At 41.3% G+C, this 288358-nt stretch overlaps 3 protein-coding genes across 3 annotated transcripts in view; 2 read left to right on the top strand and 1 right to left on the bottom strand.

The window, feature by feature from the left end:
* The window catches only part of cttnbp2 (cortactin binding protein 2), a 132918-nt gene extending 21227 nt beyond the window's left edge, over nt 1–111691 (top strand). The window contains exons 3-23 of the mRNA XM_061720931.1: nt 46363–46593; nt 56928–58251; nt 65532–65813; nt 70728–70827; nt 71888–72038; nt 73639–73845; nt 77649–77766; nt 79836–80126; nt 87567–87662; nt 94603–94682; nt 95640–95726; nt 96279–96378; nt 97435–97596; nt 97684–97856; nt 100675–100853; nt 103203–103441; nt 104477–104647; nt 104786–104825; nt 105353–105452; nt 108265–108387; nt 109936–111691. Of these exons, the coding sequence (XP_061576915.1) occupies nt 46363–46593; nt 56928–58251; nt 65532–65813; nt 70728–70827; nt 71888–72038; nt 73639–73845; nt 77649–77766; nt 79836–80126; nt 87567–87662; nt 94603–94682; nt 95640–95726; nt 96279–96378; nt 97435–97596; nt 97684–97856; nt 100675–100853; nt 103203–103441; nt 104477–104647; nt 104786–104825; nt 105353–105452; nt 108265–108387; nt 109936–110277 (4596 nt within the window). The 3' untranslated portion in view covers nt 110278–111691. The remainder of the gene's footprint in view (nt 1–46362; nt 46594–56927; nt 58252–65531; nt 65814–70727; nt 70828–71887; nt 72039–73638; nt 73846–77648; nt 77767–79835; nt 80127–87566; nt 87663–94602; nt 94683–95639; nt 95727–96278; nt 96379–97434; nt 97597–97683; nt 97857–100674; nt 100854–103202; nt 103442–104476; nt 104648–104785; nt 104826–105352; nt 105453–108264; nt 108388–109935) is intronic.
* Nucleotides 111692–114276: 2585 nt separating this feature from the next.
* cftr (CF transmembrane conductance regulator) lies at nt 114277–202537 on the bottom strand. Its single transcript, XM_061720933.1, has 27 exons — nt 202271–202537; nt 200186–200296; nt 189161–189272; nt 178525–178740; nt 176992–177081; nt 173905–174068; nt 173693–173818; nt 170938–171184; nt 170745–170837; nt 165855–166031; nt 163877–164068; nt 152945–153039; nt 151148–151234; nt 147587–148346; nt 146355–146480; nt 146237–146274; nt 143974–144260; nt 143743–143822; nt 140173–140323; nt 135356–135583; nt 133482–133582; nt 126887–127117; nt 122100–122255; nt 121888–121977; nt 121484–121656; nt 118563–118668; nt 114277–115515 (listed from the first exon to the last, which is right to left on the bottom strand). The coding sequence occupies exons 1-27, from the start codon at nt 202321–202323 to the stop codon at nt 115300–115302; spliced, it is 4506 nt and encodes a 1501-aa protein (XP_061576917.1). The 5' UTR covers nt 202324–202537; the 3' UTR covers nt 114277–115299.
* A 4370-nt stretch (nt 202538–206907) lies between these two features.
* Nucleotides 206908–280721, top strand: asz1 (ankyrin repeat, SAM and basic leucine zipper domain containing 1). The gene is made up of 16 exons (XM_061722739.1): nt 206908–206920; nt 210660–210751; nt 216364–216390; nt 219004–219031; nt 223721–223798; nt 224189–224311; nt 236796–236907; nt 255477–255588; nt 256528–256662; nt 256760–256875; nt 260193–260259; nt 260637–260693; nt 260905–261017; nt 278916–279021; nt 279127–279252; nt 280617–280721. Exons 1-16 carry the CDS (start codon nt 206908–206910, stop codon nt 280719–280721), a joined length of 1410 nt encoding a protein of 469 aa, XP_061578723.1.
* Nucleotides 280722–288358: the final 7637 nt, after the last annotated feature.

Here is a 288358-nt window from a genome sequence, read left to right as displayed (position 1 = left end):
CCAGTTGTTTGGTTGACGATGTGCACTGCAAAAACAGTCCCTGTGGAAATAATCCCCAAATTCCATAAATCTCGTCAAAATTGTCATATTTTAGGCAAAAATATTGTTGCCAGTGAGGTCTGAACATTTTTCTTTACTAGAATTACGTTCTTAGAAGTGAGTTTTTGCAGTGTATCTATTCATGGCACTGGATCAGTTCTTTTAAGAGCATTTTTTATCATCTTATTCTGTAGATGACGACGTGTGCAAACGTGTGCAGAGCTTTGATCACTTGTTTCATTTGATCACTTTTTTTTTCTTCTTTTTCGCACTGGATCGAGACTCGAGCCTCAAAATCAAAGGACTCGTAAAAGTGATCTAATCATCCCTTTTCAGGACGATGTCTTGTAATTTCCCAGGGAAAGTTTCTGGAAGGTTTCCAGAACCCCCTCCTGTAAATCCCCGCCCCACCTGACGTCTCACCTGCGAGTTTTTTTTTTTTGTTTTGTTCAGGTTTGAATGAACGAGCTCTCGTGAAATCTCCGTGGCTTCAGTCGCCCGGGTCTTGATGTGGTTCTGGACCAGTGTTTTTGGTTCTGCTGGCCTCACGTGGGCGGCTCCCTGGGAGTCATGTGACCTATCACATGACCCAGGAGGCCCGTGGAGCTGCCGCCGGGACGGGTTCATGTATGTCGAGCAGCACATGCCCCCGAGCCGTCAGGCCCTCTCCAGCGTCATGTTATCTCCCACCGTTTAGCTATTTAAAGCTATTTAAAGCCGGCCCTGTTGCTGGGCTTTTCCAGCCCCCCCCCCACACATGCTCTCCTCAATGTTTCTCCTCTAATATTCTCTTGTTTCTGTCCTCTCAGGTTCATGTTTTGGACATCCTGTCCAGTTCAACCGCTTCTTTGTTTCCATCTCTGCTCTTATCTGTTTGGATCTCCGTCCTTCATCGCGAGTCTGCCCCAGTTTAGCTGTATCCTCCTCTCCCTCTCCTTCTCTCTCTCCTTCTATCTCTCTCTCTTTGGCATGTGCAACAACAAAGAGTACATTAAAAATTACAGCGGCGTCTCCGGCCTGCAAAATGCTGCAGTCTTCAGAAAAGCTTCTCCAACGAGTCCTTTTTAACCTCACGTCCCAAGTTTATCACCAAGTTCAGGGGTTGATCGTCATTTAAAAGGGTTTTTTACCGCATAAAAAAAGTCAATAATCATCAGATTCTGTGTAAATCTGTAATAAAAATAATTCTGGGTTCAGCTGGAAACCACGGAAACACAAACCGGAGACGTGCCCGTGTGGGTTCTTGGTCGAGAGTCAAGTCTCACCCCTTCAGCTTTTTTTTTTGCAACGAGCCAATCGGCATCCTGCTCCGGCTGGCCGGCTGCCTAGCAACCAGACTCCCACCTCCCCATCGCGGGCCCTTCCTTCGCAGGCTCCCAGGCTCGAGTTTCAGCGCCGCCCACTGACATGCCACTTAGGAATGAGGCTGAAAAGGCTCGGAGAGCCGCCGCCGCCACCATCCCCCGGTTCTGTGGAAGTGGTACGACCCGCCAGTTGCTTGGGTCGGGTTTGAGGAGCCGTCAGTCAGCATCCTTCTCACTGTTGAAGCAGGGCAGGGATTTAGGATCATTTAATTATTAAAGCCTCCTTGGATGAGTCGATTTAAACGTTTATTCTATAAAATGTGAGACGGCATAATAATATAAGATTAGAGCATTTCTTTTAAATGTTTAAAATTTTAATATTTTTATTCTATGTTATGTATTCTATGTTTACATCCGCTCCCGCCCATTCCCGCAAAACTCGCCTTTTGCACACACCTCAATTATGTGATTGTGGTTATAGCAATAATATTCAGGGTTTCCGCGGGGTTTTAAAAAGTATTAAAAAGTGATAAATGAAAATTGCCAAATTTAAGGCCATTAAAAGTGTTAAATTCACTGTCAGAGGTATTATTTTTTTTAAATTGGTATTATTTTTTTATGTTTTACATTTTAAGCAGTCTATTTTATTGCCATTCACAAAGTGAAATAAATGTGAAACATCTGATCTGGTCAACATCAATGAGTCTATAAATCTGTTCTGTATAGTGTTCTATAGGTCAAAATCTGTATTAATGTTAAAAGGTCCGTGATTAACAGTTAATGTTGTGACAGTTTAAAAAAAAAAAATCTGAAGGTAGTGAAAAAGATATTAAATTTAACATAAGGATTGCTGTATAAACCCTGATATTGTAATTTAACAAATTAATCTCTTGGCCATTACATTGCTGTGGAGGAAGAGAATGTTGCTGACCGACTGCGGTTCCAATCCCGTGCGTCTCTCTTCCAACATGCGCCCACAGACACTAAACGCAGTTTCTCCAAATATCTGACTGGCCTTGCTTTGTCTTTGTTTTGTAAAGACCTTGTTTGAGGTTCTTTTCCACACCATTGATTTCCATCTGGTCGCTAGATCCCGATCCTGCAGTGTTTTTTTTTTGCCCGCAGCAAAATTCAAACCGCCCGATCCCGCGAGATTTGCGTTGGGTCCCGCGGGACCCAATCCCAATGCAGCCCTCTAGTTGGAAGTTTCTTAACTTGCAAGAAAAGGCTCTGACGCAATGAACGGAAACCGAGGTTCCACGCGGCGATGCGTGATGTCACGCCTTTTTAAAGCAAAAGAATGCGTCCGCCAATGATATGTAATGACGATGCAAATACGAATGTTTTCAAAGTCTCGCGTCGAGAGACGTCAGCATTATTCAAGATGTTGATGTATTAAGAAGCATGAATTATCCTCGATGTTTGAGGGGGGTCGCTGAACACGAGCAGCTGAAACTATAAAACCCACCCAAGGTCTATTAAACACGGTACAAACGCGTGTGGATTGTGAGCGGGAGCACATGGAGACGTCTCGGGGGTTGGGGGTCTGTTCTTCTGTCCCGCTTCGTTAAATTCCTCTTCACTTGCTCCATATAGATACTACTACTAATAATAATAATACATTTTATTTGTATAGCGCCTTTCAAGGCACTCAAATTAGTCAAAATCATAACTAACTCAAACATACTACTGCTGCTATTACCACTACTAGTACAACTACTACTGATACTACTACTACTGCTACTGATACTACTACTGCTACTGCTACTACTGATACTAATTATACTATTACTACAGTAGTAGTAGTACTACTACTACTACTAGTACTACTACTGATACTACTGCTACTGTTTAGATTAGATTAGATTATCCTTTATTTCTCCCTCAATGGGGAAATTCACATTGTCCAGCAGCAGTACACTTAACACACACATGCAGGGGAGGGGTAAAAAAGTAAAAAAATATAATTACGAAATATAGACAGTAATAGACTGTTACTACTACTACTACAGCAACTTGTGCTTTTTATCATTTTACCTTCTTTTCTCATAATTTCTTTTAATTTAATTTGTTTATTACTGTCTAATTATGTCTTGCCGCTTTTAATGTTGATGTAAATCACTTTGAATTACCTTGTGTTGAATTGTGCTATATAAATAAACTTGCCTTGCCTTACTACTACTACTACTGCTACTGCTGATACTGCTACTACTACTGATACTACTACTACTACTGGTACTACTACTGTCATTTAGCAGACGCTTTTATCCAAAGTGACTTACATCTGAGAGAACAACACAAGCAAGAAAATCACATATGAAGGTCCAGCTGGATCAGAGCTGGTCAGACTGATGAGAGTCCAGTTGGACACAGGGGCTGCCAAGCAGGTGCTAGAATTTTTATTTATTCATTTATTTATTTTTCCCAACCAAACAGTCCCTTTTATACAAGAAAGCTACGTCTAAAAAGACGCCATCATGCGATCATCTTTGCACAAGTGCATGCAGCTTACTCAGTGCTGAGTCCTGCAAAGATCTTCTCACTAACTCTGATGAGCAGAGAAGTTTACTAGATGCAGAAGTGCTCCTTAAACAGCTGAGTCTTTACCTAGCTAGGTACAGACCCTGCAGATCGGACAGAGTTCGGTAGGTCGTTCCACCATCGGGGAACAACAGAGGAGAAGTCTGGTTACTGACACTCCAACAATGGCAGTCGGTGTTTCGGTTGGAAAGGTAAACCTGCCCTTGGCCCCTGACGTAACCGGTTCCTAGCAAGGTTTTAAGTCCAGTTTCGTTGACTCGGGGGGTTAAGAAGATAGGAAGATAGAAGATAGGAAACTGGCTCTGGGTCCAAACTTGCACCCTAACCTCTTTACTCGTGGATGTCTCAGCGAAGTGGATCGGTAGTGGTTGTCTTACCAGTACCTTCCAGTTCAAGGCCTTAAAACCGTGTATCCCCTCATGATTGACGGCGATATCATCCCATAACGAATAGATGCCCCAAATTGTTCTGTGATGACGAGATGTGAATGGGCGGTAAGTGGATAATTGACTAATCTTTCTGCACAATTGTCACGGCCGCTTGGGTAGAAACATTTTTTATCGGTATTGTCTTATCTTTTTGACTCGTATTTCTTTTATTGTAGTGTTTTATTTGTGTTATTATTGATGTTGTTTTATTTTTTGTGAAGCACCTTGCGACATTCTGTTGTCTGTGAAAGGTGCTATATAAGTAAACTTTACTTACTTACTTACTAGAAGCTGCTCACATGAGACGGTTTACTACTTTTCTTTGTCTTGAGACATTTGAATCTTGGAAACCTGCCTTTTCCTTCGAAGTTTCTTTTTGGCAACATTATTTCCATTTTCAGGAGCTCTTGCATTTGTTGCTTTAAAATATAGGGGGTAATATGGTATTGAGATGATAATTAAGTCCTAAATACATCCAAAACAGGTTTGTTAGTTTCAGATAGGGCTGGGCGATATGGACCAAAAGTCATATCTCGATATTTTCTAGCTGAATGGCGATACTCGATATATATCTCGATATTTTTTCTGTGCCTTAATTGGGGTTTCCCCCAAAGCATTATAGCATATATAGCATCTCTGTTAGCTTCATTTTTTTCTGAGGCAAACCCTTAAAAAACAGTCAGTTTTAATACAAAGCCTCGTGCCAAATGTCACACAGGTTCCTTTATTAACAGAGGTCTGCACAATATCAAAATGTATAAAACAAATGAAATAAAAATAAACTGCCTGCATATATAGAATAAAAATGCTTCTTGAATAAAATAAAACAAATATCCCTTTCCTGCATAACAAATTAAAATACACTGTGCAATTAGTACAATGTAGACAGTAACAGGCTTTTCCACTGAGGTTGACAGTTGTGCAAATAACAAAACATTTGTGCAAATCTCAAATAAAACATTCAAGTCAATTTGTCACAAAATAAGCTATATAAAAATCATAAAAAAAAAAAAATATATTATTATTTTTTTTTTAAATCGATATAAACGATATTGTCTCGTACCATATCGTGTTTGAAAATATATCGATATATATTAAAATCTCGATATATCGCCCAGCCCTAGTTTCAGACTTTGCTTGATTTGTTCGTTTGGACCCGGGTGGGAACCAAAGCTGTGCAGTCAAGGGCGTGCATGTCCCACCTGGTGAGCTTCACGGGCCGCATACCTCGTATTTCTGAAACGGGACCCTCTCCGCGGGGCTAAATATAGCTCCTGCATATTGTGTGAATCACTCATCGGGGTTGTTGTTGTTGTCGTGTGAACTTTCGTCGCCATAATTGCAAAGATCGTTTTGTTGCCACGGCCGAACCTGGAAATGCAACACTCCCGAGTATTTTTAAGCAGGTTGGAGCCGAGCTGAACAGCCAATCAGAGCCCTTCCCTTCTCTCTCCCTCCGTGGTAATCTGGTTTCATGCCGGGGCTCTGTGTGGTCCCACGGAAATTCTTCACCGTGGACCAAAGCGATCGGTGAAGTGATTAGGAACTAGGTCATAGCAGTTATCCCTCTCGCTCTCATCCACTCTTAATCCTCCCATCCCCCCCTCTTTTCACTTTTTTACACATAGACCTACATTTGACTCTCATGCCCTTTCCTTCATAATGTGCATATTTATGTAGAAAATAAGGATTTATGAGCGGTTCGTTCAAATCCCCAACCCTGGTGGAGGTCCGTCCTTAGCTTGGCCCGGTTCCCAGCACCGACTGTAATAGGAACCAGGGTAGTGTGACATGAACACCCTCTGCAGATAACAGTAAGGCACGTGGACGGTTGGACGGGGATGTGGACAGCCAGGGGTCTCGTGGTTAAATCAAAGATATGATGAAAATGCAGTAAAACTGAAAATACAGATGCTGATGTGCGCCTAAACACGCTCACTCGGCTGTGACGGAGGATGCGTGACTCTGTGTCTCTGGGTCAAACCCAACAGCAGCATTTAAACCGGTTTAAGGCTCTACATGTAGATAATGCGCTTGTTTTGGCCTTAAACTGTTTAACACCTCTACAGCTTTATGGTTACCGCTGAGCTGATTTGGACGGCTGTTAAAAGTAGGAGTGGGCAAAATTATTGATAGGGCAATATATCGCGATACTTTGCTGGGCAATTCATTTATCGATATTCAAAATTTTGATGTCGATTTTAATTTAACTTAGTTTAATTTATTAATTTATTTATTTTTTCATCATTTTTTTTCATTTCAAATAATAAATCATGTTTCAGATGGGTTGGAATATATCCAGTTTATATTTATATATAGATAGATATATACCGTGTGTGTGTGTGTGTGTGTGTGTGTGTGTGCATATTATAATAATAATAATAATAATAATAATAATAATAATAATAATAATACATTTTATTTGGTTTGCGCCTTTCAAGTCACCCAAGGTCACCTTACAAAGAATAAAAGCATAAAATAACAACATCAAACAATATTAAAACCAATATTATAACCACAGAGACAGTGTACAATCAGAGGGAGTATGCCAGTTTGAAAAGGTGCAGTACGTGCTTAAATAATGTTGTTAATTTCATTATTATGTAAATAATATTAAAAACAAATGCAAATATGTTATAACTTTAGCTTCTATAGTTACAATAAGACATTATGGATCATTTGAATTAAATTGTTTTGACTCAGTTTGTCCCATGAATTATCATTAAAATCTAATGTACGTGCAACTTGGATTTTAAGATGGATAATGCATTTTACAGTTTTCAGCAAACTATGTATAACATCACAATATATCGCAAAATTTGGATATCGCTATATCATATCGTATCGTGACTCAAGTATCGTGATGTGTATCGTATCGTGAGATCCTTGGCGATACCCGCCCCTCGTTAAAAGCCACCCTGTGGAGGAATACCACTTCTGACCACATACAGTATACTATACAGACTACTATGTGCACTTTGTTGTGTCCTACGCCCTGTTCTTACACTTTTAAAACTATTATTTATCCAGATAAAACTGCCTATATAGCTACTTAATAATAATGATGATAATTAATAATTACAATGTACAGCAGTAATTTATTTATTTTTTGTTGACACAGCAGCTGAACCTCCCGCTAACTATTGTCCCGTATGAAAGACTCACTGATGTCATGCTTTTCTTATATCTCAGTTCATTAATCATCCGTGATCTGATTACACGGACACCTCTTTTGCTCGATTGTTGGACGACCGCATCGTCGCTGATCTACAGAGATATTTCCAGCAGTTCCTTGATTTGGTTGTCGCTCCGTGCCCTGACTTCTTCCAGATTGGTCTGGATGAGCGCTCTCACGGACCGTGGTGATTATGTGTATTTGTCTCGGTCACCTCAACATCCGCTTACAGCAGTTTAGACATTCTCAACGTGCTTAGAAGGATTACTATTAATTAGGATTGTTTTCATTCCGATAGCAGCATCCGAGCTACTCGCTGTTAATTCCATTAGGGAAGCTCGCGGTAACTCTAAACTAATCGAAAACAGGTAAGAAGCAAGTCCTCCGGTTAAAATCACGATCAGATATCACTCATCTGTGGAATTTAGCATAAGATAATTTACGATCTACGACGATAAATAAATAAGAGAAATAAAGCATCTTTTCCCCTCCAACTGTTTTTTATTTTGACATTCACATCAGAAAATACCCCATACTGTGACACTGGCAACAAAAGGTCGTGGTGTGGGAATAAAACAGCTATAAAACAATTTACCGGCTACATGTTTATGTCCTAATTAGGGATGGGCGGTATGGACTAAAAAATATATCACGATAATTTCTGGCATTTATCCTGATAATGATAAAAATGACGATAAAAAAAATACCAATTCAACTCCACTTTTGTAACTATAAATCTATCACCACATTCAGTCTTTGGAGCCCCCAAAACACTGCTCTAAAAGATACTAAATACTACTAAACTACACCAATTAAATTGAATTGATAAAATCCAATTAAATTAGTTACACCTGTACTGCAAAACTGTAATGACTCAGATCCGCCATGTTTGTTACACAAACACGTATCAACGGGAATTTATCTTTCTTTCTTTCTTTCTTTCTTTCTTTCTTTCTTTCTTTCTTTCTTTCTTTCTTTCTTTCTTTCTTTCTTTCTTTCTTTCTTTCTTTCTTTCTTTCTTTCTTTCTTTCTTTCTTTCTTTCTTTCTTTCTTTCTTTCTTTCTTTCTTTCAGGCTCATATCTATCTTTCTTTCTTTCTTTCAGGCTCATATCTTTCTTTCTTTCTTTCAGGCTCATATCTTTCTTTATTTCTTTATTTCTGGCTCATTTCCTTCCTTCCTTCCTTCCTTCCTTCCTTCCTTCCTTCCTTCCTTCCTTCCTTCCTTCCTTCCTTCGTGTAGATACGTTGTGCGTCAATTTAACACAGAACTATAAATCAGCTTTACACAAAAATCAACAGGAATTTAACGTTTTTACAGCGAGATGACAAATTCTTACCGTGGGGAATTTTTTTGACGGTTTATCGTGAACGGTAAAATATCGCCCATTCCTAGTCCTAATATCGTCTGTTAGACTGTTTTAAACCCTCAAACATACACAACGCCTCTCTAAGTGTATGTGCTGCTCATACGATGATAAACAGAGTGGGTGTTGGGACGACTTACCACAGAGATGAATCACTAAAACAAGATAAACATTGTTCTTTTCTTAACTTGTCAGTGGTATCCTATTTCTATCCTATCCTATTTATTTTTTATTTTTTTTAATCCTTCATCTTCATATATAAAACCATATTTGCGGTTCTGTCAGACCTGCTGACCTGCTTCTCTCCGGCTGCTGCTGATGCCGGCGGCGGCGGGGATGAGCGTGGGACGGCAAACCGTCCACAAGAATGCACTTCCTGTTCGCCTTGCTGGAAATGATCAGAGATGCGATTAATGTAAAGGCACAACGTTGCACGTACTATGAAATTAAAATGTAATTGTAATGATAATGTGGGCTAAATATTTAGTTTTTCGAGTGCAACTCCAGTCCTGGATCTTCTTTTTCACATTTGTTTATGTTAAATGATGCAGATCTGGTCTGCAGGCTGAAGCCACGCCTCTGAAAGAGGCAAAGCCTGCTCAGAAAAGCATGTCTGAAAGGGAGCATATGTTGCTCTAAAACCTGTTTATATGTCCATTACGGACGACTGCATCACCTGTGGGAGATGTGGCGAGCTATGTTTTTAGATTTCTAACTGTGATTTCGACTCTGGTCATCTAATGTGGATTTTGGCCTCGACCCAAACGCACAGGGATTTCTTTGAATTCTTATATTTGGATATTATGTACGGTATATGATGAGATATTCATAACTGCAATTTTGGACAGAGGAACATATTTATGAGGCTGTTTCACAGTTTTCTGGCACTGTTTTTCACGGATTGGTGAACCTCTGATCATCTTTACTAAAAAATGAACATAATTAGTGGCAGTTTGTTACTTCAGGTATTTATTTTAACCATTTTTCCAGACTTTTGTTGCCCAGCTTTTTTTCTAAACCCATCCAATTAAAAAATGAGACAATATTTTCAAGATATGATGAAAAGTCCTACTTTCAACATTTCATGCTTTTTAAAAGAATCTAATATTGTGAATAAATGATAGTTGTTTAAGCACTGGAAGTCATTACACTGTTTAATTTGCATTTTAAACGGTGTAGTATCTTTTGAGGTTGTAAATAAAGAGCTTGAATTGTTGGTATTTTAGAGGTCAATTTTAGCTGCAATGAACATTAAGTCAGCCCTATTTTATGAATTTTAGTTGCTGTTTAACTGGCTGACTGGCCTATATGAGTCCTTTAAAACGTGTCCGGTTCGTTACCAACACCGTGTACTTGGCTGAACGGAGGACATTTTTAATTAATGGGGAAATGGGGCCTCAAATGTGAGATGCCCAAACTAATTTGCACCAAGATATCTCAATGACTTAATAAAAAGTCGGGGAACTGCTCCCGACAGTGGTAGCTTAGCAACTCGGAGAGCTGCTTTTCCCGTCCTCGGTGTCTTTGGCGCTGCACGAGGGCGTTATCTTTAATTTTCACTTCCGTTTCTTTTGGTTCTTTGTGCGCTAATCATTCATCTTTTAATGACATAATTATAATTAAAATTGTTCAGGGAGAGTCTGAAGACTGACGAGGGCAGGATGGGGGTTTCTGGGCCTGCAGCTGCTACGCCTCTTCAGATCTCCATCCAGCCATTAACGGCCACTTATCTGCGTTGGGGTCGCGGGGGCAGCAGCCTAAGTGGAGAGGCCCAGACCTCCCTCCCCCAGCTCCTCTGGGTGGGGGTGGGGGGGTATGAAGGCATTCCCAGACCAAGCAGGGGGTTTATTCACTCAAGTGTGTCCTGAGGCGTTTTTCTGGTGCAACGCCTTCCTTCAGCTCTTCCAGGAGGACAACCAGGGGTCACCAAGAAATGTAATATCACATGGGTCTTCGGCTGGGCCTTGGACAGGCACAAAGGACCTCCCAAGACTTCCTGAAACACCTCCCAAGTTGTTTTAGGATGTCCGAGGTGTCAGAGCTAACTTAATTAACTCCTCTCGCTGTCGACGAGCAGCGACTCTACTCCAAGTCTCTCCCAAACGGCCGACATAATCACCTCCAAAGTGATGATGGGTGTGGATGTTACCACCTGTGTCTTCAGAACTCATGACGTAGTCCCATTCTGGAGATCTTTTAACCTGATCTCCTGATCACAGGGGACGTTTGTCCTGTCAAGTTAAAGACCAGCCGATTCTCCTCGGAATCAGCTGTTTTAGAGTTTATTTATAATAAATATAGATACCTGGAGCAACTAAAGGCACAACCAAGTCCCAGCTACAATTAACCCTTTGTCAAGCCCCGCCCCCGTTACTAGGTCGGACAAAACCGTCTCCTGTCCACTTCCGCTGTAAAAACAGGGTTTTTAATTATTGTACCAAACAAAATCAACTGCAACCAGAGGTGGAAAAAGTACAAAAATATTGTACTTAAGTAAAAGTACAAATTTTCGGCTTGAAAATTACTTAAGTAAAAGTAAAAAGTACCCATTAAGAAAATTACTTAAGTAAAAGTATAAAAGTACCTCAACTTAAATATAATAAAGTACCAAAAGTACATGGTGTAAAATGTACTTAAGTACAAAAGTAAAAAGTAAAAAGTACAAAGTACAAAATTCAAAGTACAAAATAATTTTCAAAAGGATTACAAAGAAATGAAGAATCCAAGAATTTGCTTACAACTCTAAATAATGGTGATATTATTCTGACCCCTTTAGCGTTTGTTTCCATTACCCCATTTTAATTTCTCCCTTTGCTCATCACTGCTGCTGTCCCCCATTGGCCCCGCTGACAGGTTCACCCCCAGCCTGTAGTATGCAGTGACAACATTAAGCAACCCCAGCTGATAAAGGATGAGACTTTTGAACTTTTAAATGCCAAAACCACCTTAGAAGGGGTGGAATCAAAGAATGGTGCGCATGGACACGCGTCGGCTGCCGCTCAAGGCTGATTTATGGTTCCGCGTTACACCAACGTACCCTACGGCGAGGCTCTGCGTCGATTTAACGCGGAACCATAATTCAGGCTTCAGTCCTGATCGGTACTCGACGCGACGGCGGCTCCTCCGGCCTTCCGGCCCGCCTCTGCGGCGCAACTCTCCCGGGAGCTGCGGCTCCTTCTCGGTATATCCACGCACCCCCCTTCCTTCCCGTCCGCCTTATGGTTCCGCGTTAAATCGACGCACACCTTCTACGGCTACGGCGACGGCGTAGGGTGTGCGTCGCCGCGTACCCTACGCCGTAGCTCTGCGCCGGTGTAACGCGGAACCATAAATCAGCCCCCGCTGTGCTGTTCTTAATTTGTAGCGAGTAACGACGTGTCCAATTTTAAATATAGCGGATTAAAAGTACGATTTTTTTTTCCTTGAAAATGTAACGAAGTAAAAGTAAAAGTACAGAAAAATGAGTGTATCAATAAAAGTACAAATTCTCAAAAATCTTACTTAAGTACAATAACGAAGTACTTGTACTTCGTTACTTTACACCACTGACTGCAACTAGATATAAATAAAAAGGAACACTTCGGGTACCGTGGAGTTGGTTTAAAAAACTGAGGTTTTCACGAAAACGAGATCTTTTGACTAGCTTAGCTGATAACACGGTGGAAGGTGTGGCCGTCACCATAGCTTCATCCAAAGCAGACATTTTTCTTAATTTACCGCTGGTTTTGGGATGAAATATATTCCTGTGATCTCTCTTTTAAAAGTGCCCCGAGCACACCCGAGCACACCGCTTAACCATTTTAAGATAATGTTAGGTTCAGGCACGTAACATTTGTAACATCAAACTCTCTGGAGACAAAGAAAGACACAAAACGGTTAGAATTTACTTGCAAGGAGAGCAGTCGAGATTTGTAAGATCTCCAACATACTCTCCTTTGTCTCTGCTGCTTCCTTGCTTTTTATTAACTCTGGGTGTACCCTAGATTACATAGCTAACTGCGCCCCTAAAGGGAGGGGAAAAGGAGTGGTCACAGTCAGCGGATTCAGGTATTGAGTCAGGCATTGATTTGTTCTTGTTCTCATTTGTTTAGCAACAAGAAGTTTCCTCTTCTCTGCAGATATCTGCTCTATGCTGATATCCGGAAACTTCTTGTGCAGTACTTATAATCACTTAAACACAGCATTGTTTTATCAGTGTGTCACAGGCGTAAGCCAGTCATCATATGTTCTGTTAATAGCAAGCATGATAACTTATTATTTATTTACAATAGTTCCAACATTTCCCTCCTGTTTATCATGCATGCTTATACAACACATCATACTTCATATCACAACCTAGTCTCCTCAAAAGATTTTCAACTAGGAGTTCATTTCTGTTGTAGTCACACATTTACACTCAGAGATCTTCAATGTTTATTTCTCTATTATAATGTTGTTTCTCCATGAGTCCCGAGATCAGGGAACAGGTCCGGCAGATGCAGGTAGTCGTTGATGTCATCATCCTCTTCTCCTTCATTGTCGTCCTCGTAGTCCGTTGTCGAGGAATCCGTGGCCAGCAGGGGGTATGTCTCCTGTATTGATGCTGGCAGTTGAGGCCCAAGGGCCGTCACGATCAACCTGTTGAGGAGAGCTCGGAGACACGGAATGCAACAGCAGCCACACAGTGTTAGGATAGCTGCAAACACAGCTATGGATGTGAGCGCCGAGGCTACTAAGGTTTTGTAGCGTCCGAACACGTTCAGTCAATCCTCCCACATGGAGGTATTTACCCCTGAATGTTCCTTCATTTTAGCGTTTAAGGCTCGAAGTCCTTGAATGGTCTTAGTCAGGCTTCCGTCCGAGGCGGTATTATTCGGGATGAAAGTGCAGCATTGTTCACCAAACAGAGTGCACACTCCGCCTTTTTCCGCCAGCAGCATGTCCAATGCTATTCGATTCTGAAATGACATCAATGAGGTTGTGGACAACTGTTCATGCACGGCCTCAAACCCATCCGCGGTATAGTTTCCTAGACGTTGTACATTGTAATGGATGTAGTTAATGCGGTCCGCATTCTTATTTGGTACAATGGGAAACACGGCGGAGATTAAGGGTAGGCTTTCAAATCCTGTGGAGACTTGGTCAACCAATTTGTACTCGTCCGGTACTCCAGTATAAATAAACGCTTTTGCGGTTGTAGCTATGGGTTGTAGCTGCTGCCGAGCCGACTTTGTTTTGGAAGTACGGATCGGATTTCTGCTAGTTTGGAAATAAAAATACGCTGCACCCTCGCTACACTACAAGTGTCCCTTTTTACTAATACAAAGTTAAAAAAAAATAATCCAGGGATTTAAATTTGGATACAAGGCAAGTAAAAATGACACTTTTTCCATTGATGTGAACAAGAGGAGACGGCTGTTATGTCCAACCGGATATTCTGACCTGGATGTAGCAACGGAGGATGATAGTTCTGATTGGTCAGTCAGGGACCAATCAGAAGGCTGACAAAGCGTCAATTCTTTTAGTTGTTAGTTATTTTATCCCCCTACTTTTGTGTTCTGGATGATTTACGGCTCTGCTGACCCAACATATCGTATAAATAAATAAATCTGCCATTTAGGGCTAATGTGATTGAAAATTGGGATAAAATTCACTCCAGAAAAGAAAATGAACAAGCAGATGCTTAATGCTACAGCATTCCCTGTAGTTTTGTTTTCATGTCCTGGTTTTGCACAGAGCTGGAAGTTGCAGTCGAGTCAGGATGGGAGTAAAGGCCTTTATCTCTCGTCTCCATTTCAGCCATTAATCGATTGCGTCTCCCTCCAGCACAGCTCGCTGTCTCCCCTTGTTGGCTTCTCAGAAATGCGTTGGAGCTCCGGCAATTAAATTTACAAGCATTCAGTGGGCTACTGCCGCACTCCATCTCCATGGCAGTGTCCCGACAGGCAGCCGGCCCTCCCCCCCGGGTCCTCGTCCAAGTTCTTTGGTCCAGGGCGAGCCGGAGTCGTCGTCCTCGATTGCGGTGGATGTGGGTGGTGTTGTGACTTCTGCTTCGACACAGCTACGGCTTTGTCTCCAAGCTGAGCTCCTCGTCAACACTGGCAGCTCTGTTTTTAAATCCTCAGCAGAAATTTCTGGTCAAATAAGGAGAAAACAAGCTCTTTTGTAGAAGATGGACTGTTATGGGGGGGGGGACGTGTCTCCTCTGTAGGCGCTTGGTGTCCGGCATCAGGAGCCTGAGACACAGTAACACAGCTGGTACCGATGCCCTTATCAATACGGTTCCTGAAGTGAGATATAAAGACACGACTGTCTGACATCACGGCCAGATGTTTGCTCGAGGGTTCAAATCCAGGTTGGGGTCTTTGTTCTGCAGGTGCTACTTCCCACGGTCCAAGAACATGCATGTTAGATTGATTGATTGATAATCATAAAAGGCTCTTTGAGAGCGAGTGTGAGCATGCATGGCCGTCGGACCGCTGGAGCCAAGGTGCATCCTGGGCAGGTTGCCAGATCCTCCCGTCGCTACTCGTTACGTTTAGTTAGACGCTTTTATCCTGAGCAACTTGCAACTGAACATGCATGTTTTTTTTGTGGGGGGATTTTTTGACTATTGGAGGAAACTCACCAAGCATTATTCATTATTAGTTGTCTTTCATCAGACGATCCAGTTTTTAGAAGAAACGTTTGATATCTGTGTTTGATGTTGATGTTTGATGTCTTCTTCTCCTAAAAACCATCGAAAAAGAACCTTCTGAATGCAGAGGGATTCCTGCCAGGAACTCCTGCCGGGAACTAGGAATGGGCGATATTTTACCGTTCACGAATTTGTCATCTTGCGGTAAAAACGATAAATTCCCGTTGATGACGTTTTTGTGTAAAGCCTGAATTATGGTTCTGCGTTAAATCCATGCACAACGTATGGGAAGGAAGGAAGGAAGGAAGGAAGGAAGGAAGGAAGGAAGGAAGGAAGGAAGGAAGGAAGGAAGGAAGGAAGGAAGGAAGGAAGGAAGGAAGGAAGGAAGGAAGGAAGGAAGGAAGGAAGGAAGGAAGGAAGGAAGGAAGGAAGGAAGGAAGGAAGGAAGGAAGGAAGGAAGGAAGGAAGGAAGGAAGGAAGGAAGGAAGGGAAGGGAGAAAACAAGGAAAGGAGGAAGGAAGGAAGGGAAAAAGAAGGAAAGGAGGAAGGAAGGAAGGGAAAAAGAAGGAAGGAAGGAAGGAAGGAAATGAGCCTGAAAGAAAGAAAGAAAGAAAGAGAGAAAGAAAGAAAGAAGGATAAATTCCCATTGATGACGTTTTTGTGTAACAAACATGGCAGATCTGAGAGCGAGATAGATTTATAGTTAAAAAAAATGGAGTTGAATTGGTATTTTTTTATCCTCATTTTCATCGTTATCAGGATAAATGCCAGAAATTATCGTGATACATTTTTTTAGTCCATACCGCCCATCTCTACCGGGAACTAAACCAGAAACCTTCTGGCTGTGAGGCAATCCCGGGATTCCCGGGAAGACAATCAAACCGGATCTAGAGGAAGTAGATCCTGCAGGTGGATCATTAACAGTTTGACCCCAGGACCTTGAATAGATAGATCCGTTCAATTCAATTTTATTTATAGATAGCATCTATTACAAAAGAAGTTGTCTCTAGGCGCTTTCCAGAGAAACATGTCCCCGAGCAATTATTACATAAACGATGGCAGGAAAAAAAACAGAAAAACAGTTGTATGCTGCAGAACTACTTCAAAGGCTTTTATTGGCGAATAAATCAGATTTATTTAATATTTACGGTGGGAACCTTCATCAAACCTCTGCAGTCCACTGTGGCATGCTGGGTATCAACTTCTGGGCCAAGTCCTGCCTGACGGAGGCCCGTCCCTGCTGTTCTTGAGGATTAGACCACAGGTCACTGATGGGAGTTGGAGGAGTTTCCAGACCGCAGATTTGAAATTCCAGCGCCATCATCCCTTCTGCTTACCGCCCGTGTCTCCATCAGGCCGGGAAGTGCGTGAATCTCCGCAGACAGCTCCCGGAGTCGCTCTTGGAGGACATTTTGATACCATCCTTTATTCATGGGAGTATTTTTAGGTAGAGCGTTAAGTGAAGTAAGTGGGTCTCGGGAAGTTTCGCTTCAAAGCAGGATTCATAGTAGAGGTCACCTCTTCTGCTGTGGACGGGCGGTTTTCCAGGTCTACCTCTCACTGAATAACGTTGAACATTCAAAAAACGGAACCTCACAATGTTATTTTCTCAGATGAAGCTGATGGATGTCTGAAAAATGTATGAGCACTTACCTGTTTCCATCAAATGATCTCACTGCAAAGTCTGATGATCATCCTGCCCATAGAATACGACCTCTAGAGCATTCGGCTATAGATTGTACAAAACATAACCAATCAATACTTTGAGTTCAATGATTGTTTCTACGTGGCACTTTTTGCAGAAGGTTTCTTTGGCCCTAGTTTAACTAGTTTATCGAGCTTGATGGTAGGGATGGGCGGTATGGACTAAAAATGTATCACGATAATTTCTGGCATTTATCCCGATAACGATAAGAATGACGATTAAAAAAAATACAAATTCAACTCCACCTTTGTAACTATAAACCTATCTCATCATCATTTCTTTCTTTCTTTCTTCCAGGCTCATTTCTTTCTTTCTTTCAGGCTCATTTCTTTCTTTCTTTCTTTCTTTCTTTCTTTCTTTCTTTCTTTCTTTCTTCTTTCTTTCTTTCTTTCTTTCTTTCTTTCTTTCTTTCTTTCTTTCTTTCTTTCTTTCTTTCTTTCTTTCTTTCTTTCTTTCTTTCTTTCTAGCTCATTTCTTTCCTTTCTTTCTTTCTTTCTTTCTTTCTTTCTTTCTTTCTTTCTTTCTTTCTTTCAGGCTCATTTCTTTCTTTCTTTCTTTCTTTCTTTCTTTCTTTCTTTCTTTCTTTCTTTCTTTCTTTCTTTCTTCTTTCTTTCTTTCTTTCAGGCTCATTTCTTTCTTTCTTTCTTTCTTTCTTTCTTTCTTTCTTTCTTTCTTTCTAGCTCATTTCTTTCTTTCTTTCTTTCTTTCTTTCTTTCTGGCTCATTTCTTTCTTTCTGGCTCATTTCTTTCTTTCTTTCTGGCTCATTTCTTTCTTTCTTTCTTTCTTTCTTTCTTTCTTTCTTTCTTTCTTTCAGGCTCATTTCTTTCTTTCTTTCTTTCTTTCTTTCTTTCTTTCTTTCTGGCTCATTTCTTTCTTTCTGGCTCATTTCTTTCTTTCTTTCTGGCTCATTTCTTTCTTTCTGGCTCATTTCTTTCTTCCTTTCTTTCTTTGTTTCTTTCTTTCTTTCATCTTCCTTCCTTCCTTTATCGTTTTTACCGCGAGATGGCAATTTCTTACCGTGGGGAATTTTTTGACGGTATATCGTGAACGGTAAAATATCACCCATTCCTACTTGATGGTTTAATTACCTGTATAAAGGTGTTTCGTATCAGCAGGGCTAAACAACGCTGTTGGCTGCAGGTGAAGGAGCAAAGTTAATTTTTCGTGTCATGACCATGTCCAGATGTCGATAAACCCTGATTGTTTGCCGGCTTTAATCCGTCCAGCTAACATCACTAATTAGTTCTTCCTCTCTGGATAAATATGTGCTCATCAGCTAAATGGACCACTGTGACTCAGATTCAGCGGCTTTAATGGCCCGATGACGACGGTCTGAGAGCGCCAGCTCCTCTCGGTGCGACAGACGGACACGACGGAGCGAGGTGGCGGTGCTGCGGTCGCGCCGGCCTCCAGGTGACCCCCTGTTTCACCACAGGCCCGGCTCTCACCTTCCCGGCCGCCCACTTGGAAGGTCGGGACCGTTTGGCCAGACGGCCGATTCTTGGCAGCGGAGTGTGTGAACCTGCTTCCCGCAGAGACTGGGCTCCGAGTGTCGCCATCATCCTCTACACGGAGTTTGATCATGATGTACAGTAGGGATGGGCGGTATGGACTAAAAAATGTATCACGATAATTTCTGGCATTTATCCCGATAAAAAAATACTAATTCAACTCCACCTTTGTAACTATAAACCTATCTCATCATCATTTCTTTCAGGCTCATTTCTCTTTCTTTCTTTCTTTCTTTCTTTCTTTCTTTCTTTCTTTTCTTCTTTCTTTCTTTCTTTCTTTCTTCTTTCTTTCTTTCTTTCTTTCTTTCTTTCTTTCTTTCTTTCTTTCTTTCTTTCTTTCTTTCTTTCAGGCTCATTTCTTTCTTTCTTTCTTTCAGGCTCATTTCTTTCTTTCTTTCTTTCAGCTCATTTCTTTCTTTCTTTCTTCAGGCTCATTTCTTTCTTTCTTTCTTTCAGGCTCATTTCTTCTTTCTTTCTTTCTTTCTTTGTGGCTCATTTCTTTCTTTCTTTCTTTCTTTCTTTCTTTCTTTCTTTCTTTCAGGCTCATTTCTTTCTTTCTTTCTTTCTTTCTTTCTTTCTTTCTTCAGGCTCATTTCTTTCTTTCTTTCTTTCTTTCAGGCTCATTTCTTTCTTTCTTTCTTTCTTTCTTTCTTTCTTTCTTTCTTTCTTTCTTTCTTTCTTTCTTTCTTTCTTTCTTTCTTTCTTTCTTTCTTTCTTTCTTTCTTTCTTTCTTTCTTCCATACTCATTTCTTTCTTTCTTTCTTTCTTTCTTTCTTTCTTTCTTTCTTTCTTTCTGGCTCATTTCTTTCTTTCATCTTCCTTCCTTCCTTTATCGTTTTTATGGCAATTTCTTACCGTGGGGAATTTTTTTGACGGTATATCGTGAACGGTAGAATATCGCCCATTCCTAATGTACAGTGAAAGAAAGCATTTTATTATAAAATAACACACATTTCACTCTGCTTTGTGGTTTTGATTGACAACTGTCATCTCTGTAGCGACTCAGGGCTTAACTTAGCTCTGAATAAAGACCAAACATGGACTTACAGTCATTCTTATGGTAGATATAATATGTCCCATTAGTCCGACCGATTTTGGGTGGGAAGCTTTGCCAGGCAGCCGGATCCAGCTTTCTTTTGTCCCGTTTGAATGCTTTTAGCAAGGACTAACCAGAAGACACAGTTGGACTTTTTCTAGCTCAGGGGTCGGCAACCCAAAAATGTTGAAAGAGCCATATTGGACCAAAAACACAAAAAACAAATATATTTGGAGCCGCAAAAAATGAAAAGTCGTGTATAAGCCTTAGAATGAAGGCAACACATGCTGCATGTTTCTATATTAGTTATGACTGGGGAAGATTTTTTTTTCATTATGCACTTCGAGAAAAAAGTCGAAATGTCGAGAAAAAAGTCAAAATTTTGAGAAAAAGTCGAAATGTCAAGATTAATATTGAAGTACCTTCTTGAGAAAAAAGTCGAAATGTTGAGAAAAAAGTTGAAATGTTGAGAAAAAGTTGGAATGCAAGATTAAAAGGGAAAGGAAAAAGGAAGAAAAAAAAGAGGAAAAAAAGGAAAAAAGGAAAAAAGGAAAAAGAAGATAAAAAAGAAGGAAAAGAAAAAAAGAGAAAAAAGGAAAAAAAGAGAAAAAAAGGAAAAGAGAAAAAGAGAAGAAAAGAAGAAAAAAAAAAAGGTGAAACATTTTTGAAAAATCTCCAGGGAGCCACTAGGGCGGCGCTAAAGAGCTCTAGAGCCGCGGGTTGCCGACCCTTTTTCTAGCTCATCATCTGTTACCTCCTCCGCCTCAGATCGTTTTAAGACCCTAATGGAGCTCCACCGGACTCTGTCGGTGCTCAGCAGCTGCTTACGCTCACTGTTCACCGTCATTAAAGATGGCGTTTCAGTCGCGAAATTTGAAATGAGGATGTCCGGACAGATTTGATCAGAATGAAAACCTAATTTGCCGTGACTAAACTAAGGTGGGCCTCTGGGCCCGCTTGTTCCGGCCATTTGCCCACTCTTGGGTTAATGGCCGTTGGGTGTCGTCAGTTCTCATCAAAATGCCGCCAACGTCATAAAAAATACTTCAAAGGCATTCTTCAGAAACCCCATCGGTGACCTTACGTTTGGTCTGTTGATCTTCTTCTTTTTATCTGGAGTTCACACTCGCAACAACAAACGAGTGACCGAGCAAGACGAGCTTCATGAGGGTCCTGCATCCGCCTAGACTACAGTCTTGACAATGAAAATAAATACACTGTGAAACCTGTAGAAATAAGCATAATATACCTTAAATCTTTACAAAATTGTCCTATTTTGAGCAAAAATATCTTATCCCACATGGTGAGAAAACATTTTTTTGACTAAAATTCTTAAAAATAGCAAAATAGTCTTTTAAATTTCTTGAAACAAGTTGTTTTCTTTGTCTTAAAATAATGTTTTGCAGTGTATCCGGGAGTCCGAGTGTTTAAACGAGCGAATTAAACAAGCTGATGGTTATACTTTTAACTGTTCCCTCTCCACTACAAACAGTCTATTTTAATACACACTATACACTATTTTAAGCAAAAATATCTTATTCCAGATGGTAAGAACTAGGGCTGCGGCTATCGAATATTTTAGTAATCGAGTATTCTACTGAAAATTCCATCGATTAATCGAGTAATCGAATAAAACATATTTGTTTAGTTAAAGAGCAATTATAAATATACATAAGATGTTAGATGTTAATTGACATCAAGACTAAATTATATAATACAGTAGGTTAATGGCTGTGCATTTAAAAACCCTGAACTTACACCAGTCGACCAAATTCACTGCCTTCACTCAAAAAACTAAGGATCTTACCAAGAAATGTTCTTATTTCTAACCTAAAAATGCCATTACACCTGATATCAGACATAACTTAAAATGTTAGGTGTTTTCCCACGTGTTTCAATTGAACTTTCATTTGTGTCAAGCAGTTTTGGCAGTGTTCAAAATAAAATTATGAGACCTGCTGTATTGGAGCACATTAGGCACCAGTGCTGCTTGTTTTATCCATGAATGACTACAGAGATAAAATGAAATGAAAACTACCCAGTTAGCTTTATTACGTTTTTATTTTTCTGACATTTTCTGCCTTTTCTTTTAGTTAAAACTGTAGCGGGAACAGATGTTTATATACCGGGTAAATGCTGATTTATGGTTCCGCGTTACAACAACGCACAATGGTGCGCGTCGCTGCGTACCCTACGCCGTAGGCTATGGCGTAGACGTGGCAACGCCAGCCGGACCGGTGCTCTCCGCCCTCGCCGGAGAGCACCGTAGAATCTGCGTCGATTTAACGAAAAAAAAAAATAAAAAAAATAAATAAATAAATCAAACGATTCCTCGAGGCAGAGAAAATTCCTTGATCATTTTTTGTAATCGAATTACTCGAATTATTCGAGGAATCGTTTCAGCCCTAGTAAGAACATTTTTCTTGACTAAAATTCTTAAAACTAGCAAAATAGTTTTTTTTTTTTTTGTCTTGGAAAATTTTTTTTGCAGTGTATCCGTGTGTGTCCGAGTGTTTGGGCGCTGTGTGATTTGAATGGGTTGATATTATGAACATTTTTCTTGAGTAAAATTCTTAAAACTAGCAAAATAATCTAAAACTGCCTTTTAATTTTCTTGAAAAAACTTGTTCTGTTTTTTTTCTTAGAAATAATCTTTTGCAGTGTATCCGAGTGTTTGGTCTGTCCATTTTAAATGGGTTGATGGTTATACTTTCAACTGTTGCTCTCCACTACAAACACTGATTGCTGCCGGTTTGTTTTTATTACCTTTCACAGGCTCTTTTAATTCTGCTTCGTTAGATGTTTTTTTTTTACAATGCCTGGAGGGACCGTGGGAAGCCCTGGCACAAACATTAGAGGTTTTTAAAGGAAGGAGGCTTTAGAAAGGGACGGGGGGTATTAGGCGCTCCTGTCGAGCCGATGCTGGTGAGCAGGTGTCTCCATGTTTATGTTTCACTTTCATCGTGAAGAAGTTCTCGAGTTTAAGCCGGCCAAGTGAGCAGGAGTCAAAACTTTTAAGTCCCCAGATTTGAACTGTAAGAAGCGGCATAAATGGATCGTCTCTCTATAGAGTTTCCAGACGGCGGAGGAAGCTACATCTTCATGCTGCGGGCATTAACGTGTCCTAAAATATGCAACTTGCCACAACTTGTCACCTTTTAAATAAAGCTCAGTCTGCAGCTGTGGTGAAACGCGTGTCACTAAGACGCAGAATTACATTTAGATGTATAGAGTTTCATCTTGTAAGGACTCCCTGGTAACCTTTGGATATTTTGAAGCCGTGTGGGGTGACACACGTTGACCTACTCATGTGTAGTCCCTTATCTCATTTACACATATTTACCGGATGACAACCCGGTATTGGAGAACAGAACCGTTCCTGGTAAAATTTCACAAGTGCGTCCAATTCCCCGGAATAAATGCAAAAAAATAAAAACGAATCAATTTCCCGAAGAAAAATCCGCCCGATATGATTCTCACGGTCCAGATTTGACTTTGTGCGGTACTGCAGCCGCTTGCCAAAATGGCGCCAACCCGTTGAGGCACGGACACGGCAAGACGTGGTATCTGGTGTCGGGATGTTAGCAGTGGTGGTGTAGGTGGGATCAGGTTTGCTCCAGCACATCCCTGGGGAGCCTGTAACAGACCCCCCCCACCCGTCACCACGGTGATCTACGATCCGGCCATTTCTGCTCCCACCAAGCGGTCTGTCCATCATCATTTATCCGTTGTCGGTATCTGTTTCCTCACCATCTGATCCATCTGAGACCCTGAAATAATCCGACTCCGAGTGGCTGCGATGTCTTTCGTTGCATACTTGTTTACACTTGATGAAATATTACGATTATAAAGAGACCCTGAACTTGAGTGGGAACCAAAGACATCAGGTTTGATTCCTCTAGTCAACTTGATGGACATTGTTTTGTTTGTTTTACCTTTCAACTAGGGCTGGGCGATATGGACCAAAAGTCATATCTCGATATTTTCTAGCTAAATGGCGATACTCGATATATATCTCGATATTTTTTCTGTGCCTTAATTGGGGTTTCCCCCAAAGCATTATAGCATAGCATCTCTGTTAGCTTCATTTTTTTCTGAGGCAAACCCTTAAAAAAACAGTCAGTTTTAATACAAAGCCTCGTGCCAAATGTCACAAAGGTTCCTTTATTAACAGAGGTCTGCACAATATCAAAATGTATAAAACAAATGAAATAAAAATAAACTGCCTGCATATATAGAATAAAAATGTTTCTTGAATAAAATAAATACATAAATACAAACAAATATCCCTTTCCTGCATAACAATTAAATTAAAATACACTGTGCAATTAATACAATGTAGACAGTAACAGGCAGACTTTTCCACTGAGGTTGACAGTTGTGCAAATAACAAAACATTTGTGCCAATCTCAAATAAAACATTCAAGTCAAATTGTCACAAAATAAGCTATATCAAAATCATTAAAAAAAAAAAATGTAAAAAAAAATTATTTTTTAAAAAAAAATCGATATAAACGATATTGTCTCATACCATATCGTGTTTGAAAATATATTGATATATATTAAAATCTCGATATATCGCCCAGCCCTACTGAAACATATTCAAAATTAAAGACATTAAGGAAACAAAGCAATGGAGCATTTCAGGTTTTAAATGGTCCCATTTTAACTGTAAAGACATCTTGTGTCAGTTTTCCCATAAGTTATACTTCCCCAAAAAACAGTATAACACAGAAAATGACCCCTAAACCTACTACATTCTTCTGAAGTGGAGGGCAGTAACTCTTTTGATGAATTTGGTGACATCTCTGTAGTATTTTACCCTTTTTTCCCCCCCTGCATCATCTTCCTGACCTGATGGAGGATGAGCTGTTCTCTGGTAATCGTCCACATCCCGCCTGGCCGTTTTCTTTTCGTATTAATCATTTTTAAGGGTTTGAATTTTAAAAGTGGTGCAGCGTTGTCAGCTTCTAACTAATAACTAATTTCTTCGTGTTCGAGTGTTTAAACGGGATGGTTATGCTTTTAACCGTTCCTCTCCACTACAAACATTCTATTTTAATACACACTATACACTATTTTAAGCAAAAATATCTTATTCCAGATGGTAAGAACATTTTTCTTGACTAAAATTCTTAAAACTAGCAAAAAAGTCCAAAATAGTCAAATTTTCTTGAAACAAGTTAGGGTTTTTTTTGTCTTGGAAACATTATTTTGCAGTGTATCAGCGTGTCCGAGTGTTTGGGAAGATTTTTCTTTACTTTTGATGATTTTGGCGACATCTCTAGTATTTTACCCTTTTTTCCCCCCCTTGCATCATCTTGTCGGCCTGATGGAGGATGAGCTGTTTAGGGCTGGGCGATATATCGAGATTTTAATATATATCGATATATTTTCAAACACGATATGGTACGAGACAATATCGTTTATATCGATTTAAAAAAAAAATAAATAATTTTTTTACATTTTTTTTTTTTTTAATGATTTTGATATAGCTTATTTTGTGACAAATTGACTTGAATGTTTTATTTGAGATTTGCACAAATGTTTTGTTATTTGCACAACGGTCAACCTCAGTGGAAAAGTCTGCCTGTTACTGTCTACATTGTATTAATTGTACAGTGTATTTTAATTTAATTGTTATGCAGGAAAGGGATATTTGTTTTGTTTTATTTTATTCAAGAAGCATTTTTATTCTATATATGCAGGCAGTTTATTTTTATTTCATTTGTTTTATACATTTTGATATTGTGCAGACCTCTGTTAATAAAGGAACCTGTGTGACATTTGGCACGAGGCTTTGTATTAAAACTGACTGTTTTTTTAAGGGTTTGCCTCAGAAAAAAATGAAGCTAACAGAGATGCTATGCTATAATGCTTTTGGGGAAACCCCAATTATGGCACAGAAAAAATATCAAGATATATATCGAGTATCGCCATTCAGCTAAAAAATATCGAGATATGACTTTTGGTCCATATCGCCCAGCCCTAGTATCAGCGTGTCCGAGTGTTTGGGAACATTTTTCTTTACTTTTGATGATTTTGGCGACATCTCTAGTATTTTACCCTTTTTCCCCCCCTTGCATCATCTTGTCGGCCTGATGGAGGATGAGCTGTTCTCTGGTAATCATCCACATCCTCTGCAGCCGAAGCGGCAGCCCGCCTGGCCGTTTTCCTTTCGTATTAATCATTTTTAAGGGTTTGAATTTAAAAAGTGGTGCAGCGTTGTCAGCTTCTAACTAATAACAAGTGCTCTACCTTCACCTGACGAGGCTGAGCTGAGTCAGTCGCAGCTGGGAGGCTGAGCCGAAGACGGAGCCTTTAATTACACCGCACTGCTTTAGTCTGATCAGGTGTTTCGTGGTGTTGTTGTTGCTGCTGCTACCTGTGCAGGGCTTATGTTGCAGTCACTGCCATTCTTGTAAAGGTTAGTAACGTGAGCCCACGCTGTTGTTCTTCCCCCATCTACGGGGAACATTGCCAGGCAGGGTCACTCAAGGACAGTAAAAACAAAGCAACGTCTTTGAGTTATGTAAAAACTGTGAAAATACCAATAATTGTACTGTTTTTTTCTCTAGCTTTGGTTAAATACTCAAAAATGTAATGTTGAGGAGGCATATGCAGCTCTAAAATGTAGCTCTACTGTCATGTGATCATGGAGGGGTAAATCAGTTTTTCTCAGTCCTGGTTCTCGGTTGAATGAATGGATAACTTCATCAGTTTGTCATTTACTGAGGTCTGCACGAGTCTGTTAATGAGTCATTAATTTTGAGCCTGGCGTATTTTAGCAGGAAAACATGTGATACGTTAAAGGCAGCGGTACCCAAGAGCCGGGACTGGGGAACACTAACAATTTAGATGGACATTTTTGTCTTTGGACAAGAGGACCGGTTGCTCAGTGCTTCAGAAAAAGATCTTGAATAATGATTTATCTGACCCTGATCCATTTTTCCACTATGTGATGGTCCATCTTAGAAGCCCCCAACTCCAGAGATGTTGGATGACATTAAAATACGCCTTCTTTTTGCAGAGTAACATAATAAGTAGCATTTGTAGGTGTGATTCTGAACGATGGTTCTGATCAGGCTTAAACATTGAATTGTTTAATGATATGCTCTTCAGATGAATAAATATACCAATACCTCAAAGTATTTTTTTCTCTACCAGCTAGGAATGGGTGATATTTTACCGTTCACGATATACCGTCAAAAAAATTCCCCACGGTAAGAAAGTTTCATCTTGCGGTAAAAACGATAAATTCCCGTTGATGACGTTTTTGTGTAAAGCTGATTTATGGTTCTGTGTTAAATCCACGCACAATGTGAAGGAAGGAAGGAAGGAAGGAAGGAAGGAAGGAAGGAAGGAAGGAAGGAAGGAAGGAAGGAAGGAAGGAAGGAAGGAAGGAAGGAAGGAAGGAAGGAAGGAAGGAAGGAAGGAAGGAAGGAAGGAAGGAAGGAAGGAAGGAAGGAAGGAAGGAAGGAAGGAAGGAAGGAAGGAAGGAAGGAAGGAAGGAAGGAAGGAAGGAAGGAAGGAAGGAAGGAAGGAAGGAAGGAAGGAAGGAAGGAAGGAAGGAAGGAAGGAAGGAAGGAAGGAAGGAAGGAAGGAAGGAAGGAAGGAAGGAAGGAAGGAAGGAAGGAAGGAAGGAAGGAGCCTGAAAGAAAGAAATGAGCCTGAAAGAAAGAAATGAGCCTGAAAGAAAGAAATGAGCCTGAAAGAAAGAAATGAGCCTGAAAGAAAGAAATGAGCCTGAAAGAAAGAAATGAGCCTGAAAGAAAGAAATGAGCCTGAAAGAAAGAAAGAAAGAAAGAAATGAGCCTGAAAGAAAGAAAGAAAGAAAGAAATGAGCCTGAAAGAAAGAAAGAAAGAAAGAAAGAAAGAAAGAAAGAAAGAAAGAAAGAAAGAAAGAAAGAAAGAAAGAAAGAAAGAAAGAAAAATTCCTGTTGATGAGGTTTTTGTGTAACAAACATGGCGGATCTGAGTCATTACAGTTTAGTTACAAAGGTGGAGTTGAATTGGTATTTTTTTTATCGGGATAAATGCCAGAAATTATCGTGATGCATTTTTTTGTCCATACCGCCCATCCCTACTACCAGCCCTTTTTTGGAATAGAAAATATTTTTAAATACAATTATAGGGTTATATTACCAAATTAAATGACAAGGAAATATGCACAAAATATTGAAATTTAATGAATGAATCTAGGACAGATTTTTTTTTTAATAGGTAAAGGGTTTAACCAGCAAAACTCCATATTTTCATGTACATGGTTTATCAGACATAGTGATCTGGCTGGTGGACAAAAAAAGCCTCCCCCCCACATACACACACTCATCCCCTCCAGTCTCCTGTATCTCATGTCCTCTTATCAGAGAATGGAGAGTCCCTGCTAGCGTTCTGCTCTGCGGTTCGTGCTCCACGTCCTTGTATCTCTCTCACACGCAGTCATGTCCGTGTCGCTGGTCGCTGCACCGCGACTGTCATTCAGGACAGTGGTAATGTAGCATTAAACGATAATGTGACGTTAGAGTTTGCTAATTCGCTAAAATTTAATAGCTTTTGCTAAAGATGTGAAACTGAGTGGGAATGATTTGACCTTAAGGAGTCATCGGTAGCCGATACCCAAAACGCTGCCACACAATTTAGAAGTGGTGGGGGTTTCTTCACATTCATCCAAAATAGCTCTTGGCTGTCCTAAATGACATAACTACCTAATTATCATAATTTACACTTTGTATGTAATTGTAATGGAGGCTGTAGGAGAGAGGAATCATGTCATGGGAGATAAAAAAAAAGATATAAATATATTTAGAAATGCAAATTAACTTCTTAATTTCACAGTTCTAAGCCTTCTCCATACTCACTTTCACACTGACGCTGACTATGCAGTGCCATAGAATAATCATTAGTATAAAGTAGTGATGCACCGAAATGAAAATTTGTGACCGAAACCTAAAATAATAATAAATACTTGGCCGAATACCGAACAATACCGAACATGGTTCTTCGCAGTTTTTCATTTATTTTGCCAATTTTTTCACCATTGCATAAATCAAATAAATTTGATTTAGGCATGCTTTTAAAAGAAAAATATCTTTTACAAAATTACAAGGTAGAAAACATTTGTTGAACATAAAAAACTGAAATTTTTTTAATTTCCCAGCATTTCTTAAATATTCCAGCAGACATTATACCAGCAAAGAACAATAACTTAAAATAAATAAATTAGCAAAATACATTTTTTGGCCATCTTTGAGCTTACGTTAGGCTTAACTTACTGAACATTGTAACATAGGCCTTAAAACAATAAAAATGCATTAAAGCGCTCAGGGTTTTTTATCACTTCAAATGAAAAATCAAACTTGTAGTGCTGCTGAAAGACTTTGCAGATGTGCCCCCTCTAGATATTTGAGCAGAACATTCTTTGCAAACAGCCATTCTTGTATTATTCTTTGCCACTCTAAAATACTTCCACACTGCTGACATGTTTGCACCGCACCACTTCACTCCACGCTCTTCCACGTTTGATTTCGTCATCTAAACGCACCTGTAATAGATTGATTTATGTTGTTTTGGTTCCACCTCCTGGTGAATGTTAGTTAAATTCTTATGTGGTTAGTTTTTGGTTGGCCAACGATTTATGTGGTGCGCAACAGTTACGGAGCGGCCAGTCTATTTATATTACAACGCCGTTATTAATTGTTCGGTTTTTTTCCGACTTATTCCACCGAACACCGAAAGTGTTTTTTTGCCATTTTCGGCCGAACAATTTCGGTTACCGAACAATCGGTGCATCACTAGTATAAAGTTATTTATAATAACATATTATTGATTATTAGTCTATTGCGCTTGGTCGGTGCAGGATAAGCTAGCGGTACCGTCACAGATGTGCGATTAATTCGCAGTCTGAACAGGTGGAGATCATGTCCAGCTTTGGTGCAGGGAGCGGCCCCCGGCAGCACCCGCTGCTCGCTGAGAAGTCAACACCAACGCTAACACCGACGCGTTGAAAGCACATAACAAGCTTATTTGTGTAGTGAGCAGACAAAAATCCAACATGTTTAATGTTACTAGCATGTCTTTTGTCTCATTTCATGCAAACTGGTCGTTCTTGACACCATTTGTGTAAGAAATCGAGAGCGTTGTTTTCCTTTGGGTCACAAATGAATCTTGTTATGTAATGAGTAATCCAGGAAAATCCCCCAATCTTAAGTCTGCAACTCAAAACCCTAAAAGTCTTTAGGTGTGAGAGGGTGTCCCATGTTAGTCTCGCTGAAAATGTTTCTAAAGCTTGTGCAGAGTCATCTAGCGTGCGGTCGACATAACTTATTCATCCCGCTATCTTTAGTGGAACGTCAACCTTTGCTGGCGTTTGTGGACGTTTTGATTTCCTGCCTGGAGTATCACGGGTGGTTGTTTTCCGTCTATATTCGTCCCGGTTTCAGATAGGGCCGTGTGTTTGTTGTTTTGGCTTGTCCGTGCCCTGGTGTCCGAGGTTGCTGAGCTCTGTGATTTCCAACGCATGTGTGTTATCAGAGGAGCTGCTGGACGCGAGCCCTGCAGCTTGTGCTCGGGCCATTTTCAGCTCGGCTGCCAGATTTGATGGAAGTACACACAATCGATTGTACGGTTTCTGTTGTCTGCAGAGTGTTTATACCGTCTGTGGATGTGTTTGCAGCTGTTTAACGAAGCACTGACGCACATTTAATCAGAGGAACCGAAACGCATGCACGCGGCCGCTCTAGAAACTGTCACATGTACACACACGCTAGGTAACAAACACTCCACCAAGCCTGTCGGATGTTCGGGGGTCTTTTTGTGCTTCTTCCCACAGGGACTAAGAGGCTTAATCAAGCAGCAAGCCTGTGTTGGTTTACTGTGGCATTAAGGATAAAAATAGTCTGAAAGGAGCTGACTCCATCGGGAAACAGAGCCCCCTTTTTTTTTTTTATATATCACAGCTGCAAGTCATGCTCGGTGTGTGAGCTTTTATGCTAACAATAATGTACATTTCGGCTCCCACGGTTTCCCTCAGTACGTCTCGTCTGTTTGTAAGAATTATATTTTAAAGATTGGAAACTGCAAACCTTATGGCATGTGTATGTCTGCACTCGAGATTGTGTCGTTGTGGAGGCTCAAATAGCTATTAAGAGCTTAATGGGCCACTTTTTGTTGCTTGTCATCAATTCATTTATTTTTGTAGCTGAGCTTTTATTATAATCACATTTTAATGAAGCTGTGTAATTTTATTGCTGTGAAAGTAGAACTGCTAATTGTTGTTAATATTTGTCAAATAAAAAAAATAGAAACCATATTTTTCATATGGGGCCGCCTCTTTGTCTACTACCCTAATTAGTTATGCAAATTTGCCAATAAAAAGAACAAAGACATGTCCTTTAACAGTTCTACATACCGATAAGACATGCAATATTTGTTTTCTGACTCCCGGCCCTCTTAGAGGAAACCATGGTTTTGCTTCCTAAACGTTAGGTCCGTGGCTTCCTCCGCGTCTTCAACTCCCTGATAGATCAACTCGCCTTGAAATTTGCCCCCAAATTAGAAAGATTTTGTTCAGAAGCTTATAGGCTTCATGTAGCTGATCCACTGCCCCGCTTTCCTGTCGCTTTCTGTCAAGAAATAGCATTTGTGCTTCAAAAAGAAAAAGAAAAAAGCTTCAAAATCCGGTGTTTCTGTGCAGGCTCTCTCAGGATTACTCCGTTTTCTCCAGATACTCTACTCCGGCCTTTTCCCACAGTCAAAAAACGATTGGTGATTCTATTTTGCCTGTAGAAATGACCGTGTTTAAAAAATGCCCCATTGACCACCATCGTATGCAGAATGTGGATTTGTTGTTGTTGTGTTAAGAAAATAATTTGTAGCACCAGTTGTTTTTTATTTAATATGTGAGATGTACTATTTAGCTGCACAAACCAGCGCTGGAACACAGATTTAAATATCGGCGCTGCAACCGCTGGACACCGTCATGGGCCCATGAAGGAGGGAGAAAAATATTTTTGTGAGTGGAATAGTTCAATCACCTTTACATGCTACCTCAGTGTTAAGTGAATGATGACGCGATGACGTCACTTGAGTTTTTAGCAAAAACCAAGTAAACTAAAGAAAATAGACGACAAAAACAGAATAGCGTTGTGTTTAGCAAGCCCAAAGAAAAAAGGCAGCTCACAAAAGAGAAAAGAAAAAAGAGCCAGGATGATGTTAAACCAAAAATGACAAAACTAGATACATTTTTTTACTCCAACTGAGGGAAAAAGCCAGCGTCCCAGCAGAGGATAGCTTGCCAGTTGTGTGTGTGTGTGTGTGAATGCGGTGTGCGGTTTGTTTAAGCTAGGGGTGTTTGCACCGGGGCCTATCACCATGATGTTACGCCGCTGCGCCGGAAAATGACATTTAAGTTGGAGTGAGATGTACTTTTTCTTTCTTTCTTTCTTTCTTTCTTTCTTCTTTCTTTTCTTTCTTTCTTTCTTTCTTTCTTTCTTTCTTTCTTTCTTTCTTTCTTTCTTCTTCTTTCTTTCTTTCTTTCTTTCTTTCTTTCTTTCTTTCTCTTCTCTTCTCTTTCTTTCTTCTTTCTTTCTTTCTTTCTTTCTTTCTTCTTTCAGGCTCCTTTCTTTCTTTCTTTCTTTCTTTCTTTCTTTCTTTCTTTTCTTTCAGGCTCATTTCTTTCTTTCTTTCTTTCTTTCTTTCTTCTTCTTTCTTTCTTTCTTTCTTTCTTTCTTTCTTTCTTTCTTTCTTTCTTTCTTTCTTTCTTTCTTTCTTTCAGGCTCATTCTTTTTCTTTCTTTCTTTCTTTCTTTCTTTCAGGCTCATTTCTTTCTTTCTTTCTTTCTTTCTTTCAGGCTCATTTCTTTCTTTCTTTCTTTCTTTCTTTCTTTCTTTCTTTCAGGCTCATTTCTTTCTTTCTTTCTTTCTTTCTTTCTTTCTTTCTTTCTTTCTTTCTTTCTTTCTTTCTTTCTTTCTTTCTTTCTTTCTTTCTTTCTTCTTTCAGGCTCCTTTCTTTCTTTCTTTCTTTCTTTCTTTCTTTCTTTCAGGCTCCTTTCTTTCTTTCTTTCTTTCTATCTTTCTTTCTTTCTTTCTTTCTTTCAGGCTCATTTCTTTCTTTCTTTCTTTCTTTCTTTCTTCTTTCTTTCTTTCTTTCTTTCTTTCTTTCTTTCTTTCTTTCTTTCTTTCTTTCTTTCTTTCTTTCTTTCTTTCCTTCTTTCTTTCTTTCAGGCTCATTTCTTTCTTTCTTTCTTTCTTTCTTTCTTTCTTTCTTTCTTTCTTTCTTTCTTTCTGGCTCATTTCCTCAATTTATCATTTTTACCGCAAGATGACAAATTCTTACCGTGGGGAATATTTTTGACGGTTTATCGTGAACGGTAAAATATCACCCATTCCTAGTGTGAGAGCAAGATAGAGGTAAATAAAAAGTAGGAGACAGTAGGAGTCAGAACTGTGATTTTCATCGATTAGCTTGTGTAGGAAGACATTTATGAGCGTGCGCTGTTTAGACATCACATGGCAGTGTTCATTCACACAAGGATGACTGTTCTTTAGACGAAGCTGCTCTCACGAGCAGAAAACTCAGATGTAAGCAGCTGGGATGTGGGTTCATCGTTGGTGTGTCGGTTTGTCTTTGCGTGAGTGAGGATACAGTAACTGGGGCCTCATCAAACTTTCATTGAGGTAGTCAGCTGAGCTCATTAAACATGAGTGAAGAAAGCTGCCACTGAGTGGGAAAAATCTCCATTTTAGTCTCCCATCAGCCTCGTTTCTGCCTGGTAACATGCGGTTGCTTGGGTTTGTGTGGACTTCAGCAAGTCGTCAAGGTTTATGAGGATATTTGCTCTCATTTCTTTGAATGACTAGTTTTCTCAAGCAGTCACAAGGGCTTAGAATTCTGGGGAATTCATCTTATTGAGGTTCCTCTGACAAATAATTTGTGGTTATCAAGCCCAAATCAATCTGAATTGGATTTCTAACGCGTATCGAGCGTTACCACATCGACTCGTGTGATAATACTAGAAAGTGCCCTGTTTCCTGGAAGTCATCGACAGTGAAGTGTACGGGCTGACACAACCATGACTCAGTCGGCCTATTTAACGACGTAAAACCTTTCTCAGCTCCATTTCCTTCTTGGATATCGTCTAAACATTCGGTATCTCTAACTTGACTAATAAAGGATGGGATCGTCGCTGTAACTGCGTGTCCATTACCTCTGCATGTACAAGGCACGCCCGACCATATGTATCAAGTCAGCTTTATTACGCCAGCATGAGGCAGGTTTTGTGGACATTCAAAAGGTCACAAGAATCATATTTAATTAATTAGGGGTGGGTATTGGGAAGGACCTCACGATTCGATACGCATCACGATACTTGAGCCACGATACGATACACATTGCGATATCCCGATTATGCGATATCCCGATTATTATATTCTATATAGTTCACCGAAAAATGTAAAAATGCATTACACATCTTAAAATCCAAGTTGTATATATGTACATCAGATGATAGTGATGGATCTTAAAATCCGAGTTGCACGTTCATCAGATTATAGTGACAATTCATGGGACAAACTGAGTCAAAACAATGTTTTATTATAACTATACAAGCTAAAGTTACAACTTATTTGTATATGTTTTTCATATTATTTACATCATATGAAATTAACATTAAATTTAGTATGAGGTTGCTTTAATTATGTGGCAAATGATAATAAACACAAGAAAGATGGGTACTAAAACCGAGGACAGGCACAGTGATCAGTCAGTATAGATATAAATCCATAAATAAATAAACCTCTGTCCATTATTTTTCATTTTTTAAGGACAGGCAATTGTGTTTTATAAAAAATAAATTATAAAATGAAATAAAACCTGAGCTCAGTGCAGGGCCCTCCCAGGGTTGGTAGAGAGTGGCAATGCCCAGGACTGTCACTTAGGTAGGAGCACTGGGTGATAGAATGGGAAAAAGATCGGGGATTAAAAAAAAAAAAAAAAACATATTCAAATTTTGAATATCGATATTGAATCGGCTGGAAAAGTATCGCGATATATTGCCATATCGATATTTTTGCCCACCTCTATAATTAATATTACTTCACATTCATTCCTATCAAATCTGTCCATCTCCAGCGTTGCTACGAAAACGACATCAGGGCTGCCAGTCCTGATATGAAGACCAGCCGATCTCCACCGGGAGCTGTGGCTGCTTGGTTGGTTTAGACCCGTCGCAGTTGAGCGAGCGTTACAGCTTTGTGTGAGGATTGACTGTAGAGTTTCTGCTAGAAGGTTCCAGAAGGGATCCATGGTACCTCCCGACTCCTTCAGCCGATCCACGCTGGAGGAGCCGCCGAACATTGACAAGAGCTCCTGTTTTAAATGTCTTTCTTTGGCCGAAATCAGAAATGATCCAAGCTCGGTTTGCACAAGTTGCACGTTCTTAGCTGAGCTTCGCCCTCTGACCCTTCCTGACCTAAACAATTCTGTCTGATGGTAAAATCAACAGCCAAACAAACGTAGTCTCTTTAAAATACCATCCTCTGTTAGGTGTTTATTCACAGCTCGGAAGCAAATACAGTGCTAAGCGCTAAGTGGCTAAAGTGGAGACGTCTAGCCTTTGATTGAACAAAAGTCTATGCACAAGATTGTTACTCTATATAACTTGTCCTGATGACAAGGGACAAGTTATCCTGATGAAATATTAAAATAAAAAGGCTATAAAATATGTATAATACTGCTGCGAAGTTTGATCACAGAACACCCGGTGGAGACTGCCCCCAGTGGTCAGTTGTTGAACTGAAAATCGTTTTATCTATTTTTTCAACCCCTGCAATGGCATCAGCTTGGACGGTTGAACGTTCGCTGGAAACTGGATAGCAGCATATTTTTTGTAATTTATTTCTTTCAAAATCTGTTTAAAACATCATGTTACATGAGCTTTTTATTGCAGCAGATTTTTTACAGCATCTTTCTGCCTCTATAGAAGAAATGCCCATTTCTCTGAAGACTAGTGTTAGATCCCGTCGTCCACGTGTCATGTGACTACTCCGCTGGGAGGATGGTACTTCTCACAAACTGCTACTGGATCATGTTTTTGCAGCATTTCCTACTTACTCGTTGCATTATTTTACTTCAAATTTGAATAATTATTGAGGGTTGTATTCTGCTTGTGTGCTGATGACCTTTTGAATTCAAATCAAACCACCAGCGGAGGAGCCAGTTATTCTGGTCCTGGTTCCGGTCCTGGTTGTGGTCCAGCCTCTGCTCTGCAGGACTGGTTATATAAGAACCGCCTGATTCCTCACTGCTGTCAGTGTAACGTCAACGCTGTGCCTCTGCAGTGATGCCCGGGGGGGCAGCGAGTCCACTGCCTGCCTGCTGTACCCCTCCACCTCCCCCACACACACACACACACACACACACACACACACACACACACACACACACACACACACACACACACACACACACACACACACACAGCAAAGTTAATGGAAGATGGATTTTGGACTCTTTCCACTGATGTCAGTCAATCTAAATAGTTGCAGATGTGATGCCACGAGCCAACGCTGATCTTGCAATCTGACTTTTGGTTTCAATAATTCTTAGTTTGATCATATTTACGTGGTTTCAATTCTGTGCACCCTGTGTCTAAGAGTGAAAGCCTTTAATGAAAGAGATTATTAATAGTTTTTACTGTTTTAGTTGTACTGACATTATAATAATAATAATAATAATAATAATAATAATAATAAATTGTATTTATAGAGCGCATTTTCACCTGAAGAACAAGTCTCAAAGCGCTTACAATAAAGATTAGAAAAAAAGAAAAATAGAAAATAAAAATAAAAGAGAAATTAAAAAAAAAAAATTAAATTAAAAAAAAATAAATAAAAAAATTAAAAAAAAGCTAAATTAGCCAAAAGAAAATTAAAAAAAAAAAACAACTTTAACTTGCAAATCAATTCATAAGGATGAGAATAAATCAAAGGAAAATAATGCGAGGCTCATGTTGAAACCTAATGTTTGCTTGGTTGTAATGATGATGCCGTTCAGGCCTCGGAGGCGCTTTGAAGCATTGACGTGTTGCGTAACTCGGTAGCGTTGTAGCTTTGTGAAGCGGGGGAGGCAGCTATCGTCTGTTCTGCTGGCTCTCACCCATTCTCATCTTTCCATTTCATCCTTCGTTCCTGTCTCCATGGATTCATCTGTCTCTCTCCCGCTCGCTCTTTCTGACAGTTACTTAAAACAAGATCCGTTTTACCCCTCTCTCTTCCTCTAAATATCCATTCTTTCCTTTCTGTCCCAATCTAATTTACATTGCACCAGCTCCTCCGCTCCCATCCATAGCTCCCGCTGGCTCTAACATTTATCTGTTTCACTCTGCCAAATCTAATCATTTTGCACATATTGATCCATCTGGAGTGAAACTGCTCATGATAACAGGTCGCCTAGTGTTAGATGTTTCCCCGCTCGCTGTGAAAGTGTCCAGAGAAACCACCACCCATCATGACACCATACTTTCACCTGCCAACAGCTCAGTTTACCTAGACATGTTAATGTGCTCAAGACAACCTGCTGAATTTCAAAACTGAGCATCAAAGGAGGAAAGAAGACAGCTTAAGGGACTTTGAACATGTTGTAAGTTGACAGTTGACAGGCCGCTTGAGCTGTGGATTTCTTGGATTTACAGAGAATATTCGTAAAAAGAGAAGATATTCAGTGAGCAACAGCAAAATTGCCTTTTTGATGTCGGAGAGGAGGGCTCAGGCCTGATAACGGGGAAATTTAACAACCAATCATTACAGTGAAGTTATGCAGAAGTGGCCTTGTCAGCCAAGGGTAACTCTAAAGGAAGTTTAGTTCTTCTTGATTCAACTTTGATTTCCAGGAGAGAGTACCAGCAATTGCAAATGAAGCTACCTCTCATTGCTGTTGGATAGGCATACAACCGGTAAGACGGGGTTGTCCAGTTCCAGTCTTCGAGGGCCACCGTCCCGAATGTTGTAGATGTTTCCATGCATCAACACACCTGATTGGTAGAATGGATCATCGGTGTGGGTGTTGAACCTCACAATACGATACATATCACGATACTTAAGTCACGATACGATATTAGGGATGTTAACAATCGATTAATTGCCGTTATGAAATTACCCGATTAAAATTAACGATTACAATTAATCTATTTATTTATTTATTTATTTTTTTCGTTTAATTTCACCAGCTGGTATTACGCCCGGACCACATTTAATGCGACACAACGCGCTGCCGCCGTGCACTTAAAGTTAGAAGAAAGAGACGGCGGATATGTCTGGTTTTAGTAACATGCTCAGGCAATGAGTCTGCAATGGCCCAGACGGGAGACACATGTAGCTCAGTGCTTAACTTTTATTTTTAATCCACTCTATATTCTTCTGGTTGTTCTCCGATATGCTCCCCTAAAGCCTGAATTATGGTTCCGCCTTAAATCGACGCAGAGCCGCCGCCGTAGCCTACGGCGTAGACTCTGCGTTGTTGTAACGCGGAACCATAAATCAGCCTTCACCGGGTACATACATAGGTTTCTCTAAACATCTGTCCCCGCTACAGTTTTAACTAAAAGAAAATGTGCTCCAATACAGCAGGTCTCATAATTTTATTTTGAACACTGCCAAAACTCTAACTTAAAACGTAACTAGAACTTAAAATTTGCTTGACACAAATGACACTATTATGGCTGCTGCTACTACTAATAGCCTTGAAGTGCACTTTATATTATATTCGTTGTGGTACAAAAATGTCTTTTTGTTACTTTTGTATCAAATAAATATTTGATTAAGGAATACATTAAAATGTCCTTTGTATTTTATATAAGCAAAAAAAATTATATTTGTATCTCAGATGGGGGAAAAACGCCGCTTATCAACTAATCGATGATCGATCGATAAGGTTATCAACTGTCAATTAATGAAATAATCGATAATTTGCATCCCTATACGATATTGCGATATCCAACTTTTGCTATATATTGTGATGTTATACACAGTTCGCTGAAAACTGTAAAAGGCATTGTGCATCTTAAAATCTGAGTTGTATAAATCAAGATGAAGTGATAATTCATGGGACAAGTCAAAACAACGTAATTCAAATTATCATATCATTATCATATATTATATTGTTTTATTGTAACCATACAAGCTTACAACATATTTGCATATGGTTTTCATATTGTTTACATAATAAGAAATTAACATTAACAATATTATTTAAGCCCATGAATACAATGAAGTTGTGCTGGATTTTACAACCCGTCTGAAACGTGATTTATTATTTGATTAAAAAAAAAAAAAAATCAATATTCAAATTTTGCCGGCAAAGTATCACGATATATTGCCATATCGATATTTTCGCCTACCCCTAATAGATCATCACCAGCTAGTCATCACCATCTTCACAAGTCTGTGAATGACACCTTGATTGAATTGGGTTCGTTGAATCTTTAAAAAGTGGTCCTTGAACACCACTGTTCGACCCAGCCGATTGGTTCAGTAGGTTCTGTACTGGTGTAAACGGTTATGAATGGAAGTGGTACCAGACCCATTAACCGGAGAGAGTAAATGGAAATGCAGTGCTACCCTGATCCTAGAATCACATGGGCTTGAAATGCAGAAGATCATATCAGGTGTGCATCCTATCGGCCTACAACAAGAACCTGTGTCAACACTTTGGATGGATTCACCAAAACTGCACAATACAAGATTTGAAAAAAATGCAATCTGCTACAGCCTGAATGTAGCAATAACCATACGCTTAAACGTACCCAACAAAAGCGTCCTGAGCATCGCTGTTAGTTTACTTTGAATGGGGTGTTGCCAAGCGTTGGTGAACTGGGTTGGGGGTTTTCGTGCGTCACTGAGGCAGCATTTGCACAAAACTGGGTAAGTTTTAACTGTTTACGTTTCAACACAAGCATTAGCTGATCCAATTGTGGCTACACAGCTGGTGCTAAGATGATAAAATCTGACAGTTTTAAAGTATGAGGCTTATTTATGTTCTGAGCACAAAGAATTGATTGGTTGTTGATGGTATGACGAAGAGATGTTGTCACATGTCACAAGAAAGTCTGACTTGTTTTGGTCGGATACCCTTCACGTTCTTGCATGTTCATCCCATCGTCACCTTCGTTTGCTCAGATATTTATGCTTACCTCCAGCACTTTTAGATTAAGATTATTTTGGTAATTAACTAATCTGTTCATTCTTTTTTTGATTATTTAATTAGTAAAAAGATATATCTGTCATACCCAGTGTGGATCTTGCTCATTTCCTGGGTTTGGTTTTTGTTTAAAGGCTCCCATATTTCTTGTGTAGCTTTTACACTTTTCACCCTAAAAAGCTCCAACAATGTCCTTTTTATATTTAAAATGAATAAATAAATAAATAACTAGCGTTGACAGCCTTTGATAATTGACATAATCGATTATGTCTTTGCACCGCTGTGTGGTTCCGCAGGATAATGTGCCACTCACAAATCATCCCCCGCTGGTTTCTTCAACATGACAATGAGGTCACTGTACTCAAACGGCGTCCACGGTCACCAGATCTCAGTCCCACAGAGCAGCTTTTGGATTTGATGGAAAGGGAGATTCCCATCACGGAAGTGCAGCTGACAAATGTGCAGCAACTGAGTAATGTCATCATGTTGATATGCACCGAAATTTGTGGAAAGTTTTCAACACTTTGTTGAATCTCTGCCAAGAATGAAGGTGAAAGTGGGTTCAGCTTCGTACTGAAGGTGTAACTAATGGAGCTACTGGAGTCTCTGTCTCTCTTCTTCTTTTAAAAAGCCAGTTACTGTTTTTTTCTTCTGCACCTTTCTTCTCTCTAGCTTTCCTTTACCTTTACCTCTACCCCTCTCATTCTCTCCTATTTTCTTTTATTTTCCTCCATTTCCGAGCCGTCCACCCTTTCGTCTCTGGGAAGACAACCTTTCTCATGCTCGGCTCGGTGAACCCTCTCACCCACTGCGTGCAGCATGCCTGTAAAGGTTGATGCTAATAATACTGATGTCTCACTCAGAGTCCACTGGTTCACTTGTAAATACTCTAAAGTTACAAGCGTGTAATCACTTCCCCTCCCACCGAACCCAAAGATAACCATCTTGTTTCAGCTGTAATAAACTATAATTAAACATTGCTGCAGAATTCCATTAAGGTATGGACTTCACGTTTTATTTTATTGTCATTTTATTGTCATTGTCTATTTGTCTATTTACTGTCTGCAACTATTTCAATCTGGGTTCAGTGAGCGAAACAACCAGAGTCAAATTCCCTGTCTGGCATGTTCATACTTGGCCAATAAAGCTTATTCTATTCTATTCTATTCTATTCTATTCTATTGTATTTTCATTGAAACATACACTAGAACTATTTGTTCTTGGAACTAATATCTGGCAGCTTTTTTATTACAGACTTTGAAAAATTGTCATTTACTGTCACGCTTTATCAGAAAGTGTTGGCTTTCTAGTGGCGATAGCCTTAATGAGACTTCACGGTAGGGCTGGGCGATATGGACCAAAAGTCATATCTCGATATTTTCTAGCTATATGGCGATACTCGATATATATCTCGATATTTTTTCTGTGCCTTAATTGGGGTTTCCCCCAAAGCATTAAAGCAACTGGCAATTTAACATAGCATCTCTGTTAGCTTCATTTTTTTCTGAGGCAAACCCTTAAAAAAACAGTCAGTTTTAATACAAAGCCTCGTGCCAAATGTCACACAGGTACCTTATTAACAGAGGTCTGCACAATATCAAAATGTATAAAACAAATGAAATAATAAACATAATAATTTATAATAATAAACTGCCTGCATATATAGAATAAAAATGCTTCTTGAATAAAATAAAACAAATATCCCTTTCCTGCATAACAATTAAATTAAAATACACTGTGCAATTAATACAATGTAGACAGTAACAGACAGACTTTTCCACTGAGGTTGACAGTTGTGCAAATAACAAAACATTTGTGCAAATCTAAAATAAAACATTCAAGTCAATTTGTCACAAAATAAGCTATATCAAAATCATTAAAAAAAAAAATGTAAAAAAAAAAAAATATATATATATTTTTTTTAAATCGATATAAACGATATTGTCTCGTACCATATCGTGTTTGAAAATATATCGATATATATTAAAATCTCGATATATCGCCCAGCCCTACTTCACGGTAAATATTTTCTTTGCAGATAAGTCTCTCAAATTTCTGTCTTTCCTGGGTGTCTGGGTAGACGTTTGCCTCATCAAAAATTAAGAATCTGAAGCTGATCATGTGTCAAAGACAACAGTTGGATAAGAACAAGTCATTATTTCTTGCTCCAAGATTAGGCAGGTTTCCATTGGCGGGGGGTTGGGATATAGTCTTGGAAGATAGATTTATAAAGGGCTATCATCTTCCTTCCTCCTTTTGTTTTGCTTCTGCGTTTACAGTAAAGTGTCTGTCCCAGTAGGATCGACTGACTTAGCAAATTACGACGCCATACAACTTGGCGATAGTGCGGGGAGTCGATAAATAAAAGAAGAGTACAACATCTGAAACAATGAGATGAACGTAGATTGAGCTGGGATGGATGCAATGGTTTGTTTGTTGTTTGCATATGCTGCAATGGCAGCAATGAATGGGAGGAAACACTTCGAAAACAAGGTCTCTAAGCATACAGTAGCAGAGGAGAGGAAGAATATCACAAAGATTATTGAGGAAAAGGATTCAACTTTACATCCATCATTAATTCTTGCTTTAGAAGTCTAGTGTAGTGTGTTTACTGACACCTACTGGCATAAATTGGAGGCAAGGCAAGTTTATTTGTATAGCACAATTCAACACAAGATAATTCAAAGTGCTGTAAGTCAACATTAAAAGCGGCAAGACACAGTTAAACAGTAAATAACAAATAAAATGAAATAAAATGATAAGAAAAGAGGTAAAATAATGAAAAGCACAAGTTGTTAAAAAGTAAGGGCAGTAGAGTACAGCAGGTACATCTCATTCTTAAAATGGCAAGAATTACGTTTCTATATGGTGAAAACGTACAAAGACCTGGTCAAATACAGTATTACAGAAAAGCTAGAGTGGCAACAGAAAATGTGGAAACCACATTGTGAAGCCAGTGTTTTGTTATTCCTTGCGGGGAACCGTCCGGCAGACAAAGCCGGTCGGGGGGGTGGAAACTTTTAGTGGTGATTTCTGGATGTTGTGAAAGAGGATATGAATCTGGTTGGTTGGTCTGAACGCAAAACAGGTGGTGAGATGGAAACAGATGGTCCACTGTGGTGAAATGGAAAAGCCAGAAGAAGAGAGGGAAGAATGCCCCCCCTCAAACAATGAAACTTTACTTGACTTCATTATTACTTCCAAATAGGTTAATCATGTAATTTCCATTAATTGAGGTAATTGTCTTCATCCGCCAGTCCATAATCATCTGCATTAGTCCAATTTTTTTTATATTTTTTTCCACCATTTAACAGAGTTCATGCCCTTTTAATGACATCATCTCGCCACATGTAAGACCTCAGCTGTGGACAGAATCAAAGGCCGAACATGGCGCACGTCCCAGTTGCAATCTTTCCAATCTTTCACCGCCAAATTTCCTGTTGCTTTTGTTTCTGTCGGTGCCTCTCTTTCCCCCCCTCCGACACGGACGCACCTTCTCCTCAGCGGCGTTGTTTACGTTGGCCTCTGGATCCACCGCCTGCTCTTTTGTGTGCTCAACTATCCAAACGCCATCTCTCCATCTCCTTCTTTGGCGAGGCAGCTCACCCTTCCATCCCTCTCCGCCTTTGTTATTGAATACTATTCCTCCGCCGCCACCGTCAGCAGCTGCTGATGGAGATGAGTTATTACTTGGGAAAACCATCATCCCAAAACACTTATTTCAGCACCTGCTGGTGACTTTTGCGGAAGAAATCGGATCAAAGTGTTTCTGGGCTCGATGGATGTGAATCCAGACACTTTCCTCGCCCGGCTCTGGAGGCTTTTGGTTTCCGCAGCATATTTGCCGAGTCGTTAGCAGCTTGGTATCACTTATACTGTATGGGATTTGGGTTTCTTTGCAGCTGCCGCCGCAGCCAAGTGGGTTTTGGGTTTGGTATTATTTGACCGCGGGATTACTGCGAACAGCCATTCGGTTGTGGTTAGGATGATTAAAGGCCCATCGCTGCTAATGTTACAGAAGTGTGCTGTGCCGGGCCAGCGTAATTACAGTAAACTCTGCCATTTGTTCTGCTTAAATTGCCATAGAATTAAGATGCGTTTTCCTAATCCGACGCAATTCTTCGTAATGAAATTGAGAAAAGGGCTACGAGCGAGGGTTTTGAAGTGAGGAAAAGTCGGCCGAAGCCCCGAGTATACTGTTTACATTCTCCACGGAAGTCGGAGCCGCGAGATGAAGGATAAACTGTCGGGGCTGCAGCTGTGCACACCAGGAATTTTCCAGTCATGTCGGAGGCCTTCAGCGAGTCTAGGATCCTCTTCTTCAGTTGTCCAGGAGGGCTGCTTCCTTTTCTTTTAGCGTCTGCCAGGTGCTCAGCTTTGCCTCCGTGTTATTGTTCAGCTGCAGTCCAGAGTTGTTGTTTTGCTTTGTCCAGAAACACCTGATACCAGTAAAATAAAATCCAATGTCTGCATGTGATGAATTGGGATGTGACTAGAGGGCACATGTGCTTTTTCCATATGTATATGTATGTATATGTATGTATGTATATATATATATATATATATATATATATATATATATATATATATATATATATATATATATATATATATATATATATATATATATATATATATATTAGGGCTGTCAAACGATTACAAACATGTTGTCCCTAGTTAACTCACGATTAATCGCATATTAATTGCACTTCGATTCACACATTTTTTGCTCTTCTATATTACCGTAAGGTATTTTTTTGTTTTTAATATTGTTAACAACATGAGAAAGGACAAATATGCTTGCTTTATGCCAATGTTTATTCAGCTTTCCACAAAAAAAAGCTTTTGACCTGAATGTAACATTCCTTCATAAATACAAACACAATGTAGTCCCCAACTTTACACTTGTAAACACTAACTTAAGATTGCTTGTTTGTGTCAGCTCAATGTAAAACAATGAACCATATGCATCACACACATTGTACAAGAAGTGCATTGGTCAGTTAAATTTTCCGTGTAATTATGTCTAACCTCATATGGAGGAAAATAAAAGGCTAAAAAAATATCCCCTAAGTGGGATCAAAACAGGGTGATACAAAAACTAAATCACAAACAAATAAAGTGCACATGTAACAGCAGGGAGTGTAACTCAACCTATAAAGTGCAGTAGGGCTATAATTAGCTAATACTTCAGATTCTTTGGAACAGATCTCTCTTTGCTCATCTAATGTATGTAATGGGGGGAGGTGCTCTCTCTGCATCAGTCATGTGTTTGGCTGCAAGTGGTATTTGAGATTCGACGTACTTCGATGGTAATTCATTTCAAATCGACAGTAAATGCAAATAACTTTAGTCTTGTCCAGCAAACCATCTGGCATCTTTTTGAAAGTGAACTTGCCGTTCAAAAGTCCCTTTTCATTCTCCATCTTTCCTCGCTTTTCAAAAAAGTTCACGCAGTAATCCACCATACTTTTCCTCAAGCTACGGTGCCGCCGATCGCATTATATAATGCACGTTTTTTTTTTTTATCCTGCGCGTCAGTCGTGCGTTGAAAAAATTGTCGGCGTTAAGAGGACGTTAAGTTAACGCGTTAACTATGACAGGCCTTATATGTGTGTGTATATATGTGTGTGTGTATGTGTGTATGTGTATGTGTTTTACCTCTGTCATTGCCGACAAAGGGTATATAACAAAGTATTGACATGAACATGAACACCAAATACTTATTTTCCACTATAATTTATACATTTAAAAATCAGACAATGTGATTTTCAGGAATTTTTGTGTGGCTGACTAAATATTTTTTTGCCCCACTGTATGTGTAAATATATGTATGTGTGTGTATATATATAATATGTATGTATAATGTGTATATATATATATATATATATATATATATATATATACATATAAATATACAGTACAGACCAAAAGTTTGGACACACCTTCTAATTCAATATATATGTATATGTATATATATATATATATATATATATATATATATATATATATATATATATATATATATATATATATATATATATATTTTATTTGTATATGAATAAGTATGACTTCCCTTTTTTGGTCCTCCGGGGTGGAGAAGCTGGCAGCTAGCCCGAACTGTAGGTGGATGCTTGAAATCCCAAGTTCACACGTTCGGTTTGGAGGCATCGACAGCTCTGAAGTCCGTTGAGTTGTATGACGTCAATCGCTCGCGTCCAGCTGCCATCGCAGGTCCACTTTTCAAGCGTGTAATTTTAGCAACACGAATAAATGTGTTGCTGAGGACACTTTTTTTTAAAAAGTTGTATATGACATATCGGTAACGAACCATGTTTCATAATGGATTGGGTGTGAGGAGCGCGTTCACACGCGGCCCTGATGAATCGTTTTCACCCCGGTGTCGACATGCTAAAGAGCAGCTGTCCCTTCTGGTTTCTTCCTCCAGGCCCAGAGGAAGGAGGTGTTTCTTCAGGAGCGCTACGGCCACTACAGCCTCACCGACCCCTTCCTGGCGCTCCAGAGGGACTTCGACTGCCGGGTTCCCGGAGGGGACAAGGAGCGGCGGTCTTTGGGGTCCAGTCCCATCTCGGTCCTGGAGGCCGTCATGGCGCACTGCAGGAAGATGCAGGAGCGCATGTCGGCCCAGCTGGCTGCTGCCGAGAGTCGCCAGAAGAGGGTGAGCTGCCGGCGTTGGTAACGGGTGTACCGGGGGAAAATAAATAAAAATAAAAGTTAAGGCGGTGCAGAGTCAGATGACCCCATACAAACCACAACGGCATCTGCTTGCTCACCTGGAAGAGCGAGGACTTGTGAATAGGGCTGCCAACTCCCTGAAAAATAAATAAGGGACACCTCCTCGGCAGGGCCGGCCAACCTGATTGCCTTCACCCTTCCTGGCTTGGTGAATTTTTTTAGCCCCTTTTTTTTGTGAGTGAAACGATTTTTTAACTATTTGACTCGAACCTGAATTGAATTAGATGCATATTTTTGAATGCCATGAACACATGGAAAACTAATTATTATCCAGCAATTCACTTTAATACACAATAACAAAATTAACTGAATAAAATAAGTATCTTTCTTAAACAGAAACCTGTCCTGCTTAATTTAAAATTGTATACATTTATATAAAACAATAGAAAGAAAGCAGAACATGCATTCTGTAATAGTGCACTTTTTTAGTGCAATAACAAAAGTGCAAACAGAAAGTCTGTAGAAAACTTGTAAACATATTTGTGCCTCAAAGGCCATGACTGTAGGCTACAGTTGTAGTAAAACAGAAAAAAATAACAGCTCAATTCCATTTTCCATTGGCATTTTATGACTATTTTCTGACTCTCACAGTAATACGGGACAAAGTGCGTCCCTTTTCAGCCCAATACGGGACTCGTACTTTAGTTTATAAATACGGGACGATTCCGTTTTTCAAGGGACAGTTGGCAACCATACTTACCCTTTGTCAAATAAATAACATACTTAAATAAATAAATACTTTTCAGATAATACTTAAAATAAATAAATAATAAAATAAACACTTAAAATAAATACTTAATGTGTTGAATTAGTTCTTTTCTTTAATCTTTGGAGTTGTTAAACATTTCATACAGTGAAAAGAACAAAAAAAGCAGTTTTTAGGGGTTTTTCATGGATGGCGTGGACTTGCACGTGGATTCTGGATTTTTTGTTTCATACATCTATAACGACCCAATAAAAAATAAATTATGTTGAAAAAAATGATCCTTAAAGGGGGAATATGTGGATCAAAGACATATATCATCCATGAGTCCTGCAGTCATGTAATATTGGACCCCTGAGCCCACAAAGATCCGTTTGAATTTCATGCAGCATCACCACCGAAGCTTTTCTCGTCTCATCTTTAGTGTAACCTGCTCTTTCAAGTGCCAAAACAAAAAGATAATTCAGGTGATCACTGCCAAACATCAGGGCTGAATGATCGTTGGAGCCTCTCTGAGCATTCAGGAAGACCGGGTATCGAACCGACAGATTAACCGAGTTTCAGCCACAGCAGGAAAACAAAACAAATGGTTAAAATCACATTTTTGAGTTTGTTGTTTTATTTATTTATTTTTTTTACGCTGAAATAAAAACTGACATGGTGAAAAATGAATTGAATGAACATGCTGACATGAGTAAATGTGTGACTGTCAGAGGGGGGGAAAAAATAAAAAAATTATATATATATATATATATATATATATATATATATATATATATATATATATACACACACACACACACTTTGAAAAATTTAAACCAGAGGCCCAACTGTATATTTACGTCACGTAAATGTGAGGCTGTTTGGCAATTTTGGCTGTTTGCAACAGCTATAAAGAAAAACAATAAAATAAAACTCAAAACCAATTTCCCACCTACAGTAACAAACGGAGATCCAGATATCTGTTATTTATCAGCTTGTTTTTGTACAACGTCGTGGCCACAGTTTAATGGCAGCGATTCTGGCTTCCTATTACATAAAGGGAAATTAAGAACATGAGTCAACATATGCGTTTTTGCTGCTCTTTTTCTTCTGTTTTCTTGTTGATAGAGTGTTCAAGTGTTTTGTCGCGCGTCTCTGTAGGATTACGTGGCCCGATTAACTGAGCGGACAGATGTCTGAATCTGTCCCATTTTCCCTCTTCGTCCTCTGGACCGAGCTACAATGATGTGTCGTGTTTGTGTCTGCGCCCATTCTTAAAATGTCAGTTTATTCAAACTTTTGACATCTCTGACATCTCTTTTCTAGCTTAAACAAAACAAAAAAATTTGCTTTTGTTCATGTTACTTTGAAGGATCACTGTGGTGTCAATTTAACGTCACGTTTTACAAATAAAAATCCAGAATCTGAGAACCACAACCCAGAATCTGTAACCAAGAGCTCACATCTCCAACCGAGGTGCAATAAACTTTCTCAGTTACACTTTTATTTTCTCACCATTGTTTCCAAAGCCATCTCCGTTTTTGAACCGTATTTCTCAGTTGCACTTTTTCTTTCTGCTGCTGCAGTTCGACGTCGACGGAAACAATTGTCAGTGATATCACCAACATTTTGCCAAAAGTATTCGCTCATTGAAGCTATAACAGCTTCAACTCTTCTGTGAAGGCTGTCCACAAGATTTATGAGTGTGTTTATGGAAATGTTTGACCAAATTTTCCAGAAATGCATTTGTGAGGTCACACTGATGTTGGACGAGAGGACTTGCTCTCAGTCTCCGCTCTAATCCATCCCAAAGGTTGAGGTCAGGACTCTGCAGGCCAGTCCAGTTCACCCAACCAGACCATGTCATCCATGTCTTGCTTTGTGCACTGGTGCACAGTGATGTTGGCTGAGGAATGGGCCGGCTCCACTGTTCCCACAAAGTTGGGAGCATGGAATTGTCCAAAATGTCTTGGCATGCTGAAGCATTCAGAGTTCCTCTCACTGGAACTAAGGTGCCAAACCCAGCTCCTGAAAAAACAACCCTCCTCCACCAAACTCTACACTGGGCACAATACAGTCAGACAAGTTCTCCTGGCAACCACCAAACCCACACCCGTCCATCACATTGCCAGATGGAGAAGCACGGTTCATCTCTCCAGAGAACGCGTCTCCACTGCTCTAGAGTCCAATGGCGGCGTGCTTTACACCACTGCATCCGGCGCTTTGGATTGCACTTGGCGATGTGTGGCTTGGATGCTGCTCGGCCATGGAAACCCATTCATGAAGCTATGCACACTGTTCTTGAGCTAATCTTAAGGCCTCATGAACTTTGGAGGTTTGTAGCAATTGATTGCAGAAAGTTGGCGACCTCTTCACACTATTCACCTCAGCATCCGCTGACCCCGCTCGGTCAGTTTACGTACCACTTGGTGGCCGAGTTGCTGTCGTTTCCAAACGCTTCCATGTTCTTATTATACAGCTGACTGGGATATTTAGGATAAAGGACATGTCAGGACTGGATTTGTTCCACAGGCTATCACAGTTCACGCTGGAATTCACAGAGCTCCTGAGAGCGACCCATTCTTTCACAATAGGGCTGTTCGATTAATCGATTTTAAATCGTAATCGCGATTATGTAATTAGAACGATGTTAAAACGTGAAACTCGTAAAATCGATTTTTCACTTTTTTTTAATTTTTTTTTTTACCTTGTCTGCACACATATTAATGATTGATACCATATTAATGATTGATGGAAATACCTCTCAAATACCTGCGACAAGTGCCCCATGGGAGAGGCTCTTTAGTGTAGGAGGGGGCGTTGTAACATGCCACGGGCATCCCTCAAGCCAGATGCGGTAGACCGGCTCGTGTTCCTTGCAAAAAACTTGCAAATGTGAATAGCAAATGTAATGACTGACATTACACACCTCTACCTCCTTCATGGGTTGCATTATTATTTAGCATGCAAAGACCCAGTTTAGTTTAATTAGAAAATGTCTTGTTTTATTTAATTGGAAATATAACTTACTGTATGTTTGCAAGTGCTGATTTGCAGATTTTTTTTTTTTCAGAGATAAAACTTTATATTTTATTATATTTTTGAAAACCTTTTTTCAACTTATTTTACAGAGTTTTGCACTTTATTAATTCATTTTTGGTTTAATAAGAGCAAATTTTGCACTTAAAGCCCAATGGGGCAAATGTTCAATAAAAAAACAGCATATTTGAAATCATTTCTTTGCCTTTTGTCAATTCACAAAATAATCGTAATCGAAAATCGGATTTTGAGAGAAAAAAATCGAGATTTTATTTTTGGGCAAAATCGAACAGCCCTATTTCACAAATTCATTGTAAAAACAGTCTGCATGCCTTGGTGATTGATTTGATATACCTGTAGCCATGGAAGTGATTGGAACACCTGATTCAGATTATTGGGATGAGTGAGCGAATACTTTTGACAACTTTACTGGTTTTCTGGTTCTCTGTGACTGTAAATAGCTTTTTGAAAGTTTTTGGCGCTCTGACGTCGACGTAAGACGCTGAGTCAGCCAGTAGCCAATAAACTGGCAATGATTTGACTCGTTTCAGAACTGCAACGGCAAAAAGAAAAAGAGCAACGGAGAACATTGGTTTAAAAAAAGAGACTGTTTTAGGTATGATGGTGAGAAAAGAAAAGCGTCTCCTTGAGAGATGATTACAGATTATAGATTTTAAGCTCTTGGTCACAGATTCTTGGTTTTTGGTTCTCAGATATTTTGATTGATGCCCAATACATTTGATAGATTACTTATTTTTATGTTCATGCTGAAGAAAGTAATGATGGAAGAGAATGGAGCAAATAATAATTGTTTAACTAATTTCTAAGAAAGTAAAGACGCCTTGTTTCAAGTAAATTAGAAGACTATTTTGCTAGTTTAAATAATTCTAGTGAAGAGTATTTTTCTTAGGCCAATGGCGAGGATAAACATTGAGGTTTCAGAAGGATAAATAATTCATCCTTCAAAAATATGTCTCAGTACTGTATTTTTTGTATTTTCAATTGTTATGAATAATAGTCCCCCAAAACATTCATTTAAATGTGAGAGTTGGAAATAAGAATAGAAAACACATTGTATATACACCAAAAGGGAGTTTTAATGGTCACATAGTAGAAATGAGGAGTCTCGGGTTGTTTCGGTAGGAGTGGGATTTTTACATCCCTTTCACAAGACCTTCATGTTAAAGTAAGCTTTTTTTTGTCTTCAAAAACTTTATACAGTGGTAGGGCTGGGCGATATGGACCAAAAGTCATATCTCGATATTTTCTAGCTAAATGGCGATACTCGATATATATCTCGATATTTTTTCTGTGCCTTAATTGGGGCATTATAGCATAGCATCTCTGTTAGCTTCATTTTTTCTGAGGCAAACCCTTAAAAAAACAGTCAGTTTTAATACAAAGCCTCGTGCCAAATGTCACACAGGTTCCTTTATTAACAGAGGTCTGCACAATATCAAAATGTATAAAACAAATGAAATAAAAATAAACTGCCTGCATATATAGAATAAAAATGCTTCTTGAATAAAATAAAACAAATATCCCTTTCCTGCATAACAATTAAATTAAAATACACTGTGCAATTAATACAATGTAGACAGTAACAGGCAGACTTTTCCACTGAGGTTGACAGTTGTGCAAATAACAAAACATTTGTGCAAATCTCAAATAAAACATTCAAGTCAATTTGTCACAAAATAAGCTATATCAAAATCATTAAAAAAAAAAAGTAAAAAAAATTAAATAATTTTTTTTAAATCGATATAAACGATATTGTCTCGTACCATATCGTGTTTGAAAATATATCGATATATATTAAAATCTCGATATATCGCCCAGCCCTATACAGTGGATTTAAGTTTTAAAACCCACTGAATAAAGGAAATGTTAAATAGACTCTGGCTGGGATGGTTGATTATACATTTTCAGTAATATTCATAAGTCTTTGCCGACCTTCAGTATTTTTGGCTAGTTTATACGACACATGTCCTGTCAGGTACGGATCCCTTCCCTCAGTTTCTGTTCTTCACCGTAGAGTTTGGACCATCTGTGAGGAGTTAGGAAAGCTGAGGGCCGGCAGGCAGTTGTACTGTCTATAGCAAACTCTGAATTGATTTATCTGCATAATAACACACCTCAGATCCCTGATGTCTGCCTTGAATCAGTTATGAAGGTTCCCAGAAGCCCTCACCGCCTGCTACGGGAGGAGCACAATCTCTTTTTCAGCGGTTATTCCCTCCGTGAGAGTGTTTTATTAGGTTTTCCTGGGACAGAAATTCCTTTTTTTTGTTGTTTTTCTAAACCGTCCTGGTTTCTGGGGAGATCTGATGTTGCCTCCGAGGTATCTCCACAGAAATCTGTTCCAGTTTAACATCTTAATTTGCTTCAATCTGATGGACACGACTTAATAAGTTTAAAAGTGCAGCAGAATGATTGTACAAACATTCAATTCAATGTAGTAATACTTTATTAATCCTCAAAGTAGACATTAGACTGCGTTTGAATGTCTGAGGAAGTCTCAGAAGAGGTTACTTTAAGTCAAATCTGCATTCGGTTTAACAATGATGGTATTTTGTGAAGTAAGATATAGAACCTGGTACTAAACGATTTAATCCTGCTTGGTGTCATCACCTTTACAGCCTCGCTGAATTGGCTCTGAAGGCTACAGACGTAATCCTCACCCCATTAGCAGCTAGTCGTAGCACCTCCTTCTGAGCCACAACTGGCATTCCCTCGCCGCCCTCGTCGCTCAGGGACTCGCCAGCTCCTCCTCAGCATCAGCTGGAGATGATAACGAACTCCCTGATTATCCAGGACGGGGAAGGTGGCGGGTCCGGGTCGAGGGTGGGGGGTGGATCTGCTATTAGACGGGGATTGTGGGATGTAATCTCCCATGTTTGAGGCTTGTTAGAGCAACAGAGTCTTGGCATTTGGGTGGAGAGCCGCAGTTAAGCCGCGTTACCCTCCACGAAGCTAGTTCTGAGCTAACAATAGCAGATGCTCCAGATATAGAAATCACAGCCCTGAGAAGTCATGGAAATTATGAAAAGTATGCATGTTGGACTCTTTCCCCCAAGCCATTTATTCTACGAATCCATGTGCATTAATGAATGATCTGCTAGGGCTTATCCAGCTATCTCGCATTTCCTTTTAATTGTGTGTCTCATTCTACGACTCTGGCGCTCTCCTTTAACAGCAATGGCTGTATCTTATTTGAACATCGTGACTCAGCATTTAATTAGATGTGTGCTCTCCTGCAGATTTTAAGGCCCCGTTTACACGGGGCAAAAACCGAGGCGTTTTCATGCGTTTTGGCCGTTCGTTTACACCAGGGGTCGGCAACCCAAAATGTTGAAAGAGCCATATTGGACCAAAAACACAAAAAACAAATATGTCTGGAGGCGCAAAAAATGAAAAGTCTTGTATAAGCCTTAGAATGAAGACAAATGGCGAATGGCGAAATGTTGAGAAAAAAGTCGAAATGTCGAGAAAAAAGTCGAAATGGCGAAAAAAAGTCAAAATGTCGAGAAAAAAGACAAAATTTTGAGAAAAAAGTCAAAATGTCGAGATTAATGTTGAAGTACAATTTTGAGAAAAAAGTCAAAATGTTGAGAAAAAAGTCGAAATGTGGATAAAAAAGTTGAAATGTCGAGATTAAAAAGGAAAGGACAAAGGAAAAAAAGAGAAAAAAAGGAAGAAAAGAAGAAAAAAGAAAAAAAACAAGAAAAAAGGAAAAACCGAGAAAAGAGAGAAAATAAAGAGGAAAAAAAACAAGAAAAAAAGGAAAAAAAAGGTCAAACATTTTTGAAAAAGCTCCAGGAGCTACTAGGGCGGCGCTAAAGAGCTGCATGCGGCTCTAGAGCCGCGGGTTGCTGATCCCTGGTTTACACGAAAACGAAGCTCAAAGCCCCCAAAAACGATCATTTCTGAAAACTCCGGCCAAAGTGGAGATTTTCAAAAACTCAGTTTTCACGTTTGCGTCTAAACAGAGAAAACGGAGGAAAACAGAGATTTACGTCACATTATGCAACAGAAACGTCACCAGTAGCGTCATGAGTGCGACCTGTGTTTACAATTTGTTTGGCCACCGTCAATATTTTCTTTTATTTTACCTGTTTTAAATTCTCTCAGACTCTCGTTCCGTCTTGGAAGTAAAGCCTGAATTATGGTCCCGCGTTAAATCGACGCAGAGCCTACGGCGTAGGGTACGCGGCGATGCGCGCCGTACGGTGTGCGTCGCCGCGTACCCTACGGCGTAAGCTCTGCGTTGGTGTAACGCAGAACCATAAATCAGGCTTAACTGGAAGTTACACGTGTCATTTGTTGATGTTTTTTTCCAGGATTCTGATTGGCTGGCATGGCGTTAACAGCGTTTTCATGCGAGTCCGTGTAAACGAGGATATTTTTTAAAACGGAGAGGGGAAAATATCCGTTTTTGTAAATACCCGGCTACGTGTAAACGTGGCCTTAGTTTCAGCTACCACAGACTACATTGAAATATCGACCGACGTTCCCTGCTGTGCTCTTCAGGTGCAGTGGGGGATCCAGGTTGCACTTGATGGCCCGAAGTATAGACCAGTGTTTCCCAGTCCTGGTCCTCGGGACCAACCTGATTGTAACTAATAGTCCTCATTAGATTATCAAGGTCTGGACAACTCTGTTGATGACGCAGCCTTGAGGACCAGGATTGGGAAACACTGGTATAAACGGTTAGTTAAAGATGCAATGCCAGCGAGATGATCGTCGTTCATGTGACCTTCATGATACTATAGATGCACCTACAAAGTAGAACCTCAGATTAGCCATTTCTTAACACATTATATCATGTCCAAGTAAAACTAACAACACTCATTCTGTAGTCAAACCTTGTTTACCTTGAATAACCTGGACAATGCGGAGAAGTCATGTAAGGTCCTACCACGGCATTTCAATCAGATTCAGCTCTGAACGTTAACCAGATCATTGCAACACATTGATTCTTTTCTATTTCTGTCTCGTGAGCCCATTTTAACCAAGTTTTAGCTGTTAGCCAGATGGCCTCTGGACTACTGTGATGTACAGAGGAGTAGTGTTGTTTCTGTCAGCCTGTTTCAATTTTAGTTTGTCTTTGGGTCAAGCTATCATTTTAGTTTTTATTAGTTTTAGTCACGTTCATTCTCCTTTTAGTCGTGTCAAGTTTCAGTTGACTAAAAGTCTGTGCATTTTAGTCAGAATTGTCCAGGACCATTTTAGTCTAGTTTTAGTCAAAGATTGTATTTAGCCAAACCCATTTTACAATTTTACAAACAAGGTTATCTTTTTATTATATTAATGTTAACTTATAGACTCAAGAATACATTCATTCCAGATACAGAAGACTCTAATTTGAGTTTACAACATATTTATTTTTCCGCATTTCTCCCCGTCTTTTTCTTTTTCAACGACACATTGAGTTTTCTTTTCCACGTCTATGTAGGAAAGTGTATCCAAAGATGGATCTTCTTCTTCTCCCAGCCCCAGAGCAGATCCCCGCGTGGCCGACCATCGGCCCCTTTCTCTATGTAACTTTGTTTTTAATGTACGTGAACCTAGAGCTCTGCGTTAACGGCATCAGCCTCTAACTCTGCAGCTGCATCTTCTGGATCTGATTCCCCGCTGCAGCGACTGGGATTGTGGACTAACGTCACCCAGCAGCAGAACTAAACCAGAGGAAACTACTGAAAACATGGACATTAAGGATCTTTGGTAGAACATTTTGACTCGTTTTGGTCAACGAAAATGCAGACACATTTTTTTTTTCCAACAATATATATTTATTTATTTCAAAACAAATAATAAATAAATAAAAGTACATACACACTGTATAACCCATGGGACTCAAAGCATCTGCCCCAAACTGTGCAGAACCATCCCCTCAATTCACAACCAAATCGTGACAACAAAACAACAAATACCGTAATACAAATAATAAATATGAATACCTAACGAAAGACAGGAATTCAATACGTAATGAAATAATTATACATTGCTTGAGTAAGTGAAATATATAGCAATAAAGTAGTTAATAAAATTTAAGAAAAAAAAGGAGAATGGGGAGAGTAGAAATAAAACCAATCATACACTTCTCATACAAGTTTACACTGCACATAAATTGACAACAATCACTCAACACAAGACAGTAAACCTTTTTGAAGCTACAGAGGGTTACTCATGGATCATCCCCAGGTGTTTCCACCAAACCAGACAAGTCTTTATTGGAAAGAAAGTTTTTAAAAGGGCCCCAGATGTTATCAAAGACAGATTGCTTACCCCATGCAGACACATTTTAGCAGAGTTTTTATTTTGTAATCTACATTTTAGTCTCGTTTTTATTTGTCGACGATATTGCATTATATATTTAATTATCGTTATCGTCACATGACCAGCATTTTCGTTGCGTCTCGTCTCGTTTTCCTCAGGTGATAAAGGTTCGTTGACGACGATATTTAGTCATAATTTTCGTTGACGAAAGCAACTTTACCCACCACTCACTTCCAGTGTGTTTGTGTCCGTAGTTGGAGATGGAGAAGCTGCAGCTCCAGAGTCTGGAGCAGGAGCACCGCAAGCTGTCGGCGCAGCTGAAGGACGAGCGCGAGAAGAACAAGCACATCGTGATGATGTTGGTGCGCGAGTGCAAGCAGCTGGCCACGCGCGTGGTGGAGGAGTCGCAGCGCTTCGAGGAGCTGCAGGCCCGGCTGGACGAGGAGGCCCGCACCTCGGGCCGCCTGCAGGAGGAGCTCGGCGTCGAGCGCCAGCACGGCCAGCAGATGGAGGCCAAGATGGAGAAGCAGCTGTCGGAGTTCGACACGGAGCGTGAGCAGCTGCGCGCCAGGCTGGGCCGCGAGGAGACGGAGAGCCAGAGTCTGCGGCGGCAGGTGGAGCAGCTCAGGACTGAAGGGGCTGATGGGAAGGACGGCGCCGGGGCGGCGCCGGCGCCGGAGCCTCCTAAAGCTCTGGCCTCCGTCTCGGTGGCCACGGAGCCCGTCAGCTCGCGAACAGCGTCCTCCCAGACGGAGCCCCCTCCCACCGAGGCCGAGGGTCTGAAGAAGTCCCCCCTCACGATACCCGTCAAACCGACGCCCGCCAACTACGTGGGCCTGAGTCTGCCGAAGACCAGCGGCCGGGGGATCGTCCACAGCAGCTCCGGGGGCCTGCAGACGGAGAACGGCTCGGAGCCCCCCCACGGCGTGCCCAGCGGGGTCAGCCCCCGCGTCCAGGCGGCCCGCTACAAGTTCCAGGACCAGGACCAAAACGGCACGGCGTCCCAGAGCCCCCCGGCGCGCGACCTCTCCCCCACCAACCGGGACAACTTTGCGGCCAAGCAGCAGGCGCGCCACACGGTGACGCAGGTGCTGTCGCGCTTCACCAGCCCCCCCGCGGGGGGCGCCGGGCCGCTGCGCGCCGGCCTGCCCCACTCCGCCTCCGAGGGGGGCTCGTTTCCCGGCCGCCTCGGCCACCCCATCGGCCTCAAGTCGCCCACGGTGGCCCGGATCGACCGGGGGAACCCCCCGCCCATACCGCCCAAAAAACCCGGGCTTAGCCAGACCCCCTCGCCCCCCCACCCGCCCATCAAGGTGGGGGGGGACAGCAGCCGCCCCCCCGGGGCCGGCCTGAAACCAGCCCAGCTGCCGCCCAAACCCGCGCTGGACCTGGTCCCGGCCCTGACAGCCTCTCAGGTGGGTGCCAGCCCCCCCCCCGGCCGGGGCCCCCAGCGGCCGCCAGCAGCAGCATGTGCACCGTGCCCCCCCGTCATCAGCTCCCCCTCCACCTCCTCCATTAGCGCTCCATCCACCCGTAGCCCCTCTTCCTCCGCAGGCAGCCCCCTGGCAACAGCATCAGGTAACGGGCCCCCGTCCCTCCGGTTCTCTCCGCTGCCTCTTTCCTTCGAGTCTTTCCGAGGCGCCAGCGTAGCGCAGGACAGCAGAGCTTAGCGGCGCGGTTTCACCTGACCAGATCTGACGCTGCTCGCTGCCTCCTCTCACGACTCATCTCTCTTCCTCTTCCCCCGTAATCTGTCCTCGGTCTGGGCACCGCCCCCCCACACACTGGCCGTCTCTCAATGTGTTTGCACTCAATGTTGCCATGAAACATCGTCAGTCCGCATCTCGCCACGTAGATCTACGCTAACCAGACGCCAGAGAAGTTTTAACGTCGAAATACAGTAATCCCTGGGTGTAATCCACGGGTGAAAAGTGAAATCTGTACCGTAAAGTAGTACCGTATTTTCCACACCATAAGGCGCATCGTATTATATGTCGCACCTTCAATTAATTATCAATTTTAAAACTTACTTCATATATATGGCGCACTGCATTATAAGGCGCGTGGAATACACAGTATTACCGTACTATGGTGGCTGGGCTGGAGTTACGGGGTCAGCGACAAACAGAATACGTTGATTTGCACGTTGGCATTAGAACTGGATGATTGAATTGGTTGATTCACCATCAATCGTGGAACCAACCAAAAAATCAACCTTTTTGACCATAATTCAAAATTGATTTAACATCTTTTGCTATCTGGGTTGTTTTGGACCTGCGTTTATTAATTGTTATATAATTGTGTGTCTCAATTCAACATTCGACCTGTCTTCCATCCAGCCAACCAGCGCCGTTGTCAGGTACAGTCCGATACAACTCTTTTTGCATCACTAGTTTAATCTCCCGCGACTCTTGCTGGTGTCTTGTGAAGTATCCAAGCTAATAGAAAAGAGAGAGCAAAAAGAAGAAGTTAGCCAGGAGCTACGAGCTCACCTCTTTTCCTCCTTTTTTTTGCCTCTCTCTTTAAAAAACGATCGGCTTCGTAACTCAGTAATGTCCCTCAAAAATTAAATCAATAGTCACACACTTTTCAATTCGTTGAAGGTTATTTGTTTGTGTTTAGTTCGGCTACAGAAAAACAACGTTTGACCTTTTATTGGCCTTTATTTGGGATGTTTAATATAGAAAATATTTAGCTACACCCGGTGGATAATTGGGACTCGGCCATTATTAGAAGTTTTACAGTATATGAATTTTGAATTTGGACTCAATTGTAAAGAATAAGATCATAATGATGCCAAACAAACACAGTCGCCTAAATAAAAAGTTATAGTTGCAAACACTTTACCCGGAAGTGTCCGTTAAGAGCGTTTTTTCACGTTTTCAACTTCTGCGTCGGCCGTCTAGCTGAGCTGCTACGTCGTCAGAAACGCAGCCGATCCGTTAAAGAAAAAACATTTGCACAAGTCGTAGATGCAAACTACCAAGCATACTCGTCCAAACGTTGGCGTGCTTGTTGTTGAGGAACGGCCATTGTCCCGTGAGCCATGTCGGCAGCAGACATGGAGGAGAACTTCAGGGCAAACTGAAGGTCAGCGTGAACGGAGGCGGCCCAGAGGCTCCTGGTGCTCCTGTGTGTTCAGACCGGTTTGTTGGCCTTCCTGCCAGTAACGCCTGTCCTCTCTGAAGCTGATGCCAGAGGCTGCTTTCTCCTTCCCTTCCCTTCTACATGACATGCCATCATCGCCTTTCCACTTCCTGCACGCCTTCCCGTTTCATCCTTGTGATTGACAGCTCTGTATGTGACTCACCTGTTTTGATAGAGATGTTAACATTTACTTGATGGCCGTTGTGGTGCAATATTGAGTATGAGTCTTGTTGAGGATAATTCCAGTTTGTCATTTCAGTAGTTTCGGCCATTATTTGTAAATCTGTTGTTTCAGCAATCTGACAGAATTATTAAAAAAAAAGGCCTAAAAACGAGACTCCAGCTGAAAAAAACTGGAAGTATCCTTCAGTGTTCTTGTGAAATGTAATCCACTACGCTTGGATTTCTGCATGTTGATGTTACCTGTTCTAAACTTGTGTAGCTGCCTCTTCATATAACTTACAGGACGAAAATACCCCGAATGCCACAAATAATACGAAGAATGTTGCAGCCACACTGGAAAAACTGAGCACACGGTCAGGTTAAAAGGGACATTCAAGACTCGAGTCAACCCTAAAACTGTCTTAGGTTGGAGTGTAAACCTGCATCAGGGACCAAAATGATGTGATTAGATGCAGTTTTGAGCGAGAATTGAATATATGTTTGCAGCAAAACGGCAATTAAATACTTTAAATCTGATCCCAAACACCTCTTGGAGTTGATACCAGACGATGTCGGAGCATCTAAAGCGGAGCCCCCCCCACCTTGTCTCTCATGGACGAGACAGTAATATTTTCAAAATATAATAAGCAAAATAACTGCAAAAACAAATGTCACATGATCACATTTTTTTTATCTGTTAGCAGAAGCTAAAGTGCCACCGAGAATGATTCCTGCCGAAAACAACTTGTCTTTTTTTTGTTCCATCCGCCATAGAAAGATTCCTTTCGTGATTAGACTTTTTTATGTAATAAAAATATGTAATTTAGTGTGAAACAGTGTCCTGTTTTATCCAAATGTTATTTTTAATTCAGTATTTTCAACACATTTGGATAATATGCTGTCCAACATCAATAAACAGGTTGGCCTTTTTATTTTGTATAATTCTATATTTTTATTTTGCTTTGCAAAACTGTGTTTAATGAACTATATTATTACAGATTTTTTTATATTTATTTTATACATTAAGGTTTTTATTAATCGAACAACAGAAAAATAATCGTTAGAATAATCGTCCAATTACGCCTTAGATTAGTTGACTAATTGATAAAATAATCGCCTGATTAATTGTTTTAAAAATAATCGTTTACCCCCAGCACTACTGCAGAAACAAACCTCTTTATATGCTTTCTGTACATATACAAAGTATAAAATGGCATCTGCAGGGACCCTGTCATCTCAAGACCAGTCTGTCCCCCTATAGGCCGACCGTTTACGACGCTGTCCGTGATCGACTCGTTTGGTCTGCTGCTCCCTCATCCTTCTCCTATTTCTTTTCTTTTGTCATCACTTTCTTTGAGTCTCTTACTTTCCTCAGATTCATCAGACTTGATGTGTGACGTGACTCGTTAAGCGAGTCCAAAGTCACTTTGGGAGTTTTTGATGATCACAGGGACGGGAGATGGAAAGACTTACACGACACTGATATTTTAACATAAAAAAATCGCAATTTCATTGCAAACATATATTTAGTTCTCGCTCCAAACTTCTTTGATTCATTTTGTCTCGGGCTCTAACAAAGGTTTACCCTCCTCATCCTCTAATAAGAGACGCAGGGTTGAATTAACCCCCGAATGCTCCTTTGACGTCACCTTTTACCCGCTTTGGCAGAAGCTGCAGTTTTTCTATAATCCTCCGTATCTCTGTTCCTGTCAGCCAGAAGGTCAGCACTGAAACTGCTTCCTTCGTCTCTTTCTGACCCTCTTCTCCTTTTTAACCCATACACTGCGGAAACTGACACAAATGCACCTAAAATGCAGCCGCGGAGTCTAAACATTTGAAAAAGTAGTTGTAGAATAGTTGTCTTTAGTTTTAGAGCTGTTTTCCTGTCTTTACCTCATCCCTGTGTTTGTTTGTTAGCCTTAGCTGCTTACATCAATGTTTCATTATTTCATCAATATCCAACTAAAGATGTTTTTTGTTTGTTTTTTTTCCTGTCCTATATGTGGGTACTTTGGGAAACGCTATCAAAAGATGTTTATCTTTTCATTAGAACATTAATCTGATGCAATCTCACCTGGTTTAATTCATGTTAGCCTACAATGCTAATTATTATTATTATTATTATTAGGGCCCGAGCACTTGCAGTGCGAAGGCCCTATTGTATTTGCAGGAATTATTCTTTTTCTTCTTCTTCTTATTGTTCTGACAAAAGGAAGGCCTTTTTGCCCCCCTAAACGTGCCCAAAAAGTCACCAAATTTTGCACGCAAGCCAGGCCTGGCGAAAAATTTTATATTTAATGGTTTGCATTATTGGGCGTGGCAAAATGGCTCAACAGCGCCCCCTTGAAAACTTTGTGCCTCAAGCCCCACGATACGGTTTGACGTACATGCACAAAAATCGGTACACACCTGTATCATGGCCCAACTTAAAGAAAAGTCTCTTGGGGTCATGCCCGAAACCGAACAGGATGTCGGCCATTTTGAATTAGTCGTGTCATTTTGGCGAAATTTATGCCATTCCTTCGGCAGTTAATACGGCCCGAACCGTAACGTGCACCCAAGTGTGTTATACATCAAAATGTGCGTCTCCTTCCTCCGACACCACGCATTACTTTTCTCTTTCAAAAGCGTTACCGTAGCGACGCTAGACGCCAAAAAGCGCGCCCACCGTTCATCTGATTGGTTCAGACAGAAAAAACTTTGCGCCTCAAGCCCCATAATATGGTTTGACGTACATGAACGAAAATCGGTACACACCTGTATCATGTCGCAACTTAAAGAAAAGTCTCTTGGCGCCATGGCCGAAACCGAACAGAATGTCGGCCATTTTGAACATTCTGAATTAATCGCGTAATTTTGGAGCAATATATGCCATTCCTTCGAGAATTAATACGGCCCGAACCGTAACGTGCACCCAGGTGTGTTATACATCAAAATGTGCGTCTCCATCCTGCGACTACCCGCATTACTTTTCTCTTTCAAAAGTGTTACCGTGGCGACGCTAGATGCCATAAGGCGCGCTCCCCTTCATCTGATTGGTCCATATTTGATAGTTCCCCAAAAGGCACCAAATTTTGCAAGCAAGGCAGGCCTGGTGATAAATTTGATATTTCATGGTTTGTATTCATGGGCGTGGCAAAATGGCTCAACAGCGCCCCCCCGAAAACTTTGTGCCTCGAGCCCCACAATACGGTTTGACGTACATGCACGAAAATCGGTACACACCTGTATCATGTCGCAACTTAAGGAAAAGTTTCCTGGCACCATGGCCGAAACCGAACAGGAAGTCAGCCATTTTGAATAAATTGTGTCATTTTGGCGAAATTTATGCCATTCCCTCGGCAGTTAATTCAGCCCGAACCGTAACGTGCACCCAGGTGTGTTATACATCAAAATGTGCGTCTACATCCTGCGACACCAAGCATTACTTTTCTCTTTCAAAAGTGTTACCGTGGCGACGCTGGACACCAAAAGGCGCGCCCCCCCTTCATGTGATTGGTCCATATTTGATAGTTCTCCAAAAGTCACCAAATTTTGCATGCAAGCCAGACTTGGCGATAAATTTTATATATTTCATGGTTTGCATAAATGGGCGTGGCCTAACGGCTCAACAGCGCGCCCTAGAATACTTTTCTCTGCCATAACTTTTGAATGGTTTGACATAGAGAGTCGTGGGTGGTGTCATCAGATTCTTTATGCAGCCCTTGACCTTCATTGGCCTGAATTAGCCCCGCCCCTTCTTCTGATTGGTTGTCCCTTTTTTCTGCTATAACTTTTGAATGGTTTGACATAGGAAGTCGTGGGTAGTGTCATGGGACTCTGTAATGAGTCCTTAAGCTTCGTTAGCCTTAATTAGCCCCGCCCCTTCTTCTGATTGGTTGTCCCGATTTTCTGCTATAACTTTGGAATGGTTTGACATAGAGAGTCGTGGGTGGTGTCATTTCTGATATGCTTATGGGGGGCGGTGGCCGTGAGTGCGAGGGCCCGTTCATTGCTGCTTGCAGCTTTAATTATTATTATTATTGCTCTGAGATCAAAATAATCGTAAGTAGCAGAAGTGACCACATTTGGCCCCCTTATTATACATAAATTTGTCTTTTATATTACAAATATGGACGTGAAGTGTAGCTATGGAGACCAGAACGGCTTTTTTAACCCGACATGTTTACTTCTTCTGGGAAGTTTTATGGTGAAGCTCAGCGGAGACTGACTCAGTCCTGGAGCCAGCACCTAGTGGCCAGCAGAGGAACTGCAGCTTTTCTCCGGGTCGTTAATAATAACCGGTTTCAGCTTGCTCTTCTTAGTGTGCCTATTTTCAAATCAGTCCCGTAGTTTTGTGCCACCTTTCTTCCAAAGTACAACAAATGAGGCGGGATGTGAAGACTGGTAGCGCTGCCTTAAACACGTAAACAGAGGCACTAAAACATGATTTGTCCCCTTTAAGCTTCCCAGAAGAAACTCTCTCTTATGTGGAAACTTAAGATTTTGTTCTCGAGCGGCAATGAGCCTTTAGAGAATCTAGTGGATTTTCAAAATAAAAGACTTGTGCCCCGACGTTAACCCGCGGAGGCTGCGGGTAAACGATCCAGGTGGTTTTAGAAAAGATCCAAACCGAGTTCGAGGAAAGAAAAGGTTTGTTTTAGGAGTTGAAAGTTTATTTTTACACTAATCGTACTTTTTAGTGATGCACCGAATGTTCGGTAACCGAAATTGTCCGGCCGGAAATAGCAAAAAATCACTTTCCGTGTTCGGTGGAATAAGTGGGGAAAAAAAACGAACAATTAATAACGGCGTGTGATGACGCAATCACACAGCGTGGAGTGAGGGCCGTGCGGTGTTAGGCAGCAAACATGTCAGATCATTTCTTGGATGTGGGAAAAAGCAGAAGACACAAGAAATGATCCAGGCTGAGTTGGATTTGGGAAAGCTGCTTGGTGATGGAGACGGTCACGGGACGCACAGCAGAGAAAAGGGCCCGAACTACCGATGTGGTGGAGAACCCTCACTGTCTGATATGTTTGACGAAATCCTCCAAGAAAATAACCCAGATTTTTACAATTATTATACAAGGCTTCAAATTGCGGAGATCAGTCCCGCCCCACCGCGACCCGATTAACTGGATTTGAACGGGAAAATGAAAATGAAAAAGGATTATGAGAAAAAATACAATAATTACAGTAAGACAGATTGTGACTGGCGGGTATTTCACTGCACATTTATTTGATTTATGCAATGGTGAAAAAATTGGCAAAATAAATGAAAAACTGCAAAGAACCATTGTTTGGTATTATTCGGTTTTCGGCCAAGTGTTTATTATTATTATTTTCGGTTTCGGTTTCGGCCACACATTTTAATTTTGGTGCATCACTAATACTTTTAATATGTATAAAAGCAGTAAGTTGTGCAATTTCACAGATATGTTTTGCTTCCCGTCCTCCTTCTCTCACCCTGGTTTCCCAACGCTCAGCACTTCTAGTCACTTCCTGTTCCCTGCGGTCCCCCCGGTCTAACCTGTGCTGGTCCTACCCCCCCCTCCATCCCCCCTGCAGGCTGGTGTCCCTCCGTAGCCTCCTCTCTCAGCGGCGGTGGGCCTGCTGCCCTGGACAGCGGCCACCCCCTGCTCCTCCAAGCTGCCTCCCAGGGAAATGTCACTTTATTGTCAATGCTGCTTAACCAACCAGACTCGACCATCACCACCATCACCACCACCACCACCACCTCGTCCACCAACATCACCTCTACCACCGCCATGGAGAACAAACCCCACCACCTTGACCCAGACCACCACCGAACCTCTGCCTTGTTTGTTGCTGCTCAGAATGGACACACAGGTAAGTCAACGCTCACCTGGACGCTTTATCTGACTGGATGGAATATTAATTAGGTTTTAAAGAGTGCCTACAATTGTTAGTCATGAGCCAACTAACTATTTTTGTCAAAAATATGTGAATATCTTGTGTGATGAACAAAAACAGGTCTTTATGACCATCCCATCGTGACTATAATTCCTCGACGGTTTAAGATATCTAGAAAATTCAAAAACTCGTCGGAGCTTAAAGGCAAAGAGTCTTTACTACAATAGAGGAAATTACGTCACAGATGCGACTTCATAGCGGGTTATGCCCACTGAGTGGCAGAAAGTGTAGACTTTCAGTTTGAGCAACTCGAAAACATCTAAAATGGGAAAGAGCTGTTGTGCGATCGACTGTACTCATAGATTTAGCAAGAAATTGGAGTTATTGTTTTGCAGACAAGCTTAAAGGGGACCTATTATGAAAAACAGGTTTTTTCTTGCTTTAACATATATAAAGTGGTCTCCCCTCAGCCTGCCAACTCAGAGAAGGAGGAAACAACCAAATTCTGCAGTGTCTGTACAGCTTAGCTTCTGCCATTTTCTCGTAGCGGTGTATCGCGTCATTCAGGCAGCCAATCAGCACAGAGCCTCATTATCATAGCCCCGCCCACTCAGAATCCTGCATAGATAATGAGGTTAGAGAATGGGAAGATAAAGACATGGCTCAGAGGTTGAATTTCTAATTTATTTAGCAAAAACAATCAAAAGCTTGTTTTTAAGACATTCAAGGCCTGTTTAAAATAGGTATTAGATACCATAATAGGTTCCCTTTAAAGGAGCATGAGGCTCCTTTTAAGAAATGAGACTCTCTAGCGCCACCCTTCGCCACGACGGTCGTTGGGGGTACTGCAGCCAACAGTGAAGCCGGCACGGGAGAACAGGGAGAACGCGCATGCAGCGTCATGTGACGTCACATCCGCAGGACAGCGCGGGAAATTCCGGCCCGGAATTGCAGCACATTTTGCAGCACACAGCCTGTTCAAGGCAACGGAGAGATACACTAGAGGGCTCATTCTTTTTGGTTTGGAACGCTTCATCTGACATTATTACTAGAAAACTTAAAACATATACAAATTCTTTTCATAAATCCTGCCTCAATCCTGCCTCATGCTCCTTTAAGAGAGTCAAATGGGTCGCTGCAATTCGCAGAAACAACTGGATTCCAGGCACCGAAACGTGGATTTGTGGTTCCCATTTTGTATCAGGTAATGTTGGATTTTTGGGTAGCTAACGTTAAACGGTCAAATCATAAAGTTCGGTGTCCTCATCACTTTAATTTCTACAATAAATCCTGCCTTGAAGTAGGACCAAGCGTCAAGACTTTTGTATGCCTTCAAGCTTTGCTTCATGTATTTCCCCGGCGTAGAAATTAAGTAAATATAATTATCAGGAAACTGGATTCGTGGCCAAATATTAATGTCCATGGACCACTGGTTCTTGGGGTAACTGTACGGGTCACTGTCAAGTCCAATTTAAGCCGATAATCGGCTGTTATCCCGTCTTCTCCACTAGTTGCAGCTGTTTTTGCCACTCGGTGTGAGTAAGGGGTCGTGGTCCAGTGGGGAAGTGACGTCAATGCAGACCCTCTATTACTTTATTACAAAGCTCCGCCCCCCGAGTCCAGAGGCCAAGCAGTTGATTGGTCACTTCATCCATCCGCTTAGAGGGGTTCTGAAATGGTCAGGGGTAAACATTCGGCGGGCTAATTGTACCAGCTCGTCTTATCTTTAAATTGAAAATCATTAAAACATCAATTTAGATCATTTGAAGTTTAAAATTGTAATTGATATCAATAATTTCCCAGTTAAAGCAGCATTTAGCCATTATACACCCTAGACCAGTGATTCTCAACCGGGGGTCCGCGGACCCCTAGTGGTCCGTGGTGTAATTGCAATGGGTCCGTGATAAAATATATAATTTTTAAAAAGATCCTCTGACATTTATAGAAATAGATTATTATTTTACTCGAATGTGACCGATACCTTTATCTACCTGAACTACAGAGGTTAACATGACGCTTTTTTACTCTTTACTAGTGTAATTCGTTGTATTTTAATTAGAAATCTTGCACCCCTTTGCATTGTTGAAGTTATTGGATGACACTGTTCATACAAACGTAACACGATCTGCATCTTTTTCAAATTAAAAGCCACCAGTTTCAGTGGGCATACGCCAGGGGTGTCCAAAGTGGGTCCTCGAGGGCCGCAGTCCTGGATGTTTTAGTTGTTTCCCTGCATCAACACACCTGATTCTAATTAACGGTCGTCACCAGCTTGTCATCAAAGTCTGGATAGTTCTGTTGATGACCAAGCTCCTTGTGTCACGGTTTGATAAAAAAGGGACACATCTAAAACATGCAGGACACCAGCCCTCGAGAACCGACTTTGGACACCCGTGGCCTACGCCCTACAGTTCTATAAAATGCTTTTATTGTGAAATATTTGCAGGAAGCTGTTGAGGGAATGCTCATTAACTTGCAAGGTTCGTGTTAGCGCGCGAAATTGAAATAAAGTAAAAACAACAAAAAACTAAGAAGAACACGATAAGAACAGTAACACAAAGAAGAAGAAAAGAAAATGATGATGGCTTGATTCAGAAAAAAAAAGGCTGCTTGTTCCAAACGTAGCAGACTCTGAACCACCGGAAAAGAAAAAGAAAACAGACGGCAAAGGAAGAATATGTCATGTTGGGATTTATAGCAACTTATTTTGGGAGTACTTGAACTTTGGGGGGGGGGGGGCATGTCCCTAATTATGCATGCATTTTTGGCTTTATATAACTTTACCTGAAAAGGTACGGATAAAAACCCCTCCCCCTAACAGCCGTCGTAACTATGGAGATTAAACTGTGTTTCTTTTTTTTTTTTTTTTATATTTTTATCCCGTTTTTTTTTCCCATTTTTACCACCCCGTGCTCCTACCTAGTCAGTCCTGGGCATTACCATCCTCTGCCAACCCCGGGAGGGCCCTGCACTGAGCTCAGGTCTCCTCCTTAACCTGAGGAGTGAGCAGGCCGCATCTTTTCACCAGACAGGGTGGGGTTTCTCCGGCCGGACGTAGCGCGTGGAAGGATCACGTTATTCCGGCCGGATCCTCCCCACCCCATCTGGCGCCCCGGTCGGCCAGAGGGGGCATGTGTAGCCCAGGACTGTGTGCATGTTTTTGTGAGGGTAGCTCACATTAGCTACCCAAGGGAACACGGGGAGAACATGCAAACTCCACAAAGAAAGATCCTTTCGCCAACCCCACCCATGGTGTGGGCACTGAAGTCATGGGAGAACTAACACGCACTTCAGCACCCACAGTGTCCCCCGGCGGGAATCGAACCCATAAACTGTGTTTCTAAGGGTCAATGACAAGTCGCCCCCTAGTGGTCATTTAAGGAACTGCACATCCTGGAGCTAGCTCTCCTTGTTTTGTTACAAAGGTCATCCAAAAATTGCTTACCCTGCCTTTAAGCAGAATGCTTTCGGTTAGAAACTTGGATTAACTGTATATTATGCAACTTGAACATAAACATTTGAATGCTTTTTACATTTTTATGGACTTTTAGATGATTAAAAACATTATTTTTTTAAAGAAGACGAGGATAACGGACGACAAACTGAAACATCATTAATTCTGTGATTTGTGTCTGATCCCATTACTCTTGGCTGCCCTTAAATGAGAATGTGAGTTAGTCATGTAGGAATCGTGACCTCAGAGGACGTGACACACACACACACACACACACACACACACACACACACACACACACACACACACACACACACACACACACACACACACACGTGTACAGAGTTTCAGTAACAACAGAATGTCAGCTGAGGATCACCGATCCATGAACGTGACTAATGCCTGAAGGCGTTGTCATGACGACACACAAACCCCGTCTCTCCACGCGTTAAAGGAGACATGTCTCCGTGTGGTCTGTGTTTATCATGAGGACGGCGTGAAACTGTCAGGCGACCAGGACGGAGGCCTGCCCCACTTCTGGTTCAGCGTTCGTCCCACTGGCTTTCACGTCGTCCTTAAAGGCGTCTTTCATCCTTCTTCTTCAAAAACTGGGAGAGGTTTTAATTAGTTCTTTTTTTCTTTCACTCTTCCACATCCCAGGATTAATGGCCTCTCCTCGACCTGGGGAGTGAAACTCTGATGACCTGTAATAGTCACAAAAATAGAGGCTCACCTTTTTATGGATATGTGAGATAGCTTCCGTTTTAAACCAGAAGAAACTACTTTATTATAACTTTATATATATATATATATATATATAATTGTATTTATTTTTTTTTTTTCACCTCTACTCGGCATCTTTTCAGTGGTTTAGCTCCCATAATTCCAAGTTTTACAGCATTTGTTTTCACCCAAAAACCCCGGAGGAGATGCGTAGGGCCGCTACCCTGCCGACAGTATCCATGGAAACGAGACAGAGTGGACTGGTCTGGGCCTCGTGCGCTTTATGTTGTCTGGACGCTTCAGTTTGTAAATATAAATATCCAGAACATTTCCTGAGAGTTTTCACCGAAGTTGATCTGGAGAATTTTAGAAACTGAAAACATTATTTCATTATAGAAGTATCTATCTATCCATTTATTCATCTATCTATCGATCTATCCGTCCATCCATCCATCCATCCATCCATCCATCCATCCATCTATCCATAATCCATACATCTATCAGTCTATCTATCTTTCCATCCATTTATCATCATCTATCCATCTATTTATCCCTCCATCTACTGTATTCATCCATCCCTCCATCCATCCACTCATTAATCACCATGGAAACTTGTGCAGCCCTCGCTGGCGTCCATGGTTCCACACCTCCGTCTACAGCGTACAGCTGCTGATCCATCCCTCCTCTCCTCTTCCTCTCGTTCTCTCCATCAGAATGTGTGAAGCTGCTGCTGTCGTCCGGATCGCCTGCTGACGTCTCGGATGAAAACGGATTCACGCCGCTACATCTGGCTGCCGCCCACGGCCACACGAGGTGCATCATCCAGACACTTCCTGTCTCTGTCGTTAAAGGAACTATTTCTGATCGCACGATTGATCCAAACATTGATTATATCAAAGTTGATCTCTTCAACCAGCTGCTTGGGTTGATAATCTGAATAAAACAGAGTTAATGTGATGAAGCAGAAACTTGCACATTTCCCAGCATGAGGTTGATTTGGAGGCTTTATGCCGCTTTTACTCTCGTCTCACGGTTCTGCTGATCAAATGTGCGTGATTACCGGGTGATGTGTGAAAGCGGATGTTTTCATTTCAATTTAATTCATTTCATTTATTTATTTAGCACAACTTTTTTTTTAAAACAGTGCATGGAGGGAACGAAGCCCAAAGGGCTTGTACAAAGTTCCCATCAACAACTTTGATGAAGTAACAAAGATAATGTACAACAAATTAAAAAAAAATTATGAACATAAACGTAAAAGAGAACATGGATACAAGGTCTGGATTACATTAAAGATAAAGATAAAGTTAAAGATAAATTGAAGGTTAAGACGGAATAAAATGTTTTTTTAATAACTTTCTGAAGGAGTTAAAAGATAAAGTTGACTTCAGCGACACATTCAAGTCATTCCAGAGTTTTGGATCTAAATGTAATATTAAATGGATGACCAGATGTTTGACAGAAGGGTAAATGAAGATTGCCTCTGTGTCTAGTTGGTTATGAATTAAAATCAGATGGAAAAAGTAAAAAACTGCTGGAAAGTGACAGGAAGATCTTGTTTTCTATTGATAAACTTATGCACAAACAAGCATGAGTGAAAAACATTTAAGTTTATGAATGGATAATAGTGAATATTTCATAAAAAGAGGTGCAGATGGTTCGTGTCTACCAGACTTAGATCGTCTTTCTTGGATTATCAGTAATTTGTTGAGAAAAATTGGATAAATTGCAGACCAGACAATATTGCAGTAATTCATATATGGAAATGGGAAACTATAATACAGAGTCAAGTGAGCAGAGGGATGGATCAAGGGACAAACCTTTTTCAGTACAACTTTTAACGTAGTTGTTACCTCCGCCGTCCTCCCTGCAGCTGTGTGGAGGCGCTGCTGGCGGCAGGAGCCGCCGTGGACTCGGCGGCGGCCGGCGGCCAGACCTCCCTCCTGCTGGCCTGCGAGGCGGGACGGCCAGACTCCGTCCGGACGCTGCTGAACGCCGGAGCCGATCGCTCGCTCGCCACGACGGTGAGTCTCCACGCCGTGGCGCCGGTTTCACGCCGTAATTATCTTCACTGATTAGATCCAGCAAACAGGCTTGAAATCGTGACAAATGTTAGCTGATTCGTGTCGTAGATTAATTGAATTGTGCAGGATTTCACTTCTGCTTTGGTGTGTCGACCGGGTTTCCACGGCAACAGCAGGAACTTTTGAATTGCCCTCCTTGTTCGATATTGATGCCGACTCTGCCAGTTTACTGGGCCGGTGATCGTACTTGAACGCCGTGCGGAAGGTGATTTAATCTGGGTTGAGAGCAGTTTTTCATTTTGTAAAATGTTTAAAAATGCAAACAAAGACTGAAAATACCATAATGTCATAATGTTTTTTATAAATCAGGCCTAAATCAGAATCAGAATCAGAATCAGAAAAGGGTTTATTGCCAAGTTTTCACACGAGGAATTTGTTTTGGGGATTGGTGCAACACAATACAAATATAAAAACAAATATATAAGAGATAAAATAAAATAAAATGTATAAACAATAAAAAGTATAAACAGTAAAATAAAATGTAGACCGGAAATGTACAAAATGAGGTTTTAAAGTGCCGGGTGAGTCTGTACAAAAGTGACTTAGGAACTTAGGATAGGTAAAAAGTATAGACAGAAATGTACAATGAGGTTTGTAAAGTGCCGGATATGAGTCTGTGCAAAAGTTACAGGATTGCTTGAGCATGAGAAATAATATTTCTATTTACTATCTAGCAACATATTTAACAGCTAATTTGCACTCTGTCATCAGCGTGTACCAAACCTGAATCCACTTGGAGTTTAAAGGTCAGTTTATGTAAGATGAAATTGTAATATACATATTTAAAATGATTTATAATGGACATAAACACGTGGCTTCTTTGATACCGAATTTTTTTTAAAAGCGCCAACAGAGAAATTTAAGGTACCGCGGAGAAATGCATTGATCGATTAAATGTGTCAATGATTTTTTTACAGTGTAAATTAAGAAAAAAAATGTTTCTTATTCATAGGAAAAGGGACGGAAATGTCCAAAATATGTATAAAGGCGTTTGTTCAATCAGCTGTATTTTCAGTAAAATAAAATTTTGAAACTTTGTCAGTTTCATAACTATTTAAAAGACAAATCCTTTTAATTTTTTATTTTTTTTTACCGAAATCCCTTTTTTTTTTTGGCGTCGTTTTAGTCTTGGTTCATCGTGAAATATTTCCCACTTTGAGGACCAAACGGGTAACGCTGATGTTCCATCCATCCGTTCAGGGTCACGAGGATCCGCCGGAGCTCAATCCAGCTCCCGTCAAGCGAAGGGCGAGGGTTCCCGCCCCAAACCGGTCTAATATTGATATAGAAAGTGATAAATTATTGGTGCAGCTGATCTAATCTGCCGTGTGGCACAACCCCTGAATGACGATGTTATTTATGTTTTCCACTTTACTTATGAATGGAGGTTTAAAACAGGAATTCGCTTCAGCTCCATCTTCAGCAGATGCGGTTAAAGCCAGACTTATAAAACTCTTACTCCAACTAAATAATTCAGCGTGACTGATGGACGAGCTTTAACTGAACCTGTGTGTAAGAGCTTGTCTTGACCTCTGTGCAGGACGGCTGCACGGTGCTGCACGCCGCCGTGCGCTCGGGACACGTCGGCCTGCTCCGTCTGCTCCTCCGCCACCCGGCCGGGGACGACACCGCCCCCCCCGGACCACCTGGACCACCGCCCTCCCTGGCCCTTCCTGCCGCCCTGCTGAACCAGGCCAACGCTGACGGCTGGACCGCTGCACACACGGCCGCCGCGCTCGGCCTGAAGGTGAGGAGGAAAACAACCCGAATGTTCGTCTGCTGACGGGACGCTCGGAGAATCTCAGATGCTGACGTTTTGAGTCATTTTAGGTAAAAGGAGGCTTGTGGGTGAATTTTGTAAGAGTCACTGGCCAGGCTGCAGGAAAGGCCTTAATTGATATGATGAAATGACTAAATATTGTCGTCAATGAACCTTTATCACCTGAGGAAAACGAGATGAGACGCAATGAAAATGCTGGTCATGTGACGATAACGATAATTAAATATATAATGCAATATCGTAGAGGAATAAAAACCAGAATAAAATGTAGATTACAAAATAAAAACTCTGCTAAAATGTGTCTTCATCTTCGTTGACCAAAACGAGACGAAATGTTCTACCAAAGATCCTTAATGTCCATGTTTTCAGTAGTTTCCTCTGGTTTAGTTCTGCTGGGTGACGTTAGTCCTCAATCCCAGTCGCTGCAGCGGGGAATCAGATCCAGAAGATGCAGCTGCAGAGTTAGAGGCTGATGACGTTAACGCAGAGCTCTAGGTTCACGTCCATTAAAAACAAAGTTACATAGAGAAACGCGGGGATCTGCTCTGGGGCTGGAGAAGAAGAAGACCATCTTTGGATCCACTTTCCTACATAGACACGGAAAAGAAAACCCAATGTTTCGTGGAAAAAGAAAAAGCTGGGGAGAAATGTGGAAAAATAAATATGTTGTAAACTCAAATTAGAGTCTTTTGTATCTGGAATGAATGTATTCTTGAGTCTATAAGGTAACAATAATATAATAATAAGATAACCTTGTTTGAATTGTAAAATGGGTTTGGCTAAATACAATCTTTGACTAAAACTAAAATGGTCCTGGACAATTCTGACTAAAATAAGACTAAAATGCTCAGACTTTTAGTCGTCTGAAACTTGACACGACTAAAAGGAGAATGAACATGACTAAAACTAATAAAAACTAAAATGATAGATCGAGCCAAAGACTAGACTAAAACTAGAATTGAAACATGCTGCCAGAAACAACACTATCTAAATCCATCAACACCAAGTCTTTGAATACAACTTTCACATGCCTGTTGGTCCAAAGTTCATCCGTCCAAGAATAAATATCGCGGGAGCAGATGGAGGCAGATTCTGAGTCTCCGGAGATGAAATTGTTTTGGTGTGAAATGTAGGTATGAAGTCCAGAACTGCAACCACAGACCTTATAAAGATGAACCGGGGAGAAAAGCATCAATTTTTTCAGCACCAACGTGAGCTGAAAGACCATCCAAGGAGAGGAAGCTAATGGTCCTAAATCACCATGGAAGTGTGCATGGAAATGCCCCCCGTACCTCAAAGAACTACTCTTCCCACAATCCACTACACGCTCCCTCTGCTCTTCTCACACTAACCGCCTTCATGTTCCCAGGACCAGACTTGGCACCATGGGTGACAGGGCTTTTAGTGTCGCTGCCCCACGTATTGGGAATGCCCTCCCTGACAACCTTAGGCCATCACAAACCACGGACAATTTTAAAAGAGGACTAAAAACCTTTCTTTTTAGCAAAGAATTTTACCACTAAACAATGCTGTTGTTTTTTTCCCTAGTTGCTGTTTTCAATTGTTTTATTCTCTTTTTACCCATGTCTTGACTTTTTATCCCTTTTATCTCTTATTAGGGCCCGAGCACTGACAGTGCGAAGGCCCTATTGTATCCGTAGGAATTTTTTTTTCCTCGTTTTTGTTTTTATCCTCGTTTTTCTTCAGGCTTGTGTGCAAATTTTGCACACAATTTTACACAAATTTTGCGCACAAGCCAGGCCTGTCGAAAAATTTGATATTTCATGGTTTGCATTAATGGACGTGGCAAAATGGCTCAACAGCGCCCCCCAGAAAACTTTGTGCCTCAAGCCCCAGAATACGGTTTGATGTACATGCACGAAAATCGGTACACACCTGTATCATGTCGCAACTTAAAGAAAAGTCTCTTGGCGCCATGGCCGAAACCGAACAGGAAGTCGGCCATTTTGAATTAATTGTGTAATTATGGCGCAATTTATGCCATTTCTTCGGCCGCTTCGCCCGAACCGTAACGTGCACCCAGGTGTGTTATACATCAAAATGTGCGTCTCGAATCTGCGACGATGGGCATTATTTTTCTCAGTCAAAAGCGTTACCGTGGCGTCGATAGATGCCAAAAAGCACGCCCCCCCCCTTTCATCTGATTGGTCCATATTTGATAGTTCCTACTTTCTGCCATAACTTTTGAATGGTTTAACATAAAGACTCTTGGGTGGTGTCATCGGACTCGGTTTTGAGTCCTTGAACATAATTGGTGCAAATTAGCCCCGCCCCTTCTTCTGATTGGTCGATATTTGATAGTCCCTATTTTATGTCATATTTTTTGAATGGTTTGACATAGAGTCTTGGGTGGTGTCATCGGACTTAGTTTTGAGTCCTTGACCTTTTATTGGTGAAAATTGCACACGCGAGGGCCCGATCATCGCTGCGTGCAGCTTTAATTATTATTATCATTGCACAGGGATGCAAAGGTCATCTGTGGTGTCAACAGACGGTTTGGTCTTAATAATAGTTGTTATGGTTGGAGGAAAAAGGAGGGAAGCTTGCAAGCTATGAAGCACGGAGGTGGCAGCATCATGTTATGGGGCTGCTCTGATGCAGGCGGGAACGATGCCCTTCACAAACAGCAAAGTGGCCTGACGGTCCCACATGGTGTAGCACATTGTGTGTAAACTGTGATTGGTCTCTTGGTCCGTTGAAGCTGCGGTGAGCACCGTGTTCGACCTGCCCCTCCCTCTGCTATTAGTTACCTTCCTAAACCGTTGCCACAGCAACAGACACAAATGGAAGATCTTTCACTCAGGTTTTTCAAAACCTTTATTTACAATTGAATCAGTTATTAGATTAGATTGGCCTTTATTCATCCCTCAGGGGGGAAATTTGCTTTGAGCAGCAGCAGTACACTCAACACACACATGCAGGGAAAGAAGGATAAAAAACGAAAAAATATATAATTACAAAATATAAAAAGTATATACAGTGGAATGAAAATAAAAGTAGTGCGGTACGAAAAAGAAAAAAAAACACATCTTAAAATGTCATCAGGATGGCTCAAAAACTGGGTATGTTGCAATTTAACTCAATTTTGAACCTCTGAAAGTCAGGAGAAGCATGAATCAGGACGTTTTTAGGGAAAAGAAGGTGAAAGTTTATGAGTGGGCATCACAAAGCCCCGACCCCAGTCCTGCAGAGAGTTTGAGGATGGACCTTGAGAGGCATGTTTAAGCAAAAAGGGCCTCAACGTTGTCCCAAAGAAACATCGTAAAACAGGAAAGTTTGTCTTTTTGGCATCACTTTGTACAAAAGTTTGTGTCATTATTCAGTAGCTTTCTTTTTCTCTTTAATATAAGCTTCTGAAAAAGGTTGAAATCCCCTCAGGGAAGAGTGCAATCCCTCAATTCACTGCTGTCCTTCCACAATGTTGAAGCGTTTGATCCATTTTTAAATGCATCGTTTTGGTGCCATAATTAATGCTGCAGACGCTTGATTCCCTCTTCTAAAGCTCTATCGTTCACTAATGTCCACCTTCGTCCAGCTCCACTCTGGACGGCTAATGGGATTAACTGACCTCGGAGGCTGCAGCATTCAGCTTAAATGACTGAAAGAGGCAGCAGACTGGATTATAGGAAGTGATGGCTGGAATATAAATGAAGGAGTCAGCGATGCACCGTCACGTATACCTGCGAGGTTACAAGTCTCCTGGGCTCCTCGACTCGTCCTCATGTCCTTCTCTGCTCTGGCCTGTGCAGGAGTGTCTGGGCGTGCTGTGCAACCACAGCGAGCAGGACATCGAGAGGAGGGACAAGTGTAACCGCACCATCCACGACGTGGCGACCGACGACTGCAAAGACCTGCTGGAAAACCTCCGTGAGTGTCTTTAAAAAATAACAAGGTTGAAGGTTTGCTGGTAACGTGTTCTGGTTCCGGTTGGGGGGAATGAAGCCGCCCCATCATGCCCACAAGAAGTAGAGTATGTCCTGCGTTGGTTGCTGTGTTGGTCGTCTCAAGTGTTTCTGAGCAGAACAACCTCAGCACAACATTTCTGTAACGGGGTTTGATGGCAGCTGGATTATTTAAGCGTTAAAGCAACATCTGCATCTAATTTTAAAAACTTTCCATATCCATCCATCCATCCATCCATCCATCCATCCAACCATAAGTCGTGGCTTTTTTCATAGTTTGGCCGGGGGTGCGACTTATACTCTGGAGCAACTTATGTGTGAAGTAGGAATGGGTGATATTTTACCGTTCACGATAAACCGTCAAAAAAATTCCTCACGGTAAGAATTTGTCATCTCATGGTAAAAACGATAAATTCCCGTTGATGACGTTTTTGTGTAACAAACATGGCGGAAGGCGGATCTGAGAGCGAGGAGCTCGTTGTTAAACGAGGCTCCAGCTCCATTATCTGGAACTGGTTTGGATTTAAAAACAGTGACGAGGAGCAAACATCATCTATTATATGCAGAGTCTGCAAAAAAACAGTGAGTGCAAACGATGGCAATACAAGTAATTTATTATTTATTATATATAAAATATTATTATATATAACAGCTGCTGCTGAGGTCTCTACCAGAGTGGTGTAATAATTGGTGTAGTTTAGTAGCATTTAGTATTCTTTTAGAGCAGTGTTTTGGGGGCTCCAAAGACTGAATGTGGCGATAGATTTATAGTTAAAAAGGTGGAGTTGAATTGTTTTTTTTTTTTATCGTCATTTTTATCGTTATCGGGATAAATGCCAGAAATTATCGTGAAACATTTTTTAGTCCATACCGCCAATCCCTAGTGTGAAGTTATTAACACATTATTACCGGTATATCATTTCACATGTTATTTTCACACTAAACCGCAAGAGGGCGCTGTATAGGCCTGTGTTGATAATTTCAACATTGGCAGTAACTTTTAAAAACAACTGAGAAGGGCTTAACAAAAAAATAGCACCGAAAAGAAAATCATATTCTGCAGATTACAAGCTGCAAGTAGTAAAATATGCAACCGAAAATGGTAATCGAGCAGCAGAAAGAAAGTTTGGAGTTAGCAAGAAACTTGGGACTGGTGAGAAGCAGAGGTTACTCTTACAGAAATGAAGAAAACAAAAAAAGCCAATCGCAGGCTAAAAGCTAGGTGGCAACAGCTAGAGGAAAGAGTTCACACATGGGTGCTTGAACAACGTGCTGCCGGGAGAGGCTTGTCAACGGTTCAGTTGCGTCTTCAAGCCCAAGTATTTGCCAAGGAGATGAATATAAATGACTTTGCAGAAGGACCTTCTTGGTGTTGTAAGCAAACCGTACAATTATTCAGCCTGTTGTTGCCTCTATTCTATTTTTATTTTAAATTGTCTTTCAAGATGACATGTCTACTCTTTACGGAAGAGTATTAGGGCCATGCAGGAGGAACAATATTTGAGAGAAAAAAGTCGAAATGTCGAGAAAAAAGTTGAAATGTCTAGATTAATGTTGAAATACAATTTTGAGAAAAAAGTCGAAATGTCGAGATTAATGTTGAAATACAATTTGAAAAATTTCGACTTCATTCACGAAATTTTGACTTTTTTTCTCAACATTTCGACTTTTTTCTCAAAATTGTGCTTCAACATTATTCTCGACATTTCTACATTTTTTCTCGACATTAATCTCACATTTCGATTTTTTTCTTGACATTTCGACTTTTTTCTCGAAGTGCATAATGAAAAAAAATCTAAAATATTATTTTTATTTTTCTCCTGCCTGGCCCTAATACTCTTCCGTAGTTCTTGGTGTTGGATTTTAGAAAATAAATTTCCCACAAAAATGCGACTTATACTCCAATGCGACTTATATTTGTTTTTTCCTTCTTTATTATACATTTTATGGCTGGTGCGACTTGTACTCCGGAGCGACTTATAGTCCGGAAAATACTGTATTTTTTATTTTCTTACATTTTCTTTCTTTCCCCAGATTTGTATCGGATCCCGGTGCTTCTCCAATGTTCCAGTGCAGGGATGGGCTCCATGTGTCCGATGGTGGCCCTGGAGGAGGAGGAGGCCAAGGGGTTTTCCAGCAGCCAGATAGCGCTGGGCCGCGTGACGGTGGACCGGGCCATGGATTGGACCCAGCTGAGTGCTGCTGTCAGCCAGGTCTTCACCTCCCACCTTCAGATCCTCGTCGGAGAATCCCAGACGGCTAGAGAGGAGGTGCATCGTCCCGTGCTCGGCCTCGGTGTCGCTAGCATCGCCTCCATTCTTATCGGTGAGGAAATGCACTTATGTCCTCTCACTCCTACTTTAACGCTACCTTAGAATAAATCCAGGTGGAACATAAAATGGCCCCAGAATCGATCCCTGAGGAACTCCAAATAGAAGTAAAAGCTCCAAACGTTGACCCTGTAGGCCGAGTAAGAGATACATTTACATATCTGTGTATTTAATTCTCACACAATGTTCCCGATGACAAATCTGTGTATCAAATACATCAGTAATATCTCCGGTCTGACCTGTTTAAATTTGGTTTCTCCTTTTTTTCCATGAACCTTCTTCTCTCTCCACTCCAACATTACTTTACATATAACTTCTATCTTTCTGTCATAGTTTGTTGATGGTTGACATTAATAAGGCTATCGTCTCTATGTAGACAATGTGTTTATTTACTTTGAGAAACAAGCAGATTTGTGGCTGATTTGAGGATGAAACAATGAATTTTCTCTGTAAATGAAAGAATTCATCCATGAAGAAAACAAATGAAAGTTAAGAATACGTGGCTCAATAGATTGATGATTCTTAATCACCTTGGCTACAGTGCTAAAAAGAAACCTGAGGGTTTTTTTCTTTTCTTTTATTCTAGATGCCCTTCTCATCTTTTTATACTATTTTTCCAACTGAGCGAGATTCTTCTGACTTCTGACAGCTTCCTCGAGATATCCTATAAATTGTGTAGTTATGAATTTAAAAAAAAAACCCAGTCAGCCTTCTTTTCCAGAGGGGCAAGATTCCCAGTTCTTGTAAGGATTGTTAACAAGAACCAACCAATCGGTGCAGGGTTATCCATATGCCAGAACAAGATCATGAATATGGAGAAGAAGGCAGCGGGTCCACATAGAGTGCCGTTTCTTTCTTTTTTAAAGATTTTTTGGGCTCTAGTGGCCCTTTATTCAAAGTTTTCAGACAGGAAGGGGGTAGAGAGAGAGAATGGGGAGGACATGCAGCAAGGGGCTGCAGGCCGGGATTCAAACCTGCGACCGCTGCAGGAGGACTGTAGCCTCAGCATATGAGCCGCTGCTTAACCCACTACGCCACCGAGCGGCTCCGTAGAGTGTGTTTTGACAGAGGCCAGTTGAGGAAAACATAAAAATAAAGGCAACGGTGAAGCAGTTATTTTCAACATCTATGTTGAAGTGTCTCACCATGACTTTATCTGTTCTCAGCAAGAAGTGAAAGATAGATTATTGAAAATAATCTGAGAATTCAAACAGAAACTCCACAACCACAACAAAGAGAAGTCGTTTCCGTGTGACTAGAGTGGGGTTGATAGATAAACTTTTAAATAACATTTTCTGTGTCACATGTGGGATTGGATTCAGGATTTGAGGTGGCTTCCATCTTTTAGGGCTAAATCCATCCATCCATCCATTAATTTGCTCATCCGTTCAGTTATGAGGGCTGTAGCCTTAACAGAGCTGTGACGAGGCTGACAGTCCGAGCTTCATACATTCAGATCCCTTCTTCTGTGAGCTGATGAATAATTGATCTGTTGGAACGTGTGAGAAGTGTATATGTTGCACCAGTGTTTCTATTTTTCGGGCGATCACATGGGTTTCAGGTTTCCCGTCAGATGAAAGGAGTTTGGAGTTAGAGTTACTGGCATTGGGCGTGTTAATGTGTGTATTGCAGTGCACATCTGCCTGAACTGCAGACAGGAAACAAAGGAAATGGAGGTCCTCCACCTCAGATGACCAACTGTCCTGGTTACGTTGCTCTGCGAGGCTGCTGCGTCTCCGCCTGCAGCGAGAGACAAACTGCACGCTTTAGGGAGGAGGACGGAAGTAGCAGAGGAGGAATACATTATAGATGAAGTGGAGGAGGGGGTCAATTAAGGATGGATGGATGGATATACAGATGGATGGATGGATGGATGGATTGATGGATGATGGATGGATGGATGGAAATATGGATGGATGGATGGATGGATGGATGGATTGATGGATGATGGATGGATGGATGGATGATGGATGGATGGATGGATTTATGGATGGATGATGGATGGATGGATGGATGGATGGATGGATGGATGGATGGATGGATGGATTTATGGATTTATGGATGGATGGATGGATAATTGATGGATGGATGGATGGATGGATAGATGGATATACAGATGCATGGATGGATGGATGGATGGATAATTGATGGATGGATGGATGGATGGATGGATGGATGGATGGATGGATGGATGGATGGATGGATAATTGATGGATGGATGGATGGATGGATGGATGGATGGATGGATGGATGGATGGATGGATGGATAATTGATGGATGGATGGATTTATGGATGGATGGATGATGGATGGATGGATGGATGGATGGATGGATGGATGGATGGATGGATGGATGGATGGATGGATGGATGGATGGATGGATGGATGGATGGATGGATGGATGGATAATTGATGGATGGATGGATGGATGATGGATGGATATACAGATGGATGGATGGATGGATGGATGGATGGATGGATGGATGGATAATTGATGGATGGATGGATGGATGGATGGATGGATGGATGATGGATGGATGGATGGATGATGGATGGATATACAGATGGATGGATGGATGGATGGATGGATTTATGGATTTATGGATGGATGGATGGATAATTGATGGATGGATGGATGGATAGATGGATATACAGATGCATGGATGGATGGATGGATGGATGGATAATTGATGGATGGATGGATGGATGGATGGATGGATGGATAATTGATGGATGGATGGATTTATGGATGGATGATGGATGGATGGATGGATGGATGGATGGATGGATGGATGGATGGATGGATGGATGGATATACAGATGGATGGATGGATGGATGGATAATTGATGGATGGATGGATTTATGGATGGATGGATGATGGATGGATGGATGGATGGATAATTGATGGATGGATGGATGGATGGATGGATAATTGATGGATGGATGGATGGATGGATAGATGGATGGATGGATGGATGGATGATGGATGGATATACAGATGGATGGATGGATGGATGGATGGATAATTGATGGATGGATGGATGGATGGATGGATGGATGGATGGATGATGGATGGATGGATGGATGATGGATGGATATACAGATGGATGGATGGATGGATGGATGGATTTATGGATGGATGGATGGATGGATGGATGGATAATTGATGGATGGATGGATGGATGGATGGATGGATGGATAGATGGATGGATGGATGATGGATGGATGGATGGATGATGGATGGATATACAGATGGATGGATGGATGGATAATTGATGGATGGATGGATGGATGGATGGATGGATGGATGGATGGATGATGGATGGATGGATGGATGATGGATGGATATACAGATGGATGGATGGATGGATGGATGGATGGATGGATAATTGATGGATGGATGGATGGATGGATAATTGATGGATGGATGGATGGATGATGGATGGATATACAGATGGATGGATGGATGGATGGATGGATGGATGCATGGATGGATGGATGGATGGATGGATGGATGGATGGATGGATAATTGATGGATGGATGGATGGATGGATGGATGGATGGATGATGGATGGATGGATGGATGGATGATGGATGGATGGATGGATGATGGATGGATATACAGATGGATGGATGGATGGATGGATGGATGGATGGATGGATGGATGCATGGATGGATGGATGGATGGATGGATAATTGATGGATGGATGGATGGATGGATGGATGGATGGATGATGGATGGATGGATGGATGGATGGATGGATGATGGATGATGGATGGATGGATGGATGGATGGATGGATGGATGGATATACAGATGGATGGATGGATGGATGGATGGATGGATGGATGGATGGATATACGGATGGATGGATGGATGGATAGATGGATGGATAGATGGATGGATGGATGGATGGATACCATAGATGTTGGAGGTGGAGCTGTTTGGACTGCAGTCGGGGGATTGGTCATCAAAGGATCAACAGAAGCTGTTTGGACAACCTTTATTAGATAAAGGTCTTTAAAACAAAACTTTAATACAAATAATACTAATGTAGTAATTAAATAATGCCAATCATTTAAACCTGAGCCTGCATCTCAGATTTGTGATGAATGGTACAATCGATGTGTTTGGAGATAATATTTTAAGTAATTTGTCAGCAAAATGCCAAATCAATGCTTAATCAACACATTCTTTGCTCTAATAGCAATATTTTTATCGTTTCTTATGTTTCCTGCTGCCGGTTAGAGCAAAGCAACGTGAATGTATCATCATGGAAGTGACTTTTTTAACCATTTGCTTTGGTCACATAATAGAGTTTAATCAGAGTTTCCTACAACGTCAGCATTTCCGTCCCGCTAAGCATTTGAGACGCCCCTACGAAGACATTTACTGCTCAGCCGGTGCTTTTTCTCCACGACACACTGTCTCGGGAAGTTTAAATATTAGTTTACATGAAGCGCGTCCAATTAGTGAGAAAAACCTCCGCACTTTTCTGCCTGAGCCGTTTCTCCTGGGATCGTTTCTGTCGTGCCGCAGCAGCAGTCTGGTACCACTGCAGCACAAACTAGACTGGATACGCAGGCTGGATGAGAGCAGGAGAGGATTTAACCCCAACCTGCTCCTTCCTAACCTACCATCGTCCAGCTTTGCCCTCCACCTTCTGTCACTTACAGAAGCAGACACACAGCCTTTTATTTTCCAGTTTCTGTCGACAGAAGTACATCAGAAAAGCTCTAAAAAGAAGACAGTAAACATCTAATATCACACATTTATTTTTTTAGTTTATTTAGCATATACAATAAAAAATAACATCACACAAATAAGTGCAGTTAAAAGAAACTGTGCAGGGAGGAGCGAGCAAGCCAGTAGGCTTATGAGGAGCCCCCACCTAATAACATTCAACAATAAAGTTATGAGGATACAAAATCATAAAATAAAAATAAATAATACATCATAAAAATTGCATGCAGAACATGAATGAAAATAAAAAATTACTGTATGATCACATGATCGTGAAATTATGAATATTATACTGAACAAATGGCAACACAGTATATGAAGTACAAAAGAAACATTAACAGTGGGAAAAGCAATAGCTTTCTTGACTACATTGTTGAATGAAATGCTCTCTTGAGCGACTTTTGAAAATGGATAGGGACCTACAATTGTTTGCAATATAGTACCAACTATTCCAGACTTTGACACCTCTAAATCTAAACAAAAATTGGCTTCTAGATTCCAGACAATTTCGGCGGATGTAGGGCGAGGGCCTGCCGTGTTGAGTAGGAATGAAATTGAGAGTTTGTAGCGAAGTATGACCTAAAGTGCTCAGGAACATTTCCTTCTGAGGAAAATATCTTGTAAACAAAAATGCATATTTGGTAACTGTTGATGTCATAAATGGTAAGGATCTGTAGATTTTTAAACAAGGGACACATTTATACAAGATTACAAAGTTCCAAAAACCATTCCACTTTCCAGGTTAAGCAGAAATGGGAGGGTGAATCTGGCCTGGAGATATCTGAGGATGACTGGATGTATATTTGGGACAGCCACCAATTCCAGGGCCTTGCGGGAATTCTGCTGGAAGAACATAATAAGACCCCGTCCACACGTAGCCGACCCCCGCGGCTACTCGCGGAGGCCCCGCGGGCCCTACACCGTACGGTGCGCGTCGCCGCGTACCCTACGGCGTAGGCTCTGCGTCGGTGTAACGATGTCAAGACCAGAGACCATTTATTTAATAAATAGCTTGGAGAACAGATGCTGGATCATCTGTAGTTCTGTAGTGAACAAAAGTCGCACGTCAGAGCAGATTTGTTGTTGTTTTGGCGCATAATGTGACGTTCGAAAACGCAAAACTCCGGTTGTGTCCGTCTACACGCATCTACATAAACAGAGTTTTCAAAAATCTTCACTTTGCCCGGAGTTTTTTTAAACCTTCGTTTATTTGCGTTTTCGTGTGGATGACAGGTCCAAACGTAGGAAAATATCTCCGGTTTAGCAGATATCCGCAGATATCCGGCTACGTGTGGACGGGGTCTAAGATTCTTTATCACTCCAATGGACTCCAATGGACAGGCAATGGCAGACCACTGGTCCTGCCCCATTATTCAACCATATTGGCAAGAATTTACTGAAGAATTACACACAATTTTCGGACTAAAACTTGAGATTTCCTTTATTGCATTGTATCTGGGTAAAATCCCAGATGGATTTATGGCCCAGGACAACTATCTCTATAAAGTGCTCTTGGCTGCGAGCAAGAAGGCCGTTACACAGAAATGACTAGGGCTGGGGATCGATTCAAATGTCAAGAATCGATTCGATTCCGATTCTTAAGATTCAGAATCGATTATCAAGATCTGATTCGATTCGTATCGATTCCGATATTGATTTGGGTTAGTGTTATTAAAACTGTTTTTTGAGCTGTTGCATGAATTATATGACTGTAGTTCTGCAAAATACTACTACTAGTATTATATTGAGATTAAACAGCAAGTATTGCAGCTAATGATGCTGTAAGGACCAATCAGCTCCCAGAATGCTGATAGAACTGCTTTCAGAAACATCGTGTGGGTCAGAATTACCAAACAGATCCAGGGAGGAAACAGAGACGGATGAAATCGGTTTCATTTTTTCCCACATTCCGTTTTTATTTGTTCCATTTTTATTTTGGTTTTTAATTTTTGAGCTTTTGGTTTTTAGCATTTTTTGCAAATGTAACCCCAAGACAGTATATAAAGTAATGAAATATAGACAATTTATGCAATTATAACCTAACACTTTAATGTTTTCATACCTTTAAACATATTTAAAGGCAAAAACATGGCACCAGTTATTCTTGTGTCCAACAAAACATTCCTTTTTTGGGGATAAACAAAAAAATAACCAAAAGTTGTAATGTAATGATGAAAAAAAGAATACATAAATAAATAAAATAAAAAAAATCCTCCCCAAAAAAAAATCCAAAAGAAAAAAAAATAAATAAATAAATATCTTTAGACATATCGATTTTTACTGTAGGAATTAATATGAGAATCGATTTAGAATTGGGAAATCGATTTTTTCAACACAGGCCTAGAAATGACTGGTGACAAATCTGCCACCAAAGGACAACTGGACCACAATATTTGGACTTCATATTCTGTGGAATACTCAGTGAATGTGTGTTTTTTTTTTTTTTAAACTTCCTTTATTGTTGGAAAACACTTGAAATCACAATAAAAAAGAAAGTTGCAAAACAAAAAGAAAAGCTCTAAAAAGCATTTAACATTAACGGTTTGAATATAAATGTAAGCATCTCTCACGCGTTCACACTGATGATGAACCATTTTGCATGTTTGCAGTTAAGTGCATCCTTTTCATTGTTTCTGTGTTGCACGGCTGCCGGTGTGGATGATTAACCGTCGTCTCTTTTTCTCTTCCAGGAGATACGCAGTGGCTGCCTGGTCAGGAGCTGCCGTTATCCCCCTGGGATCTGGTCAGAAAGCCTCTCAGCCAGTGCATCACCATCCGCCTTAAAGGTACAAACCTGGCAACCCGAGTCGGTGCTCGCGGTGATATTGAATCAGAGCTGCCATCGCTGGCAGATAATGCCATTTGGTTGGATGAAGGAGTCTTACAAATCAGCTTTGGATGCATTTGCAGTTTAGGCGCTGATGTACGGACCCTTAACCCCCCGAGCAGCGAGGGAGAACTCAGGCCAGGGCATATTTGTCTAATGAGCACTTTGATTAAATAAAAAACCCTAAATCCAGGCTAAATCTAGATCAAATTCTGCATCTTGTGACACAGAACAGGTCCTGGTTCTTAAGTCACTTGTGTAATTTTATTTGAAAGAATTATAACATTCGCCCTGCTCACATTCGGACATTTGTAGGGCTGGGCGATTTTGGACAAAAATAAAATCCCGATTTTTTTTCTCTGAAAACCCAATTTTTGATTTCAATTTTTTTGGTAAAACTACAAAAGACAATGGAATAAATTGTTTCAAATATTTTATCTTTATTTTTAAAGAAAAATAGCAAACAAATTTCCCTATTGGGAATGAAGTGCAATTAAAAGATACTGTAAATCCTACTTGAGTTTAGTAAAGTGACATTTACAATTTTTCTTGACCAAACAAAGATGACTAGACGAGCTCTGTCTGTAATGCAGCCAGCTGCAAAAAAGGAAAATCGATTTTCCGATTTTCCTTTTTTTAACATCGTCTTGATTAATAAATTCTATTTAGATTTAAACTCGATTAATCGCACAGCCCTAGACATTTGGAATTGAAAACTCGTCTCTTTGACTGGATTTGACTGGATTATGACCCTCAGGTGCCTCCCAGGTCGTGCCGTATCTTGTTCAGGAATAAAAATGTTTGTATTGGCTGAAACTGAAGTGAACTGAAGTGTTCAGGTGCCGCTAAGTGAAACTCAGTTGTCCTTCCGTGTTATTTTTAGGTAGAAAAGTCCGTCCCAAACAAACCGAACTGGACTTAAATATTTAACATGGTCAGTGAGGCTCTGACATGCAGCTGTAAGTGGGGCTTTTTTGGGTGGGTATTTCTCCGGTCGCTGCATGCTTTGACCTCGGCGAAACTTTGCCGGGAGGTCGGCTCCTTGGAAGATTGGCACGTGTCGTTAATGCTTTCTCTTGACCTCCAATAGTTTGGAAATGGTTTCATAATCTCTTCCCTAATAATCTCTTCTCTAAGACCATTGCTGGTGTCTTTTCCTCTTTGCATTGGGTTAACACACCCGAATGCCTCAGACCTGCATCCCTCTTTTAATGATCAGTTCATCAGCGGCGGGTGATTAGCAGCATGTTCCTGCAGCTTACCCAGTAAAGGTGGTACTTAGTACTGCCCACATGAGTTTTCCTTTTTGACCTCACTTTTTACCATTTGCTTTATATGTTGTACAAATGGTTTCAATAGCTTTAAAAAAAATTAAAAAAAACTTGTACACCGTCTTAAAGAAGTTGGAGAAGTTTCCTCTTCGTCGTACGACTGTTTCATAAAAATATGATTAACACCAAGTTTAGTAATAATTAGGGATACGTTTTTTTTTAGTTTTTTTTTTTTATCTTTATTCATCTTGAACAAAACAATAAAAAAAAAAAAAAACACACCATACATCAACAACAATAATAAAGCACAACCAGTTCTGTTCAAGAAGGGACAGGAAGAAGCAAATGCTTATCTAGTCCGGCCCCTTCTTGCAATATAAGAGTATCCGATATATAAAAGAATAATAGTAGCAATAGCAATAATAATAATAATAACAACAATAATACATATATACAGTATATACCCTTCTTCTTGACATATAAAAGTATGTCAATATAAAAGTAATTAAAAGACAAGTGAGTCAATAATAAGAGTAGCTAAAACGAAAGGCATCAAGCACAGTAGAGAAGGAAAAAAAAGTCAATGAAAAACAACAAAAACAATCACCATAATAAAAGTAGCTGAAAAAGAAAGCAAAGCATCATGCACAGAAGAAAAAAAAAATAAATAAAAAAATCATGGTCATTATAACATCAAATGTTGGTAGTTCAGTATGAGAATCTGCTTATAGCAGCGTTTGAATAGCCTGATGTTCTTGCAGACCTTCACACTTTCATCAAGATTGTTCCAGAGCGTTATACCATACACTGAAATGCACATCTTTTTCAATGTAGTATGAGCCATTGTCTGTTTAAAAGTGTGTTTATTCCGTACGTTCTTTAGGAAGAAGTTAACGTTAAGTATTATTACACTTAAGCCTCAGATTTGTGTCAAAATATCAAAACTGTCTTTACTGTTTCCTTGTAAGAGCGAAAGCACATGCATAAGTGGGCAGTAGTCCATCGTCCAGAGCTCATGAAAGACGGTAATAACCGTGGTTACGTTTCCTGAAATGTTCAGCCAGCAAAGCTTGGAGTTCACATAGACATATTTTTCTTCCTGGTGTCCCACGGGTATTTTATATTCTGTGGGATTTAAGACAGCTATTATAGAGGTGTATATCATCTCTTGAAAACTGTTATTCTGCAGTTAAACTCTGAGTGAACCAACTGCAATTTCCTCTCATAACTTAAATCGTTTTGCGGGATTCATCTAAGTGCATGTCCAAAAATTCCTCTGATTACTTGGAAAGTACCTTAGAAAGTTTCTTTTGGTGGCAAAGAGCTGATACAGCAGGTAAATGAAAAAGAAGACAGTATCGTAGGTCGTCTTGGGGGTTCCTGTGTTCTGTTGCACAAAGGGAGGGGGGAACTAATTAGAGATCTACTGCAGCTGTGTTTAGTTTCTTCTAGCTGAGCACAAAACAGAATGGTTTCCATTAACGGGGGTCCAGGGTGAAACCCAGGAAGCTGGAACGGTAACGGGGCCGGCGACCTCCTCGATCCATTACAGTGACTGTCCTGGTAGGATCCAGTGACTCAGCAAAGTACCGTCCCTTATCACCTGCTGGGCGGTCTTAAACCACTGCTGCTGTTTGCCAACCGCCAGTGTAAAGAAGAACGATGATTATGATGGCAAAGAGGAAGAAAATGAATGATGAACGAGAAAAGATGACTAATACTTGAAAAGGACATAAACGCCATCGCCTAGCTACATCAAACCTGGTCGGCAAGAGCCAAAATCAGCAGGAAGCGAGGGATGTGTTTCAGCTCCGTAAAAGGAAACGGACGTTTAATTGCCACTAGTGTTGTTTCTGTCAGCCTGTTTCAATTTTAGTTTTAGTCTAGTCTTTGGGTCAAGCTATCATTTTAGTTTTTATTAGTTTTAGTCACGTTCATTCTCCTTTTAGTCGTGTCAAGTTTCAGTCGACTAAAACTCTGAGCATTTTAGTCTTATTTTAGTCAGAATTGTCCAGGACCATTTTAGTCTACTTTTAGTCAAAGATTGTATTTAGCCAAACCCATTTTACAATTCTAACAAGGGTATCTTCTTATTATATTATTGTTACCTTATAGACTCAAGAATACATTCATTCCAGATACAGAAGACTCTGATTTGAGTTTACAACATATTTATTTTTCCGCATTTCTCCCCGTCTTTTTTCTTTTTCAACGACACATTGGGTTTTCTTTTCCACGTCTATGTAGGAAAGTGTATCCAAAGATGGTTCTTCTTCTTCTCCAGCCCCAGAGAAGATCTCCACGTTTCTCTATGTAACTTTGTTTTTAAATGACGTGAACCTAGAGCTCAGCGTTAACGGCATCAGCCTCTAACTCTGCAGCTGCATCTTCTGGATCTGATTCCCCGCTGCAGCGACTGGGATGGAGGACGTGACGTCACCCAGCAGAACTAAACCAGAGGAAACTACTGAAAACATGGACATTAAGGATCTTTGGTAGAACATTTCATCTCGTTTTGGTCAACGAAGATGAAGACACATTTTAGCAGAGTTTTTATTTTGTAATCTACATTTTAGACTGGTTTTTATTTGTCTACGACAATATTTCATTATATATTTAATTATCGTTATCGTCACATGACCAGCATTTTCGTTGCGTCTCGTCTCGTTTTCCTCAGGTGATAAAGGTTCGTTGACGATGATATTTAGTCATAATTTTCGTTGACGAAAGCAACTTTACTTGCCACCTTTGAGACCCCGTAACTCCCCGAACCCCTGCTGATGGAAACCTGCCAGCTGATGTTGACATCTGTATGAGGGATCAGGAAGCCACACTGAGGCTGGAGTTTTGGAGTTAAGGGGGTTAAAACTAAATCCTGTGATGGATTAGTGTATCAAACCATACACAACGTACCATGAAAATGTCTCCAGTATCAGTTTTATTTTGATTTTATTCCTCAGTTACACGAAGCGTCTTGTTATGTTTTCTAAAAATCCTATTTAGTGTCCGTCAGCAGCCAGTAGGAGTCGAGTGGTTAATCAGTGAGTCTAACGTATAAACCTTCCACCTTTAGCTCCATGAGCTTTGAAACTGGACTCAGGATGTCCAAGGAGAGTTGCTGTACTTTGACTGGAGTTTCTCCTCATGTGTTCGTGTCCTGACGGAGTCGTATCGACTTTCCTGTCCATCGGCCGCCGTCGGCGTTCTGGGGATGAGCCAGGAAATGTGCTGCACTGCAGAGTGATGTCACCGCCGAAGGCCGTGATCAGGTTTAGGCCGTCAGTCTGTCAGTGGGGTCGATATCCCGACAGGTTGAACCGCTGCGTCCTTGGTGTTGCGTTTCCTCCCGCGCACCAACGTCAAGGTCACCGCCTGTCTGGGGGGATGATGGGCATCGCTGATGCTGCTCGGGCTTTTAATAGAAAACAATGACTCATGGGAGTGCTCGCCCTTTTGTCTGAGTCACGCCTCGTTTTCCTCCACTAACCTCCGTCTGAGTGACGTACAGAAGACGCCCCCTGCTGCTCGATGCCGCGAAGTGCAGCACGAACTCGTGTCGCTTATCTGTGAATCCTGTCATTTCCACGGCAACTCTGATGCTAGCACAACGATAATAACTAGAAATCTTCCATTTAGTGACTTTTACTTGAAGATATTTCATGTTTCAGTTCGCTAGTGTGCATCTCCTGGAAGAAGCCGGGACGTGAAAGCTTGTACCGATGCTGCCGTTCCTTCTCATGAAACTTAAATGCAGGCTATGAAATCTTTAAGTTGTCGGTTATAAATAAAGTTGCTTTCGTCAACGAAGATTCTGACTAAATATCGTCGTCGACGAACCTTTATCACCTGAGGAAAACGAGACGAGATGCAACGAAACTGCTGGTCATGTGACAATAACGATAATTAAATATATGATGCAATATCGTAGAGGAATAAAAACGACACTAAAATGTAGATTACAAAATAAAAACTCTGCTAAAATGTGTCTTCATTTTTGTTGACCAAAACGAGACGAGACGAAATGTTACATAGAGAAAGGGGCCGATGGCCGGCCACGCCGGGATCTTCTCTGGGGCTGGAGAAGAAGAAGAAACAATCTTTGGATACACTTTCCTACATAGACGTGGAAAAGAAAACCCAATGTGTCGTTGAAAAAGATAAAGACGGGGAGAAATGCGGAAAAACAAATATGTTGTAACTCAAATTAGAGTCTTCTGTATCTGGAATGAATGTATTCTTGAGTCTATAAGGTAACAATAATATAATAAGAAGATACCCTTGTTAGAATTGTAAAATGGGTTTGGCTAAATACAATCTTTGACTAAAACTAGACTAAAATGGTCCTGGACAATTCTGACTGAAATAAGATTAAAATACTCAGACTTTTAGTCGAGGGAAACTTGACACGACTAAAAGGAGAATGAACGTGACTAAAACTAATAAAAACTAAAATGATAGCTTGACCCAAAGACTAGACTAAAGCTAAAACTGAAACAGGCTGACAGAAACACTAGTTGGTTGTAAAAATGTTCTCCACATTCAAGACACGGTTCGAGACGCACATCAGTCCAGTTCCTGCATCCTCCTCTTCCTCTTCCTTATCTTTGCAAGTCTTCACAGAACGTGGAAACGTTGTGGTGCTAAAGGCCGCTCACGTGCTGCTACAAGCCCACGCCGTCCCGTTTGGACTCTTGTCTTTGGTCCGTTTAATAATAATAATAATAATAATAATAATAATAATAATAATAATAATGCATTCTATTTGTAAGGCACTCTTCATCCAAGAATGTGCCTTACAAGAGTGTCCCAGAGCCAGTAAATAGTTAAAACGAACAATAATAAGTCATAAAACTCATAAAACACCTTCCTGAATAAAAAGGTTTTTAGGTCAGTCTTAAAAGTGTCTGTGCTCGTTTCTTCCCCCGAGCCCAGAGACGTCGATGCCACCTTAACAACGACCCTTAGCAACCGGTTCTATCGTGCAAAATAAAGTTTTAAGCTGCATTTGTGGTCAGAAAGGTTATTGGTTCTACTCAGTGATGGCGGTTCTTGGTGGCGTTGGACTTGTTTACCCAGAATAATTTCATGATAGTCACTGTAGGAGGAGAAATATGCAAATCCCTTCCAATAGTTCACTGTTTTTAAACATTTTAGTTATTGAGAGTTGAGATATTTTACCACCTTTTAGCCCTCAGATACTGTCTTTCATGAATGCTGCTTTTATAAAAATCTCCTGTTGAGATCAACTGTTTTTATTCCCTTTCATCATTGTAGCTGTGAATAACCCCCCCCTCAGGTCTGAGGTGTGAAACGGACCCATATGAAAGAATCGCTGCAGTTAGTTTGAGTAGTTAAACCCTCTTTGTACCTGCTGAACACGATGCCAGAGCTTTCAGAGTCGGTTCTGAAACAAAAGTGTGACGAGTGGGTTTGTTCTCTCAGTAAATCGTCCTCCTCACTGATACCAAGCTATTAAGCAGATAAATAACCACCCTGAACTCCCCCTCGTTAAGATGAGCTCACACTTATTATAGGACATTATTATAGGAGTCTTGGGCTGAAAGCTGGCCAGGTTTCATGGCGAGGCACCGGAGCGGCTCGGAGGATTCATCTCTGCTTGTGTTTCAGGTCTGGCTGAGTCGTGTCTGGATGATCTGGCCCGCGAGTCCCTCCTCCCGCTGCCGTTCCTGCAGAACTGCGTCCGCCTGGTAAGCACCGCGAGGAGGGGGGGGATGGGGGGCAGGAGCAGGAGATGATGAGCAGATGAAGGGGAAGAAAAAGAAAGGAGAAGGGAGAGCGTATCGTCCTCGGGCGGCTGCGCTGCCCCCTGCTGGCGCTGATGCAGAAGGACGATCTCAGAAGAATTCATCCAAAGATAAAATATCACGTCATCAGTGAGAAAAGGGAGTGAAATTAATGAGGTTTTACACCTTTACAACGACCTTTGCAGACCTGTAATAGTCGTCCTCAGTCCAGGTCGTCGAGGGCAACGGGTTCTTTCTGCTCCAGCACCTCATTCAGATAAATGGATCAATACCAGCGTGTTGTCAAGGTCTGATCCAGTCTGGTGACTCAGCTGTGTTTGGAGCCGGCAGTAGTCGACTAAAAGACTGAGCATTTTAGTCTTATTTTAGTCAGAATTGTCTGTTTTAGTCTAGTTTTCGCCCAAAGATTGTATTTAGCCAAACCCATTTTACAATTCTAACAAGGTTATCTTATTATTATATTATTGTTACCTTATAGACTCAAGAATACATTCATTCTAGATACAGAAGACTCTAATTTGAGTTTACAAAATATTAATTTTTCCGCATTTCTCCCCATCTTTTTCTTTTCCGACGACACATTGGGTTTTCTTTTCCACGTTTATGTAGGAAAGTGTATCCAAAGATCTAAAGACTAAACTGATTTAAAGACTAAACCAGAGGAAACTACTTCAAACATGGAGATTAAGGATCTTTGTTAGAACATTTTGTCTCGTTTTGTTCAACGAAAATGAAGATACATTTTAGCAGAGTTTTTATTTTGTAATCTACATTTTAGTCTCGTTTTTATTCCTCTACGATATTGCATTATATATCTAAGAGAGCTTCACATCATCATCCTCCTCCATATTCACACCTGTTGTCTCTCCATTCCTCACCGGTTTCTCCGCCTCCGTCCAGGTGGAGCAGTACGGCAACCTCATCTTCCACGGGCCCGAGGGCAGCTGCCAGGAATACATCGCCAACCTGGTGGCCCGCTGCATCCAGGTACGCCCAACCGTTCTCTCTCATTCATTTTTATATGTTCCTTGCTGCTTTTGTCTCACCGGTGATGCAACGAGGCAGAAATGACATGCAAGCGAGGTCATGTGACTCTCCAGCCGGTACGGCGGCAACGAGCACCTCCTGATGACATTTCCACCGTTGCCACGCTGGAAACCATGGATACGGTCCGGGCCGGAGCGGGGCTCGGTCCGTGGCGTTGCCATGGAGAAGGCAGCGAGAGAACACACACTCCAGCCTCTATTGTTGCTTTCAAGGTTAACCGTTAAACGATGCGGTTCAGCGTCGCCGTCGGTGACGGAGGTGTTTTTTATTTGGTGGACGCATGTTGAACGCAGCATCGAACGCACGACTCGGCGGCGGCGGCGGCGCTCCTGGAGAAACCCTTTGTGTCCATTCAGACTCCTCAGATCCTGCTCCATTTCCCTCGGCGCGTCGTAGTAGTGCGTTTCTTTAGTTTCCATGGCAACTTGCTCCCATCTTACCTCCCTCTCCACTCATCTTCCCCCTCCTCTCCTCTCTCTCTCTCCTCCCCAGTCCAAGCAGCAGGCGGGGGGCGGCGGCTGTGACGTGGTGCGGGTGGAGGTGGAGGACAGCCTGACCAAGGAGCAGCTGCTGGACGTCTTCATCAGCTGCGGTGAGACAGGAATCAAACCTGGTCCATCGCTGATCGATCCGCTCTGCAGCCTTGAATTTCTTTCTACTGCTTTATTTTCCATCTGGGTATAAAATGTTACGGCCGCTCAACGTTTATCAGATCCAGCTCATAATAGAGGTTTCACTTGCTCTGTTGTGTCAGAACAAAAGTCCAGCTTCCAGCTCTGGTGCAGAATCAGGAGGTGCAGTTCCTCTCGTCACCACTAGGGGGCAGAGAAACATGTTTACAGTTTAAAAAGACAATCTATCTATCTATCTATCTATCCACTGTATACATCCTTCTATCAGTCTATCTATCTGTCCATCCATCAAATCATCTACCATCATTCATCTATTTATCCATCGTCCATCTATAATCCATCCACCATTTGTCTCTGTCCATCATCTATCCATTTATCTATCCATTATTTATCCATCTATACATCATCCATCCATCCATCTATATTTAATCATCAATCCATCCATCCATCCATCATTCAGCCATCATACATCCATCTATCATCATACATCTATCTATCCATCATCCATCCATCCATCCATCTATCTTTATCCATCTATCTATCCATCATCCACCCATCCATCATTCATCTATGAAACATCTATCCATCATCCAATCATCATCCATCCATCCATCCATCCATCCATCCATCCATCATTCATCTATGAAACATCCATCCATCTATCCATCCATCTATCCATCATCCAACCATCATCCATCCATCTATCCATCATCCATCCATCCATCCATCCATCATTCATCTATCCATCATTCATCCATCTATCCATCATCCATCCATCCATCCATCCATCCATCTATCCATCATCCAACCATCATCCATCCATCTATCCATCCATCCATCCATCCAAACCTGTTAATTCCAGTGCAGGATCTTGGGGGAAACATACACATGTACCATGTTTCCTTTTGCATTTGTTCCTGTAAAGTTTCCAACTGTTCCACCACCTGCTGGTCAGAACATCCTGCAGGACTTGAATCTCCACTAAATAAAGCCGGTTCTCCCTCCTCGTTGTCCAGGCTTCCTGGTGCCGTCCGGAGGTCGTGTGTTGGGAGCTGCTCCTGCGGTGGTGCTGCTGCTGGAGGGGCTGGAGAAGGCCTCGTCCCTGACGGCTCTGCTGGGAGACGTGTGCCAGAGTCTGGACGACCGGGGCCCCGGCTCCCCGCTGGCCCTGAGCACCGGTACCGCCCCCACCACCCCACAACTCCTCATAGAATAAGAAAAATCAACCAAATTAACCAGACTCCTCTTCTTCACTCGGCCCTCAGGTCCCCACCACTTCTCTGAGAACAACTTCCTGATCGCCACGTTGTCGAAGCCCCGCCTCCAGGGCTCGGAGCTCCGCCTCCAGCAGCATTTCCGCTGGGTGAGTCTCCGCTGGGACCAGGAGCCGCTGCACGGCCTGCTGGGACGGCACCTTCGCAGGAAGCTGCTCTGTAAGGTCAGTCACAGGAAACCCAAACGTCTTTTTCCTTTTACGTTTGTTTCAGTTTAGGGCTGGGCGATATATCGAGATTTTAATATATATCGATATATTTTCAAATGCGATATGGTACGAGACAATATCGTTTATATCGATTAAAAAAAATAAAATAAATAAATTATTATTTTGATATAGCTTATTTTGTGACAAATTGACTTGAATGTTTTATTTGAGATTTGCACAAATGTTTTGTTATTTGCACAACTGTCAACCTCAGTGGAAAAGTCTGCCTGTTACTGTCTACACTCTACATTGTATTAATTGCACAGTGTATTTTAATTTAATTGTTATGCAGGAAAGGGATATTTGTTTTATTTTATTCAAGAAGCATTTTTATTCTATATATGCAGGGAGTTTATTTTTATTTCATTTGTTTTATACATTTTGATATTGTGCAGACCTCTGTTAATAAAGGAACCTGTGTGACATTTGGCACGAGGCTTTATATTAAAACTGACTGTTTTTTTAAGGGTTTGCCTCAGAAATAAATGAAGCTAACAGAGATGCTATGCTATAATGCTTTGGGGGAAACCCCAATTATGTCACAGAAAAAATATCGATATATATTGAGTATCGCCATTCAGCTAGAAAATATCGGGATATGACTTTTGGTCCATATCGCCCAGCCCTAATTCAGTTGAGCAGAATCAAAGTTTGGATGAACATGTTGTCTTAACCCTTTAAGACCGGCTGGAGCGCCGGTGCTCCCGTTTGCATATTGATTTTCAAAACGTACAATTACAACCAAATAAAACAGCAATAATTCTTTCTGCAGGTTAAACAGGAAAAGTTTCACTTACAGTACAAGTCCTGCATTTAGTCCCAGAGTTTTAATCCATTAAATTGTTTGGAGTAAACGCAGTAAAATTGCCAGACTGAAATCTTCATAATTGACATCGTGGGTTATTTATAGATCTGGTACGTGTTCACAGCTCGTCCTACGTTGACACGTACATCATCACGTTGTCCTCGTGTCATCAGGTTGGGTTTTTTCCCATGAAAAAGGAGGTGATGTCATTCCCCCGGGAAACTAGTCGGTTTGAATTTGCACTCTTGTTGCTCAGAGATTTTCACGAAAGATTACTCAGCGACAACCCACACACATCATACACACACCACACACTCATTATACAATCACACACATATTATGGATCCACTAAAGTGAGTGCGCATGAAACAGTATAATGGGTTTTCCATGAGCGAAACTGATTTCAGCGCCGGATGAAGACGCGATATCTAGGCGCAATATATAAAATGATATATCTCAGAAACTAAAGTATGAATTCATTCCAGATACATTTTATGTGGTCTGAAAGACTTCTGTGTTACTTTTTTCCATTGACAGTTTTGAGGGATCTAGCTGCGGGATTTTTGTATTTAGAAAAATATGTGTAAAATTAAAAAACGATTTAATTTTTTTTGTAGTTATTTGCACTTTTTAGCAATTTATTTAGTTAATATGAACTTGTAACATACAGATTATTAAAGATTGGCTTACTTGGGTTGTTTTGATGCATAGAAAATAAAAATACTCCATAAAATGGCAGTAAAGTATGTAAAAGAACCTAAGGGCCGCAGACACTGTAGATGTTTTTAAAAAGAGGCTCAAGACCCATCTCTTTAATCAGACTTTTAACTGACTCATTTAACTCGTTATAATTTTTTATGCTCACCCCTATTTTTATTGGATCTTACTACTCTGTTTAATATTAATCTTTAGTTTAGTTTATCCTGTTTTATTATCTCATTGTTTTATCTCAATGTTAGATTAAAATGTTTTAGTCGTTATTTATGGTCTATTTTATACATTCTATTGTTTTATTCTCTCAGTTTCTAATTTCTTGCTCTTTAGACCTATTCTTAGGATTTTATGTTATACTTTTAAACTCTTTTAGTGTGTATTTTAACTTCATAGCCTATCTTATGGGGCGTTAATACGTTTTATGTTTGTGTATTGTTTTTATGTAAAGCACTTTGTGCTGCATTTTTATGCATGAAAAGTGCTATAGAGGGTCTGCATTGACGTCACTTCCCCACTGGACCACGACCCTTACTCGCACTGAGTGGCAAAAACAGCTGCAACTAGTGGAGAAGACGGGATAACAGCCGATTATCGGCTTAAATTAAAGGCAGTTGGACTTGACAGTGACCCGTACAGTTACCTGAAGAACCAGTGGTCCATGGACATTAATATTTAGCCACAAATCGAGTTTCCTGATATTTATATGTACTTAATTTCTACACCGGGGAAATACACAAAGCAAAGCTTGAAGGCATACAAAAGTCTTGACGCTTGGTCCGACTTCAAGGCAGGATTTGTTGTAGAAATTAAAGTGACAAGGACACCGACCTTTATGATTTAACCGTTTAACGTTAGCTACCCAAAAATCCAACATTACCTGATACAAAATGGGAACCGCAAATCCACGTTTCGGTGCCTGGAATCCAGTTGTTTCTGTGAATTGCAGCGATCCATTTGTCTCTCTTAGGCTTATTTTTCTGCAGTCTGTAAAACGATAACTCAGATTTCTTGCTAAATCTATGAGTACAGTCGATCGCACAACAGCTCTTTCCCATTTTAGATGTTTTCCAGTTGCTCAAACTGAAGTAAACTGCCACTCAGTCTTTCTGCCACTCAGTCGCATCTGTGACATCATGCGCATTCCCTCTATACAAATAAAGTTTGATTTGATTTAAAAAATGTAAAAGTATGCTTAGGTGGACTTGTTCTTTGGTAGGTCATAAAGGGTTGAGCTGTTTTTTTCTTTGGCTGCAGACGGGGTCTGGGTCGTGGTCCCCCGACGGCGTCCTGGAGCGGTCGGTGTCGTGGGTGAGCCAGGTCTGGCAGCAGCTCAACGCCTGTCTGTCCCGTCTGGGGACCCACGAGGCCTTGCTGGGCCCACAGCTCTTCCTGTCCTGCCCCGTCGTCCCGGACAACACGCAGGCCGTCGTCAGGTGTGTAGAGAACCGGGGTAGAAATACAGGAAAACCAGGGTCTGGTTCTGGATGGGGGGGGAGACTGGACCTACAGGACTTTTTGGGTCTTTCAGATTTGAATATTTGAACCACAAAATTCCAGTATTTTTTTACTGTGTAGATTTGAAGAGTAGTGAGACTGTTGCAGGTCGCATGACTCAGCATGAATTTGTGACATATGTCAGCTCAGCAAACGTAATTTTTTTATGTTATCATGATTCTTTTCAAACATCCTTGAGCATGAGGTGGAGCTTTTTGACAGAGTTCTGTTGTTTCCATTTCAAGAAGGTGAAGGACAGGTGTTGGATGAGGCATACCTGTCAAGTCTCCCATTTTAATAATAATAATAAGAATAAGAAACTTTATTTCTATAGCACCTTTCATACAAGAATTGCAGCTCAAATTGTTTCACAGTAGGAACATAAACATGTTAAGAACAATGAGAAATAAAGAAATAAACAATAATAGCAAATAAAAATGCAAAGATAAAAATGATCATATAGAAAGATTTAGGTGCAAAGATATAATACAGAATTTTGACAAAATTCAGTTCTAAATCCCTTCGAGTGGTAGGTCATACCACACACACTGTTGCACTGTGAGTCATATAGTAGCTCTAATTTACAGTACAACCATCACAGTGTGGCTGCAGCAGGTGCAATGTGACAGTGTGTATTACTGGCAGCAAAGTGTTTCACAGCAGTAAAAAACATCATTAAATATAGACATGGTAAGAACAAATGAAAAATAGAAAGATAGAAATAACAACAAATAAGAGTAAGAGATAAAAATGATCATATAGAAACATTTAGGTGCGTTTTGGCCGGGAAACTACCGTATTTTACCCCTCTTTCCCACCGTCCTCCCGTATTAGTATTTTCCCGTTTTTACAATATAATAATTTTTACAAAACATTCCTGTGTCTCTCCAAACTGAACCGTCACCAGCCTCGCGAGAACTGCCCCCTGCTGTATCCTGGGTGGAAGTTCTTGTGAGGTTAGTGGCGACAACAAACTTGGAACAACAAATCAGAGAGATGGATGGATGTAACGAGAGAGGAAAACGCAAAGACTTGGTGTAAATATCTCTAAAAATGGGAAACTGAAGTTACATTCCTAAAGCGGAACAGGATGGGGCTCATTTACCCGTTCTGAAAGATTCGTAACTGCAATTTTAGTGTCTCAGCGGTAGGGCTGGGCATCGATTCAAATGTCAAGAATCGATTCGATTCTTGACATTTGAATCAGAATCGATTATCATGATTCGATTCGATTTGATCCGATATTGATTTGGCTTAGTGTTATTTAAAATGTTTTTTGAGCTGTTGCCTGAATTATATGACTGTAAAATAACTAGTGAAATAATAATTTCACAATAATTATTGTGAAATAACTAAGAAATAAATAACTCAAACAGGCCTTTCAATATCCATTTAAAGTGCAAAAAATAAAAGAAATTGCAACAGTTCATGCAGTAAAAAAATCATTTTAGCTTATCTAATTTATTCTGTCACCACGCACACATATTGCCATGAAGCACCTGGCATTTTTCAGAAGTGTCATGACAAACTGTGTGCGACTACTGGTATTAAAGTTCACCTGGCGAAAATGATTTAAAAAAAAAATTAAAAAAAATAAATAAAAAAAAAATTGATCTCTAGACATAAGAATCGATTTTAAGGAATTAATATGAGAATCGATTTAGAATCGGAAAATCGATTTTTTTAACACAGGCCTACTCAGCGGGGAAGGACACATGTCAGTCAGTGAATACCAGAGAGCCACATGAGTGAAAATGACAAATTAAAAGAAAATGTAAATGTTTCACTTGAAGACAATCAATGTGTATATAAACTAAAAAATATTTAAAATAAATAAATGTTCTTTAATTCACTTTTTGTGTTTTCATTTAGGCTCTATTATAGGAATTACATACATAGGAATGTCCACAGCATTACAGTGTCAACAAAGGTAGCTTTCAGATTCTGAGCACATAATTGTAGTTTGTGAATGGTTGACAGGTAGATATTTTGGATTTCTTGTATTAAAATGTAAGAAACTGGACCTCGGTTGTGCTGGTGGGACAACGGTGGAAAATTTCCCGTATTTTTAAATCCAAAACTTGACAGGTGTGGATGGAGGACAGGTGTTAGGAGGACAGGTGTTTTGCAGATTTCCAGACAAACTAAACCCCTTCTGGTCCAGTTGAGGGACGTTAAAGTGTTTTACATGGACTTTAGAGGACGATCTGACTCTTAACGACGTTACGATGACGAGCAGGAAGACTGATCCTTAGTTCCAGGTGAGACGCTGACGTGTCCGTCTGCAGGTGGCTCGCCCGGCTCTGGAACGCCGTGGTCGTCCCCCGCGTGGAAGAGGCCATCATCTCCCGGGTGACGGCCCGGCGCCCCCCCTCCTCCTCCTCGTCGCTCCATCCGGCCCTGTCGCCGCGACGACCGTCTCCTAGCAACCGGGGCCTGAGCGCCGGGCAGCAGGCCGTGGTGAAGGCCGCTCTCAGCATCCTGGTCAGCAAGGCCGTCCTGCTGGGCTGCCCGCTGCCGCGCCACGGTGGGTGGTCGCCCAGGGGGGGCGGGGGGTTGGGGGCATAGACATATATACCTGTACATAGACGCCGCATTGAGTGGTCTTGCCCGCTGATACGTCAACGCCGCCGCCATATTGGATGTGGCAAGACTGCGCTGTAAACTAATACAAGTAAATAGACTTATGTTCATAAAGCGCCTTTCTACAAAGAAATTTACGTTTTACGTCTCATTTATTCATTCACACACGCACTAATATACTTGGGAAAAAGTTTACGCAACAAATATAATATATTTAATTTTCTCAGATGGCAAAAATAAGAACTTTATTGATCCCACATAGCAGTAATTCATGTTATATCAGCTATAGAGAACAAGGTAGTGCCGAAAAACAATATATATCCCCCCTCACAAAAATAAGAAAAATAGAGAAACATATTTTCTCATCAACAAAACAAATTAAAAAATTTTCAAATGACAAAATAACATATTTGAACCATTTTTCAGACAATAAAATAACTGAAAAAATTTGAAAAATGGTTCAAATATGTTATTTTGTTATTTGAAAATTTTTTAATTTCTTTTGTTGATGAGAAATTATGTTTTTTATTTTAAATATGTTTATGTAAAATATGCTTTGTTGAGAAAATATGTTTCTCTATTTTTCTTATTTTTGTGAGGGGGGATATATATTGTTTTTCGGCACTACCTTGTTCTCTATAGCTGATATAACATGAATTACTCCTATGTGGGATCAATAAAGTTCTTATTTTTGCCATCTGAGATGATTAAATATATTATATTTGGTGCCTAACTGTTTCCCAAGTATATTAGTGCGTGTGTGAATGAATAAATGAGACGTAAAACGTAAATTTCTTTGTAGAAAGGCGCTTTATGAAAATAAGTCCATTTATTTGTATTAGTTTCCAGCGCAGTCTTGCCACATCCAATATGGCGGCGACGTTGACGTACGGCTCAGCGCTCGGTGGGGCGTCTACGTATATATGTCTATGGTTGGGGGGGGCAGGAACTATGTGACCCGCTGTCTTCTGCCCCCCAGAGATGGAGCGGCACCTGCTGGAGTTCCGGGGGGGAACCCCGCCCCTCTCGGCCATCGGCTCCTACAAGGGCAGCGGGGCGGGACGACGCGGCCGGGACGCAGGGAAGCTGAGACGATCCAACACCAGCCCCCGCAAGAGGGGGGGCAACGACGCCACCTGGAGCTGCGGGGGTGAGACACACACACACACACACACACACACACACACACACACACACACACACACACACACACACACACACACACACACACACACACACACACCGGGTCTGTTCAGACGGTTTATTGATCCGTCTTCTGTGTTTGCAGGTTCTCTGTCCAACTCTGATGTCAACTTTACCTCCAACAGGTCGGTTCTTATACATTTATATTTTGATGGATGGAGGATGGATGGATGATGGATGAATGAATGATGGATGAAGGATAGATTGATGGATGTATGGATGGATGATGGAGGTTCCCTCGGGGAAACTGACATCTCCATCTCACTCACTCAGCACCTTCATGTACAAATAAAACACCCCAAAAACCAAACACCCATATCAAGATAAAAATAAAAAGTGCAGTGACATAAATAGAATAAATGTTATGAAATAACGCTGCAGACGCCCGCCGGGTTAAATTTAGAAAACATTCTAGTCTGGAAACTGAACAGGAATCTCAGGTACCGTAAAACACCAACATTTATTTGGTGTTTTACGGTAATTCATCCATCCATCTTCTTTCACTTACCCGAGGTTCTGCAGCCGTTTTAGTTGTTTTGAATCCTGACTCTTAAAGTCACATAAAGCCCTGTTGTGATTGGTTTGGTACGTTCTGTACCGGTGGAACCAGCTGTGTGTGTTCAGTTGTTGATTGTCGTCCTCCTGTCTCCAGAGAGTCTGCCGGCCTGCCGCTCTTCTCCGACGACGAGACGGACCTGATCAGGGAGCTGCAGACCATGTGCTCCAGCAAGTCGGAGCCCGACATCACCAAGGTACTCTCTCTCTCTTTCTCTATCTATCTCTCTCTATCTCTCTATCTCTCTATCGCTATCTCTCTATCTCTCTCTCTCTCTCTCTCTCTCTCTCTCTATCTCTATCTCTATCTCTATCTCTCTCTCCCTCTCTCTCTCTATCTCTCTCTCTCTCTCTGGTCACTTGTCCGTCCCAGGCAGGGATATTCAACTGGCGGGCCACTTGCGGCCCGCCAGGAGTTTTTATGTGGCCCCTGGTCATATTTCATACCTAGTTATTAATGTTTTTAATATATATTAAATTGTTTTATATATTGTTGCATTTAACGTCACTTCTGGTCGGCGGCCGCCGAAACTAACATGGTTTACATATCGCATTTTGTTAATTAATAAAAGTTTAAGATGCTTGGTAGCCTTTTCAGTTGGTCAATGATTCATTGGACAGTGTTTGTACATATAGATTTTTTTGCTTGTAATGAGAAGATAAATCTTTTCTACTTATTTCAAGTGAAAATTTACTTGAAACAGGTGAAAAATGTTATTTTTCTGGTAATGACTCTTGTTTTAAGTGTAATGAGATTTTTTGACTAAAAATTAGACATTTTAACTGGAAATAAGACAAATATTCCTGGTAAGATTTTGAGTTTTTGCAGTGTGAGCACAAATGTATTATATATACATAAATCTTCGTCTTTGAGTGCAAAATACATTTTGAAAACCCCCAAATTTTCCGCCTGGGCGCTTTGGGTGCGAACGCAGTGCGGCCCTCTCCATACAGTCCTTTTGCAGATGTGGCCCCCCCCTAATCTAGTTGAATACCCCTGGTCCCAGGACTCATTTCATCATACAACTCCAAACCTGAGAAAATGAAGATGTACCAATTCTAATTACCGTATTTTCCGGACTATAAGTTTGGCCGGGGGTGCGACTTATGTGTGAAAGTATTAACGCATTATTACCGGTTTATCATTTCACATGTTATTTTCACACTAACCAAGAGGGCGAACTGCAACTGACGATGAGTCCGACGTAAGCGACGTAGAAAAGGAAGCGCGGCATCTTGTTTAAAAGTGACACCGAGGATGAAGATTTCATTGGATTTTAGTTATTTGGAGTGACACAGATGATTTGGTAAACTTCTTAGCATGTTATTTATGCTATAGTTATCTGAATAACTTTTTTTTATCCAATACATTTCCCCAAAAATGCGACTTATATATGTTTTTTCCTTGTTTATTATGCATTTTATGGTTGGTGAGACTTGTACTCCGGAGACTTATAGTCTGGAAAAAAGAAAAAAATATATATAACTCAAGATATGACCTCACTTGCCCCAATTATTTTATTATACATCCTGAATTTGAGGCCTGCAACACGTCCAAAACAGTCTAGTTTTCTTTAAAAAAGAAAGAAAATGCTGATGACATCACTTTATTCAAATCATTTGAGGACTTTATGTCATCAGTGCAGTTGGGTTTCTGTTGGGTTTTCCAGAAATCGCTTACCCTACCTTTTTAAAAAAAAAACTTGTTTAAAAAGATTGGAATTGATTTGCTTTTTAAATTTATTGTTTCTTCAGTCTATAATGTCATTAAGTCGGTCCTTTATCCACAAACCTTTCTGTGCACTGAAGGAAATGGTGTGTTCACGTTGTCCAGCTGCAGCGTTGACGTGTCTCTGAGTTATCATGAATGCATCGTCACGGGGGACAAATGCACCGCCAGACTAATCAATATTACTGATCAGCATCTTAAAGGAGCTCTGGGATGAGGCTGCATCAGCGTCCTTGACGAAGCTCGTCACCGTTACTTCTCTGACGGCAGCATTAGTGCAGAAAAGTCTGATTTTTAGAGCAACATCTGCTCTGGCAAATCAAAAAGATGAAGTAACGGAAGTTATGATTCGTCTTCGAGCTTCACATTAAGCTGAGCTGCTTTTAATCGTTACGACTCTGAAGCCATTCGTGTTTTAATAAGACGATACTGAACCCTCGACTCCTCCAGACGGGTCATTACATGTAGAGGAAGAAAAACCGTCCGGGGTTCCACATATCCGCTATAAAACAACAGAATTCATGTTTCTAACCTCGACTTGTTGGAGTGGATCTCTGGTAACCATGACGACGGTGACCGTACCATAGGGCTGGGCGATATATCGAGATTTTAATATATATCGATATATTTTCAAACGCGATATGGTACGAGACAAAATCGTTTATATCGATTAAAAAAAAAATAAAAATTATGATTTTGATATAGCTTATCTTGTGACAAATTGAGTTGAATGTTTTATTTGAGATTTGCACAAATGTTTTGTTATTTGCACAACTGTCAACCTCAGTGGAAAAGTCTGCCTGTTACTGTTTACATTGTATTAATTGCACAGTGTATTTGAATTTAATTGTTATGCAGGAAATGGATATTTGTTTTATTTTATTCAAGAAGCATTTTTATTTTATATATGCAGGCAGTTTATTTTTATTACATTTGTTTTATACATTTTGATATTGTGCAGACCTCTGTTAATAAAGGAACCTGTGTGACATTTGGTACGAGGCTTTGTATTAAAACTGACTGTTTTTTTAAGGGTTTGCCTCAGAAAAAAATGAAGCTAACAGAGATGCTATGCTATAATGCTTTGGGGGAAACCCCAATTATGGCACAGAAAAAATATCGATATATATCGAATATCGCCATTCAGCTAGAAAATATCGAGATATGACTTTTGGTCCATATCGCCCAGCCCTACCGTACCAACACGAAAGCGGTCCGGGACTCTTCTCTGCTGGACTCCAGCTCTGACCCGCCTCTTGATTTCTGTCCGTCCTCCGCAGATCTCTGAGGCCAAAGACGACGTGATCCTGTTTTCCGGCTCGCCGGGGGACGAGCTGCCTCCGAGCAAGTCCAGCCAGGAAACCGGCCGGGAAACCGGCCAGGTCCACCAGCGACCGCAGACGGTGAGAGCACGGACGAGGAAAAGAAGCAGTTCTTGAAATCTGTGTGGAGTAGGCTTCAAACATCAAAATATCGTTGACGTCATATTTTGTCGTCAACGCATCGCCACAAACACGCGGGTCACCAAAACAAAGAGTTTGCACCTTGCAGGATGGAGACTGAAACTGTGACCTCCTCACAGCCCAACAAAGTCCTAAAAAGCCCCCAAAAAACAGCCCTAAATCATCAAAAGTATGTGAATACTTTAAATTTAGTCCCAAAGTCCTTTTTGAGTTGGTACCAGACCATGATGGCCTTAGATGTTGGAGCATCTAAGGCGGAAGCCCCGCCCCCTTGTCTCTTGTGGGTGGGACAATAATAATTGCACAATATAATAATCAAAATAACGTCACATGGTCAAATGATGGTCTGCATCAGCTCCTACGTTTGATATTATCTGGTCATAACTCCGTTTACTGGCATGATAAACGTTTTTTTACCAGTTATCAGAAGCTAAAGTGCCACCATTAAATGATTCCTACTGAAAACCACAAACTTTTTTTTAGTTCCATCCCCCATAGAAAGGTTTCTTTTGTGATTAGACTTTGTTATGTAATTAAAATATGTAATTTAGTGTGAAACAGTGTCTTGTTTTATCCAAATATGTTATTTTTAATGTGTTATTTTTAAAACATTTGGAGAATATGTAAGAATAAACAGGCTGGCCTTTTTATTTTGTATAATTTTATTCTATATTTTTATTTTTGCTGTGCAAAACTGTGTTTAATAAACTGTATTATCTTAATAATACAGTTAAGAATTTTTTTTTACAAAAATAAAAAAAATAAACTGTATTATTAAAGATTGTTTATATTTATTTGATACATTATGGTACATTATAAAAACCATAATGTATATATATATATATATATTTTTTTAGGCCTATAGCAAATGATTTATTTAAATTGTGTAAATAAAAGCCAGTCCGGACCAAGGATTGTCACAGAATAATTTGTAAATGTTGACAAAACTTTCAAAATCATAACAATTTGTTTTGTTTCAAATTAGGATAAATTTACAGTTAAATTCATCAGCAGGTGAACAGTTAACAAGTCTCTGTCTTTGAATTTTCAGAAAATTGGGCACATAAATGAAAAAAGAGGAAAAGATGAGTAAAATGTCTCAAAATGTCTCTTACAATGTGTGCATTGAAATGGAAAATAACTTCTTAAACATTTTTTTCATCAAAGCAAAACACTTAAAACATTAAAAAAAACGTTACTTCAACATTTTTTACGCTTTTTTCTTTTTTTCCTGACCATAATGTATTTGATACATTATGGTTTTTATTAATCGAAACAACATAAGAATAATCGGTACAATAATCATCCAATTACTCCTTGGATTAGTCAACTAATCAATAAAATAATCGCCCTGTTAATTGTTTTAAAGATAATCGTTTACCCTCGAGCACTAGAGAACAAACATGTGGGAGTTTTTTTTTTAATAGAAGGATTTAATTATCTTTAATCTGATTTAAAAACGTCCCGGTTTGTCTCCTTCTCCGCCAGTCCGGCCGCAGCTTCACCCAGACGTCCGTTCAGAGCAGCGACCGCCGTCCGGCTCCTCGCACCAAGTCTCAGCTGCCCGTCCCGAGCAGCAGGGGGCAGCAGACGCGAGTGGCCGTCGCCCCCGGCAACAGCAGCAGCAGCAACAATCAGACCCAAACCCCCCCGAACCGCCGCAGAAGCGCCGCCGCCAGCAGCAGCAGCAGCAGCAGCAGCAGCCGAGCAAAGCAGGCCGCCGCCAGCAGCATCAACCACCGCAACAACATGAACGGCAACAGCCACCAACACCAGGACATCTGGATCCTCCACAGACCCCTGCATGAGAGCAACAACAACCCCCCATGATCCCCCCATGATCCCTCCATGAACCGCCCTCCATGATGTAAAGACTACCCAAAACCTTTGACTTGGTATTTCTACTTGTTTTCCGTACTTGTTACACTGTACTACAGTTGTGTACTTGGGGACCATGGTTGTATTCTATTACAGTATTTGAAAGATGTGATCGTTCTGGGGTGAAAAGACAGTAATGTGGTGGGAAAATAAATGAATGGAAAAGAAAGAAAGAAAAAAAAAAGCAGCAGGTTTATTACTGTTGCCTTAATTAGTAAAGTGTTTCAACCTGCATATTATGGGACAATGTTCAGATACAGTCTTAGAATTTACTGGAATATGAGTTTAAAGTATTTAACTGGTGGAAACTGCCTCAAAAACACTCCCAGCACAGTATTTTTGTGTACTTAAAGTGAAACGGTGTACTTCTGCTACTAGTGTACGGCCACTGAAGAGTGTTTTTCTTTTCTTTTTTCTTTTTTAATCAAAGACAGACACAAGAAGGTTTTGATTTTTCTTCTTTTTGTTGTTTTTTTTGCTATTAAGTATTTTTGAGATATTCAAGTGTTTTATCTGCAAATAGCTGCAAGGTTGTTTTAAATACTGTTGAAATTAATCAGGGTTCTACCAAATATATTTGTAAATAAGAGTTAGTACGTTTAAATGCTCTGTAGATTTTGGTGTACGTGGTATGATGCTTGTACAGTGATTTAAAACCCTGAAGCCACCGCCGTGCAACAATACCGCTTCCAGCCACATGGGGGCGCCCAGATCTGCTGTGTTGACATTACTGCGCTAATGAGTGAAGACGGTCCGGCGTGTCCTCTAATACCGCCCCGTCCCTCCAGAGGTGAACTCAGTTTCCGTCTCACGTCACTAATCAGGCTAACTAGTGAGCAAATTAAGTATTATTGAATTTGAATGGAGCTCTCTTGTAATGTCGCCCCCGTGTGGTCAGAAGCGGTACTGCCACGTCGTGACTTTGAGAAGAAACTGCTGAAAAAATAAAAACCTTGTACATAGTGTTTGTAAAACAAGTCTGGTTCTGAACCCTCCACTTGTTTCAAAGTGACTGGGATGTGGCAATAAGTACTAGAACTGTAAAAACACAGGATGTCCTCTTGTCAACTGTAAGCCATAATAAATATTTTAAATGCCCATCTGACTCATGTTCAGTTAGACCCCAGCCGACCCCGACGGCGCGACTTACTCTTTCCTTTCACGACTTCCGTTATTACCGTGTTTGTTTTTATGTTTAATGAGTAATTTTATTTCAAGCAGATACTGTTTATATATAAATAAAAATATATGCGGTATAAATACATCTATACAAATGTACAGGAGAGATTTTAGTCAGCCTATGGTTTTGATCTGTATGATAGCCGTTTTAGGTCTAAACAATTGCCTTTCAAGCACAAACATTAAAATGACACTAAAAAAAAAATCCACATCAGCTGTTTGTTTTTTTAACCTTTATTATGAGTTTTTACTTTAAAGTTGGTATAAAGTGCTGTGGAGGGCTCCCCCGATCCATAATTGTTATGTTTTTTTTATGCTTTTCTGTGTTTTCTGACTTGTCTACAGTGTTATGATGAAGAATTGTCATCTCAGACGTGACAGGAGGCTCAAAAAATAAGGTACGTGTAAAAAAAAAAAAACAAAGTTTAATTGTAGTGAAAACACTTAATACTGGAAGGTTTTTTCTAATGTGGGCTCTTTATGACATCATAGAGGGCTTCAGCGTTTCCTTATTTTGTAGGCCACATTTACCCAAAAGATTCTGTGGAAATATGGGGATGATTTAACTGGATATTTTTCTTTGATCCAGTAGGTAGAGGGAATCAATTCACCAAGCTATAGTGATAATACTTTCAGGTTTTCTGTTTCACCTGTTACTACGACTCAAAACATTGCTAAAACTTCAACATTAATCTTTTCTCTTAAATTTTCTTCTTCCAGCGCTAACGGGTCAGAAACCAGAGCGCGGTGGTCAGTTCTGTCCATGCATTTCTTTAAATGACACTATCAGGTCAGTGAAGGCGATTATATATAGTGAACTCAGGCTATGTTCACGCTGCATCTCATTTCTGATTTTTGTTTTTGCCCAAATGTGACTCGTGTCGGATTTTTTAATGACATTTGAATGATGCAAATCCAATTCTTTTTCTAATCCGACCCGTTTACACGTAGCAAAAACGGTGGTGTTTTCATGCGTTTTTGCCGTTCGTTTACACGAAAACGAAGCTCAGTCACCAAAAACGATCATTTCTGAAAACTCCGGCCAAAGTGGAGATTTCCAAAAACTCTGTCTTCACGTTTGCTCGTAAACAGAGGGAAACAGACATTTAGGCTTCAGAACGTCACATTATGTGACAGAAACGTCATTTGTTGATGTTTTTTTCCAGGATTCCGATTGGCTAGCATGATTTTATGCTTCTTGTTACACTGCCCCCTGTAGGTCTGGCTGCTCATAGCACCTTAACAGGGTATTTATGCAGGTTCGTGAAAATGAAGAGATTTTGAAACCCATCTAAAGTAAATGATGGTATTTTTCAAAACGTAGAGGAGGAAATATCCGTTTTTGTAAAAACCCGGCTATGTGTAAACGTGGCCTGATACATATCCGATTCTGGTCGAAACGACTGCAGTCAGGACGCTCACGTCATATTTCATCCGACTGTGACGTCACAGAAGTGAGAGACGTTACAATTCTGCGCAGGTTAACATTCGGGCTCCCGTTTTTCTCAATCTCCTTCTTTTTCCATCAGTTGGACATAATTTAGTCTGTTCCGACTGTGCAAGTCCTTCCGAACTGCTGAACAAACAAACGTGTCAAAATTATAACATGAATGACGTGAACAAATTGTAATTCGGTAACAAAAATAAATGTTAAAAAGATTTTTCTTAAAAAAAGTTTAGAAAAATTACACAGTCACTCTCAAAGTTTCAAAATTTAATTTTACTGAAAATACAGCTGATTGAACAAACACATTTATACATATTTTGGACATTTCCGTCCCTTTTCCTATGAATAAGAAAAACATTTGTTCTTAATTTACACTGTAAAAAAATCATTGACACATTTAATCTATCAATGCATTTCTCCGCGGTACCTTAAATTTCTTCGTTGGCGCTTTTAAAAAAACTACTATTCTGTATCAAAGAAGCCACGTGTTTGTGTCCCCTTGCCCACATTTATGAAGATATATGTGGAGACGGTTTTCCTGGACGTCAGCCGTTGCATGAAGCTGATCAGGAGCTAAAGGTTTGGAAACGCCAGCTGTCATCTGCTGCCAGGAGATTAAAATAATCTATGATAAATGGCTATAACTTCTTAAAATGACATCAACAAGCTCTTCAACAAGAGCACCTCGGGACGTCTCTGAAGCGCTCACAGGAAAAACAAGACTACTTGAGTCGTTATTTGCAGCATTAATGAGCATCGGCCTTTCTGTTGAGCAGTCTGACATCTTAGTCTTCAAAATCGTCCATCCATCTCTTATTTTGACCCTCTTGCTCCCTTCAGGAGAAAATCATCTGAAGTATTTATTTGTAGAAAGGCCTGCAGTTCCTCAAACGACCACCAGAGGGCCTTCAACTGAGAGCTACAGAAACAAACATCTTTACAACTCGCATAAATATGTTTACAGCCTGATTAACACAAACAAACAAAAATCATGGTCTCTGCAGCTAATTGCGTTTCTACTTATCTTTTCCAGAACTGAATAACTTAGACTCTACCGAGGCTCAACGTTTTGCACTAATATGAGCTCTTCTCATCCTTCACTGATGGCTTTGCAGACACATAAAAAAAAGGTTGCAATGACCAAAGGAGGATGACTTTAAACCAGTCATCCACAAACCAGCCACACCAGTGACAAGAAACTAAATAGTCTGGTTCCTCTTGGGAAACTGAGCTTATATTGTCCAAATTTAAAAGTTTTCCTGTAATTTGGTTGTTTTCATCGTCAATCTCAGAACTGCAAACTGTATTTCAGTAAAACTTGGCTCTTTACGCACATCCACATTTGTGTTGCAGCCGGCTGAAAGAGTCCGTCCGTCCAAGCCCACGTCTTCACATCCGGGGTCCCAGGGGCCTCTGCTGTCTTCGGGAGAAAGGTGGAAACACTTTCTTTAGTAGAAACTAAAAAGCAGCCTTATCGGAAAATTGATGATTAGTTGGGAAACTTTTTAGTTTCCAGACTTTGGTAACCCTGTATGTGATACGTATAAAGATGTGAGATCTAAAGCCGCTGCATGCAATAATGCCACCTTGTGGAGTTCTACGCCAGGGGCTGACACATGAACGTTCGTCATGTACGCTGCCTCCGTGTGGTCAGAAGTGGTATTGCTGCAAAGAGCGGCTTCAAGCCAGGAAAAAGGAAGGAAAAAGTTTCTCACCTGACTGCTTTTCAAACAACAATTTAATAAAATAATAAAAAAACAAAAGGCACTAAGAGTCCGGCTAGACAGAATATGCAAAGGATTTTATCCTCCGCACCTCCGCAGGGAAGACGACTCTGGTGGCAGGATGTGCTGCTTCTCCACCGCTTCTTCCTGCAGCGTGAAACTGTTTCGTACCGTGTTGGAAGCCCGTGAGTTTGGTTTTTAGACACTTAGGTCTGATATTTGGTGCTAAAACGGATCCCTAGAGGCCTGAATGCAGACAGATGATGCATCATTCCTTTGCCGCCGGTGTTTCCGTGTGGATTCCTGTCAATAAATAAGTGCCTCATTAAGGAAGTCACATCATGTTTTCCGTACAACTGCATGTGTTTCTATTGTTACAGGGTTGTAAGTGTTTAAAAAAATGTTTTTATGAACAACTGCTCAGGTGAGATATTCTTAAACGAGTGTGAGGGAGGGTTTTGACGGGGATTTCTGTTTCCTTTGCTCCAGCAGTTTTTAATTAATCAGTACAAACGTCTAAAAGTGACTAAGATAACAGCGACCGAGATGCCGTCTCGGGTCGTTCTGAGCAGAGACCCATGACGGTCAGAACCAAGCGCTTGTGCTGGTCCGTGAAGGTGCGGCTCAGAGCCGGGTGTCCTGGACCTCGTCCTCGGCCTCCTCGGGCAGCGAGGAGATCTTGGTGGCCTGCGGCGGCGGCCTCTTGGTGGAGTTGAGGCGGTGCAGCGCCGGGAAGAGGTGGCGCCGGTCGGCCGGGCTCATGGCCTGCTTCAGGTGACTCATCTCATTCATGAGCTTCTGGATGGAGTCGTAGCTGGTGATGGAGCTGTTCTCGATCATCTGGGGGGAGGAGAAGCCGGTTAGCAGAGGTGTCAAAAGTATTCACATTCATTACTCAGGTAGAAGTATAGATACTAGAGTTTAAAAATACTCCTGTAGAAGTTGAAGTATCAACTCAAGTTTTTTACTCAAGTAAAAGTATAAAAGTACTGGTTTCAAAACTACTTAAAGTATAAAAGTAAAAGTAATGTAAAGGGGAAAAAAGCCATTGAAAATGAATGCATCTTAGTATAATGCAAATATATTAAAGAACCATATATGTGTACTATTGAGCATTAACATGTGTTTCAGAGAGCAGGAGATATGATGACTAGTTGCCTATAAGTATTGTAATGGTGCAAAAAGTCAAACTTCAGAGGCATGTTATCATTTATCCTAACCTTTATTGGGATGTACATCCAAGTTTAGTTGCAGGAATCTGAGGGAACGGATGTAAGAACAAAACTGGACAAGAACATCTGAAACAACCACAACCAAATTCACTCTATCCGGATGGAGCAATTTAACTGGATAGTTTTTTTTAAAGGCCGGAATGAAATAGAGTAATGAGGCTGTTTTTAAAATGTAAGGAGTAAAAAGTACAGATAATTGTATGAAAATGTAAGGAGTAAAAGTAAAAAGTCGTCTGAAAAATAATTACTCCAGTGAAGTATAGATAACCAAAATTTCTATAAGTAAGGTAACGAAGTATTTGTACTTCGTTACTTGACACGTCTGCCGGTTAGAGACCATGCAGGGGTCATACGTTTTAACATGAATCTGAAAACGATGGAAAGGTTTAAAAGATGCAGGAAAAATCGAGAATTCCTGTATCCAGCTTGACTTTAATCGTTTGCAGACGGTATTTTTTTAAATTTTTACACAGTTCTGCCTCTAAAAACAGTAAATGTTCTGCCCTGCATCCTTGCAGGGTCACTCAAGGATGCAGTGCTGGAATATTTATCGACCTGACTCCATCGTGGTCCATCCCAGATGCCTCCGAGCCCAGGGATGCTGATGCCCGGGATTATTTTAACCTCTGAGAATTTGATACCGTCTGACGACTCGAAGACTTAAGTGTGCAGCTCAGTTTTGGGGGTTTTTGTTGCTGTAATTCCTCTTTTATTCTTTGAACTTTGTCTTAAACATGTTGATGATCCACTCCTGGAAGCCGGAGCCGTTCACGGACACTACTTTTGCACCAAATCGTCATTATCTATTCAGTTTTAATCCTGTTCGCCAATATTAACCCCTTAATACCTAATGTATCATGGTTTAGCAATACATTTCTGAGGCCTCTGTACCATCCCAGAATCAACACGATTAAAAAAAAAAAATTATAGTTTTATACAATACCATTTTTAAAAAAACTAAATAAATAAAATTGTATTCATAGGGATACAAAAATAATAATTAAAAAACTGTTAAAAAATATACACTTTGAATTGCTCTTTGAATCTTTAAAAATTTAAACATGTCAATGATTCGCAGCGGTTCATTGACACTACTTTTGCACCTAATCAACGTTATTTCCACCTCTGTCCCCCACTAACGTCAAAGAAATATACTCATTAATTTTTTATCTTCATTGCATCGCCCAACGTTGCTGACGGGTCCCAGAAACTCCTAAAGGATTAAAAGGCTATTATTTACATTTTATTTGATCAAAAATAAATTAATCTGGTTAAATTTATACATTTCTAAGACCTCTGCACCATCTCATAATAATCAAAAATAGGTTTTATACAATAAAAAATGTATAAAACCGAAATAAATAAAACTCTATTCATAGATACAAAAATACAAAAAAAAAACTGTTAAAAAACTAAATTCAGGCTGTTTTAATTTACGTATTATTCATAAAGGCATTAAAGGGTCAACTCCTCAAGGTTAAATCACCATAATCAGTGAATGTAGACGGTTGTCGGGGTGGCGGCGTGTTTGGTCCATGGTCTCCGTTACATCATGTGACTTCGTTCTGCACGATGGCTCCTGGATCAGTTTGTTCAGTCTCCTCTAGTCGGAGATAACGGCGAGCGGGAAGAAAACAACGCACTCAGCTGGCGTGAGTCAGTTTAGATCTGATGAGACGCCGTGGCGTCATCACGCCGAGCTGGTAGTTGGTAGCAGCTCCTCTCTTTGGACACGCCCCCTTAAGGGGGCGGAGTTATACTCCTGACCAGTGGCAGTTGGTACTAAACATTTTTGGGGGGGCGCAATTTACCTTATACATACAATGGGGTGTAACGGTACACAGAAGTCACGGTTAGGTACCAGCTGGGTACAATGGGGGGAAAAGAAAGGAAGAAAATAATATTTTGGTCCTTTAATTTTGAAGTAGAAAACTTTTAGCACACCGGATATGCAGAGAGGTGCATCAGAGGAGGAAAGCTGCAGCCAATTTTAAAAAGAAAACTCCCGCAAACCTTCTTCTCACCGTGTAGCGGACCCTTGGTTCCAATAAAAAGACGGAAAGATTCGTACAGGTGCTCAAATTTTATTACGTAACGGGCACCCGTACGAATCTCTCCGCCTTTTTATTGGAACCAAGGGTCCGCTACAGTGAAAACTCGTTCCATTACCAAGGGTGCTTGTTTGGAAAGTGTCAAAGTGATTGATGCCTTCAGGGAACCATCCCGACAATTAATCAAATTAAATGCAGGTAATGAACAAACAAAAGAAACGGAGCAGCACAACGCCAAGCCGACCCACGGGAGAAACAGCTGAGATGCAACAGGTGTGGAGATTACGCAGCAGAATCATCCCCTCCCCTTTCTACCTTTGAATTCTCTGCTAAAACACACTGGCGAAAACTGACCACCAGGTGGCAGTTAAAACAATTTACTGTCATTTACACACCGTACTCGTGTTTATTGGGCCAACGTTTCGGTCATAGACCTTTTTCAAGGCATCAAAACCGGTTTTGATGCCTTGAAAAAGGTCTATGACCGAAACGTTTCATTCATTATTTTTCGCCCTAGCGCCCTCTACTGGCCAGCCGCCGCTGCTCCTGACAGTAAAGATTAAAACCGACCTGACAGGGATACAGAAGTCGTGTCGGGACTCACCAGGAACGACTGACACTCCAGCAGCGGCTCCACCCGGTGCTCGGAGAGGATGACGGTGCAGCTGGAGAACGACTGCTTCAGGGTCTTCCTCAGGACCACGAGGGTTCTGCCCGCAACACAAACAAACACCCTCGTTACTCCCATCAAAGGCCGTCTCCCTCCACCGACGGCGTTTCACTTCCTCCAGAAGCCCGTCGCCCATTACAGGCTCCATTTACGGGCACGACCCTCCGCAGCGCACGTCCTCGCACAACCACCTCCGCCGCACGTACGGGACTCCGGGAATTACTGTAAGCACTGCAGATTGTCCCTGCAGATTGTCCCCATATGCAGCGACAGGAACCGCGCACATGCTGGACACGCATGAACTTTGACCTCGTCTGCAAGGCGGAGATCGTTGTCAGGAGGCCGCCGGGGGGGCGAGGGGGCGAGGGCCGCTGCTGAGGTCCTCCAGCCAAACCTCCCGATGGAGGGATGCAAGTTAAGTTCTCTACGTTATTCTCTGGATTCATTTACGTGATTTTAGAGATGCAACGTGGTGAAAATATACCGAACAACCTGCGACGAACAGCCGGAGCTCGAAGGCGTCACTGCGTTCATGGGTAGACGACATTAAAGATTCTTTTTTCAATTTAAAAAAAAACAACAAAAAAACATGTAAATAAAATAAACAAAGAAATTAAATGAATTAAATTTTTTTTTTTAAATTAAATAAATAAAAAATTTTAATAAAAGAATAGAAAAGATTAAATAAAAAATTAATGAATAAAATAAACAAGTAAATAAAGAAATGAATAAAATAAACCAATAAAAAAAATAATGAAAATAAATACATAAATAAAATAACTAATACAAATAAATAAATAGAAAATAAACAAATAATCAAATAAATAAAATAAAAAACTAAATTTGTAAGGAGAAAACCGTAGAGGTTTCGAGCTCGCGGCAGGACGTCCCAGAGAGCTTCCGCTCTACTCACAAAATCCTCGGTGCACTTGTAAAGCAAAAACTGACCAGGGGGATGATTACCGTAAAACCGCCGAGTTCCAATCATCCGCCGGTCAGGCAGAATTTTTTCAGGTCAAACGTTGTTTTTCTGGTGGCCAAAAAAATATTCAGATATAGCCGACCTAAACACAAACAAATAACCTTGAACGAATTGAAAAGTGTGACTATTTGTTTAATTTTAGAGGGACCTCCCTGATGACGAGTTATGAAGTTGAGCAGCTCGTGTATCAAAGAGAAAGGGAGGGAAAAGACGTGAGTGAACCTCTTTCCCCCCTTTTTTTTTGCCTCTCTTTTCTCTTAGCTTGGAAACTTCACAAGCGAGCCATAAAAATAAGACAACTAGCTCAGTAGATTGAAGAAGCACAATAGGATTTGGGTTGAATGGAGACACACAATTAATAAACGCCTGTTGATTAGAGCTAAGATTTAAGCAAATAAACACCCGGGCCTTTATTTGGTGATTTACAGTAATGACATTTCATTTAGGGCCAATCCCAATACACCCCCTACTTTCTACCACTAGCCCTCCCTCACTACCACTACCCCTAAAAAAGAAGCCACACATTTTAGGGCCCTTGTAATCTTCCCAGGGCCCTGTCCCAATATTCCCACTCCCCCTACTTTTCAGCACTACCCCTAAATGTTGCATGCTACGTCACTGCGTGGTTTACGTTCGGGTACGTAAGTGACTGCGTAGTTACGTTTGCACATACGTCACACCATATCAGGAAGCCGAGAGCTAAAAGCTGTTTTAATTTCAGCTGTAGCGCTGTTAATATGCCACTTTATTAAGTTTTAATATTTTTTCAGGCGTAAAAGTAACCGTTAAGATCCCCAACCTGGGCTCAGTTTATCCAAATAACGCCTGTTAAGAAATTTGCTCCGAAAATTTCGGGATGAGAACTCGGGAGCTGATTTATGGTTCTGCGTTAAATCGACGCGTAGGGTACGGCGTAGGGTACGGCGTACAGCGCGCGTTGCCGCGTAACCTACGCTGTAGGCTCTGCGTTGGTGTAACGCGGAACCATAAATCAGCCTTTATTCTGGCGAGGTTTGAAAAAGACTTCGCAACAACGGGCAAGCGAGTGATTATGTACATTCACTGAGTGAATATTATGAAAGTAAAATATATATTTCTCACTAGAAATGTAATCAAAACGCATTTTTATGCAGAAACTAACTCAAAATATTGATTTTATTCACTAAAAAATAAGAAATGTCCGCCATGTTTTTTTTTTATTCAGTCCACAAATGACGACGAAAAGCATTCTGGGAAATTTTTCTGGCCCTCGGTCAGGTAGTCAGCATCTGAAAACCCTCACTCTGAAGGGCTAGATTGATGCCCCCTAACACTCGTTTTCCCCACTACCCCTAGGTGAAAATAGGAATTGGGACACCACTACCCTCACGGGAACGCGCAAAATTTAGGGGTAGTGATGAAAACTAGGGCTAGGGGGGGGATTGGGACTGGGCCTTAGAATTTAAAAAAAAAGCAGCCTAATTTGGGACGGTGAGATAAAAACTCCCTAATTAATGGGAAGAAACCTTCAGCGTGCAGAAACCAAGTAGGAAGACCCTCACAGGAAAACATCTTAAAACTAGCTTCAGTTACGTAATGGTAATATTTCAACGTTACTTTATTAGGTGTTTTACGGTACTCCTGGTATCGATTATTGACACGTATGCAAACTCCAGGCTGGAAAAGGTTAGATTTTAGCCTCCCTGATGCTTCCTGCGGTGCAACCAGCGAGGTAGAGGATAAGGACGAAGGCCGACAGCATATCCTGACGCAGGTTTCAACTTCCGAGGGAATAAAAAACGTATTAGTTCTGATTTCTGCGAGAGAAACCGGGCGGTTTAAGTGCGTTGGGCTAAATCGCAGCACAGACCCGGTGGCGGTGATTGATACTGACATGGGGTCGAGGTAGGCGGACGGCTCGTCCAGCAGCAGGATGCGGGCCTTGCTGAGGATGGACCGGGCCAGGCACATCAGCTGCTTGTGTCCGTTGCTCAGCACGCTGCCGCCGTCCTCCAGCTGGAAGTCCAGCTTGTCTGGAAACTGCTCGATGACCGACTTCAGGCCGACCTGCAGGCACAGCAGAGGACAGGAAGTTTCAGCCCCGCAGCAGCGGCCCGCTTACGTAACACGACAAGAGACCGGCATTTAAACTTGTGTCCAATTACCCAAATGTGCTCGAACAACAGAGGTTCATTAGCCCTAATGGATCGGCAGGAGGGAAAACATGTCTGGGGTAGCAGATTAATTCACCGGCCGTATCTGTAATTATAATCTCGGGGAGGGAAAACAGAGCCTCACCTCGTCGGCCACCCGCCACAGCTCCTCATCGCTGTACCGGCCGTACGGGTCCAGGTTCATCCGGAACGTCCCGGTCAGGATGAATATTTTCTTTTGAGCAAAAAACGAAGACGACAACAACAAGTTAGCACGATAGATGAAATATAACGACCATGAAGAATCACTTATCAAAGTTCTGTGGGGTTATCTGGTCAAATCACAGGTTAGAGTACCTGTGGCACGACTCCGAAGGCCTTTCTCCACGTTTGCACGGAGACGGAGCTGGAAGAGACGCCATCGATGGACATCTGTCCGTCGGTGGAGGCGAGGCGCAGCAGAGCCGACAGCAGGGTGCTCTTTCCCGAGCCGGTCCGACCAAGCAGGCCCACCTGAACACAGGAACATTAAACTCTCCTCAATATCGCTTCACAACTTCTATTTTTTGTTTGTTCACTCTGGTCTCTGGTTCCATACGTCATGTACCAGTGCATGGCTGGCTACCATGGTAACCATGGGTCTGGTTGGCAGGGCTAAACCCACTGATCGAAGAAACGGTTCGGTCTAGTTCATAAATAATTTTCAATAAGGGTTCTAGTGAGTCCAGCATTAATAACATGAACAAAAACCATAATCACAACATAAAACCATATCCATTTATTGAGCAGGGTTATAGCAGCAGAGGTGTCGAAAGTATTCACATTCATTACTCAGGTAGAAGTATAGATACTAGAGTTTAAAAATACTCCTGTAGAAGTTGAAGTATCAACTCAAGTTTTTTACTCAAGTAAAAGTGTAAAAGTACTGGTTTCAAAACTACTTAAAGTATAAAAGTAAAAGTAATGTAAGGGGGAAAAAGCCATTAAGTACAAAAGCCATTGAAAATGAATGCATCTTAGTATAATGTAAATATATTAAAGAAGCATATATGTGTACTATTGAGCATTAACATGTGTTTCAGAGAGCAGGAGATATGATGACTAGTTGCCTATAAGTATTGTAATGGTGCAGAAAGTCAAACTTCAGAGGCATGTTATCATTTATCCTAACCTTTATTGGAATGTACATCCAAGTTTAGTTGCAGGAATCTGAGGGAACGGATGTAAGAACAAAACTGGACAAGAACATCTGAAACAACCACAACCAAATTCACTCTATCTGGATGGAGCAATTTAACTGGATAGTTTTATTTAAAGGCCGAAATGAAATAGAGTAACAAGGCTGTTTTTAAAATGTAAGGAGTAAAAAGTACAGATAATTGCGTGAAAATTTAAGGAGTAAAAGTAAAAAGTCGTCTGAAAAATAATTACTCCAGTGAAGTATAGATAACCAAAATTTCTACTTAAGTAAGGTAACGAAGTATTTGTACTTTGTTACTTGACACCTCTGTATAGCAGCAGGTATAAAACTGTTTGTTTGGTTTTGCATTGTGGTATATATCTATAACTGTCCTGACTGAAGTAGCTGGAAGTGGTCGTGTAGTGTTCAGGTGACCTGTTAGGTTTTCTGAAGAGCGGTTTTGAAGCCTCTTTTTCTCCGTGATGTGGAACGCCACGTGTCCCTGGGAAGTCGACATGAACGCAACCCGACTCATGTCAATCAAAGTTTACTACGACTACCAGCCCCCCCCCCCCCCCCCGAAGATCGCTGCAGAGCTGCTGGCAGACGTTTACAGGAGTAATAACTGCTGGTTGCACAGGTCACACTGTGCCAATGATCTGTACCACCCAGTGTGGTTACATGCACATCTAAATCCAGCTATTGGCAACAATCTAACTTAGTATTAAACAGCAGTTTCCCAGAAATCCAAGTAAACATGTGCAAGAAGACAATCGATTATTAAGTGAGGATCATTCTACTCCGCGATGCTAGGTGGCGCCACACGCACTTTATCGTTGGTGTTCTTCCGGTACAATTAGCAAACAAGAGCGAAAGAAGACAACAACATGTGAAAAAATGGACTCTAATGATGAAGCAGCTCTGTACATTTTGTCTCCCTCCCTCATCTTCTTCTGTTACCGTGTTGTTGTAAAGCCGTGACTGTTGTTACTCCCACGGCTCGTCACTTCCAGAAGGGGAGTCCCGGCTACTGACTGTTAGATGACTAGTTAGATCAGGGGTGTCAAACTCATTTTGCTTGGCGGGCCGGATTTGACCAATTTTTTTCTCGCGGGCCACATGCTCAAAATAACAAAAACGGTGCGGAAAACTTTTTCTCGAATTCTTTTTTTTTTACTATTGTTATCTAATCCAATATCAGTTTAGTTAATTTTAAAGGAAATATGCACTTTGTTTACACTCTAATTATGTAAAATATATTTCTTCAGGATCTTTTCTTGAAATTTCTCGTTTTTTTTTCAAATTATGTAAGATACTTTTAATATAATTTTACAAAGATAAACAGAAACAAGTAGCCTATGTTTTTTTTATATTTCGCTTTTTTATAGGAAATTTAATTAAAAGCAAAATCTTTCTTATTACATCTGAGTGTTTCTTTGTGATTTAGAGATTTTTCCAGTACAATTAAGTGTATTTATTTTTAAAAATTGGCGTGGATATTTACGCCAGTGTGCCGAAAAAGTCAGCACTTCTCTTTTAACTGTTTTACTTTGTCACTATCCTCGTATTCAAAACTGAAATTATCAGAATAAATATCTTCTATCATCTTTTTTAGCAGTGATATTTTTCCTGCGAAAATATATAATAGTAGTCGGTTAATAAAAATAAATGACCGTCTACAAAAAAATAAAATCGGCAAATGCATTCTAGAAAAGTAAAAAAATGACGAAAAATGCTCTCTTTGTGGAATAACGATGGATTTGTAGAAGAAATATATTATCGGATATGCTGCGATTCATGGCAATTATTTATGCCTTCCTTTTTAGTAAATTAACATTTCGTTTTTTTGCGTTGGAAACTTCTTACGGGCCGCACATTTGACACCCCTGAGTTAGATGGTTGGCTAAACATCATCCCATCTTCCCCTCCAATTCAAAGTCCGGCTGTTTTATCTAGTATGCACGCAGCAGGGACCCGGAGTATCCCAGAATGCATTTCATACCAGTGAAAGAGAAAGCTCAAACAGTTTTCAGACAGTTTTCGGGAAGGCCTGTTAGCGCTCCAGCAGCAGAAGACCTAAACTGTTCCCTCCAGTCCTCCAAAGAACTTCCCCCACCCAATTAAAACTTCTCAAGTATGAACTCTCAAGCGCACGAGTCCAAACTTGGCGTCCTCAGAATCCACAAACAGGCTTTTATGACGGACCTTTGCAGATTGGTTGACTGCTGACGCGAGCAGCGCTCGCACCACGACGCAACGTTAATCTTGCAGAAACCAAAGTGGAGCACTTAAGTCCACTGCCCCAAATCACGAGTCAAGGTTTCTGGCTTTTCCCAGTCGGTCCTGGACCCGGACCACCTACTCTTCAGTACTTCTGGTCCGCCATCTGGTGAAACTGCTTTGTTTGTACTGGACAAAACAAACTGCACCAATTTAGAAGATGAATTCTCGTTGGTTTCGGAGACTAAAACCTTCAGGTGTAAAAGCGGCTTTAAATAATGTCTTTGATTGTCTTTTGCTCGTTTCAACACTTTCACGAACCCTCCCCGACTGTTCAAGACTCACATTTACTTTTACATCAAACTTATCAACACAGTAAAGTTGCGTGTTGCCACGAGCTGGACGATCTAAAAACTTAACAATAATTTCTTCCACATGCCGACTGGGCTCCGCTGTCTTCAGGAGTCATTACGAAAAAAACATAATTACAATCAGAAGACGTCCAGGGTCGGGGATTGGGATGGGGGGGGCTTGGTTCAGAAAACCACCAATGTTCTCAAATATTGATGATTGTCTCGACTGCAACTTGAAAAAGCTTTTTACCTTTTTTAGTCAATTGAATTTAAATGGAAACAAGCTGCAAACACAACCAGAACATTCACCACTTTTCTGTTTACGCATTCAGCAGATGCAGAGACAAGTTTCTGTTCAAATGGATGGAAAAGTCTCACATTTGTCTCTTAGACAGGGGATACGTATAGGTTTTAAAAGCATAGTTATATCACGGACGTCGTATAAAGATCTAGGTGGTTTGGATCAATCGAGCCTGGCAGGTGGTTGGAACGGGCCATTGGGGATATCCCGATCACATTTTTACTGCTTCTGTCTCCGACTCTTTTGGTTTTGAGTATCAGCTGATAGCGAATCCCGATCAGAGACTTTGGGAATCCACAAAAAAAGAAAAAAGTTTCACTGCAAACAGTGAAACTACTGCATTCACCATCAAATTTAAAATATTTCAGAGTTGCAAACATTTCTAAAATGCAGAAGAACCCTTTACATTTAAGTAATTTGTCTATAATTACAATAGAAGCTGTAGGGGAGAGGATTGTAGTTGATGGAGAGATAAAAAGGAAAAGAAGGGGGTAAAAAAACACTCAATCATTAATTAGAGCTACAATCAAATTTTATTTTATTGATTCTTTTGTTTTAACATTAGTTTGATTTGATTTAATAAAGTTAAATTTTCCCATGGCTTTACAATTTAACTTGCTGAATCTTTTCGTCAGACAAGAATATTTAGACAGGTGACTTTGATGAAAGATGAAGTAATCGGCGAAACATAAATATTAATAATAAATATTCTTGTCCGACGAAAAGAATGAGCAAGTTAAATATTAGTTTGATTTATACACAGTATGCGTATAGTTTCTGTTTTATTTTGAAAATCCATCTTTAGTTTGACCCGTTTTACTTCCCCTTGCCCATTCCTGCCTGATTGTTTGCACCTGTGTCTCGTCAACACAGAGTGTCAGTATATACCGGATTGTCTTCCCTCCCAGTTTCATGTGAGTTTGTTTTTGGATTTCTTGCTTGTTGCAGTGTTTTTAAGGTAATTAAAACCTTTTGAATGAATAATAATTATTATGTTTTACTTGACAACCAGCCAGCGTTGGACCTGCATTCTGGACGCGGAGATGTGAATCCACGCTATCCACCTCTGCAAGAGTCTCCTGGGACTTACGCTCTGTCCACCCTCCACGGTGAAGGAGATGTCCTTGAGGACGGCGCGGCCAGCTTCGGTGTATTTGACGGTGAGTCCCTCGACGTCCATGTGGCCGCGGTTGGGCCAGTAGTCCTGCGCGTGAGGGTTGTTGATGACTAGATCGGGGCCTCCTTTACCTCCCGGTTTTGCGAACAGCGTCTCTTCTGACGGCAGGTCGATGAATTTGAAAACTCTGTCCACTGAGCGCATCTGAATGGAGAGAAGAGACGAAGGTTTAAAGGAGCTTGAGGCAGTATTGAGGCAGGATTTATGAAAAAAATTCATATACGTTTTAAGTTTTCTAGTAATAATGTCAGATGAAGCGTTCCAAACCCAAAAGAATGAGCCCTCTAGTGTATCTCTCTGTTGCCTTGAACAGGCTGTGTGCTGCAAAATGTGCTGCAATTGTGGGGCCGAATTTCCCGCGCTGGGCTGCAGATGTGACGTCAAATGACGCTGCATGTGCGTTCTCCCCGTTCTCCCGTGCCGGCTTCACTGTTGGCTGCAGTACCCCCAACGGCCGTCGTGGTGAAGGGTGGCGCTAGAGAGTCTCATTTCTTAAAAGGAGCCTCATGCTCCTTTAAGGGAGCTGAGCAGGAACGTGTGATTACGTCATCTGAACTATCCCCTTCAACTACTAAAAATGTAAATGAGGAGTCTCTGCAGTTATGTGTTCTTATCACACACAAAGTTTACTTCCTTAAACACACATAAGACTAGCAGCATCGTGAGTGTTTACGCATACTAAACAAAATGTCCTGCACTCTGATAAACTCGGTCAGCTTCAATAAGCATAATGTGGGTGACACAACAGATAAGAGGGTCCAAAATGATTCAATCAGGCTTTTCGAATATCGCATTGCAACTCCTACATTTACCTTCACTGTCTGCAGAGGTAAAAAGAGCAAACTAGAACCACAACCGGGGCGATCGTCTGGGCCTAGAGACAGATCTGCAGCGACTTCCATGAGTTTTTAATTCAAATTTTAACTAATACATCAGAAAATGTTGGCCACAAGTCCTTTTTTAGGGTCTTTGGTTGTCATTGAAGCTGTAACTTTAGAAAAGCCTGAGATTATAAAGTATTTTCATCTGACGAAACGTAAGAAATCAATGGAAATAAAAAGAACAAGCAAAAATCTACTTTTGCCAATTGTGGCGCCCCCTACTGGTCAGCTGATTTCAAATGCAGCACTTTAAATCCACAAACAACTAAAAATCAGCATAAAAAGTTTCATGTTATTAAACTAAATTGATTCAAAGCAGTTTATGACATCATCAAGGATATTTCAGTGGGTGATATTTTCTTACATTTCGTGTCCAACATGAAACGATTCTGACCAAGGCGACCTTACCATCCAGTAAAATCAATCAATACAGTTCTCACAGATACAGTTCTCAAAAAATATTTTCAAACTGACAAGACTGACAAAAAAAAGTGTGTTTTAAGACATCCAGATTGCTGCTCTGGCTCAGTCTGGTCACTGATATCACTTATCTGCCTCCTCAAGCTTGGAGCCGGCTATCAAAACAGTGCTTCAAACCACCCAGAAGAACATCTTAAACCATCTGTGATACAATCTGAACCAAGCTGTGACGCTCCACAACCTGTCCTCGCTTCCTCAAAGTGGAATGTACCAGATATTTTATTGTTTTCATGTCAGTAAAAGTAAGAGGAGCTCATCACTTGAGCAATAATAATACTGATGGTGATAATAACAATGGCTCTGGATTGGCAGACTGGTGTGGTGGTTTCCCCTTCTTGGGGAGGGGGGCTGGAGGGTTTGCTCCAATAACACTCCACAGCCTTTTCCTGGTAGGTTCAATGCTGGAGAAAGGAGCCCGATTGATAATCTAACCTCCGAAGGAACATGTATCAAGAGGTTGTCTTCAGCTCTCGCTGGAGCAGTTCACAGCCGAGTGTGAGGAAGCAGGAGTGCAGCACCTCCTTCAACCAGCTTTCTCAGTAAGGAAAAGGTGTAATGCCCTGAATTGTGTGTTGTGACCGACAGAATAAGAGACAGGTGACTGAAATGAGCGTCCTCCATGCTGGCTGGACTCTCCCTCAGAGGTAGCGTGAGAAGTTCAGAGTAGAGTTGATCCTTCTGCAGGGATAACGGCTGACTTCACTACTGTCTTAATGTGGCTTTTAAAATTCAGGTCTGAGTCCAGAACCACTCCCAGATTTCATTTAACTGAACAAAATTCTTGCACATCCTCTTTTTTAATTTGATCAATGTTTGTATTGGATTATGGTCTCCTGGTGAGATGGTTATATAGATTTGTACGTCATCTGCGTAGTCACGGTAACACATTTAGGGTGTTATTTCATAATTTGAGGAAGTGGGAGCAGAGCTGCCTGGGAGATTTGCGAGGCCCTGTGCGAAATGGCTGGGGGGGGGTCTCACGCGTGAGCGTAGCGAGCGCGCGTGAAATTTTTTGGGTTTTTCGGGTCGGATCGGGTGTCTATGCGCAATTTTAACTCTCCATTTATCAAAATACTGCATACCTTCCCCTGCCTCATCATCATTTGGCTTGCCTCGACGCGGGGCCCCACGGCTGCTTGAGACCCGGTCAGATCGGGGATTTTTGTAACAAATTTATCAAACAAGCCTTTCAGAGAGGCATTAAACTCTTCCATTTTCTTTAGCTTTTTTTTTTTCATCCCCTGATGGAAATTTCCTGAATCTGTCTCGTTCTCTCGACATTGTGTGACAGTTTGTTCCAATTCCACCCGTCTGGATCAGAGCAGCTTGTGTCTGCGCTTGGTCTGACGCAGTTGTGTTGAACAACAGACACGCGCATCATTGCACATATATTTATTGATATGCACAGAGTAGTTTTAGGTCTGTAATGGAACGTGACTGTTGATATTTATAAGGTAAAAAACGAAAGGAAAAAAAAAACGAAAAAAAAAAAATTAAAAAAAAAATTTTTTGAAAAAAAAAACAAAGTTTATGTATCAACCATTTTAGGAATCTTTTATCAGATCATATTAGTAGTGAGATAATGTCTGCCTCCACTGAACAACATTCGGCTGAATTGCACTCTCTGTGGTCCCCGTTTATTGGCTTCGTTACCTAGTGGGGGCGGGGGGGTGGTGATCTCGTAGCCCTTGGGGTTGGGGGTCGGCTTGGGGGGTCTGGGGCGCGGGCCTCTGGTGGCCCCTGGGGGGCGGTGGGGGGGCCGCGGGGCCCTGTCCCTAGCCGGTGGGGGCCTTGGGGGCCTGTGGGGGGGGTTACCTCATGGCGGTGGGGGGGGGTGGCTGGGGAGGGCTCGGGCGGGGGGCTGTGGCTGGGGCGTCTCCGGGCCTCCCGGGGGGGGCAGGGCCGTGGACGTGGGGGTCCCACCCGGAGGGCCCGGCCCTGCCTGGGTGGGGGGTGGCTGTCTGCGCTGGGGGGGCATTGCTGCCTTGGTCCTCCGTCGCTGGGCGGGGGCCAAGTGCCCCTGCGGATGTGGGGACTCCGGGACCCTTGGGGTGTCCGCCGGGGTGGCCTCGGGGGGGGGGTGGGGCCGGGTCCGGGGAGCGGGCCTCCCCTGACCGGGGGGTGCACGGGCGGGCGCAACGGCGGGGTGGCACCATTCCCAGGTATCTATGTCTTATGTTGTCAGTATGAATGGGAGGATGTTGGACCGTTTCCCCCTCCGTCTGGGGGCTCCGGCGGCGCCGGGGGCGCCCTTGGAGGTACGGTGGGGCCCTTGCCCGGCTCGGAGGGCCGGCCCCCGTCTACTGGACGGCCGGTGGGGGGACGCGGGTGTCTTATCAGGGCCGGCTTTGCTGGTCCTGCTTCCTGGCTTCGGCCTCCGCTCCCCCTCTTTCCCCCCCTACACGATTCATACGTACATAGGCGAAGGGCGGGGGGTCCGGGTCGTGGGGGGCACTGTCCCGCGGGGCCCGGCACTCCCCGCCTCACGGTTTTAGCAGCAAAATAGACACTGCACATTCAACACTTAATAAATACATTTGACAAGGACACGTAGTTCGGGAGGGGGGGGGGTCGGTGTCAATCGATACTTGGCCCTCCCCCTCCCTGTTTTTATGGCATTAATCACACGCACTCAACACCAGGGGCGGGAGGGGGTCCCACATCACCCGCGTTCCCTCACTGGCCTGGGACAGGTGGGTCGGGTTACCCGGGCCTGGCGGGGCCCGCCGTGCAGCCTGGGGTGCCTTCTGGCGGTGCTGGACCCCCCCGGGGAGGGGGAAACGGTGCGTGATTGTATGTCTGTGTCGGTGAGAATGCGGTATGGAAGGGTCCTGCCATGGAGGATTTGAGCCTCCATTGGCAGGACATCAAAACTTAATAATTTATGAATATTATATTATACAAAGATGGTTATTATTATTATTAGTATTATTATTATTATTATTAGTATTATTATTATGTATAGTATATTATATTATTATTAGTATAGGTATCTGATAGGTGAATGGATGAATGAATGGGATGCCTGGGTCTGGGGCCCTCCGTTGTCGGGCCTGCACGGGTGTCGCCTTGTTGGGGGGTTCCCTCTCTCCGGGCCCGTCTCCGGTCCCCCCCGCTGCCTCTGCGGCGGGGCGCCCCTCTGGTCTTGGGGGGCCACTTTCGTGGGGGACGGGTGCGCCTGCCCGCGTCGGCGGCCGGGGCGGCTCTGTCTCTCCGGGCAGGCTGGCCCCCTGCCGGGTGGGGGTCGTTGGCCTGAAGGGTGAGGGCCTCCTGGCCGCGTGTCCGGCCCGGACCGGGTGGCCGGGGATCGCCTGGGTCGCGGTCCGCCGCCGCGGGGTCCCTGGCTGCTTCTTCCCGCGCCGTGGGGGCCCCGCCCACGGGCCCCCTCGGCCGCGCCGGGGGGGGGGGGGGCCTCGCAGGCGGTGGGTTGCCTCCCTCCTACTTCTCCCCTCTGTGGGGTTGCCGGTGGCCTGGGTTCCGGGCTCTTCCGTGTCGGCCTCTGGGCTCGCGGGTGGCGGGGTTGCTCCCCCCCCTCCCCCACTATAGATACACTTCAGGTGGAGCTTTGTTTAGTTTATTACACACACACACACACACACACACACACACACACACACACACACACACACACACACACACACAGTCACTTAGTCACATGCATATACACACACACACACACACGCATGATCATATACATACACACACACACACACATAGACATACACACTGGCTTGTTCACCTGCATGCTGGCTCTCTAGTTTTTGGGTTTAGGTAGCGGTAGCGATAGCTTAGCTCAGACTGCGATCAGATCTCAAGATTTAGGTCGATTGCTGTTATTGTTTTGGTTGGCTCCGTGCCGGTTTCGTGCTTTGTTTGTGTTTTTTTTTTTTGTTGCAGATTTCCAGTGCTTGACGTGTGTCTCCGTGTGTTCCTGTTTCCTGGATTGGCAGTGGATGTCGTCACCGCCCCCCCCCCCCCCCCAAAAAAAAAAAAAAAAAAAAAAAAAACACTGGGTTTGTATGTGTATATTTATGTATGTGTACGCATTTGTGTGCGTATATATATGTATATATATTAAATATAGTAATAATGCACATATATACACTTTTGGTTTCTACCGTCATGGTATCAATCAATAATATGTGTGCAGACAAGGTAAAAAAAAAAAAAAAAAAACGGCCCATAGCGCGAGGCCCCTTGATCGGTCGCACGGTTCGCACACCCCTTGCGGCGGCCCTGAGTGGGAGCACATAGATGTTTAACAACAGAGGCCCCAAAATTGAACCTTGGGGAACTCCACATGTTGTTTTTGTTAGCTCTGATGTGTACTTACCTAAAGAGACCAAATAGTCTCTGTCTTTGAGAAAAGACTCCAACCAGGGGAAGAAAAAAGAGTAGTCGCTGCTCGTCCACATGGGGAGGTGCCAGCTGTGGTGGTTTTGGATGCTTTCTGGACGCCTCCCTCAAGAAATGTCAATGGAGGTCCAGGACACCGGAGGGACTACAGTATATCTCTAGCCCCTTTCACACAGAGATTCCGCAATATTGGTGTAAAGAAGTCCTGCCAATACGCCGCCTTTGTTGGTTCACACAGAACCATACAACGCCGGCATAACGCCGCTCCCGTCTGTAAATTCACACAGCATCCCGGCGTTCCGCAATCAGAGGCGTGACGACAGCGTCAGCGTCTAGTGGCATGCCGGCATGCCGGCATGCCGGCTGTGTCATTCACACAGACCCCGTTTCGGCTCTGTGACTACCTCCGCTGCCGGCTTATTGGTGGGGCCACTTGGCCCCCCCATTCCGCCTCCGTGACTTTCACACAGAACAGCGAGGCGGCTTAAAGGCGCAACGTTCCCGCCTCGAACTGGCTGTGTGAAAGGGGCTTCTGATTATTCTTATGTTCTTAAGGTATATGAGAAAAATGGCATTGGGGATTTTAGGGGTTGATTCTGGGATACGACTCCCTCCCCCCTCCCTGAATGGCTTTTATCTTATCTGCTGTAAGGGACAAATCCCAGTGAGAATCTTCTTTTTGATGCTGAAAACCCAGAGATGAACCTGAAGTTACCTCACTAAGCCACTGACTGCTCCAGTTCTTACTACGGTGCTACAAACGTTGACGTGTTCGTGTGTCAGCCACTCACCAGTCCGTCCACATTGATGCTGGTGATGATCGTCAACTGGAAAGTCCCCAGAATGAGCATGGCCAGAGCAACAATGATGCCAATCTCCCCTGGTCTGTCCTCTGTATAACACACACACAGTATGTCATCAGAACCGTCCAATCACAGCCCTCCTCTCTGATGTCAGTGGTATTACAGGTCTGCTACGGGCTCCATTAGAGACTAATGAGCTGTAAAAAGCCTCTTAAACCTGCTCTCAACATAAACACAGCTTGTGACGCAACAGCACGTGTTGTGTGTGTGTGCACTCGCTTTTCCCATTCATTTAATACAACAAACACAAGCTTCCCTTTGGCATTTTATCCAGTGACATTCCAACAGTTTCAATTATTTTTTTGGAGACAAACTGTTCTGTTCTGACGCTGATATTTGACTCCACAGCTCACAGATAAGACTTTTGCTTCTTCGTGTGGTGGGTCTCGATGGCTAACCAACTATAATGTCAGGAGAGTGTACGTGAACCCTTTGGTGCACAGTATGGGGTTCACACTATGTAGATAACATACAATTCATTTTCTCATTGCAGGAGGAAAATTAAGCGAACCCCTCTGAGGTAACAGCTGGTCAAACCTCCTTTTTGTCTCAATAACTTCTAGCAAGCAGTGCTGGTATCTCTGGATGAGACCTGCACAACATTCACAGGGACTTTTGGAGCATTACGGTGTCTATGGTGATACTCTGAGAGGAAGTTTCTTTTTCTAAAGTCGTTCTCCACCCTGGACGACGACCACCCTGAGATTATCCTGCAGGACACCATTTTGTTAAACTTCATCACCCACTCTATGATTGCATTGGCAAATCAAGATGATCCCTCAACCACACATCACCAAGAGAAAGCTTTCCTATGGTGAACGTTCAACTGGTGTGTTCTGGTGTTTGAGAATTAATAATTGTTTCTGTGTTATCAGCTTAAGCACATTGCTGTTTGAAGATCAGATCATATTTCATGACAAATTGATGCCAAAATGTTGGTTCAAGCCATTGGCTTCCCATGAGGCTCTTTCCCACTATTTGAACCAAAGCTGATTCTCTTGAGGCCTAGGCCAGCCAAGGCAGGCCAAGGCCCAGGATCTACTGGTGCGTTTAAAGCTTGGTCCACCCTGGTTCAGTGGTAGTAAACAAGTGACCTTAATTTGATTTAATAGGGATGGGAATCGAGAACCGGTTCCCAATGTTTCAATTCCTTGTAAATGTTTACAATTCCCTTTTCGATTCCAGTGGGAAGGAACGATGTCATCACACACGTTGCTTAAGCCAGAAGTTAATAATAAACATGGCACCCAAGTGATACAAACGCTTGAATGTCTGGTTACATTTCAGTAAAAAGAAAAAACAAGGCAACTCGCAATACTTGTCATGTGAATATTTCGTCAAAGGGAGGAAATACTACCAACGTGCGATTAAAATCTGTGAATGTTGCGTTTTGATCCGCTCCGGACCAACGTCAGTAATTCTCAACCCAGCAGCAGCAACGTTAGCATGTCCTTGGCTAATAATACTGCAGGTAACTAATTAACTAACAAACACTGCCTATTATATTGGCACCATTTCCCTCATTGTTGTCCTTTTTGTCCAAAAGGGAATTGATAAGGGAATCGATGAAGAATTGAAAATGGAACTGGAAAATCTTATCAATTCCCATCCCTACTTGTTACTGTAACCTGTAAGAAGTTCATTGATGCAACACTAAACCATAGATAAACTATAACTCTGATAATGCGTTTGCTATTACTGTATAATAATACACATGCAGGCTAATGTCAATCATATTACATACACACCCCACAATCCCCCCCTTTAAACTCATGACGAACCACAATGTTCCCATGACTCACGGTTGGTTCCCACGGCGATGAAGGCGGCAACAGTGAAGAAAAGGGTAAAGAGCACGTCGCAGCGGAAGAGGAACCACCTCAGCGTGGACAGGTAGTGAAACCACGTGGCCGTGTGGGTGTTCAGGGCCTTGTGGAAGAGGGTTTCAAAGTACGTCTGCCGTCCAAACGCCCGAATTGTCCATAGGCCCTTGAGTGAGATGATGAGGTGCGAGAAGATGGGGCTCCGAGCTGCATGAAGAGAAAGGGGTCCATTTTTAAAACACAAGCACTTGGAGAGTAAAAATGTATATCAGCTTAGAAACATTGGCTCAGTCTCAAATGCATATCACCATTTGACCAGGGGATGGACTACTGATCAAGTTAATGAATGAATCTTATCCATCACATTAATATCAGTGAGGAATCTGATTGTATTCAGCAAAACCCTCTTCTCTGTACTTTTAAAGCCGAAATCAAAAGAGCACGTTCCAGTCGCGTCGCTGCAGCAGTGTTGACTGATACATGTAGTTTCCATTGTGTTCGGGCCGACATGCCGCATGAAACACCAGAAGGAACGACACCAGGATGGGGTTGAAGGAAATCCCAGCGCGGCTCATCTCTCTGACCCTGGCATGATCTCGGCAGCTCCGGAAACACATCACCGTCAACACCGGAGCAGAGCCGGGAAGTCTGACTCGTGCTCCGACTGCCTGAGCTACCTTTGCTCCATATCAAATTTTTTAGGGTTATCTTTTTATGAAAACAAATCTATAAGGCGTGTATTTCAAACTGCATTGGACCTGTCCAGACCAACATTTCAGTTTATCGTGCAGTCCTGGTTTATGGCTGGTTGGGTTCATGCAGGGGCACCGTCGACGGGCTGGAGACAAACGTTTCAGACACATTTTCAAGTCTGGCCAAATAAAAGCGAATCTCCCTCACTTCCTTCGACTTTCCCCACCCCTCTGAGGCAGCCTGTCCATCCTCTCCCTCAACTCTTCCACTGTCATGTTTTCATTCTTCGTTATGCCATTTGCCCTTTCAGTTCTGGGCCATGGACCAGTCCCCCCCGCCCCCCCAGTCCCTCTTCCTCTGTCGGCCTCTGTTGCTCCTCTCTACTCATGTTTTACTGCACTCTTGTTTCATCCATTTATTTATTTATTTACGGTTCCCTTACTCTTTAAATGTCACTCTACGTTTGCTCGTTAGTAGGGTTGCAAAGGGGTGGAAAATTTCCGGTAAATTTCCGGAAACTTTCCGGAAACTTTCCATGGGAAGTTAAGCTGGGGAATTTTGGAAATATTCCAAATTGGAAACTTTCCATGGGAATTATGGGAATTATGGGAATTTATGGGAATTATTGGGAATTTATGGGAATTTATGGGAATTAACTGGAAATTGGGGGTAATTTAAACAAACTGTATCATATCCAAACATAAATGTAAATATTTATTTTGTCATAAGCAGATATCCATGCAAGATAATAAAAATTAAAATAAAATTAGAATATGTGATAAAGTTCTTTATTTTCTGTAATGCAATTACAAAAACAAAAATGTCATACATTCTGGATTCATTACAAATCAACTGAAATATTGCAAGCCTTTTATTATTTTAATATGGCTGATTATGGCTTACAGTTTAAGATTAAGATTCCCAGAATATTCTAATTTTTTTAGATAGGATATTTTAGTTTTCTTAAGCTGTAAACCATGATCAGCAATATTAAAATAATAAAAGGCTTGCAATATCTCAGTTCATTTCTAATGAATCCAGAATGTATGACATTTTTGTTTTTGTAATTGTATTACAGAAAATCACAATATTCAAATTTTCTGAGACAGTCCTGTATGCTTCAATGTTGAACCAATGTTTTATGACCACTACAGACCCTGTGCCTTTACCTCCACTTTACAATGATCATCCAAAATGTATCTTGGACAGAGGAATGCACAGTGCCTGTAGGAGGCGTGGCCTCAATAGCCCTGCAGTAAGCAATGTGTTGTGTGCATGTGATTGAGGAGTGTACTTGCATTAAATCTGGTTGTTTTAGGCAAGACTATGCTACAATATATTTCCCCCAACTATATTCAAGTTCCCTGTTAAGGGCCAACCTTCAATTCTGTAAATTTCTTATTTATTCCCGTTAATTCCCGTTAATTCCCATATATTCCCTTTAATTCCCATATATTCCCGTTAATTCCCATGGAAAGTTTCCAACTTTGAAAATTCCCGGAATTTTGCAACCCTACTCGTTAGTCAAAGAGAAGTAAAAACTACACCACAACATTAGGGCTGGGGATCGATTCAAATGTCAAGAATCGATTTGATTCCGATTCTTAAGATTCAGAATCGATTATCAAGATTCGATTCGATTCTGATATTGATTTGGGTTTGTGTTATTTAAAAGGGTTTTTTGAGCTGTTGCCTGAATTATATGACTGTAGTTATGCAAAATATTACTACTAGTATTATATTGAGATTAAACAGCAAGTATTGGCAGCTAATGATGCTGTAAGGACCAATCAGCTCCCAGAATGCTGATAGAACTGTTTTCAGAAACATGTGGGTCAGAATTATCAAACAGATCCAGAGCAGCAAACAGAGACGGATCAAATCGGTTTTATTTTTTCCCACATTCCGTTTTTATTTGTTCCATTTTCGGTCTATTTTGGTTTTTAATTTTTGAGCATTTGGTTTTTAGCAGTTTTTGCAAATGTAACCCCAAGATAGTATATAAAGTAATGAAATATAGACAATTTATGCAATTATAACCTAACACTTTAATGTTTTCATACCTTTAAACATATTTAAAGGCCAAAACATGGCACCAGTTATTCGTGTCCAACAAAACATTCCTTTTTTGGGGATAAACAAAAAAAGAACTAAAAGTTGTAATGTAATGATGAAAAAAAAAAAATACATAAATAAATAAAAGAAAAAAAAAAAAAATCGATCTTTAGACATATTAATCGATTTTTAGGAATTAATATGAGAATCGATTTAGAATTGGGAAATCGATTTTTTTCAACACAGGCCTACACAACATTGATTATAAACACATATCTCGAGTCAATCAATGTGCAGAAGCCTTGTAAGACACCAAATCCCAAGTTTCTTCCAATAAGAGGTGAGGACCTCGTATGGTAGATCCATCACTGCTCGTGTCTGTTACCCCTTTTTCCACCAAACCGGTTCCAGGGCTGGTTCTGGTTCTGGGCCAGTGGTGAGTTTGGAACCGGGTTTTCTGTTTCCACTGACAAAGAACTGGCTCTGGGCGAGAAAAACCACGTCCAAGGTAGACCAAGGGCAATAGCAAGACTGCGAGAGGGCGCCATTTTCAAATAAGAAGTACGGATCCAGCAAAGCAGCAGTGGTCTGAGGAAGAGACAACCCGCCTTTTGGCATTGGATCTGCCATTTTCTGATCACAATGAAGTAGCTTAAAGCCAGAAGCAGCAGCTGTACAACAGCAAGGTTGTCCATAGTTGTTGCTATGTGCCAGCAAGAGGGTTGCCACCTTTCAGAAATAGAAATAAGGGACGCCCTGATTTCAGCAGCGCAGGAGACAAAAAAAAAAGCCCTAAAACTTCTAAACTGAATAAAAATGTGTTTATTTTATATGAAAAACAAAATGCTTTGATTTAAAGTTTAAAGTGCTTTAATAGCATTGAACTTTCATGACTGTAGAGACAGACAACCATATAGCAACTGAAATAGCCTCCTATGCTACGTATGTCCACATCAGCCAAGATGTAATATAGCCTACAGGTGAAGAATATGGTGTAAAAGTTAATTTATTTCAATAATTCAACTAGAATATGGTGTAAAAGTTAATTTATTTCAATAATTCAACTAGAATATGGTGTACAAGTTAATTTATTTCAATAATTCAACTAAAATATGGTGTAAAAGTTAATTTATTTCAATAATTCAACTAGAATATGGTGTAAAAGTTAATTTATTTCAATAATTCAACTAGAATATGGTGTAAAAGTTAACTTATTTCAATAATTCAACTAGAATATGGTGTAAAAGTAAATTTATTTCAATAATTCAACTAGAATATGGTGTAAAAGTTAATTTATTTCAATAATTCAACTAGAATATGGTGTAAAAGTTAATTTATTTCAATAATTCAACTAGAATATGGTGTAAAAGTTAATTTATTTCAATTATTCAACTAGAATATGGTGTAAAAATTAATGAAAATACAGTACAAATCGTGTCCCGTATTAGTTAAATATGGGACGCAACATTTTTTTCTCAAATAAAGGACAATTCCGTATTTTACGGGACGGGTGGCAACCCTACAGCAACGTAACCTACGTTTACAGTGACATGATGACGTGGCTCACTTTAGCACCCGAGCTATGGAAAATCAAACCGGTTCTCCGCTGGTTCACAAATTGAACGAGTTGTGAACCAGCACCAGGACTGGAACCGGTTTGGTGGAAAAGGGGTATATCTGATTGGATGAATCAGAAACCTGCTCTTACTGGTCTCTACACTCAGGTTACTCTCATAGACGTAGCCGTGGGTTGTGTCGTGCCGCCCTAGACTTTGGCCATGCTCTAAGTTGCGTACTGGTGCACCTACTCCTATTATTTTTACTGTGCATTCACACTGGCAGTTCTGTCTCCACAAAGTACATTACGAGTAGCTGGATGGTGTCTCAGAATGATTTTGTTGTACAATTTGGAGACAAAAGGAAAATCCCATTTCAAGCAGCTCCACCCTGAGCTTGAATGACCTTGAACGGAGCTTTGGAAGAGCTGTCCGTTTACAAGATTCAGCATTTGCAGCGACTGACGGAGCACCGCCCTCGACCAAACTCACCTTCAGCCTCTAGTTGTTTGAGCTGCTGTCCAGTCCGTAAGAAGTATTTCCTGAGGACGACGAAGATAACGGCCAGCGGGATTGCAGCGATGAAGATGTACGGCCGCATGATGGACACGGTGAAGATGCAACCGATGACGAGTAATGTCAGCTGGCGGGAGGAGAAATGTGCGGAGAATCATCAGATTTGACGTAAAAGAGATTACGTAACTTCCGCTGTTACACTTTGGGAGAGTGTATAAGAAACTAGATCTTTGCTCTTTCTTCCTCCACCTATGGATCTATCTTTCATTTTGACCTGGGAACCTCCAACCCATACTTCGTACAGATGGTCTTTTTCCACTCGTACAGCTACTTGTGGCACTATATAAACCCCTTAGTTGTCCTAATCTGTTATCCACTTTGCTGCTATGTGTGGATTGTCTTTGGGGCATCTTTTCTCTGCTGCCTGATCTGGTCAGGACCCCTTTTGCTTTTGTGACAGCATGATGAGGTTATGGTGGATTCACAATGAAAGAGTCAAAAATCGCCTGTGGAGGCTCAGGACGTCTGCATCGCTGCTTGCTAAAGTCTGTCGACACCTGCAGTGGGCGGGGCTTTCAAGCTGCATATAGTCTACATATATCTATATAAAGCATGCACATCTTCAGTTTCCTATTTCACCATGGATCACACTTTGGGAACCCTTCTTTATATTTCTGAGTTATTTCCGCATAGATAAGAGTGAGTTTGATGCTCCTTAACAAGGTTGGTCCGCAGATCAACAGCAACCATCAGAGCCGTTGGTCCTGGTGAAGCTGCAGTCTGTCTGTGCTGAACACTGACACAACGGGTCGTAGCGGGTTTGGTCACAATGTCTAAACTGTGTTTTGTGATAAATGAGCACGGATTTTAATTATTTTGCGTTGGATCGATGTAGCAAATAAACTCGTTCGGACCATCCAGCCCCTCAACCATCAGTTATGGTTTCACATGAGCAGTTCAGGTAAAAACGGCAGTCAAATCATTAAAAATGTCAGTTTGCTGGATGAAATATATTAATTCCTGATAAAATAAGTTTGTTAGTGCACAGCTATTCTCATGTACGCATGTGAATGAGTGTATGTTTGTGTGTACATGAAAGTACAATATGCATTGCGGCTTCTTGCTTCAGGAATCCCTGTCTGTGATTGGACGCTGCCTCGGCGTCGCCGCTGCTCATCTGCATAAAGTTGAGATTTTTGAACTTCAAATTGACGCTCCCAACGCCTCCAATGCCTCCGACACCCCTCGCAGCGCGCTTTCATAGAAAATGAATAGCAACCAGACGCCTGTGGCGCTTTCAGTGTAAATCCATGGTTAGGGTTAGGTTTAGTCATTGGTAAGACTTCTTAATATTACATGTTGTGCAGGGGCTTCTCGCTCCATCATAGCTCCACCTTCTAATTTTCTTCAATGAACTGCTGCTACCTCAGACATTCGTGTAACATTTATCAGTGGCAGGTATCTTTCAGAAATATCTCTGGATCTTTGTTGCTTCAGACTAGATGGTGGCTTTGATGTTCACCACTCCTCCGCCTCAATTCTTCTGTTTAGCGTACAGTCTCAGGGGTGCAGTGAAACCCTACATTTACTTGGTTTCCATTTCCTCCAACAGCTAGTTGTAATACCAGCAGATATGTGATTTCTGGCAGGACATGTGCATTGATGACTCACATTTTGCTCTTTTCATTAATTCAACTCTTTAGGAATTTACTTTTTTCAGGCCCTTGATTGTGGCTGACCTTGCATTATCTTCATAGTTTCCATTCACATGTGGGATTTTTAACTCTTCTGAACGTCTGCCATGTGGCCTTTTTCATTCAATTATTTTTTTTAAGTCTCTTATAGTCTCAAAGTGCTGTGGTTGTTTCAAGGGCTTTAGAAATAAAGTTGGTATGATGGTATTTACTTTTGAAAATCGGCTTGATGTCCTTCACAGACAAGAGGTGGTGAAGGTTGTTTCCTTTCGGAAATGGTACATCTGTAATCACTCTGTGGGATTAGGCAGCAGCGAGGATTGAGGCTTTTGTAGAAAACAGTGAATAAATGATTCCCTGGGTATGTAATTGTGGAGTTGGTTTTAAATGGTCCACTAGAGTTTTCTACCACCGGGCCAACTGCTGTCATTTAGCATGTAGAATGATTCTGAATATTCTTTGATTATATATTCCACTCATCACCCTCCTCCAATTCTTCCGGGAAAATACCGAGGTATTACCAAGCTAGACCAAGCTGGAATTCTATACCTGTACACATAAGGGAATGCCCCTCTTTAACAACTTTTAAAAACCAGATAAAAATGTGGCTCAGAGGTCAACAAATGTGTACACACACCTAATGTGTGTTCGGGCCTCCTCCTACCTACTAACTTTTTTTTATCATTCTCATTTTACTAATTGTACTTGTCTTTGTTTCTGTTTTCTTTTACTTATTGAATTTTTACCTTTTCTGCTTTTAACACCTTACCTGCCTATATTGGACTACAGATGGAAACTAGCCTTGTGCTACAATCTGGCACATTTACATATGTATATATGTTCATCAATGTGCATTGTCTTGAGAAATAAATAAAGTAAAAGTAAAAGATGAGAGCTAGATTAGATGCATGTCCTGGACATGCTTGAAGCAAATTCCCTAGAGAGGTGTCCGGGGGGCATCCTAACCAGATGCCTGAAACACCTCACTAGAGGTGTCCAGTCCAGGGGGAATCCCAACCAGATGCCCGCAGCTCCCCAACTGGCTTCTCGTGACGTGAAAGAGCAGTGACTCTACTCTGAGTCCATCCTGAATGACGGGACGTCCTTATCTTTAGGGGAAAGTCTATTCCTATCTGCAATAAAGCCGTTCTTACTGTAGACCAGTTCAATATCAAATACCATTTGCTGTACTCATGTTATACCTGGTCTTGCTACGATATATTATTTAAAAATCCAGGTGGCAATCTCAAAGAATGGCTGCCATCTTGAAATTGCAAGTGGCTGTGAGCAGTTTCTGGTTAAGTGACCCATGGAGACTGCTCATGCCAATTTTCATGCCTATATCACCAACCAAACAATTACATCACTTAATTGATCGACCAAGGTGGCGGCCATCTTGAAAAATGGCCGCCAACTTGAAATTTCATGTGGCCCGATCAATTTTCTAGTCAAGTGACCCATGGAGACTGCTCATGCCAATTTTCCTGCTTGTATCACCAAATGCACGATTCTGCCTAAAATCCACTCTTTTTTCTTTTACACTCGTTTTACAATACAAAGGTTCAAACATACTGTCATAGAAATTACAAAATTAGCAAAGATGCAACTTTTCACATTTGGCTTTTATTGTTGTAAAGTGAACAAGCATTAGTGGATTAGTGGAGTGGTGGTCCACTAATGCTTGTTCACTTTACAACAATAAAAGCCAAATGTGAAAAGTTGCATCTTTGCTAATTTTGTAATTTCTATGACAGTATGTTTGAACCTTTGTATTGTAAAACTAGTGTAAAAGAAAAAAATGCAATTGTTACATTAAGTAACATTATGTATAAATATAATATTGATTAAATACCTGTATGAGGTCAAAAAGCACAAGAGGCAGCATGTCATCTATGATGGCCATGTCCTTGGTGAATCTGTTCATTATTCGGCCTAGAAAGGACAAACAGAAAAAACAGCATAAGGACAAACTCTATTGTGAACTGCATTCTGGGGCAAATCAAGTATAAGCAACAGGATATTATGCACTAACTATTTGTAACTTTTTAAAACCTAACAATGAATTATGTACTAAGCAGAACACCTGTTTTCATGGTGCTGAGCACGGACATGGGGGCTCGTAGCACAGCGCTAAGCATCTGCTCATGCAGTCGTTTGGACACAGTCAGCAACGTGTGGACTAGTGGCAGACCCCTGAACACCCCCAAGGCCAGTATGCTGTCTGAATGGGCCACGAAGATGTAGATGATGTAGTAAACGCTGGTTGGAGTGACGATGACTGCGAGGTGGACGGGGGGTGACGAGGCGTTGGGGTGCTGCTCGTCAATGTAGTTGGGTGAATTAGGGTTGGCTCCGTCTCTCCAGATCTCACTGGTGGAGAAGAACAAAGGATTTAGAAAAATGTAAACTATTTGTAAGAAAACTCAGGCTGAGTTAGAGAAAAGGGGTTCAAGTCGGTTAGAACTGGAAAGGCCTCGTAGATGAGCTACTAAGGACAAGCAGTTGCTGAAATAACTGACTAACCTAGGACTTAATGGGAACATAAGAATAAAAGTTCATAAGAACAAAAGTTCTCGTGCTTGAAAGAACATATTTGATTGCCCTAAATTTCCTCTACGTTAAAACACCAGCATGAAATCCTGCCATGTTATTTGGGACAGTCTAAACTAGGTGTCATTGAAGCATCCACGAGGCAAATTCCTAGTTGAAACCAAGAAGGAACTAAGAAAAATGCAGTTCCTTGACTGAACACTGGGGGGCTGACTCCAAAAGTTAGTCAAAAGCAAACCGCCTTTTGAAAGGCATTAATATATACTATGCACACAGCCTGGTCCAAAAATGGGTTTTATATCCATGATAAATGGACGAGGGGGGGGGTAAATTGTATGAACCAAATAATTTGTGTGAACTTTTGATTGGCAGCAGGCTAAGCCAGCAGATAGCTGTCATCTGCACTTTACTTTAAAAAGACGTAACAAGAGCGTAGTCATTCATATTTTCAAGAAAATATGTTTTTTTTTTGTGCTGCAAATTTTACTAACAGACCACCATAAGTGGTTGTGGATTGATGGTATTGGTCCTGTTGCAAAAGTTTGCCAACAGCTCCACAGCAGAACATATCAGGATCCTTCAGAGTGAAGGTATCCCTGGGATCCTCAGTCAATCGGGCGACAACGCTGGTAGGCGGTAGGGCTGGGGATCGATTCAAATGTCAAGAATCGATTCGATTCCGATTCTTAAGATTCAGAATCGATTATCAAGATTTGATTCGATTCGATTCCAATATTGATTTGGGTTAGTGTTATTAAAACAGTTTTTTGAGCTGTTGCATGAATTATATGACTGTAGTTATGCAAAATATTAATACTAGTGTTATATTGAGATTCAACAGCAAGTATTGCAGCTAATGATGCTGTAAGGACCAATCAGCTCCCAGAATGCTGATAGAACTGCTTTCAGAAACATCATGTGGATCAGAATTACCAAACAGATCCAGGGAGGAAACAGACACGGAGGAAATCGTTTTTATTTTTTCCCACATTCCATTTTTATTTGTTCCATTTTCGGTCTATTTTGGTTTTTAATTTTTGAGAATTTGGTTTTTAGCATTTTTTTCAAATGTAACCCCAACACTTGTAACACTTTGTTTTCATACTTTTAAACATATTTAAAGGCAAAAACATGGCACCAGTTATTCTCATGTCCAACAAAACATTTGTTTGGGGATAAATAAAAAAATAACCAAAAGTTGTAATGTAATGATGAAAAAAAATAAAAATAAATAAATAAAAGAAAAATTTAAAAAAAAGGAAAAAAATAAATAAAAAATCGATCTTTAGACATATGAATCGATTTTTAGGAATTAATATGAGAATCGATTTAGAATTGGGAAATCAATTTTTTTCAACACAGGCCTAGTAGGCGGGTCAGGTCAACGGGTCAGATGTTGGTATAATATGTCTCCTACTCACTGGTTGTCTCCTTATCTCCTCAGATCAGCAAGTAGTGGCCTTCTGATCATTCCCAGGGCCGGACTTGGGACCAAAGGTGATCGAGCTTTTGCATTCGAAACCATTTACCTGCTGAGATCAGGTCAGCTAAATCCCCCACTACTTTTAAATCTTTACTAAAAAAATTCCTTTTTAGAAAAGCTTTTATTGTGGTGTGAATATTCATTTTAGACTTGGTTATTGCTGTCTTATGTTCTTATTCACTATGCACTGTATTTTTATCTTGATGTATTTTATTGTTCTTGGGAAGCACTTTGTAACTTTTCTAAGAAAGGTGCTATATAAATAAAGTTTGTTATGGTTACCATTAGGTGACGAACACTGAAATATACTCACTCGGTGATGAGGAAAATACCAATGACTGAACCAGCAACCTACCGACAGAGAGAAACAAACTTTTATCTATGTTTACTGTACACGACTAACAGAAGACCTCAGGATGGTTGGTGTTTACCTCAATGGCAAAGACAATCCCGATGAAAATTAGGACGTAGATTAAACTTTTATTGGTGGAAACGTAGCGGAGGTAAGTGCTCCACTTGGTAGTTTCGAAGACCTCGCGTTCATCTGCGAAGCATTCCTGGGAGGAAGCAGAGTTTATTTATTATTATTACTACATTAGGTAAACTGGCACCAACAGACCTTTTTGAAAGGAGACATTTTTCACTTTTTACAAAGTTATAACACCAGAGAAACCATAGTTGTTTAGAAACATTTCAGAAGTGACCAATCCACTCAGCTCTGTTCGATATATGTGCTGAGGGTGATCGATTTGGTGCTGAGCCATGGGTTTTTATGCACACCGGGTCATACTGGCGGGAAGTCAGACACAAGAATGACACAGATAATCTGATCAGTTTTCTAAATAAAATACCACGAGCATTAAATATTAACATCACATTGATGTGTGGCTGCTGTGGACTAAGACATTTAAACCACAATTGTGGAAAGGTTTATTTTATAGGTCACAAAGCGCACTTTCTGACTGGTCAGGTGACCGCGGTTGACCGCCCAGTTTCGGATTGGCGTCATGCACGTATAAAGTTTGATTTGATTTATGCCCTCTATGTCCTCGCACAGCCGTCCAGGCCTGAGACCTGTTTCAGCCTCTTGGTCAATATAATGTCAAATCTAACACCCAAAAAGCCCTGGCGACAGCAAAATATGCTCGTTTTGGTACGGAAGAGTATTGGGGCCAGGTAGGAGAAAAATAAAAATAATATTTTAGAGGAGGAAGATTTTTTTTTTATTGTGCACTTCGAGAAAAAAGTCGAAATGTAGAGATTAATGTTGAAAAACAATTTGAAGAATAAAGTCGAAAGTTCGTTAATAAAGTCTCCTTTTTTCTCAACATTTCAACTTTTTTCTCAAAGTGGATAATGAATAAAAAGTCTTCCTCCTCCTAAAATATTATTTTTATTTTTCTCCTGCCTGGCCCTAATACTCTTCCGTACTTTTGCAGCTTTGCGGCTTTTGCAACCGTTTAAAACTTTTCCAAAAGCTTGTTGGAATAAAGGAAACTGCATAAACTCCTGAAATAGTTTTGAAAGATTTTTCTTATTTACAAAGTAAAACGTTTCCATTGGCGGAGGTCTTTCACTGTGTCATTAAACAATTTTCAGTGTTTATGTTCACAAGAAGTTGAAAAAAAAGAAAAACAACCAATATTCCGTTAAAAGGTCCTACCTCCATGTCTTCTTCGTCCACTTCCTCACTGATGTCAAAAACACTGTCCTTGGACAGCCGTCGGGCGTAGATGTCCAGCTCAGATGCCAGGTTGTACTGCGGTGTGATGGACAGCTTTCTCCTGAAGGACGACTGCATCTGCTCCCGGCGCTCCTGACCCTGAGCGTTGGTGATGAACGCCAGGACGGACTGCCGCCGCTGCCCACCGAGATGCTGCAACCCGTGGTGGTACAGGTTTCCCCTCGGAAGCACCTCCTCCACCTGATCATCCTCGGGCACCACGGAGAACCTTCTGTCCGACAGTTCATGAGCGCCGTCCTCCATCGCCGTGGACGGGAACGCACTCGTCTGCTGGGAGTTGCCAATGAAGGAGAATTTGCGGGCAGCTGTGATGGGGTTCATGATGAGCGACTGTTTGCGTTTTTCGGGGTATCCGTCGGCGTGGCTTGGAGCCGGCGCGTGGCGGAACGACTGGCGAATTGGCTCGGGGCCTCGGAAACCGGCGGTTTCGTCAACCGAGACCCTGCGGAGAGTTTCCGTGAGAACAGAGTTGCGTCGCTCTGCACTTATGTTGTCGTAAGCTTCGAGGCCGAGCAGCAGCGAGCTGAAGTCCGGCCGCTGCGCCTGCAGCTCCGAGAACGTCCCGAAAAAGTAACAGTCTCCGTTGTGCAGCAGGAGGATTTTGTCCGACCGCTTGAGGTGCTCCATCTTACTGGTGACCACGACGCGAGTCTTGGAGCCCATAAGTTTACAGACGCATCTGCATGAAGACAGAAAATGTGCACAAAATTCACTAAGAATCCGTCAAAACGGCAACATTTCAAGAGAAACACTTCATGCCCACTGTCAAGCAAGGTGGCGGAGGGGTAATGGTTCGGGCTTGTTTAGCAGACAGAGGACCTGGACACCTAAGTATCATCGAGTTAGCCATGAACTCCTCTGCAGATTGGGGCATTGAGGTGCGTTTCCACCAGCAGGAGTTCAAGGAAGAACCTCTAACAGGGCCGACCATCTCCTGGCCTCCTGCACTGTAGCGCAGTACACACCGCCGACCACCAGGTGGCAGTAAACCGGATTTTTCGCTGTTCGCAATTGGTCGGCAGCATAAAACGAGACGAAAAAGGAGAATGCGGCAGAAGAATAAAGAGAAGAAACATGTAAACAAGATATGTCAGTTGCGTTTTTGTGTGTCGTAGCGATTGAGATTGAAAGAAAATCCCACGCTTGGACCTCCATATGGGCATAATACGACAATAAGGCCTGAACTGACAGGCCGGTCCATCTATCATTTCTTCTTGTAATCTCAAACTTCATCAAATGTACTCGTAGCAAAATGTCTGTGGTCCAAATGCTTAGATGAGTTGTGTGTATGTGATTCATGTTCACGTGAGAATGTTGAATGCAATTTAAACCTTTGCCAGCCTTCTGATTGGTCCCTGACTGACCAATTAGAAAAATCAACCTCCGTTGCTACATCCGGGTCAGAATATCCGGTTGGACCAAACCGCCTCTCTCATTCAGATCAATGGAAAAAGCCTAGTTTTTACTTGCCTTGTATCAAAATTTAAATCACTGGATTCTTTTTTTTTTTTAACTTTGTATTAGTAAAAAGGAACACTTGTAGTGTAGTGAGGGTGCAGCATATTTTTTATCCCCAAACTGGAAGAAATCCGATCCATACTTCCAAAACAAAGTTGGCTCTGCAACAAGCTACAACCCCGAATGCGTTTATTTATCTATCTTAAGATGGTTAAGCGTGTGCTCGGGGCACTGGTAAAAGTGAAACCTGCTAACCAGAGACAATCACAAGAATACATTTCATGCCAAGGACTGTCTAGGTATGAGCACTGGGTGATGAAATGGGTAAAAAATCGGGGATAAAAAAAATATTTTAAAAAAAGAATACATTTCATCCCAAAACCAAGGGTAAATTACGAAAAATGTCTGCTTTGGATATATAAACACGCAGTTCAACCCTTCCACAGTGCTATCAGCTAAACTAATCAAAAGATCTCGTTTTTGCCGAAAAACTCAGCTTTTTAAAAACTTAGCTTTTTAAACTCACTATACGGTACCTGAAGTGTTCCTTTTGTTCATATCTAGTTGCTCTTGATTTTCTTTGGCACAATAATTAGAAACAAAGTGATGTAAAACCCTGTTTTTGCATGGAAGTGGGCGGGAGAGACGACAGTTTTTTCCGACCTGGCAACGGGGGCGGGGCTTGACAAAGGGTCAATTAAGCAATCATGGTTAGCAGTAGGTCTGTGTTGAAAAAATCGATTTCCCAATTCTAAATCGATTCTCATATTCATTCCTAAAAATCGATTCATATGTCTAAAGATCGATTTTTTTTTCTTTTATTTATTTGTGTATTTTTTTTTCATAATTACATTACAACTTTTGGTTATTTTTTTGTTTATCCCCAAAAAAGGAATGTTTTGTTGGACACGAGAATAACTGGTGCCATGTTTTTGCCTTTAAATATGTTTAAAGGTATGAAAACATTAAAGTGTTATAGTTGCATAAATTGTCTATATTTCATTACTTTATACACTGTCTTGGGGTTACATTTGCAAAAAATGCTAAAAACCAAATGCTCAAAAATTAAAAACCAAAATAGACCGAAAATAGAACAAATGAAAACGGAATGTAGGAAAAAATAAAACCGATTTCATCCGTCTCTGTTTCCTCCCTGGATCTGTTTGGTAATTCTGACCCACATGATGTTTCTGAAAGCAGTTCTATCAGCATTCTGGGAGCTGATTGGTCCTTACAGCATCATTAGCTGCCAATACTTGCTGTTGAATCTCAATATAATACTAGTAGTAATATTTTGCATAACTACAGTCATATAATTCATGCAACAGCTGAAAAAACAGTTTTATTAACAGTAACCCAAATCTATATCGGAATCGGATCGAATCAAATCTTGATAATCGATTCTGAATCTTAAGAATCGGAATCGAATCGATTCTTGACATTTGAATTGATCCCCAGCCCTAGTTAGCAGAGACCCCCAGAGTTCCTGTTGGCCAACCTGAGAACCTCCCCTACGATAGAGACGTTTTCTGCCCGTTAAAAGGTTCCTGAAGGCCACTTTTACAGGGTGGTTCCTGGTAAAAGTTGGAGACACACAAACAGCCATGAAAAATCTAAGCGTAACTCCCGCTAGTGGAAACAAAACAGCGAAACACACCAACAAGACACCACGTAGGAACCTTTGGAGAGACATGCATGAGCGGATGCTCACACGCCTCAAAGAACTGAGGCATGGACCAAAATTCCTCCACAACAATGTGAGAGAGTGATAAAGTCATACAGGAAATTAATACTTCCAAGTTGTTGCTGCTAAAGGTGAATCTACAAACTACTCAGTATTTTCTTCTCAAATTTGAAAAGAACGTCTCGGTCTACATTTCATCAAATGACAATTCCCTTGTGCTAAAAAGAAAAAATCCCATTTCCTAAAAGCGTTGCACTGCAGTAGAGCAGCCTTAGATAGCCTCGCCCTTGAACCCCCCCACACCCGCCACATGAAAGGCTCTCTGTTGGGATACCTACTTCTCAAAGACTTCTTTCTCTGTGGCAATGTCCAGGTGGGTGAAGGGAGCGTCGAGCAGGTAGAGGTCCGCATCCTTGTACACGGCTCTAGAGGAGGGAACATCATAACGGTGCGTCAGAGAGGAGTAGACAGGTGAAGACAAAAACACGCAATAGGATAACTGAAAATGGAAAAGGACAAAGAGCGGGGTGTACTGTATGTCAACAGGGAGAAAAGAGGAAGTCGTATTTCTAAGGGAATTCTGCAAATTGCTTAAACATTTACAGCGACGGCAAAGGCAAATGATCAATCAAGGACCGCAAATCGATGGCAGCACACTAAACCAATAAATAATGCATGGGAATATGAGACCGCTGTAGTCTACTCTGAGATTTAATGAAGCAGTAAAGCAATTCTGTGTCGTTAAAACGTGAGACACCAACACACAACAGATATGAGTCCTAGGGTCCTAGATCTGTTGGATAGGGAGTCCAAATCTTTTTATAGGACCAAAACGAAAAGAATCTGAGCAGTTTTTGAGTTAGAATGGAATATGTGACGAAACTTGGGAACATTTTTAAAACTTAAAAGCTGCATCCGAAATTCCATACTTCCACCCTAATGAGTAGCAAAAACAGTATGTGAGATTTTTTTTAGTGCGTCCGAAACATTAGTACGTACTCAATAGTATGCGCTATCCATTCTCATTTCGGAGAAATGTATTAGTATGGATTGATGGACACTAGCTAAGCAGAAACTTCCCACAATGCAATGCAGCAGTGTTTGGTTGCTAAATTCTGCACAGATACTTAGCAACCAACAAAAATGGAGGATAACTTTACTGGAACTAAGCAAAGCTGCAGCAGCAGCAGCATCACACTACAATTCAAATGTGAGTAATTAGGTGTGATTTGGCTTTGGTTTCCATAAGATATTAACCAGATGAGTTCATCATTTATCACATTATTGTGTGGGTAGATGTATTTGCAAAGTTTACGAATGAGAGAAAGGAGAAATGTCATCTTGTCTCGGCCAGGATAAACGGGAAAGAGCGGAGCGGTGCTGCTACTGCTGCTGTGACAGGAGTTGTTACCATGGTAACAACTCCCCCTCCCAACGGCAGGAAGGGCCGTGTGAGTAGTACGTCCAAATTAATGCATACTACTGATATTTACTCAAAAGTGTGCTGAACTTAAGTATACTTTTTGAGTATATTCTGTTTAGTATGGCATTTCGGACGCACCGAAAGACTTTATTCCACCTACAGTAGGTGATAGTGTAGATGGGCTCCTTGCAAGGTCATTTTCTATATAAACTGTATAAAAAGGAGCGTTTCCACTTCTAAACAGGACCTCTCTCAGTACCTGGTTCAAATCTCTTTGACCCCCCTGATGTTTCAGTCAAAACCCACTGGTGGGTCTTTTTATTTTGAAGGTTCAGTCCAACTTCCTGCAAGTTCCATCTGCTCTGTGATAATTAACACGGCTACGCTGAATCCAGAGCCAGAGTAGGTGCATCTTTGGTCACTTCTGGGTCGGTTCTGAACCACTTCACTTCTGTGAGGCTTCCCTTATTGACAAGAAAGACTTCCATAGTTGTTTTGGTGTCTAATATAGTTTACTCTCCAGTAGAAATAGATCTGGGGTTGGTTTTACTCTTAAATATCCCTTTTAAAAGTTAGGATACACAGTGCGAACATCCCACAGATGCTTGTCTTTAGAGCACGCTGTTAGTTGGAAGTTTGACCCAAATACGTCTTTTTTTTTAATAAGACAGGTTATGACTGGTGGTAGATGGTGTTGGCAGATGCTCAGTACCTGGCAAGGCAGATGCGTGCTCTCTGACCGCCGCTGAGGGTCACCCCTCCTTCACCGAGGGGCGTCTTGTCTTTCTCAGGTAGCAGTGCAAAGTCCTTCAAGGAAAACAGAAGGTCAGTGACAATCAGAGCCGTTATGGAGACAATAATCCGTTTCTTGTATTTATCCTTTATTATTTAACATCCAGCGTCTTTGTCGTTTTGTCTAAAAATGGAGAATTATGCATGAAGCTAAGTAAGATGACCTATGTTCCATCTGAAAATACAGTATGTGCTTCAATGAGTTGTTATTTGCAGGACACTGTGAGATCACAGACCCAAATCAGAGGAGCATCATCGGTCCGTGTACTTCACGGGTCCGTGTATCTTTTGGTCATTGGATTTTTCCATCATGAGTGGGAATCAAAAAACAAAAAACGATTGGTTTATTTGATTTTCCTTTTAAAACAAAAAACAAATATTGAATACACTGCATTTTTTCTTTTTCTGTGTTAATATGATTTAACAAAGATTCAAAATACGCTTTTATTTTCGTTTTCTATTTCAAATAAGAAAAATGAAATCCCTAGTCAACAGGAAGGAAAAAACGAACCAAAAACAACCGTTTATTCATATTCGTGCACCGGAAGCTGGCATTTACAACCGAATGAACTTAGTTCTGGATATTTAACAGGCATTCCTGTGACAATTCTCTCCAGGGGAAGTTTGATTTTAATATTTTATTGGTTGGGTTTACGTGACTCGGAAATGGCTCTGTATGCTGCAGTTCGGGTAACCATGGCAACCATAGCGGCGCTGAAACAACAGATTAAGGATTATTTTTTAAAGATTGATTAAGGACTTGTTCCACAGCGGTTTGACGCACAATGACATTTCCTGCACGTTGCAGCAGATGTGTCTCCTGCAATGCTCAGAAATGAGCGTCAGAAGATTCTGTGCTCGGCATCATCTGAGGAGAAAAAGACGCAGAGCTGGAGAGCGCTTTGATTCAATCTATTTATGAGGTTTTTATTCAGATGTCCACAGTATATTGCAAATATACACACTGCATGCGACGCGAGCGAGAGTCAGCGTCAAAAACAGTTCCATTGCTTTATTTTTTATTGCACTGTCTACACTGGTTGCGAGCGACGCGGCGTCGTTCTGAGCTGGACTTTTGTCGCACGCCCTGCTTCTATTTTCTTCCCGTCGCTCGCGTTGAAAGCCGGTTGAAAGTTGAAAAAAAAGTGTAAAGCGCTGTAGGAAACAGTCATTTCAATACAAGAACTTCAATAAAGTGGCAGCTGCGCAGAGGGAGATCGCCAGGCTGGAAGGTTCTGATAAGATTATAAGATATAATAAGAATCTTATCTTAATCTTATTAGGGCTTAATTTGTCCCGGATCCTGCCGGATTGATCGTGTCCTCTGCTTTTTCCCCACATCCCAGTAATGATCTGACATGCTGACATGTTTGCACCGCACGCCGGTCACTCCAGCTGTTCGCTGTTTGATTGCGTAATCACACGCCGTTATTAATTGTTCGGTTTTTTCCCCACTTATTCCACCGAATAATAAGCTTGTTTTCTGTTTAGAAAGTACAAACGTAGGGAGATTACAAGTAATCACCCATCTTTTACTTGTCCCTTTACTCTTTTAGGAGTCTGCTAATGTTAGGAGTTTCTTTCAGGAGCGCACGGGCGGGTGAATAAAGGCTGATTTATGGTTCCGCGTAAAATCGACGGCGTAGCCTACAGCGTAGGGTACGCGGCGACGCGCACCGTTCGGTGACCGCGCCGCGTACCCTACGCTGTAAGGTCTGCGTTGGTGTAACGCGGAACCATAAATCAGCCTTCTAAAAGGCGAGTCTCAGCTGTCAATCAAAAGAACGTGGTAGAACGTGGGGCCGATAACGGGTTCAGAGCGGGTCCGATGCCACGCATTGCGGCGCGACAGTCGGACGCTCGCATGCAGTTAGGACAGTTGGGAGCCGTAGCCTAATTTTTGTTGACAGCTTTGTACTGAACACTGATCACCCCGATCACGTTTGCAGTGTACACGTTTAAAACCCATTAAGCATGTCGGAAGGCCGTTTGTGGCTGAGTTTTGTCATTAAACGCCATAAAACTTCTGTCGGACTCAGCGTAGCTTCTCTGTCAGCAGCGCGTCATGCAAATATACAGGACCTAACAATAAACTCTCAAGCGGCTCTTAAAAGTACAGGAAAGCCGCAATACCGGCTATCTGTCTTCACATGGGGGTGCTTGCTGGAGAAGGTCGGGTTGGAAGAACCTGAGAGAGCTCCATCAGCCATACCATGAATTCAGGCGTCAGGTAAAGTTTGTGCTGCAGTGCAATTTATACATATAATGATAATCACGTGGATTCCTCACGCGTGGGACTAAATTAATTCTTCCAACCCGACCTTCTCCAGCATGCACCCCCAGTGAAGACAGATAGCCGGTCATTCGGCCATGATGAATCAAAGCGCTCTCCAGCTCTGCGCCTTTTTCTCCTCAGATGATGCCGAGCACAGAATCTTCTGACGCTCATTTCTGAGCATTGCAGGAGACACATCTGCTGCAACGTGCAGGAAATGTGTTTGTGCGCCAAACCGCTGTGGAACAAGTCCTTAATCAATCTTTAAAAAATAATCCTTAATCTGTTGTTTCAGCGCCGCTATGGTTGCCATGGTTACCCGAACTGCCGCATACAGAGCCATTTCCGAGTCACGTAAACCCGACCAATAAAATATTAAAATCAAACTTCCCCTGGAGAGAATTGTCACAGGAATGCCTGTCAAATATCCAGAACTAAGTTCACTCGGTTGTAAATGCCAGCTTCCGGTGCACGAATATGAATAAACGGTTGTTTTTGGTTCGTTTTTTCCTTCCTGTTGACTAGGGATTTCATTTTTCTTATTTGAAATAGAAAACGAAAATAAAAGCGTATTTTGAATCTTTGTTAAATCATATTAACACAGAAAAAGAAAAAATGCAGTGTATTCAATATTTGTTTTTTTGTTTTAAAAGGAAAATCAAATAAACCAATCGTTTTTTGTTTTTTGATTCCCACTCATGACGGAAAAATCCAATGACCAAAAGATACACGGACCTTCACGGCCATCCGTTTTTTGTTTTGAAATGTCAAAATAAAAATAGAGAAATAATCCAAAATAATCTGTTTCCCATCTTTTGTTTTGATAATAAAAAACGGAAAACGGATCGTTAACCGTTTTCCGATTTCATTGATGTTTGAAAATCGAAATTGGGAATTAAAACAGCGAGTGGAAAACTCTTTTCTCTATTTCCTATTCGTTTCCAAGGATACTGAAAACAAGGATTGGACAAATGGGGGGTTGCACATGCGCAGTAATAAATGAAGAAAGTTGTTTCTGGTTCTTTTGTTCATCAGATTGAAAATTAACATTTTTAGATTTTTTTTATGTTGAAACAGAAAATAAATCAAATATGAAACCTGGGAGTGAAACACGAGTTTAATCTGTAATCTGTCTTCACTCCGTCATGAAACTGCAGTGATGTTGTGACAGTCCGGTCAGCTGCAGCGTCCAAAAAAAGCAGCGTCCAATCATAAACATGTACTGAACTCTAACATACTGCCCTCCCCGTTGGAAACGAATAGGACATAGAGAAAAGAGATTTTCAAATACATCAATGAAATCGGATAACGGATAACGGAAAATGGATAACGATCCGTTTTCTGTTTTTTATTATCAAAACAAAAGATGGGAAACGGATTATTTTGGATTATTTCTCTATTTTTATTTTGTCATTTCAAAACAAAAAACGGATGGCCGCGAAGTACACGGACCATCATCCAGCTTCTCCATCTTTACCCCCACTCAGTTTCTTTCATGTATCCATTTATTATCTATTGTGGAGGTCTGGGTTTGGCCCAGCTGTTGGGGGTTCTGTGGTTCTGGTAGGAGCAGCAGAAGAGACTGGACCAGCTGCATCCATCTCTCATGGCAGCTGGGACCAGAGGACAGAAATGAGGCCTGTTAAGACGTTAACTTACACATATTGTACATCCGCCTATCCCCCGTTTAGGGTCCCAGGGGTCTGCTGGAGCCTAGGCTGAATTTGCTGACTTTGTAAATCTAGTTTTGAAGGAAGCACTCGCCACAGCAGAGGAGGGTGGAGTGGAGTCTGACTCCGACCTCCCAAAGCCATTCATTATGAACAGAGCAAATGTGTCTTAAACATACTGTACCAAAGTGGTATTTTAACCTAAACATGTCATGCATTTCTATACGACGACAGCAACTGGGTGAACCTTTAGAAAATAATCTCACATTTCTCATAATAGGTCTCGGCTCACTTGGCAAGCACTGGAGGATCCCATAAGATCAGCATGATCCCCGTTAGAATTAGAGAATTCATTTAAAACTGAGGAAATAAGCTCCTGCCTAACTGGTCAGTAGAGCTTTAACCCTTTTGCACATTGAGAGTGTGACATTTTCTGAACTTGACTTGGTGGTGGGGAGGTCCCGAGTAACTATCAAACCAGGCGGAGTTTTAAAGTTCGATGGTTTCTATGCAGCATTGCCAGCAACAGGCAAGGCGTGTCTGTCCCTGCTAGTGGGAAAACGATGGTAAGAAGTCCAGAGTAATAAGAGCACGTGGCTATTTGAAGTCCTCCGGTCCACGGTTTGACGTATTCCAGTTTAAGAAGGAGATCAATGGTCAAATCAGTGACTGCGTTTCCATGCAGTCAATAACCCTTTTAAAACCCGAATATTGGCAATAACCCGAATTTGCACGGCCATGTAAACACAATAACCCCTTTGAATAACCCGAATTTGCTCATGTTCCGGTTTTTAAAAACCCGAATATGACCCCTGGGTTACTCCTTTTAAAACCCGAATATTCGGTCATATAAACGCAAAACGGAATATCCCGATCAAACGGAACATGAATTTGTTTTCTGCACATGCTCTGTTCACAAGGAATCCTGGTCTTTTGAGTCCAGGAAGTTCTTATAAACACGGAGAAACACAAGACCACGCCACACTTTTGGAGTGAGGAGGATCACTTCATAAATGTAATGAAGGATATGAACATTTCTGCATTTGTAGACGGTAGAAAGTACCGGGATAGTGAGATTTAAAAGAAGGTGAGAGAAAAGTTGCGCGAAGCAGCATTTGTTTTGAATTTGGATACAGGAAGAAGAAGCGGAAATGACGCTAATTGCGTCATGATGTTCTCCGCGCGTCGCTGGTTTGATCCAGATATCCTGAATGATTAATCACCATGTAAACAGGGATAACCCTGTTTGCTCACGCATGTAAACGGAATATTCCGAATGTTTCAGTAACCGGAATATTAGCAATAACCCGAATTTTGACTGCAAACGTAGTTATTTGTTTATTTTCATCTCACTTTTCAAAACGAATGACTCATGCATCCGCCGTTTGTGCAGGTTTACTTTACAACATGAAGCACCCTTTTTTTTTCTTGGTGCACCAACAAACTGCCAATATGCCCTTCGTGACAGGCATTGACATGAACATCATGTTCATCAGTTCACAGTAGACTTGTAGTTCTCAATACCGGTCTTGGTCTTGAGACCAAATTTTTGTGGTCTTTTGTGGTGCATCTGCATGTGTCTGTATGTAATTACAGTCTTGTGTTTATAACGGCCTTGTTTGAACAAATATATGAATATTTGCATATCGTTGTGATTGATTAAGCATCAGGTCAATTTCAGTGATGCTGATATATACAGTGTAATCTGATTACTTTAATGGTAAATAATGCACGTTCAAGTTGATAATTGTATCTTTAATATTTAAAATTCATGTTTCATCTCCAAATTAAGTCCAATTTAAATCAGTAACATTTACTATTCATTCCTTTTCTGGATTCAATCCTCCAATAGTGTAGAAATAGCAGTAGTGCAGTCGCCACACATATCTGATTGATGAAAACATTTATAGTGAGTTCAACATCATCATCCACTTCTCTGTGTTATTGTGCTGCAGTTGAATAAACCTCATATGGAAACTAGCTGAACCAGGATGGAGCTGATGTTCTACAATCACGCAGGATCAGGACATTACTAGGTTGTTTTTGGTCTCGGTCTCGAGCTGAACTAGTCTTGGTCTTGATACTCTCTGGTCTTTGTAGTATCTTGGTCTCGGGTTAGGTGGTCTTGACTACAAGTCTAGTTCACAGGTGTTTTTGAAAACAGTCCACAAGGTTTTTCTCTCAGGAGACGCCATAAACAGAGCTGTCATCAAAGTTCTCTACAGACGAGAAGCACAAACCACGGACAGGCTGGACACAAGAAGGACGTGACACATAGACAAACTGCACAGTGGATCTGATGGTTACTGGTAATAGAAATGGAAGCCCACACCAATGAAGATGAAGTGCTCATGACGAGGTTTATCACCTGTAAAATGTCCTACCTTTTAATGGCATCTTCTGCTTTTCCAACAGGAGCGCATAAGGAATCAAATTAACAAGTTGTTTAATTGGTTGTAAAATCAGGCCGTAAAGGGAAATAAAACAAACAGAATATGTGTGAATCAGTGTGAACAAAAGGCAGCTAAAAGAGTGTGGAGGCGAACGATGAGTTTCTCACAGGTGAGACCACCCACAGCATTCAGTCCGGCGCTTCAGGGGACAAAGGGACGGATTTAGCTTCACATTCCCAACGTGGCTTCACACAATCCTCTGTTGACTTTAGTGAGAAACTGTGTCATGATTGCAATAATCATTGAGGCCCAGGTTTTTAACTTCCTTTTTGATCGTAAGTATTAAGAAATCATTATCCAGTTTAGAAATGACACCTTTCATGTTGTGAAAGATAAACAGTATTAAAGGAAGTGAACACCTCGCTTATGTAACTCAGTTCCCAGAATCCAGATCTCAACAGATAACTCAAGACTTTTTTTAAAGCTTCGGTTGAAAATGTCAGTTGCTGTTTACCTGTTACAGGTAAAGAAATATATATTTTTTCTTTTAAGGAGGTAATGAACAAAAAACCTACTTTGCTGCCAGACCTTTTAAAGATAATCCTACAGAAACTCTGTATGTACTGTGTGTGTGTGTGTGTGTGTGTGTGTATATATATATATATATATATATATATATATATATATATATATATATATATATATATATATATATATATATATATATATATATATATTTATATATTAGTAATTATAAAAAATAATAATTAGTCAAAGGTGTCTGCTGAGACCATCCAGTTAAAATACTGGGATGACTTACACTAACTAGGTTGGTTGTTTTTCTTGGACTCTTTAATTCAAGAAAAATTAATAAATAGAGATAGATATAGCAAATATAGACGTTATGTTTATATGGATCCATTCATACAACATCATTTACATTTGTAACGTCTGGAAAAAGAACAGATTGATTGGCAGTCGGCTCAGCCAATCACTAGTCGTTATTACTTCCTCATCCGTAGTTGCCATGCTACCGCGTTTAGAGAAGCCGCTGCCCGTTTGCATGAACCCACAATCGGCTAAACGCGACGGCCGCCGTAAACGTCTGACTAGCGATGGGAATTATTAAGAATTTACCCATTCCGGTCTCATTATCGATGTCGCTTATCTATTTGGTTCCTTATCGTTTCTCTTATCGATTCTCATTCAGTTATATACAGTACAAATATAAAACAAATGACTTTGGTTGAATTAGTACTTTAATTTCAAGTTTGCAGCAATATTTTGCTCTCAATTTCTAAACCAAAGTTGGTTTAAGCTAAAAAACAGGAACCTTTTCAAATAAACATTGTGGCATAAAACATTGTAATGATCAACTTTTGGACTTTAACAGTTTTTATGCAGAAAATGTTTCTGAGTCTTGAAGGTATTTCCCCCCTTAGATGTGATCACAGCTCTGCACCTGTTGCAACCAGGAACCAACCATCTCACTTCCACATCGATGCTCCTGCAGGACTACGGTTCGCTGCAGTTCCTCGACTGACCGCTAGAGGGCGGCTGCAAAAGTGAGGCGATTTTACTGGCTTCCGTGTTAAAACAGAGCAGAAATAAACATGTTTACATAGTTTAAAAACTCCTGGTATTGGTTTAAAACCACGCCAGGAGTTTGTATTACGCATTACATTTATTTCTAATGATTGATTGGCAGTCGGCTTGGCCAATCGCTGCCCGTTAACACTTCCTCGTCTGTAATCGTCGAGCTACTGCCCCTTGCGAAGGCTTTGTTTGCTGTGAGAACATGAGGTGAAGTTAGTTCAATAGTTCAGTCCTAACGGACACTAGATTACGTTGTTCTGATCCATCCTCTCTTCAGAAGAGCGACCGAAACAGGTGCTGTTGGAGCTGAAAGGACTTGAAGTTGTCAAGAGGTCCAGTTAGTCACCCCAAGGCGACTTGACCAGAGGATCCAGCAGTGTTGCCAACTCCTCAGTAAGGAAAGTAGCTATTGGCTGTCCCAAAATTCGCTAGAAGTCGCTAAATGACGTCATCGCCTAATTTGCATAATTGGCAATTTGCATATAACTGTAATGGACGCTGTAGGAGAGAGGAATAACGTCGTGGGAGAGACAAAAGTTAGTAAAAAACCCCCTAAATATGTTTAGAACTACAAATGTACAAAAATAATTTCAACATTAACAACATTTAATGATTTTAATGCTTTGTCTAGATCCACATTACACACATCAGTTTTGTCCTGTATTGTTAAATGTTATAACAGCAAATTTAATCAAAAGATTGTTATGTATGGTGAAATTGCTAGCTCTACAACCAACCCTCCTCCTTTATCCGGGCTTGGGACCGGCAAAGTGACCCAAAAGAAAAAAGAAACGTTTACATTTACATCCCAGTCTGCTAGCCAGAGGCGGCTTTGCGCAAGCGCATTTCATTTGCAGTCTGGACGCGGAGTGGTGAGGGTCTCCTCTCTGCTCTGCTCTGCCCACCAGATAAGTCTCCAATAACACCAGAAAAAGTCGCTAGATTTGTCGCTAGTCGCTTTTTTGAAAAAAAGTCGCTATAGGGGTCTGAAAAGTCGCTAAATCTAGCGACAAAGTCGCTAAGTTGGCAACACTGGGATCCAGCTGTTCCAGCTGCTGCCAGAGGCGGTAGCCACCAGTCTAGAGGTGGTAGCCACCAGTCTAGAGGTGGCTGGACCAGACGTCCTCCGGTTAGCCCCAAGGAGCCGCCCTCAACCAGGTGTAGGGTTGCCACCCGTCCCGTAAAATACGGAATTGTCCTTTATTTGAGAAAAAAATGTTGCGTCCCGTATTGAACTAATACGGGACACGATTTGTCCCGTATTTTCATTAACTTTTACACCATATTCTAGTTGAATTATTGAAATAAGTTAACTTTTACACCATATTCTAGATGAATTATTGAAATAAATTAACTTTTACACCATATTCTAGTTGAATTATTGAAATAAATTAACTTTTACACCATATTCTAGTTGAATTATTGAAATAAATTAACTTTTACACCATATTCTTCACCTGTAGCTATATTATACATCTGGGGTGATGTGGACATACGTAGCATAGGAGGCTATTTCAGTTGCTAGTATGGTTGGCTGTCTGCACAGTCATGCAAGTTCAATGTTATTAAAGCACTTTAAACTTTAAATCAAAGCTTTTAGTTTTTTCATATAAAATAAACACATTTTTATTCAGTTTAGAAGTTTTGGGGCTTTTTTTTTTGTCTCCTGCGCTGCTGAAATCAGGGCGTCCCTTATCTCTATTTCTGAAAGGTGGCAACCCTAACCAGGGGCTAAAGGACCTTTGCCACCCGGACCCTTCCAGGACTACATTCTGTTAGCACTTTACACATCACAACAAGCTGTACCTTCTTTAAAATACATTCGGTCAACTGGGAGCCAAGTTCAGCTAACTTTTTATTTACACTTTATTACCTTAACTCAGTAATAAAGTCTCAAACAGCAGAAATGGCAGTAAAGCTGTCATCACTGAGGTTACGATCGTTTAGCGGCTGAAGACTGAAGCAGCAGAAATTTCTAAAGAAAAGTTTTATTCACGTGAACAAAAAAAAGCATCTTTGAAGCTGTTTTGACAACCAGCTGGCGAGACGGTCCTGCTGTCGGGTTTTATTGACGCCTCGCACCTCGGTTGACCCCCCCCCCCCGTCCTCAGAGACAAAGCGAAAGCTACTGTTGTTGGACCTGCCAGGATCCAGGACTGCATGCTGGCTCTGTTTGCTGTGACAACATGACATGTGTTTTCATTAAAACCAGCGAGCTGCCGTCAGTTCATTTACATGACAGCGTCACCCGCAGCACAAGCTTTTATTTCTGTAATAAAAGGCTTTGAAAGTCTGTCCTGAATGACAACAAAACACCCTAAATCTCTGCTCGCATTGGTTCCTAAACGATTTAAATGCAGCTCCAAAATCGGACGTTTGACGGTGCAGAAATGTGTTCAAAAGTGAAAATAAAACACTTAAATGAGCACAGCATTAACGCTATTTACGTGCATTCAATAACATGATTCTGGGCTGATTATCAGGTCTGATTTTCCTGCTCTAGCTCCTCGCTGATGTGGTAATTTCCATCACTGGGAGCCGAGAGAGTCACATTTCATCCCCGTTAAGATTTCCATGGCTACAGGAGAGTCACTATTCTGCTGAGAGGCCATCACTCAGCGCCCAAGCTTATGAGGCTGAGAGTGTGCGGTCATTAGAGAAAGAGACAGAAATTGAAAATATGTGTGTGTGTGTGTGTGTAGGACATTACTGCGAGCAAACCTGAGCCTTTTAAAGCCTCGCAGCGGCTCCGAACAGGCAACCCGGGCGTCGAGTTTCACCGCAGTGAAAGAGGAAAAGCTCCTAATTGTTTTACTCGCGGTATCTGAGAACTCCGGCCGTCTGTCGTACGTCGGCAGTGTGAGAACGTGAAGTCGTCGTGTGTTTTTACAGAGAGAGGAGAAGAAGAAGATGGGCACCTCCTCCAGCTGGCAGGCCTTGATGATGGACGTGTAGCGGTACTCGTCGTAGGTCAGGCCGAACAGGATGTTGTCGCGGATGGTGCCCGGCATGATCCACGACGTCTGCGGCGAGTACGAGATCCGCCCGCTGTGTCGGATCTTCCCCTCCGTCGGCATCAGCTCTCCCAGGATCATCATGAGCAGGGAACTCTGGGAACCAGGGGACACGTGGTCACATGACGCTCAACTCTTTGACCGTCTTTGACCAGATATTTGAGCACATGAAAACATTTCTACGACGTCGGCTCGAAGGCAAACGCACGCACGAATTTGAGAACCGAGAAGTCCAAATCTCTCACTGACATCTTTCCCATCTTCATTTCGCCTCTGGTGGTTGCACTTAGTTTTGTTTCTGTCAGCCTGTTTCAATTTTAGTCTAGTCTTTGGGTCAAGCTATCATTTTAGTTTTTATTAGTTTTAGTCACGTTCATTCTCCTTTTAGTCGTGTCAAGTTTCAGTTGACTAAAAGTCTGAGCATTTTAGTCTTATTTTAGTCTAAGATTGTATTTAGCCAAACCCATTTTACAATTCAAACAAGGTTATCTTATTATTATATTATTGTTGCCTTATAGACTCAAGAATACATTCATTCCAGATACAGAAGACTCTAATTTGAGTTTACAACATATTTATTTTTCCGCATTTCTCCCCATCTTTTTTTTTTCGATGACACATTGGGTTTTCTTTTCCACGTCTATGTAGGAAAGTGTATCCAAAGATGGATCTTCTTCTTCTCCAGCCCCAGAGCAGATCTCCACGTTTCTCTATGTAACTTTGTTTTTAATTGACGTGAACCTAGAGCTCTGCGTTAACGGCATCAGCCTCTAACTCTGCAGCTGCATCTTCTGGATCTGATTCCCCGCTGCAGCGACTGGGATTGAGGACTAACGTCACCCAGCAGAACTAAACCAGAGAAACTACTGAAAACATGGACATTAAGGATCTTTGGTAGAACATTTCATCTCGTTTTGGTCAACAAAAATGAAGACACATTTTAGCAGAGTTTTTATTTTGTAATCTACATTTTAGTCTCGTTTTTATTCGTCTACAATATTTCATTATATATTTAATAATTGTTATCGTCACATGACCAGCATTTTTGTTCCATCTCGTTTTCCTCAGGTGATAAAGATTCGTTGACGATGATATTTAGTCATAATTTTTGTTGACGAAAGCAACTATAGACTAACGTCTGTCCCTCCTTTTATTATATATGATAAAGTTGTTACCGCCACTGATGACACTAACAACTCATCTCTGTCCAGAGTTATTATCGTTCACGAAAATGAACGAAATAACGAAAACTAAAATTGAAAAAACAATTTTGTTAACTGAACTAAATAAAAACGAAAATTAAAAGACAAAAACGATAACTAACTGAAACTATATTGCGTGTTTAGAAAACTAACTAAAAATGAACTGAAATTATAGATATAATTTCCTCCGTTTTCGTCCCTGTCATATAAGCCTCTTGGTATGATCAATTTATTCTGCTCTGGCCGTTTATCTCCAACGTGCAGCTACGGCACCTTAACGCCTCGCGGTCCGTGACGTCAAAACTAAAACTAAAACTAAAACTAATAAAAACTAAACTAAAATTTAGTGAATTTTGAAAATATAAAAACTAATAAAAACTAGCAAACCCAAACTAAAAACGAATTAAAACTAACTGAATTGAAGGAGAAAAAGTCAAAACGAAATAAAACTAAACTAAAATGAAAAATTCAAAACTATTATAACCCTGTCTCTGTCTACGTTGATGGAAGGCGTTGAGTTATTCACCACCCAACGAGCTACTAGACCTCTGAAAAGCCCCGCCTCCTCGCTGTAGACCGACACACCGCTGACTTTACAATGATTTCAGGTTCGCAACCACAGAAACTTTGATTTCTGGATTACAGATTTAGTGTTTTCCATAAATTTGTCGCTGCCCTACCTTCCCCGAGCCTGTGGATCCGGCCACTGCCAGCATCTTGCCTTCCTCCAGGTCCAGGCTGATGTTTTTCAGGACGGGTGTGACGTACAGGTTGGTGAAGAAGAGTCTGTTGTCGCCATTCATGTGTCCGTTGGCCTTGTTCTCCTGCTTAATCTTCTCGAACAGCTGACCGATCCCCTGAAAGAAAGAAAGAAAGAATGCAAGTGTTTAAACATAATGTTCAACAGAACTTCCGTGGTTCTCCTTCCTCGGTGCTGATTACCCATAAATCCCTCGACTGTAGAAAAGGGAACCGGAGTAAACTGAACATCCTGGTCTTTGGTCCTTCTGCATCCAAAAACTGTTCATAGATACTAATATCAGACCATAAACCATGTGGCATCGTTTAGTAGACTTGTAGTCAAGACCGCCTTAACCGAGACCAGAGAGTATCAAGACCAAGACTAGTTCAGATCGAGACCAAAACCAAAAAACAACCTAGTAATTTCCTGATCCTGCGTGATTGTAGAACATCAGCTCCATCCTGGTTCAGCTAGTTTCCATAAGAGGTTTTTTCAACTGCAGCACAATAACACAGAGAAGTGGATGATGATGTTGAATCACTATAAATGTTTTCATCCATCAGCTGAGGTCAGATATGTGTGGCGACTGCACTACCGCTATTTCTACACTATTGGAGGATTGACTCCAGTGCTTTTAAGGATTGACACGACTACTAACTAGTCCCAAAGTCCTCTAACAGAATAACCAGCTCCAACAGTCCCCTCCACCTCAGAAAAGGAATGAATAGTAAATGTTACTGATTTAAATTGGACTTAATTTGGAGATGAAACATTAATTTTAAATATTGAAGATACAATTATCAACTTGAAACTACATTATTTACCATTATAGTAATCAGATTATACTGTATATCAGCATCACTGAAATGGACTTGATGCTTAATCAATCACAACGATATGCAAATATTATTCATATATTTATTTAAACAAGGCCGTTATAAACACAAAACTGTAATTAAATACAGACACATATGCAGATGCACCAAAACATTAAAGGAGCATGAGGCTCCTTTCAAGAAATGAGACTCTCTAGCGCCACCCTTCACCACGACGGCCGTCGGGGGTACTGCAGCCAACAGTGAAGCCGGCACGGGAGAACGGGGAGAACGCACATGCAGCGTCATTTGACGTCACATCCGCAGGACAGCGCGAGAAATTCCGGTCACAATTGCAGCACATTTTGCAGCACACAGCCTGTTCAAGGCAACGGAGAGATACACTAGAGGGCTCATTCTTTTTGGTTTGGAACGCTTCACCTGACATTATTACTAGAAAACTTAAAACGTATACAAATTTTTTTCATAAATCCTGCCTCAATCCTGCCTCATGCTCCTTTAAACCAAATGCAAAATACAATAGTTTACAAAACTGTACATTAACAAGAGGAAGAACTGCTGATCACCAGATTCTGTCACCTTGGTGAGCAACGGCATCTCAGTTATCCGAGTCCGAGACCTGGCAGAACCGAGAGACCCAAGACCGAGACAAGACCAAGACCAAAGACTGTTGAGACCAAGACAAGACCATGACCACAAAAAAGTGGTCTACAGACCTACAGGTCTACTTTGTCGGTCGACATCTCCGGGCTCGGAGGCGTCTGGGACGGACCATCACAGCGTGATCAGGTGCATCGTGGTTCCACTTCTCTGATTGATGCAGAAAAAAAAAAGTGGCTGAGGAAGAGGGGGGGTGCAGGTACCGGACCGGCCCTCTTGCAGTTCTGACCCGCACACAGCAGAGGATGTTGAAATGATAAATGTGATGATGTCACACATTAAGACACGCCTCCAAGGCAACAACTGTCACCTGGTTTTTCTTTAAACGAATCTGAGATGCAAAACTTCCCCGACACCATCCCACCTGTCCATGCGTGTGCACACAGGTGTGTGTGTGTGTGTGTGTGTTGTTCTCCATGTTTACATAACTGCCTGCTTCAGGGCCGAGCGTTGGCGTCCGTCACGCTGCTCTCTCTGCTGCCGCTCTGCTACGACAGATCCTCCGAAGACGGAGCTCTGCGTGACTCGACAGACTAATCATTGACCTTTGTGACGTTTTATGGTACGCCGTTCCTGCGATGCCGGGGATGGTTGAGAAACCCCCCCCTCCCATTCAGAGGAGAATTTGGGAATTAGACGATGACACGTCTCCGGAGCTCAAAGGGAGTTTTTTTTTGTTTTTTTTTTGTTTTTCGTTTGTTCTTTTTTAAACTCGTAAAGCTTTATTTTTCCAGATATAGCACTTGTGTGTTGTTCATAGACTATATATATATAGACTGTATATACATATACAGAAAAGGTACAAAACTTCCGGTTAAAATGCAGTTACAAATTAAGGACAGTAAATTATATATTAAAATAAAACAGGCTTGAGGTTTAAGGAGGAAAAATAAATAAAAACTAAAGATCAGAAATTATCATATTTTTCACATAGGCTTCTCGTTTTAACCGCTTTGGGGTTTATGGTCTGTTTAAGACTGTCTGAATACGATATTAATACAGCTTTGAGAACAATTATATTTGGACGTTGGCTAGCAAATTTAGTACAGTGAATATGATATTTAGCAATAATTAAGAGAAGGTTGATTACATATACTTTGTCTGGGCTTGTCATATCATTTTTTGATACACCAAATAGTACATGTTGAATGCTCAAGGAAGAATCAACTTTAGCATTTATAAAATAATTAAGGTCAATCCAGAGAACATGAGTATATGTGTAATTCCAGAAATATTCCACAAAAAGAACAGAGTGTGTCAATGTTTATCTTATATTTAACAAGATTGGTCTTGACTGGATAGCATCTATGAAGTATTTTAAAAGTAACCTCTCTTACTTTGTTTGTAATAATACATTTTCTTGACAAGACCCATGTGTTTTTCCAATCTATCTCACTATATAAGTTATTCCAATAGAAAACTGCTGCTCTGTGTAATATATGTAATGCAATGATTCGTAGCTTTATCACTTAATAAAGGACAAATATTACCAACATATATGTCATCAGAATTCAACCTTGGAATATTACAATTTCTACCTTTAGGAGCAAAACACAGTAACCTTCTAGCACCGTCTGGTATCGCATCAAACACAATTGAACTCAAAGGGAGTTTGTTCCCAGAAAAGCCCAACGCTGGTGACATCAGCGGGATGATTAATTATGCAAAGTGCCGGGCGTTTGTTTTTCTCACGGTATCGGGTGGTAAATGAATCACATCTGGTAAACTAAGTTTACAACCTTCGCCTATAGATAAGCTTGTACTTCCCAGTGCCGGTGAGGAATTAACTTTCGTGCAGGATGGATTTAGGGATCGAGGGCGGGGTTTCTCTCGTCATGTTGTGACACACGATGCTGTCAAGAATGTCTTTTCCTTCCCGAATGCATCCGTGACAAAACTAACTTGATATTTGTCACTTCTGAGCTTGAACGAGGCAATAAGGACACTTTGTGCTGCCTGCAGCTCCGTCAGGTTTCAAAGTTGACGCAATATAATTATATGCGACTTTGAACTTATTGATAAAAAAGTTGCCCTCTTTCATGAAATGATTCTGGCAGCCATTTCCACCGGTACACAACGTACCAAACCAATTGCAAAAGCGTGCTTTATAGTAAGACTGGCTGCAGAACTGCTGATGACTGCTAAAAAGCAAAGTTGTAGTATTTCACTGCGTCAATTATTTGGGTTTTCTCTTCTAAAATCTCTTTATGATGTCACAGAGGGCGGAGCTTCCTTCTCCGGTTATATTTTCCAGCTCGTGCTCAGCATTTTACTCGTGTTTCCAAGATCTCTCCAGGTAAATGTGCGTCGGGTTGTGACGAGAGTTTGTCCAACCTCAGTTCAATGGATGCAGACTGTTTTTCATTCACAAAGAACTCTTACAATGAAAAACAACACTACCAACTAAAGTCGCTTTCGTCAACGAAAATTATGACTAAATGTTGTCGTCAACGAAGGTTTATCACCTGAGGAAAACGAGACGAGACACAACGAAAATGCTGGTCATGTGATGAGAACGATGATTAAATATATAATGGAATATCGTAGAGGAATAAAAACAAGACTAAAATGTAGATTACAAAATAAAAACTCTGCTAAAATGTGTCTTCATTTTCGTTGACCAAAACAAAACGCAAGAAAAAGACGGGGAGAAATGCGGCCACAAAATCACAGGAAAAAATAAATGTTGTAAACTCAAATTAGAGTCTTCTGTATCTGTGATGAATTTATTCTTGAGTCTATAAGGTAACAATAATATAATGATAAGATAATCTTGTTTGAATTGTAAAATGGATTTGGCTAAATACAATCTAAACCTAGACCAAAATGTCATCAGTTTTCGTCGACTAAAAGGAGAATGAACGTGACTAAAACTAATAAAAACTAAAATGATAGCTTGACCCAAAGACTAGACTAAAACTAAAGTTGAAACAGGCTGACAACAACAACACTACCAACTATCAGGCGTCCGGTTTACGTTCAGGAAACGTGTCTGATCATGACGAGTTAGCCCCCTCCCATCAGCAAGCCTGCAGGAACTCAACCAATCAGAAAGCTCTTGAGCCAAATCTGCTCGTTTTAAAGACGATACTTTTTAAATATTTTCTGGTTTCTTGGATTTCTGGGTGTTAAAGGACAATAAGCAGTTGAGGATACTAGAAGAGGTGAACATGAAGTTAATCTACATCATCTTTCTGTCGTTTCAGCAGCACATTAGATCACAGAAAGCTGCATTCGCAGACTAAAATCACGGTCAAACACGTTTTATCGGATGGCAGCCGTGATTATATTAACACGTGTATGTAATTCAGGACATACAGACGTGGACCAACCTCGTCCCAGGATGCAGAGACGTTGACCAGCTCCAGTCCGACAGTGGTCAGGCTGTAGTCCATCACTCTGTACTCTTCCTTCAGCAGGAAGTCCTGAAATTATCCAATATTTAACAATAACAACAGAAAACTGAGATGGTTGAAGCCTCTTAACAGGTAATGGACTTAATTAGACATGGCAGAACCCGCCTACCTCGATCTTCTTGACCAGCGCCAGCGTGTCGTACCACATCTGGATGGAGCCGGGCAGCTGCCGCGTGACCGTCATGCGCAGCACGATGCAGTAGGACGCCGTGGTGAAGATCCGCCGCAGGATGATGCCGTGGCTGAGCGCGTGCGGGACGATGGCCGACACGATCACCAGGATGGCGGAGAAGTAGTAGGAGGCGCTGTAGAAATACCGCAGGGAGCCGATCTTCCTGGTCAGCGTCATCTCGTCCCTGAGGCCGGAGGAGACGGGAGGAAAGAAGGCGCTTTAATCATCACACAACGTTCATACGTACTTCTGTTTTTCTACGGAGGTTTTTCACAACCTGGAACCACTGCGATTTCCTGTTTTCAAAGATATTATCAGGTTCAGGGTGGGTTTGATCAGTTATATCCTGAATTAAAACCTCTGAGATTGATGGACAGCAGCAGTTGCTCCTCTAACATCTTTGCTCATGTCTTTCCTCCTTGGCAGTGTGTTAACACGCAACCAAACGTTCCAGACCAGTAAATGACAAATGCTTTTTTAGTTTTTACAAATCTGTGGGTAACTTTGAATATAAGTCACTTCTTTACTTAAATTCCTGCTAAAACTTTGGATTTCTTCGTAAATTTGTAAATCTTAGAGATGTAGCTTTGTATTTATTTAAAACTTTTTAAAAACTTTTTTAAAATCGAGGCCTTTAGTTCCCGAAGAATCTGTAAATGTTAAATTTTTATTGATCTTAAATTGTATTTTCTCGTTTTAAGGCTTGATAACTTGTGGGGGAACTGTAGCTTTTAGCCACATTCTTTTTCCTAATAAGACGTAAAGATTTATATTATTATTTATATTATCAGGTGGTGTTTATGGCAACTTTGGTCAGTTACATCCTGAATGCTTTAAACGTGTAAATAAACTTTGTCACTGTAGAAAAATGGACCTTAAAACGTCTGAGATTGAAGGATAACAGCAACTGCTCCTCTAACATCTTTGCTCATGTCTTTCCTTCTTGGCAGTGTGTTAACACACAACCAAATGTTCCAGACCAGTAAATGACTAACGCTTGTTTTATTTTCTACAAACCTGCGAGTAACTTTGAATATAAGTCACTTCTTTACTTAAACCCGAGCAAAAATGTGGATTTCTTCATAAAAATTGTAAATCTTTTTTAAAACTTTGTTCTACATTTCATGACTGAGGCCTTGTAGCTTTGTATTTATTTAAAACTTTTTAAAAACTTTTTTAAAACCGAGGCCTTTAGTTCCCGAAGAATCTGTAAGTGTTACATTTTTATTGATCTTAAACTGTATTTTCTCGTTTTAAGGCTTGATAACTTGTGGTGGAACTGTAGCTTTTAGCCACATTTTTTGTCCTAATAAGACGTAAAGATTTATATTATTATTTATATTATCATGTGGTGTTTATGGCAGCTTTGGTCAGTTACATCCTGGATGCTTTAAACGTGTAAATAAACTTTGTCACTGTAGAAAAATGAACCTTAAAACGTCTGAGATTGAAGAATAACAGCAACTGCTCCTCTAACATCTTTGCTCATGTCTTTCCTTCTTGGCAGTGTGTTAACACACAACCAAACGTTCCAGACCAGTAAATGACCAACGCTTGTTTTATTTTCTACAAATCTGCGAGTAACTTTGAATATAAGTCACTTCTTTACTTAAACCCGAGCAAAAATGTGGATTTCTTCATAAAAATTGTAAATCTTTTTTAAAACTTTGTTCTACATTTCATGACCGACGCCTTTAGTTCCAGAAGACTTTGTAAGTTTTAAATTTTTGTTGAGCTTAAATTGTATTTTCTAGTTTTAAGGCTTGATAACGTTCTGATAACATCAGCTTTTAGCCACATCATACATTTTTTGTCGCAGTAGCCTAGTCTTCATTTCGTTTTAGAGATCTGGAATGGTTGCTGTTTGTGTCTCTGCCTGTTTATTCAGACTTGCAGCGGATGCCAGCCCCCCCCCCGATCCCCCTTCTTTCTTTCCGTCTCATTTCTTTCTTTCTGTCTTTCTTTCCGTCTCATTTCTTCCTTCCTTCCTTCCTTCCTTCCTTCCTTCCTTCCTTCCTTCCTTCCTTCCTTTCTTTCTTTCTTTCTTTCTTTCTTTCTTTCTTTCCGGCTCATTTCTTTCTTTCTTTCTTTCTTTCTTTCTTTCTTTCTTTCTTTCTTTCTTTCTTTCTTTCTTTCTTTCTTTCTGGCTCCTTTCTTTCTTTCTTTCTTTCTTTCTTTCTTTCTTTCTTTCTGGCTCCTTTCTTTCTTTCTGGCTCCTTCCTTCCTTCCTTCCTTCGTTCGTTCGTTCGTTCGTTCGTTCGTTCGTTCGTTCGTTCGTTCGTTCCTTCCTTCCTTCCTTCCTTCCTTCCTTCCTTCCTTCCTTCCTTCCTTCCTTCCTTCCTTCCTTCCTTCCTTCCTTCCTTCCTTCCTTCCTTCCTTCCTTCCTTCCTTCCTTCCTTCCTTCCTTCCTCCCTTCCTTCACGTACGTTGTGCGTGGATTAAACACAGAACCATAAATCAGCTTTACACAAAAACATCATCAACGGGAATTTATCGTTTTTACCGCAAGATGACAAATTCTTACCGTGGGGAATTTTTTTGACGGTTTATCGTGAACGGTAAAATATCACCCATTCCTAATGTACATGATATTAGGACCTAAACATTGAAACCTTCTCATTATTTTTACGCAATCAGCTGCTACGTTGAAGTATTTGTCATGAAAACAGCAGGACGAGTGTTGGAACCTTACTGCCTGATGTTCTTGATGATGGTCTCCATCACCTCCTCCCAGCCGTACGCCTTCACAGACTGGATGTTCTCCACGATCTCGGAGGTGAGCGCCAGGCGGCGGCTGATCAGCCCGGCTCGCTGCACGCTGTGACATCAGCAGTCTCTCATGAATACAGGAAACAGTTTATGCTACTTTACTGTAAATACTGTGGGATGTGGGCGGTTCCCCACCGGTGAGGGCCCATCTTCAGGGACAGCCAGGCCTGGGCGATGCCCAGCAGCGTCAGGGCCGCCAGGGCGCAGAAGGCGTTCACCTCGATCAGCTCCCAGATCAGACCCGTGCACAGAATGCACTGCAGAGGCGTGATCCACACGAAGTGGGCCAGACCCAGGCTCTGCAACGCAAACATGACGAGGTGTGAGCCAACGGAAACGTCCTTAAAGTGATATCATTGGTTGGTCGAGCAGAACGTTAATGAGCCAACTGCAAAGCCACTATCTTAGCTGATGGTTCGAGTTCAACAGGGACTATTCGAATAATAATAAGTCACATAATCCTTGAACCCTGCAGCTCATGCAGGTTAACCAGCAGCTGACGGGTAGGTTGATCCTAACTGCTTCGCTCTCAAAGAAAATGTGCTGAATATGTGCCGATAAAACCAACGAGGTAGGAGACGGAGAAGCGGTTCAAGAAGGGGGCAAAGGAAGATATGGATACTGGATTCAACAAGCAGAATCAAAAGCGCTCTGCTGTTTAGTCTCACCTGCACTGCAGGTAAAGTTGCTTTCATCAACAAAAATTATTACTAAATATCGTCGTCAACGAACCTTTATCACCTGAGGAAAACGAGACGCAACGAAAATGCTGGTCATGTGACGATAACGATAATTAAATATATAATGCAATATTGTAGATGGATAAAAACGAGACTAAAATGTAGATTACAAAATAAAAACTCTGCTAAAATGTGTCTTCATTTTCGTCGACCACAACGAGACTAAATGTTCTACCAAAGTTCCTTAATGTCCATGTTTTCAGTAGTTCTGCTGGGTGACGTTAGTCCTCAATCCCAGTCGCTGCAGCGGGGAATCAGATCCAGAAGATGCAGCTGCAGGTTAGAGGCTGATGCCGTTAACGCAGAGCTCTAGGTTCACGTCAAATAAAAACAAAGTTACATAGAGAAACACAGGGATCTGCTCTGGGGCTGGAGAAGAAGAAGAACCATATTTGAATACACTTTCCTACATAGATGTGGAAATAAATATGTTGTAAACTCAAATGAGTCTTCTGTATCTGGAATGAATGTATTCTTGAGTCTATAAGGTAACAATAATATAATAATAATAAGATAACCTTGTTTGAATTGTAAAATGGGTTTGGCTAAATACAATCTTTGACTAAAATGGTCCTGGACAATTCTGACTAAAATAAAACTAAAATGCTCAGACTTTTAGTCGACTGAAACTTGACACGACTAAAAGGAGAATGAACGTGACATTCGTCCATCGTTAGCTCCTCCCCGGAGATCAAAGTTTAGCGTGAACATGCCAAATTAATTGTTAACGAAAATAAAAAATAAAAAAATAACACCAGCTACTTTTTGCTACCTGCTGAAACCGTCAAAAAGTCTGTAACGGTTGTTGTCATGGATACATTGTTGCTTTCCTGACGCGGAATGGTATGCTGGGATAAGGCTTTAGAATAGAAGCCGTGGTACATAAGGTAAGATAAAATGAGATTGTCCTTTATTTCTTCCTCAATGGAGAAATTCACTTTGTGCAGCAGCAGTACACTCAACACACACATGCAGGGAAAGGGTAAAAAAAGTAAAAAAATATATAATTACGAAATATAAACAATATACTATATACATTGAAATGAAAAATAATATGCTCATTATACCACAGTTAACAACCAATCAGATTGCAGGATTTCACCTTTCCATTTTATAATGGTATTTTTATGTCTCAGAGAGAGCAGGGAGTGAAGGATGGGGCAGTTGTTGTGTACGATGTGGCTTTTTGCAGTAACATAGTAACCAATTGTGGCTCTTATCCTCTGACTGGTTGGCCACCCTTGGACTAGACTAAAACTAAAATTGAAACAGGCTGACAGAAGCAACACTAACTGGTTGTGACTCCCAGTGGTGGACAGTAACGGAGTAAATTTACTTGAGTACTGTACTTAAGTACATATCCAGAGGATTTGTACTTTACCTGAGTATTAGATTTCTTTGGTACTTATTACTCTTACTTGAATACATTTCCAAGACAAATATTTTTACTTTTACTCAAGTAAATTTCTAGGAAGGCTGAAAAGTACTCGTTACTTTCATGTCTGCTCTTTTTTCTTCTTCCCTAAAATCCTATTGGACACAAGCTGTTTTTGTCAAAGGAGGAGACCTATCACAGTGCATGCTCTCCACTGGGATGTACGTAAAGCGGAAATACGTCAAGCCTCCTCAAAACGATACCGCCAAAGTAGCCTGCGTTTGTCAAGAGTCAAGACAGAGCTGCAACAATGGCTACGCCTGCGTCAGGAGAAGAAAGACAATCCGCTGAGTCGTCTGAATCTGATAATGAGCCGGACTCGGAGCAGGGACTTTCACTAAATCCTTGGCCGTATCTTAACTCAATGTTTGAGTTCGACCGAGTAAAAAACGAGGGCACAGACAAACCACAGACATTTATTTTCAAATGTTTATTGTGTCTGCCGAAGCAGAACTACCTCTCTGCTTTCAACCACTCAACATCGAATTCTCAGAAACAAGAGTTAAAAGATCCTTAATTAATTTAGAAAAAATATTGTAATTTACTGATGTGGAAAATATGAAATTTACTCTTACTCTTACTTTTACTTAAAGTAAATTTAAAAGCATTTACTTTTGGATACTTAAGTACCTTTAAAAGCAAGTACTTTTCTACTCTTACTCGAGTAATATTTTGACGGAGCTACTTTTACTTGTAATGGAGTACATTTTGACCGGTAGTATTTGTACTCTTACTCAAGTACTGGGGTCGAGTACTCTGTCCACCTCTGGTGACTCCAGTGAGCACCTTTCTCATCTTCCCACCTGCATCTTTCCTCCCGTCGTCCATCACATGACCCGTACACACAACGCAGCCCCTTTCTAATTCACGAGTCAAGTCCGATCCGGGTGATAATTATCCCAAAGCAGGTTTCAGAGTGTTTCCACATTCAACGCCCGAGTGAGACATCAGTGGACAGACGCAAGCGCCCCGCAGCTACGCCGTCAAACGCAGCCTGTTTGTTTCCCAACACTGTCACTCAATGGCATCATAAGAAGTGGTTCTCACCTCGTCCAGTTTGTTGAGGTGAGCAGACATCAGGCTGACCAGCTGACCCGTGCTGATCTTATCCAGGACTCGGCTGGACAGCTTCAGGGTCTGTAACGTTCACACATCAGGGGTCAGTGGAGGAGCAGAACAAAGGCGAGCCAGCGCAGCGAGGGGAAGTCGGAGACCTAAGGTCGGCCTCGACACCGGGTCGCCACCCTTCACAGCAGCCCGTCGGCGGGGCGTCCAGGTGTGAGAAGGGTTCTAGGGTTGGGTCATTCCAGCTATAGTTAGGCGATGAGGTCGCTCTGGACCGCCAGGTCTTCAAAACATTTAAAAACTAGATAAAACTAGCAAATACAAGTATCTCCTCATCCAGACGGTTGTTTTGTGCTGATATGAATGAAAACGTTAGTTACTCGTTAGTGACTTCGTTTACATCCAAACTGAATAGATACTGGCTCCACAGTTTGTATATAATTGTGATGGATGCTGCAGGAGAGAGGAGTAAAGTCTTGGGAGGGATGAAAAGGTCATCAAACTTTCTTTTGTCAATTCTTCTTTTTTAAGTCAAAATTTGAACTCTTGACAATAAGCACCATTGAATATAATGCTCATAACTGCATTACTTACATTGCATATAAATAATAATCTTTTATTATTCAGATTTTCCCAACCATCATGGAATGGAACATATGTGAACTACCGTATTCCCATGATATGGAATAAATAAAAATGAAATGAAATGAAATGAAATTTTTCTGATTGATTTGATTAATAATAATTTTAATTTTAATTAAAATTGATTATTTTTTTAATTATTTAATTATTCATTTATCTTTTATTATTCTGTTTTTTGATTGAATTGTTTAACAATCATTTTAATTTTAATTAAAATTGTGATTTCTTTATTTTATTATGTTATTATTCATTTATTATCTTTTATTATTCAAAGTTTCTGATTGATTTGATTAATAATCATTTTAATTTTAAATACAATTATGATTTTTTTATTTTATCTTTTATTATTCTGATTTTTTTGATTGATTTGATTAATAATAATTTTAATTTAACTTTACATTTTAAGTAAAATAATGATTTTTTTAAAAATTATTATTGTTTTATTAATAATTTATTATATTTTATTATTATTCACCAGGCCGGTGCAAAATCAGCCAGCTTTGGATTCGCGAGACGTGAACATCTCGCGGCTGATGCTGCAAGACTGAGAGCACTTTGGTGCGGTGGGAGGGGCCTACGGCAGCACAGGCTGCCCACTGAGAAGAGCGAAAAAGATAAGTTCCTTCAAGTTATAGTATAAAATTCTTCACTGCCGCCTAAAAAAATATGCTTTTTTTTTTAATAAAAGTCCCTAGAGGGGTCTGAAAATCTAGAGCTGCAACTACTGCTCTCGGTTAACGGTCACGCCTCCTCCCCGACTGACGTAACTGTACTCAAATAATAAAGATTAATACATCAGAATCAGAATCAGAAAACATAATATCATATTTACCATCAGATAAGTCTAAAAGTGTCGTGACGTCCTCCCCTTACCTTCTTGTATATGAGGCTGAAGAGGGCGATGCGTATCTGCATGCCCAGGTGATGCAGGCCGAAGAGGGCGGGCTGCAACAGGATGAAGCGAGCCGTGAACAGGAGGCCGAGGCCCAGAGCCAAGTAGTAGCCCTGACTTCGCTCCGGGGCGTGGAAAGGGTCGAACGAGGCGATGATGCGACCCGAAAGCTGAGGTTGCACCGCCTTGGACGCCTCCTGCAACACGACAAAGGATGTCGGGATGAGAGACCAGACGATTATGTCCCTATAGTTCCAATGTTCTCATCTCTTTACTGAACAAACCCATCACACATGAACAAAACCGGGGGGGAAGTAAGTGAACCCAGACAAACTGCTTCAGTCACAGCTAATTGGAGTCAGTTCCTTTCTCAGGCATCAAAGGAAAGCGGAGGGGGAAGCCAGCGTGTGCTTTGTTTCAAATATCAACACCTTTAACAGCATCTAAACACCCCCCTGTGGTGAGGTAGGTGGGAGCATCATGATTTGGGCCTAACCTGACCCTAAACATGGAGGTGAATCCACCTTCTAGACCGGTCCAGTCTGAGTCCAGACCTCCAGCCCACAGAGATGCTCCGACTGAGAACTGAAAAGTGCTCGCTTGAAATCGCTGAAATCGCAGTGTTCACAGTGTTCACCTCCTGTTTCCCTGCAGCGCTGTGAACGTTTAAAGGGGCGTGTTTTATTAGAAAGCTTGAGCGCATTATGTTTGTTATTAATGCATGGCAAATTAATGCAGAAGAAAAAGTAGTTCCAGGGTTTCCTGCACTAATTCTTGCCACTTGTCCACATCTGCAACATTAGTTTTACGCATTAAAGCCATTTAAAATAATAAATTCACATCTGGAGCCCTGCGTAAACGGTCAGAGGGAACGTGAAACAGAAACCGTGCCGGCTTTCATCGGGACCCCCTTCCCCAAAGCTCCTCCGCTTTTCCTTTTCCTTTTTTTCTTTACGTCTAACGGGCATTCTCGTCGCCACGGCAACCGGCTCCAACAGAACCAAGCGAAGCCGTGTGCTGAGGCGGCGACAGTGTGGTGCGACATGCTTGCGATGGCCGTACGTCACTGCAGTGTAGCTTTATTGGGTGTCTCTCCGGCGGGACAGCACACTTAACAGGTCGGCCCCTCTGAACAAACACACACACACACGTAGACCTACTTACTGACACAACCTTTTAAAGTACGGCAGCCATGACGATCAGTAACAACAGAAGAACCTATGTGTTACACGTGTGACAATAGAGGGAATACGCATGACGTCACAGGTGCGACTTCACAGCGGGTTTCGCTCACTGAGTGGCAGAAAGACTGAGTGGCAGCGTAGACTTTCAGTTTGAGCAACTGGAAAACATCTAGAATGGGAAAGAGTTGTTGTGCGATCGACTGTACTCATAGATTTAGCCAGAAATCTGAGTTATTGTTTTACAGACTGCCGAATAAATAAGCTTAAGAGAGACAAATGGATCGCTGCAATTCACAGAAACAACTGGATTCCAGGCACCGAAACGTGGACTTGTGCTTCCCATTTTGTATCAGGTAATGTTGGATTTTTGGGTAGCTAACGTTAAACGGTCAAATCACAAAGTTCGGTGTCCTCATCACTTTAATTTCACCAACAAATCCTGCCTTGAAGTAGGACCAAGCGTCAAGACTTTTGTATGCCTTCAAGCTTTTTGCCATTTTTGCATTTTTGCCACTCAGTGCGAGTAAGTGGGCGTGGTCCAGTGGGGAACTGACGTCAATGCATACCCTCTATACAATAAAAATCTTTGAGGTTTTAGTTAATTTAAGTAATTAGATCACAAATCATCTCATAAACCTGGCAGCAAAAGTATGGGAACCCTTTTAAATTTACTGTTTTTCTGCACTACTTTGAAATAAAATAAGTCCAGATTTTCAAAAATATATTGTCTCATTTATATATCGAACACACTGGACCATGATGCTCCCTCCACCATGCCTCGGTGCTGGTATGGATGCACCAATCCAATGACGTGTGAAAGACATCAGGTTTGAGTTAAATACATGATAGATGTAAATCTAATTAAAGCTGCAAGCAGCGATGAACGGGCCCTCGCACTCACGGCCACCGCCCCCCATAAGCATATCAGAAATGACACCACCCACGACTTCCTATGTCAAACCATTGAAAAGTTATAGCAGAAAAAAGGGACAACCTATCAGAAGAAGGGGCGGGGCTAATTCAGGCCAATGAAGGTCAAGGGCTCCATAAAGAATCTGATGACACCACCCACGACTCTCTATGTCAAACCATTCAAAAGTTATAGCAGAAAAAAGGGACAACCAATCAGAAGAAGGGGCGGGGCTAATGAAGTCCAACGAAGCTTGAGGACTCATTACAGAGTCCCATGACACCACCAACGACTCTCTATGTCAAACCATTCAAAAGTTATGGCAGAGAAAAGTATTCTAGGGGGCGCTGTTGAGCCGTTAGGCCACGCCCATTAATGCAAGCCATGAAATATCAAATTTATCGCCAAGCCTGGCTTGCATGCAAAATTTGGTGACTTTTGGAGAACTATCAAATATTGACCAATCAGATGAAGGGGGGGCGCGCCTTTTGGTGTCTAGCGTCGCCACGGTAACACTTTTGAAAGAGAAAAGTAATGCGCGTAGTCGCAGGATGGAGACGCACATTTTGATGTATAACACATCTGGGTTCACGATACGGTTCGGGCTGAATTAACTGCCGAAGGAATGGCATAAATTTCGCCAAAATGACACGATTAATTCAAAATGGCCGACATCCTGTTCGGTTTCGGGCATGACCCCAAGAGACTTTTGTTTAAGTTGCGCCATGATACAGGTGTGTACCGATTTTCGTGCATGTACGTCTAACCGTATTGTGGGGCTTGAGGCACAAAGTTTTCCGGGGGGCGCTGTTGAGCCATTTTGCCACGCCCATTAATGCAAACCATGAAATATCAAATTTATCGCCAGGCCTGGCTTGCATGCCAAATTTGGTGCCTTTTGGGGAACTATCAAATATGGACCAATCAGGTGAAGGGGGGGTGCGCTTGTTGGCGTCTAGCATCGCCACGGTAACACTTTTGAAAGAGAAAAGTAATGCGTGTAGTCGCAGGATGGAGACGCACATTTTGATGTATAACACATCTGGGTTCACGATACGGTTCGGGCTGAATTAATTCTCGAAGGAATGGCATATATTGCTCCAAAATTACACGATTAATGCAGAATGTTCAAAATGGCCGACTTCCTGTTCGGTTTCGGCCATGGCGCCAAGAGACTTTTCTTTTAGTTGTGACATGATACAGGTGTGTACCGATTTTCGTTCATGTACGTCAAACCGTATTATGGGGCTTGAGGCGCAAAGTTTTTTCGGTCTGAATCAATCAGATGAAGGGTGGGCACGCTTTTTGGCGTCTAGCGTCGCCACGGTAACGCTTTTGAAAGAGAAAAGTAATGCGTGGGGTCGGAGGATGGAGACGCACATTTTGATGTATAACACACTTGGGGGAACGTTACGGTTCGGGCTGAATTAACTGCCGAAGGAAGGCATAAATTTCGCCAAAATGACACGATTAATTCAAAATGGTCGACTTCCTGTTCGGTTTCTCGACATGACGCCCAGAGACTTTTCTTTAAGTTGCGCCATGATACAGGTGTGTACCGATTTTCGTGCATGTACGTCAAACCGTATCGTGGGGCTTGAGGCACAAAGTTTTCAAGGGGGCGCTGTTGAGCCATTTTGCCACGCCCATTAATGCAAACCATTAAATATCAAATTTTTCGCCAGGCCTGACTTGGGTGCAAAATTTGGTGACTTTTTGGGCATGTTAAAGGGGGAAAAAAGGCCATCACTTTGTCAGAAGAAAAATAATAATAATTAAAGCTGCAAGCAGCGATGAACGGGCCCTCGCACTCACGGCCACCGCCCCCCATACGCATATTAGAAATGACACCACCCACGACTTCCTATGTCAAATCATTCAAAAGTTATAGCAGAAAAAAGGGACAACCAATCAGAAGAAGGGGCGGGGCTAATTCAGGCCAAAGAAGGTCAAGGACTCAATACAGCGTCCAATGACACCACCCACAACTTCCTATGTCAAACCATTCAAAAGTTATAACAGAAAATAGGGAGAACCAATCAGAAGAAGAGGTGGGGCTAATTCAGGCCAATGAAGCTCAAGGACTCAATACTGATTCAGATGAAATCACCCACGACTTTCTATGTCAAAACATTCAAAATTTATAGCAGGAAATATGGACAACCAATCAAAAGAAGGGGCGGAGCTAATTTTCACCAATTATGGTCAAGGACTCAATATCGAGTCCCATGACACCACTCACAACTCTCTATGTCAAACCATTCAAAAGTTATGGCAGAGAATAGTATTCTAGGGGGCGCTGTTGAGCCGTTAGGCCACGCTCATTAATGCAAACCATGAAATATCAAATGTATCGCCAAGCCTGGCTTGCGAGCAAAATTTGGTGACTATCAAATATGGACCAATCACATGAAGGGGGGGCGCGCCTTTTGGCGTCTAGCGTCGCCACGGTAACACTTTTGAAAGAGAAAAGTAATGCGCGTAGTCGCAGGATGGAGACGCACATATTGATGTATAACACACCTGGGTGCACATTACGGTTCGGTCCGTATTAATTGCCGAAGGAATGGCATAAATTGCGCCAAAATTACACAATTAATTCAAAATGGCCGACTTCCTGTCCGGTTTCGGCCATGGCTCCAAGAGACTTTTCTTTAAGTTGTGCCATGATAGAGGTGTGTAGCGATTTTCGTGCATGTACGTCAAACCGTATTGTGGGGCTTGAGGCACAAAGTTTTCCGGGGGGCGCTGTTGAGCCATTTTGCCACGCCCATTAATGCAAACCATGAAATATCACATTTATCGCCAGGCCTGGCTTGCGTGCCAAATTTGGTGCCTTTTGGGGAACTATCAAATATGGACCAATCAGATGAAGGGGGGGTGCGCTTGTTGGCGTCTAGCGTCGCCACGGTAACACTTTTGAAAGAGAAAAGTAATGCGCGTAGTCGCAGGATGGAGACACACATTTTGATGTATAACACATCTGGGTTCATGATACGGTTCGGGCCGTATTAATTCTCGAAGGAATGGCATATATTGCTCCAAAATTACGCGATTAATTCAGAATGTTCAAAATGGCCGACTTCCTGTTCGGATTCGGCCATGGCGCCAAGAGACTTTTCTTTAAGTTGCGACATGATACAGGTGTGTACCGATTTTCGTTCATGTACATCAAACCGTATTATGGGGCTTGAGGCTCAAAGATTTTTCAGTTTGAACCAATCAGATGAAGGGTGGGCGCGCTTTTTGGCGTCTAGCGTCGCCACGGTAACGCTTTTGAAAGAGAAAAGTAATGCGTGGTGTCAGAGGATGGAGACGCACATTTTGATGTATAACACACCTGGGTGCACGTTACGGTTCGGGCCGTATTAACTGCCGAAGGAAGGCATACATTTCGTCAAAATGACACGATTAATTCAAAATGGCCGACTTCCTGTTCGGTTTCTCGACATGACGCCCGGAGACTTTTCTTTAAGTTGCGCCATGATACAGGTGTGTACCGATTTTCGTGCATGTACGACAAATCGCATTGTGGGGCTTGAGGCACAAAGTTTTCAAGGGGGCGCTGTTGAGCTATTTTGCCACGCTCATTAATGCAAACCATTAAATATCAAATTTTTCGCCAGGCCTGACTTGGGTGCAAAATTTGGTGACTTTTTGGGCACGTTTAGGGGGGCAAAAAGGCCTTCCTTTTGTCAGAAAAATAATAATAATTAAAGCTGCAAGCAGCGATGAACGGGCCCTCGCACTCACGTCCACCGCCCCCCATAAGCATATCAGAAATGACACCACCCACGACTCTCTATGTCAAACCATTCAAAAGTTATAGCAGAAAAAAGGAACAACCAATCAGAAGAAGGGGCAGGGCAAATTCAGGCCAATGAAGGTCAAGGACTCCATACAGAGTCTGATGACACCACCCACAACTTCCTATGTCAAACCATTCAAAAGTTATGGCAGAAAAAAGTATTCTAGGGGGCGCTGTTGAGCCGTTAGGCCACGCCCATTAATGCAAACCATGAAATATCAAATTTATCGCCAAGTCTGTCTTGCATGCAAAATTTGGTGACTTTTGGAGAACTATCAAATATGGACCAATCAGATTTCAAAATGGCCGACTTCCTGTTCGGTTTCGGCCATGGCTCCAAGAGACTTTTCTTTAAGTTGCGACATGATACAGGTGTGTACCGATTTTCGTGCATGTACATCAAACCGTATTGTGGGGCTTGAGGCACAAAGTTTTCCGGGGGGCGCTGTTGAGCCATTTTGCCACGCCCATTAATACAAACCATGAAATATCAAATTTATCTCCAGGCCTGCCTTGCATGCAAAGTTTGGTGACTTTTGGGGAACTATCAAAAATGGACCAATCAGATGAAGGGGGGCCGCGCCTTTTGGCGTCTAGCGTCGCCACGGTAACACTTTTGAAAGAGAAAAGTAATGCGCGTAGTCGCAGGATGGAGACGCACATTTTGATGTATAACACATCTGGGTTATCGATACGGTTCGGGCCGTATTTATTCTCTAAGGAATGGCATATATTGCTCCAAAATTACGCGATTAATTCAGAATGTTCAAAATGGCCGACTTCCTGTTCGGTTTCGGCCATGGCGCCAAGAGACTTTTCTTTAAGTTGTGACATGATACAGGTGTGTACCGATTTTTGTTCATGTACGTCAAACCGTATTGTGGGGCTTGAGGCGCAAAGTTTTTTCTATCTGAACCGATCAGATGAAGGGTGGGCGCACTTTTTGGCGTCTAGCGTCGCCACGGTAACGCTTTTGAAAGAGAAAAGTAATGCGCGTAGTCGCAGGATGGAGACGCACATTTTGATGTATAACACACCTTGGTGCACGTTACGGTTCGGGCCGTATTAACTGCCGAAGGAAGGCATAAATTTCGCCAAAATGACGCGATTAATTCAAAATGTCCGACTTCCTGTTCGGTTTCTCGACATGATGCCCAGAGACTTTTCTTTAAGTTGTGTACTGATACAGGTGTGTACCGATTTTCGTGCATGTACGACAAACCGCATTGTGGGGCTTGAGGCACAAAGTTTTCAAGGGGGCGCTGTTGAGCCATTTTGCCACGCCCATTAATGCAAACCATTAAATATCAAATTTTTCGCCAGACCTGGCTTGCATGCAAAATTTGGTGACTTTTTGGGCACGTTTAGGGGGGCAAAAAGGCCTTCCTTTTGTCAGAACAATAAGAAGAAGAAGAAGAAGAAGAATAATTCCTGCAATTACAATAGGGCCTTCGCACTGCAAGTGCTCGGGCCCTAATAACGCGAAGAATTCCTACAGATACAATAGGGCCTTCGCACTGTAAGTGCTCGGGCCCTAATAAGAAAAATTCCTGCAAATACAATAGGGCCTTCGCACTGAAGGTGCTCGGGCCCTAATTAGTTATCTGTTATTAAAATACAGAGAGGAAAAAAATATCTGGATCCCGAGGATTTAACTGGTTTTCTGCATCAATTATCCATAAAAAGTGATCTGATTTTATCTAAGTGACAATGATAGACAGACAGAATGTGGTTAAACTGGTTATACTAAAAGTACGTGAACTTCCCAGCACAGCGAATGTTTAAGGTGTATTTTCAGATCTGATGGGTCAGGCCCTGACGAGTCCAGGATTACAAGCAAACAAGCGTATCAATGAGAGTGAAGTGAAGCTGAGAAGATAAAACATTGGACCTCTTGGAGCCAGACTATCTGTAAACAAATGAAACTGACAGAAAATTTTATAGAAAACAAAATTGTTTGATTGTGATCCCAAGTTTGTATGGTGTTGTATATCGCAGCGTGAACATTTCAAAAACAGCCCTGCTAGAAATAAGCCTAATATTCCTTAATCTAGTTAAATTTGTCTTATTACAAGCAAAAATACTGTATCTCAGCCAAACGAGAAAAAAAAGATTTTTTCATGACTAGAACTCTCAAAACCAGCAAAATAGTCTGAAAACGGTCTTATTTTTTCTTGAAACAAGGCTTTTTAACTTTTTAAGAAATTAGCTTTTGCAGTGAATACCTGCTCAGACAAACTCAGTTAAACAATGTTTTACATTATTTCTGGTGTCTCTATTTAACAAATCAGTCATCATTCACAAACCAACGTAATCGCTCTTCCAGAAGATTTGGATACTCTTGTTTTTTCGTGTGCCTTTTTAACGTTAGTAATTTACATGCATCTTATATCAGATTTGATTGTGAACAGGCTTCTGCTTTGAAGTGACCTGAAGTGAGATTAAAAGACATCAAACGCGGTGCATCAGGTTTTATATAAGATTTAGGACCTCATATGAACATGACCCAGGTCTGATGTGAAGAAATTGGATTTTGTGTCTTCTGAGCTGTTCAGACAGATATGGCCAAAACAATCGATTTTGGTCTCTTTTGCCTGCGGCGTGAACATATAGTAGTTGTGGGTTTGCAGCGTTGCCACAGAAATGATGAGGTAAACATTTACTCCCTGCACACTTGCTTTTCCAGGGTGCAGAAAACACTTCCTTCTAGAGTGTTTTTTTGTAATATCAGCTCTCTGTGACATCATAGAGGGTGGAATTTCCTTATATGGGCATCTTCTCCAGTTACTGTTTTTCTCCGTAAGAGCTCCGGCAGCCGCTGGTTAATGACATCACCAGTCATTTTTTGACAGCTGCAGTGAAAGAGCCCAGTATTTACCAAACAGACTGGTCCAGCTGTGATGTTTGTTATTACAGTTTGTCGTAATGTTCACTTTCATGTTCTGAATTCTGTTCTGCCTCGAACGTGCACCAACGGATTTGGTTTGGTCTTGATTCTCTTGACGTCATTGGCAGGAAATGTTGAAAAACATAGCAGTGATAACGTGTTTTAAACCAGCAACAGGAGTTGTGCCTGTTTATGAGATTTGTTTGCCATGCTGTGTTTTTTTTTTTTTTTCAAATTCAACTGCAGGCTTTGGAGCTGTGCTGGGTACAAATCTACTCTAGAGGTACCAGAGATTCAAGTTAAATGGCGGACAACTCGCATAAAGGGGCTTTTTGAGGTCATGAAACTGGAAGTATAGAAGTGTCCCATCTTGCAGGTGGAGAAAGTTTCTCAACTGGTCGAGCAACTTCTTTCCCCTCAGCGGTGGCTGTGATTCCTAAATGACTGCAGACGACTGCACTGAAGACACCTGACATCTGATACACCTTATTTCAAGTCCCAATGACACTCCCTTATCTTGCCTCAGTTTTATCTCCACTACAAACAAACACCACTTTGCTACCACTTTCACAGAACCATAAACGAGGTTCTACATATAGGCTGGAAGCCGGAAAAGTTAGCAAAAGTCTATCAAAAGTATTTCTAAGACTTAACACTTAAACATGTCAGAAATATCAGAAATATCTTCTCAAAATGTTGCCACGAATAATGAAATAAGAATTCTTGGAAAAACTATGTGCTTAATATCTCTCATCAAAAACTGGAACTTTCCTAGGAAAATAAACAATGGTTGAAGGTTTCTTTCCTGCAGCCAAACCTTCAGAGTCATTGAGGGAATTATGAATTCAAACTTTTACGAAGGCAACCCTAACCCTCTGGGTTTGACTTTATCGTCCAGGAGAAGGTACCAACAGATCCAGCAGAGACAGCGTCTAGAGACATACGGCCAGTCAGAGAGAGGAAGCATGTGAGGAACCGCTGGCGACTGGCTGCTGTTGGTTTTGCTGTTAAAAACATGTTGAAGGTGTTCCTAGCAATTCTCTTTCCTCTACTGTACGAGTCATTACGAGTCATTTCCCGCCTTGTTGAACTGGTTTGGTGCGTTCCTTCCCGGTGGATATGTATGAATGCGAGGGCTACCAGACCTTTTATTTTGAAATGGTTGGCAGGCTGACTCCAAGAGGCCGTAATTATATCAGAAAAGAAGAACCAAGGAGATTGCCTAGAAGTCTAGACATACCGCTAGCAAATGTAAATATGCTTTGCAAGTACATCTAGCTACCACCTGTTGGAGCTCATTAACTCTGCCCACAACTCTTGGAGAGCCAATCCAATGAGTCTATCCTTATACCGAGAGTCTGTGGGCGGGGTTAGTGCGATGACGACCTAATCAAGATTTTAACGATGTAGGTGCATCAACAGTTAAAGACTTGTTGGACTTTATGATCGATTTACATCAATGCCTCTTAAACCAAAATCAATCAATTGCACTGAATCTCTCACCAAGAGAGCTTTGATTGTTAGCCACAACGCTAAAATGCATGCACACGGTGATTGGTTTTTCGAAAAACAGACACGTCTGTTTTTCGAAAAACTGAGGCAAATCCAGTTTTTGTGAAGCTCTTCTGTAGCCTCTGGTCACTTGTATGATTATAATTCATCTTTATAACACTGTAGATAACTCAGAACATCATAACATTGTCCCTTTAAGAGTCCACCCTACACAAACTACTGTTTGTGTGTTATTAGTTCAGTCAAACTGAATTTGTCCCTAAATAAACATGCAGATTTATCACCATTGTAGACGAGTCAGACCAGTCAGACTCACCCCGAGGTAGAGGAGGACACCAAAGAAGGCAAAGGGGAGGAAGAAGCACCGGGCCAGAGCTTTCAGCAGGTTGGGCTTTCCCTTGGTCGACACCACCTCCCTGTCCCATTCTCTGCAGGGGGGACAGAGTTACAGCACAGTTAAACAGCATTACAGGCGGGGGGGAACGACACATCCAGCAGTCAAATGCCAACAACGTTTGACTCCGGAGGTTTTGTTTCTGTTGCTACTCTACAAATAAAGCAGGTTTATAAGCATCATTTGTAATGAAGTCACAGAACAAGACATAATGATGCAATTCATTTATTTACATCTATTTTGTGAAAATCTTCAATTAATGCAAGATTTACCGGTAATTCTATTGAGGTAAATCTAAACGTTAGCCGGGTCATTTCACTTGTACTGGTTGTGTGCTGTAGCTACTACTGCCTTGGCAAGGCAGCATTGTTCTGATTTGGGCCATTTAGCAAACCAGTTCTGCTATGAGTGATAGGAGTTGTGGAGATGAAACAACATACAGTAAGTGAAAGGGGAAAAGAAAAGATGGTAGAAACCATCCATGAGGTTTCGTATCTTTCAAAGACATTATTGGGAAATAAAGCAGGTATTTGCAAAGACGAAATATTTAAATCGTCGACCTTTCTTCTTTAAAACTTCTGAAATTCATTCTGGGCTGCGGGAAATTAAGTTTCTGGCCCAAATCGTGACCATGAGTTGATAACAGTTTGCAATGTGTCAGGGTTTGACATTCCCTCCAGCCTTTCAGTTTCTGTTTTGCCCCGCCTGTGTCCCATCTGCCCTGATTGTCTGCACCTGTGTCTCATCGTGTCTCGTTATTCCCTGTGTATATCTGGTCTTGTCAATCCCTTGTTCCCGGTCGGTCCGTACTGTTTTGTCCTGTTTTTTGATCCCTGTTTAGTTTCTTTTGATCCTGCCAAGCAGCGCTTTGTTTTTGGTTTTCTGGAATAAATCCTTGGTTTTTGCGCCTCCTGCTCTCCTGCGTTTGGGTCCACACCACACACTAGACGTGACACAATGTTCTGTCGTTTCTCACACTTTTTTGGGATTGGCCTTAAGATCTGTGCACCAGACCTGTGCCAATGAAAGCAGTGAAACACCCCGACGTAACTTACAATTCCGCCATTAATAAGGAATAATATTAAAAATGTTTTTGTAAAGTAACATCTCTCATCAGTCCTGAAGTAATCTGGTCATTTGTGATTATGTGAAACACATTAGCAAAGAATACTGAACCGACAAAGAAATGTTGGAAGGAAACAAAAATTTGTATCACATCTCTTAAACGAAGACAACAAGGTAACAATCCTCTCAGCCTCATCTTTATAAATCAGCAACATCGACAGCTCATATCATATGTTTCATTATTTAGAGATTATGTTTCCGGCTTGTGAGAGTCATGCTGCAAGTGCAAACACGCCTGGGAACCTGATTGGGCCCGCCCAGCTCATGTCAATCACTTACCCCTTTCAGCATGGATGACTTAGCTTATGCTAACCTATGCTTATTATAGTACTTGACATGGGTTCATCCATCCACTAGTGGTGAGTAGAGGAACTGATATTTTTCCTAGTTCTGCATTAGCTTCAGCCTGATGGTTAGAATCTTGGCGCCTGGTTCACTATCGGGGCAGAAATTAACGTAAAAGATCGGCATGAGGTTTTCAGGGAATCAAAGAATCAACACAAATACTTTTTCAGTCGTTCCCTGCAGCCCAGAACAAGTCCGTGTTGCCGGGCTGCTAGATTCTGGAAAAAAATGCGAATCGCGATTTTGTTTGCTTAGAAATAAGATTGCGATACTCTGGCACGATTTTTGACACAAATTTAAATGTTTATTTTAACGTTAGTACAATAACGTCACAACTCCAACCCTAATCTTTTGTCCTGACTATAGGACAGTGACATTCAGTAGTTCTTATAATCATTACATTATTTAGAATGTATTTACTATCATTGTGATGAACGCTTGATATTAGGGGCATTTTCCTTTACTATTTCTATCATTACCTATTTATTGTAATGTTTCTATTTTGTGAAACAGGTTTCTCTTGAAAATGAGACTCTGTGTTTGTAGTATAAATAATTAAACGGATAATTTCTTATCGTTCAGTAGCGCTGGGCCAGTACCATGGACCAAGAGCAGGGGCAGTGCAGGATCAGCCAGCGGTGGATTCACACATACACGATTCATTTACAGGACAGGTAGGTGTGAACACCTCCGGCTCTGGCTCTAGCTCTGACCGGAGCAGGGAGCGGCTGCCGCCTGGGCAAAAGATGGTCTTGAGAGGGCTTTGGTTCGGGGGCGCGGCCTATGGTAGCATCGGCTGCTCACTGAGAAGACAACAGTACGTGCTTTCAGGTTAAAGCCTCCAATGAGATTTTCATTAAGTTGCCTACGCCAGTGGTCCCCAACCCCCGGGCCGCGGCCCGGTACCGGGCCGTGGGTCATTTGGTACCGGGCCGCACAGAGAGAAAAAAAAAAAAAAAAAAAAAAAATTTGATGAAAAAAAAATTTTTTTTTTTTTTTTTTTTTTCTTATTAAAAAATAAATTTTCTAGAATCCCCGACTGATGATGGATGACTCTCAAACTGATGGTTCACAATGTTTTTATTCCTTGGATGTAAATACACTGCAAACACACCGTAAGAGCTATAAAGGAATAAAATAAAATAGTTAGTCTTTCTACATTCATATAAGTTTAACTTAAATACAGACCGACGCAGCTGCTCGCTTGGTTGGCAATAAAGCTACCACAATACATGAGCGACCAAACTCAAGCTGGACATAAATACGGTATAAAATTTGCACAAATCCTCATCAGCAGGTGCTTTTTGTGTCAGTTAGGCTCCACTTTAGCATTCCCGACACTAGTTTAGTCTTTCAGACACACTTTCTACTGCCGTTAAACTTTTACCGTTAAAGTCCGAAGCGCCGGATGTTTACGAGGTCTCGGTGAGACGCCTTCAAAATAAAAGCACTAAATATCGGTCTACTTAATATATAACAATAAAATAAAAGCCTGGCTTTAAATAACGTTAATGAGAAAACAAACATAAAAACACATTTATAGAAACACTGATATTATAAGTAATTTACAATTTCCATTATTTCATTTTATTTCTTCAAAAATGATGTTTTATTATTATTATTATTATTATTATTATTATTATTATTATTATTATTATTATTATTATTATTATTATTATTATTATTATTATTATTACTACTACTACTACTACTACTATAGCGAAAATACCACAGTTTTTAATGCCGGTCATTTTATTTAGTTTTTATCTGCTACACCTTTAGATTGGGCCGTGAAAATATTGTCAGACATTAAACCGGTCCGCGGTTCGGAAAAGGTTGGGGACCACTGGCCTACGCTGCAGACGATTCTAACAGGCTAACTCCGCTGATGACTCGCATGACGTAAAAGCAGCTGAGGGGGAAGGCAACGACGATGCAGCGCTAAGGTGCGTTGGGGCAAATTTCAGACAGAAAATAGGAGTGTTTTCTTTGTGATGCAACTCACGGAATAAAAAAGCAGAAGAACCATTGCTTATTGGAAATGAGATTGCATGTAGGTGGCACTCTGTCGTAATAAAAAAAGATCTTAATCTGCACCCAGTCCGTTTCATCCTGTATTTTACCACGTCTGTGATCAGATCTCCCAGAACTAAACAGCCCGGCGATGATCGGGCCCATGCACGGTGGTTTTATAATAATAATAATAATAATAATAATAATAATAATAATAATAACAATACATTTTATTTACATAGCAACTTTCTTAACAAAGTTACAAAGTGCTTCCCAAAAACAATAAAGTACATCAATATAAAAATACAGTGCATAGTGAATAAGAAGATCAATAGCAATAACCAAATCTTAAATGAATATTCACACCACAATAAAAGCTTTTCTAAAAAGGAATGTTTTTAGTAAAGATTTAAAAGCAGTGGGGGATTTTGCTGACCTGATCTCAGCAGGCAAAGAGTTGGGAATGATCAGAACTACTGGCTGATCTGAGGGAGGCCCTGGCAGGTACGGGGTTAAAAGTTCTTTAAAATAACTAGGGGCTTGGTTATTTAGGGCCTTAAAAGTCAGCAATAAAATTTTAGAATCAATGCGATATTGAACAGGAAGCCAGTGAAGGGACGACAGAATTGAATGGATATGTTACATTTTTCTTGAGGCAGTGATCAGACAAGCAGCACAGTTTTGTACCAACTGAAGGCGGTGGAGTGATGATTGAGAAATACCGGTGTAAAGAACGTTATAATAATCCAGGCGAGACAAAATAAAAGCATGGACAACTTTGTGGTTTTAATCTTTGCAGTTAAACCTGCTTCATTCCAGCTCCGGCACGACGACCCGCTGCAGGTCTGTAAAGTTCACTAACGTGAGAGTGATGGAGTGGCTGACACCGAAGTGCTTTAAGGGAAGGTAAAGTTCACTTTCCCAGAATCCCTCAATGTTTACCAATCGGAGTAATGAGAGCGAAACCCCCCATCAACCACCACCTCCCTCCGCCGCGGCTCATTCATCACCCGGCGGGCACCGAGATCTCTCTAAAGGTTGACTTTTTAACACTTGTGTACATTAACCAGCTTGTTGGCACGACTCAGCGTGATAAGGGCCCCCGGATGACCGAGAGGCAAACACGGGACGCTGTTGTGGTTGTCCGGCAAGTTAGACGCAAACTGAACAGAAATTCAACTTCAATTTTTCAATTTTATTTATATGGCGTCTATTACAACAGAAGTTGTCTCTGGGATCTTTCCAGAGACCCAGAACACGAGCCCCGAGCAATTATTACATAAATATAAACAATGGCAGGTAAAAAAACCCTAGTGGGAGAAAAACCTTAAGCCAAGTATCTAATTTTATCTAGATAAAGTATCTAGACTGACCAAAAAGAGATAAACATTTAATGCAGTGGTTCCAAACCTTTTTTCCTTGGAGCCCCCCCTACTTGTGTCTAAGACCAGCCGGGCCCCCCGACCCGTACGTACTAGCACCAAAATAGTCTTTAATTGAAAAAATTAACATTAATTATGTTTTTTTGATACATTTCTCTTTGGTTTACTCTGAATACATATGACTTTGTTTTTCTCCAATGTCACCAATGTATAAAATACGCACAAAAGGACATAAAAGGACATAAAAAATATTTCTGAAAAATGTCTCTTTTAATATGAGACCAACATTTTTTTACATTTTTCCTTTAACAACCTGTCGGAGTTGATTAAATGTTGAGTAATGATATAATAATAAGGAATGAAATCATTTCCTGGGTTTGTCACCAGTGTATAAAAAACACAAAAAAATATTCAAGACATTCATAAATGATTCCTAACAATGTCTTATGAATGACTCATTCGCAAATATAATTTTTACAACTGCATAATTTCAAAGCAAACAAAGTTTCGCGCCCCCCCAGAGATCTCTGGCGCCCCCCCAGGGGGGGCCCGGACCCCAGGTTGGGAGACACTGATTTAATGAATATCCTGCTAGTGGCCTGTAAAAAGACTATTACAAGGAAACGGTTATCACAGGAGAGCCCAACTTTAAAGGTATGGATGGAAATTACAATGGACATTTATAAAATGGAGAAGATAACGGCATTTATTAATCATAAATTGGAGAAATTCACCTCATACTGGGAAAACTGGGTCAACTACGTCACGCTCCATAGGCCTGATTTTATTTTCTCAAGTCAATGATTGTGTTATGTTGAAAAGATTACTCCCTACTTGTACATGGTAGTTTTTGGTGGTTTGTCTTTCTTTTCATTGTTTGGACATAAAACAAAAACATTATTCCGACATTTAGGACAGACAACAGATGTAATTCTGAATGTCAAGTATCTACATGTCGAGTATCTACATAATCTAGATAGAGTATCGAATCTTTGGGATGATATACAGTACAGTACATCTCCTTTTTTTTTCTTTGAATATTTCAAAAGATGTGGCATTTACCGAGTACATGAAGAGCAGGACCAAATAAATGTAAGAAAGAAAACCTACTAGGTAGAACAACGACAAAACTGGGTATTTACAGACTTCCCAAAGCCCCTGTAGAGCCAAACTCAACATACAAGACGAATAAAAGGTTTATTTAGAAGATTTATTTCCGTCAGAAATAACGGAGAGGGAAAGAACCGCGCAGCAGGTCGAGGCCACACGGGCGGAGAAGAAAGGAAAGAAAGAAAAGGCTGAGAGCAGGCGGGGCAGGGATGTTTTGACCCATCTATCTGCTCAGAGTGGGTAACTATGTCGTAACATTTGTCTGGTTGTGTCGATTAAAAGAAAAAGGAACAGGGAAGTAAAAAGCTGAAAAAGAGTCCGTCATCTGCTGCCCGGCTGTTTGTCGGCACACACAGGCTTGGTTTACGTCCGACCCGGTTTCTAAATGCCAGCCCATATTTAAAGTTGAGTATGAAGAGAGCGTGGCCCTCGGCCGGCGACTGTAAACACGCGGAAAGGCCAGACACAGCAGGACGGGCTGCAAATTCACGCAACACTCCAAATTCAGCCTCCACAGAAGAGCGAGCGATGATGCCTGATGTTGATTTGCGTGTTTTTGATTAGCGTTAGTCCGCACAGACTCGACCTGGGATCCAGTTCAGTCAACGCGAGCAGCCCTCAAGGACGGCTTTGATACCACGGCGTGACTTGAGAAACCTTTTTCACCACATGCATGTGGAAATTATGTTGGCAGAAAACAATCAGACGCAAAATGTTACAAAAGATTTGATGACACATTTTCTTTTTAAATGTCACTACTAAGGTTTTATAGTTGCTTTTTTATGTAGTTATTACAGAAGCTCATCATGCTGCAGCACTACAGGACCCACAATCTTAGTGATAAAGGTCACAATATACAGCAAAGAATAAAAATAAGTGATCTTAGAGACGGTGGCATGACAAGTAGAAGCAGATGAGTTTCTTAAAGGACTTTTCTGGGGTAAAGTCAACATGTAGGTCCAATATCAGAGGGTAACAAGCACAAACCTTCATTTGGGATCAAAACAAAGCGAATTTAAGCATTTTTGAGTTAGACTGGTGATTATTGACCAATAAAGTAAAAGTAAATTGAAAAAAAGGTATTTTAAGTCTCTAACAAGTCTCCAAAATGTAATTCCACTTGAGTGATAGTATGAATTGGGTCCCTAGTGACAAAACTCGTCTTAAAACCAATTTTTATTCCTTGGCTTTCAACCCTGCATGAGACTCTGCTCCTGTTTTAGTGTTTTTTATGGTTTGTTCTTAGTTATTGTTTTATTGTTTTTAATTAGTTTTAAAAATAATCAATTATTTTAGTATTTATTTCTTGTAAATTGTCTACTGTTCCTGTGTTGTTTTATTTATTTGTGTACAGCACTTTGTTTCAGCTGTGGTTGTTTTTAAAGTGCTTTATAAATAAAGTTGAGTTGAGTTGAGACACTTTTCACTGGAATCTCTTTCTGATTGGTGCTACCTTACTAAGTTACCAACGTCGCCCAAACTAGTCTATTGACACAAAAGCCGACGAGTTCATGGTCTCCGTAGACCTAATCGGTACTTTTTATGACAAAATAGAAAACTTTCAGGGGCCTTGAACTCATTCACAACCGTTATTTGGGTTTAGGTTCCTGTTTTATTTTGAAAGGCTGAATCCTTGTGTTTTAGTTTTGTCTTGACTTCCCTTGTCCCCATCTGCCTTGATTGTTTGCACCTGTGTCTCGTTAAGTCTTGTGTATGTCTTGTCTTGTCTTTCCCTCGCTCCCGGCTGGTCCGTACTGTTTTTTTTTTACCGTTGTGTTTCTCGTCATGGTTAGTTCTGTTTTTGTCAAGTTTGGGCTCTTTTTTTGTTTCACATCCATTTTTTTGGTAATGAATACCATTTGTTTGGAACACCTGCCAAATAAAATAGTGGATGTGCCGGACTTTTCTTCAGTTAAATGAAGACAAAACGCAAATAATAGTGTTTGGAGCCAAGGAAAAAAGATTAAACGTCAGCACTGAGCTTCAAGCAGGGAAGATAAAAACCTAAAGCCGAGCCAGAAATCTGGGACTGGTTCTGGACCCAGACCTGAACTGTAACAGACACATTGAGACAGTAGTGAAGTCTGTTATCACCTAAAGGCAGAGGTGGGTATTAACGAGTTACATTTACTCCGTTAGATTTACTTGAGTAAGTTTTGGGAAATTTTGTACTTTTTAGGAGTAGTTTTGAATCACTATACTTTTTACTTTTACTTGAGTAGATTTGTGAAGAAGAAACTGTTCCTCTTACTCCGCTACATTAGGCTACATTGAACTCGTTACTTTTCTTTTAATCCTCCGCGTACGCGTCAATCTCATGACATCACTGGGTGATTCTTTGGGAAAAATGTTTGTTTTTGCATGTTTTGTCACATTTACACAGACTCAAACACACACAGAGTTTCTATGAGTTCATGGGCTTGTTCTAGTTCTGCCTGATTAAAAAAGAAAAGTACAAAGGCTTGAAATTTTGTCCTACTAGTGCTTAATTTATTTTATATTCTGTTATTATTTTATTTATTTTATTATTTATTAAAGTACTTGAATTTACTTTAAGATTATTTTAATTTAAGCTATTTTTTATTTTTTATTAATTTTAATTTATTTTGTTTTATTGATTTAATTTGCCTGAAGATGATTATTTTGTACTTTTGTCTGTTTGAATGGTTGTGTTAAAAAAATAAATCAGACGTTACTCAACAGTTACTAAGTACTTGAGTAGTTTTCTCACCAAGTACTTTTTTACTTTTACTCAAGTAATTATTTGGATGACTACTTTTTACTTCTACTTGAGTCATATTATTCTGAAGTAACAGTACTTGAGTACAATTTTTGGCTACTCTACCCACCTCTACCTAAAGGACATCTGGAGGACTAAAGGACTGATGTCTCAACAGCATTGGCAGCACGCTGGCTTAGTGGTTAGCACTGTTGCCTCACAGCAAGAAGGTTCCCGGTTCGACTCCCAGGCCCAGCAGGACCTTTCTGTGTGGAGTTTGCATGTTCTCCCCGTGCTTGCGTGGGTTTCCTCCGGGTTTCCTCCCACAACATGCATGCTAGGTAAATTGATCATTCTAAATTGCCCGTAGGTGTGAGTGTGAGTGTGTCTGGTTGTTTGTGGGGACTGCGGGTGGAAACTAGCATTTCTGCTAAACCCGGTGTATTTACACTGCTTAATGTAATGTACATTAATACACTACATTAAATAAACTTTGAAACAGGACTTGGAAGACCTGGTCCAGCTTTTATCTTCAGTAAACCGGACTACTGTAACGCTGGTCTCACGGCCTCCCTAGAACCTCCATCAACCAGCTGCAGTTAGTCCAGAACCTGCTGCCGAGTCCAGAGACCAGGAGACCCGAGTCCTCACTAGGACCAGGAAACCGAGTCCTGACTGAGACCAGGAGACCAGAGGACCCAAGTCCTCACTGAGACCAAGAAACCCGAGACCCGAGTCCTCACTGAGACCAGGAGACCAGAGTCCTCACTACAACCAGGAGACTGGACCATATAAGTCCAGTACTTAAATCTCTGAATGATCTCAGACCAAAACACATGTCTGATCTCCTGGTCCACGATGAACCAACCAGAACCCTCAGGTCGTCAGGGTCACGCCTACTTTCTGTTCCCAGACTTATCACCAAACACAGTTTTATGCTCCTCAGCTGTGGAACAAACTCCCAGAATGCATCAGGCCTTGCATAAAGGGCGTAAACCCATGAAAGACCCTGATGACCTCTGATTCCCAGTAAGTTCTGCTAGTCCTCGTTTCAGGTGTCGTCTCAGTTGAAATCACGATGTTTGGTCTTGATCAGAATTAATCAGTGGTGCCGGAAGTGGGGGGGCCACGGCGTAGGGTACGCGGCGTAGGCTCTGCATTGGTGTAACGCAGAACCTTAACGCAGAACCATAAATCAGCCTTAAGTTGTGAATCACTCCTCAAATGCCCCTATATTGCAACACTTACGGTAAAAAGACATTTAAATCATTCCCGTCTATTAGGTCAAACAAATAGGCCCTGAACTGAACAGAAACAGCCTAGTGCTGGCTCCGACTGCGTGGAAGATTGTTGTTGTGACTTAAGCCTGAATTATGGTTCTGCGTCACACCAACACAGAGCACACGGCGTCACCGTGATGCCGTCGTGAACCCTTCGGACTTCTCCGTCACTCCATTTCGCCGCAGTGCAGTACCCCCCGTGACCACTAATTCGCAATCTTTTCCTGAATGGTTTATCCAACTTTTTCCGGTCACATTGAATCAAAGAGATAAGGACAACTATTGTGCAAAAAAACAAAACAAAAAAAAAATCACATACACGAAGAAAAGAGCGCTGAAAGTTCACAAATGCTTCAAACCAGAAACAGGAAATGCGTTGCTACCAAGCGAACCAATCACAGCCCTCTCGTCTGCGTCACCTCGACGCGTAGTTACAATTTTCGGGAGGTGCACGTCAGTGACGGGCGTCAGTAACGGCGTGTGGTACGCGTAGGAACGGCGTCGTTTTGACGCAGAACCATAACTCAAGCTTTAGAGACGGGTAAAGCTACACCGTCACACAAACACGCACACACGCACACGCACGCACACACTTATACACTTTTTGGACCCCGAACTTCTGAAATGAATCCGGCGCCCCTGGAATGAATATAAACTGTGTAAAAATACCATTTTAGATTTGCATAAGGTGGTGTCCTGGAGGGTCCGGTAATTATACGGTCTTTGGTGTTTTATCAGGAAGAACTGGAGGAAGTGAGTGTTTTACTGATGATTCATTTCAAATATCAACAGACATGATGTCATCCAGAAATCCCCAAACACTGCCTTTAATAAGGAAACGTTGGATAACTTGTATTCAAGTAAATATAAGTATCACTGCACCCTTTTCCTTATTATTTGCATCTTAATATATTTCAAAGAACATATTTATTAATATATTTTAAATCCAGTGATTGAATGTGGATGTACGAACCTTTCAAGTCTCTCCGAGAGGGTGTCCGCCAGGTCGAAGGACGGCACCTTGTACACGTCCGTTAGGTTTAACTTCTTTGTGAAGCCCTTCCTCAGTAAAGGTGTTATCCACCTGCACGAAAACCACACATAAGAGAGACTGTCGTTTATCAGCTGTTAGAAAAAGGTTAATAGATATTGCTCAACACACACACACACACACACACACACACACACACACACACACACACACACACACACACACACACACACAAGAAGACGTTACAAAACAAAATCTGTCTGTATAAATATGTGTTCAAAGAGCTCGGGAATCCTAGGAATGTCTGATCCAGGTCTTCACTCCTAGCCCAAGGACGATAGATCCATGCAATAAAAATAAAATAAAATAAAATGACATCCAATACATGTTTACAATAAAGGGGGACATATTGCCAACTTATTTGAGGGGTGGAAACAATTTCCTGAGGTCTCGATGGCATGTCTGTGTCATGTTTAGGCCAAAATACCACAGAGACGCTGTACAACAGCTCTGTCATCATCGTGACTTTGCAGCGCCGTTCTCAGCAGCAGGATTTAGGGGGCGGAGTCAGAAACTTGACTCAACTCCATCCACAAATTTCTGCAGAGAGTCCTACTTTTTGAATCTGTGGGCGACCATCCTTAATCCAGCTAATGCATGCAAAACGCTCCGTTCGAGTGCGAGTCGGAAGTCGATATTCGCCCAAGGTCATTCAAGAGATAACCTCGGGAAGGTCATCTTATTGGCTTGTCTTTGAACAGAAGAAGAATGTACCGAGCACCTATTTGACCTACCACAACACCGTGACTGGAGAGAAACTTTTCATTTCAGCCGCTTCGACATGCTGCTGTGATCTGGGTCTGTGACGTCACAGACTCTCCAGAGTCTAAACAACACATTTGTAGACTCCGGAGTCCCCAAATGGACTCATGACGTTGTGTAATATCAATATTTTTGGGTTGATAGTTGGTTCTGACACCTTTTAACATATTCTCTCAAGCACAAAAAAGACTTTTAAACTCAAATGCTCCCTTTAAATTTTACTTTTTGGTATTATAGGAACAAAAATAACTTTAATAATAAGTGATTATAGTTTTAGTACAATCTTGATGTTTCACTGTCAATCTTAACCTTTTCCCCTAATTATTTACAGAAACAACTCTCTCAACTCATCTCAAGGCACTTTAGACAGAAGGCTCTTATCAAATATTAAGAAGTTAAATACGTTTAACAGAACGTGAAGTACCTTTATTTGCACGGAGGACCGGACTACCCAACCTTTACCTGTCCTGAACATCCACCGCGGTTGAATTGGTTTGATATTGGATATTGGATATTATGAATTCAACACCCATAAAACTTGTGATACATACCACTGATTTTGGTCATATTGCTTGTCATGTGTTCATGGTCATCTAGGCTATATATCACAAGAGAGTAATTATTATAAAATCATATTATGGGCTGATTTAATGAGGTTTAATGAAAACAATCAGTGTTATGTATCACAAGTTTTATGGGTGTTGAATTCATTAAACCTCATTAAATCAGCCCATAATATGATTTTATAATAATTACTCTCTTGTGATATATAGTCTAGATGACCATGAACACATCACAAGTGGTTTGACCAAAATCAGTGGTATGTATCACAAGTTTTATGGGTGTTGAATTCATAATATCCAATATCCTATATAAAACCAATTCAACCGCGGTTGAACATCCTTCATCATAACCGCAGTTTTAAAGAAAAGTGCGACAAAACAAACACTTCTGCAGAAATAGCTCCATAATCTAATTTCTTTGTAGCCCAATCTACACTTTTTTCTCAATAACAATGTATTTTATTAGGCTAAGTAAAGAAACAAAGGAGTTTATAACTGGGAAAACCTGCTGTTTTTACTTCCCAAACCGCCTCATGTCCATTATTCCCACTATTACACGCGTCCTCATGAGGACTCGGGATGACAATAAAGGAGCTGCTTGTGCACCTTGCCACCCGAACACACTCACACACACACATCTGAAAAGATACACAAAAAAAAGTGTAAAAGAGTGGCATCATACCAAAATACGAATCTGGAGAAGAAGTTTGCATCTTCCACCGGGGACTTCTGCATCCTCGCAGCGTGTCTGCACCTGAGTGAGGCTCCGCTGCATGCGCGCCGCGCATCGGCTGTTTCTCCCACAGACACCGAGGGGGGTGCTGGTGGGTGGGGGTGCTCTGTGGGGGTGCTCTGTCTGCCCCTGCCCGGGTACTAATTGTTTAGTGGGGTTTTATTTCTGCCCCCTCGGAGCTGGAAGAAGTGGCACCTCGGGCACCGGCGCGCGTCTCCTGGTTCCTCCTGCCCGCCGCGCACAGGACGGTCCATCCTTTAAGCAGGATTTATGGTTCCGCGTTAAATCGACGCAGGGCCTACGCCGTATGCGCGCGTCGCCGCGTACCCTACGGCGTAGGCTCTGCGTTGGTGTAACGCGGAACCATAAATCAGCCTTTATGGGCTGAGTCGCCACAAACCTGCGCAGACACGTCATTTCCATGAGCTGCAGATCCGCATATTGTGGCAACAAGTGGAGGTAAAAAGCCAGCTGAGGTGGATGAAGGCAGCAATGAATGCGCACTATTCCAGCGGAATCACAAACAAGCAGTTTATTCACTGCAAAAACTCAAAATCTTAACAAGAATATTTGTCTTATTTCTAGTAAAAATGTCTAAATTTTAGTCAAAAAATCTCATTACACTTAAAACAAGACTCATCACTGGAAAAAACAACAATTTTCACCTGTTTCAAGTAGATTTTCACTTAAAATAAGTAGAAAAATCTGCCAGTGGATCAAGATTTGTTTGCTTGTAATGAGAAGATAAATCTTGTCCCACTGGCAGATTTTAGGACAAGATTTATCTTCTCATTACAAGCAAAACAATGTTGTTCCACTGGCAGATTTTTCTACTTATTTCAAGTGAAAATTTACTTGAAACAGGTGAAAATGGTCAAATAACAAGTTATTTTTCTGGTGATGACTCTTGTTTTAAGTGTAATGAGATTTTTTTACTGAAAATTAGACATTTTAACTAGAAATAAGACAAATATTCCTGGTAAGATTTTGAGTTTTTGCAGTGTTGCTTTAATCCTCTGCAGATTCAACCTAATGTATCTCCTAAAGGCAAGGCAAGGCAAGTTTATTTGTATAGCACAATTCAACACAAGGTAATTCAAAGTGTTTACATCAACATTAACCAGCAAGACATCAGCAAGACACAATTAAACAGTAAATAACAAATAAAATGATAATGTTTTAGGGGAGTCTATGACTGGCATTCTACCTTTAGGACCTTTATCTATTGCTTGATATAGAACTATACAATTGTCATTACCTGGAAAAACAATATTATTTTCTTGCATTCGCTATAATTTTAACACAAAAACTGAACTGAAAATAGAGGTTCCCTGAAACCTAAAAAAAAAAAAAAAAAATCATAATTAAGACCAATGCAAACATCTGTAGTTTTATTTTGCGTGCACTACCAAGAGGTCAGCTGAAAGGTTTTGTCATTAACAGTTATTAAAACATGGTCAATAATCAGCCAACTGATATTAACTGTGTATATCTGAGACAGTAAAACAAATATCCCAGCCAGTATACCCACGTGGGTCCTATTTGTCAAATATTGGTCAAAATACATGTCAAAAATTGTCAAATTGATTTAATTCACTGTACGAATTGCTACAGATTACATTTGTAATACTGTATTTGACCCGGTCTTTGTACGTTTTGACCATATAGAAATGTAATTCTCGTCAGTTGTGTGAAATAAAACCTGGAAACAGGCATTGTGGCATAGAATTGTCAAATTGGTTTAATTCACCGTACTAATTGTTATAGATTACTTTTGTAATACTGTATTTGACCCAGTCTTTGTACGTTTTGACCGTATAGAAATGTAATTCTTGCCATTTTAAGAATGAGATGTTTACCTGCCCTTACTTTTTAACAAGTCTACACAATTCTTTTTATTATTTTACCTCTTTTCTTATAATTTTATTACATTTTATTTGTTATTTACTGTTTAATTGTGTCTTGCCGCTTTTAATGTTGATGTAAAGAACTTTGAATTACCTTGTTTTGAATTGTGCTCTACAAATAAACTTTCCTTGCCTTTGGATCAAAAATGGACGACATAGAGCAGACTTGGCGTTGAAATGGCCAAATGAGAACCCAAATGGGAAGCCTATTAGGGCCAAAGATGTGAGGCCCAAGAGGGATCCAAGTGGACTAAATGGAGACAGTTAAATAAACTGGCAAATTGTGTGGATGCCATATAGTTTTGGTAACATATCTCCCAAATGAGAAGGTCAAACAGTCCCAGGTAGATCCCTGAAAACACAAGCCCTTTGCACTTTCAGCTCACATGGAGCTTCTAAAGTCCAGGTCTTAGTTTGAGTCTGTACGGTACGGTTTGGACCAGTAAGCCAGGATCTAACTCGCATTTCCACTGACAGCCGCGGGATGCCTCTGCTACGCAGCGGCGTGACGCTACGCGCATCAGGGTTGTGTCAGGCTCAGCTGTGCTGCTTGGTGGAAGTAGACAATAAACCACCACCAAACTCCATCAGTTATACGTCATCTGACACCTCAAATACACATAAATAACGACAGAAAAAGACAGTCCGGTCATCTCAGGAGCTGCTGCAGCAACTGAACCCCCTCCCAATGCTTAGCTGTTGCTTTTGTGAGATAATTATTATTATTGTTGTCATTTCGCTGGGCTCAGCTGGCTCTCAGTGAATCACAAAATAGCAGAAACAGTTCCGGGACATCCAAGTGAACTTGAAACTTTTTTTTATTTTTATCAGTTTCTGGCTACACACAGTTTCAGGAGAGGGAGGATCAAAACCTGGAGACATTCCTAAAGGGAACAGAGATAAAAGGCCGGGTAGCCTTCGGCTTCTTTGTACTGTACATGAGCTCACAAACAAATCTGCCATCGCAGCAGTTTTTGCTGGAAGAGCGGCTGCCGGGCCGCTGCCTGTTATGATCATTACAGAGTATATTTAGCTCACGTTGGTCTGGATGTGAAGGCCACGACTCAGGGATGACTCTCCCCTTCAGCTGGTGTGAACCTGGCAGGTTTGTGCAGTTTGTGTCCTCGGTGGAGGAAGATGAACATGTTTGGAAGTAAAATCACTGATATTTGATGGATAACATCGCAGACATCGCAGGTCCTTCCTCCCCGCTGCCATCAGACTGTATAACCAGGCCTGCTCTCAGTAGCCAGTGGACAATAATATGACAATAAGATGTGCAATATCTGCCAATCTGCCAGTCTACCTCACAACACTCCACCTGCTTTTTCTGCACCGTTTCTTCTTTCAACCAACTGTATATACTGTTCACATTCTGTGATTATACATATTTTATGTATATTTTTTGTATTTTTTATATATTTTTTATTTCTGACTTTTCAGTCTTTTTACCCCTCCCCTGCATGTGTGTGCTAAGTGTACTGCTGACAACAAAAATAAGTTTCCCCACTGAGGGAGAAAATAAAGGATATCTTATCTTATCTTATCTTATAAGCTTCACTTTCACTCAAAGTCACAAAAACATGCAAAACATGAGATGAAACAGACAAAAAAAGCCTGATTGAATTAAAATGACCAATTTTTTCGAGACAGTACCTTTGAAAGAAACATCTGAAATAAATGTTTTAATACTAAATAAGTATTTAAAGTCTGGTGGTTACAGAGGTGGGCTTGGTTCTGGAGGACCCGGGTTCAAGCCTGAAGATGGCAACCAAAAATATACCATTATAAGGTCCTTGCTACCCCTGAGCAAAAGCCTTAACCCTAATTGCTTCAGAATAAAGGCAGCCCACTTCTACTAGTCTAAATAGTGATGGGTTGAAAAGCAGAGGACAAATTTCTGTGTGTTTCCATGTATGCTTACGAATAAAGTGATTATTATTATTATTATTATACAAGTTCTCCTTTTACGCTACCACATGCTTGTGGGAGTTGTGAGAGTCTTGAAGTCTTTTCTTGCTTTTATGAAGTTTGATTCCTGCAGGAAATCATCCCAGCGTGATAAAAAGGGTGACTTTTTACCTTCTGACAGAGCCGAGGTGAATCATGGGAAGATAAACCATTAACTTCTCCCTAGTTTTGCTCAGGGATTTCACTGCTGTGGGACATGAAGGTTATTGCCAAGAGGGAAGAGTGACCTCTCCTGGACAAAAACCGTGCCTGGCAGCTGAATCAGGTCTGCAATCTGTAGTTTATCTGTTGTTTGTGAAGATGTTACATCATTTCAGGGTGTCAGATTCCAGTCTAAAGCAGCATGGGCACAAATTAAAAGACATTTCCTAGTTTTAGCTACGATTAAGGCAACAATCAGAATACGGTCTGGTACTCCATGTTTTTCCGTTAGGCTTGTCTTCGTCTGCCAGTGTGTCGGAAATCAATCTGCATGCCGTTGCCACGGATGCCCAGATTCCTGAAATACATCTGGAGGAGAGAGGAATGAGGAGAGAGGACACATTCCAGGAGTTTTATGAGGAAGACAGGCAGGTGTATCCTCTCAGGAAGTCTTTTCAGAAACTGTGACGTCAAAAAAAATATAAAAGGCATGTGTTTTCATGTTGTGGATTATAGTAAAGTAAATAGTGTCGATAAACTTCCAGGAATGTTGTTAATGTTGTCACGATGCAGCTGTGGGGTAATCAAAAAAGCAGAGGCGTGATGTGGTGACTGATCTGAAGGAAGGATCATTCATGGTCACACATGTCCAGTTCTCTCTTTAACGCTGTCTCTTATGCTCTTTCTGCATTTCAGTGGGATGGATTAGGACTTGACGACACAAAACAAGGCAGGCCAAGGCAAGGCAAGTTTATTTGTATAGCACAATTCAACACAAGGTAATTCAAAGTGCTTTACATCAACATTAAAAGCGGCAAGACACAATTAAACAGTAAATAACAAATACAATGAAATAAAATAAGAAAAGAGGTAAAATAATAAAAAGTACAAGTTGTTAAAAAGTAAGGGCAGTAGAGTACAGCAGGTACATCTCATTCTTACAATGGCAAAAATTACGTTTCTATACGGTCAAAACGTTCAAAGACCAGGTCAAATACAGTATTACAAAAGTAATCTGTAACAACTCTTGAATTAAACCAATTTGACAATTCTATGCCACAATGCCTGTTTCCAGGTCTTATTTCACACAATTGACAAGAAATACGTTTCTATACGGTCAAAACGTAGGATGAGAATCAAAGATGTACAAATAATAATGACCCCTTATGTATAGACTGTAGGTATGTCTTCAGAGAAGAACTGAACAGAATTCTATTGAATGTAATGTGTGTGTGCGCATGTTAATTGATTTGTTTTGTTGATCAACGGAAAGAGGGGGATTGGTTCTCAGGCAAAACAGAAATGGAAATTCAAAATAAATAAATACATAAAAATGAAGACCTGATTTGTCATTTTAAGTCAGATTTAAGAGAAATGTAAAATAACTAGCTGTCAACTTATTAACTTATTAACTACAATTATGTGCTCAGAATCTGACAGTTCTACCTTTGCTGACACTTTTTTTTATATACCAGTATTTCTTATTATTTATTTTTCTTCTTCTTATTATTATTATTGTATATACCAGTTTACTGTTTATAGTGTGTCATACTCTGATATTATTACTGTGTTATTACTATTTCTATTGATGCCTCTTGTTTTGCACTATCCCCTTTGCTGCTGTAAACTGCAAATTTCCCCTCTGTGGGACTATTAAAGGATTATCTCATCTTATCTTATCTTAAATGCTGTGGAAATTCCTATGTTTGTACTCCTATAATAGAGCCTAAATGAAAACATAAAAGGGAATTAGAGCACATTTATTTATTTTAAATATTTTCAGTTTATATACACATTGATTGTCTTCAAATTAAACATTTACATTTTCTTTTAATTTGTCATTTCCACTCATGTGGCTCTCTGGCGCCGCCCTGGTGGCGCTGATGGACATCGGTCTTTCCCCTGTGAGAGACACTAAAAACGCAGTAACAAATCTTACAGTAGCCTAACTGTAACCTCCTGCTCCTCTTTAGGAAAGTAACTCCGCTTTTTCATTTTTAGAGATATTTACAGGAAGTCTTCGCTTTTTTGGCAGAAATATCTTCTCTTTCGTTACATCCATCCATCTCTCTGATTTGTTGTTCTGAGTTTTTACCGTTGACAGGCCGTCATTGTAAATAAGAATGTGTTCTTAATGACCTGCCTGGTTAAATAAAGGCCAATGACTGAATGAATATCAAATAAAGCGATAGAATTGTTTTTTATCTTCTCTTTTTTCTTCTCTTTATCGTATAATGTTCCCCCCTGTAAAACTACCATCCCTTATGTCATTTCATCAGTGAATGTGGTTTTACTGCTATTTCAACATTTAGAGTCATCAGCAGAAAAATAACACCAGAAAAATAACCTATTTGACAATTTTCACCTGTTTCAAGTAAATTTTCACTTGAAATAAGTAGAAAAATCTGCCAGTGGGACAAGATTTATCTTCTCATTACAAGCAAAAAAATCTTGTTCCACTGGCAGATTTTTCTACTTATTTTAAGTGAAAATGTACTTGAAACAGGTGAGGTTTTTTAATAAAATGAGACATTTTAACTAGAAATAAGACAAATATTCTTGTTAAGATTTTGAGGTTTTTTTCCTATGAAGGACAGAGGCATATTGATAAGTTCAGAAAACTGTTTTCTATTGTTGTGTTTTGATGTATTTGATGTAAGCCCAGTGGATATTTAAAGTTTACAGAAGGCTGAATTTAATTACTGCTATGTGATTCCTGCAGTATTTCTGCAGGTGTTTTGGTCAGTTCTATTATTTGTAATATATTATATTATTTGTAATCAGCACAAATTATCTGTCCCCATATGATAAAATCCACCATCCCAACTGATTTTTTTTACAACTCGAGTACTGGTCATGGGTATTGTATTTTGAAGGATCAAATACTCAACATCCCATATTATCAATTTCACACCGTGCAAGAAATGATGGACTTCATTTCTTTCTTTCTTTCTTTCTTTCTTTCTTTCTTTCTTTCTTTCTTTCTTTCTTTCTTTCTTTCTTTCTTTCTTTCTTCCTTTCTTCCTTTCTTCCTTCCTTCCTTCCTTCCTTCCTTCCTTCCTTCCTTAAATCAGCTTTACACAAAAACGTCATCAACGGGAATTTATCATTTTTACCGCAAGATGACAAATTCTCACCGTTTTTGACAGTATATCGTGAACGGTAAAATATTGCCCATTCCTAGACTGAACTGTGAGTGTTTGTTTTTGAAGGATTTGAATATGTTGTTGTGTTCATGCATTTTCAGTGTAAGAAAGTTAGTTTAACTCGCATTCGCCCACTTAAGCAGTTTTTATGAATGGATATGAGTCACAAAAGGGAAATAAGACTGATAGTGTCTGGAGACATCTCCTGTCTGAGCTGCAGAGGTGGACAGAGTACTCGACCCCAGTACTTGAGTAAGAGTACAAATACTACTGGTCAAAATTTACTCCGTTACAAGTAAAAGTAGCTCAGTCAAAATATTACTCGAGTAAGAGTAGAAAAGTACTTGCTTTTAAAGGTACTTAAGTATCCAAAAGTAAATGGTTTTAAATTTACTTTAAGTAAAAGTAAGAGTAAGAGTAAATTTCTTATTTTCCACATCAGTAAATTACTATATTTTTTCTAAATTAATTGTTGCGGCTCTGTCTTGACAAACGCAGGCTACTTTGGCGGTATCGTTTTGAGGAGGCTTGAAGTATTTCCGCTTTACGTACATCCCAGTGGAGAGCGTGCACTGTGATAGGTCTCCTCCTTTGACAAAAACAGCTTGTGTCCAATAGGATTTTAGGGAAGAAGAAAAAAGAGCAGACCTGAAAGTAACGAGTACTTTTATAGCCTTCCTAGAAATTTACTCGAGTAAAAGTAAAAATATTTGTCTTGGAAATGTATTCAAGTAAGAGTAATAAGTACCAAAGAAATCTAATACTCAAGTAAAGTACAAATCCTCTGGATATGTACTTAAGTACAGTACTCAAGTAAATTTACTCCGTTACTGTCCACCACTGCTGAGCTGTATACATTACTCATCAATATTCACTTAGATATAAAATACAACATTGGCTATTAAAAAGAAAAGAAAAATAAACAAGCTCGAATTATGTTTAAAAAAAAAAAAAAAAAAAAGAAATGGACGTGCCAAAACTTTGAAAATCCGCTGTGCGCATGCGCAGAATCACAAAGTAGCATTTCTCGGCAGGTAGCAAAGATTGGCAGAACACCGGTGGCGCATCACGCGTGTCGAGGTGGAGACCTGGTTTAGACCTGCTTTAGACTTGGTTTAGACTTGGTTTAGACCTGCTGGAGAGCCAAGCTCACCTGTTGAACACCTGGTGGAGCCGTGAGCAGCAACATGGAGCTCGCTTTCCCAGCTGGAGATGAGAGCGACGCCAGTAACGACGAGTGGGACCTCGGTCATTACTCCGCCAAGGTGGGTGGAAAACACGTGGTCGTTTATTCCGCTAATAGAGTAAATACTTCTAGTGTTATCTCTTTAAACCAGTGGTCACCAACCCTGGTCCCCGAGATCTACTGTCCTGCATGTCTTAGACCAGGGGTCGGAAACCCAAAAGGTTGAAAGAGCCATATTGGACCAAAAACACAAAAAACAAATATGTTTGGAGCCGAAAAAAGTGAAAAGTCTTGTATAAGCATTAGAATGAAGGCAACACATGCTGTATGTAGCTGTATTAGTTATAACTGGCTGGGGGAAGATTTTTTTTTTCATTATGCACTTCGAGAAAAAAGTGTAAATGTCGAGAAAAAAGTGAAAATTTTGAGAAAAAGGTCAAAAAGTAGAAAAAAGTCGAAATGTCAAGATTAATGTTGAAGTCCATCTTGATAAAAAAGTCGAAATGTCGAGAAAAAAGTCGAAATGTCAAGATTAATGTTGAAGTACAATCTTGATAAAAAAGTCGAAATGTCGAGAAAAAAGTCGAAATGTTGATAAAAAAGTCGAAATGTCGAGAAAAAAGTTGAAGTACAATCTTGATAAAAAAGTTCAAACGTCGAGAAAAAAGTCGAAATGTCGAGAAAGTCAAAAGGTCGAGGAAAAAGTGAAAATTTCGAGAAAATCTCGAGATTAATGTTGAAGTACAATGTCGAGAAAAAAGTCGAAATGTCGAGAAAAAAGTCGAAATGTCAAAAGGTCGAGAAAAAAGTCGAAATGTCAAGAAAAAAATCAAAAGGTCGAGAAAAAAGTTGAAATGTCGAGATTAATGTTGAAGTAAAATCTCGAGAAAAAAGTCAATGTCGAGAAAAAAGTCAAAATTTCTAGAAAAAAGTTGAAATGTCAAGAATGTCGAAGTACAATCTTGATAAAAAAGTCGAAATGTCGAGAAAAAAAATCGAAATGTCAAGACTAATGTTGAAGTACAATCTTGATAAAAAAAGTTCAAACGTCGAGAAAAAAGTCGAAATGTCGAGAAAGTCAAAAGGTCGATAAAAAAGTCAAAATTTCGAGAAAATCTCGAGATTAATGTTGAAGTACAATGTCGAGAAAAAAGTCGAAATGTCGAGAAAAAAGTCGAAATGTCAAAAGGTCGAGAAAAAAGTCGAAATGTCAAGAAAAAAATCAAAAGGTCGAGAAAAAAGTTGAAATGTCGAGATTAATGTTGAAGTAAAATCTCGAGAAAAAAGTCAATGTCGAGAAAAAAGTCAAAATTTCTAGAAAAAAGTTGAAATGTCAAGACTAATGTTGAAGTACAATCTTGATAAAAAAAGTTCAAACGTCGAGAAAAAAGTCGAAATGTCGAGAAAGTCAAAAGGTCGAGAAAAAAGTCAAAATTTCGAGAAAATCTCGAGATTAATGTTGAAGTACAATGTCGAGAAAAAAGTCGAAATGTCGAGAAAAAAGTCGAAATGTCAAAAGGTCGAGAAAAAAATCGAAATGTCGAGATTAATGTTGAAGTGAAATGTCGAGAAAAAAGTCGAAATGTCAAGAAAAAAGTCAAAAGGTTGAGAAAAAAGTTGAAATGTCGAGATTAATGTTGAAGTACAATCTTGATAAAAAAGTTCAAACGTCGAGAAAAAAGTCGAAATGTCGAGAAAGTCAAAAGGTCGAGGAAAAAGTGAAAATTTCGAGAAAATCTCGAGATTAATGTTGAAGTACAATGTCGAGAAAAAAGTCGAAATGTCGAGAAAAAAGTCGAAATGTCAAAAGGTCGAGAAAAAAGTCGAAATGTCAAGAAAAAAATCAAAAAGTCGCGAAAAAAGTTGAAATGTCGAGATTAATGTTGAAGTAAAATCTCAAGAAAAAAGTCAATGTCGAGAAAAAAGTCAAAATTTCTAGAAAAAAGTCGAAATGTCAAGAATGTCGAAGTACAATCTTGATAAAAAAGTCGAAATGTCGAGAAAAAAAATCGAAATGTCAAGACTAATGTTGAAGTACAATCTTGATAAAAAAAGTTCAAACGTCGAGAAAAAAGTCGAAATGTCGAGAAAAAAAATCGAAATGTCAAGATTAATGTTGAAGTATAATGTCGAGAAAAAAGTCGAAATGTCGAGAAAAAAGTCGAAATGTCAAAAGGTCGAGAAAAAAATCGAAATGTCGAGATTAATGTTGAAGTGAAATGTCGAGAAAAAAGTCGAAATGTCAAGAAAAAAGTCAAAATTTCTAGAAAAAAGTTGAAATGTCAAGACTAATGTTGAAGTACAATCTTGATAAAAAAAGTTCAAACGTCGAGAAAAAAGTCGAAATGTCGAGAAAGTCAAAAGGTCGAGAAAAAAGTCAAAATTTCGAGAAAATCTCGAGATTAATGTTGAAGTACAATGTCGAGAAAAAGTCGAAATGTCGAGAAAAAAGTCGAAATGTCAAAAGGTCGAGAAAAAAATCGAAATGTCGAGATTAATGTTGAAGTGAAATGTCGAGAAAAAAGTCGAAATGTCAAGAAAAAAGTCAAAAGGTTGAGAAAAAAGTTGAAATGTCGAGATTAATGTTGAAGTACAATCTTGATAAAAAAGTTCAAACGTCGAGAAAAAAGTCGAAATGTCGAGAAAGTCAAAAGGTCGAGGAAAAAGTGAAAATTTCGAGAAAATCTCGAGATTAATGTTGAAGTACAATGTCGAGAAAAAAGTCGAAATGTCGAGAAAAAAGTCGAAATGTCAAAAGGTCGAGAAAAAAGTCGAAATGTCAAGAAAAAAATCAAAAAGTCGCGAAAAAAGTTGAAATGTCGAGATTAATGTTGAAGTAAAATCTCAAGAAAAAAGTCAATGTCGAGAAAAAAGTCAAAATTTCTAGAAAAAAGTCGAAATGTCAAGAATGTCGAAGTACAATCTTGATAAAAAAGTCGAAATGTCGAGAAAAAAAATCGAAATGTCAAGACTAATGTTGAAGTACAATCTTGATAAAAAAAGTTCAAACGTCGAGAAAAAAGTCGAAATGTCGAGAAAAAAAATCGAAATGTCAAGATTAATGTTGAAGTATAATGTCGAGAAAAAAGTCGAAATGTCGAGAAAAAAGTCGAAATGTCAAAAGGTCGAGAAAAAAATCGAAATGTCGAGAAAAAAGTCAAAAGGTTGAGAAAAAAGTTGAAATGTCGAGATTAATGTTGAAGTACAATCTTGATAAAAAAGTTCAAACGTCGAGAAAAAAGTCGAAATGTCGAGAAAGTCAAAAGGTCGAGGAAAAAGTGAAAATTTCGAGAAAATCTCGAGATTAATGTTGAAGTACAATGTCGAGAAAAAAGTCGAAATGTCGAGAAAAAAGTCAAAAGGTTGAGAAAAAAGTTGAAATGTCGAGATTAATGTTGAAGTACAATCTTGATAAAAAAGTTCAAACGTCGAGAAAAAAGTCGAAATGTCGAGAAAGTCAAAAGGTCGAGGAAAAAGTGAAAATTTCGAGAAAATCTCGAGATTAATGTTGAAGTACAATGTCGAGAAAAAAGTCGAAATGTCGAGAAAAAAGTCGAAATGTCAAAAGGTCGAGAAAAAAGTCGAAATGTCAAGAAAAAAATCAAAAAGTCGCGAAAAAAGTTGAAATGTCGAGATTAATGTTGAAGTAAAATCTCAAGAAAAAAGTCAATGTCGAGAAAAAAGTCAAAATTTCTAGAAAAAAGTCGAAATGTCAAGAATGTCGAAGTACAATCTTGATAAAAAAGTCGAAATGTCGAGAAAAAAAATCGAAATGTCAAGACTAATGTTGAAGTACAATCTTGATAAAAAAAGTTCAAACGTCGAGAAAAAAGTCGAAATGTCGAGAAAAAAAATCGAAATGTCAAGATTAATGTTGAAGTATAATGTCGAGAAAAAAGTCGAAATGTCGAGAAAAAAGTCGAAATGTCAAAAGGTCGAGAAAAAAATCGAAATGTCGAGATTAATGTTGAAGTGAAATGTCGAGAAAAAAGTCGAAATGTCAAGAAAAAAGTCAAAAGGTTGAGAAAAAAGTTGAAATGTCGAGAAAAAAATCGAAATGTCAAGATTAATGTTGAAGTACAATCTTGATAAAAAAGTTCAAACGTCGAGAAAAAAGTCGAAATGTCGAGAAAGTCAAAAGGTCGAGAAAAAAGTCAAAATTTCGAGAAAATCTCGAGATTAATGTTGAAGTACAATGTCGAGAAAAAAGTCGAAATGTTGAGAAAAAAGTCAAAATTTTGAGAAAAAAAATCAAAATGTCTAGATTAAAAGGGAAAAAAAGAAGAAAAAAAAGGTCAAACGTTTTTGAAAAAGCTCCAGGAGCCACTAGGGCGGCGATAAAGAGTCACATGTGGCTCTAGAGCCGTGGGTTGCCGAGCCATGGCTTAGATGTTTCCCTGCTTCAGTACACCGTGATACAAGGATCTGTGTCAACAACAGAAGTGTCCAGACCTTGATAACAAGCTAATTAGGACCGTTAATTAGAATCAGGTGTGCCGAGGCTGGGAAACGCCCAAAACATGCGGGACAGTAGATCTTGAGGACCAGGGTAGGTGACCACTGCTTTAAACAATGTTTTTTTTCTTTTATTTGATACCCTTTTAAAGGGTAGTAATGCTCATTTAGCCACGCAGCATACCAATAAAAGCAAGGCATAAGTAACATAAATGGTGTCACTGTAGTTAACCTTGACCTTATTAGGAAAAACCCAGAAAAAGACAAATTTGCAGAGTTTTTATAGACTGTAAAACGCAATGGACAAAGCATTAGGTCACGTGACCAATCCATTTCTGAAGAACGGTTTCTAATCCCGTTGTTAGTCATACAATTGTGCAATAACTTCTGCAATATTACCATACCTGTCAAGTTTTGGATTTAAAAATACTGGAAATTGGGGCTTCCGGTTGGTGAGCAGATGGAGTAGACGTGTTTCGTGAGTGCTCCCGTAAATGCCAAACTTTTTAAACCACCAAGCCCTCAAACTCTCAAACTTTTTCCTTTAAAAGGGATTCCCTGTTGCTGTTTTTCTTTTTTTTTGTCTCGAACGAGCCCACTTACCTCCGAGATGGCTTCGAAGAGCGGCAAGTCGGGAAAAAAGGACGAGGCTGGCGCTGTCTTAACCCTGGCGGCCATTACCACGTTGCTGGAAGAACACCGCGCTGCCCTGGCCGCCGAGTTCAAAAATACTTTCAGTCAGCTCGACTCCAAACTCGACCAAACGCGGCTCGCGGTCGAGGACCATGGCCAACGGGTTTCGTCCCTTGAACTCGCCACAGAAGACCTCAGCCAGCGAGTTACGGACCTTGAAGGCATCTGCTCGACTCTACGGGATGATAATGCTCGGCTGAAGGCTAAGGTGGTGGATTTGGAAAGCCGAAGCAGAAGGCAGAACATCCGTATCCTGGGCTTACCGGAGTCTACCGAGGGCGGGTCTCCAACGGCTTTCTTCTCCAAGCTGCTGTGTGAGGTGTTCGGGAACGATACGCTGCCGTCACCGCCAGAGATAGACAGAGCGCACCGCTCGCTCGCCGCCAAGCCGGCCCCGGGACAGAGACCGCGTCCGGTCATCCTCCGCCTTCACCGGTACCAGACGAAAGATATCCTCGTCAGGGAGGCGCGCCGGAGAGGAAAGGTGGAATATCGCGGCCACCCCATCCGGATAGTGGAGGATTACAGCCCCGAAGTTGCCAGCCAACGAGCGGAATACAGCGGAGTCATGTCGGAGCTCTACCAGCTGGGTCTGAGGCCGGCTCTGCTCTTCCCCGCCCGGCTCCGGCTCACGCTGTCCGGGGGGGCCAGGAAGTGGATCGGCTCCGTGGATGAGGCGCGCAAATTCATCACGAGTCGCAGCAAAACTTCAAACCCGCCGTAACGGGACCGTTGGAGGCTGCCACGGCTCCGCCTGCAGCCCGGTGCGGCTCACTGACGCTCACGGACTGACTTTTTTTTTTCTCTCTCCCTTTTTTTTTTTTTTTTTTTTTTTTTTTTTACGTGAGCCACATTATTCCTGAGGGGAGGGTGAGTAACCCCGCGACAACCAGTATTTTCTCTGTTGTTAGTTTGACTGCCCTTTTGCAAATATTATTAATTTGCAGTTCTTTTTGGCTATTTGAGGGAAGGGGGAAAATAAGTGGTGAAGAGGGAGAGAAAAAAAAAAAAAAAAAAAAAAAAAAGCTTTTCCGATTTACCTATAAGTTTTGTAATAATTGTAAGCTGTTAACCTTACTTTTACGCTGCTTAAGTCGGACGTTTTATATTTTATATTTTTGTACAAATATTTCTGGGCTCATATCGGGACTTCCAGGTCAAGATTTGAGAGGGTATTTCTTTTTTTTATTTATATCTACACGTTTTAAGGTGCTAATATGTATACACCCATGATACGGGAGCAAAAGCTATTAGTGTGTAGGATTGGAAGATGCGTTATTGCACTTTGTTTGTTTTAAAGAGCTTGCTGCTTTTTTTTTATTTTTCTATAGCAGCTGTCTTAGTTGGGGGGGGTGGGTCGGGGGGATATGTCACTGCCAGAAACTTTGCATTAACTCTTTTCAACTCATTACTTAATGTGGGTCACATTCAACCTCCTTTCCGTTTTCTTTTTTTCTGCCTAGGTCATTGTGCACACCTAATTTTTCTTCTTAGATATTATGAGTAGATACTTGAAGTTGGTGAGCTGGAATGTTAAGGGTCTGAATCACCCTGTTAAAAGGAAGAGGATCTTCTCACATCTAAAACACCTTAAAACAGAAATAGCCTTTCTACAAGAAACTCATATTCGCAGTTCTGATAATAGCCGCCTGTTCCCGAGGTGGTCAGGGCAGAGATTTCACTCCTCCTTTCAAGCTAAGGCCCGAGGAGTTTCAGTTCTGATCAGTCAGGATGTTTCATTTGAGCAGCACAATGTGATTTCTGACAAGTTTGGTCGCTACGTGATCGTTTCTGGGAAATTATTCAATACATTGGTCGTACTTGTGAACGTTTATGCCCCTAATTCAGATGATGCAGTCTTTTTTGAACGACTGTTTTCACTGCTCCCTGACCTTAATACATATTCTCTCATACTGGGTGGTGATTTTAATTGCTGGCTCGACCCAGTCCTAGACCGATCCTCTACCAACCCCGGCACAGCAAGTAAGTCAGCCCGTCTTATTCAGGCGTTCCTTTCTGACTACGGTGTTTGTGATGTGTGGCGTTCTTTACATCCATGTGACAGAGAATACTCCTTTTTCTCACAAGTGCACCACACATACTCGAGGATTGATTATTTTTTTATTGATAATCAACTGATTCCCCTGGTTCATTCCTGTGCTTATCAGAGCATTGTCATTTCCGACCACGCTCCTGTGGTTCTAACCATGTCCCTTCCTGACCTACCTCAGAGAGACAGACAGTGGCGATTCAATTCAACTCTGCTGTCGGACACAAATTTTGTTAAATCTATGGAAACGGAAATAGCCTTTTTCCTATCCACGAATATGACTCCAGGAATGTCTAGTCTAACTGTCTGGGACTCCCTCAAGGCTTATCTCCGGGGACAGATTATATCCTACACTGCTAGGGTGAGGCAAAAATCTTATAGGGAGCGATCAGACCTTGCCCGCCAAATCAAAGAGGTCGATGAAGAATATTCTCGGACTAAATCCCCAGATCTTTACAAAAAGCGGCTAGAACTTAAAACTAAATTTGACCTGCTTACCACTCACCCAATTTAACAGTCACTTCTGAAAAGTAAAACCAGGTTTTATGTTTATGGAGACAAATCTGACAAATTATTAGCCAACCAACTTAAAGGCTCTAAGGCTAAACAAAATATTTCTAAGATTCGATTACCTAATGGCCATGTAACTACAGACCACTTACTCATAAATGAAGCATTCAGGGACTTTTATACCCAGCTATACACCTCAGAATCTCAGACTGATCGAGATGAGATTGCGGACTTTTTAAATAGTCTTAGTATTCCCAGTCTTTCACCAGATCTAAGGAAGACATTAGAAGAACCGATATCCCTGATGGAAATTACTCGAGCCATTTCTTCACTGCAGTCGGGTAAATGTCCTGGCCCTGATGGCTTCCCGGCGGAATTTCTAAAGAAATTTTCTACTCTGCTTTCCCCACTGCTATCTACAGTTCTTTCAGAATCCTTCAGCCACGGTTCCCTCCCTCCTTCTTTTTCGGAGGCCTGCATCACCCTCATAGCTAAAAAAGGGAAGGATCCTACTGAATGCGCCTCCTACAGGCCCATCTCCCTATTAAACACAGATGCTAAAATCCTAGCTAAAGTCCTAGCCCATAGGCTGGAGAATGCCCTCCCCACAATTATATCTGAAGACCAAACTGGCTTCATTAAAGGTAGGCAGTCTTACTTCAACACAAGGCGACTGTTCAATATTATCTACTCTGCCTCTGAGGCTATCCCTGAATGCGTTGTCTCTCTGGATGCGGAGAAAGCATTTGATCGCGTCCAATGGGATTATCTCTTTGCTGTGCTGGACAGGTTTGGTTTTGGTCCGAACTTTGCTCTGTGGATTAAACTTCTCTATTTACACCCAACAGCCTCAATTCGTACTAACTCTCAACGGTCAAAACCATTTAATCTGCATCGTGGAACCCGTCAGGGGTGCCCCCTTAGTCCCATGCTTTTTGACATGGCTATCGAACCGCTTGCCACAGCGCTCCGATCTTGTGAGGATGTGTCCGGTATCTGGAGAGGTGGCAGGGAACATAAGGTCTCGCTTTATGCCGATGACCTCTTGCTTTTCATCTCTCACCCTCTGGCCTCATTACCCCCTGCGCTGTCACTTCTCAGTCAGTTTGGGAAACTCTCAGGCTATAAACTGAATCTCAGCAAAAGTGAGCTTTTCCCTACCAATCTCGAATCGCATGCTTTAGACCTTTCCAATTTTCCCTTTAAAATCGCAAATGACAAATTCTCCTATTTAGGCATATCTGTGACAAGGAAACACAAAGACCTGCTCCAAGAGAATCTTATCTCATTGTTAAATGAGACCAAACAAACCCTTACACAATGGTCACCCCTGTCAATGTCTCTTGTGGGTCGCATCAATTCAGTCAAAATGACCATTTTACCTAAATTTTTGTACCTTTTCCAGACCTTACCACTCTTTATTCCTGGTTCTTTTTTTCAGTCCCTTGACTCAGTTATATCTACATACCTATGGCGGGGTAAACGCCACGTTTGAACAAAACTCACCTTCAAAAAATTAAGTCTGCAGGTGGTCTGGCCCTCCCAAACTTTCGTTATTATTATTGGGCTGCTAACCTGCGCTGCCTTGCATTCTGGTCCTTCTACAGCGACGGCGCTGACCGCCCTGACTGGGTGGCGATGGAGTTACATCCAACTGATGACCTGTCAATTCCTGCCCTACTCGGCTCCTCACTTCCACTTCCTCCACTTAAATCAATCAAAAACCCAGTGGTTAAACATTCTCTTAGAATTTGGGCCCAATTTAGGAAGTTTTTTGGTTTTCACAGCTTCTCTCTTCTTAGCCCCATTGCATCAAATCACTCTTTCAAACCATCCCTTGAGGACCCCACCTTCCAGGAATGGCACAGGAGGGGTATGATTCGTTTTAGAGATATGTTCATAGACGGCACCGTGGCATCTTTTGAGCAGTTAAGTAGTAAATTCAGCCTTCCAAAATCACATTTCTTTAGGTATCTTCAGGCTAGACATTTTGTTCTTTCCCAGACACCCAGCCCTGGTGCATCGATAGGCTCGACCACAGTTGACAAAGTTCTTGCCACAGACCCATTCAAAAAGGGGCTCATTTCGTCTTTCTATGGCATGTTGCTGGATCTTAAGAGTGCCCCTACAGATAAACTCAAAGCAGCATGGGAGCAGGACTTAGGGCTTCCCTTATCAGAGGATACCTGGGAGTCCATACTCAAACTGGTTAATACAACCTCCATGTGCGCACGTCACTGCTTAATTCAGTTTAAAGTGGTACACAGGGCTCATATTTCAAAAGCAAAGTTATCCTCCATGTACCCAGATATTAGTCCATACTGTGTAAGATGTAAAGTAGCAGAAGCCTCTCTCATCCACATGTACTGGTCCTGCCCATGTCTAAACAAGTACTGGATGGAAGTATTTCATACTCTCTCTCTGGTGCTTAAAATCAGATTAGAACCAAACCCACTGACTGCCCTGTTTGGGGTCATGGAGGGAGGAAGGAAGTTAACCACTGCACAGGGGCACACTTTGTCTTTTGCCTCCCTTTTGGCTCGTCGGGCAATTCTGTTCAGGTGGAAGGATCCCTTCCCTCCTACTCGTGCGCAATGGCTGGAAGACATCATGTCCTGCTTAAAACTGGAGAAAATTAGATACTCGCTTCGGCAATCAAATAAGTTCCAGAAAGTGTGGGGACCTTTTCTAGAAGCATTTCAGACCCTGTGAACTATACTTCATATTTCTTTTATATTCCTAGTGCAGGCTTTTGATGTTAGAGTGACCTCATATTGTGATTAGTAATCTGGCAGTGACAGGGGAGGGATTAGTTTGGTCTGTAGTTTGTTTTTGTTACTATTTTATATTTTTTCATACTGTTTAATTGTTTTTTATATTCTGTACACTGGTGTATGCTATGATTAACATGCCCATGCCTAATCAAAATGTTTGTAATTGACATGCAGCATTTCACCTTTTTTATTTTGTGAAAATTTTAATAAAAAGATCTTGAATTAAAAAAAAAATACTGGAAATTTTCCACTAACCGAGGTCCAGTATCTTATATTATAAGACAGATTTACGAGAAATGTAAAATAACTACCTGTCAACCAGTTATTGACTACAATTATGTGCTCAGAATCTGATAAGTCTACCTTTGTTGACACTGAAATGCTGTGGACATTCCTGTGTATGTAATTCCTATAATACAGCTTAGAAAAAACACAAATTGAATTAAAGCACATTTATTTATTTTAAATATTTTCAGTTTATTTTATTTTACCGGTATATTGATTTTCTTCAAGTCTACAGTTTGACATGAAGGTCTGGGGGCATCAACTTGCTTTTGCAGCCGCCCCCTAGTGGTCAATTGAAAAACTGCAGCATTTATTTCTTCCCCATCGGCCCCCATTCTGGAAGTTTAATCGTTGGCGTTTGGGTTGACAGTGCAGTCTGTGGGCTCACCTGTGGGCTCACCCACCACCCAAGAATTAAACTTCAAGTGCAGCCACAAACATGTAAAATGAAAAGGCATTTATATCCATATATCTCCAAATGTCAATCTGACGTGAAGTATAATGTGTCCGGCTCATACCATTAGCGGTGAAATGAGACCAACGTGAACTGGTCGTCAAGGACAATGAATTCTACGGCTTTCAGGAAAATTTCTCTTATCGCTGAAAATCACACAGCAGAATTTGCTGCTGTGGAACTTCCAAATTTCCCATAGTGCATTGCTGTTAGAGTAACACAGGAATGCACACCATTTAATCAGAGGTTTGCTTCAACAAGCTCAGACTTATTTGTCCATCACAGGTGACCTTTGATCCACAGAGGTTTGTCAACTAACATCTGTAGGCTGGCATCAGTAGTCGTCCAGATGTTGCTTGTATTTGAGTGACTTTTATTGAAATTCTATGGTGAGTGTTCCTAGGGGTGGGAAAAAATATCAATACTTTGTCGGCTGATTCAATATCGATATTCAAAATTTTAATATAATACATCCTATTTCCGACGAGTTGTAAATCCAGTACAACTTTATTGTATACATAGTAGGGATGCGCGGTATGGACTAAAAAATGTATCTCGATAATTTCTGGCATTTATCCCGATAACGATAAAAATGACGATAAAAAAAAATACCAATTCAACTCCACCTTTGTAACTATAAATCTATCACCACATTCAGTCTTTGGAGCCAAAACACTGCTCTAAAAGATACTAAATACTACTAAACTACACCAATTAAATTGAATTGATAAAAACCAATTAAATGATTCCACCTGTACTGCAAAACTGTAATGACTCAGATCCGCCACAAAAACCTCATCAATGGGAATTTTTCTTTCTTTCTTTCTTTCTTTCTTTCTTTCTTTCTTTCTTTCTTTCTTTCTTTCTTTCTTTCTTTCTTTCTTTCTTTCTTTCTTTCTTTCTTTCTTTCTTTCTTTCTTTCTTTCTTTCTTTCTTTCTTTCTTTCTTTCTTTCTTTCTTTCTTTCTTTCTTTCTTTCTTTCTTTCTTTCTTTCTTTCTTTCTTTCTTTCTTTCTTTCTTTCTTTCTTTCTTTCTTTCTTTCTTTCTTTCTTTCTTTCTTTCTTTCTTTCTTTCTTTCTTTCTTTCTTTCTTTCTTTCTTTCTTTCTTTCTTTCTTTCTTTCTTTCTTTCTTTCTTTCTTTCTTTCTTTCTTTCTTTCTTTCTTTCTTTCTTTCTTTCTTTCTTTCTTTCTTTCTTTCTTTCTTTCTTTCTTTCTTTCTTTCTTTCTTTCTTTCTTTCTTTCTTTCTTTCTTTCTTTCTTTCTTTCTTTCTTTCTTTCTTTCTTTCTTTCTTTCTGGTTCATATCTTTCTGGTTCATATCTTTCCTTCCTTCCTTCCTTCCTTCACGTACGTTGTGCGTGGATTTAACGCAGGACCATAAATCAGCTTTACACAAAAACGTCATCAACGGGAATTTATCGTTTTTACCGCGAGATGATAAATTCTTACCGTGGTGAATTTTTTTGACGGTTTATCGTGAAAGGTAAAATATCGCCCATTCCTAATACATAGGATTAAATAATATTGTTAATGTTAATTTCATATTATGTAAATAATATGAAAAACATATGGAAATATGTTGTAACTTGAGCTTGTTTACTTACAATAAAACGGCATGGATCATTTGAAAAAACCTTGATTTGACTCAGTTACAGTTTCAGCGAACTATGTATAACAACGCAATACATCTCAAAATTTGGATATCGCAATATCATATTGTGACTCGAATATCGTGATGTGTATCCTTTCGCGAGGTCCTTGACAGTACACAGCCCTAATTGTTCCTTATTTCCCCAGAAACCTGATGTAACTGTTGAACCACATGAAGAAAATGACGACATCTCGGTGCTGAAAAGGGCCATCAGTCACGGAGACGTCGATACTGTGGAAAAGCTCTTGGACAAAGGCAAGTTTTTACTTCTCATGATGAGAAAGCGTTGTTGTCATGGTAACTAAAATGGGTAGATGTCAAAGAAACGAGTTTTTCAGTTCAAACTGTTTATGAAAGATGTTTTTATGTACGATATATGTGTAAAAGATGAGCCAGGAGGAGCTGGACCCACACATTTGAACACATTTGTGTGTTGGAGGGTTGGTTTGTAATCTTTTTTTTTTATGTCAATTTTTTTAGTGTATTTTTTTTATTTTAAATATGTAACTTAACCAACTCTGATTTTCAACTTTCATACAACCCATAATTTTTGTTTTATTTGAAAAGATGATCAATATACATTTTGTTTAAAGCGGTTAAAAAAAAAAGCAAAAAGAAGTAATTTGCTGCTTCTGCTGTGAGCAGGTATGAACGTGGAAACCCGGCTGCACTTCGACTGGACTCCTTTGATGTGTGCCGTCCGCGTGGCGAACTACGACCTCACCAAGCTGCTGCTGGACCGAGGCGCCAGCGCCAATTTCAGCAAAGGTCAGACACGACATTCCAGAGGTCATTGATCAGTAGAAAGAGACAAATGTTATTGGGTCTAATATTGGTTCTACCTGCAGGGTTATTTCTCTCATTTGTCTCTGAGATGGAGCAATAAACTATTTATTAGCCCCCTTTTAAATTTATGAAATAAGAGATAACAATAAAATGAGATTGTGGTTCCAGGACTATTACATGCCTGCAAACTGGTGGTGTTTTAGCGACATTTGCATCAAAACATGATTCACGTTTCTAAGAGCATCTTCGTAATAACATGCGGTTGGCGCGACACGCCCACTTGAGTTTTTCAACCAATCACAATCGAGATTAAGGCATTGCTTCGTTTCCATTACGTGGTGAAATGAAGGAAGTTTTTCATTCGACATAACGTTACTTAAACCATACTCCAGCGGACGACAAAAATTTGAAACCAAAGCACAATTGTTTGAAACAAAAAAATAAAAAATAAAATATAAAATGATTGGGCAAAATTTAGAGGTTCTGAATGTCTGCTTAAATTAAGTTTTGAGTAAATTCCCAGCAGTCAGTGCTACAATTTCTGGACAACTGATCTATAGGAGAGTGATTTTTAATTATTTGTAAATTTTTTTTAAATTGTCATTGTAGAAATAGTCATCAATAATGTCTTCTGAGGTGAAGTTTTGACTCCTGTTCAATCTTCTAATCCTCATTTCAAATATGCACAGTGCAAAAAACATCAGATCTGTCCAAAGAACAGATCTGGGGCCTCATTTTGAAACGTGCGTGGATTTCAACGTGGATCCGTGCGTGAAATTTTTGCGTACGCAAAAAAAAATTTCAGATGTTCAAAACTGCATACGCCCAAATCCACGCAGGTTTCTTTAAACATCACAATCAGCGTGGATTTGAGCTCACATGCGGGAGCACAACACTCCACCCTGTCTCCTCCCTCAAATACATACCTGTATGTATGAATATGATAATGAAGATATTATCCATTAAAAAACGCTCATCTTAACAAGAAACTTGCAAAAACAGGTAAAACAAATAAAAAAAACATCGGCTCTGAGCTGGAGATATTCCTGTCAAAAGTTGAGGCCTGGAAAAAATAATTTATTTGGGGGCATTTCTTCCGATTTCAGCTGCATTGCATTATGGGTATTGTTTTTCTTTGCTTCGTGTTGCGTTCCGTGAAGAGTTGTAGTTTTATTATGATCGTACGGGTTTGTGAATGTTTATGGGCAGCGTTAGTGCATCATTACACTCTTCTTCTCTTGTTTGTATTTTAAGAACCGACACCAGAACTTAAGTTGGTGGATGAAAAACGGCTCCTTGTTCAGCTTTACTGTCACCTGTATTATAGACTAACGGATTAACACCAATGTACACGTTTATTGAGTCCTAAACATTGTGGATGTCCGCGATCACCTCTCTCATAAGTATAACAATTTGAACAATATACTGTGGCCGGGTGGAGAGGTTGACGGGACACGCACCTGTGTCCCATCCACCTGAGTGGCTGCCACGCCTCCACCCGGCCTGCCTTTATAACGCAGCGCTGGAGAACAGAAAAGGGTCGGAGGAGCTGCTGTCAGGCAGAGGTGCTTATGCACTGTGTGTGGGTGATTTGGGTGTTTGAATTGAATAAAACAGGGTTCTGCACAAGCTTCGTGTCTCTCCATCCTTCGGGCGGGCCCCCGTGGCACGCACCCTGCCACATCTGGCTCCCAACGTGGGGCCTTCGAAGGTGGACGAGAGAGGCATGGAGCGGGCCCTGGACGCGCTCGCCCAGGCCATGGCGGGCATGACGGCCATGTTCCGCGACCAGGGCGAGCGGCAGCTGGCCGCAGTGGAGGCGCTCATGGCCGCGGGGAGACCCAGGAGATGCCAGCGCCGCAGCTAAGCGGCCGGGAGGCAGGAGCTGCGGGCCGCCAGGCGACGGCTCCCGAGACGGCGGGACCGACGGAGCGACCCATCCCTGCACCCCGTCTGAGGTTCGCCGCGGCAGCGCTGGTGGCGGAGCTTAGGGGCCGCGAGGCAGAAGCTGCGGGCCACCAGACGACGGCTCCTGGGATGGAGTCAGCGGCGGAGACGGAGGGGGAGGCGGAGTTGGCTGGGGAGGCGGCTGCGGAGGCGCAGCCGCCAGCGACGTCGGGTCCCGCGGAGACGGGGCCGGAGCAAAGTGTGGGGGAAGTGGCGGTCCTGGAGGCGGACCAGCAGCCGGCGCAGGGCTGCGTCACCAAGGAGGGCGTGGTCCGGGACGCACCAGCTCCAGGACGGGGCTGCGCCGTGAGGGACGCGGTCGTGGACGCACCGTGTGGCCCGAGGCCACCATGGGCCCGACCCCGAGAGCGGCTTCCGCGGCGGGCGGGCCGACGCCGGGGGCGACCCCCCCGACCGTTGCGCTGGTCAGGCCGACGCCGGGGACGACCCCCCGACCAGGAAGGCCCGGAGGGTTCCGGGCTTCCTCTCCCGCTCCGAGGAGGGGGCGGGGGGGGGAGTAGGCTCGTTCCGGACTGACCCCGGCTCGAGATTGGCGTTGGGGGTGTGTGGCCGGGTGGAGAGGTTGACGGGACACGCACCTGTGTCCCATCCACCTGAGTGGCTGCCACGCCTCCACCCGGCCTGCCTTTATAACGCAGCGCTGGAGAACAGAAAAGGGTCGGAGGAGCTGCTGTCAGGCAGAGGTGCTTATGCACTGTGTGTGGGTGATTTGGGTGTTTGAATTGAATAAAACAGGGTTCTGCACAAGCTTCGTGTCTCTCCATCCTTCGGGCGGGCCCCCGTGGCACGCACCCTGCCACATATACATTTATATTTAAAACATAAAGCATCACAATCTGATTCCTCTGCTGCAGAAATAAAGACAACTTGTGCCAACGGGATTATCGAGGTGCAAACGTGAGAAATAAAGAGCAAAGTTGCTGTAACTCGGAGTGTTGCATCCGCAGGAGGAGAGACCCATCACCGGAGAAACACTTTCTCAATCCTGCAGCACCTGCAGCTGACTCGATATGAGACTCTGAAAGTTGCCTAAACATTCAATAAAAACTTTATTCATTCATTGCTGAATTACATCAGTTCGTACCAACCAACCTTTCCGTGACATCTTAGTTTTATTTTAAAAGACAACTTTACAGAACCGGTTTTTCACTGCAAAATGTATTGTAATGTTTTTCTGTCCAGACACAGTCATGGGATGTTTAGGATCTGGCTTTAATCTCCAGTACTCATCCCATACGGTCGTCATGGTGACAGAGAGATGTCCGACCTGTCAGCAGCAGCATCATGTTGGTCTGAACCGGAGCAGCTGGTCCAGTTCAGGCAGAGATCCAGGAGGATCCTCTTGGTACCTAAACCAGCAGATGATCCAGTCTTAGTCCTGGACCAGCAGATCAGTCTGGTCCCTGAAGACTCGCTCCTGACCCTGCCATCAGCAGGTTCCTCTAACGGAGCCAAAGCTCGATCGGGATTTTCAGATTCCATCGTTGAGCTCCTTTAGTTGTTTGTTCAGATCATGTGGTTGATTGTGAGATTGTTGCAGCTCCACTCTTGTGTAATTTATCTGGTGATGTGGGGACTGTCGTGTCCTTCACGTGGTCGTGAACTTATTGTTGACGTCACGTTTCCTCATATTCTGCACTTCACTGCATCACCAGTGAGTGTCGCCAACTGACAAACCTCAGAAAAGTGCGTACGCCAGCCTTGGTGTGTGCGTTAAAGGCCGCAACTTTCTATGTTCAAATCAATTTTCGAACATTCGACCGTGAGCGTACAAAGTGGCGTACGCATGTTTTTTGTGCGCTGCACGTTTCGAACATGAGGCCCCTGGACTTTGATATTTGAATTTACGAGGGAAAGTGGTCATATGACCAGTCAAAGTGACAGTTTGATCACCATGAACTTCACTGAGGCTGGTTCTGTGGTGGATAAATTGACTTTTCAGCATTAAGCCCGTGTCAAATATTGGTCTTTGATTTGATATCTGGTTCTTTCTTAATCAATCATCTAGAGCAAAAACAAGAGGCATAACTTCAACATTCTTGTGTGGATATAATCAAAAACTGATATTTGTAATACTTGGGAATGATGTATTCAACATACATCGCCTGTATGAGTCATGACAGGATATCATTTGCCTCAGAAGAGTTTTTATTTGAAAGATTCACTTCAGGAAGAGTTATCTTATAATAACGGTTTAAAAAAAACTGAAAAGGTCGTCGGATCTGGAAACTTCACCACGACGTGGTCCTTCGGGCTTGAATATTAAACAGGAACATCTTCTCTGTCCAACTTCCTTACCTGATGTAACGGGCTGCAGCCGGACTGATGCTCTGAAGCTTTTCATCTGACATTACTTTACGATGACGGCAGACTCGAGTCTCTGAGAAACTCCGCTGAGTCGTGTTTGGTTCGTGCTCACGCGACGCCTCATCCATAAGCAACGAAGATTAAAGGCATCTGTCGGATCAACGTTAGTCTGTTTAAAATAATTTAAAATAAGCCTCGGAGCTGAACTTCTCAGTGTCGACACACATGTACACAAATAAGAAAAGTGGAGGTCATTTCTGGAAAATGTTAGTTTGAAATAAAATCCCGTGAGCAAAATCAGCCATCATTGCCCCTGGATTTCCACTGATGTGACCCTGATGTCCTTTTAGACGAGGTTTCCTCCATAGAGATGTGAGGAGGTCGGATTTCACGCCGCCGCCACCTTTTTATTTTAAGTAATGTTCTCTTTAGGGCTGTTCGATTAATCGATTTTAAATCGTAATCGCGATTATGTAATTAGAACGATGTTAAAACGTGAAACTCGTAAAATCGATTTTTCACTTTTTTTTTTTTTCTTTTCTTTTTTTTTTTTTCTAACCTTGTCTGCACACATATTAATGATTGATACCATATTAATGATTGATGAAAATACCTCTCAATACCTGCGACAAGTGCCCCATCGGAGAGGCTCTTTAGTGTAGGAGGGGGCGTTGTAACATGCCACCGGGCATCCCTCAAGCCAGATGCGGTAGACCGGCTCGTGTTCCTTGCAAAAAACTTGCAAATGTGAATAGCAAATGTAATGACTGACATTACACACCTCTACCTCCTTCATGGGTTGCATTATTATTTAGCATGCAAAGACCCAGTTTAGTTTAATTAGAAAATGTCTTGTTTTATTTAATTGGAAATATAACTTACTGTATGTTTGCAAGTGCTGATTTGCTGATTCTTTTTTTCAGCGATAAAACTTTATATTTTATTATATTTTTTTTCAACTTTTTTTCAACTTATTTTACAGAGTTTTGCACTTTATTCATTCATTTTTGGTTTAATAAGAGCAAAGTTTGCACTTAAAGCCCAATGGGGCAAATGTTCAATAAAAAAACAGCATATTTGAAATAATTTCTTTGCCTTTTGTCAATTCACAAAATAATCGTAATTGAAAATCGGATTTTGAGAGAAAAAAATCGAGATTTTATTTTTGGGCAAAATCGAACAGCCCTAGTTCTCTTCCACACACAAAAAGCAGACGCGTCTAAATGAACGAGCGTCTTTACAAGATGAGGTTACGAGGAGGAGAACCGGGACAACGAGAGCAAACGTGACTAATCTGATGTGGGAGAATGTTAACGTTGATCAGGAATGAAAGTTACAATGCAGACGTCGAGAATAAGAAGTGTGGCCAATGATTGATCAAAGGGAGAAGGCATCGTCGTGGTAATGCTCACACCTTCATCACATTTAATCAAAAAACAACTCAAATTTCTTCGTTTTCGCTCCACAAATGAGCCGCGTGACGTGAAGCTGCTCCGCCCCGAACTACGATGTCATTGATCGTGTCCATGTTAGACAGCCAGCTGACATTTAAGGAGCATGTTGCCTCGGTTTCCCGGTCTTGCCGTTTCGTTCTCTAAAACATCAGGGAAATCAGACCCGACCTTACAGAACATACGACACAGCTCTTGGTTCAGGCTCTGGTCAAGTCACGTATTGACTACTGTAACTCCTTGTTGGTCGGCCTTCCTGCATGCTCAATTAAACCTCTGCAGATGACCCAGAATGCAGCAGCACGTCTGGTCTTCAACCAGCCCAAGAGAGCTCATGTCACTCTGCTGCTAATCTCCCTGCACTGGCTTCCAGTTGCAGCATCAAGTTCAAAGCTCTGCTTCTGGCTACCAAACAATTACCCAAATGTCTCCTCAATACCTTCACTCCCTCATCCAGAGCTACACTCCCTTTCAACAACGTGGTGTGAAATGAGTAGCCAGACTCTCTTCCTCCGTTGTTCCCCGATGGTGGAACGACCGACCAAACTCTGTCTGATCTGCAGGGTCTGGACCTACTTTTAACAGCAAGTTAATGACTCTTTAAGGAGCACTTCTGCATCTAGTAGATGCATGCACTTAGGGCTGGGCGATATATCGAGGATAGCCGATGTATCTCGGCTTCTACTCTGTGCGATGTACAAAATGACTCTATCGTGCATATTCGAGTATATATTTTCACGCATTTTGCTTTTATCCGCGGGCATTAAATTACAGGCTTTCGTCTCGTCTCTCTTTCTCTGAGACATAAAACAAGCGCACCCTGTTACACATGTCAGTCACGTGCTGTCGTGTGTGCATTATCATTGGCCCCCGACCAGCTGCTGGTGTCGGGACCGCCGCTCACTTCCACCCGGCTTTAACTTTATTTTATCTTTCCCAAACTCGGCCTGTTTGCGCCGTGAGCTCATCTGCGCGGTTGCTACGCGCGACAGACCCGGTTTAGTAAAGACGGGAGGGGATGTTTTCTCCTCGCACGACGCGCACGGCTCTCCGGAGAGCGGAGAGCCGCTCAGCGCGACACGCGCAGCTGAGCCTTTAGGCTGATTTATGGTCCCGCGTTACACCAACGCAGAGCATATGCCGTAAATGCGCATCGACGCGTACCCTACGCCGTAGGTTCTGCGTTGATTTAACGCAGAACCATAAATCAGGCTTTTCTTTTTCAGAGCTGAGAAACGTCACCTAGTGTTGCTTAAATGTGGCCACATGAAATCAATCACTATCATTGAAACAAAGTCAAACAAGACTATATGACGTCATATTTCTAACAATAAGTGAAGCAAAGTAAAGGAGGAGAGGATGAAACATTGCACCTACAATTTAATATAAAGGTGCTCTAAGGGCCCCCTGCTGCTCAGAGCAGCTCATCCTGGTAAAACCAGGTGAAACCAGGTCATCCTGGTAAAACCAGGACCAGAAGATGTTCTTAGCAGATGTTCTTCAGACGGGGAGTCAGAGAGATGCAACGTGCACTTTCTATTTTCTATTTTGAAATGACACTTTTTATGTTTGTGCCACTCACTGCTTAGTAGTAGTAGTAGTAGTAAATATTTATTTCGGTCAGTCACAAACAAAAATGAAAAATCAACAAACAAGATAACACAGGTTTTTCCCTGGTCAACATTGTGATTTGACCGAAAAGGTCTGGGCTTGAAGCGTAAAGCTTATCTTGCCCACCTTTTAACAGAATAAAATATACAAAAAAACAAATGAAGTATCATAAGTCTACACAGAATAATAATAATAGTAATAATAATAATAATAATAATAATAATAATAATAGTTGTAATAATAATAATAATAATAATAATAACAATAATAATGATGGTGATGATAATAGTAATAGTAATAATAATAATAATAATAGCAATAATATGATAATAATGATAGCTCTGAAAACAGAAAGTGAAAAGATGCTAAGGAAACCGGCAAAACAAATTTAAGTTGTCATTTTATCTCGTGCATGTGTGCATTCTTCATTGTTTGTTTATTGTGTTCTATATATGTGTCCATTACCTTTGCTTTGAATAATATCTTGTATGCTTTTATTGAATTTGCTAGTTTAAGGTCATTTTCTAACGAGTTCCACAGTTTTACTCCTAAAACAGATAAACATCTTCCCTTTGCATTTGTTCTAACTGTTGTTGTGTCAAACATTGCAGTTCCCCTGAGGTGTTTGCCCTCTCTTGGCTTGGGACTTAGTAACTGTTTAATAAATACAGTTTTGGTAAATTTGACTTATTCCCCCTTTTTGCATGAAAGTTTAAAATGAGCATATATTAATACAGTATGAACAAGAATGTTTTAATGTAGACATATAGAATCATCATACTGGTGTGATTGTAGCATCAAAGTGTTAATTCAAGGCTAAGTCAAAATATCGAGATATATATCGTGTATCGTGACATGGCCTAAAAATATCGAGATATTAATAAAAGGCCATATCGCCCAGCCCTACATGCACTTATGACAAGATGGTGTCTTCTTAGACGTAGCTTTCTTATATACCGTATTTCTGGACTATAAGCCGCACCTACATACAAGCCGCATCCGCTCTATTTAAAAAAAAAAAAAAAAAAAAAGAAAGAAAGATATGCAAGCCGCAGGTATTTATGTTGTTAGATTAGATATTTACTACATGTACAGAACAATTTTGAACTGTAAATGATGTACTTGTTTGTACCTAACTAATCCTTTCCTAACAGTGTCTTTTAACACGGCAGCAACTTTGTTGATTAAAACGGGACTGAACCAAGAGAAAATAACCGGTATCTATTTATCTGTTTGAAATCTGCTTCTACCTACTTCTATCTGCTAAAGAAGAAGTAGCGTATTTTTCTTTGCATTTATTTTGTCTTAGTTTTGATTCTAATTCCGGTTAGAGCGCCCCGAGCGGTGGAATAAAAATCCACAGAATAGCTGCACCTTTGTATAAGCTGCATGGTTCAAAACCTATGAAGAAAGTAGCGGCTTATAGTCAAGAAAATACGTTGTGTGTAGATAGAGATATATATATATATATATATATATATATATATATATACATATATATATATATATATATATATATATATATATATATATATATATATATATATATATATATATATATATATATATATATATATATATATATATATAGATTCTAGCACTCACTTGGCAGCACCTGTGTCCAACTGGACTCTCATCAGTCTGACCAGCACTGATCCAGCTGGACCCTCCTATGGGATTTATTTCTTCATGTTTTCATTTATTTTAACTCACGACCATGATCACATGGTATGGACCACAAGTACACAAACATTTGTACATTTATAGCAAGTGGCGGGCTGTACATGTTCAACTAAAATACTCAATTTGGCAAAATAAAAATCATTTAAACAGAGGAAGGACATTCTTCAAAAAGGCGCCTAATTTATAAATAACATTTAATTTATTAGATTGAAGTAACAAAATCAATTTAAACATAGATGGTCGGTTTGTATAATACTTTGGCAAATATTTTTGTCTGAGAATCATTATATTTACATTTTTACATTCAAACAAAATATGAAACTCATCTCCAATACGGTTGACGTTACAGAGGTTACAGAATCTCTGACTTCTATCCAAACCTTTATACCTTCCAGTGACTTTTGGGATTATGCTGTTATTCATCCTTAAATTACAAATGGCCTGTCTATACTTTTGATTTTGACACAATAAGTACTGTTCTAGTTTAAACTTGCTTAAACTCTACATAAATATCACATGATGTCATCCTATAGAGTTCACTTCGCCATTTCTTCTTGTGTTGTTCTCTGATGTAAGTCACTTTGGATAAAAGCGTCTGCTAAATGACTTATTGTGTGGAGGTATGGAGTAACACCTATAAAACAAATACAAACCCTATTTTCCTGTTACAGAAAAAAAAGAAAAAGAGCGTTAAGGATAATTAATAGATCTGACTATTATAAACCAACAAATAATCTTTTTATTAAATATAATACTTTAAAATTCCATGATATAGTAGAGCAGAAAACTGTTTTATTTGCCTTTAAAGCCCAGCAGAAACTGCTACCAATCTACATTCAGGACCTGTTCCAGATAAAAGAAACCTGCTATGACCTGAGGGGGAAACTCATGTTTGAGATGACGACAACAAGAACTAATATTAAAAAGAGATGGACATCAATTAAGGCTAGAGAAATTTGGAATAGTTGTAATAACAACCTAAAAATGTGTAGTTCTATCTTCAAGTTTAAGGAAATGTTTAAAGAAAATACTATAAATAAATATAAAACACTATAAATATAAAGTATACTATCAAAAACATTCTAGAATCAGAATGTGAAACGTCAATTTTATATTTTGTCTTACTTATTTTTGTCTTTTTTTATGTATTGTTTGTTTCCACTGAGTAAAAGCTAATGTCTCATATTTAAGCTGATCATAAGAAAAAAAGAGTAGGCACTATAAGCTACGGCTTCAGCCTACACCTTTTCGGCAAAGGAAATGTTTTTTTTTTCATCTTGTTTTGTAAAAAGTGTGTACAAGCCGAAATAAAGATTCATAACATAACACAACATAACAGTAGTGGTAGTGGTAGTGTTAGTAGTAGTAGTAGTAGTAGTAGTACAAAGTGGCAACTTCCCCGTCTCCCGCTGTAACGCATGGAACCCACAATTCAGTGGGGCGACGCCTGACGTCTCATTCAAAGCTAAAAGCGTTCATGTGTGAGTGCACGGTAACGTGTATCCAACACAGAACGAGGGACTTTGACCCTCAGAGGTTGAAGACGTCCAGCTTTTTGGTGCACGTGTCCCTCCTGCGTCCAGGTCCGCTCCAAACCTCCACTCGGCCTCTGAAAGTCCCCGGACCAGAGCTTGGAGCCGGCCGCTCGTCGTCATATCTGAAGTTAATTACTGGTCGACTCGCCGGCGGAGGGAAGCAGCGCGTGACTGAGTCCTCGTGTCCTCGGCACGCAGCGCTGGAGGCCGGAGCAGGAAGCGATTAGCTGCAGGATGACGTGTGTCACATCCTGGCGGCTCCTGTCCAGGCGGCGTGATGGATCCGCGCTCGCCGCGCCGCCGGGTTTATTTACTCCAGTCCTCAGACGCAAACATGCACTGCGGTTTACACCCACCCACACACACGTAACGTAAACACACACGAGCACACGGATATGGAGCCGAACATGCACGGAAACCTACATGCAGATGTGGGGCCCCCCGTGTGTGGGGGGTTCGGGTTCGTGGCCGTGAGGTTTGGACGACTCTCGTTGTGGCGGGATGAAATCTGCAGCTGGGACTCTTCCAGACGAGCAGCGTTGCCTCCGCAGCACCGGTTCTGGTCCGGGGTGACGAGCCCGACAAATACTGCAGTAACAGAGGTGGAGCGCATCACTAAAGTTGCTTTTGTCAACGAAAATTATGATTAAATATAGTCTTCAGCGAATCTTTATCACCTGAGGATCACTGATGTTGAACTCTTCACTCCACGGCTTATAAAGTTGTAAAGTTTTGAAAAACACTCCCATCAATAAAAGCATTAGCTATCATTATCTCTTTGCAGGTTAGCCCTTTTTCAACTTTTTCATTTTTTTTCTTACAAAACATTCAAATGATTTTAAAGAAAAGACAATAAATTACAAGTGCTGCTGATTAAAGTTGCTTTCGTCAATGAAAATTATGACTAAATATCGTTGTCAACTAACCTTTATCCCCTGAGGAAGACGAGACGCAACGAAAATGCTGGTCATGTGACGATAACAATTAAATATATACTGCAATATCGTAGAGGAATAAAAACGAGACTAAAATGTAGATTACAAAATAAAACATCTACTAAAATGTGTCTTCATTTTCGTTGACCAAAACGAGACGAAAGTAAAAGATGGAGAGAAATGCGGCCACAAAATCAAAGGAAAAAATAAATATGTATCTGGAATGAATGTATTCTTGAGTATATAAGGTAACAATAATATAATAATCTTGTTTGAAATGTAAAATGGGTTTGGCTAAATATAATCTTTGACTAAAACTAGGGACAATTCTGACTAAAATAAGACTAAAATGCTCAGATCTTTAGTTGGTTGAAACTTGATACGACTAAAAGGAGAATGAACGTGACTAAAACTAATAAAAACTAAAATGATAGTTTGACCCAAAGACTAGACTGAAACTTGAATGGTGTTGCCAGGTTGGGCAAGTTTCAGCCCAATTGGGCAGAAAAATATATATTTGGGGTGCTTTTCCTGGTTTTTACTAAATATTTAGGAGAAATTATTCACAAAGTTTCCATAATGGCAGAGAAAAGTAGAAACGTACACAATGATACTTTATTTGCTTTAAGCTACTCAGTTTAATTGTAGTCTTTGTTTGTAGCCTGAACTGTTTTTGGGCTATTTAGTGGTGTTGGGAAGCTTGAAACGTATTACACATTTAATAATTGACGGTTTTAACATAAAGAATGTATGATTCGGGCAGATTTTTCATTATTTCGGTTTTAAATCGAGTTTTGGCTGCAACCTGTCAGATCTGGCAACCTCGACCTCAGCGCTGGATTTCTTAGTGACTCATCTTTTTGGTCTTAAATTTTGTTTGAAAATGGTATTAAAAAGTCTTAAATTTACCTTGGTTAAATTTGATTAAAATAAGAATTGAATCAGAAACTGAAGCTTGAACTGTCCTCGTCCTCAGATCACTCGACGGTGCTCATGGTCAGCTGCACTGCCACCGCCACCGAAGACAAAATCGCTTGTTGTGTGGAGCTTCTTCTGTCCAGATCTGCTGATCCCAACATGGTTGACAGGTGAGGGGGGGGGGGGGGGCTGAACAGATGTGTGTTTGGTCCAAATATTTGCGGGGGTTTCAACACAGTACATACAGTCGTAGCTGTTCAAACCTCGGTACAACGAGGGCAGAAAAAGCAGCCAGATCAAATTTCCTTTGATGCTTCAAGTTATGTTCGGCTGCCATGTGGTAGCATGTGTGTGTGTGTTTGTGTGTGTGTGTGTGTGTGTGTGTGTGTGTGTGTGTTTGTGTGTGTTGTTTGGAATATCCTGTTTTGGCATGTGCATGCACAGACGGGTACCAGACAGACAAACAAACAGAGTTTAAAAGGTGGGCAGAAGCATTTCAGAGGCTTTCTCTGCACACGTTCTTTAATTCCTGCATCTAGAGGGAACATCTGGAGCTGCAGTTCAATAATGGGCAAACTGTCATTGTGGGGTCCACCGACGATCAGTTCAGGGGCGGAGGAAGCTTTTTTTGGGGGGGATTTTCAGTGTAGTACATTTCAGTTTAATAGGTAGACACCTACATTTACCTGAAGGTAAACATTTGGTTCAAAGACGTATTCAACGTCTCATGTTTTTTACTTTTGCGCTTTTGTACGGGGGGCACCGGCTGCTCGCTGAGAAGAGTGACACAAGTGCTTTTACATGCACTAACAGAAAGTCGTATTGTTGCCTTAATCCGACCAATATCAAAGTTTTAAAAGCCATGTTTACACCTATAGAGGGAATGCACATGACGTCACAGATGAGACTTCACAGCGGGTTACGCCCACTGAGTGGCAGAAAGACTGAGTGGCAGCGTAAACTTTCAGTTTGTAGCAACTGGAAAACATCTAAAATGGGAAAGAGTTGTTGTGTGATCGACTGTACTCATAGATTTAGAAAGAAATCGGAGTTATTGTTTTACAGACTGCCGAAAAATAAGCTTAAGAAAGACAAATGGATCACTGCAATTCGCAGAAACAACTAGATTCCAGGCACCGAAACGTGGATTTGTGGTTCCCATTTTGTATCAGGTAATGTTGGATTTTTGGGTAGCTAACATTAAGCGGTCTAATCATAAAGTTTGGTGTCCTCATCACTTTAATTTCGCCAACAAATCCTGCCTTGAAGTAGGAATGTGGCCGGGTGGAGAGGTTGACGGGACACGCACCTGTGTCCCATCCACCTGAGTGGCTGCCACGCCTCCACCCGGCCTGCCTTTATAAGGCAGAGCTAGACAGCAGCAAAGGGGTCGGAGGAGCTGCTGTCATGCTTGTGCACTGTGTGGGGTGTTTAATTGAATAAAACAGGGTTCTGCACGAAGCTCTGTGTCTCTCCGTCCTTCGGTCGGGCCCCTGTGGCACGCACCCTGCCACAAGGACCAAGCGTCAAGGCATTTTTGCGGGGAAGTCAGTTCCCCACTGGACCACGCCCCCTTGGTCCAGTGGGGAACTGACTTCAATGCAGACCCTCTATACAATAAAAATCTTTCACAATTATAGTCAGTCACAATTTGTCCTACTCCACTTGTATTTTTTTTTTTTCATAATCATTTTTCATTTTCTCTCGTTATAATCCAATTAATCGGGTCGCAGTGGTTTGAAGCCTTGTATATTAATTGTAAAAACAATAAATAAAGGCTGCTACTTCATGGATTTCACCGATCACGGGTTCCTTTTGGAACGTAACCCCCGAGAAAAACCAGGGATTACTGTAGTTTGATTTATATGTACATGTAACTACACTGAGTGAGAAATGAGCAAAAGTCCTCGACATTACCTGGAAAACGTCAGTAAAGTTGTGGCCGGTCACCTTTTATTAACAAAAAAAAAAGAATGTGGGTCAAACCACTAATTTCAAATGTTAAATTGTTTTATTTATTGTCTATATGTATTAAAGTAGAAGTAAACTGCCCTCAGCCCTCATCAGTAAGGCAAAAAGGGCAGGAAGCCTTTTCTCCATCCACCTTCATCAAGTTCCATGATGCCTGACGTGAATTTTCAGAGATCAGACTAGTCGGCGATCAGGACACAAATCCTGTCTTTCAGAACCATCGGTGAACAAAATAGACGTAATCATCTCCGGTTACTCCTCAAACGAGAGCCGATTCACCTGCATCAGCCTGGTTTCCTGCAGGATGTTCGGTTCGTACCTGATCAGGTTGAGAAAACTGACGGATGAAACTCCAGCAGAGTTGATCCCAACGGTCTGAACCGAGCAGATGAAGAGAAACCCGGATTCAGAACAAACAAGTCTGAATCAGAGCTCGTATCCCACCTTCACTTGGACGTACCGCCACTAAATATGGGAAAAGAAAAGGACATTGAAGCGATATGGGTATGGGTTGAGAACCAGCCCATCGTTCCAAACAGTCTTCTCTTGATCAGCCAAACGTGATCTGATGTGTCCTACCGAGCTTCAACCAGGTGGGTTATTATTATTATTATTATTATTATTATTTTATTATTATTATAAATAATAAGATAAGTCCTTTATTGATCTCCAGAGGGGAAATTCTGTATAATAATATTATTATACAGAATTTCCCCTCTGGAGATCAATAAAGGACTTATCTTATTATTATTGCTGTTAATATACATTTATAACAGGGCTAGGCAACCCGCGGCTCTAGATCCGCATGCAGCTCTTTAGCGCTGCCCTAGTGGCTCCCTGGAGCTTTTTCATAAATGTTTGACTTTTTTTTTTCTTTTTTCTCTTTTTTTCTCTTTTTTTTTCTTTTTCTCTTTTTTTCCTTTTTCTCTTTTTTTCTTTTTTTTCTTGTTATTTTTTGCTTTTCTTTTTTTCTCTCTATTTGGACTTTTCTCTCGACATTTTGGCTTTTTTCTCAACATTTCGACTTTTTCCTCAACATTTCATCTTTTTTCTCAACATTTCAACTTTTTTCTTGAGATTGTACTTCAACATTAATCTCGACATTTCGACTTTTTTCTCGACATTTTTATTTCCTTGACATTTCGACTTTTTTTCTCAACATTTCGACTTTTTTCTCAACATTTCGCCATTTGCCTTCATTCTAAGGCTTATACAAGACTTTTCATTTTTTGCGGCTCCAGACATATTTGTTCTTTGTGTTTTTGGTCCAATATGGCTCTTTCAACATTTTGGGTTGCCGACCCCTGATTTATAAGATTTATAAACTTATATTAAAGCATTGTATTTTGCGTTTCTCCTGCCAGATCCAGCCTGCGGTGAGTTCAGGAGGCTGCGGAGCCGCGGACGTCAGCAGAGCCTTGAATTCCCCGCAGAGCCACAAATGAGGAACGTCCGGGTTTTTATTTTTCTCACATGCTGCTGAAGACCGGTGACGGACTCTGATGCAGACGGTCGAGGCTCCGCCCCCCCCAGCAACCCAAGACTTTTCAAGATGCAGAGAGCAGATTAGAGGCATTTTAACATTTTATCTTTTGTATTAATTAGTGTAATCTTTATTTATTAAAAACTTGACACAATGCTTCCAGCCCACTGAGTTCATGCTTGTGACATAATGTTTCATAACGGCATCTTATTGCTTTATTTTAATGAAGTTTGTCAAAGCCAGCAGATACTGAAGTGAACCGCTTAAGAATAATTAACAAGAAACGTAATAAATAAAAGCTGCAGTATAAACGATTCACTTCTTCAGTGTCATTCAGGGTGTTTGATGTTTCTCAGCCGTCTTGGAGACTGTTGATCTTTTAACAATTTACACAACATATTTGAATTTCCCTCGGGATGAATAAAGTATCCATCTTATCTATCTATCCATCTCTCTCTACCATCTATCATCCATCTATCCATATATATCTCTATCTCTCATTTATCTCATTTATCTATCTCTAAATATTTCCATCGTTCTAATATACCTGCCAATACATCTATCTATATATCCATCCATCTTTCATCCATGTATCCATCTATCTGTTATCCATCATCCATCCATCCATCTACCCATCTATATCTATTTCCTTATCTCTATCTATCACTCTCCTTTATATCTATCTATCTATTGATCTCTATCTCTCATTTACATCTGCCGTCTGTCTGTCTGCCTGTCGTCTATCCGTCATCTATCTATCCATCCATCCATATGCTTCCACAGGTAACTCATCGTTCTCTTCATGCGTCTTATGTTTTATTTCTGTCTGAACTAAACTTCCTCCGGAGGTCCGTCTTTCTGCTTCGCTGCAGAACGTGAGACTATTCCTCGTCTTCTGTCCCCATCTGTGGATTCCTGGTGTGTCGTCGCGCTGACGCAGCCCCCAGCGGCTCTGTTGTTTGGCTTCCTCTGATCCTCCGTCGAGAGCGAGAAACTCACGCCACCCCGACCCTCCGATGACGGACAGGGACACCGTAGCATTAGCAAGTTGATTGGTTCCTTCCCAGACCAAATATTTGAAGCAGCAAAACAAGACGCAGAAGGATGCAGAGGAGGAGGGGGAGAGAGACTAACGGCCCCCGAATCCAAAAGAAAAGCAGAAAATGAGGCTCATGTGGCAGCGGTGGATGAAGCTGCCGCCCCCTCCTCCTCAGCCTCTTACGTCTGCATATCAAACCATTGATTAACTCCGGCTGTGCGTCCCTCCGCTGTTATGTAAACACCAATGCGATGTCATTTTTCAAAGCTGAGAAATGTAGGATCATGATGTGGGGTTCATTACCTCCATGTGTAACCTCCTCCTCCTCTCTCTCCATCTTGAAGGCATTGAGCTGTCGACTCCAGCTGCAGAGGCTGTCATTCAGAGATGTTATTTTAATTTTATTTTAATTTTATTTTGTTTCACACAAATACAAGGATGAAGAAAAAGAAACAAAAAACAACATAAGGAAAAATATTTAAAAAAACAAGAAGAAATGTGTGAGGAGTGGTTAGAAGCCTATATACAGTTGTGTTCAAAATAATAGCAGTCCAACATGAATAACCTGTTTTTGGTAGAAATTATATTACTGCATGGCAAATAATTTACCAGTTGCTGTAGTAGGGTCATAGAAAACCAACAGAGCCAACATTCATGATATGATATGTTCAGTTTATACAGTAAATATTTGAGTTTGTAAAGTAAAATGCAGACGCTGCTATTTTTTTGAACAGCCCAATGTTCATTTTTCTTCATTTTCTGTGAAGTGAGTAAAGAATTTCTGCTTTTTTCTTCATGTTTTGATTTAGAATATAATGTGCAGTGTTCCCAACGCATGGAAATAAAAACCATTATAAGAATTTTGGGCTTTACTCAATTTTTTAAACAGACTGCTATTATTTTGAACACAACTGTAGGCTTATATGAAAACCACACCCAAAAGTATACTAAAGTTAAGATATTAACAAATATAAAAATCACAATTACATATTAAATGTACAAACTGAACATTTCCTGTAAAGGAAAAAAAGTGAAAAAAAAATAGGGGTTCCTATTATTCTAAATGAAATGATTTAGAGAGCAGAGCATGGACAGTGACAAAGATATATCAATTAAATTGTTTGACATGATAATGATAACTGCACGGTATTTAATAGAAAACTGACCACGGGATGTTTAAAACAATGGAAGATGAAGTTTCTTAACCTGTGGGGTTGAATAACTATGAACTTTAGAGTTATTAACAAAATATTAAAGCTGCAAGCAGCAATGAACGGGCCCTCGCACTCACGTCAACCGCCCCCCATAAGCATATCAGAAATGACACCACCCACGACTTCCTATGTCAAACCCTTCAAAAGTTATAGCAGAAAAAAGGGACGACCAGTCAGAAGAAGGGGCGGGGCTAATTCAGGGCAAAGAAGATCAAGGACTCATTACAGAGTCCCATGACACCACCCACGACTCTCTATGTCAAAACATTCAAAAGTTATAGCAGAAAATAGGGACAACCAATCAGAAAAAGGGACTGGGCTAATTGTCACCAATTATGGTCAAGGACTCAATGCCGAGTCCCATGACACCACCCACGACTCTCTATGTCAAACCTTTCAAAAGTTATGGCAGAAAAAAGTATTCTAGGGGGCGCTGTTGAGCCGTGAGGACACGCCCATTAATGCAAACCATGAAAAAAAAAATCAGATCACTCAAATGAACGACGATCATACAGTACAGCTGTATCTCATGGTCCAGAATGTATGATATTATATTAATCTATTATACCATATTATATTACATGTTGTTATTTCATATTAGCGTACCCAGTAATATAGCATATTGTATTATTGCATTGTATGTTGCTTCATTTCATATATTTTTGACTGTATTATATTGTAAAATTATATATCATAGCGATTGCATTATTATATAATTTCAATTAATAACACTAATATACAATTCCTCACACACACACTCCTTCCAAATGTTTCTTTTTTTTCTCCATTATGACAATTCTATGCTGTCATCCGTTATGTTTTTTGTTTTTAAGCTTGTTATGTCTGTTATTCAAATATATTAATACATTCATTAATATGCTATACTGTATTTTGTATTGTGTATATTGTGTGTGTGTGTGTGTGTGTATATATATATATATATATATATATATATATATATATATATATATATATGTGTGTGTGTGTGTATACCTGAAGTGTGACTACCCTAACGTATTTTAGCATGAAAGCTTGCATATTTAACGTACATCAAGCATCCTGTATCATAGCTACATGTCTGCCGTTTGTAACAAAGCAAACCGCGTGAAAATCGGTTGAAAATCAAGTGAGTTATAGTTATTTTACTTATGCAGACACCTCCTTCCACAATAGAAGTGAACGCTCTAGAGTTAAAGCGATACCGATCCAAGATGGCGGCCACGCCCGACGTTCTCAGGCAGTCAATGCGGCGCCTCGACCAAGATGGCGGCCGCGCTGAACATCAGCCCCTCCCCCCGCGGGAGCTGCGCGCGCAAACTCCACTCAAATTCAAAAGTTATGGCAGAAAATCGGGACAACCAATCAGAAGAAGGGGAAAGAGAAAAATAATGTGCGTCGTCACAGGACAGAGACGAACATTTTGATGTAAAAAAAACACAAAAATTGCTGACAAAAATTTTGGCATATCAAGCCAGGCTTGAACTCTCGACCTCTGGCAGCAAAGACCGCAATAATCTGGCTGAGCTAAGTCTCAGCTATTCCTATTATTTGACCTACTGGCTTAGGACAGACCAACATAGCGATAAAATGTCTGGAACTTTTTTTTCCTAATTTTTTAAATATTTGTAAGTTATAAATATTAGTAAAACCCTACTATTTAAATTATTACTTTTTCTGTAACCATTCTGCCAAGGTTGTAACCGGGCTGAGCCGGGAATATTTCTCAAGTCACCACATTACAGGGAGCTGATTGGTCGGGGGGCGGGGCCGTCATCACCCTACTCGCCACTGATTGGTCGGGGGGCGGGGCCGTCATCACCCTACTCGCCACTGATTGGTCGGGGGGCGGGGCCGCCATCACCCTACTCGCCACTGATTGGTCAGGGGGTGGGGCCGGCAGACGTTTGAATCAGGAAGCGGGAGTCAGCGCGAGAGCGACTGGCGGCTCGCGGCAATTTTATTATAAAAAAAGGACAACCAATCAGAAGAAGGGGCGGGGCTAATTCAGGCCAACGAAGCTTAAGGACTCATTACAGAGTCCCATGACACCACCCACGACTCTCTATGTGAAACCATTCAAAAGTTATGGCAGAGAAAAGTATTCTAGGGGGCGCTGTTGAGCCGTTAGGCCACGCCCATTAATGCAAACCATGAAATATCACATTTATCGCCAGGCCTGGCTTGCATGCAAATTTTGGTGACTTTTGGAGAACTATCAAATATGGACCAATCAGATGAAGGGTGGGTGCGCTTTTTCGCGTCTAGCGTCGCCACGGTAACACTTTTGAAAGAGAAAAGTAATGCGTGGTGTCGCACGATGGAGACGCACATTTTGGTGTATAACACACCTGGGTGCACGTTACGGTTCGGGCTGAATTAACTGCCGAAGGAATGGCATAAATTGTGCCAAAATTACACAATTAATTCAAAATGGCTGACTTCCTGTTCGGTTTCGGCCATGGCTCCAAGAGACTTTTCTTTAAGTTGCGACATGATACAGGTGTGTACCGATTTTCGTGCATGTACGTCAAACCGTATTGTGGGGCTTGAGGCACAAAGTTTTCCGGGGGGCGCTGTTGAGCCATTTTGCCACGCCCATTAATGCAAACCATGAAATATCAAATTTATCGCCAGGCCTGGCTTGCATGCCAAATTTGGTGCCTTTTGGGGAACTATCAAATATGGACCAATCAGATGAAGGGGGGGTGCGCTTGTTGGCGTCTAGCATCGCCACGGTAACACTTTCGAAAGAGAAAAGTAATGCGTGTAGTCGCAGGATGGAGACGCACATTTTGATGTATAACACATCTGGGTTCACGATACGGTTCGGGCTGAATTAACTCTCGAAGGAATGGCATATATTGCTCCAAAATTACGCAATTAATTCAGAAGGTTCAAAATGGCCGACTTCCTGTTCGGTTTCGGCCATGGCGCCAAGAGACTTTTCTTTAAGTTGTGCCATGATACAGGTGTGTAGCGATTTTCGTGCATGTACGTCAAACCGTATTGTGGGGCTTGAGGCACAAAGTTTTCCGGGGGGCGCTGTTGAGCCATTTTGCCACGCCCATTAATGCAAACCATTAAATACCAAATTTTTCACCAGGCCTGGCTTGGGTGCAAAATTTGGTGCCTTTTGGGGAACTATCAAATATGGACCAATCAGATGAAGGGGGGGTGCGCTTGTTGGCGTCTAGCGTCGCCACGGTAACACTTTGGAAAGAGAAAAGTAATGCGTGTAGTCGCAGGATGGAGACGCACATTTTGATGTATAACACATCTGGGTTCACCATACGGTTCGAGCTGAATTAACTCTCGAAGGAATGGCATATATTGCTCCAAAATTACGCAATTAATTCAGAATGTTCATAATGGCCGACTTCCTGTTCGGTTTCGGCCATGGCGCCAAGAGACTTTTCTTTTAGTTGCGACATGATACAGGAGTGTGCCAACTTTCGTTCATGTACGTCAAACCGTATTATGGGGCTTGAGGCGCAAAGTTTTTTCTGTCTGAACCAACCAGATGAAGGGTGGGCGCGCTTTTTGGCGTCTAGCGTCGCCACGGTAACGCTTTTGAAAGAGAAAAGTAATGCGGGTGGTCGCAGGAGGGAGACGCACATTTTGATGTATAACACACCTGGGTGCACGTTACGGTTCGGGCTGAATTAACTTTCGAAGGAATGGCATAAATTTCGCCAAAATGACGCGACTAATTCAAAATGGCCGACTTCCTGTTCGGTTTCGGGCATGACGCCAAGAGTCTTTTCTTTCAGTTGTCCCATGATACAGGTGTGTACCGATTTTCGTGCATGTACGTCAAACCGTATCGTGGGGCTTGAGGCACAAAGTTTTCAAGGGGGCGCTGTTGAGCCATTTTACCACGCCCATTAATGCAAACCATTAAATATCAAATTTTTCACCAGGCCTGACTTGGGTGCAAAATTTGGTGACTTTTTGGGCATGTTAAGGGGGGCAAAAAGGCCATCACTTTGTCAGAAGAAAAAAAAAAATAATAATAATAAAAATTCCTGCAAATACAATAGGGCCTTCGCACTGAAGGTGCTCGGGCCCTAATAATAATAATAAAAATTCCTGCAAATACAATAGGGCCTTCGCACTGCAAGTGCTCGGGCCCTAAATATCTAAAACCATGACGTAAATCATCAGTCTTATGATTCACTTTAAAGACAAATGTACAGATTTGAAGAATGTTGGTTGTTTCTCTCGCGTTGAATTTAGCCAGAATTCAAATCTGGTCATCTTTAAAATCTGCCGAAGGAGACGTTCACAAAAACCGAACAACTACAGTCTGCAGTCTCTTGCAGAGGAGTTTCGAGTCCTCGGCACCAGTGAAGGAGGCCTCCTTGACTGCAGTTTGCAGCTTGAAACCGTCAGATTGGATTCAGGGTCGTGTCAGACTGCCACATTTGATGGACGTTGAGCGTCGGTCCTCTGGGTTTCTCCTTAAGCTCCACAGGGTTTGAGTCAGCAACATCAGAGGCTTGACAGGCGGCTGCTCTCGGGCAGTTTCTGAGGCTCTACAACTGGTTCAGATCCTCCTTTTGAAGGGGGTTGCTTGGTGTTATAAAGACGTTCTCTTCTTGTCTCATCAAAGCAGAGAAAAGTTTTACTTATGATGCTACTAATTAATCTTTAACAAAAAAAAACGTAGAACATTTATGTAAAACCTCTAACTTGAGACTTGTTTCTTATTATATGCACCATACTGAAACAGCAAATACACTGATGATCATCATTGTCCCCACGGAAATACGCAAGTCGAGTTTATTTGTCGAGGGTGAAAAATCAATGGATTGAGGCGTCGTCTTTCTTCCCATCTCTGATGGGAATTCCATCTGGGCGTTATTGAGGAATACAATAGTCGCACACTTTCCTGACATTTACTGTTAATAAATCATTCACTGTTTATTAGAAGGTTAACAATAATCAGTTACGGCCATTTCTTATAATGTGCATCCTGATCTTATACTTACAAAGTTATGTTTCTACTTTGGAGGGGGGGGGGGCTTGCTTGGCATTATAAAGACGTAGTCAAATGCTCGTTCTTTTCTTGTCTCATCAAAGCAGAGAAAAGTTTTGCTTGTGATGCTAATATTAAATATTAACCAAAAAAACGTAATATATTTTATGTAAAACCTCTAACTTGAGACTTGTTTCTTATGATATGCAACATACTGAAACAGCAAATACACTGATGATCATTGTCCCCATGGAAATATGCAATCTTCGACTATTGTCGAGGGCGAAAAATCAACGGAGTGAGGCGTCTTTTTTTTCCATCTCTGATGGGAATTCCATCTGGACGTTATCGAGGAATAAGACAGTTATTTGTAATCAAATTTATCAGCTGGCTACTTTTTAAAATAAGTCCAGAACAGAGAAGTGCAACAATCGCACAATTTCCTGAGTGGGTTTGAGTCGGACAGAAAAATCAATCATTTACCGTTTTTTAGAAGGTTAAAAATAATCAGTTACGGCCATTTTTTATAATGTGCATCCCGATCTTATACTTACAAAATTATGTTTCTACTTTGGAGGTAGGGGGGGTTGCTTGGCGTTATAAAGACGTACTCAAACGCTCGTTCTTCTCTTGTCTCATCAAAGCAGAAAAAAGTTTTGCTTATGATGCTAATATTTAATCATTAACCAAAAAAAAAATGTAAAATTGATGTGAAACCTCTAATTTGAGTTTTTTCTTATGATATGCCCCATACTGAAACAGTGAACACACTGATAACCGTTAACGTCCCCAAGGAAATACGCAAAATAAAACTTCTGCCCCCTTATTTTCATGCGTTCCCCATTAATCCCAGTGAAATACCCAACATGCACCTGGAGCTCAGAACAAAGACGTTCTGAAAAAAAGTTCTGAGTGGGTGGATCAATGCTTCAACTGATTTAGGAGTAGGGCTGCAGCGATTAGTTGACGACGTTGACAAAAATTGATTTTATAAGAATAGTCGCCAACCGGTTTAATTGTTGATTATTGTCAGAAAAATCTATGGAGTGAGGCGTCGTCTTTCTTCCCGTCTCTGCTGGGAATTCCATCTGCACATTATTGAGGAATAAAACAGTTATTTGTAATCAAATTGATCAGCTAGCTATCATTTTGTAAGTCCAGAACAGAGAAATGCAACAATCATAGAATTTCCTGAGTGGGTTTGAGTCGGAGGAAAAAAAGGACATAAAAATCAATCATTTACTCTTTTTTTTTTTTTTTTAGACGGTTAACAATAATCAGTTAATTTCTTATAAAAAATTATGTTTATACTTGTTTGTTTTCCCCGTGAGGATGGCGAGGTGCTGAGGAAAGTTGCAAAGAGCTTTGTGGTAGTAGATTTCACAATTTTGGACAATAGCCGTGAAAGAGTGAATTAAGAAAAATAGTGAATAAATAAAAATATGAATTATATTATGTCCATCGTGTTGTTTTACATCCCAGAGCTTTAAAAAAAAAAAAAGCTTAATGAATAAAGTTAAAATCTCCGTTTAGTATGTCTTAAGTGTTTATTGTTCTTAATAATAAGGAAACTGGAACATAAAATGAGTCGACTAAACCATTTAATAAAAGTTTAGGTGTTTTATACCTGAAAGTGTGAGTCGGTGAGAAGTTAGATCAGGTATAACGACCTCTTTGTGTCGTCTGTTTTTCCGTCACCGTGGATGTTTGATGTGCGGCGCGTTGGCTCAGGTGTTTTCTGAAGGTCAGCGTTCCTGACGCCCCGACCGGGTGAGTAAACCGAGCTGTCAGCTCATCGATCGGCCGACTGAAGGACGCTCAGATCTCAGAGAGGCGTCATGTGACCGACCTCGGGGTGAAACCACCCATGATGCACCAGCTCAGGACTCTCCACGCATCATCCTCCTCGTCAGAGGTCTGTTGGGTATAAATGTTCATAAAAACGTCAGAGCCATTGTTGCTCTTGTTTGAACTTGCATCGAACATTAACTCAGGATTTCTTTTTCACTCCGTTTTACTGCTTTAGTGTTCAGATTCACGCACCCTTTGACAAACATGACCTCCGTCTGCAGACGCTTCAGTCCGAAATGATTCATTCTTCCAAATTACAACCTTCGGATTGCTTTAATTCACTTTATAAAACTTTATAAATCAGTATTTGCAGTTGGTTCATAAAACAGTAATTTTTGTTGGTAGCAGCAGTATTTGTATTATTATTTATTATTATTGTATTGTGATAAGAATTTGATCTTTAGTGTAGCTCAGATAATTTAACCTTCTCACATCCCATAAGGCCAATGAAGAATATTGATTAAATGAGATTTAATCAATATCTGTGTATGAAAAATGCAAGTTTGCCTTTTTTTTCCTTAAATTAGACACTAAACTCTTGACTGTGTTAAAAACTCACAGTTGTTGTTTCAGGAAAGTGTTTTGACAGGTATTTATAAACCATAATGTCCGACATAACCAGACTAAACCACAATTTCATACTTTATATAGTTTTGCTTTAAATTAATATTGAACCATGGAAGAAGAGAGGAAGTCAGTGTTAATCTGAGCTCCAGACTCATCCGTCTGTTGTTGATTTTGTCACTTTGAGTTATGAGATGACCTTATAAATACTTCCTCTTCATGTATATATGTGATGAATTACCCTGAAACCTGCTTCGTAGGATCTGTTCTGGGTTTTTATTTCCCTTCAGCTTTGCTGTTTGACAGGTGATGAGATAAAAACCCATCGCAGCGGTGGTTGTTTACGTACAGGTCTCTCAGGTGGGAACGATGGGCAGTTAGGGAGCAGCTGGGAGGTTAAAGCAGGTCTGAGTGGAAGAATATCCCTTTTCTGGGTTTCTAAACACTTGATGTGACCTCAGTAGCTCGATAGATCTGTGCTCTACTTCCTGAATTTGTGTCTGGGTTGGATTGTTGAAGTGGACATGTATGACTGCTCGTTCCAGACGAGTTGATCGATCGGGTGGTGTCCAGGAGTGTGGCTGACGGAGTACTTCATTACTGTTTAATCAGACGTGCTCCACTCCTGAGTAAAGGTGGCGGAGACCGTTAGAAGCTCGATGCACGCGTGCAGCTCACATCGGTCCTCAGAGGAAGAACAGCGACATTAATTGGGAGATAAAATTGTGTTACTAATTTAGAATGAGAAGGAGGAAAGCAACCAAATTCTGCAGTGTCTGTACAGCCGCCCGGATGAGCCGTCCAGTGTGATGTGACTTCTACGAGCCGTTCAGATTCTGCTCCCGTCGTTACGTAACGAAAATGCGATTTACATAGGTTGGCCTCCGATGCGTGAAACCACGCCCACAACTAACTCCGTGTCCTAACTGCATGCGAGCGTCCGACTATCGTGTCGCACTGCGTGACATCGACGCTCTCTGTCCACACTGAAACCGTTAATATGCAGTTCTGTTATTAATTGTTGTTCAACTCTAACAGGCCATATTATTGTGCTGAACTTGCTAACTACCCTCCCTCAACGGTTTAACAGTAGCTAGAGTACATTAACAGAAGCTGACGGTAAATTAACGTCTGCTCAGCATCCTGACAAAACACACAAAAATAACGGTCAGAAACTTCCAGCCCCCTGTCCATCTCCCTCCAGCAGCTGCCACTTTATTGAGGTTTTTGTAGTGAAATGATGAGGTATCATAGAGATAACTTCTCATTTCAACTAACTGGATCAGCCGTTCCTCATCCCTGACTGTTTCCTACAGCGCTTTCAACCGGCTTTCAACACGAGCGACAGGGAGAAAATAGAAGCAGGGCGCCCGACAAATGTTCAGCTCAAAACGGCGCGCAGCGCTACGCATCGCTGCGGCCAGTTAGGACAGTTCAATAGAAAATAAAGCAATGGATTTGATTTTCTCGCTGACGCTCGCTCACATTGCATGCAGTTAGGACACGGTAACTCCGCCGGCCGGAGCTTCCGCCATTTTTTCGTAGCGGTGTATCGTGTCATTCAGGCAGCCAATCAGCACAGAGCCTCATTATCATAGCCCCGCCCACTCAGAATCCTGCATAGATAATGAGGTTACAGAATGGGAAGATAAAAACATGGTTTAGAGACTGAATTTCTAATTTATTTAGCAAAAACAATCAAAAGCTTGTTTTTAAGACATTCAAGGCCTGTTTAAAATAGGTATTAGATGCCATAATAGGTCCCCTTTAATTTAAAATTAAATAATTTCATTAATGAAGTAATGCTATTGGTTGTTTTTGTGAGTATTTAAAATGAAAAAAATTATGTAACTTTTAAAATAATTACGTGACACGAGAACGGTGATGGAGACGGTCGGGGGAAACTGCTATATTTCATTTGTTGGTCTGTTTAGGTTAAGACAGACCATAATTATTCCTAGCGCTTACTTTTAACATCAAATTTCAGTAACGGCAACAATACAGTGGGGCAAAAAAGTATTTAATCAGACACCAGTTGTGTGTGTTCTCCCACTTAAAAAGATGAGAGGCTTGTAATTTTCATCATAGCTACACTTCAACTATGAGAGACAGAATAGGGAGAGAATCCAGGAAATCATAGGAACGGGCCAAAATACCAGCAACAGTGTGTGAAGACTTACAGAAAACGTTTGACCTCTGTCATTGCCAACAAAGTACTGAGATGAACTTTAGTCATTGACCAAATACTTATTTTCCACTATAATTTTGTCTCTCATAGTTGAAGTGAACCTGTGATGAAAATTACAGGCCTCTCTTATCTTTTTAAGTGGGACAACTTGCACAACTGGTGTCTGACCAAATACTTTTTTGCCCCACTGTGTGTTTCAGACGTATTCAAGAAAATGTGTTGATCTGAGTGAGGTGGCAATTGCTGCAAGTTGGAGGTAGTCTGTTGCATTTTGGCATTGTAACGAAAATAAACCAGGAATCCGGTGATAGTTGTAGAGATAACGACGCCGTAAGACCCCAGTAAGACCCGGTCATGAGTGTGGGACCAAACCCTGGTTGTGTAAGAGACAAGTCTGTCAGAAATGTGTCCAGCAGGGGTTGGTATCGTTTGCTGTGAGGATGAGAGGACTAGTAACTCAAATCAAACACCGTCCTCGACTCTGACATTAATGTACAAAACCAAATCATCAATAATCCCATGAGTCTTTGCACCACAGAGTCAACAACGGTTAACTAAAAGAACCCACCCTCTGTTTTCCTGCTCGGCTCCAATATTTTTCTGTTTACGAGCCGCCACCGACATCAGGAGGAGGAAATCTCACAGAAATCTCTCCTTACCCTTTCAATCAGTGTTATTACTTAAAACCAGAATACATCCAGCCTGAAGTACAACATGCCAAACAATTTATTACTGTTCCTGATGACATAACAGAGTACAATCTGGCGATAAACTGTTTCAGCAGTAAATCAACAGAGTTGCAGTCAGCTGATGGTGATATATCTTTAGTCTCCGTGCATTAAACTTAAACTCCACTGGTGGATGGATTTACATCCAAGGAGCTTGACATCAGTTTGGTTTTATTCCTTTGACACACTGAATGCATCTAACTTAACGTCTACATTTTGACATTTGCCTCCTCCAGCCCAAATCAGTAAACGAAGGACGGAGAAACGTTTTTTACTCCCAAGTAAAACCTGCAGCTGCCTCCACAGCAACGCCGTTTGTTCTGCTTTAAATGTTCTTTTACTCAAAGTTTGGGAAGGTGTTAACACGCAACTGAACTCTGGTCCGCCTGAAAACGCGGAAGGGGGAAGAAGAGAGAGGGGGTAAAAGCTAATATATCATAATGGTTGGTAAACTCCAGGAAGTTGAACAAGTCTCCATCATAATTCCTGATGCAGCCTGAGAGAAAAATATGTGATTCTAAACGTTTTCTCTCACTCTAAACTTTCTCTAACGAACCAAACTCTGACCGTCCGCAGTCGAGTCGTACTGGACCATCGGGGGAGAAAATTACCTTAGTTGACGTCAGGCAGTGCAATGTTGTCACAAACGCCAATAAGCTATAATGAAACGACAGATTTGTACGACTGAGTATCTGGTTTTATTTGGTATCAGTTTATGATATCCGTACTGAAACATTTTGTGAAATACACTTTCTAAGTTGTCTCCTATCCAGCTGTATTTCATGTACCGGGGTCGTATCGGGGATGGAGATATGAAAGAGAATGAGCCCAACATCAAAATAAAAAGTTGTGTATTTGTATGCAACAAAGTTGTGATTGGCGCCACCCAGTGGTGTGTTTTGGAAATACAACAAAACAAAGACTACTTTTCACCTTTTTAGTGATGGAAAAAAATGCCAGCAGTCTATGGGATTTCGTGCTTGTGTTCTCTCAGATGTAAGTAACTTTGCATCTGCTAAATGTTGGTAGAAGTAATTGAGAAGTAGTTCTCAAGACCACTGTGGTCTTGTCTCGGGTCTCTCAGTCTCGGACTCGGATAATTGAGATGCCGTTGCTCACCAAGGTGACAGAATCTGGTGATCAGCAGTTCTTCAGTGTAATCTGATTACTATAATGGTAAATAATGCAGTTTCAAGTCAGTAATTGTATCTTTAATATTAAAGATTCAGGTTTCATCTCCAAATTAAGTCCAATTTAAATCAGTAACATTTACTATTCCTTCCTTTTCTGAGGTGGAGGGGGGTGTTGGAGCTGGTTATTCTGTTAGAGGACTTTGGGTCTAGTTAGTAGTCGTGTCAATCCTTAAAAGCACTGTAGTCAATCCTCCAATAGTGTAGAAATAGCGGTAGAGCAGTCGCCACACATATGTGATCTCAGCTGATGGATGAAAATATTTATAGTGAGTTCAACATCATCATCCACTTCTCTGTGTTATTGTGCTGCAGTTGAATACAAGCTCATATGGAAACTAGCTGAACCAGGATGATGTTCTACAATCACGCATGATCAGGAAATTACTAGGTTTGTTTTTGGTCTCAGTCTTGAGCTGAACTAGTCTTGGTCTTGATATTCTCTGGTCTGGGTCTTGGTCACGGTTTAGTCAGTCTTGACTACAAGTCTAAGTAGTAGTAAAATCACAATGAGCAGTCAGCAGTAAAATATTTGACAAGTTAATAAATGTCTGATAGTCTTGGAGTGGGACGAGGTTTTATTGGCCTTTATCACCTTGAGGGCAGAAGGTCAAATAAATAAATAGCCTGTAAAGCTTTTTGCTCTGGTTGCGTTAAATCTGCAGAGAAATACACCACCGCACACGTCTAGTGAGTCTCACATATTTACCCTGTAGGATTAGGTTCATAAGTACATTTTTATTTTTTTCCACAACTGCATATTAACAACCCAGGAAGAGTTGGAGGTCCTGCTGCTTATCCAAACTGATAACTGATAATCCAAAAAAGATTCTAAAGAACAATCTCTCAGTCTGGTAGACACGATCCATCTGCACCTCTTTTTATGAAATATAATAATAATAATATAATATAATAATTATTCATGCATAAATTTAATGTTTTCCACTCATGCTTGTTTGTGCATAAGTTTATCAATACAAAACAAGATCTTCCTGTCACTTTCCAGCAGTTTTTTACTTTTCCATCTGATTTTAATTCATATCCAACTAGACACAGTGGCAATCTTCATTTACCCTTCTGTCAAACATCTGGTCATCAATTTAAAATTACATTTAGATCCAAAACTCTGGAATGACTTAAATGTGTCGCTGAAGTCAATGTTATCTTTTACCTCCTTCAGAAAGTTATTAAAAAAACTCTTATTCTGTCTTAACCTTTAATGTCTTTATCTTTAATGTAATCCAGACCTTGTATCCATGTTCTCTTTTACGTTTATATTTTTTCTTCGGGCTTCATTCCCTCCATGCACTGTTTTAATTTTTTTATTTTTGCTGAATAAATAAATAAAATGAAACGTCTCCCTGAACCGTGGAGGCTGCTGCCCTCTGGTGGCTCTTCATCTGTCCATCCTTTATGTGATCGCTGCCCGTCTGGTGTCTGATAATCAGGGTTCTGCAGTTCTCAGCTCTGGTCCCAGTTAAAACTTCTGTCAACCGTTTTTTTTTCTGATCTCTCCCGTCTCGTTCCTCCCAGAACTCATATGACCTGCCTGATGTTTGCAGCCAGGGACGGTTACAGCAAGGTCATCAACCTGCTGGTGTCCCACGGGGCCAAAATCGACGACCAGAACACCGACGGATACACAGTTGGTTTCTTTTTTCTTCTCATGAATGGATGTGTAGCTTCTTTATTTTTATTAACAAACGCTCTTACAGGTTCTTTACGGTGGATAGCAAGCATCTACAGTTGTTGTTATATTGAAAGTTGTATTTCACAACCGGAAAATACACAAGTGTACAACCTTATAGATACACCGTACAAGGATGGTGCTTTTTGAACATCGGAAGATAAAATAAGGATAAAATAAAACAAGACAAAACTAAAATATTACACAAATATTCCCCATCACACCCACCAAAATGAGGCTTGATTTTTCAGTAACAGAACCAAACTATGAAGGTTATGATGTCCCGCAAATGTCTGTCTGAAGAGGTAATCCCAAACATGTACCAGTCGGTCAAAGAAAACGTGAAAAATAATATATTTTTATTTAATTTATTTTATTTTGAATATAAATTAAAATAATGTTTACATCGTCACTGGCTAAGAATTTATTTTTCATGTTAAACTTAAAATAAAAGTGCATTATTATTCAACAATAACAGCTTTTGGGTGAATTTTGAAAAGTCATATTTTTTTTAATGCACCAGGTTAGTGTCCTAATGGCATATAATACTAGTATTCATACGTTGCATAACTACAAAGTCATATAATTCATGTAACAGCTCAAAAAACAGTTTTAATAACAGTAACCCAAATCGATATTGGATTGAATCAAAGGAAGTCGTGATAATTGATTCTGAATCTTAAGAATCCGAATCGAAACGATTCTTGACATTTGATTCGATCCCTAGTCCTATTCAATCTGAATTCCTATTATCCTTGAGGTCAATTCAGCGGCACGTTTCCAAAAATCACTGGACAACATGGATGTGGAGCTTCCATAGTAGAAGAGGGCGGCTTATATGAATGTTAACATGTATTTATGTTGAGTTAAAGGTGAGATTTATGTGTGTTTTGTGAGGCTTTGTCAATAGCAGCGCAGTACGGGAGAGAGCAGGCCGTGTTGAAGCTCCTGCAGCTGGGAGCAAACAAAGCCATCAAGACGAAGGCGGGCAAGAGCCCCGCAAACCTGGCAGAGCACTTCAAACACACGGAGGTGAGTCACGGTTTAAACCTTTGTTGTTGTTTTGTTCTCGCTGTCCTATCAAAATGATCCGTGATGTTCTTTTAATCTTCTCCTGGTGTTTGTTCAGATCTGCAGGATCTTGAAGTCTTCGTCCCTCAGCTCTGCTCTCCAGACCTCCACGTCCAGGGAGGAGGCCACGTCCAACCTGATGACAAAACCAGAAACTCCGGCCCCCAAGCAAAGGTGGAATCTGACTGAATTATACTTTATTTTAATCCTCGCTGTAAGGTCGGCGGTTCAGAGTAAACTACGTTTTAACTATTGAATGCTGCTGCAGGTGTCGTTGATCCGTCCGTCCAGACATAAACAAGAATTAAAGCTGCAAGCAGCGATGAACGGGCCCTCGCACCCTTGTGACCTGGACATTTAGCGGATGGCACCACCCACGACTCCCTATATCAAACCATTCAAAAGTTACGGCAGAAAGTAGGAACTGTCATATATGGATCAATCAGATGAAGGGTGGGCGTGCTTTTTGGCGTCTATCGTCGCCACGGTAACGCTTTTGACTGAGAAAAGTAATTCATGTCGTCGCAGGATGGAGACGCACATTTTGATGTATAACACCTGGGTGCACGTTACGGTTCGGGCCGCATTAATGGCCGAAGAAGTGGCATACATTTGCGCCAAAATTACACGATTACATCAAAATTGCCGACTTCCTGTTCGGTTTCGGCCATGGCGCCAAGAGACTTTTCTTTATGTTGCGACATGATACAGGTGTGTAGCGATTTTTGTGCATGTACGTCAAACTGTATTATGGGGCTTGAGGCACGAAGTTTTCTAGGGGGCGCTGTTGAGCCATTAGGCCACGCCCATTAATGCAAACCATTAAATATCACATTTTTCGCCAGGCCTGGCTTGCGTGCAAAATTTGTTCACTTTTAGTGCACGTTTAGGGGCAAAAAGGCCCTCATTTCGTTGGAAAAAAAAAACGAGAACAATTCCTACAGATACAATAGGGCCTTTGCACTGTCAGTGCTCGGGCCCTAATAATCCCAGGGCGGCCGCTGGTCCTTAAAAAGTCTTAAATTACATTTTCTTAAAATAAGGCCTTTTAAACGTCTTAATTCGTCTGAAATCTCAATCCAAGGGTCTTAATTTTTGAATCTTAATTTGAGAGGAGTTTATTCGGTCATCATCAAAAGTGTTCTTACACTTTGAAAAGGAAAAGTTTATTTAATAGTTTTAAGGAGAAATAAATCTGTTTACCGGTTGTTAGACGCGTCAGACAGGGTTGCCAGGTTGGGCGGGTTTCCACCCAATTGGGCTGAAAAATATAGGACTGGGAGGGTTGATAAAATCTTAGCTGCTTTTCCTGGTTTTTACAAATATTTAGGAGAAATTATTAACAAAAAAGTTTCCATTATGGCAGAGAAAAGTAGAAACTTACACAATAAACTCACTATATCACAATAAACAGACTTGAAATTTATAAAGCATTTAATAATTTAGGGTTTTAACATAGAGAATGTATAATTTGAACAGGTTTTTCATTATTTTGGCGGGTTTTACATCGCGTCTGGGCTGGAACCTGTCAGCCAGATCTGGCAACCTTGAGCTCAGTGCTGGATTCCTTAGTCGTTGTCTTACTGTGTGGTTCGCTGTAAATGTTTTAGGTACAACTGGGATCAAAGCGCTGGAGTCTCACATGCAGAGCTGAAAACACGTAGCTTTTGCTGCAGCCTGCCAGTGCCAGCCTTTTTGGTCTTAAATTTTCTTTAAAATGGTATTAAAAGGTCTTAAATTTAACTGGATCAAACTTGTAGACATCCTGAAACCTCTACCGTGATAGTTTAGCTTTGTTCACGTCTGGCACCAGAACCACGGCCCGGCACCATGTTGGCTTCAGTTCAACTCATCTCAGCTATGAACACATCCAAAACCACATTATTCACTCCATACTGTCACAAAAGCGTCTCATATTTGTTTTGTAGACCTAAAAAAAACAACGTTATACTATTTTCATGCTGCCATTTATTATTTAATTCAAAGTAAGACAAAATAGTACTAATAATCTGGTCAATTTGAGTTGAGGTTTGGTACTAAACCTCGATTCATTTATATTTCAGCCCGTCTGATTAAGACCGCTTGATCATTAAAAAAACAGACGTTCACTTACAGTACCTTTAAAGGACTTCTTATTCCTTTGTAAACTTTGATTTCGGAATAAATACATTTCCTTACTTGATTTAAAACGATTCAGACCAGACTGCTCAGATAATCCCTTTAATGTCAGGGTCATCAGCAACACCCCGGTGTTTCCATACTTAGTTTCTTGTGATTTGACAGAAATCACAATTAAAATGTGGTTAATCCAGCAGGCTTTGTTTCGATGATCATTGTCTTCTTTCGTGAATGCGATTCGTTTTGGCGCTGCTTATCTGACGGATCACCTGACGTTTGCCACCAAAGTACTTGCATGTGTGTATATAATTGTATGTATATATACATGTGTGTGTGTATATGTGTATATGTGTGTCTGTGTATATATATACACCGTATTTTCTTAACTATAAGCCGCACCCGCTCTATTTTTTAAAAAATAACAAAAAAAAGATATACAAGCCGCACCTGCATACAAACCGCATCCGCTCTATTAAAAAAAAAAAAAGATATGCAAGCCGCAGATATTTATGTTGTTAGATATTTACAACATGTACAGAAGGATTTGAACTGTAAATGATGTACATGTTTGTACCTAATAGATCCTTTCCTAACAGTGTCTTTTAACACGGCAGCAACTTTGCTGATTAACACAGGACAGAACCAAGAGAAAATAACGTATTTATTTATCTATTTATCTGTTTGAAATCTGCTTCTACTTCTATCTGCTAGAGAAGAAGCAGCGTATTCTTCTTTGCATTAATTTGTCTTAGTTTTGATTCTAATTCCGGTTAGAGCGTAGAGTAGAGTTAGGGGCGGCAGTAGCTCAGGTGGTAGAGCGGGTCGTCCAATGGTCGGAAGGTCGGCAGTTCGAATCCCGCTCTGTTCCAGTTTGCTGTCGTAGTGTCCTTGGGCAAGACACCTTACCCACCTTGCCCCGTGTGAATGTGTTTGAATGTGTATGAATGTTGGTGGTGGTCGGAGGGGCCGTTTGGCGCGATATGGCAGCCACGCTTCTGTCTGTCTGCCCCAGGGCAGCTGTGGCTACAAAAACGTAGCTTACCACCACTAGTGAGGATGTGTATGAATGAAATCTCTGTAAAGCGCTCTGGGTGCCTTGAAGGGCGCTAGAAATCCAAGTCATTATTATTATCATTATAGAGCGCCCCTAGCGGTGGAAGAAAAATCCACAGAATTTTGTATAAGCCGCACGGTTGAAAACCTATGAAAAAAGTAGCGGCTTATAGTCCAGAAAATACGGTATATATACGGTGTGTGTGTATATGTCCCTTGGAGGCCTCAAACCACACTTATGTAAGCGTCGGCCCTGTGCTTAATCTTTTTTTAATCGTCTTCGTTTATCTAAAACTCCTCGTTCTTTCTTCCTTCCTCAGCGTCCTCAACGATCTGGAGCTCCTGCTGCACGGCCTGAACCTGGGCCACCTCAGTGACATCATCACCGTAAGTATTTATCTGCACACTGACATAACACTTCGATGTATATTTTGGTGTTTCGGGGCGCCCAGATACGCACGTTCTCCTCATCGTACCGCCGCTGAGACGTTTCCTGCAGTTTCACGCAGAGTCGTGGGCGGCGAGCGATGATCCCGAATGTGCTTCATCACTGACAGATTGACGTTTACACGCTTGGGAACGTGTCATGAGATGTGGTGTTTACATACCACACCTCCAGATGGTTTGGTGTGGCCCGAATTAAATACGGGTCAGGAGAAGTGAAATGTGAGGCCTGGGCTCGACGGGTGCAGGTAGCTTGTTGATACTGGGGGGGTGAAGCTGCATGCAGGCGCAACTGTGAACGTCTTGATTGTGTCCAACAGGAGAACGACGTCACCTGGAGCCACCTGCTGACCATGGAGAGGGAGGACTTGGAGAAGGTACGTCTGTCAGCGGGGGGGCGACCCGGAGAGAAGAGCGGCTGTCATCGCCCCTCAGAAACAAAAAGATAAAACTAATACTTGTCTTAACCTCCAACAAATCCCCGGTGCGGCTTCACAACGTGCCTCAAACACTCACACCGGCCCACTGGATCCTCTGTAAAAACATGACGATGAGCACAAAGGACCTATTTTCTCCTCCGTTTGGTAGATCGGTATCACGGACCCGGCGGAGCAGCACAAGGTGCTGAGTGCTGTGCAGCAGATGCACCTGGACAAAGTGGACCTGGATACCATCAACCAGCTGGGAGTCGCTGACAGCGGGTGAGAGTCTCATCTGCACGTCCAGGCAAAGACACATTTATTTATAAAGCACATTTCACATGATGAGCATGGACTCAATGTGCTCAAATACAGTGTAGCAGGGCGATTGCTACGGGTCCCGACCGACAGGATAGAGGAGGACACAGAGTTTTGTGCAGAACCCTTTTATTTCCAACACCCAGGACACACGTGCTTCAGCAGCCTCTCCAACAGCTTCAGTCTGACCACCAGTCTCAGCAGCAGCTTCTCCTCTTATAAGGCTGGCAGGGTGGAGAGGTTGACGGGCCACACCTGTGTCCCGTCAGCCTGAGTGGCTGCAGCTCCTCCACTCTGCCACATACATAAACAAACAAACAAAATTACAGGTTTACAATAACAGAAACTAGGAATGGGTGATATTTTACCGTTCACGATAAACCGTCAAAAAAATTCCCCACGGTAAGAATTTGTCATCTCGCGGTAAAAACGATAAATTCCCGTTGATGAAGTTTAACAAACACGGCGGGTCTGAGTCATTCCAGTACAGGTGGACTCATTTAATTGTTTTTTATCAATTCAATTTAATTGGTGTAGTTTAGTAGCATTTAGTATTCTTTTAGAGCAGGGATTTGGGGGCTCCAAAGACTGAATGTGGTGATAGATTTATAGTTACAAAGGCTGAGTTTTTATCGTCATTTTTATCGTTATCGGGATAAATGCCAGAAATGACCGTGATACATTTTTTAGTCCATACCACCCATCCCTAACAGAAACAGAAAAAAAGTATGTCAAGAGAAAAACAACAACAACCATAATTCCATTTTAACAAAAGTGCGATCACCCTCCCAACCATGTAGAGTTTACTCAAACGCCTGTGCAAAAAGGTAAGTTTTTAGTCTGCTTTTGAAAGAGGGCACTGTTGGAGCAGACCTTAGTTCCTGCGGCAAGGAATTCCAGAGAGTGGGACCGTAGTGACTGAAAGCACCATGAGCAGATCTAGTGTGAATTCTAGGTATGATGAGAAGACTCTAATTGGATGATTTAAGGGATCCGTCCGGTATGTATTCAGTCAGCATGTCAACCATGTAGGAGGGAGCTAAGCCATTCATAGATTTAAAGACAATACGAAATACTTTAAAATCTACTCTTTAACAGGGAGCCAGTGCAGAGAGGATAAAACAGGAGTGATGTGTTCATACCTCTTGGTTTTAGTTAGAATTCTGGCTGCAGCATTTTGAATAAGCTGGAGTTTATGTAACACTTGCTTTGTCAGTCCTGCAAAAAGTGCATTGCAATAATCTAATCTACTGGAGATAAAGGCATGAACCAACTTTTCAGAGTCTGATTGTGACAGAAAGCATCTTACTTTAGATATATTTCTGAGATGATAGAAGACAGTCCTGGAGACATTAGCTATGTGTTTCTGGAAGTTAAGATCAGCATCTAACATAACACCCAGGTTTTTGACAAGCAGGTCAAGCAGGCGGGTTCACCGGGCCGCTGAGGTCCAGTTCCCGGGTGGATCGACTGAAGCCTTCGAATTTCGACTATAGGGCAATTTGCTATATTTTAAATCCTTTTCTGATCAAATGTTTTGCATTAATTACACACCTGTCGAAATTAATAGGAGCAATATTATATAAATCAAATCAAACTTTATCTATAATACACTAGTAACGCAAAGTGCTTTACATAATAAAATCTAAATTTAACATAGAAAATCTCACACTCACAAAAAACACACATCTGGCCATTTTCACACACATCCTCACTTTAATACCCACATGAAACAAAAAAAACATCATAAATAAATAAATACCTAAAAGTACATAATAAAATAATTGAAAAATAAGGAGTTCAAATAATAAGAAATAACTAACGATAAACTAAACCACATTAATAAAATAGCTAAAGTAAACTAAACTAAGCTAAAGTAAAAAGGAACAATTAAATAAAACGATTGTTTTGTCATGTTTTAATAATTGACCGATACCATCATTCTGCACTGCACACGGTGGCGGCGAGTGTTTATTTTCTGATTCAACAACAACGGAGCGAAACCATACTTCGGTGAGGCTCAAATAAATATCAGAATATGTAACGTATTTTTTGGACCATAAAGCGCAATATCAATGAACGGGTCTGTTTTCATACATAAGGAACACCCACTTATAATAGTCTAGACGGATTTCAGAAAAAAGGCCTTTTATAAGAAGTAAGGAGCATTTATGGGTACAAGCCGGGAACCGGCCTACCTTACATATTTCAAGGGTGCTGAGTCCAAAAAAACCGGTACCCGAGTGAAATTTTGAGTTTTTGACCTTCTAATTTGCATATTAAAATGGCTGCCAAATTGCCCATCTTGCACAGTTATTGGACCATTTCCTCCTATTTTTTTTTGTAAGTAGGCAATCAAGATGAGGAAATTAAGTTTCTAGATCGATAGTCAAGGGTCAAACAAGGATATAGTGGAGGCTCAGTGCCTTTTTTATGTATATATATATGCAAAATACCAACTTTTAAGGTGAAATTAAGCATTATTTGTGTCATTTTTTAAGGCCGACATAAATATTAAATAAAAGTTACTCTTTTCCCTTTGATATGACATATGATGTACACCATATTATATGATAACAAAGAAAAAAATCCATTGCAAGTTGTCTGAGATGTCATGTTTTTTTTTGTTTTTTTCGGGTTTTTTTTCAAATTAAGCATTTGTTCTCTAAATTCTCTAAAAACCCATGTAAATAGGGAAAAATAATCAAAAAGAGACCACCATGAAACGTACCAAGTTGAATATTTAGATCAGTACATAGCATGGTCAGTCCCATTGCTGAGGACCCTTTGCCTGAGGTGAATTAACAGCAAAGAGGATCGTAACAGTTTCACACGCTTTGGTACCTATAGCCACCTGCAGCCACCTATAGCCACCTGCAGCCACCTATAGTCACCTATAGCCACCTATAACCCCCTGCAGCCACCCATAGTCACATATAGTCACCTGCAGCCACCTATAGCCACCTGCAACCACCTATAGTCACCTGCAGCCACCTATAGCCACCTATAGCCACCTGCAGTCACCTATAGCCACCTGCAGCCACCTATAGCCACCCATAGTCACCTATAGCAACCTGCAGTCACCTATAGCCACCTGCAGTCACCTATAGCCACCTACAGCCACCTATAGCCACCTGCAGCCACCCATAGTCACATATAGTCACCTGCAGCCACCTGCAGCCACCTATAGTCACCTGCAGCCACCTATAGTCACCTGCAGCCCCCCATAGCCACCTGCAACCACCTATAGCCGCCTGCAGCCACCTATAGCCACATATAGCCGCCTGCAGCCATTTATAGCCACTTATAGCAACCTGCAGCCACCTATAGCCCCCTGCAACCACCTATAGCCACCTACAGCCACCTGCAGCCACCCATAGCCACCTGCAGCCACCCATAGTCACATATAGTCACCTGCAGCCACCTGCAGCCACCTGCAGCCACCTATAGTCACCTGCAGCCACCTATAGTCACCTGCAGCCACCTATAGTCACCTGCAGCCCCCCATAGCCACCTATAGCCACCTGCAACCACCTATAGCCACTTATAGCCGCCTGCAGCCACCTATAGCCGCCTGCAGCCATTTATAGCCACTTATAGCAACCTGCAGCCACCTATAGCCCCCTGCAGCCACCTATAGCCACCTGCAGCCACCCATAGCCGCCTGCAGCCATTTATAGCCACCTATAGCCACCTGCAGCCACCTATAGCCACCTGCAGCCACCTATAGCCCCCTGCAACCACCTATAGCCACCTACAGCCACCTATAGCCCCCTGCAACCACCTATAGCCACCTTCATCCACCTACAGCAACCTGCAGCAACCTGCAGCCACCTATAGCCACCTGCAGCCACCTACAGCAACCTGCAGCCACTTATAGCCGCCTGCAGCCACCTATAGCCACATATAGCCGCCTGCAGCCATTTATAGCCACTTATAGCAACCTGCAGCCACCTATAGCCCCCTGCAACCACCTATAGCCACCTGCAGCCACCCATAGCCGCCTGCAGCCACCTATAGTCACCCATAGTCACATATAGTCACCTGCAGCCACCTGCAGCCACCTGCAGCCCCCCATAGCCACCTGCAACCACCTATAGCCGCCTGCAGCCACCTATAGCCACATATAGCCGCCTGCAGCCATTTATAGCCACTTATAGCAACCTGCAGCCACCTATAGCCCCCTGCAACCACCTATAGCCACCTACAGCCACCTGCAGCCACCCATAGCCACCTGCAGCCACCCATAGTCACATATAGTCACCTGCAGCCACCTGCAGCCACCTATAGCCACCTGCAGCCACCTATAGTCACCTGCAGCCACCTATAGTCACCTGCAGCCACCTATAGTCACCTGCAGCCACCTATAGTCACCTGCAGCCCCCCATAGCCACCTATAGCCACCTGCAACCACCTATAGCCACTTATAGCCGCCTGCAGCCACCTATAGCCGCCTGCAGCCATTTATAGCCACTTATAGCAACCTGCAGCCACCTATAGCCCCCTGCAACCACCTATAGCCACCTACAGCCACCTATAGCCACCTGCAGCCACCCATAGCCGCCTGCAGCCATTTATAGCCACCTATAGCCACCTGCAGCCACCTATAGCAACCTGCAGCCACCTATAGCCCCCTGCAACCACCTATAGCCACCTACAGCCACCTATAGCCCCCTGCAACCACCTATAGCCACCTTCATCCACCTACAGCAACCTGCAGCAACCTGCAGCCACCTATAGCCACCTGCAGCCACCTACAGCAACCTGCAGCCACTTATAGCCGCCTGCAGCCACCTATAGCCACATATAGCCGCCTGCAGCCATTTATAGCCACTTATAGCAACCTGCAGCCACCTATAGCCCCCTGCAACCACCTATAGCCACCTATAGCCACCTGCAGCCACCCATAGCCGCCTGCAGCCACCTATAGTCACCCATAGTCACATATAGTCACCTGCAGCCACCTGCAGCCACCTGCAGCCACCTGCAGCCACCTATAGCCACCTGCAGCCACCTATAGTCACCTGCAGCCACCTATAGTCACCTGCAGCCCCCCATAGCCACCTATAGCCACCTGCAACCACCTATAGCCACTTATAGCCGCCTGCAGCCACCTATAGCCACATATAGCCGCCTGCAGCCATTTATAGCCACTTATAGCAACCTGCAGCCACCTATAGCCCCCTGCAACCACCTATAGCCACCTACAGCCACCTATAGCCACCTGCAGCCACCCATAGCCGCCTGCAGCCATTTATAGCCACCTATAGCCACCTGCAGCCACCTATAGCAACCTGCAGCCACCTATAGCCCCCTGCAACCACCTATAGCCACCTACAGCCACCTATAGCCACCTACAGCCACCTATAGCCCCCTGCAACCACCTATAGCCACCTTCATCCACCTACAGCAACCTGCAGCAACCTGCAGCCACCTGCAGCCACCTACAGCAACCTGCAGCCACTTATAGCCCCCTGCAGCCACATATAGCCACCTACAGCCACCTGCAGCCACCTATAGTCACCTATAGCCACCTGCAGCCACATATAGCCACCTACAGCCACCTGCAGCAACCTATAGTCACCTATAGCCACCTGCAGCCACCTATAGCCACCTGCAGCCACCTATAGTCACCCATAGCCACCTGCAGCCACCTGCAGCCACCTGCAGCCACCTGCAGCCACCTATAGCCACCTGCAGCCACCTACAGTCACCTGCAGCCACCTATAGTCACCTGCAGCCACCTGCAGCCACCTGCAGCCACCTGCAGCCACCTATAGTCACCTATAGTCACCTGCAGCCACCTACAGCAACCTGCAGCCACCTGCAGCCACCTATAGCCACCTGCAGCCACCTATAGCCACCTACAACCACCTACAGCCACCTAGCCAAATGCCGAAAATCGGGGCTGTTATGCACTGCAATGTGTACATGTCAGAGTGATGACCAATGTCCTTGTTTAAATGTGGAGTTGTAGTCCTCAAGCATACCAAGGCAATGGGTAACCAAAGAACTTGGAAAAGGACTGCAGAAAGAAATACTAATCAAAATGAAATTCCAAAGACAAATGGCACACAAGCAAACTAGAAAGGTATAAAAACAATTTACCAAAACAAATGACCTATGGAACTTACAGAAGAAGACAGATGAAAGCAAAGCAATTCAGCTAGAAACATGAAAGAAAATATACAGAAACAAGATCTGATCTGTAGAACTGTTCAAGGGAAGTTTCATGTTTTTTTTTCCCTATTCACTTAAATTTTTCGATTTTTGAATTAAGAGCATTATGCTTTGTTTGCATAAAAAAATGAATTCTCAGACAACTTGCAATGGTGTTTTTCTTGATTATTATGTAATATGGAATACATCACATATCATATACACACTGGGAACATTTAAGAGTGATATTGACTGAATATCTATGTCGGCCTTAAAAATGACACAAATAATGCTTAATTTCACCTTAAAAGTTGGTATTTTGCATATATATATACATAAAAAGGCACTGAGCCTCCACTATATCCTTGCTCTGACCCTAGACTATAGATCTAGACACTTAATTCATCATCTTTGAATGCCTACTTACAAAAAAACTTGGGGAAAATGGTCCAACGACTGAGAAAGACAGGCAGTTTGGCGGCCATTTTGATATGCAAATTAGAAGGTCAAAAACTCAAAATTTTGCTCGGGTACCGTTTTTTTTGGATTCAGCACCCTTGAAATATGTAAAGTAGGCCGGTTCCCGACTTGTACCCATAAATGCTCCTTACATTCACTTTTTGGTACATCCCGTCTAGTCTATAGCCCCTTTCACACAGCCAGTTCGAGGCGGGAACGTTGCGCCTTTAAGCCGCCTCGCTGTTCTGTGTGAAAGTCACGGAGGCGGAATGGGGGGGCCAAGTGGCCCCACCAATAAGCCGGCAGCGGAGGTAGTCACAGAGCCGAAACGGGGTCTGTGTGAATGACACAGCCGGCATGCCGGGGCCAGGGGTGTGGCGTTTGATGACGTATTATGTGGGCGACCCGCCACCGGGGGATTTAAAAAGTTGCAGAAGAAGAACGGTTGCTAGTTTACCTGTTTACCTGAGCGAAGGAAGACATAGAAAATGTGTGCAAATTGGGGAGACAAAGAGGTGCGGGAGCTCCTTACCCTCCGCGCAGAGGACGAAATAAGCAGACACATATCGGGGACGGTAAAAGACGGACCGTTGCTGGAGAAGCTGGCGAAAGAGCTCCAGGAGCGCGGCTTTGACCGGGACAAGGCACAGGTTATCAGCAAACTGAAAAGCCTTCGAAAGAAGTTCCACCAGGTCAATGACCATAACGGCAGGAGTGGCAGAGGGCGACTGGATTGGCCATATTTTGACCTGTGCCAGTCAATTTGGGGGACTAGCCACTCCGCAAATCCTGTTGCTCTACTGAGCAACATGGACGACACCGCCGAGACCAGTTCTGCGTCTCCTGCGTCTCCCCCGGGCAGCAGTTACATTACAGACACCGGAGACTGCAGCGGCTTGGAAACTGTGCCTCACGACCAATCAGGTAAAAACTTATTTTTGTTCGTGATTGATTTTTTTTCCATATGTTTTTAATGTGTTTGACCATGAAGGACCGTCTCGCTAATGTCGCATGTGCTCTATTGTTCTATAGAAAACCTGCCGCCGAAGAAAAGGCGGAGAATGACAAAGGCCCAGGTGGTCACTACCGAGATAAAGGAGCTGCTGTTGGCCATGGACCGAGAGGATGAGGAGCGGGATCGTGTTAGGATGGACAGGCAAAGGGCCCATGAAGAACAGCTGAGGAGAGAGGCGCAGGAGGCGGAGAGAGAGGCACGAGAGGCCGACACACGGGAGCGGGCAGACCATGTTGCTTTGTTCAGCAACATGTTCAGAGACATCACTAGTGAAATGCAGACACAAACCTCACTTCTGCGGGACCTCATTTCACGAATGCCTGCTCCAGCTCCTCAGCACCCTGCTCCAGCGCAACAGCACCCTGCTCCAGCCCAACAGCACCCTGCTCCAGCCCAACAGCACCGGTATCCCGCCCAAAGAAATTATTATTCTCCGCCGCCACCCCAGTACAGTAACACTCGCCACCATTCCGAATCATACGAGTCTTTTGACCCACCTTCCTCCTCCTCCTTCATCATCCAGCAGCTGGACTGATTTATGCACACACACCCTGTTGTGCCTTGTGATTTTGCACTGCTGTTTTTGCACAAATGTTCCTTTCTAGTTATGTGACCTTTTATATTGTTGCCCTTTTGTTTACTTTGCACTAAGTTACACATAATAAAGCTACTTTACCTAATCCCTTCAGTTTCTGTTTTGTTTCTCAGATCTGAACTCCCACACTTTTTGTACAGCAATGCACCTTTGCTTAAGTGTTAGCTTAGAAATAACAGCAAGCAAATAATTTTATGCAAACCATGCCTTTTTTTGTAAAGGAACACCTTCAATTTGCAAAGACATTATTTCTGACTTAAGAGAAAATGGGTGTTTTGATGTTGTCCTACCTTACACAGCAGTTGAACACACAAAATATGCATATTTCATTCTATGATCAATTATTTTTTTAAATGCCGTGTGTGCACATCCAGGCAAATCTTTCAGGTGCAAGACAAACAATATTCAATTTCAGGGTACAAAGGAGTGAGGTCTGCACACTATTAAGCCACAACAAATAGTTTTATTGTCAACAGGCATCATTTCCATCTGTAAGAATGTGATTTCATGTATCGGCAATTATCACACCACAAGTATGATAACATAACTTACAAAATTGACATAATTGAGTCACGGATAGCCTGGTGGCCGTGAGCTTGTGCACCCTGATAAGCGACCCGATCAGGCTCAGGGAGATCAGGTCGCTCAGTGTTCCACTCTTGCAAAAAGTGTTCTTTGTTAATCTCACATATGTTGTGTAGAACACAACAGGCAACCACAATGTCCGACATAAAAGCAGTGGCAACATCGTTTCGCTTGGCCAGGCACCTCCAGCGACCTTTCAGGCGACCAAAGGCATTTTCTACCACCATCCTTGCCGAGCTCAAGTGATAGTTAAAGCCTCGCTGCCGCCGATCAAGTGTTTGGTGGTTGGTGAACCCTTTCATCAGCCACTTTCTGAGGGGGTAAGCTGGGTCGCCGATTATGTGCACAGGGATTTCCACTCCGTCGACAGTTATGGATTTCTGTGGGCAGAGCAATGAGGATGTATAAGTTAAATGTAAGACTTAAGAACTGTTTGAGAACATTATGAATGCAATTTAAGACCTACTTCATGTCTATACTGGCAAAAAGTATATATATACCCTATATAGTGTGTATATGACGTGTGTTTTATATATACCCTATATAGTGTGTATATGACGTGTGTTTTATATATATCCTATATAGTGTGTATATGACGTGTGTTTTATATATATCCTATATAGTGTGTATATGACGTGTGTTTTATATATACCCTATATAGTGTGTATATGACGTGTGTTTTATATATACCCTATATAGTGTGTATATGACGTGTGTTTTGTATATATCCTATATAGTGTGTATATGACGTGTTTTATATATATATATATATATATATATATATATATATATAAATATAAATAAAACACACGTCATATACACACTATATAGGGTATATCACCATGATTGTATTTTATATAATTACATCTGACACATAAACTTGAGTACTCGACAGATATACTTGTCAAATGGGATATATACACTTACTTCGCGTGGGAAGAGGTACCCGCCTTGCTCTTCGGCTTTTCTGTAGATGGGCGAGTTGGCTAAAACTCGAGCATCATGTGTGCGGCCAGGCCAACCCACATACACGTCTGTGAAGCTGAAACAACAAAAAGATGGTGTTTAGATCAACATATGAAACACATAATAGTTCAAGTCCCCCTCCACACTAAAATATGGTTTTCTTGTTCATCCAGTTGCACATTTGAGCTTCACTGTGCTTCTTCATATATGTGCAGAGTTTAGACTGTTTCAGATTGATCAGCTGAAAAGACAAAGTATATCTGTGCTCAATTTTTAATGAGGGAGAAGGAGTTGCTGTGATTTTTTGGAGTTTAACAAAACAAATTTACTGTTTTGGTAGGAAAAACCTTGTCAGACACAAATTATTATGCAAAGTAGAGTAGACATCTTAAAACATGTCTGGAGGGGATTTTATATATATATTATATTATATTATATTATAAATAATTGCAATGTAGGCCTTGATCCTTACCAGCAGTTATGGTCAACAACAGCCTGGAGAACAATGGAGTGCCACCCCTTCCGATTGTAGTAGGCTGGTGCGTCGTCATGGGGTGCGATGATGGGAATATGTGTCCCATCGATGGCACCAGCACACATTGGATATCCCCGTTCGGCAAATCCGTCCATTGTCTCCTGAAGACGTGCACCACTCGGCAGGTCAACAAATCGTTTAAAAAGGGCCGTCTTCAATGCTGCGGTAACTTGGCGTACCAACCCACAAACAGTGGAGACACCGACACCAAAAATACAGCTGATAGACCGATATTCACATGGGGTAGCATACCACCACAAAGCAACGGCTAGTCGAAGCCGAGGTTCTAGAGGCTGTCGCCAGTTTGTTTTCTTGCGCCTCAGGTGTGGCTCAACGAGTCCCAACACAAAATCAAATGTGTTCCGCGACATACGAAAATGACTCCGCCAATCTTCGTCATCAAAATTATTGAGGACATTAGACCAGAACACGGGCCCTTGTGGTCTCTCTCTCCTCCACATTCTTCTTTCAGAGACCAGCGCGAATTGAGTGAGAAGAACCAAACGTCTCCGTCTACTGCGACTGAGGTCCGTGCGCCTTTCTGCCTCGAACCGCTCCCTGCTTCTCTTCAGTTTCTCCTCCAAAGTGTTTCTGATCCCAGAAACACGTTGCTCAGACGAAGCCGCCATAGTATGCATCAGCATATTGAATAAAACGGACAGCAACTTTGCTTGCGCTTGAACGGTGGTGAAAATGTACACGGTTAGCAAAAGCACCTCCGCACTCACATTACCCGCCATTGTTGTTTTGAAAATAATACTCTTCTTCTTCTTTGTATTGTAGGTCGCTGCCCGACGCGCGTGTTATACGTCACACTAGACGCTGACGCTGTAGTCACGCCTCTGATTGCGGAACGCCGGCATGCTGTGTGAATTTACAGACGGGAGCGGCGTTATGCCGGCGTTGTATGGTTCTGTGTGAACCAACAGAGGCGGCGTATTGCCAGGACTTCTTTACGCCAATATTGCGGAATCTCTGTGTGAAAGGGGCTTATAAGGCGAATGATAAAACATGTATAAAGCCAAACAAAACAGTCTGATAAGTTGAACTTTATTCAACTTGTTCAGTTGTAACTTAAATACAAAAATACTTAAATATTTTAAATAATTTGTCTTCCATGAATCTGCAAATAAAAGGTAAGTGTCGTCCTGTTCTCTGATTGGTTCATCGTTGCCGATGTGGACGATAGTGGACACCTGAAGTTACTGCAAGGTTGGAACAACATTTAATTATATTTGATTATGATACACATTTGAAAACTGGGTTAACTCTAAAAACGTATCGTTGATGTTTAATTACAGAAAGGTACACGTTGATGAGATGTTGGATGATGGTTGCTTGCCATCGCTACATAATTAGTTATCTAACATTGTCTGACGTTACAACCAAGGGCCGACTTCAATGTGTCAGCTGAACGCTCTGAACATCAATCAAGCCAAGTTGTTTCGTCGCTACCAAAGTCACTGAAACATTTTGACGAATATTTTTTAACAACATAAAACTGTTTCGAGGTCAGTAAGCACAACAAAATTCATACAGAAGGGGCACTGCTGATTTGAAAAAATGTAAGGATTTTAAGTGCACCTTATAGTGCGGAAAATACAAGTATTTAATAAAACACCCTCCCACCACAGCAAGAAACAGGCAGTAGCGTTTAGAGAGAGGGACGACGCTAGTTATGTTAACGGCACACAGGTGGGTCGGAGTGAGAGGATCAACATCCGGCAGGTGCACCTTCAGTTACAAAATGATTAGACTAAAACATTGAAATATGTCAATTCTGACATGTTCATATACTCAGAACAGACGGGGCAGGTTACGGTGTTCAGGTGATTCTCCATGTTTGATGAGGAGCTGGGATCTGTTGCTTACAAAGTTTGCATTCAGCTTTTTTTTCCGTAGTCTTTTATGAAAATCTGCCTCACTGCAAATGTCTCTGACATGATATAGTTCAACAAATCCTTGTCCTTCTACTTTATTATTATCTATCCGTCTCTAATCAGTGGGTTGGGCTAATCCAAAATAGCAAAGTCAACTCGATCTTTATTTATACAGTTTAAAACAGCTGAGGTTGACCAAAGTTAAAAACAGCTGAATAAAAGGCATATATTACAAAGATAAAATAAATACAATAAGATGAGTACAAAATACAATGAAATAAAATAAGAGTAAAATAATTAAATATTAGAATATGTTTGAAATAAAATTTTGCCAAAATCCACTAAAACTAATCAAAAGCCACCAAAAGAGGTGCACTCTGAAAACCCCCCTTTAAGAACCTGGTACTTTCCTCCAGATGAAATTCAATTTAAATAATCGACAAATCAGATTTTTGTCGAGCCACGCCACATAGACTAATAAATCAACCAGTCGACTGGGATATATGAATACATTACAGCCCGGATATATTTCTCTATATATCTTTAAACGAGTCGAGGAATCTGAGCGAGTGAAGAGGCTGGTGTTAAATCTGAGATAAAAGTCCAGCTTACTTCACGATTCATCTCATGTGCTGAAACTCAAACGCATCACACGTGTCCTTTGGGTCCTGGTTCAGCTCGGAAGCTTGTTTTTAGTGCTATAAACCTTCTGCTTCTTCATATCTATGTGAGGTTTTAAGTTGACACTTGAAGTTCGATGGACCAGGAGGAAAAAGTGGGGTTACGGTTCGGCGCTGGTTAAAGTTGCTTTCGTCAATGAAAATTGTGACAAAATATCGTCGTCAACAAACTTTTATCACCTGAGGAAGACGAGACGCAATGAAAATGCTGGTCATGTGACGATAACGATAATTAAATATATGATGCAATATCGTAGAGGAATAAAAACGGGACTGAAATGTAGATTACAAAATAAAAACTCTGCTAAAATGTGTCTTCATTTTCATTGACCAAAACAAGATGAAATGTTCTACCAAAGATCCTTTATGCCCATGTTTTCAGTAGTTTCCTCTGGTTTAATCTTGAAACCAGTTTAGTTGTTAGATCTTTGGAAACACTTTCACTACATACAGTAGACGTGGGAAAAGAAAACCGAATGTGTCGTCAAAAAAGAAAAAGACGGAGAAATGCGGAAAAATAAATATGTTGTAAACTCACATTAGAGTCTTCTGTATCTGGAATGAATGTATTCTTGAGTCTATAAGGTAACAATAATATAATAATAAGATAACCTTGTTTGAATTGTAAAATGGGTTTGGCTAAATGCAATCTTTGACTAAAACTAGACTAAAATGGACAATTCTGACTAAAATAAGACTAAAATGCTCAGACTTTTAGTCGACTGAAACTGGACACGACGAAAAGGAGAATGAACGTGACTGAAACTAATAAAAACTAAAATGATAGCTTGACCCAAAGACTAGACTCAAACTAAAATTAAAACTGACAGAAACAACAACTAGCGCTGGTCCCAAACCACCAACCATCGACTTGTTCTTCAGCGGCGTAATAATGACGCATTTAAATGATACATCTTGAATTTTATCCTCACATCAGATGTTTTATTAACGTCACAAAGTCGAGCGAGAAGGAAAAGGAAGAAGTCAGTATTAGATGTCTTCCACATACCTCGACCCTCCTCCCTCTCTCTTTAAAATGATGCATGTGTCCTCCTGCGCTGGAAGTCATCCATCAACCCGCTGAGCATCCCGCTGTCCTCGTCCACCGCCGCGGCTGATCCGGGGATAATGGTTTAAGCGCAGCGCTGATGATTTGTAAGGTGAGAGGCGATGGGAAGCTGCGGAGACGCGGCGCTCCATGAATCCTCTGCCGACCCCGACTACCGAGGGAGACGCCGTCTCGTTGGATTCAACGGAAACAACATTCATTAAAGAGTTTTTATAGGAGCAACATGAGACAGTTATGTTGACCAAATACTTCAGCGAGGGAAATTTAAATAGGATTTAAATAGAAAATACACTAGTATCTCCTCGGCTCTACTCAGCTCGGCCTGGTTTCTTTTTCCACTACAATTCAGCACCTGGAGCAGAAGTAGGAGGTTGGAGTGAAGCTGCTGTGACGTATTTGATTGTGTGACCTAAACGAATAAGACAACAACACTAAAGATGTAGAACCTGGAGGAGATGATATATGTGCTGCTGGATCTGGGGCCTGTGTTTGATATTCAAAGTAAAAAAAAATGAGAGAGAAGTAGGCCTGTGTTGAAACATTTGATTCTAATATATATTCCTAAAAATTGATTTGTATGTCTAAAGATCGATTTTTTAAAAAAAATTTTAAATTTTTTTTTCATCATAACATTACAACTTTTGGTATTTTTTTGTTTATGCCCAAAAAAGAAATGATTTGTTGGACACTAGCATAACTAGTGCCATGTTTTTGCCTTTAAATATGTGTAAAGGTATGAAAACATGAACTATTTCAGTTATAATTGCATACATTGTCTATATTTCATTACTTTATATACTGTCTTGGGATTACATTTGGATAAAATTCTAAAAACCAAATTCTCAAAAATTAAAAAACCCGAAAAACGGAATGTGTTCAAAAGTAAAACTGATTTCATACAGCCCTCTCTCTGTTTGCTGCCTTGGATCTGTTTGTGATTGGTCCTTACAGCATCATTAGCTGCCAATACTTTCTGTTGAATCTCAATATAATACTAGTATTAATATGTTGCATAATTAGTCATATAATTCATGGAACAGCTCAAACAGTTTTAATAACACTAACCCAAATCAATATCGGAATCGAATCAAATCTTGATAATCGATCCTGAATCTTAAGAATCGGAATCGACATTTTAAACAATCCCCAGCCCTGGTGAGAAGCTTCAAGCAGCGACGCTTTTTAAATTTTTTTTGGTTTGTCTCGGCGCTGCTGAAAGGTCCGTTGGTGGCTGCGAGCAGCTATGAAATGACAGACCTCCTGGTAGATCTGGTCGTTCCTTATCGCCCGTCTAAATCCCTTTTTAATTCTCTCCTCAGCCACCAGGTTTATGAACATCTGCACCTCAGAGTTGGATCACCAAACAGACTTTTGCTGCCTTTGCTGGTCAAATAAAATGAACAAGAAGCTGCCGTCTCTTTCTCTGATGTCACATCCTGACTCAGACGTCTGACTCCAACCCCCCGACCAATCGGTGGCCTGTATTGTGATGACATCACAGCCCGACTCAGCCGCTTAGAACCTCGGCCGAGTAGTTACAGAAAAAGTATCTACTCGGCACGTTAGACGAAAGAACCAAACCGAGTGGAGGCGAGGCTGAGTAGGTACTAGTGGAAAAGAGCCGTAAGGTACTCAGTACCTACCTCTGTGCTTTCAGCAGCCGTCCTGAAGGACAGGAATTGTTGAATTCACCCCAAAAATGAATAAAAACTGGCCTTCTTTTTTCAATATTCAGTTGCATGGATCCTGCAGTGGGCCTTCGGAGATCTTCCCACCCGGGCCGTCATCACTCTCTGCTGCTAGATAAACTAACACGGGGAAAAGGGAGGTGTGGGTGCAGCGCCGCCCGGCTGACACTGTTTACTCCCCCCTCTGACAGAGTGTCGGGAGCGACGGGGCGGCTGCCTGCTCGCTGCCCTCGCCAGGGGAGACCCACCATTAGGAGCCATCAATATCCCAGAGCTTGAGGATGGAGAGGTGGATGAGTATAAATAAGTGATCATCCGAGGTGGCCGTTCCCCGTGAGGGATGACTCTAGCGGGCGAGTGTGATGGAGAGGAGGCTCCGGCCACCTGCTCCACGACGCGGCCGGAGGAAATTAATGAAGGTTGGCACCTCAGTGGCCCAAACGATCAATCAGTCTGAGCATCTTCAGCCTTGACCTCCGTCTCAAAGCGCTATTCATGCACTCAGGAATAAAAGAAAAACAAGCACGTGAGACGTTGACGGAGTAAATAACAGTCTGTTGTGAGACGTTGTTTCTACGGGAGCCTCTGTAATCTCTGACAGGATCATTTCATCCAGCGTTGCTGAGAGGACGTGGAAACTGGGCGGCTTATGACAACTTTTTGTTTTATTCATTTTTTTCTTTTGTTTTTGTCAACGTGAGGTTTCTGGAGGTGGTGACACTTGTGGCCCATCCTGCTTACAACCTGATGGGCGTGTGACATCCTGCACAATCTGAGTGTGTGTGTGTGTGTGTGTGTGTGTGTGTGTGTGTGTGTGTGTGTGTGTGTGTGTGTGTGTGTGTGTGTGTGTGTGTATTAGAGGTGGGTGCAATTCATCGATGTGTCGATGCATCGCGATGCGTCACGTGACGATTTGGAATCGATTAATTACTTCTTTTTTTTTTTTTAGTTATCCTATCCAGATTCCAGACTGAATAAGCTGCTGAATCATTTTATTTTCAAGAATGCACATTTCTTATTGTTCACTTGAAATAGGGCAGATATGTTTACACTAAATAAATTTGATGGAAGTACATATCTTGTTTACTTGAATTAATGAACTCATTAAATCCAGGGCTTGACCGTTTTCAGTGTTTTCCGCCAATAGAGGGGGCTCTCATGCAAGTGCAGCTTTCCCTGGTCAATGTTAAAGTTAAGTAAGTAAAAGAGCAAATGTTTACATAGTCATAAAATAAATTATTTTGTGTCTTTGAAAAATACATGTCAAATGTTGAAAAAACCTTGTTATTTACTTAATGAGTGTTGTTAGAGGAACTGAGTTAATTGATTGGCTATTTATTTACAAATGTAGCCACAGATGAAGACAAAATCAATCTTGTATGGAAAAAAGCATTAAAAATCACAATAATCGAAGAATCGTGGCACCAATAATCGAATCGAATTGACAATCGTTATAATCGAAGAATCAAAGAATCGAAGCTCCGATAATCGAAATCGAATCGTGAGGTACCCTTGTTTGTACACCCCTAGTGTGTGTGTGTGTGTGTGTATGTATATATATATATATCTCTCTCATGTGGTTGATTGTGAGATTGTTGCAGCTCCACTCGTGTGTAACTTATCTGGTGATGTGGGGACTGTCGTTTCCTTCACGTGGTCGTGAACTTATTGTTGACGTCACGTTTCCTCATATTCTGCACTTCACTGCATCACCAGTGAGTGTCGCCAACGGACAAAACCTCAGAAAAGTGCGTACGCCAGCCTTGGTGTGTGCGTGAAAGACCGTAACTGTCTACGTTCAAATCATTCTTTGTATTTCCGACCGTGAGCGTAGAATGTGGCGTACGCAAGTTTTTTGTGCGCCGCACGTTTTGTACATGAGGCCCCTGGTGTTTTAATCACAGTTATTATGCCTGAAGGCTAAATCTAAAGTCATGTAATAGTAAATAGTAAAAAATTCAATAGTAAATTAATTTAACCTCACCCTGATCTTGGATGATGTCCTCTGTGACCATGACGACGGTAAGATGAAGCTTCTCCAGCATGTGCTGCGATCAGCAAACCCTCACCTCCATTTGAACCATATTACCGATTAATATATCTTTAGATTTAGTACTAAAACTGTAAAAAAAAAAGCCCATAGATCGTACGAGATGGCAACAGTAACTAAGGGGGCGGGGCTTAACGCTGGGTCAGGTTAATCCTGACTGCTGAGTTCTGGTGTGTTTCAGGAGCGAGGATCTGTTGAACTTCCTCATCAGTGTGAACCAGCAGTGCTCCTACCTGACGGAGATGGTTCAGGACGTCATCTGCCGCTTTCCTCGCCGGGCCTCGCAGGTACGGCTCTTCTTCTCTCGTGATTTCAACATTCACGTGTCGCTGTTTCACTCAATGTCAGTCTGCATTCGTAAGATTGTTGTGTCCCTCTCATATCTCAATTAGCTGGTCTTCTCACTGGACCCGAACAAGGAAGCTCAGGCCGTCTGCAACCAGCTGGTGGTCCAGACCAAAGACCTGGAGAAGGAAATCACCTGCCTCCATCATCTGCTGAGCCAGGTCAACACGAGTGTACACACACACACACACACACACACACACACACACACACACACACACACACACACACACACACACACACACACACACACACACACACACACACACCAAACTGTGGTTTCAGGGCGGCCGCGGGTCCTTGAAAAGCCTTAAAAATTCATTTTTTTTACTAAAATAAGACCTTTTAAATGTCTTAATTTATCTTAAATCTCAATCCAAGGGTCCTAATTTTTGAATCTTAATTTTAGAGGGAGTTTATCCGGCCATCATTAAGTTCGTTTTGAGGAGAGATAAATCTGTTTACCAGTTGTTAGATGCCTTAGTCAGCGTTGCCAGATGGAGCAGGTTTCAGCTCAATTAGGCTGAAAAATATAGGACTAGGTGGGTTGATAACATTTGGGCTGCTTTTCCTGGTTTTTAGAAAATATTTACGAGAAATTATTAACAAAAAAGTTTCCATTATGGCAGAAAAAGTAGAAACTTACACAATAAACTCACTATATCACAATAAACAGACTTGAAATGTATAAAGCATTTAATAATTTAGGGTTTTAACATAGATAATGTATAATTTGAACTGGTTTTTCATTATTTACTTCATTATTTTAATAAACTCACTGATATTTGTTTTGCTATAATCTACTCAATTTAATTCTACTCTTTGATTGGAACCTGAACTTTTTTTTGGACTGTTTAGTAGTGTTGTGGAACTTCATTTGCTTATGACTGTGATAATTTACAGTTTTAACATTGAGAATGTATGAATTGAGCTGTTTTTTCATTATTTCGGCGGGTTTTACATCACGTTTGGGTTGAAACCCGTCAGCCAGATCTGGCAACCCCGACCTCAGCATCTCCAGACAAGGCAAGAAAATATGATTAAATGTGAATTTAGGGACAACTGGGTCGAAAATCCCAGTTTCTCGTTGTGGCTGAAAGCTAATATGCCAGCGAGATGTCAGCGAGGCTGTTGTGGTTCGCTGTAAATGTTTTAAGTGCAATGGGGATCAAAGCGCTGGAGTCTCATATGCAGAGCAGAAAAGATGTCAATAACAGTGAGTGAGAGTTTTGTGTCAAGAGCTTCAGGTAATAAAAGTGAGTGCTTGTTACACAGTTACATGGGGTTCAAAGTGTGTGACTGTCTTTTTGGTCTTAAATTTAACTGACTGCTGAACATTATAAGTGTGAAGACACAAATGAAACGGCAGAAACATAAATAATCAGGATTGTGAGGCGTGATGTTGCTGCGTTGATCAGCGTTGAGTTGTTGGGTCGTGTCCGAGCAGACGAGCCGGTCTGCTGCTGCCACCAGAGGTTTCCTCCGACTCTCTGGGATTAAAATCAACTAAAATGAAACCTGCAGCGGGGTTTTCTAGGTGCAGGAGTCGGAGCGCGGCGGCGGCGAGCTCCGGCAGGTACGGCGGCGGAGACTCGGCTCTGACAGGCCAGAATCCTCACAGCCCATAAGTCAGCAGCTGTGACACAGAGCTGTCAGCACGCCGACGCCGAGGCTGATGGGAGGAGAGGAGAGGGCACAGGCTGGCGGGTGAGGGAGTTTAAGGGGGGGGCAGTACGATGGGGGCTCGGATCGGGATGTCGGAGGGAAATCTGACGAGCAACGAGGCCCATTTGGACCTGCTGGCTCTGAGCCCGGTGGAAGCAAAGCATCATGGGACGAACGCAGCCTTACCCTGGATTCACACTGAAAGCGCCACAGGCGTCATAGGTCCGAATGCCATTCATTTTCTATGAAAGCGCGCTGCGAGACGCGTCGGAAGCAGCGCGTTGGCGGCGTCCAGAGCGTCAATTTGAAGTTGAAAAAGCTCAACTTTATGCAAATGAGCAGCGGCGACGCCGAGGCAGTGTCCAATCACAGACCGGGATTCCCGAAGCGAGAAGCCTCAATGCAGATTGTACTTTCATGTACACACAAACGTACACTCATTCACATGCATACATGTTTCATCCAACACACACATCAAACTGTGGTTTCAGGGCGGCCGCGGGTCCTTAAAAAGTTTGAAAAATTGACATTTGAAACTGACATTTTTGCTGCTTTGACTGCCGTTTCTTTTTTTTATAGATATATTTATTGAGGGAAATAAGAAAAAAAAATAAGATTTACAATAACAATAGAAATATCAATATTTTCCCCTTTTTTTTACTTTTCATAACAATAATTAAACAAAAATAAATAAATAATAAGAAAGAAAGAAAGAAAGAGAAAGAAAGAAAGAAAGAAAGAAAGAAAGAAAGAAAGAAAGAAAGAAAGAAAGAAAGAAAGAAAGAAAGAAAGAAAGAAAGAAAGAAAGAAAGAAAGAAAGAAAGAAAGAAAGAAATATAAATAAATAAAACACACCCCTCTCCCCTTCCCTCCCTCATATGGTCAATACATTACATAATTCAAAATCATTTAGCTTCTTTTCACATATGTATATCAATACTGGAGCAAATGAATAATAAAGTAAATAATCAAGTCCTGAAAAAACACATTCATTAATGCAGTAGTAGATGATTCAGATCATTAGCTAGTACAATAAAGGCAAAAAATCCAAAAAGGGTCCCCAAATAAGATCAAAGTCTCTAGGTTTTTTTCTAACAGAATACAGTATTTTTCCTGGAGTGCTATATGATGCAAGTTCATTGATTCACTGTTTGGGTGCTGGGGGTTTTTCTGATTTCGACTGCCGTTTTTACCTGAACTGCTCATGTGAAACACGTATCTACTGGTTGAGGGGCTGTATGGTCCGAACGATTTTATTTGCTACATCGATCCAACGCAAAATAATTAAAAACTGTGCTTATAAACCACAAAACACAGTTTTAACAATATGACCAAATTCCCCAAATCCCCCTCCGTCTGGGGGCCCCGGCGGCGCCCGTGGAGGTACGGTGGGGCCCTGGCCCGGCTCGGAGGGCCAGCCCCCGTCAACTGGATGGCCGGTGGGGGAGCGTGGGCGTCTTTCCAGGGCCGGCTCCGCTGGTCCTGCCTCCTGGCTTCGGCCTCCGCCCCCCCTTCTTCCCCCCCTACACGATTCATACGCACATAGGCGAAGGGGCGGGGGGGGGTCCGGGGCCTGGGGGGCATTGTCCCGCGTGGCCCGGCACTCCCCGCCTCATGGTTTTAACAACATCACCGCAGACAGACTGCAGCTTCACCGGGGCCAACCTTGTTAAGGAGCATCAAACTCATATCTACTCATACTCTTATCTATGTGGAAATAACGGCGAAATATAAAGGCTTCCCAAAGTGTGATCCACGGTGAAATAGGAAACTGAAGATGTGCATGCTGTATATAGATATATGTAGACTATATGCACTTTGTTCCCTCCAGTTCTGCAGCGCAGCTTTAGCCCCGCCCACTGCAGGCATCGACAGGCTTTCAGTGTGAATCTACCAAGCAGTGCCATGCAGGCGTCGCGAGCCTCCACAGGGGATTTTTGACGCTTTCAGTGTGAATCCACCATCAGGTTATTCAACTCACCACTAGGGGGCGGTCTCCATCGACGCCACATTAAAGAACCTGAAGCCTGATTGAAGGGGTTTCGGTCTCTGGGGGGGTTCAGAACCATGACAACCAGGTGAATATTTACAAACAGTGGCGTCGTTAGGCCTATTTTAGGGGGGCTGAAGCCTCCCTCAAATATTCTTAAGCCCCCCTAAATAATTTGGTGTTTTATTTAGTTTTTTTTTATTTATTCTATTTTTTTTTTTTTTACAAAAATGCAGACCAATTCAATATAAAGACAAATATGAGTTAAAATAAATAATAATATAAACCTGTTTACTGCTGGTAGTAACAATTAGTTATCTCCAGCCTCCAGCTAACACTAGAGAGTCCCATGTAATTAATGAACCAGGTGTTCCCATTTTGATAAATAAAAACCTGGCTAGCACACTAAGTTAAACTGTTAGCATAATGTTGATTTCTGTCACTTGTTTTAGCTCTGAAAAATCGAGCTGATCTCATTCAAGGTATGGTTACCATTAGTGGAAATAATAATAATACATTAATAATAATCACTCCTCCATCCTTATTAACCTATAGGAGTCAGGGCAGAGGAGCACAGAGAGTGAGAGGGGAGAGACCTCTACTGTAGAGGTGAGTAAAGGATTTCAAAGGATGGAGTCATTTGTGATGCAGACAGTCTGATTAGAATTTTATGGAACTTAATATGGATATGAAATATGAAACATTTCAGTCATGGTACGCCATATAAGACCATATAAGATTTATTTAACTTGAGCTTTTATTTAAGAGAGTCAAGATTAGAAAGTGGAGAGAGCCAAGAGATATATACGAGTCAAATTAGCCTGACCCAAATATTTTTGAGGGTTCTCATCACTCACTCATCTTCTTCCGCTTATCCCTTCCGGGGTCGCGGGGTCAGCAGCCTCAGCAGAGATGCCCAGACTTCCCACACCCCAGACACTTCCTCCAGCTCTTCTGGGGGGAGTCCGAGGCGTTCCCAGGCCAGCCGAGAGACATAGTCTCTCCAGCGTGTCCTGGCTCTTCCCCGGGGTGTCCTCCCGGTGGGACATGCCTGGAACACCTCCCTAGGGAGGAGGGACATGCCTGGAACACCTCCCTAGGGAGGCGTCCAGGAGGATCCGGTACAGATGCCCAAGCCACCTCAGCTGACTCCTCTCAATGTGAAGGAGCAGCGGCTCGACTCCGAGCTCCTCCCGTGTGACCGAACTCCTCACCCTATCTCTAAGGGAGCGTCCAGCCACCCTGCGGAGGAAACTCATCTCGGCCGCTTGTATCCGCGATCTTGTCCTTTCGGTACCTACCCAAAGTTCATGACCATAGGCGAGGGTAGGGGCGTATATTGACCGGTAAATTGAGAGCTTCGCCTTTCGACTCAGCTCCTTCTTCACCACGACGGTCCGGTACATCGGCCGCATAACTGCGGACGCTGCACCGATCCGTCTGTCAATCTCACGCTCCATCGTTTCCTCACTCGTGAACAAGATCCCGAGATACTTGAACTCCTCCACCTGAGGCAGGACTTCTCCACCCACCCGGAGGAGGCACGCCACCCTTTTCCGGTCGAGAACCATGGCCTCGGATTTGGAGGTGCTGATTCTCATCCCTGCCGCGTCGCACTCGGCCTCAAACCGCCCCAGCACATGCTGAAGATCCCAGTCTGATGAAGCCAACAGGACAACATCATCTGCAAAAAGCAGAGATGAAATCCTGAGGTTCCCAAACCGGATCCCCTCCCCACTACTATTTTTGAGGGTTCTATTTTAATATTACTTGAATTCAAGTAATTTAGTAATATTTTTTCAGGGCTTTAAATTGCAACCATTTTAGTCACATATGCACCCAAAATGTAATCTGTGTAACTTCAAAATATTTGGGAGCAAAAAATGACTGTGGTGTGTGAGTGCACTGCGTCGGCTGCACTCCTGGCTGCGTCAAACAATGGGTCAGAAAAGACTTCACAGTCTTGCAGTCATGTCTGTTGAAAAAGAGGACTTCGATGAGTTTGATTAATACAAAAAATGAAATAAAGTAGCCTACAATCAAACAAAGTTTTGTTCCCGCTCTATTTTTAAAATAGAGCTTGTGTGTGTGTTCTGCGGCGCGTGCGCGTGTGTGTGTGTAGACGGCGCCTTTAGGTTCGGTGCGCCGTGTGTGTGTTTTAAATACAGAAATGACACAAAACTGAGGGTGCGCCTTTCCACAGGGCGCCCGTATGGTTGCGAAAATACGGTATTTATATATGAAAGCCAAACATTTAGCTATGAATCTTACCTGTCCAGGAAAAAATCAGCAACGTTGGCGTCTGTATTCAAATTCTTCTCCGCTTTCAGCCGTCTCCATCTGTCAAAAGCATCTCCTATACAAATCCTTGTTTTATTTCGGACCTTGTCACAACGTAACTCGGATTCATAACGAGGTCTTTTAGGTTTTGGAAAGCTAGACATTTTTTCATCCAACACGAGGGTGGAGCTTCAGGCCAAAATGTCTGTTGACATATCGGGGTCATTTTATGATTCGTTTTATTATTGCTCTTACATACAGCTCCTTTAAGTAAGTACAATTATGTTTAAAGTAAACTTAACAAGTAAATATGAAGTAAACTTATGATTATTAGTTATAGGTATTGTACTTATATTTTAAGTGCAATCGGTTTCCTAGATTCTTTCAACCATTTCTGACCTACCAGAGAACAAGTCCCCTTAAGCATATGTTTACATTTCTGCATGCTATACTGCCATTTTATGGAGTATCTTTATTTTCTATGCATCAAAACAACCCATGTAAGCCAATGTTTAATAATATGTATGTTACAAGTCCATACTAACTAAATAAATTGCTAAAAGGTACAAATAACTACCAAGAAAATGTAAATCATTTTTTAATTCTGTAATTAGTTTTTCTAAATACAGAAATCCCGCAGCTAGATCCCTCAAAACTGTCTATGGAAAAAAGTAACACAGAAACCTTTCAGACCACAGGAAATGTATTATGAATGAATTCATTCATTAGTTTTTGAGATATATCCTTTTATATATCTCCTTTATATATCGCGTCTTCATCTGTCGCTGAAATCAGCTGCAAAACTTTGCTCACGGTAAACCGTTTATACAGTTTCATAATATGTGTGTGTGTGTGTGTGTGTGTGCTTGTATAGTGAGTGTGTAGTGTGTGTGGGTTGTCGCTGAGTAATCTTTCATGAAAATCTCTGATAAAAAGCACGAACAAGAGTGCAAATTCAAACCGACTAGTTTCCCAGGTGAATGACGTCACCTCTGTTTTCGCGGGAAAAAATCCAACCTGACGACACGCTGACAACGTGATGATGTAGGTGTCGACGTACGTCAACGATCTAGAAATAACCCGCAATGTCAATTATGAAGATTTCTGCAATTTTACTGGATTATTATGTGGTTTTTCCAAACAATTTAATGGATTAAAACTCTGGGACACTAAATGCAGGATATGTAAGTGAAACTCTTCCTGTTTAACATTCAGAAAGAACTATTGCTCCATTTTATTTGTTGTAATTGTACGTTTTGAAAATCAACACGCAAACGGGAGCACTGGCGCTGCAGCCGGTCATAAAGGGTTAGGTAAGCTCAACTAGTCGGATCTTAGAGTTCGGTTAATCACTCGCCACTTAGCACCGTCTTTACTTCTGAGCAGCATATTAAGATATTATTTTAAGATACTGTAACATGGCTTGATGTCCTGTTAACTGCACTAATGGCGGTTTTCCACCAGCACCTACTCGGCTCTACTCAACTCGGCCTGGTTTCTTTTCCACTACAATCCAGCACCTGGAGCAGAAGTAGGAGGTTGGAGCGAAGCTGCTGGGACGTATTTGATTGTGTGATTTAAACGAAGAAGAGAACAAAACTAAAGATGTAGAACCTGGAGGAGATGATAGATGTGCTGCTGGGTCTGTGGCTTGTGTTTGATATCAAGTTAAAAAATGAGAGTGAGAGAAGCTTCAAGCGGCAACGCTTTTTTTATTTTTGTCTCGGCTTGCTGAAAAGTCCGTTGGGAGCCGCGATCCTAGTAGATCTGGTCGTTCCTTATCGCCCGTCTAGATCCTTTTTAATTCTCTCCTTAGCCACCAGGTTTATGAACATCTGCACCTCAGAGTTGGATCAACAAACAGACTTCTGCTGCCGTTGCTGGTGGAATAAAATGAACAAGAAGCCGTCAGAGTCGCTCTTTCACTGATGTCACATCCTGACTCAGACGTCTGACTCCAACCCCCCGACCAATCGGTGGCCTGTAGTGTGATGATGTCAGATACAGCCGACTCAGCCAGTTAGAACCTCGGCAGAATAGATACAGAAAAGTATCTACTCGGCAAGTTGCACCCCTAGTGGGAAAGAACCAAACCGACTGGAGCCAAGCTGAGTAGGGACTAGTGGAAAAGTGCCATGAGAGGACCGGTTCTGGTTTTGGGTCTGAGACAGTTTCCTTGCTCCTGGTTGAAAGTTGCACATCAAGCCAAGCGCAGAGGAGCCTGTTGCCCTGGCAACGAGGCTGCTGACCTCGGTCTTGACCCCGCGGGCCGTCTGTCATCAACGTGAAGGGGTTCAGTCCAGCAGGTCCTGGTTCACCTGACGTAGCTCTCTTTCCTGGGGGGGGTAGCTGGTGTAAATCCACCTCACCCTCATCCCCCGGTCCTCCCGTCTCACGGGGCAGGACCGAGCCGTGATGCTACCAGCACCGCGATCGACGGCTCGGATAAGAGTCTCACGCTTGAATGAAGTCTTTTATTTTCCTCCACACGCTGTTTCTCTTCTACCCACAAGGCATTGCTGCAGCAGTGCCGTTTGCCAGGAGCAGAGAAGTCGCTTTGCACGAGTTTTGGACGTCTGCTGCTCTTGCAGAATCTCAGGCAGAAGGCCGATCCGGTCCAGTCTCCGTCAGAACTGGTTTTAAAATGCTTTTCTCTTTTTTATTTTCCTATTTATTTGCCTCACGAGGCTGCTGTTTTTAAAATAATCAATTTTCACGTTTTAACGTCAGACGAGGTGAAAACAGCGGTTCTCATTCACTCAGCTGTGGAAAAGTCCAAAGTCTCGTTCTCATTTGGGTTTTTGTGCCGTTAAAGCGGAAACATGCTGGGAACTTTTAACACGTCCAAAACCCCTCAGATCTGCATCCTGGCCCAGTTTTCCTGGAACAGCAGTCAGATTTGTCACGTTATCCGAGGTCGTATTCACCAAATCCGAAAGGATTGATAAGAACCAGATGATTTATTTTTTATTTCTTATGAAGTTCTGACACTTAAAGAGCTGACAGGAGATGGACTCTCTTCACGCGACGTTCCTGCGTTAGATCATCGGAGCTGCGAGGAAACCGTCACGAAGCTGTTTAGATGCTGCCTGCGAGCCGCGTTCCCGTCCCCCGGGACCCGGCCGGCCCAGACAGAACCCATCCACTCGCCGGTGATGTCAGAATTTAGGAAGTTGTAGGAAATCTGTTTTCATTCATTTTCTTTTTTATCCCCCCGTCCGTCCAAGTCACGGTTACCAGAAGAGAGCTTTTAAAGCTCCGCTGTTCTCACGAGAAGGACTCACTTTGACGCCGCGTCAAGCTTTTGTCCCGGGCGTTCAGGGGAGGAGGGGGCCGGCGTGATG

Source organism: Cololabis saira, chromosome 5 (assembly GCF_033807715.1).
Source record: "Cololabis saira isolate AMF1-May2022 chromosome 5, fColSai1.1, whole genome shotgun sequence".
NCBI lineage: Eukaryota > Metazoa > Chordata > Actinopteri > Beloniformes > Belonidae > Cololabis > Cololabis saira.
Note: the sequence above shows the minus strand (reverse complement) of the source record. Positions and strands in the feature narration are given on the sequence as shown.

Excerpts from the sequence above, each read along its gene's own strand:
- cftr (XM_061720933.1), bottom strand. The coding sequence starts at position 202,323 with ATGCAGAAGTCCCCGGTGGAAGATGCAAACTTCTTCTCCAGATTCGTA. Across the intron at positions 146,481-147,586 it reads TGGACGAAGAAGACATGGAG|GAATGCTTCGCAGATGAACG; the intron begins GTAGGACCTTTT and ends GCTTCCTCCCAG. Across the intron at positions 143,823-143,973 it reads GCTCAGCACCATGAAAACAG|GCCGAATAATGAACAGATTC; the intron begins GTGTTCTGCTTA and ends TGTCCTTTCTAG.
- asz1 (XM_061722739.1), top strand. Across the intron at positions 223,799-224,188 it reads GGAAAAGCTCTTGGACAAAG|GTATGAACGTGGAAACCCGG; the intron begins GCAAGTTTTTAC and ends TGCTGTGAGCAG. Across the intron at positions 236,908-255,476 it reads GATCCCAACATGGTTGACAG|AACTCATATGACCTGCCTGA; the intron begins GTGAGGGGGGGG and ends CGTTCCTCCCAG.